The 288,358-nt window shown below is 37.9% G+C and overlaps 1 protein-coding gene and 1 pseudogene across 2 annotated transcripts; both read right to left on the bottom strand.

The window, feature by feature from the left end:
- Positions 1-83,263: 83,263 nt before the first annotated feature.
- Positions 83,264-283,782, bottom strand: PTGER3 (prostaglandin E receptor 3). Of its 2 annotated transcripts, XM_047726776.1 has the most exons (4): positions 282,742-283,782; positions 251,720-251,899; positions 205,887-205,978; positions 201,126-203,609 (listed from the first exon to the last, which is right to left on the bottom strand). In XM_047726776.1, the coding sequence occupies exons 1-4, from the start codon at positions 283,633-283,635 to the stop codon at positions 203,606-203,608; spliced, it is 1,170 nt and encodes a 389-aa protein (XP_047582732.1). In that variant the 5' UTR covers positions 283,636-283,782; the 3' UTR covers positions 201,126-203,605. The 2 variants fall into 2 exon arrangements, with proteins under 2 accessions (XP_047582733.1, XP_047582732.1); XM_047726777.1 differs by lacking the exons at positions 201,126-203,609; positions 205,887-205,978 and adding an exon at positions 83,264-84,999.
- Positions 176,026-177,032, bottom strand: LOC125098216 (glyceraldehyde-3-phosphate dehydrogenase-like; annotated as a pseudogene).
- Positions 283,783-288,358: the final 4,576 nt, after the last annotated feature.

The raw sequence follows: 288,358 nt of genomic DNA, 5'->3' as shown, positions 1-288,358 counted from the left end.
CCCAAAGTTCTTTTATCATTTCCTTTTTTTTTTACAATTCTTTTTAGGCATTATTTTAGGGTATATCTGCTAGTGACAAATTCTTTGTTTTCCTTCATCAGAGAATGTTTTAATTTGTCTTCCATTCCTGAAGGGTATTTTCTGTAGGTATAGGATTCTGGGTTGACAGTTCTTTTCATTCTTTACCCTGATTTCTTTTTTTTTTTTTAAAGATTTTATTTATTTATTTGACAGAGATCACAAGTAGGCAGAGAGGCAGGCAGAGCGAGAGATAGGAAGGGAAGCAGGCCCCCTGCTCAGCAGGGAGCCCGATGTGGGGCTTGATCCCAGGACCCTGAGATCATGACCTGAGCCGAAGGCAGAGGCTTAACCCACTGAGCCACCCAGGTGCACCTACCCTGATTTCTAATGAGTAATTTCTTGTCATTTCTATTACCTATGTTCTACAGGGAAGGTGTCTTTTTTTCTAGTTGCTTTCAAGACTTTTTTTGCTTATTGTTCAGAAATTTAATTATGGTGCTTCTTGGATTGAATTTCCTTGGATTCACAATATTTGGGGTACAATCAGCTTCTTGAAGTATAGGTTTATATTCCTTTCCAAATGTGGCATGTTTACAGTATTATCTCTTCAAGCACTATTCAGCCCTGTCCTTTGTGTCCCCTCTTTTTCCAGACTACAAAAATGTGAATGTTAGATGTTTTGTTTCCTTTAAGCTTTATCCAGACATCCTTTGGTCCTGGGAGTAACAGACATGCTGAACAACTAATAGATCCAGTGACCGGCTGACTCATAGATGCATGGACTCATAATGGACTCATAATTTACTCATAACCAGTCTTTACATTTATGAATATAAGAAATGTTATATGCATACTGTGAGCACTCAATGACTGATATAGAGATACATAAAGGCTATCTTTTCCTTATGATGTCTTGTTTTTACATTATCTAATAAAAAAGATATAAAATTCTAGGAATTCCTACTATAAATTTGCCTCTATATTTACATTCAAGTTCTAGTCACTATGGATTTAAGAAATTTAAGAAATGCAGTTTTGAGAAAATTGCCCTATTTACTTTCAGGCCTGCCTTTTCTTTTCTTTATAGTGGTTCTTCACTAATTTCACAGATAAATTATCTGGACATTTAGCTTGACTTTGTTGTTTAGATACATCTGAACAGTAGGACAGTAAAAAGGAGAGCCCAATGATTTGGACACCGATGTACACTCTATTGTGTAAACTTCAAGCTTATCGAGTTATAGGTTTGTTTGCTGAGTTCCTGAGGCTATCCACAGACTCAGGGAATCACTTCATGAAGGAACTGTGTCTCTATGGCATAGCCAACTACCATAGTTCTAGCTGGAAGTCATGTTCTGTACTCAATATTGCAGAAACAGTAATCTAGCAATTGTGCAGCTAAGTAACTGATCTATAATAACAATCAGTGTCTGTTAATGACTCAAAATGCGATTGGCAGAGACGACATTTGCTGGTTTGAATGAATGGAAGAAAGACATTTTCTTCCTCAGCAGGCCACAGAAAATCAGTGCCTGATTAGGAAGCTGGCGGGTGCAATCATTCTGCCAGCCATAATCGTTATTGAAATTGTTTATGGGGCTCTCAATGAGTTTTCAAAGGCATCCTGGGAATAGCAATAGATGACATGATTTAACTGAAGAAGCCAAGACCAAGGAATTACAATGCCTTACAAAACTTATTAGTATAAACAAAATGCTTCTAGTAACTCCAATAAATGGCAAGTCACTCTTGGCAGCAAGTAATCAATAATGTGTCTTTGCCAGAAACAGTTATCCATGGTTCATACAAGTTAGCAAATCATCCCCAGCATTTTGACAAGTGGGGTCATGACCATTGTTCACTAACAGTGACAGTGAATCATAAAATAGTATAGCAGAAATGGAATAATAATAATAATTTTCTGTTTTCCTACAAACCAGTAGCCATCATGTAATTTTGTTTGGAAAATATCCTTTACTTCTCTGACAAGTTTTTCTGGACAGATTATAGGAGCATAAGTGTTACATGGGAATGCACAAAATCTTACTCTAATCATTATTTTCCCATATTAGTGGTAGAACATGGCTCTCCTTGTCACCTTAGAGTCCAGGTTGAGAACAGATAGGTTCATTGTTTTTTCTCCATGACACATCACTTACATACTACATACTTGTTTACTGAGCCCTTTATCTTTCTATTCCTTTATGTATATATTTAGTAATTAATACATCTATTCATTGACCCACCCTTGTATCCATCCACCCATCTTTCACAGTACCTTTCTGGCTAGAAGAAAAAAAATAAAATAGGAAGGCAGGAGGAGGAAAGTAAAGGGAAGAAAAAAAATATTTTTATTAAAAGCCATCAGAAAGGATGAATGCCCAACTTTTGCATCAATACGGATGGGACTAGAGGAGGTTATGCTGAGTGAAATTAGTCAAGCAGAGACAGTCAATTATCATATGGTTTCACTTACTTGTGGAACAGAAGGAATAACATGGAGGACATTAGGAGAAGGAAAGGAAAAGTCAAAGGAGGTGGAATTGGAGGGGGAGACGAACCATGAGAGACTATGGACTCCGAGAAACAAACTGAGGGTTTTGGGAGGGTGGTGGGTGAGCCTGGTGGTGGGTATTATGGAGGGCACATATTGCATGGACCATTGGGTGTGGTGCATAAATGAATCTTGAAACACTACATCAAAAACTAATGATGTACTGTATGGTGACTAACATAACACAATAAAAATAAAATAAAAGTCATATAAAGCAGAAAGAAAAGGAAGAATAGGTGATGAACTGGGAGAAACACTGTACCTGGATTCACAATGCACTTTTTTCCAGCTCCATTAATTCCTGGCTATATGATGAGGGACAGATTTCTTGAATCTCACCTCCTGTATTTTTCGAGGGGTGATATCATGTCTCTACTTACCTCAAAAGATCAATGCAACAAACAAGAACATAACAACATTCTGTAATTGCAAACTGCAAAACAAATTTTAGATAGTTTTTATAAGAACTTGCATATAATATAAATAGCTTAATAGGACTCAGTTACTGGAGGTTTTCATTTTGTAAGTGTACATTCTCCTCTAAGAATTTCTTCTAGTATTTGTGTGGTTTCATTTAAAAAAAATTAAATCTCCATTTTAACTGTAATTTATCCTTTGGAAAGTATGAAAAATGGACCAAACCCTTTTCCTCACATAGCAGGTGTTCTAATACCATTTATTAATAAGTTTACCTTCCCCACTGATTTGAAATGCTGTCTTTAGAATATACTAAATTTTCATATGAAATTGAAACATATCAAAATCTATTTTGTATTTTTACATTGTTCTGGCCCTATCTACTCCTATGTGAATACCATGCTGTTTAATGATACATTCTTCATAATATGTTTTTTATGGTTTTGTATGATTTTTTTTATCCATTTGATCAAAAGTATTCCCTTGTCCATGCTTAAGTGAAATTTTTTTTTTAAATACTCTCAAAAGAGGAGTGTTGGCCAGTAGTTTTCCTAACTTCAGAGTTGTAAAACTCCCTCTTACTATTGCAAAGTGGTTAAATATATGATTTACACTTCTGTGACCCATCCTCTCCTCCTCCCCTACTTCTATCTGGATCTTTTCTTTCATTTGGTCCTAGAGTCTTTATCTTGCTTGGTTTACATTCTATTCCCAGAAGATTCTCCGGGAGATGGGTCTTTGTCCTACAAGGAAACTTTAGTTCTTTCACATCAATCTTTATAGGGTAGAAACTGACCCACACCATCTGACCTTTTGCTGTCCCTTTGCACTCACCCACAAATTGGAATCTATGAAACCAGTTCCCAATTTTGGTGTTTTTCTAAGAATGGCCTACTGAGTTTTCTGGAACAGACCCCTCAATGTGGGGTCCTTGGGTAATTCAGTTTCTGAGTCCTCCAGCTTTCCCAGCTGCCAGAAATCCCCCGCCTACTCTGCTTCCTTCCCCCCAGTTGCCAGTACAATGTAAGGCTTGTTAGGGTCAGCTTGGCCTCAGTTTCTCCATTTTGGGGCTCATGGAGATAACTTGTTTAGTTTTGCTGTAGATTTGGCAGCTTTATTTTTTAGTTTTTAGTTGCTTTGTCTGTTTTGTAAGGGAATTTGGGAAGTCCAGAATTATGCTGTACTCCTACAATCTTCCTTTTAACTTCACCCCTCTGTTTCCTTATAATACTTTTAACAGTTTGCCTTTCTGTATATATTGACTCCATGTTTTATTTTCATTCAGGATATGAAGTAAGCATTTAGTTTATTTTTTCCATTTCTATAATTTTCCCCCACATATATGCACCTTTTCTTCCTCTGAATTATGATAATATTTCTCTCAGGTTTTCATAAACCCTTGGCTCTGTTCTAAGACCTGTTTTCTATATTTCTATCCTTACACCAAAATTGCTGTGTTCTCATTACCATAGGAATTCTCTTTCTTGGTCTTTGCTGTTACATTTCATCCCTACACCTTTTCTCTGCTCTTGTTGTTGTTGTTGTTGTTGTTGTTCAAAATGTACTTCTCTGTTCTTTTCCTCTGATCATATGAATTTTATGATCAGCTTGGTAATCTTGCTAAAAATCTTGTTGGAATTTTAGAAAGATCTGACTTTTTGAAAACATATTAATTTTTCTCATCTATACATATAGTATATCACCATTTATTTACAGATTTTATGTACATTAAGCTGGAATCTAATAATTTTCTGAACTCTCTTGCTAGTTTTCCTAGATTCTTTGTAGAGTCTCTTGAATACTCTTTGTAGATAATGTCATCTGCAAAGAGTAATTGCCTTCTTTGCTTTCCAAAGCTTATATTCCTTTTCCTTAGCTCATTATTCTGGCTAGGGCTTCCAATTCAGTGTTTGTAGTGGTGGTGTAAATAGCATTCCTATCTTGCTACTGTTACTAAGGAGTGTAGTTCCAATCTTTTACCATAAAACATGAAGCTTGTTCTGTATTTTTTGGCAGATATTTTTATCAGGTTAAAAAAAAAAAAAGATACTTCTATTCCTAGCTTCCTAAGAGTTTTTATCATGAGTAAGTATTGAATTTCACTGAAGATCTTTCTTCATCATTTTAGCATTTTGTGTCACATGTTTTATTTTAATCTATTAATGTGGTGAGTATATTAAGAGTTTTTGCCCAATATTAATCATTCTTGCATTACTGGGTTAAATCCATCTTGTTGATGATATATGTTATTATTTATAGTCACGTAACATGAATTCAGAAATAATGTGTTTGGCAATTGGCTCTTCTCTTTCATAAAAGTTCTCAAACAAGTGTGGAACAAAGTACTTATCTTCTTGGAAAAATGAGTGGTAAAGAAGGGAAGGTGAGGAAAGTGGAACATTAGCAAGCAGCACTTTTTGGGAAACAGGGAGGTAGAAAGTAGATCTCTACATCCCAGGATTCTCCAAGCCTAATGTTACCAGGTCACTGATGCTGTCCTAGAAGTCACAACCGATCACCACATGGTACCAAACCATATCCAGGACCGGGACAGACCCGTACCAGGTAGCTGGACCCATACAACTTCCAGCTGGCTAGCTCTGTTGGTGCAAATCAGTCATTTCATTAGTTTTATAATAAAGAAATTCACTGACTTTTGAGACTCTTCTTTTTTTCACTTCATGTACTGTATATAGAATTTGGTAGGAGAAGTGCTCTCAGCCAGTGACCTGAAATTTAGATTGATTGAATCTCATAACTTGGAGCCTTGAAGAAATGGAAACATTAGTTTAATATTAATATATCCCCAAGCTGAAGCAAGAAAATTTAGGCAGCAGCCTTGAAGGAGAGAATAGTGAGGTGCTAGGTCTTTCTCAAAAATCGTATTTAATACAGGAGTGAGTCTCAGGGAAAAACTGGATTGGGATGGTGCCTTTCTTTGTGAGGCTATTGTTTCAAGGATATTCAAAGGAGCTGCCAGTAAGATAGAGGCAGGTGGATAAAAATGTTGTATTTGCCTGGGTTCTATCTCCAGAGAAACAGAACCTATATATAGATATAGATATATAGAGAGATATATAATGTAGACATAGATATATAGTTATATATAGATATATAGTTAGACATTGATACATAGATTAGTATAGATTTATAGATACAGATATATAGGTTCCTAAGAACCATGGAAGCTGATGGTGTAAATCCTAGTCCAAGGGTAGGAGAATGATGTCTGAGCTCCAGCAGGCTGGCAGGAAGAAAAAAGGATGAATTCCTCCTTCCTCCACACCTTATGTAGTATTCAGGCCCTTAAAGGGTTGGATGATGCCAACAGACTTTAGCAAGGGCAATCTACTTTACTTAGTCCAGCAATTCAAATGCTAATCTCATCCAGAAACACCTTACAGACACACCCAGAAATAATGTTTAATCTGGATACCCTGTGGTACAGTCAAACTGACACATAAAATTAACCATCACAGAGGTCCACAGGTAAGTGGCTAGAATTTTCAGTCTAAACAAGCTGTCCTTGTTACAGAATATTGTTCAAAACTTTAAATTAACATTTAATAATCATAACCTATTTTTCTAATTTAATCTCCTCATGCAACCTTTTTTCTGTGAAAAATCTTTTTTTTTTTGCTCAAAAAAACCCCCACTGAAGTCTGTTCTGTGAACAAATTCTTTTCCACCTTTCACATTGGTTTTATCTACATGAAGCATTCATGCCTTTTAAATTAGATTGCTCTCTCTAGATTCAAGAAACTGGTTTGTTTTGTTTGTTTTTACAGAGGGAGATGGGGGGTGGGCAAAGAGAGGGTCAGGGGAGAGAGAAAGAATCTTAAGCAGGCTCCACGCTGAGCAGGGAACCCAAGGTGGGGCTCGATCCCAAGACCCTGAAATCACCACCTGAGCTGAAATCAAGAGTTGGATGGTTAACCTACTGAGCCACCCAGGTGCCCCTGAAGACTTGCTTTGAAGCTTAACTAACTGAACCACTTCAGCACCACCAAGAAACTGTTTTTAAATCTTGCTCATTTTCCTTGCCAAGAGATGTTCAAAGACTGTTTCTTGGTGCCTGATTAGTATATTAGAATTATTTTAGCTTCTCCTATCATTTGCAAATACCAGACTCATTTTCTTTTTACTTTACTAGGTATTTCTCCCTCTAGAGAAGTAAAATATTTTAAATTGTAGAAATACATGTTTTTATATAAAATAATTTCATCTGCAGATTTTATGAAATAAAGATAATGACTTCCTTTTCAACGATAACCAGGAGGTATGGATAAGAGGAGTAAACCTCCTCAGTGAAAATGAAGACGAATCTTAAGTGACATCAATGGAATCAAATCTTCTAATAGTATTACCTTAAGCAGGAATAATTAATAATGTATTCCTAGTTCATTAAGAGGTATATTTGTACAAGCACATTTACCCTGTGAAGACTAAATATTGTTTTTTTTAATATATTTTTTTAAGGATTTTATGTATTTGTCAGAGAGAGAAAGTGCAAGCAGGGGGAGTGGCAGGCAGAGGGAGAGGCAGGCTCCCCACTGAGCAAGGAGACCCATGCAGAACTCAATCCTAGGACCCGGGATCATGACCTGAGCTGAAGGCAGATGTTTAATCGACTGAGCCACCCAGATGTCCCTAAATTTTGTTTTACATGAAACAAAGTTAACTGAATATGTATTCTTACTAATTGTTTCAACTGACCGTGAGATCTAATATTCCCATGGGATTGTATTTTTCCAGGGTTGGTTATATTATGTGTCTATTCCTAATCTGGTTAAGGATATTTGATTGCAGACAACAGAAAATCGCTACAGGAAAATTAAACAAAAATGGAGGGGCATCAAATGCAAGTCAGATTTTTATACTTTTCTCAGTCAGTCTGATTAGCTGTCATTAATCTTCATTTCTTTGTGTAGATCCAAACTTCTGTCTGCTGTCATAGTCCTTTTTCCTAAAGAATTTTCTTTAACATTTCTTGCAGTTCAGATACACTTTTAATGAATTCCTGGTTTCTATTTGTGGGCGAGTCTTTTTTTCTCCATCATTTTTTAACATTTTCATGAGATAGAAGGTTGAGTTTTCTTTCAGTCCTTCAAAAATGTCACTCTATTTTCTTTTGACATGCAAAGTTCCTGTTAAGATGTCTTGGTGTACTTTTGTGTCTTTGTTTTTTCTATATTATGTGGTCCTTTCACTGGATGATTTCAAGATTTTCTTTTTACCTTTTATGTTCAGCATTTTCAGTATCATGTGTCTGGACGTGTTAATTTAATTTAGCTATTAATTTTTAAATTAACAAAATTAATTTAAAAAAACTTCTCTGCTTTTCTGAGCTTCCAAGACCCGTGGTTTCATATTTTTAATCTTTTTGGAGAATTTTCAGCCATTGTCATGTCTTCAAATATTTCTTCAACTCTTTTTCTCTGTCTTCTTTTGGGATTACAATTACATGTGTGTTAGCCTCCTTGCTGGTGTCCCAAAACTCTTGGATGCTCTCTTCTGCTTTTCTTTTCTAGCTCTTCCTGTGTGTGTTTTAGTTTGGGTGAAATCTAGAGGCCATCCTTATTGTGTCAAATGTACTGACAAGCCTTTGAAGGCATTCTTTATCTCTGCACCTGCGATTTTTAGTTGCTAGCATTTCTTTTTGGTTATTTACTATCCTTTACCTTCCCCATCTGTTCATACTGAAAATCTCTACTAGTTCATGCATGCTGTCCACGTTTTCCATTAAATAACATATTAATCACAATTATTTTAAATTTCCTCTCTAATAAATACATTATCTATGTTGTCTCTGAATCTTATTCTGTTGGTTGATTTGTCTTTGACAATGGGTCTTTTTGTTTTTGTTTGTTTTTGCATTTGGGGTGTCTTATAACGTCTTACTGATTATTGGACATAGTGTGTAGAAGACTAGAGCCTAAGGTAACTAGTATTCATGACTAACAGCCTTCTTTCTGCTAGGCCATTGGTGTGGGATATTATATCCATGTGGTAAGGATTTTAATTGGGTTTGGGTTTTATTATTGCTATGGCAAATTTTAGTGCACCAACAGTTTTACATTTCTTTCTTATTGTCTTGTTCTCATCATGGTGTTGGTTGTTTAGACCTTTTTCTCAGTTCCCCTGTTTTACTTTACGTTTTAGGCTTTCTCTGATCTCTCTCCATGCTCTTATCCCATCTGTAGTGGTAGGCTGCAATTGATTGTTTTTGCTGCTTGTTAGCGTGGTGATGGAGTGTGGGGGAGTTCTTTGTTGTTCTTGTTAAACCTCTGAATAAGGCATTTCCATTTCATGCTTGGAAGGTAAAGGTGTTGTTTCCAACATTCTGCAACCCAGGAGGGGTAAGAGGCCAGGGAAATTAAGCATCTAGTTTATGATGTTCATTTGCTCATTTTCTCTGTTATGTTTTGGCATCCTGCTGTAATTTAGAGACCCTCTCTTTTTAAATTTTAAGAGAAACAAAATGAAACAAAAATCCCTCCAGGCTTCTGTGAGAGTGAAGATATGGTTATAAGCTGATGAGAATAGAGAAAGAAATTGAATATAGCTTTTTGAGAAAATCTTCAAAAAGTCTTTCATTTTAGCTGTTTCCTCTCTACTTTGGTGTGCCAACAGTTCCTAAGATTTGGGGGACATTTTGAATTATAAATCAGGTTATTTTATAGCACTTTTCACTGTTACCTTAGGATTCAACATTTTTAAAAAATTTATATTCAACTTAAACAATTTTGCTAGTCTAGGCATATCTTCCATTTTCCCTGATTTTATACCTTTGTACCTTTAAACTGAATCATATTACTATTATTTTAGTGGGATTTTTGGAAGGAGCCAAAGGAAGTAGATGTGTTTATACCAATGTCTTGTGGCTTGTAATCTTAAAGTGATTTATCCTTTTCACTTCTTATCCAGTTCCTCTATTATATATATAAACAAACTTTGGGGAGAGCCCAAATAACCCTATTGACATGGCCAGAAATAGATAAAATTGTCTAGGATATGTAGTTTACATTTCATCTCTGGGATACATGTGTTTGTCATGTCTTATTTCTTTATTAAGACTTTAATCACCTTGATAGGAAAGTTTATGTCTCACATGTTTTTACAATTCCTCTAATATCTAGTCTGTTTCCTTGAGTTATATTATTTTAAACTCTTTCACATATTTAACAAGACTAACATCCTAGTTTTAAAGTCCCATAACTTTTGTAGAGACACTGTACTACATAGAGATTATTCTTTATTTTGCATTTATTTGGAGCTTTTTTTCCGCCCAAAAAAGTCATCTGTTTATGCAAATCAGAAGGATCTATTTTAAATGGGCTTTTATACCTGAACACAATATAAAATCTAAATTCCTTCTTTTTAATAGTATTTTGGAGTAAGGTTAAGTGCTCTTGTTAATGCAAAAAAATGGTTCTTCTATTTTCTCATGAGGGATGTCACAGTATTTTAAGAAGTTGCTGAGTTTTCTAATTAGAAATTCTCAAAGTGAAGTTATGCCTGTGAAGTCCAGATCACTTTTATTATCCCATTTACATTTATTGGATAGCTACTTAATTTAGGGATCTGTGTTAGATACGGGAAAGAGGGGAACTTCAAGGAGCAAAAAATCCCATCAGGACCCAACTGGTTGCTTAATACTATATACCTCTTGTCCATGCATAAGAACACTGAAGGTAGAGGCTTATTCCCATATTAAACTCTAGCCACACCCTGAAAATTAGACTGGAAAGCTTTAAGGAGCTTCATTTTATTATTTTGGGACTCAACATTATAGTACTCTTGCTGCTAATTAAGTTTGTTCTGCTCTAGTTCTATTGCTGAGATTTTGACCTGAAGCTCCAGTGATGTGTCTAGGTCTTGGTCTTACCTGTTTTTCCCTGTTATTCCTTATTTCCCTAAGCTATGAAAAACAGAATTTACCACCTAAAACAAGCCATCCTGGTGGCTCTCCCTGCTACTAGATTTTCTTGATATCAACTGCTTTCCTGAGTTGTAAGGATTCTGAGTTTTTGTTTCACATTTTTTCTTTCACTTTACTTTGACCATGTACCAGGGACATTCCTTCTAAATTTCTGAACACCCCCAACCTCCAAACCCCTCCATGCTAATCACTGATCACTGTTATTTTCTGCTAGCTTACTCTTGAATTCTCTGTTCTTCTGAGGTTCTATCCCCCAGCTCAACGACTGTGCTCATTCCATATCATGGTTTCTGTAATCATGCTTAGTCACTTTCTGAGCCAAAGCAATTATTACTCTTTAGAGATTTATAATTAGGTTGAGTAAAAAATATATGCATAAACAAATATGAATAACAGGATGAGCTGGAATGTTATCAATGCCAGGTAGAGTGGTATACTTTACCATTTATGTGACAATGAGAACTGAAAACTCTGATCTAAAGATCCAGTTCACTTCATTGTTAATTCACATCTTTCTTAAAATTTGTGAAGTTTTCAGTCATTTTTTTTTCCTATTTTATGGGAGTGTTTATACACATCTTTACATTTATTACAGCAACCATTTTTTTTTCTTCCAGTATTTTGTGTGCCACTTTTTCTCTCTTTTTATTCTGGAACTCCTGTAAGGGGTATGTTGGTCTGCTTGATGATGTCCATTAGGTCCCTCAAGTTCTGTTCACCCTTCTCTATTCTTTTTTCTTTCTGCCTCTAAAACCTGATAGGTTCAGTTGTCTATCTTCACGTTCTCTGAGTCTTTCCTCTGCCTGTTCATACCTGCTTTTCAACCTCTCCTAAACTTTTCATTTCAGTTATTGTACTTTTTAGCTATAGAATTTCTGTTTGGTTACTTTTTATATTTCCCTTTATAAAATTTTCATCTTGATCATGCATCACTTTCCAGCACTTTGTCCATATCTTCTTCTAGATCTTTGAGCATTTTTAAGATAGTTATTTTAAAGTCTTTTCCTAGTAATTCTGATGTCTGGGTTTCCCAAGGGGTGATTTCTTTCAGTTTTGTGCCTTTGAGTAGGTCATACTTTCTTGTATCTTTTATGTCTTTGTGTTTTATTGTTCTTGTTGAAAACTGGACATTTGATTATTATGCTATAGTCACTCTGGATGTCAAATTCTTCCCATTCCCATGGCTTGCTCCTTTTTTTTAAGCTATTTTTTTTTTTTTTTTTTTTTACTTTTTTATTAATTCCGCCTTCGGTGGCGGCAAGATCTTCTTTCTCCACCTACCTCCCTCCCCCCCACCCCACCTCCTCCTTCTCCTCCCCCTCCTCCTCCGAACCACCGAAGTACCGAGGGTGAGACACAGAGACTCACAACAACATGGCTGCCGCCGCCGCCTCCCCTCCCCTCTCCCCCCGCCCCCCTCCCCTGCCCCCCCCGCCCCCCTCCCCTGCCCCCCCCCCCCCCCGCCCACCGGCCGCGCGCAAGTCACCTTTTTAAGCTATTTTTAAAAGATTTTATTTCTTATCTTGTTGGTAACTGAAGTCTCCATACCTTTAGTTAGTATTCTAACATTTTGACAGAGCTTTCCTTGAGTACTAGAAGCTAACAAAACAAAACAAACAAAAAAAATCTCTCCCAGTTTTTTCAGATTGGCTCTGTGTTGGGGCTTTTGAGAAGTTTTGGGGTCAGCCTGAAATGAAAGCTTTGCATCTCTTCTAAGGATATAACTTATACTGGGAAAATGGCTAGCTTTCTAAATCTTCCATTATAAATAGTTCTTTTGAATATTTTAATTTCCTGAAGAATTTTCTCCAGCCTTTTCTCCTGTACCATAGTCTACCTATTATATTTGTGTAATGTAACCTTTTGTAGTATGTGTCTGTACATTGATAGTTTGCCCTGAAGCATTTTCAAGCAATGCCTCCTGCTTTTGAGGCCTTAGTTCTGAGTTAGGCAAAACAAAATTGAGTGTTTTGTGATAGTCCTTCAGATAACCCTCAGAGAGTTTAGAAAAATCTACATGGTAATTTGCAATCTACACACAAAAATCTACATGGTAAGATCTGCTCTACTCCCTCCAGAGCCAGGGACCAGGGCTACACAGGATTAATAGCAGGATAAAGAGAGTAGAGGTAAGTTATACACAACTGCAATATTCCAGTCTATGTAAAGTTCTACACAGGAGTCATGGTGATGAGAAAAAATATCAAGACCAAAGGGATGTTCCCAGCAGAATTAACACATGCCCACAGCATGGACTGTGGAATTTAGGTATGAAATATTAAAGATGATAAAAGAAGGCAGATGACTTTCCTTTGAAGCAAAATGTTTATTTAACCCAAACATGCATGAAAACCTGATTCCAGAAACATTTGCTGTCATTGTTCTATTTATATTTAATGACTCGAAGAATAAAATAAGACATCTTACAGAAACGGCCTCTTTCTTCTAACAAATCCCTCTGAATCAGAGATAGTCAGATAGTGTCAAGGCATTACAGAAGGAAATGTGAGCTGTATTGCTAAGACTCTGACTCATTTATTGGCAGATTTTCAAAAGAAGAGATAGAAATAGAGGAGTATGAAGGTCTGCTCATGTTTCTTCCCTCTGTGCAACCTCGTTCCCTCACAGTCTGTTGTTGGTTACTCTCAGATTGATTCCAGAGAGGCAGCCTATGGTCAGATTTATCTTGTGTTTAGGAAAAAGGCCTTCTGTGGATTACTTAGCATTGAAAAAATGATATTTTGTATTGAGTTTTTGATCCACACAGGATGAGTTGGAAGAGTAAGAGACACATCCAAGAATAATTTTTGATGGGATTGCTAAACTTTCCATCATGGCTATAGAGAAGATAAATACGGTGCTTCTCTAATTTAATAAAAGTGTAAAAGAGGTGAAATATCTGCTGAAGAAAGGCACAAGCATTTCCATTTAAGTTGGCTCCTCTAGAATGTTTGGATGGAAACTGTTAAATGCCTCCATTCTGGACTCTGTCACAGTTGAGAGTGCTTATTTGTCTCTAAAATGAAGTGATTGTTCTGTTCCCATAGAAATATGATGCTCTGAAAAAAAAAAAAGATGATGCCCTTGTTTAATAAGAGCTTGGGGCACATGAGTGGCTCAGTTGGTTAAGTGTCCAACTCTTGATTTCAGTTCAGGTCTTGATCTCAGGGTTGTGAGTTCAAGCCCCACTTTGGCGTCTGGAGCCTACTTAAAAAAAAAAAAAAAAAAGAAAGGCTGATACAGAAGATGCCCATAGCATATTGACAGTGCCCTTGGTCCCTCCTTTAGTTACTTAGAGACAAAGTATATTTATTTGGTATGCACCAATATATATATATTTTGGTGCATACCAAATGCCAGGCATTTTGATAGGTGCATTCACACTTAACTTTTCCTATTTTAATCTCATAACCTATATGCAAGTATTATCATTACTATTTTTACCAGTGAAGAAATGTTTCCCATATCACATAGTAAGGATTGGGCCTGGGATTTGAATCCATACTTGTACTTTTGTAAAATCTTTTCTTTTTAACAAGAAATGATAAAGCATGATGTTTGAGAGCAGGGTTTCTACAAACTACTGCCTAAGAAAGAGTTACCTTTACTTGAGGTTAAAAAGAACCATGTCTTTCAGCAGGATATTGAGGCTCAGAATAAAGGCCAAAGTTATTTCTGTGAGCTTCCTACATCCTATGGGAAACGAAAGGAGTTGGGAAATTTTTCTGGCTGACCCCACATTTCCATCCATGTCAGGAAATGATACCTGATAAATGTGGGTTAGAGTTAAATACCAAAATACCAGTGGTTATAATACAGTTAGAATCCCATTAACAAACCAGATGGAGACGACCTTGATACTTCTGACTTTGTTAATGAAGACTTTGATTTTGTTTTGTTTTGGTTTTGGCTCCTTAGGGGGACCCCCAAAATTTTAACTCAGAAGGCACTTATGTGACAAGTTTATTATGTTTTATATTTTCTTCCTTTCCTTTCTCTCTCTCCTCCTTTCCTTTTTGTAAAAAGTTTTGCTGGTTTCAAAGCTAAAACCAAGTGGATAAGACCACTGCTGACAGGGATGGTCCTAAGACAGGGACTGCTGGGGCCTACTGAAGCGGGAAACTTATGGAAAGTAGTATAACGATGTACTATATGCTGGCTAATTGAATTTAAATTAAACAAAATTAAAAAAAGGAAGTAGTTAGCAATTTATTTAATCTTTTTTTTTGCAATTTATTTAATCTTGTTTAACACTATCTGCCAAAGTAAATTATAGTCCTTGAAACTTTAATTTGTATCTATATATACACAAAGTAGTTTACTCTTTTCAGTTAACTCTGCTAACTCTACAGTTTGGGCTGCAATAAAACTGATTTTGAAGTAAGTGAATGTTAAAAGTAAAACTTATATTATTAAGTATTAGGTACTAGGACTTATTTAAGATGGCATGGAGAATGTTGCTAGAGGAAGAATCAAAAATGTTCAAGGGAACAGCAAGGGTAGGGGTAGACAGTGTTGAGGATCAATTCTACAAAGTGAAATGTGGGTGAAAGTTGGAAGGTTGGAAGCTAGGGTATGAAGGATAAGACAATGTCAGAGGAATAGTTAGGACAAATTGAAGATCAGGAATGAGAGAATGCTGAAGTTCTAATTTTTCTAATTTGGCATTTGGTATGAAGTGGAGGTGATTTTTCAAAGGTATCCTACAGGATGAGACATTTATTTTTTTGTTGTGTCAAATGGCTTGGGTATCAAAAGGCTCCTCATGCATGAATTCTGTGACATATTGGACCTTTTGCTGTTGTTTTTTTGACCTTGAAGAATATTTGATCTACAAATATGTCAAATATCTTGATAATTATTTTTTCTGTGGAGGAAGTATGTGTGAATGAACTAGAAAGTGTGAAGCCATACTGTGGGAAATAATCTTAGAAAAACCATGATATCTAATTTCTCTTACCTCTTAAAAGTGAAATGAAGGGGCGCCTGGGTGGCTCAGTGGGTTAAGCCTCTGCCTTCGGCTCAGGTCATGATCCCAGGGTCCTGGGATCGAGCCCCATATCAGGCTCTCTGCTCAGCGGGAAGCCTGCTTCCTCCTCTCTCTCTCTTTGCTTGCCTCTCTGCCTACTTGTGATCTCTGTCTGTCAAATAAATAAATAAAAAAAAAATCTAAAAAAAAAAAGTGAAGTGAAGAAGAGAACAGGTAAAAGATGTTATAGAAAAGCAGAGCACGGGCCCATCATCCCCCAGCCCTTACTATGCTGTTCTCAGAATGCCAGCTGGAAAACTGATGTTGAAGCTTATTGGAACTGGCCTCCTTTAATCCATGAATAACATCAAAGTAATCCAAATAGAAGAAATACTCTGAAGAAGAAGCATATGATAACTCCAAATATCAATCTACATAATAATAAAAGGTGAACCTAAAACTACCAACTTTCACATGAAGAGATGCATTTTTTTATCCCTATCCCAGGGAAAAAGTGAAATCAAAATAGCAGTTTACTGAGCAAAAAAGTCTGTCTCAAGAGGTATGGCCATGATCCATTCCTGAGCTCTACCATCAAGGCTAGAGCATGAGGCTAGTCAGGTTTTCCACTAATTCATGCAGCAGTGCCATTTACAACTGAATACTGGGAAAAGGGAAGGTGCCTGTCAGATGATTTTAATTGTAAGCAATTTCTGTCATCCAGCTAAGAGAAAAACTGTAACCATAGAGATCTAATGTAAAAATTTATTTACAATTTTAGATGGCCAGTCTGGAAACCGAGAAGGCTCCTGGCCATAGATGCTCACCTAATATGAATAGATGTCTAGGTTATTAACTGTGTAATCACCAGTCTATTCCTCTGAATTTACAATAAACATTTTTTTTAAAAAAGCATCCGGGCTTTTTGTTTTTGTTTTTGTTTTAATTTGTCTGGTAAAAAAAAATGGAACAGTATTGTTCCAAATAGAATTGTTTCTTAAATAGCAAGATCTGGGAGACATTTCCAGCTACTCTGCATCTCCATTACAATATTAAGGCACAGAAAATTCCAGCTGTAGGCCATCGGTTCTCAGTGTGTGGACCCGGCAATGTAGGAAGTGAGCCTGCAATGTTTCGAGCCCTTTCATCTAGAATGTTTCAGGGAGAGCTTTTTATGAAAGAGTCATCGTTTCCCTTTCTTAAGATCATTTATTTATTTTTCCCTTTCTTAAGATCATTTATCATTTATCACTTAGAATGTAACACGATATTTACGTGTATCTGTCACAAATGCTCAACCCTATTCCAGAGCATATTAAAGGGAACTGGTGAAATAGGCATGTGCTGTGTGGATACAAGAAAGAAGTTGTCTATAAAACCTCTATGAAAGAGGAATTGTCAGTTCCCGTATCTGGGGAACTGTAAAATGCTTCTTCCCTATCCTGAGCCTCCTGCCATATTCCTGCCCTCTGTTACAAGAAGACTTAGCTTGTGCACATGTCACACAGAGCTAGATGTTGGGCAAGAGAAAGAGAAGCATGCACTTTTCTTTCTTTTTTAAAGATTTTATTTATTTGACAGAGAGAGAGAGAACAAGGAGGAGGAGCGGCAGAAGGAGAGGAAGAGGTAGGCTTCCCACTGAGCAGGGAGCCTGATGCAGGGACCCTGGGATCTTGACCTGAGCCAAAGGCAGACGCTTAACTGATTGGGCCACCCAGGCACCCCGGCATGCCCTTTTCTAACCTTTGCTGTTAAGAAAACACAATGATTCCCACCAACAGTGTAAGAGGGTTCCCCTTTCTCCACATCCCCTCCAACACATGTTGTTTCCTGTCTTGCTAATTTTGGCCATTCTAACTGGTGTAAGGTGATATCTCAATGTGTTTTTAATTTGAATCTCCCTGATGGCTAGTGATGATGAACATTTTTTCATATGTCTGATAGCCATTTGTATGTCTTCATTGGAGAAGTGTCTGTTCATATCTTCTGCCGATGTTTTGATATGACTATCTGTTTTTTGTGTGTTGAGTTTGAGGAGTTCTTTATAGATCCTGGATATCAACCTTTTGTCTGTACTGTTGGTGGGAATGCAAGTTGGTGCAGCCACTTTGGAGAACAGTGTGGAGATTCCTCAAGAAATTAAAAATAGAGCTTCCCTATGACCCTGCCATTGCACTACTGGGTATTTACCCCAAAGATACAGATGTAGTGAAAAGAAGGGCCATCTGTACCCCAGTGTTTATAGCAGCAATGGCCACGGTCGCCAAACTGTGGAAAGAACCAAGATGCCCTTCAATGGACGAATGGATAAGGAAGATGTGGCCCATATACACTATGGAGTATTATGCCTCCATCAGAAAGGATGAATACTCAACTTTTGTAGCAACATGGATGGGACTGGAAGAGATTATGCTGAGTGAAATAAGTCAAGCAGAGAGAGTCAATTATCATATGGTTTCACTTATTTGTGGAGCATAACAAATAGCATGGAGGACAAGGGGAGATGGAGAGGAGAAGGGAGTTGAGGGAAATTGGAAGGGGAGGTGAACCATGAGAGACTATGGACTCTGAAAAACAATCTGAGGGGTTTGAAGCGGTGAGGGGTGGGAGGTTGGGGGAACCAGGTGGTGGGTATTAGAGAGCGCACGGATTGCATGGAGCACTGGGTGTGGTGCAAAAACAATGAATACTGTTACGCTGAAAATAAATAAAAAGAAAAAAGAAAATACAATGATGTAGTCGTTTGTATTTAGAGAGGTCAAAAGCAAATTGCTGCTTTACCACTTCTAATAGCATGATCTTTGGAAAATTATTTGAGTTTTGTAAATGTCAGTTTCCCTGCCTGTAAAATGAAAATGTAATAGCATCTGTGTCTTAAGATCACTGTGAAGGTTAAATGAAATGATGTACTCGGAACTTGTTGCATATTGTCTCATTTAATTTGAAAATCATTCTGCGGAGTGAAGCTATTATTACTGTTTCTCATCCTACAGAAAAGGAAGCTGAGCCTTACAGAAATAATTAAAATTAAAATTCCCAAGGTCATGCTGTTAACAAGTGTGGGACATGGTTCTAAACCACTTCTGCTTCACACGAGGTCCTGTACCCTTCCCTGCACAATACACCTTCCTAAGTATTCACTCACTTTTAGTGAGAAAGGGTTTCAGCCACTCTCAGAACGCTGCTACATAGTTTTTGTATTTGTAATAAATGTAATATGGCCTAACTTGATTGTATAAAAAACCTGTCTCTAGTTTTTCTACAATACTAGAGGTTCAGCCATTTCTTATCAAAACTTTGGTTATTATTTTAAACTCACAGATCTAAACATCTTCTCAAGTGTTCCCATAGTTTGATAGCTGACAGATAAATCCCAAAGGATAGTCGCAATCAAGGGTTTGTAGCTCAGATGGGCAGAGCAAATTAGTAGCTGGTACAAAAAGATTCCTCTCTGGATGTTCTGCGGTTTATACCTCTATTCACAAATCCAGCTGCTCCCTAATTGAAATTGCTAATAAAGTTATAATGGGTTACGTTTCCTCAAGCCAGCACCAGAAAACCCAAACCATGGAAAATGAGCCCTGTAGGAACTGGCAGCTTAATAGTCAGTTGGGTCTGAAATTTTTGGCCTGAGGATGCCTTTATGAGGACCCAAAGTGTGTGTTATGCATGCTGTCATTTCTGTTACATATCTGTTGCTGGGCTCCATGTTAAAAACTGAAACTGAGAAATTTTTCATTTGAAAATAACGATAATAAACCCATTACATGTTGATGGAAATCAGTGTCAACATAAACAACATATTTTTATAAAAAATAACTATATTTTCCAAAACAAAAAAAAAATTAGGAGGAAAGGTAGCATCGTTTAACATTTGTAAATCTCTTGATGGCTTACTAGAAGACAGCTGATTCTTCTATCTGCTTCTGCACCCATTCTATTACATCGTTGTATGTCTACTAACTCTGCAAAACAGCACTGTTCACTCATGAAAGAATGAAAAAGAAAGGAAGATAACATTTTAGAATTATTATTGAAACAGTTTTGACATTACAGATCCCCTGAGTTGGTCTTGGGGACTCCTAGGGGTCCTTGGACTACATTTTGAGAACCACTTGCTGGTCTTACTAATGCTATTTTTCTCATTAATAGCACAATAATATTCATGGCTCAGATCATCCAAGCTTAAAAAACTAGATTATTTAGAAGTATAAGGTATTGGAATACACAAATGATGATTTGGATTTATAAGTTCTAAAACTTTCACACAAGCTTTAGGAAGGTCAGAGACCTTTGTCATTACTGATTTGCAAAGATGAGAAATAATAATATTCCTTTCTCATGATTTTTTTTCACTTGGAGCCTTATCTGTTTCCGTAAGCCATTTGACAGTGTCATTGCTGTGAGATTCAAATACATATTCCTTTCCGGTATCCAGCCTCAACAAACCCATTAGGCATCCAGTTCATAAACAAGTCTCTTGGAGCCCAGCTGGCTTTCTCTTCTAGAGGTTTCCAGAAAGTCCAAATCTCCCCGCCTTTCCTGCTTGCTATTTGAAGTATGTGGACTGTGACGATTACGAGACTGGTGTACTCCCAAGTTTCTCGAAGCCTTAGTTTATTGTAGACTGTGTATTTTGGCAGGCTGCTTGAGAGCACAAAGCCTGGCTTTCCACCAGTGTGAAAGTCCCACATTTTCTCTGGGCACTCTTCCTTTCCTGCTTCCCAACAGATTCATTAGGTTCCCATGGTAACATTGTTGAGGTTCAAAGTAGGCCAGACCCCTCCGCCCTCCCTCCCGCCGGAACACAGTCCCCTAATCACCTCTCCTCAGAGTATTACCTGCTTTCTTCCACCTCACTTGGTTTTCTCTCATCTTCTGCCCAAGGAGTTCCATAATTGCCTGGTGCAGCTCATTCACAATAGTCTCTGTTAGTAGTAGTAGGCTACCCCCAAAGCTAGTTTGGCACATAATAAACCTTGAAAATAAATGTAATACCAGTGTTACCAGTATTTACAGGATTTTATAAAATCTGTAAAACTCATTATTTTTGATGTTATGCTCCAATTTTAAAAATTTAAGGCACTCCCATTGATAGACCCATAGGTAAGGAAGAAGTGATATCCATGCTAGACTGATGGATAAGGAAGAAGTAGTATACATACATACAATGAAATACTGCACAGCAATAAAAAAGGATGAGAACTTGCCATTTGTGACAACAGGGATGGACCAAAGGGTATTACACTAAGTGAAATAAGTCATACTGAGAAAGACTAATACAGTATGATTTCATTTATATGTGGAATCTAAAAAACAAAATAATTGAGCAAACAAAAAGCAGACTAACCCATAAATATAGAGAGCAAATTGGTGGTTGCCAGAGAGAAGTGGTTGGGAGATGCACAAAATGACTGAAGGGAAGTGGGAGATAGAGGTTCTCAGTTATACAATGAATAAGTCCTACGGATAAAAGGCTATGGTAACAGATGGTAGCTACACTTGTGGTGAGCATAACATAAGAGTATGGATAAGTTGAGTCACTAAATTCTATGCCTGAAACTAATGTGACAGTGTCAGCTATACTGAAATTAACAAATAAAAAAATAATACACTCATATCATGCATCTTGCAATCCGTATGACTCTGTTAGAACACTGTGACATAAGGTGAAATGGCAATGGTCATGTATTCATAAAAATAACAAACTAACATTTATGTCACTATTTTTAGTTTACAAAATTCTTCTGCGAACATTGTTTCATTTAATTCACAAAAAAAGCTCTTTCAGGCAGTTGCTGTAATCCCTTTCCTACAGGTGAGCAGGGAAAATTGTGCCTCAGGAAGATTAAGCATTTTGCTTGAGTAACTGGCAAAGTGCAACCCAAATCCGAGTATTTGGATTCAAAACCCAGCACCCTTTCTACTGGTGTTTTGCACGTTTATTTGCATATAATTTTCATGCATTTATTATATCCATGTACTTGAGTGTGCTGTATCCATGAACTTAAATATGTTAACTCAATTTCTTACTTAAGTATATTGAAAGTACCTTTTTATTACTATAATTTAAATAATATAATAAAATAGAGTTTTATTTTGATTTTCTTTTAAAGATTTCACTTATTTGAGAGAGAGAGAAACAGAGAGCACAAGAGAGTGAGCATGAGCTGGGAAGAGGGAAAATGTAGAAGCAGGCTCCCCACTGAGCAGGGAGCCTGATGTGGGACTCGATCCCAGGACCCTGGGATCATGACCTGAGCTGAAGGCAGATGTGTAACTGACTGAGGCCCCCAGGTACCTCTTTATTTTGTTTTAAAATAGACCATAAAAATAAAGATAAATATAAAGCAAAGTTATTAAATTCTGGTTAAGAGACTGTTGCCTACTAAAACACTTGAGGTCTTATATTCTTGCTGTTAAAAAGGGAAAATTGCAGGAGATTGAGAAGATACGCAAGTCTCACAAACATCGAACAGGGACATTCTCTCAGAGCACTGAAAACAAACTGAACAAGGACCACCTTTAACAATACACTATGTAAAATCATTTTAGTGCCTGTGCTGGGAGGTACCAAGTTGCAGGATGGTATATCTGAAAAAGTAACGGAAGAAAAGAAATTTAGTTAGAGACAAGGGCCAAGTTTACAACAAAAGTAATTGGTGAGAATGTCACCCCAACTCATCTAAAGATGAATTACACTTGTCCAGGAAGAAGGAAGTGGAGGTAAATAAAATTTAGGCCCCATTTCAAAGGATTTCCTCTATAAGAGAGAACCACATACATCAAAGATCCCAGTTGGGAAAGAAGCTAAGATGGGCCCATTTCTTTTGACCTTTCTCATGTCAGAGCCCTATACTATGGGGATAAACAAAAGGAAGCTGCTGTAGTTTTCCAGGCCCTACATGGCTGTTGAGCAGGTGTAGGGGTCAAGATATGTGCACAATTGAAAATCCTTCGTAGCTCACCAGGGCACAGCAGCATCTGGGTGAGAAGTTCCACCATAGGAAACTGATGAGAGGTCATAGAATAAGGAAATATAAGACATGGTCCCTGACAGCAAAGAAGTCACAGTTTCTTCTGGAAACATCCATGGAGCACTGTCCATGAGCAAGGAACTGTAACAGATACTGTGGGCATGGGACAGATTCATATTGGGCAGAATATCAGTTTTACCACAGAGGAAACCCTGTTGAGAATCTGACTTGTGACAGATAGTGACAACTTTAAATTTAAAAAGTATCCAAGAAATAACTACTACATATTCCCCTGCCAAGTGAAATATAGTTATTTTTGTTCTATATACTTTACAGTTCTTCATTTCATTGTATGCATTTCAGTTCTTTCAATAGCCTCATTAAAAAATGAGTAAAAATGGTAATCTAAGCTCCTTTATCTATTCAGAATGACCAAGTTTACTGGGTACTAACAATATAACAGGCATCTTACTGGTGCCCAATATAAATTATTTTAACTTCATCAATCACCCAGAATCAGAATACTGACTTCACTTTACAAATGAGGAAATTTTGACCAAAGAAAACAAGTGAACAATGGGTAAAAACCCAGCCTTCAGATGGAAGCATTTCTGATTTCAAAGCTGGTCTCCATTAACTACAATATACTGAAATTTTGAAATCTTTCTTTATCAATCTTAATCTTGACTTAATGAAATAAAAACAGAAAATTATTCAATGGTAATGAATTATGTTCCTCCTTTACATACTTTACAGACTGGTAGCTAGACAGAAGGCAGAATTACGCACACACACACACACACACACACACAACACACACACACACACACCATATGCATGCATTAAGAATATAAACTGATAATACTGTGCTTTAAAAATATAAAATCATCTATTCATGTAAAAACTGATGTTTTGGGTAGTAGGAAAGACCTATAAAAACTGTTCAATTATTAATCAACAAATAATTACAGTATCCCAATAAAATGAAAAGACCCTGACAGATGCACTAAAAGGCACATATTCGATCTCTTTTGGGTGTCTCTATTTTTGAATAGTTTAAATAGATTTTTGATTGAGCACTTGGATGGAGCTCAGTAACAGAAGGGATTCAAAATGACCCAGGACAGTGTTTCTCAAACCTCAGTATGCCAGTTTTGATCCAACAGGTCTGAAAGCATTCCTGATACTCTGCATTTCTACCACTCTCATAGGGAAAATCACAACTGCCTGCGCTGAGGCCATGTTCTGGGGAGTGAGGGTCTAGGACATGTCAATCAAAGTGTGGTCCATAGACCAGTGAAATGTGGGTGACTGGTCTACAGTGGATAAAATATATAAATTCAAATCAAGCATTTAGAAATGTTTACATCACTTTGACAGTAATTTTAGGTTTGTTGAATATAATAAAATTGGGGTTTATAGTTTGTATGTCTTTCTAAAATTCATCCTTCTAGAACTTATTTTTACTAGATTTTACAAAAATATTGGTCTGTGACAGAGTGGATATTTATAAATGGTCCTTTATCATAAATGATTTGAGAAACACTGGTCTAGAACAATGTCCCTGGCTCATAAAATGCACACTAAAATTGAAGAAATATGGCAAGCAAACATAAAGACACAAGACAGAATATGATGGAGACCATGCAAGAAATGAAGAGTTTTGGGGTTTGGAGGAGTGAAAAGAACTAGAATGACCTGGCATTTATGGATTATTTTTTTTATATACAAGAAGACACTGTGCTAAGATCTTAACTGTTAGCCCACACAAAACCCCATTTTAAAAATGAGGAAATTGAAGGTCAGAGAGATTATAACTCTTGTCAAGAAAGGGCAGGGCCAGAAATAAACCCTCACTTTAACTATGGATCCTCCTATTTATTTGTGGAACGCTGTCCCTACATTCTAGTAGTATCACACAGTATGAGTCTCCCTTCCCGAGTTAAACTCCACTTAGCTTCTAACTTTCGTTATAGCCAGGGTGCAGGCCGGCATGTGATCTAGGTTTTGTATTATGAGGATGGGAGAGGTCAGAGATTGGGCACAGGGACGCCAGACTTAGGGTAGTATAGAAGACACTGTTGGTTTCTGTTATGGGTTGAATTTGGGTTGAATTGTGGACTCCATCCTGCCGTCAACCTCACGTATTGAAGTCTTAACCCCTCTTACCTCAGAGTGTTACATTATTTGGAAATAGGATCATTGCAGATATAATTAGTTGAATTCATACTAGGGTGGACCCCTAGTCCAGTATGACTGGTGTGCTTACAGGAAGGGGAAACTTGCAGATAGACACACACAAGGGGGATGCCGTGTGAAGATGAAGGTGATTCAGGAGAAACCAAGGAACATCAAAGATCATCAGGAAAACTACCAGAAGCTAAGAGAGAGGCATGAGAAGCATTTTCCCTCACTGCCCTCAGAAGCAACTGACCCCAAGACACCTTGGTCTCGGGCTTATAGGCTTCAGAGCCATGAGATAGTAAATTTCTATTGTTTGAGCAAATGTTGTTTAACATTTTCTGGAGGTAATATTTGAGCCGTCAAATTAAAAAAAAATCTTAGTGTGGAGCAGGATTATAAAAGAATTCACCAAGGAATATCATAGAGAGATAGCAGAACATCAAAGATACTAAGAAATATCTTAAAAATGATCAGAACAGAAAGAGAGCTTGTGAGTTTAATCCTGGGGTAATTCTAAAAGGCCTGAAGAAAGGGTTGGAAACAGGAGAAAAAAGGCTGCTTTCAGAATGAAGGGGACAATACCTCTATCTCCACTTCACTTTGCCTAGAGTCAGGCTTCACAGTGACTTGGGAACCTTTCATCTAACCATGGAAAGTAAATGTAGGACTAGAAAATCAAAACAAGGTTGCGTGCATGCGCATGGACACATAAGGTGGGAAAGGGGGAACCTTCCCCTTAAATTTGCTGTTTCTGCTTACCTGGGTATGTCAGAAAGAAGAGAGCTCAATATATCAATACATATTCAATTCAGTACAATGTATATTAAATACCTAAACCAGGTACTACTCTAGGTCTATAAATGCAAAAATGAATGGTCTAGTTTCTTTCCCCCACTCGTGGATAATTTCACACTATGAATATATGTATGTATGTATGAATGAATAAAACACAATTTTTGAGGGCAATCTGTTCAGCTTAAGTAGTTTCTCTAGGATTTAAGGATGTTTGTTGGAAGCTTTCTAGAATGTAGACATTTATTCTGGAAATTTGCTAAATGCCTTTTCATCCCATTTTGGTAAATTGGTTAAAAAAGGACAGAGATAAATGAATCCACATGATTCTTGTTTAGGAATCAATACTATTGCTTTAATTTTTTTGTACACACTTTAAAGAGGCAGATAAAGTAGGATCTGTAAACTGAGTAATCTTGGGCATCAGTGTAAAACTTCAATAGTGAGGCATTACCGAGTCTAATTTTAATGCCTGTAGTAAATGTGTTTCCAAATTAAACTGAAAAAACCATAGAGGAAGTCAAATATTTTCTCTTCAGTAAGTCATTGGTACCAAAAGGAGGAGGGGTGATGATAACCCTATAAGAGTTTTCTTTAAAATCTCTGCATATGTTACTGTATGTACGTTTTTCATCCTTACCATAATTAGTTTTTATGGATTACTTCATATACATATTTCAGTGGGAAGTTTGCTTCAAGTTTCAGAAATTGGTTAAATTATCACTGCCTCATACAGGAAAGAAAATTTTCCTAAGGAGGAAAACTTTTTTTTTTTCTCTTTTTGAATGACTTTTTTGTTGTTGTTGGTAATATATTTCAAAGTGCTCAGAGAGATATGTGTGAGTGTTTTATCCATCAATGCCAAATTTATCTCCTTGTTATGGCCTTAACAAATAATGCTAGAACATGGTAATAATAAAAAGTAAAAAAAACAAGACCTAGCTTATTTTGAGATCTGCAGTTACTAGTCAACCAGTTCTTTTTATTGTCAGTAGGACTAACAATGGAGTTTATAATTCATGATAAGGGTAATAACTAATACTGTTATCTTCATAAAAAATGGTGATGGAAGAATGTTAAGCATTTTATTCCCATAAAGAAGACAAGGGGCGCCTGGCTGGCTCAGTCTGTGGAGCATGTGACTCTTGATCTCAGGGTTGTAAGTTCGATCCCCTCATTGGGTCCAGAGATTACTTAAAAATAAAATCTTAAAAAGAAGAGAGAGAAAATAAGAAGTAAGCTGTGTTAGAGGTTAGTTAAAAATGGCTACTTCACTTTTATATTCCTTCAGCCTTAAAAAATCTAAACCATAAAGAGGAGAGAGAGGAAGAGGAAGAAGGAGAAATGGCTACTTCACTTTTATATTCCTTCAGCCTTAAAAAATCTAAACCATAAAGAGGAGAGAGAGGAAAAGGAAGAAGGAGGGAGTGGGGAGGGAGTAGGAGAGACCAGTCATGGAGGGACTATGAACATTAGAATAGAAAGAATAGGGGGTTTGGAATTCGAAAGCATGGCACTTAATTCTTGGGCACAAAGGTGTTTAACGAAGATGTTTACTATTTTTGAATGTCAATTTTCCTAGCTGTAAGATATAAAAATGTAAGGCAGTGTGAGAAAAGCTTTTGTAAACTGTCAAACACTATACAAATGACAGTTAACATTATTCAGACTCACAGAAAGAATGGTACATTCTCTGCCTTAAGAGAAGGACCCCTTCCACATCACTGAGCCATGTCACCCAAACGCAGATAAACAACCAGGGCACTCTGGAAGGAAGTCATTCATCTAAGAGGGAGGAATGTATCACACAGGAAATGCCCCAAAAAGAGCAAGTTATGTCTGATTGGGAGGCTTTCTTAGGTAATGAATGAGCGGCTACTGACAGCCCACTTTCTAGTGTTGTTCATACTGAGAAAGAGAATTTACATGAGGGATTTGGACAATGGGATCCGCAGGCAGGGGAATTAGGAGCAAGACTGCCTATTCCTTCTGTGAAGAGCCTCGAACAAGAATGCTGTTGTAAGAAATTGAGAAATACGGGGCACCTGGGTGGCTCAGAGGGCTAAGCCTCTGCCTTCAGCTCAGGTCATGATCTCAGGGTCCTGGGATCTAGCCCCACATCGGGCTCTCTGCTAAGCAAGGGGCCTGCTTCCTTCTCTCTCTCTGCCTGCCTGCTTGTGATCTCTCTCTCTGTGTCAAATAAATAAATAAAATCTTAAAAAAAAAAAAGAAATTGAGAAATACTACAAAATGCTTACGTGGTACATTTCACTCCTTTGTCTTCTCCTATCAGAGCCACGATGACCCACCTACAACTAGAAATCACCTGATATATTGTTAGTCGATTTTGATTCAGGAGTTTGGGGATGGGCTCCAGAGTCTGTATTTCTAATAAGCAACCAGGTGGTCCATGGGTCCACACTTCAGTCTCTACAGAGAAATCTTGTCAGTTTGTACCCCTGCCTTAAAACAGCATTATGTAAGAGAAAGAGCAAGATGATTTTGGAATCCGCTAGAACTGGATTTGAAATCTGGCTCCGCTAATTCTGTAAAAGACATTTGGCAAGGATTATCTGTAAGTATGACTTCTGTAAGCCTTGGTATCATCTGGAAAAAGAGGATGATGATACTTGTCTTACAGGATTGCTGTAAAAAGTAAATGAATTTTGGTAAGTTTTATTGGGAAGCACTTCAGCAAGGGGTCTAGATTGCTCTCTCTCCTTTCTTTGCCCATTTCAAATTCTTCAGGCAGATGAGGACTGTCATAATTCAGCCCCCAGTTCTATTTCAAACTTCGTCTGCTTCATGACAAGTGAAACCATTTATACCCATACAGCTTGTGCTCCACATTAACATAATTTCACTTTTCGACTTCTGCATTAACCTAACTTTGTATTCTAGGAAAAGTTTGCCCAGGAAGATGAAGTTGAAATTAACTATTGTCTATTTCAGAGCCTCTTGAATTTATTTATCTAAATGATCAATTTGTTCTTATTAGATAAATATCCTCTTTTTTTAAAATGATTTTATTTATTTATTTGAGAGAGAGAGAGAGAGAGAGAGAGAGAGAGAGCATGAGAGGAGAGAGAGATCAGCGGGAGAAGCAGACTCCCTGCCAAGCAGGGAGTCCGATGTGGGACTTGATCCCAGGACTCCAGGATCATGACCTGAGCTGAAGGCAGTTGCTTAACCAACTGAGCCACCCAGGCGCCCCAATAAATATCCTCTTATCAGAAGAATAGATCACACAACTGGGATTATCAAATGATTGTTTAATTTTCAAAGATTCTCTTTAAAGTTCCCACCTTACTTTACCCTTAATCTTATGCTATTCCATTATGAACATTAGTCAATACCAGTCAGACTCCCTCACTGAAAGATATGCCTTAAATTAGACCCCACAACCCTACAAATGCTGCTTTGCTCCCCCAACTTCCAAGTTGCTACAAAGATTCTGTCAGAGTTGTAAGTGGCTCCCTTTACTGCAATAAGCAATAAACGTCTTTGCTTGATTGAACTGGTTGTTTTACTGTTCTCTTCAGAGAGTTGGAAGTCAATAATCTCTTCTATGAAAATGATTATCCAGGCAAACATAATTAATTACTTGTTATTTCCTAAAGATATTATGCTTTCTCCTCGTCTGTGCTTCTGCACTATTCATTCCTTTTCCCTAGAATATCATCACCTTGTCTTTTATTTAACCTTCAAGACTCCAGCTAAATCTTGCTTCCTCTTTGCTGAAACACTAACCGGAAACATAGACCCTCGTGCTTCTGCACGTGCATAGCCTTTAGAAAGCTTTTTTTGAAGTATCCTATTGTTTCCTGATTGCTTCGTTACACACTTCTCTTTCCTAAGGACAATGTGAGCCCTGAATCATAGGGATTGTGCCCTAACCACCCATATCTGTGCCTTAAATGATGAAAGAATCTTACTAATTGATCAATAAATATTTGTTGAATGTTGAATGAAAAATATCTAGCTTAGCTATTTAGAGAAAGAAATAGGATAGAGAAATTTTTGTCAAAAGAGGCGTGGGCTTATTTGCATAAGGATGTGTTTTGCCTCTTAATTTGCATTTTCCCTTTTGTTCTAGGTAACCTTGAGAAATGTGAACCTCTGGAGTAGCAGCTCTCCGAGTCAACAGAACAAGGCTCTGTGCATGTTTCTTGACTCTATTGAGAAGGTAATTTCTCATTTCCCTTTCATCCGGCAATTCCAGATGACAATTAAGAGCATGAAGTTGGCCTAGCCCTTTTATCAGGGTAGCAGATGGTTTATGTCCCTCCTTGACGAATATTTTATCTCCTCTAGCATCAGTCTGGATATAAATGTTGTCAGTTTCATGATATGAAATAAAGGGTAAGCATTTTGTTTAGCATGATCAGAGCTGGAAGGACTAAGTTTTATAGTGTTGTGAAATTCATGACACTCTGATGGCTGATAACAATGTAGCCTGGACATAGTTATGTATCTGTTTAAGTGTTATTTACTCCCTCTGCAGAGCCATGATTAATCCAACACGTGGGCTATTAAAGGTTTATTTTAAAATTTAATCTAAATTTACCTAAATTTAAATCTAAAATTAAAATTAGAGTTTTTAAAATTTCCATTTACACTATCAACTAGAAGTTCCAAAAAAAAGTGTCAGAGTTCATGACTAACAGGTTTTGCCAAGAGCTAAATTAATGTTTGCAGCAATGAAGCATTTCCTAGGTAATAGTATGTTGAGACACCAGAGAAATTGTTGAGGAAAAAAAGCAAAGTCTAAAGAGTATTTGCAACAAACACTAAGCCTTGGTTGATATTCTACAGTAACAGAATAGGCAGTTTTGGAAAGAATGCAAAATTATGTATATCATATCTCAGTTTCTGATTGCCTTGGATCATTTGGAAATATAATTATTTAATAAATAAATTTAGTGTTCAGTCACAAGCCTCAGTTATCTTCATACCTTTGTCCTCTAAAAATGAAATAGAGCTTCTCCTAACATAAGCTAGTTAGCCCTCTGTGAGCTCTGTACCACACTGACCTCATATTGTAACGATAATAAGCGTTGTAACTTATTTGTGCTGAGTCCCAGTAATTCTGATTTCTGTGTGGCTGGTGTTAGTCATATTTTTTTGGGAATGTGGGTAGAAATCATAATGGTTTATTATAAGAGTATTACAGTTTTTTGCCTGTAACATGCATGACCTGTGTGATCCTGAAGCAACTTTGTAGGGTAGGAATGTATCCATTTTACAGTGGAGACAGTGAACCAGAGGAAATGACTTCCCGTAGGTCACACAGTAGTGAATGGTGGAGCCGGTGCCAGAACTCAGAACTCTCGTCTTGCAGAAACAGTGTCTTCTGTCCTGCAATACACAGATCCCCGTTAATATATTTTAAAATAATTATACAAGAGATGTTACAGACCCTTAACGTAGAATCTGATCAATGTTTATTTTGAGGAAAGTGCACTAATACAGCATTAGTTTTAATTGTATTCCCCACAGGAGAACAGTAATCATGAGAAGAAATTAAAAGATGATTGAGTTCAGGATTGATTTTCTTGTCTTTGCAGTAACCCTTGCAACTTCAAGAAGCCCATAGGAAGGCTTTTTTTCGAGATTGTTTTGACTTTTCTGTGTTAGGGTATTAAAGACAATCTCAGTGTTCAGTGCAATATTAGTTATATTGGGTTTGAACTCAGACCTTTCTCTATGGATGTGCCTACACTTTGCAAACAGTGTCAGGGCAAACAAATACATGCTCATGGAGAGCATAATAAAACAATTAGTGACACGGATTGACAGTTCCTAAGTATTAGATTGTGCCAGAGCCTATGTTGGATACTTGTTTGACATGTGATTTCTTCAATTAATATTACAATCCTACACCTATATTTATGGGTGTGGAAACAGGCTCAATGGAATTAAGGAACTGTCCAAATTCACACAGGTGTTAGGTGACTGAGTTAGGATTTGAACCCAGGTGTGTATGCTTTCAAAGTCCCTTTTGCTCAGACGCTTCTTTTCTTTTACCGCTTTGTGAAGCCTCAGAAATAGGGAGGGACAGGGTGCCTGGGTGGCTCAGTGGATTAAACGTCTGCCTTCCTCTCAGGTCATGGCCCAGGGCCCGGGGCATAGGCTCCCTGCTCAGCAGGGAGTCTGCCTCTCCATCTCCTTCTGCTCCTCCGTTGGTGTGTCCTCTCTCTCTCTCTCTTTCTCTGTCTCTCAAATAAATAAAATCTTAAAAAAAAAAAAAGAAATAGGAAAGAACAGATGGAGGATTTCTGATGGAAGGAAAGGAAATGAATGAGTGGGGAGAATAGAGCTTTGTAGGAAAAGAGAGAGGCTAGTTTGTGGAAACTACATGAGAACAGAAATCAAGAAGATATGGCTTCTAGTCCAGACTCTGGTATAAGCTATTATGACTTTGGAGATATCACGTAACCCTTCTGTCATTTAATTTCTTTGTCCATTAAATGTGGAAATTGGACATGATTAACAGGTTTATAACACAGGTTCTGTGAGTTCCAGAGATTCAAAGAGTGACATAGTTTCTAGGAGGACACTAAAATAAAAAAATGCAGCTCATTCACATATAAAAAAGTATATGTAACTATACAAAACACATTTTTTGCACTAATTTAACAAACTTTTACTGAGTATTTACTATGTGCCATGAATTTATTAGTAAATTGAGCATATAGTTATAGGGGAAAACAGTCCATATCCCTCATAGAGATTATTGTCTCAAGGCACCAAGGGACTTAAAAAAATTACCACATTAATAAATAAATCTATAACTGTATACAAATTGTAATATGTGCTAGTATTAAAAGTTCAGAACTGTGTGAGAAACTCTACCCCATGATCTAATTTCAATTAATGTGGACATGAATGATTTCTTTAAGGAAGTAACATTTAAAGCAAGACTTGAAGGATGACCAGGAAGCAGCCAAGAGAAGAGTGGGAGAATGTTCCAGGCAAGCGAATGTGGAGGTGGAGAAGAATTTGCCTTGTTATAGAAACATGTGCCAGACCTACTGGGTGTACTTGCCACATTCACTAAGTCCCAACTGCTCTCCTCCCCACCGGGTCTCTGTGACTGTCCTGTTGGAGATCTGGAGCACCTCCTAACCCCACTGGCTGGCTCATTCTCTGTCTGGGTGAGGCCAGGCCTTAGCAAGGCCTCCACCATCCTCAGCACTGCAGGTTGTGTGAGGCAGTGTTTAAAACATCCAGGAAAAGCTGACTTGCATTTCATAAAAACTTTCCCAGAGCACACAAAGGATGGTGCTTATTCATGAGGCCTATTCAAATGATCTTAGAGAATTAGCAGAACCCTGATATCTAAACCTAACAATAAAACAAAGCATAACAGAAAAAAAGATCTTTTGACTAATCTCACTTAGGAGCAGAGATACAAAGCAACAAAATAAGATACTAACAAACAGACTCTCGAAGTAAAAGAACAATTACCTGAAGAACAGGTAGAACTTATCCCATATATATATAATATAAACATCATAAATTCAATTAATATAACATATTTAACAACAAATTAAAGAGGAAAAGCCACAAAACTATTTCAGTAACAGCTGAGGTCCTTCTTCACCTGAGGTGAGAAAGAGACAAGAGGCTTGGCTGCCAAGTCTACTGATTGGGGGGGGGGGGTTTGCTCTGACAGACCTGCCTTCTCACCTGGTGAGCCAACCAACCATGAGTGAAGCTGTGTTTCTTGGGGAACAAGTGACAACTCCAAGAAACTTTTGAGAGGACTGGCTGAAGATTCAAAGAAGCTCCGTTAGCCCATTGACCACTGAAAGCCCAAGTGGCCATCAGAAGGGGAGACATTGTTTGAATGAGAGGGTCACAGAAGCAACCCCCAGCAGACAGATCTCCAGGGAACTTCTAGAGAATGCTGTGGGAGAGCTGGTCAGCTTTGGGTAACACACTGGTCACATCCAGGGGTCTCTAAGATGCTGGATTGCACTTGTTTTGGGCACTTGTGACTGTACTCTTTTTCAGTCTCTGGAAGGGGTGAGAAACAGCAGTCAGCAAGTGCGGAAGAGATGCAGAAGGAAGAGAGAGGGTAGAAAACAATGACAGCCTATCCCCTCACAGCCCCAAGCTTTTCCAGATGTAGGCGTCAAGGTTAAATGCAGGCCCCACCGGATTAGGTAGAGATTTTTATTCTGGGGAAAAAGAAAAGAAAGTTTACCATGTTAGAGTAGAATTATGTAATTCTCAGGCAGACCTGTAGTCTTCAAGGCTTTGAAGTTATGAGGAAATTTTATTAGCTTAAAATTACCCCAAGAGTGATGGGACCTGCCTGAGATTTCACTTCATACAGGGGTAGGGAAGAAGTCCACAAGGCAGTCTAACAGGGCATGGTGAGGAAGAACAAAATTGTTTTCTTGTAGCCCAATGGAGTTCAGCTTGTTTCTAAATCTTTATAGACAATTTTCTGGGTTGTTTTCACTGCAATTTTCATTTCACTCCCTAAATTTCAAAGCTAACCACACCTACCTATAAAATGTACTAAATCGACCCACTTTAAAAAAAAAAAAAGCATAGAAAAACTTGTACAAGCATATCAGTATTGTCTCCAAAATAGTCACCTTGAGAAAGTATATGCTCTCATAAAATTACTTTGCTAAAAGCATTTTTAAAATTTGTCTTCAGTATTTAAGTCTTAGAAATGCTTTTAGGCCAATACTACATTATTTTGTTTTATTTTATAAATAAATTATGAATATATAAAAATATATAAAAGATATGATTATGTATTTTACTATTTTATATATATTCATACATTTTATGCTTTTATAGATAATTTATATAATTATATATTTTATCTATAATAATAAATAATATATAACTTACAGAATAAATAATTATAATGTAATTATAGATTCTATGATATGCAATTATAATTCATAATATTATATAATATAATGTATATATATAATGTATATATTATATAATAGTACATCATTGACATTCGTGCCTTTTCCTAACTTAGCCAATGAATAAGCCAAATAAGCTCAAATAAGCCAATTCTGAGTCATCGAACAGAAGGTTTTACAGAACACATCATCTTTGCTTCTGCTCAAACACTATTACTTGGTGACTGTTCATATGATGGTACACCAGAAGTTTATCTCAGACTCAAGTGTCTATTTACATATTTCTCTTCTTTTTTCTTTCCCTTCATTCCTTCCTTTTCCTTTCCTTGGCTTCCTTCCTTGTTTGTTTATTTCTCTCTCTCTTCTTTTTTCCCCCTTTTTAAAAAAATTCTTTTTTTTTTTTTTTTTGAGAGAGAGAGAGAGATCACAAGTAGGCAGAGAGGCAGGCAGAGAGAGCGGGGGAAGCAGGCTCCCCACTGATCCCCACTGATCAGAGAGCCCAACATGGGGCTCAATCCCAGGATCTTGAGATCATTAACTGAGCCAAAGGCAGAGGCTTAACCCACGGAGCCAACCAGGGGCCCCATTTCTTTTTGCCTTTTAACTATATGTTTTATAATTACAAATAATGAAGTAATTTAATATATTGCTTTTTAGATAATATTTAAAAGATTTAAAAGATTTATTCACAGCACCACTCAACACCAATCTTTTTTAAAGATTTATTTATTTGTTTGTTTAGAGAGCAGATGTGGCCAATGTGAGTGGCAGGAGGGGCAGAGGGAGAGAATCCTCAAGCAGATTCCCCACAGAGCTCGGAGACTGAGCAGGTTTCAATCTCATGACCCAGGAGGTCATGACCTGAGCTGAAACCAAGAGGTGGATGCCCAACCAGCTGAGCCACTCAGGCACCCCTCGATTCCAATATTTTTAAGTTAATTGAAAATTTATATATTCTTAATGGAGATTGTATTTGCATGGTTTAAAAACCAAACGGCATAAATTTTGTATATTTGAAGTCTTGCTCCCACCATATCCCCCATTTCCACCCCAAACTGGCACTAATTTTTACTAGTCTTGGTAGGATTGGTCTATGATGCAAGTTTTTGGATTTTTCGTTTTGTGCAGTTCATAGCTGTTTTTAAGACAAAGAAAACAAAATTATAAGCTTAAACTTGGTACTACCTTCTTGCAATTAAAATATCTAATATATGCAAAATTTTCTAACACCTATGACCATTTGAATCTTTCCAAGGTCTTGGAAGGAGTCCATGTGAAGGAAGGGCCTGAATCTGATGCCTTATTAACTCTATAATTATTATCCCTATTTTTTCCTTTCCATAGAGTTTTGTAAATTTTTAAAAAAGCGAATAATATCGTGTATTTTTATTTTCCCTTATTTCTTAACCCTAAACCTTTTCTATGTGTTATTTTTTCCTTGCTGTTTGCTTTTATTATACACCTTATATTTAGAAAGGCTTGTAATTTGCTCTAGTAGTTATCTGTATTCTTAAACTTTTATGTAGTCCTTAGTCCCCAGTTTCCATAGACAATGGCTATGGGTTTTGTATGTGAACAAGAATAAAATTAGCTTGTATTTTCTTCTTCCTCACTTCTCCTGCCTTCACTATTCAAATTTAGTCACTAATATTATTGTTACCAGGGTTTATGTTATTAAGCATGCTTAATTTCTATTGTTTGATCACTAAACTTTATTTAAAAAGAATTTTTTTTAAATATTTTATTTATTTTTTTGACAGAGAGAGACACAGCAAGAGAGAGAACAGAAGCAGGGGGAGTGGGAGAGGGAGAAACAGGCTTCCCACTGAGCAGGGAGCTGATGCATCTGGCATCTGGCCTGTTTGATTCCAGGATCCTGGCATCATGACCTGAGCTGAAGGCAGACGCTTAATGACTGAGCCACCCAGTCATCAGGCATACCTGATCACTAAACTTTAAAAGATGACTTTGATTGCCAGTTGTTACAACAGATGAGGCAATGATCACAGTAATAGAACCTATATGTTCTCTGATAATGCGGTAATGATCCAACTAACAGATAAATGAAGCAGAAGGGGAGACAACAACAGAGAAGCTAGAGGTAATAGAAATGATCCAAAAACCAATCAAGAAAACCATAAAACATGTTCATCCTTATTGGTAATTGGAAAAATACAATGCAAACTCACAAGATAGAATTTTATATCCACCAGATTAGGAAATATGTAAAAATTAGATGATACTCAGTGTTGGCATGGATATAGAAAAACTAGACATCTGTGCCTTTTTGGTGGAAGTATAATTAGTTATAAGAACTTTGTACCAGTATAAAATAATAGCACCAAGAACTTATTTTCTAACTTGCAAATGCACTTGGTCTATGATGCCAAAATTCAGCTCCTAGAACTATTCCATAAAGGAATATGTCTATAAGAAGAGTGTCTATAAGACATGTCTTCCACATGTCTATAAGAAGAGTGTTCAAAATGTTCAAAGCAACATATTTTGTAAAATCAAAATACTAAAACAACTCAAGTGTTAATTAACAAAAAGAAAGATAAATTGTATAGTCATACATTGTACTTCAGCAGTGAAAATGAATGAAATAGGGGTGCCTGGGTGGCTCAGTTGTTAAGCATCTGCCTTTGACTCAGGTCACGATCCCAGGGTCCTGGGATTGAGCCCCGCATTGGGCTCTCTGATTGCATGCGAGAGGTTTCCTGTTTTTCTCCCTCTCCTACTCCCCTGCTTGTGTTTCTCTCTCACCGTCTCTGTCAAGTATGTAAATAATCCTTAAAAAAAAAAGAGAAAATGAATGAAATACAACTAAATGGAAAATCAATATTGAATCTCCTTATGTTGAATAAAAAACAGATTTTTGGCCCTAAATTTGTATACAATATGAATCCAATAGACATAAAAAAAACTTGCAAAAGTAAATGGCCTATTAATTGGAATATAAATATATGTGGTAAAATGCTAAGGAAAATGACAAACCCGAAGCTGAGAAGAGTGCTTACTTCACGGGGGAAGGCTGTGCTAAAGTACACAAGATTTTGTAAGGGAATGAGAATAGTCATATCCTTAAGCTGGGTCCATTTTACCTTTATTTTTATAAAGATTATAGGTATTCTTTTAATGTATGTAACATTGAATGTAAACAACATACTGACTCATTAAAAACATGAATAAAAATGTTCATCTTATAAGAAAAGAAATGCCAATTAAATATGATACACATTTTAACTTCTATTAGCAAAGATTTTTTAAAAACATTATGTTTGTAAGGGTGGTTGAAAATAATCTTTTTTTCAGTATTGTTAATGGAAAAGTAAATCAGTCAGGTTTGGAAGGGGCGAGGGAGAAGCCATTTAGGAATAGCCTTTTTTAATTCAGAAAGTCTATTTTAAGAAAATTATCCAAACGAATTAATCAGAGCTGCATTAAAAAATTTTAAATGAAGGTATTCAGTATAGTAGGAAGATAGTTTACTCAACCCAATGCCCAACAATAAAGAATTGCTTATAGTACATATGTTCATGCAATAGACTACGTATACATTAAGAATACCATTTCTGAAACATATTTAATTGCATGCGAGAGGTTCCTTATTTATCTTTAGCCCAACAATAAAGAATTGCTTATAGTACATATGTTCATGCAATAGACTATGTATACATTAAAAATACCATTTGTGAAACATATTTAATTGCATGCGAGAGGTTCCTTATTTATCTTTAAATAAAAATGTAGGTTACAAAGTTATGTAAGTCTTATTTTGTGTGTATTTAGAAAACTCTTCTCCCACATATCTATATGACTTCATTCCTTCCTTGGGTTTTTGCTCAAATAGCGTCATAATCACAGAACATATATTCCCCTCCCTCATGATATCATGGTTTATCTCTTTACTCAATTCTATTTTTTCCTTCTTGCACTTCTCACTAACTGACATATTGTCTTTCTCTCCTGCCCTTTGATTGTAGGTTTCCTAAGAGCTGGGACATTTTTTTGGTTATTACTGTGTTCCACTGCTTAAAACAGTATCTCACACATAACAGAAACTCAGTAAGTGGTTGCTGAAATGAATATATAAATATAGAAATATTAGCAATGATTATCTCTGGGTGATGGGCTTATGAATGATTTTTTCTAACATTTGTCTTTTTGTACTTTTCAAAAATGTTTATAGTGCATATATTACTGTAGGAGTCAGAAATAGAAGAAAAATGTTTTCTTTCTCTTTTTTAAATTATGTTCAGTTAGCCAACATGTAGTGCATTGATAGTTTTTGATGTAATGTTCAATGATTCATTAGTTGTGTATAACACCCAGTGCTTATCATAATAGTTTTAAGTCTTCACGTATTTGGAGCAAAATTTACCTGTATTTTCTATCTTCTGAAACTGTGCCAAATCAAACACTCACCCAATTACATGTAAAATTCATTATAATGTATTAAATAGCTACTAATTAAATAGCTACTCTCCTCCTCTCTGACATTCCCCTCCCCACCATATTGCTACCGCCATTCCATGGATGGCTCAATTCAAGTCTCTTCCCTAACCTGGCTGCTTTCATTAACCTCTTTTCTTTCTAGGGTGAGGCAGAAGTCACTAGTCAATGGTTATCTAATCTTACTAGCAAGCTGAAAACATGTAATACCTTCATTCTTTTCACTGCAAAGAGGAACACATCGCTTTGTGGTATTGTGCACTCACTTTTGTCTTACCTGCTCTGTACACAGGTACCTGTGTGTTTCTGACTGGTTCGGCCTCCCCTACTTCATAATTTGGAGTTAGCTTTTTATGAAAGATAAACAATGGAATCAAAAATTTAGGTGTCCTTAGGAAAGTATTTACTTAAGTTACGTAATTTTAAATGTTCCTAATTTTCTTTATTCTCAAACCCTGGCTTTGAAATCACCTTTAAAAATATCCAGAAATGAATCAAGGAACAGAGTTCATTAGGTTCAATTTGTTTTCAGTATCAGTGCAGGGGAATAAATAGATTCCTCTGGGGCTGAGACAGAACTATAGTGGAATTTTATGAAAGGTAAATGGTAGCACCATTTTGTTTCCCTCTATGCATGTGTAAATGAAAATATTTTATGTTTTCAAAATAATGTGGCTTATGTTTACAATTTTCTTCAATGTACTTAGCACCAGTTAACTAAGATCATCATAAGTTAAATCCTTCCTGAATTCAAAATATGTTTTCTAATAAGGGACATGTAGTTTGGCTGGGAGACTGTATTTACCTGTTCTTTCTATATATCAAGTTATATCTCTGTAGCTCTATCCTCTGAGTTCTGTAGCCACATGTCCATGTATCTTCTTAACATCTTTTCTTGGATGCTTCTGGTATCGCATGTCCGCATATCCAAAACAGACTCCGTGATTTCCATCTCAGACCATTTGTTGTCTTCCTTTGAGCTCAAGATAAATTGAGAAATAAGATAAGGAAGTGGAAGATAGAAACCAAATATCACTACAGCACAAACTCGGGAATCCAGGCTGACAGAATCTCTGGTATCCTGTAACTGTGCCACCTGTGTCCTCCTGAGTTGCCCAGCAGGAGAGGAAGACGGAGAATCTTATCTTTATTGCTTCTACCTACAAGTGAAACTTTTCACTTCTGTCCACATTTTATTGTTCAAAGTAGGTCACATGGCCATGCCTGAGTCCAGGGAGCCATATGCCTAGAAGCGAGAATGAATGGGAAATCATGGTGATAACTAGAAGATTTTTCACAAGCAGGAACATAACCAATTTCATTCTTTTTATTCAGTTTGACCCAATGGGCTCATACGGATCCCTTGTGATCTTGCTTTCCATTTTCACTCTGGGCTGAGACCTAGATGCACACTGTGTCTAGAGAAGGCCCCGGCAAAACCTAGATTCCCCCTTTATTCCTCCCACAGCCCTGGAAAGGCTTTTTTTTCCCCCCTTTCGTGGGAGCTGGGGACTTCCCCGAAGCCATAGACTATTTTCTTGTCTGCATACACTCTTCCCTATTCTATGAATAATGTCAATCAATCTTCAAACTTTAGTCTCTGAAATTTAAGGGAATTTTTTAGGAATCAGAAAACCTCTTCCTCTCTCAAGAAAACCAATCATTCAGAACTCCTACTCTAAATATACTTAGAAAGAAGTCTACTTTGGAACCCCAAACCGAGTAATGATCCTTTGGTTCTAGGCAAGAACTGCATTTTCCCTTCAGGAAATAAACGCTATTCTTTTGAAGTTTGATAAATTATAAGACAATAAGATTTAGAGAGAATTGAGAAGACATCAGATAGTATTAAAAAATAAAGTTATTTCTGCTGTACCACTCCTCAAAGGTACAAGATTCATGAAGGCAGGAACCAAATGGTTTGACTCAACATTGCTGACACAAAATATAATTTAAGAAAACAGAGGAATAAGTGATGAACAAAAGTACATTAGTATTTTGGAAAAAAATAGGAATATGTTTAAATTTACAATGTGATCTAAGGTTCTAAAGTTAGTGTCCAAAAATAAAAGGGTGGCAACGTGCCCTGGGTGAGCAGGAAGCTCACTCTGGTGAAGAAAAGGAATTGAGATGCACTAAAGTCTGACTGGGATGCTGGTGGTAGGGGCAGAGGAGAGAGTGAGGCAGGAGTCACTGAAATATCTTCTCACCCAGCACTGGGAACTTGTCCTAAGTTCCTTGAGAATCGAGGGTGTGAAAAAAAGAAAGAGCCACTTGCTGGGGGATCCATATGAGAAGATGTGCTTCCCCTGCGATAAAAGGATGCAGGGCAGCCTGGGGGGTCATTTCCCAGTTGAAGGGCGACAAGGCATAGGGAGAAGAGCACAGCACCCGGGGATGGAGAAGTGGTAATGGCTGAGACAGCAGCTCTGTTGACCCCCCAGTACTCTTGAGGTCTAGGTTTGGGTCTTACCCATTTTGGATCAAAATCCACCAGAGACTGAACAGGAAACGCAAAATGGTCTTGGAATCCTCCTGTGACGAGATCAGGGGCCAGAGGTCATCAAGATTACTACTGCCCACACTGAGGCTTGAGGGACCCCAGCAAACAAAGGTCACACACTGAGGCTGTCATTGCTACATTCTTGGGAAGCTTCTCTCACACACTGAACAATTCGGTGAATAGGGTCTCCTTATGAGAGGAAAATTCCACAAAACTATTTTGGGATGGTTGTGTCGAGAAACTGCACAATGACTATTCACTGGGATTTGGTATGACTTTCTCAGAGTTCATCTCCTGTCAGCCTCCAGAAGGGAGTCCAACAGCATTAAAATCTTAATGGTATGAATCTGACAATGTCCAAAATCAGCATGGGTGAAATTTGAACTTTCAACCTATGACTATGTGATAATGATTTCACATCAAGTCCAAAATATCCAGTTCTCAACTCTGACATCCTTAGTGAAAACTGTCCAGAATTTGGTAGTTTTGTGGGGGGGGGGGGTGTTTCTGTTGTGTTTTTTTTTTAATTAAATTAAACAATAACTTTATTGAGGTCTCCTATGTCATGTTCTAAAAACAAGTACACATTTTTTTCCTTTTTCATCTATGATAGATCCGTTTAATTTAATACAAAAATATTTTACACAATTTGACACTAACCATGCTTATCTTTTCGTTTCTGCTATGAAGAACAAGTAGTGTAGCTTGAGAAACTTAAGGAAGTGCTTTGTAAGCAGTAAGGTATCACATACAGTTTTCGTATTAATAGGTGTTGGAGGTTTTTTGACAAACATGTGGGACATCCATTAGCATATCTACTGACTTGGATGTCTCAGTTACAGATTTCTTATGCTGAAGTTTGGGTTTTAAATAATCAGATGTATGAAAAGATTTGAAAACTGTCCAGAATTTGAAATTGGATATTTCTTTGTGTCCAAATGGTCATGGGTCTTAATATAAAAAATTGTCCAGCTGTTTCCAATCAAAAGGGTAAAACTGTCTCCAGTTCCCAGAAGCCTACACTGGCCTATTTCATGATTATCTATGGAGAGTGAAATACTATTTTTATGCATGTTTATTTTCTTCTTATGAAGTTATCATTAATATAAATGGAAATTATGTAAAATTAAATTATAAAAAGTGATGACCTTCAATAAATTTCTAAATTATAATTTTTTATTATCCCTTTAAAATAAACAAATACTAGAAAATGTCTGAAGGGGTCTCAGAAAATGGTTTTTTGAATGGTGATCAAATAATTGAATGACAAGTAACTGTAGAGTTTGGTTTGATTCAGTTCATTTGCAAGAGGGTTGCCAGACTTAACAAATAAAAATATTGGACATAAAGTTAAGTGTTCATATACCAAATGTGCATCTGACATGTAGCCTGGTGATGACGGGGGCCACTGATGATTTTTTCTGAGTCTGCCTCCAAAAGCCAGGACTAACCTAGGACATGCTTCTGTTAAAAAAATTATTTGTTGTTCATCATAAATTCAAATTTAATGTGCATCCTGTATTTTATCCGGCAACCCTAATTTGGAGGAACTGGCTGCTTGCCATGACTAAATGTACTATTGTAATTTTTCATTCTGCATTATACTTATGTCATTAGTCTTATTTATAAGAGAGAAGAGCAAATTAAATTGGATAGCAGAATATCATTGAATGAGATTACTCTGGATTTTTACTCTATCAGCATTTTCCTTTGCATTTAATGCTGAAATCTGTATGAGTTGGAGAAAAGGATTTGTTGTGAGGTACTTTAGGGTGGTATAGGCCAGGATTTTGTAAATGGAGCCATTTCCGAAGAAATTCCCTGGATCCGGCAAAGCCTCACTTTTACCAGCCATGGCTGGTAACTCTCTAGTGCATGGATATGCCCAGTGGAAGGAGGAGGCATAGGTTAGATTTACTTCTCCTTATATCCTGGAAGTTCAGAGCTTTACATTTTTACAGGAATAAAAGTTCCCATTTCATCAGTCAGCCCAGGGAGTTCAGGTCAATTTAGTGATCTATTGTATAAGTATGGTGCAAGTTAGTGAACATTGCAAAGCCCCTTGAATTCTTAAAGAGCAAGGAGCACTATTCAGGGAATAAGTAGCCTTTGCTTGGTTTTAACATTTGTAACAATAAAAGCCGCAATTTATTCAGCACTTAATATGAGCACCAGAGAAATGATCTTGAGTCATTATTTCTCTTATCCTCACAACATTGCTCTCAGTTAGGTTTTTTTTTTTTTTTTTTTAAGATTTTTTATTTATTTGTCAGAGAGAGAGGAGAGCGAGCGAGCACAGGCAGACAGAATGGCAGGCAGAGGCAGAGGGAGAAGCAGGCTCCCCGCCAAGCAAGGAGCCCGATGTGGGACTCGATCCCAGGACGCTGGGATCATGACCCGAGCCGAAGGCAGCTGCTTAACCAACTGAGTCACCCAGGCGTCCCAGTCTCAGTTAGGTATTTTATGTCCATTCTACAAATAAGTTTTAATTTTAACCTGGGTTCATACAATTGCCAAGTGCAGAGCTTGGTTTTAAACTAAGTTCTTATGAGAAAACATACATTTTAATCATCAAAGCTCTTGTGTGAACACATAACATTTTAACCAACACACTTGCTGCTAGCAAGGCCCTCCCTATTAAGCCCCTTTACCTTCATCAAAGTTAAAATTCCTTTTCCCAAATGCCAGGCATATTGAAGATCTGCTCAGTTGGAACTCAGGCAAACAGGACAGATGCATTCCTCCAAGGTGCTAGGGAAAATGGAACTAAATGAATATTTTCTGCCAAAAATGAATCACATTTCATGTCAACTGCTGGGTTCAACAATGTAACTCTCAAGTTTCTGCCATTTGGCATTTTCTTTCTCTTCTCTCTCTCCCTCTCTCTCAAATAAAAAGAAAACAGAGAGAGAGAGAGAGAGGGGTAGAAGCAAGTTGGGTAGAAGCAGAGGGAGAGGGAGAAGCAGACTCCACTGCTGAGCCCAGAGCCTAATGAGGGGCTTGATCTCATGACCCTGATATCATGACCTGAAACAAAACCAAGATTTGGACATTTAACCAGCTGAGTCACCCAGGCACCCTTCATTAGGCATTTTCTATCTTAGGGTAAAATTCTGTAAGAAGAGCTAATGCAAGGGTGCCTGCGTGTCTCAATGGGTTAAGGTCTGACTTTGGTTCAGGTCATGATCCCAGGGTCCTGGGTGTAGGCTGCCTCTGGCTCCGCCCAGTGGGGAGTTTGTTTCTTCTCCCCCACTCCAGACACAAGCCACCACTTGTGGGCTGTCTCTTGCTCTCTCTCAATTAAATAAAATCTATTGGGGGGAAAAAAAGAAGAAGAAGAAGAAGAAGAGCTTATGCAGGCCCAGCTTGGCTCAGTACCTGCCAGAGCTGTCATAGATGATCTGATCATAATCACACTTCACGAAGAAGAGCAGCCTTCGAATCCAAAACCAGGAGTTGGGGGAAGTAATGAGAATATCACTGGAAGAAGATACTGGGAAGTGATTGAAATAGTTCTAGGTTTCAACAGCTACCAAGATTAGCCTACAGATTTATCCCTCTTCCTCCCTCTTCCTCTTCCTCTTCCTATCCTTTTCAGCACCATCAGAATTGTCTAGATTGGAAAACTGACACACAGCTTCATGATTGTCTGATACAAAGCATTTGTTTTCTTTGGGGGAAATACTATTGTCCTTTAATAATCAGGAAGAGAGAAAATGAAGGCACGATATGTGCTAATTTACTTCTGGGGTGCTGTTGATGTTTTATAATATATTATTATTATGCCAAGAAGGGAGCTTTTTCAGGATAGCTTCCATGCATAATTTTGCTTTGTGTTAAATGCTACCCCAGTGGCCAGAAAATTTAATGTCCCTCTGCTGCTTGTCCATAAATTTTGATCACATTTGCTAGCATTGTAATAATTCATGAAGTATGGGAAGTACTTTACTGACATCATTATTTTATAGTACTTTGGGCAAGCCTGTTAGGTAAGTCAGTGTTATTTTCCATCTTTTGCAAGGCTATTTCTCATACCAAACAAAATAGAGTCCAGTATTTGATAACTGATCAACCAAAATTTGATTTGATAATTGATCAATCAAAGATTGATTTGATAGTGGAACAGCATAGTGCTGGGAGTCAGAAGATTTATTTGGAGTCAAACTCTGCTATTGACTGCCCATATGATCTTGGGCCTTAACCTTAGCGAACTTCTACTACATCCTCCACAGAATGAGGCAGCTAGATTACAAACTTCAGCCATTCCATCAAGTCATCACATCCAATGATTCTTGTACAAGACACAACCATTTATTTAATTCTGTTCAACCAAGATTAAGCACTTGCTGAATGCTTAACCAACCCCTCCTGCCTGAGAAGAGAGCGGCAACAGACCATCCCAGAGTTTGGCTTCAGACATGACTAAGGCCGTTAGCCCACTGTTTGCTCTGCTGCTTTGGTGACCTTCCTCTGTCACTTAAAACATCTAGTTATTACTAATGGAACCTAATAAATCTGTATAAAAAGATTTTGGGAACTGACAGCTGCTTTTGGACTACATTGGCTGTGCTTTCAATATGCACATAGTAGGAGTTCAATCAATACTGCATGAATGAATGAAGGAATTAAAATATTAGTTATCACTGAGATAAGACTTTCACACTTGATTGAGTTTCCAAAGTTGGAAGCATCTTCTCCATATTTTCCAATATCATCCATACTCCGTAGAAATTTGAGAAATAGAACTATTTGTACATTTGTATGATGCTTTTGCTTATATTTAACTTTTGTTTATATCAATCCTCATTAAAAGCATATTGGCTAGTTGGGAAAATAACCATCCAGGTTGAAATTTGGCTCTAACAAGGCTGTGGTGGTTTAAAATGTATCCACAAATTCTTTGACATTCCCTTCAAGAAATGGAGTTTAATGTTCCTCCTTTGAGTGTAGGCTCGACTTACTGACTTATTTTTAATTAAAAAATATGGCCAAAGTGATGATATTTTTTTTTTTAAGATTTTATTTATTTGACAGACAGAGATTACAAGTAGGCAGAGAGGCAGGCAGAGAGAGAGGAGGAAGCAGGCTCCCTGCTGAGCAGAGAGCCCGATGTGGGGCTCGATCCCAGGACTCTGAGATCATGACCTGAGCCGAAGGCAGAGGCTTTAACCCACTGAGCCACCCAGGTGCCCCCAAAGTGATGATATTTCACTTCCAAGACTATTTCATAAAAGACAAGTGGATTCTGCCTCACTCCCTCTTGGACCATTTGTTTTGGGAGAAGTCAGCTGACATGTTGGGATACTCAGGAAACCATGTGGGGAGGCTCACATGACAAGAAACTGACACCTTCACCAATAAGAGGCAAGGAACAGAAACCTGCTGCCAATAGCCATATGAGTGAGCCATCTTGGAAGTGAATTCTCCATCCCAAGGAAGCCTTCAGATGGACAGCATCCCTGGCCAACAGCTTGACCACAGTCTCATGAGAGACCCTGAGCCAGAATCTCCTATCTGAGCTGTCTCTAGGTTCCAGATCCACAGAAACGATGAGATAATAAATATTTGTTACTTAAAGCTGCTAAGCTTGGTTAATTTGTTACATAACAATAGATAAATAATGTGCAACAGATGGGAGGGATTTTGTGAAAGTGTTTTAGGTGAGGGAAGAGCGTGTGCTCAGATCAGGAAGGAAGAACATGACATGTTTGAGGAAATGAAAGCACATAATACTACCAGAGACTCGATTTGGGGCAGAAGGGACTGGAGAGGGGTAGTGAGGCAAGCAGTTCCTGAAATGTCTTAGAAAACATGGAAAGGAGTTAGGAATTCTTCCTGTGGCCTAGAAACTTTATGAAAGAGGAAACTCAAAGATATGGTATAATTGGAAGAAGGTGTATGTTTTTTTTTTAATTTTATTCTACTACTTTCTCTAATAACATGATTTCTTTTTAGCTGAAAGTCTTAATGAAATGCATAACTATTGTATAAGAGCTCAGAAATGTAGAAGCCACCAATTACATGAGCCTTGAAAATGGGGAGGAGGTTAATAACCAGTATTGGTTATTATCTGATAAAATAACATTGTTATTTTATTAGAACTGGGAAGGGTAGTTTCTGGTGGTTTCATCTGGGAAACTCCTTATGAAACCCTACATGTTCCACATTTCAGTGAAGCACTTGGTCCAAGGAAGAAGAAGATGATGGTAGGCTTACTCTGCTCTAGTTATCTTGGAGTTGCTAATGAACTGTAATTAAAACGATACTTCCTTCTGGTAAGTTACTGCTTGTAACCCCAGGGAATAGGTGACCATCCAGTTGCTCTACATTTGGCTCATTTTACCATCACAGCTAAAGTGTAAAGTGCTGTCAGTCATGATGAAAATAGTGTTCAAAATGAGCATATGAATGTTATTAGCCCTGCCCTCATCTAAAGCTTGTCTTCATACTTGTCTGGTCCACACTTTTGTGCCATTAGGTTGGAGCATCTGATTAGAACTCAGTTGCTATTTTAGGTATGTGTTTTCTTCTCTTTTTATCAAGAATATTTAATAGGTAGTGTATACTGGAAGTTCCTAACTCTAGTGCCACGGGCCCAGGCATTTAGGGTGTGTTAGTGAAAGCAGGTCAGGCAGTCAAGTTGGAAGGTGCATCCTGCATACTAAAAGACAACTGCTATTCAACTTCTGCCAATTGTTGTCACCCAGAAAAGCAGGTCTTCAAACCCCAGAGCCTCCAGTTTCTCGCCCCTTCCCTTCCCTTCCCTTTCCGTTTCCCTTTCCCTTTTCCTAAGGAGGCTCCACACTGGGCTTGAACTCATGACCCTGAGATGAAGACCTGAACTGAGATCAAGTCAGATGCTTAATCAACTAAGCCACCCAGACACCTCCCAAGTTTTTCAATTCAAGACAGCAGTCCAAATTTTTATGTGAGATTTCCTGCTTTTTATTGCTTAAACTGAAAATTCAGCTCATCACATTGCAATTGGTAATAAACAAGCAAGGAACAAATTAAAAATACACACATATGCACATGGGTTAGATGCTGCTCACTTGCTCCCGATTTGTAGTCTCTGGTATAATTAATATAATAGCTCTGCCTCCTCAAAATTCATATTCAAAAAATAGCCCGAGTGTTCAGACTGAACCACAGTTCCGTCTGCAGTTCTTCACTCACTGGCTTCCCTTGTTTAATTGTAAGCTCCCTTACAAAGGATCTGGCCTTTGCTTCCTTCCCTAGCTTTTTATTCTACCATCACCTTGTTAGCTGATCACATATCCTCTCTGTGTAAAACCATTCAGATTTATGAATTATTGTCTGAGAGCCCCGCATGGTTTAGTATTTGCCCAGGATTTCTCATTTGATTAAATAAGGTGGTATTACTAATAGTTGCAATCAAATGAACTGGCATGGATTTATTATATTTTATACTTCCAGCTTTTGTCATGTCTTAACTAGCTATGGTGAGTTGCTTCTATATTAAAGACTGTTTTTTCTATAACACATAGCTATATGGGAAAGATGATCAATGATAACCATCCTCCGTTGCTCAGACCTTTCCAGACGATGTAACTATCACCTGCCTTTCAAAGACACAATGCAGAGTATTTGGTAATAAACAAAAAAAAGATGGCTAGTGATAGCTCAACTTTTTGGGTCTTGGGGATAAAGGAAGAAGTATTTAATGTTGTAGTGTCTCAGAAACTGGTTAAACTCAAATATCTGTATCAAGAATAATTATTCTGCTTATGTTGTATTTGTAATATTCAGATAATCAGTGGGTTTTTATTTGTTTTAATATGCATAGATATATTTTAATTTTTGAAAGAACTTTATTTTTGAAGATAGTTATGGAAGACTTATGTTGCAACCCTAACAACAATAACAACAACAACAACAACATAATAATTATTATTATAATAATGATAGTTTTAGGTCAATATATAAATGTTTTAAATTATATAATTTTAATCATTTTAACATTCCTTTTTGCTTCCAGAAGTGTCCCACTTTGGACAATAAACTATACAGTCACTTCATCTAATTTGTTCTGCATTCCAGCCATTCAAAACGGCTTGGTAATCTGCCCAGTACCCTGAACTGTTTCTCTGAGCTTTTTTCAAGCATGTTTCCTCTATTTGGCATGACACCATTCCCATTCCCACACCATTTTTACCACCTTCCTTCAAAATTTAATTTACAGTCAGCATTTAATAATTAACACGGATAATTGTGTATGTGTGAATGTGGTAAATAACAAATTGTACAAGTGTGAAGTGGTATTACTTAACTTGTTAAATTTATACTTAGTGTTTAACTAAACCAAAATTTAATTCAGGATCATGATCTCTAGAAAGCTTTGTATTATAAGAATCTGTATAGGTGACTATTTCCCAACTTGATTTTAGCTTATCGACGGCTAACAACTTATATCTGTGTTCTCAGAGGCTAGCACAGCGCTGGTATAGGGTTGCTTAACAACCATCAATGAAACGAAAGGAGAAGGAATAAATAAATGAATATGGGTAAAAAGAAGAATCTGATCCAGCTTCTTTGGTTCCTCATCCTCTTGGCTATTTCCCCCAAAATAGAAACAGAGGGCAGTGGGTCTTATCCTGATTGTACATGAGGGTTTCTCACCACCCACACATGCCTATTTCTAGTATAGTATGTACTCTCTGAGAGGAAGGGGCACCAGTGATACCTACACTCCTCAAGAGTGATACTCTGAATAATATAATGCCATGTTTGTTCTTCCTCTCCCCTCAGGATACAGTTCAGTTTCTTGGCTATTATTCACTAGAGCTTTGTGTTCCTTTCATTGGGTACTAGAAAGTAGAATGCAAGGCTTAGTTTGCATTTTTCATTATTGGCTCAACAATATGGAACAAAAAAAAAGAGAGATTTCTTTCTGACATTTCTCTTCAAGAAAAGAAAATCAAAAGCTTGGGCTTCAGATACAGAGTAGAAGGGAACAGAACAAAATTGTTTGTCTTTGTCTGCAACATATGGCAGGAATTGGCTCTGGTTTAATTCTGAAGAAAATAAGAACATTAGTCAGAGACAATGCAACTGCAGAAGCTTTTTATGCCTCAGTTAGAGATATCACCATAATATGAGTTGCCAGTACTCTGTGGTCACTCTGCGGTCACTCTGAGCTCAAGAAGATGTGAGCACCAGCTCTTTGTATGCAAAATTTATAGTGGTGGTGAGGGAAGTTTCCAATATATATCACTCTCCATGAGTTGTATGAAAGATGCCCATATATGCGGATTTGGTGGCATCTATCCAAAAAGCTTGATGGGGAGGAAGAAATCATGTTGAGTACATGTGTCACCTAAATGGAAACTAAAACCTTTTCAAATCAAAGGAAAAGAGGCAAGTGCCTGACGAGAGGATGTTAAAGTCACCAGGCAGACTGTACATCATTCTCTGTAAGACAATGATTTTAGCTCTGTCAGGATCCGCTGTATGCACAGATCTTGCCTTTGTTGGAAAGGGTGGGTGAGATCAATATGTATAATCATAGTGGGATCTCTATGGAGATGCAAAGTGTCTTCCCATCTCCCGATATTATGGAAGAGAAAGCAAAGTTAAGACATATCCAGATCTGATAGAGGAAATTTTAAATCATACTATTAGAATATTAGAAATAGGATCTGTACTTGAGGAACTACAGAACACTCATGAAAGAAACTGAAGGAGACACAAAAAGATGGAAGACCATTCCATGCTCTTGGATCGGAAGAATAAACATTGTTAAAATGTCTATACTGCCTAGAGCAATCTATACTTTTAATGCCATTCCGACCAAAATTCCACTGGTATTTTTCAAAGAGCTGGAGCAAATAATCCTAAAATTTGTATGGAATCAGAAGAGACCCCGAATTGCTAAGGAAATGTTGAAAAACAAAAATAAAACTGGCGGCATCACATTACCTGATTTCAAGCTTTACTACAAAGCTGTGATCACCACGACAGCATGGTACTGGCATAAAAACAGACACATAGACCAGTGGAACAGAGTAGAGAGCCCAGATATGGGCCCTCAACTCTATGGTCAAATAATCTTCAACAAAACAGGAAAAAATATACAGTGGAAAAAAGACAGTCTCTTCAATAAATAGTGCTGGACAGCTATATGTAGAAGAATGAAACTCAACCATTCTCTTACACCGTACACAAAGATAAACTCGAAATGGATAAAAGACTTCAACGTGAGACAGGAATCCATCAGAATCCTAGAGGAGAACATAGGCAGTAACCTCTTCGATATCAGCCACAGCAACTTCTTTCAAGATATGTCTCCAAAGGCAAAGGAAACAAAAGCGAAAATGAACTTTTGGTACTTCATCAAAATCAAAAGCTTCTGCACAGCAAAGGAAACAGTTAACAAAACAAAGAGGCAACCCACGAATGGGAGAAGATATTTGCAAATGACAGTACAGACAAAAGGTTGATATCCAGGATCTATAAAGAACTCCTCAAACTCAACACACTCAAAACAGATAATCATATCAAAAAAATGGGCAGAAGATATAAACAGACACTTCCCCAATGAAGACATACAAATGGCTATCAGACACATGAAAAAATGTTCATCATCACTAGCCATCAGGGAGATTCAAATTAAAACCACATTGAGATCCCATCTTACACCAGTTAGAATGGCCAAAATTAGCAAAACAGGAAACAACATGTGTTGGAGGGGCTGTGGAGAAAGGGGAACCCTCTCACACTGTTGGTGGGAATGCAGGTTGGTGCAGCCACTTTGGAAAACAGTGTGGAGATTCCTCAAGAAATTAAAAATAGAGCTTCCCTATGACCCTGCCATTGCACTACTGGGTATTTACCCCAAAGATACAGATGTAGTGAAAAGAAGGGCCATCTGTACCCCAATGTTTATAGCAGCAATGGCCACGGTCACCAAACTGTGGAAAGAACCAAGATGCCCTTCAATGGACAAATGGATAAGGAAGATGTGGTCCATATACACTATGGATTATTATGCCTCCATCAGAAAGGATGAATACCCAACTTTTTTTTTTTTTTTTTTTTTTTTTTGACGGAGAGAGAGATCACAAGTAGGCAGAGAGGCAGGCAGAGAGAGAGGAAGGGAAGCAGGCTCCCTGCTGAGCAGATAGCCCCATGCGGGGCTCGATCCCAGGACTCCGGGACCACGACCTGAGCTGAAGGCAGAGGCTTTAACCCACTGAGCCACCCAGGCGCCCCTGAATACCCAACTTTTGTAGCAACATGGATGGGACTGGAAGAGATTATGCTGAGTGAAATAAGTCAAGCAGAGAGAGTCAATTATCATATGGTTTCACTTATTTGTGGAGCATAACAAATAGCGTGGAGGACAAGGGGAGATGGAGAGGAGAAGGGAGTTGAGGGAAATTGGAAGGGGAGGTGAACCATGAGAGACTATGGACTCTGAAAAACAACCTGAGGGGTTTTGAAGGGGCGGGGGGTGGGAGGTTGGGGGAACCAGGTGGTGGGTATTAGGGAGGGCACGTATTGCATGGAGCACTGGGTGTGGTGCAAAAACAATGAATACTGTTACGCTGAAAAGAAAAAAAAAAGAAATAGATGAACAATATGAGTGTACTTAATATCATTGAACTGTACACTTTTAAAAAAGCTGTTAAAACTAGAATGGAAGGCTTGGTATGTAGTATCAGTCCTTTATTTTATACATGAGGGGAATGAGCTTTTGGAAGGTTAAATGTTCTTGGAAGAAGTTGTGGAGCTTGCCAGGGGTTCCATCCAGTGGTAGGGGAAGTACTTCCCCACTGAAAAGTGTTTTGATTATATTCCACAGGTCATGTTTGTTCAAATCCCCATTTCAGATATATTGAGATCATAATATGTGCTGAACACTGAACAGTGGTTGGATATAAATGAAATGCTGCCAGCTGTAATGGTTAGAAACAATCATTTCTTCTGAAACTGATGGGAGTTCCTTAGATCTCAAACACTAAAACATGTGCAGTGAAAACAGATAGTTAAGATGGCATCTTATATCTAACTACAACTTTACTTTTTAGTAAGAGATGAGATAATAGAAAACTTCACTCCTTTTTCAAATCGTTTAAGAAAACCTTGCAAAAGAGATAATGAGGTCCAAATGAGATGGGAAGTAATTATAAAATATTTTAAAAAATAATTTGTTTCTTTATTTGAGAGAGAAATAGAGAGCACAAGTGGGGTGGAAGGGCAGAGGGAGAGGGACAAGCAGACTCTCACTGTTAAGTAGGGAGCTCAATGCAGAGCTTGATCCCAGGACCCCAGGACCATGACCTAAGCCAAAGGCAGATGCTTAACAGACTGAGCCACTCAGATACCCTTAAATATTTTTGACATAAGTTAGATCTTTTAAATATTAGAACTATATGTATTTACTTATTCATTTTTTATTTGATGGCCATTTATTGAGGGTCTACTTTGTGTCAGACACTACTTGAGATCTCAGATATATAAATGCATATATGTGAAAAAGATGAAGGCCTTGCTATTAAAGAATTCATAGCCACGTTCAGTGCATACAGATGGAAGAACATAAAGAACTCTATATGTTTTGTTCAGCTTATAAAGAATTTTTTTGTTCAGTTTAAATGAACTTTGAAAAATTAAAATTTTGTAGCCTATAACTACTCACCTTTTTAAAATTAGAACCTTTGATTAGTATAGACATTGAATGTTAGTTTCTAAATTCATGTTGGGAAGAAATCCCAAAGTTACTAAGTAATGCAGCTCTCAAGTCATTTTTTAGTTGAAAGTGTCTAACTTGAGGTTTTCACACAGCTCACAGGTTAGAGTGAGGATCTTCTGCATGATCATTTTTTTCTTTTTTAGGTATATCATTGTTCTCAGATATTCTCATTCAGATTTAATTGGTCTGGGGTGAGATCTAGACTTTAGAATTTTTTTTTAAAAGTCTTTTCAAGTGATTCTGATATGCCAGTATTGCGAACCACTGGCATAAATCATTGTTTCTCAAAGAGATTATACTCATTAATAAGATCATTTTAGATGGTATTAAATCATTTTAAGTTGTAATCATTATTGTTTTGGGATGTATATCAGAAAAATATGTAAGTAGCCCATGGATATTGTTATTTAGGACAAAAAAAAAGATTATAAAAAGTGAGTTAGTTCAAAATAGATTTATCTGTATATCTATCAGTATCTCTATCTCTATCTATCTATCTATCTATCTATCACTTGTAAGAATACAGTTGGCAAAGGTTGTGAAGTTGCCAGAATTTTAATGATTGAATTTTAGATAACCCTAAGCTGGATTATGACATAAGATAGGAAATATGGAGGACAGAGGAATTTGGAAGATAAAATAGATTTTCCTTATAAGATTGATGATGAGATGGAAAGCAAATAGTTTAAGGACAAAGATTATATTTTCAAGTATTCTTTGCCAATTGTTTTGGATCAAGATATTTAAAAATGAAAGGAGTACGTGGTAGGTTTGATATTCTTTTGTGTAAAGAAAGAAGCCTTTCTGATACTCTTGCATGTGTAGAGGACCTACCCATGTCTCTGGATATAGACTGGATTGGGTTGACCATGAGATGATACTTCGGACATTATGGCCACCTGTGAGCATTGAAAGCAGCCATACTGTTACAGCAAAGGTAACAAAGAGTAATCCCCAAGAAGCAAATGCTGCTTAAAATCCGTTTGGGTAAGCAGCTGTTTTCATTGGCTCCACAAGGTGTCATGATAGCTGCTCTAAGAGCTTGTCATATGGTGAGTGTTCATGTGAATTCACTTCTGTGAATATTGACAGGGAAATCAGTAATGGCAAAGAGATGACTATTTGAGATCCCAAAAGGTAATTGTCATTGGTTCAACAGAAAAGTCAGAGTGACACGATAGTTTTATCTTCTCTGGCAAGTTTAATCGGTCAACAATGACTGCTGGAAGAATACATTGGGGAGCACTTTGAAGATGAGTCTGTCTCATGGAAAAGGATGCCGCGATCTGTTAGTGAGACCATCAAGGAATTGCATAGGGGAGTGACAGTACCATGGTCAAATCCTCCATTTCTGAAAATGGTTACTCTATTGTTTGATGATATAACACTCAGCATAATGATCTTAGTCAAGGTAAACTTGACAATTTAAAACTAATAAACTCTTCTGAAAGATGGTAAGTTTCTCACTGCACCAGATAAGACAGCGTACATAGATGAGTGCTTTGTATTTCTGCTTTCATAGTGCATGAACTTCTGACTTTCAGTCTTGCACTTTGTTCTGTAAGTCAGTATCTTCTTATTCCTTAATCTATCTGGTTACTACATGAGACAGGTTTGGAAATCAAGTTGTTTTAGATAGCAGTCTTTAGAGCTAGTTGCCCCTGATCATTAATCCATAAACTAATAAAGCAGTAAAGAGGTTAAGTGATCCACTTAAGTCTCTCAGCAGTGGGTAGACGAATCTCAGATTTCTTTCTTCTAAGAGAACTTGGGTACCTTGTTCTGGGAGGGAAGCCAGATATCATGGCTAAGTGATTCTGGATCCTGTTGTTTAATCGAGTTGTCTTGTTGCTGAGTATGTGTTTTATGGTTATTAACCTTAGCCATCATAAAGAACTGACACACGGGAGAATTACGCTGGCTTGAAAATATACACACATCTTTTTTTCCGTCAAGGTATTTCTTTTTTTTTTTTTTTAATTTTTTATTTTTTCAGCATAACAGTATTCATTATTTTTGCACCACACCCAGTGCTCCATGCAATCTGTGCCCTCTCCAATACCCACCATGTCAAGGTATTTCTTTTAAGGAGACATTTCCTGATTGGAATCAGTGCCCCAGTTATACTGGTATTCAAAAAGACATCATTTCTCCTCTTTCAACATCTCTTTCTCTCTCTTTTCTTTTTCATTCACTTACTCAGAAATACGAATGTATTATGAGTCAGGTTCTGCTTTAGACTACAGCAATATAGCATTGAACAAACAGACACTGTTTTACCTCAGGGCTCATATATTCTTATTTCAAACAAACAAATTTAATCACATTAGAGAGTGATATGTGAAATTACAGGAGACTAAAGGGAACAATGGGAGCACATAGATGATGTGGAAAGTGGGACATCAAAGAGGGCTTCCTGGAAGAAGTAACATTTTGGCTAAGTCCTGAAACCTAAAAAGAAGTAATCTGAGTGAAGTGAGAAGCTGAGGTATGAAAGAGACTGTTAGTCAAGGAAGTAAAAGTCTTCACTGTCATGGGAATATGGAGGTGGAGTAGGAAGAATGTGATTGGAGATTGCACCCAACACCACAAAATATAGTATTTTGAGACCATTTTAAGAAGTATGAACCTTCTCTTGAGAACAAAGAGGTGGTACTGAAGGTTTTGATTGGACTGGCATGATCAGATTTGCATTTTAGGGAGATTTTGCTTATATATATATATATATATATATATATATATATATATATATATAATATGTATACATGTTATATATGTGTATAACATGTATATAATATGTATTATAGAACATATCAAGATAGATTGAATTTTTCAGGTGCTTATACTATGGAAAAGATTAGAAACAGCTCCATAAACCCTAGTGGAAGATATATAAATTATAAGTTGGGTACATGACACCCAAAGCACACTGAATGTGACAGTGGTCTTGTGATAACTTTGTTCAGAAAATAGTGCTGATTTATTCCCCTTTATGGTGTTATCATGGACATCTACCCCTTGTTTGTAAGATCTGTTGTTGAACGGACAAAGAAAAGGAGTCACTGTGCTTCCCCTTGATGAATTGTGTCTCATAATTGTAAGTAACAGATATCAAACTCCGCCTAGCTTAGGCAGGAATGAGAACTTACCAGTTTATCTGTTGGAGGGGCTGGAGTGATTGGAAGCAGAGATTCAACCCATCTTCCTATTTGTTGACTTTATCCATGAGGAAGCACTTTATCCATGAGGAAGAAGACAGAATGCTGGCTTTTCTAATGTCTTAGATTAGATTCTCTAGAAGCAGACCCCCTGAGAGGATATATTAGACTGTCTCTGGAAAAATCTGATAAGGGCATGGAGACAAATAGACTCAAGAAAATTATAAGAAAAAAACTGCCCTGAAGTAAATTGGAGAATGTATATTTTGTGGCAAATTTTCCTGAAATTATGGTATTTTTTTCTTCCAAAGTTCCTGGCATCCCAGGTCTACAAATAAGAGGGTACATGTACAGGGATTGACCCAAAGCTGGTGTTTGCTGAGTAGGTGTGATAGAAGAAAAGAGGTATTTTGTAAATGAGGATGTTGATGGAAGTCATACAAATAGAGGGAAAGAAAGACAGCAGGACACTGTAGGGGGGAAATACAAGAACCAGGGGACCTCTCTGAGGAATTAAAGTTGTGGGTAGCTGAAAGGAAATGGTGTTTATATCAGGTTCCTATTGACTGCCTCAAACTTAATGGGTTAAAACAATAGAAATTTATTCTCTTACAGTTCTCAAGGCCAGAAATCAGAAATGAAATTTATGTGGCTAAAATCAAGGTTTCTCCAGGACTGATTCCTTCTGGAGGATCCATGGATGAATCCATTCCTTGCCTCTTCCAACTTCTGGTGGCTGCTGGCATTCCCCGGCCTGTGGCTGCATCATTCCAGTTTCTGTTTCTATCATCACGTTGTTGTCTCCACCTCTGTGGTAGCATCTCCCTCTGTCTCCAACTCTAAAGGACACTTAGTTATGACATCATTGGTTCCACCTGGATTACATTACATCTGCAACATCCTTTTTACCATATAAATTACATGTTTACAGGGCCCAAGGTTGGCATGGATTTGTTGGAGAGGGGCTTTTTTCAACCTACCACAACACTGAATTCAGACTGTAGATTGTTTATGTTCAAGTTTTCATCAGTGGAACAGTTCCCAGAGAAAAAAATACTAGAATCGAAGTATAGACATGAGTGAGTTTGAATAAGATCATTAAGTCAGTCCACAAAATAAAAAACTAGGACATCGGGTGATATAGACTGGGCGTGGGATGCCTTGAGACAATTCAGTAACTTGCTGTAAGTCACACAATTTGTGGGGGCTGGAAGTATGCTTCTTTATTACTTTTATGAAAAAGTCAACTTTTAGTTGTGGGTTACCTATGAAAGAAGAGAAGACAAGGAGAAAGAGAAGTCTGGGGCACCAACGTGGCTCAGTCAGTTAAGTGTCTGCCTTTGGCTTAGGTCATAATCCTGGGATCCCATAATCGGGCTCCTTGCTCAGTGGGGAATCTGCTTCTCCCTCTTCCTCTGCCCCTCAGCCCCCCGCATGGGCTCTCTCTATGCTCTCTTCTCTTTCAAATAAATAAATAAAATATTCTTTAAAAAAAGAAAGAGGAAGTCCATTTTCTCTCTGTTCCAGAGCAAGTTTGATTACATTCTCCATTTGCACCTGTTTTATTTATTCCAGGTCTCCCTCTGACCCCCACACCACAATGCTACCAGATCTCTTCTCAGCCCTTCTCTGCTTTCTCAGGGCTCTAGGAGATTTCCTTCTATGAACAGGATCTTCCAGGGTCTTCTGCTGTCTCATTTCCACTTAGGTTTACTACAGGGGAGCCTCCAGCAGGGGATGAGAAAAGTATCAGTGTAATTCTGTACCCACCCCCCACTCCAGCCCTGACAACTATCGCCCTGGCAGTGACTGAATATCTCTATGGACAAAGCTCTGTGTGGTAGACTCTTTCCCAGCTCCAGGTCTTTCCAATCTTTGGTGACTCTGTTCCCTCTCTTTGCCCCATCATCTGGGTGTTTCATTATCTTGTTCATTCTGCGACTCTGTGGAACCCTTTGCAACTAATCTCCCTTGAAAGACCTTTAGTTAAGCCAGCCCCTTTGATTATTTGATCTTTTTCTTCCTGAGACTCTGGTATAATAGGGCATAATTCCAGCTCTTTGAAGTATTTTCCTAAGTTACCGTTATAGTTTGGCATTTCTTCAGAAATCCCTTGGGCCTCCACTATTTTTTGTTGTGTGGTAAAATAAGCAAACAAGCAAACAAACCTGCCTCAAATTTTTTACCCACTCTTGGTAATGTTTTTTGTGACTTGTATCGTTTCAGCTTGTCTTTGGTTATGAGTAATAGAAAAAATATTACTGAGAGTGAGTAAACAAATTGGAGTTTGTTTTTATACAAAACAAACTTGTTATGTAACAAGGAGAATGAATATGATTAGGTGCTGCCATTGTTTCAGTGCTTCAATATTGTCAAAGCTTTGGCTATCACCTTCACAATTCTTTGGTATTTTCCTCTTGGGCACAAGATGGCTGCTAGAGCTTACTACCTGCATTCTAGATAGGAGCCAGAGGGAAAGATGGCCAGAAGCCACATTTATACCATTACATGTTCAGAAAAATAATCCTTCTGAGAAGGATTCCATCTCCAGAATATGTCCGCTTATGCCTTATTTATCAGAATTGGCTTGCAGAGCCACTGTTAGATGCACAGAAGACAGGAAAAGCACTAAAATTCAACTTGTCCTTCAAAGGAGATGGGCAAAGGAGAAGATTGGACATAGATGTTAATTAAGCGAGAATGTCTTCTGTACTCTCTACAAAACCCTAGCAAAGCATTTAAGAGCATGCATTATGAAGTCATAGTGCTGAGTTCCAACACTGGGTCTGCTACATTCTATAGTGTGAATTTGGGGAACAGGTTAATCTCCCATGGCTTCAGGTTCTGCACCTGCAAGTAGGATGATAAAAGTGTTTCTCTCATAGAGTTATTATGATTGCCAAATGAGTTAGTGCAGCATTTAGAACAGTACCTGACACATGGCAGGCACTATTTACGTTTTTATCTGATATTTTTGTGGTTTCTACTCAAACCCTCAAAAAGGTGGCTACAGGAAATAGAAAAAGTAAGGGTGAATAAAAAGTGGCAAGGGCAGAGCTTGGCCAAATTGTGAGATTAAAAAGATTATCTCCTCCCTCCTTTATCTTCCCTTTCATCCCTATCCATTTCCTTCCCAGGCTTATATTACCTCCCAGATATCCCTCACCCTTATGTCATGGAGAACTTGCTGCTATAACACTCTGCATGCATTCACAATGTACCAAACAGTCAATCAGTCATATATATATATATATATATATATATATATTTTTTTTAAAAGATTTTATTTATTTATTTGACAGAGAGAGATCACAAGTAGATGGAGAGGCAGGCAGAGAGAGAGAGAGAGGGAAGCAGGATCTCTGCCGAGCAGAGAACCCGATGCGGGACTCGATCCCAGGACCCTGAGATCATGACCTGAACCGAAGGCAGCGGCTTAACCCACTGAGCCACCCAGGCGCCCTCATATGTATTTTTTTATGCCCTAAGGATGTACTAGGGTTTGAAACAGAATGGTAAATAAGGCAGCCATGGCCCTGCTGTGATGATGCTTATAGTCCACTTGGGAAGCTCATATTAAAAAATAATTAGACAAAGTATTAATTGGTATTTGCTCTATTTGAAAATAGAAAATACCAGTATTCTATGGTAACATGCTAATTGTAGGAGCCAGAGAAAGCTTACCTAAAGAGGTAGCATTTAAGCTAAGACCCAAAGGTCGAATAGGAACTAGTCAGGTCAAGAGGTGGGGTTGGGCTTGGGACAGAAGAGTAGAAAGTTTCAAGGGAATAACAAGAGTAAGGACCTAGAAGAAGGATGAGAGCTGGCGTTTGAGGAGCTAGAGGCTTGTGTCTCTTTCTTTTCTATGCCACCAAAGTGTATTTGTCCCTTGTGTCCTACTACCTCTGCACTGCTCCCAGCAATCTATCTTGACAGGTAGTTATTTGATGAAATCTTAACTGCCCAGCCATACACAAGCCACAGAATCCTCCTTTTCTGGTTCTTCTGAAGCAAAAAGACCTCAATAAGCTAATCTACACTGAAGTGAGAAAGATTTCTAAGCCTTGATCCTCTGTTTTCAGGACTGTTTGTATTTGAGTTAGAAGCTTCTAGGTACACAAATGCTTACTTTCATAGTGACTTCTCTATTAGTGGAGATTTCAGTGCCTTTGCCTGGGAATTTCTTTTGCTATAGGGGGTTGGAGGGGTGAAGCAGATTATTTATGTGATCTGGTAAGAAGTCACCTCTGAAGGTAAAGTTATGATTATCTCAAGCATGTTGGCACCTCTAATGACCTGGACAATTTACTCTATGATTTACTATTAGCTGGAACATAATCATTCCTTATTTATTAACACAACTAAACATTTATACTCTTTCCCTTTTATGGAAATCAAAATTTTGAAATCCTACTTGGAAAGTGAGAACAGAAATGGGTTTTTAATCTTCTGGATTTGACAATATTGAATATTCTTTTCCTCATTGCTGAACTGTGCTTAACCTATAGTTAGATCCTCTGGCCAAAGCAATGCCTTTCTCAGCTGTGGGGTCCATCCATCCTTCCCACTCTGCTCCAGAGCCCCCCCTGTAGCCAGTGATTGCAGGAAGTACTGATGCTTGCTGTGACTTCTATTTGCTTCTGAGGGGGAAAGACAAGTTTAAATCTTGTAATATCATGTCTAACCATAAATACATGATTCAAAAGCCACAGTTCTGAGAAGCAAGAGGTTAAAGGGAGCCTTGAGTGCTATAAGTGGTCAAGGTGCATTCTTGAAGATGATCTCATTAAATAAACATGGAATGTAGAAGCATTTGTCAATATTACACATGCTGTTTTACACTGAGCTAATAAAAGATTCATTGGTACTCTACTTCACATTGGCTTTGCCAATTTGAACCTCCTTTATGTGACTGTCTTCTTCATTTGTGCAGTTCACAGCTAAGCTTTTATATTTATTCCAGCTCTCTCCAGGCTGTCAGCTCTGCTTCTCATTCATGCTCATATATCAAGTTATTTCTGTTCCATCAAAGTTATCTGCTTTTCTTATAGTGTATGTTTTCACATGTTTATTTTTAGCTTATTCCAAAATGATTTTGACACAGTTCAATAGACTGGATGCTAGCTTTTATGATCATTTTGGTTGCTCAGAAGCTATTAAAAAACTTTCTATATTTTCACTTGAAAACATAAATGTTCTCTTTAGATTTTTTTTGTTTTATTAAATTCCTGCAAAAGGTATGGCCTATTTAATAAACTGGTTACATCTGATGCTAAAATGAAAATCTGATTAAAAATACAAGTCTACAGCTGTTACCAAGGAAACCAATGACCTCTTTTGTTAACTAGCTGCTGGGGTACAAGTTACCTTCCTGAGAATTCTCTAATTGGAAACTCATTGTCCTTGAAAGTCTGTTGGGATGTGAATGTGTATCTAAAGATTATAATTTGTCTAGTAGCAGCTGAGGTCAGGTGTGTACAAGAAGAAGTCATTTTTCCAAGTGCAAATAACAAGTGTTGAGACTTTCAGGTCCTCTTGGGATTAGCAGATATTTGGAAATACTTAGTTTACTTGGCTTAATTTAAAAAGCAAATAGAGTTGACAACAGAGAAAAACTGCAACAGCCCTTTTAACTACTAATGACTGGGAACTTTATATAAACCATATATGGTTTATATAAACCATATATATCCATGATGGTAGTTGAACCTTTTATTGAAGCAGAATAAGAAAATTCAGTATCAAGATATTACTGAATCATACCTAGGTATTTGTATTTAAAATTATTATAGTATACATATTTGTAGTAAGTTCTAGATTAATGACAATAATGCCTGAGTTTTACACTAGATTTCCTTCTCCTCATTATCTGTTAATAAGGGGAACTTCAATTGATACCATTTATTCATTTATTCGAGGAAAATTTCTTCAGCTCCTAATATGGTGAAAAACTATTCAAGGCATCATAGATACAAAGCATAGTATCTTGTGCTCAAAGAGTTTATCATAGTCCAGCAGTATAGTCAAAAATCCATCCCTCATAATTCAGTGAGATATATGCCATAATAGAGCTATGCATGCAGCATTATGAGAATATATAGAAGCAGCATAGAGGAAAGGTACCTAACCCAACCTAAGAGGCAGAAAAGGATTTAGGAATGTCTTCTTAGAGGAGGCAATGCTTCCGTAAGAATGTAATAACTACAGGAACAAAACACAGAAAGGTAATACTCCAAAGACTACTTTTCAACTAGTGTTAGCTGTTTACATTACATCTTAATTCAGAATAACCAAATGTTAAGGGGCGCCTGGGTGGCTCAGTGGGTTAAGCCTCTGCTTTTGGCTCAGGTCATGATCCTAGGGTCTTGGGATTGAGCCCTGCATTGGGCTCTCTGCTCAGGGGGGAGCCTGCTTCCCCCTCTCTCTCTGCCTGCCTTTCTGCCTACTTGTGATCTCTCTCTGTCAAATAAATAAATAAAAATCTTTGAAAAAAAAAAAAAGGAATAACCAAATGTTAAAATACAGTATAAAGCAATAATATATTAAGATATTATAGAGTTGGCTCAAGAGTAAGAATATGATCAGAGTTCAGAAGAAAGAACCCCCAAACTGTTCTTATTTTATATAAGAATTATATTTTCTGATTTAACATACAACAAATAAATACCATAAACCAGTGAGGAATGAGATAGATTATTTGATAAATTCTGCTAAGAAAATTGATGTTTGTGGAAAAAAAATCAAATTGACTTTGCTGTTATATGTCAAAATTCCAGATGAATGAAAAATTTGATATAAAAAGTGAAATTATTTAAAAACCAGAAAATATGAGTGAATTTTAAACTTTTTCTAAGATGGTGAAAAATATAATGGTAGATATTAGTATACTGGACTTGGTTAAAAAAATCTCTGTGTGCAAAAATTATAATATTTAAAAACAAACAGTAAATTAGGAAGTTTTAGCAAAAAAAAATATGGCACGGTTTTCATATACTTAAAAAAAAAAACAGTCCAATAAGAAAATCCAATACTACAGTATAATGGGCAAAAAACGTAAGAAAATTCCCCAAAATGGAGATCTTATGACTGTTATACATACGGAAAAATAGAGAAGAATGATCAGAATGACAATGCCTTAGTTTGGTCTACTTTAACAAAATACCATAAATGGCTTGCACCAAATTCATGTATCTGCCTCAATTCTAGAGGTTGGGAAGTCTATGATCAAAAGTGCCAGCACCACCAGGTTCTGATGAGGGCCCTCTTCCTGGCTTGTAAATGGCTACATTCTAGCGGTATGGACATTTGGTAGAGAGAGGAAGAGGAAGTGATCTCTTGGATCTCTTGGATGTCTTTTCTTCTAGGAGCACTAATCCTGTAATGAGGGCTCCATGACCTCATCTAAACTTAATTACTTCCCAAGGGCCCTTCTTCCTAATACCATTACACTGAGGGCTAAGCCGTCAACAAATGAATTTTGGGGAGGACACAAATCTATATAACACAGAGTGAAGACCTCTGAAAATCCATTTTCTCAGAAAAGCAACAAGACCACTGGGGAAAAAATTGTCAAAATCAACTTCTTAAAAACTCTGTAAATTAACCAAAGGCATGCAAAAATCTGAGGAGAATTTCTTGAATAAAAACAGCTGACTTTTGATAAGAACGGTGAGCTTTGTGGTATTCTAATTTGCCATATACCCATTTCTCTCTCCTTGGCTTTTCAGCAGCCTTGAAAACCAGCAACCTCTGGAACATGGTGTCTATGAAAACCAGCAGCTTAGCAGCCGCTGAGGGGACTAGAAAGGGTTTGGAACTCCCCCCCCCCCCTGCCCAAAACTCTCTTATTTCCAGAGAATTGTCATTAGATAACCTGCATGTTAGCTCCCTGGGAAATTCACAAAATTTATCTTTGACCAGACTCACATCTTTCTCAATATGGCAATCCCTATCCTTAGGGCAGTTGTCTAATACAAAGAGCAATTGTTACACCTGGTACAGGCAGTTGAACAAAATATTTAAAAGTAAAACCCTACAGTATACAAAAAAGTAAGGTCCCATCATCAAGGTTGGGTATAAGTAGTTCTATATTAAGGAAGTCATCTGTTCAAAATAATTGTGATTATAGGAGAAAAATCCACTCTATTATATCAATATATAAAGAATAAATGATAAAATTCAACACTAATTCATAATTATTTTTTCTTATCCAACTGGAACGAGAAGGAAACTCCTAAAAAGAGAAAGGATTTCTATCAAAAAGCATGCATCATACCCTTATTTATGGACAACAAATATTTATTTTATGCTTGAATGTATCAAATACTCATTCTAGGCACTGGTCACATAGCAGTGAAGAGAATAGAGACTGTGTCCTTGTGGAGCTTAAAAACTCCTGGTTAAACGCATCTTTCATATTCGTTGATATTTAGAAGTATTTTTAGTAAAGTCAGAAATAAGAAAAGGATTCCTACTCCTTTTCTTTAACTAATTAGAACACATAAGGGAAAAAAAATTCTGCTGAAAATAGTGACAAAGTTTTAAATTTCACTGGAATTGATCCAATACTATAAAAGAAGAATTTATGGACACAATTTTCAAATATTAAAGGACATGTAAGGAAATCTGAATAAATGGAGCTCTACATCATGTATATGGAAAACTCAAAATCATAGAGGTGTCATTTATTTTCAAAGAACATGAGAACCTAATTCTAAAATTAATACAAAAGACAGAAGTAAAAGATATGCTTGAAGAAAGGTTGGGGTATCAGATACTAAGATTTATTATACAGTTATAGAAATTATAGTAGTTATGTATTAATGTATGAAGAGATTTATATAACAGGGTAGAGAATTCTAAAAAAAAATATGTGACTATATAAGAACTTGATATAAATGATAAATATGCTGTCTATAAATATAAATTTATAATATATAACTATAATATATAAGATATCTATAGATTTAAATAGAAATGCTATGTAAATATATAGTTTTTATTTTTATTTTTAAAATTTATTCATTTTTTATTATGTTCAGTTAACCACTGTATAATACATAAAATATATAGATATTTAAATGTCATATAAATGATAGAGACAGTGTTACAAAATAGTGAGAAAAAGAGTCTTTTAAAAAAATGACTTTGGGGGCACTCTTCTGTACTTTCTAGATAGGATGCTACCTGATTCATGTACCATTTAATAAAGCCTATTAGCTATTTTTTAAAAAATGGTGTTGGATTAGTAGATTTCCTTGGAAAAGGTAAAATTAGGTCCCAATTTTACCCCAAGCACAAAAATGAACTCCTGAGATATTAAAAACTTTAATATGAAAAAAATATTTATTAGAAGATAGTATGGGAAAATATATGTTGCCTCATGGTAGGTAGGGTATTCTTAAATGTGATGCAAAAATAGAAGCTATGTAAGAAAAGATCAATAAATGTGTTGAAATTAAAATTTTAAAACTTGCATGTTTTTTTTTAAGATTTCATTTATTTATTTGACAGAGAGAACGCGATAACAAGTTGGCAGAGCAGCAGTTAGAGAGAGAGGGAGAAGCAGCCTCCTCACTGAGCAGAGAGCACGATGCGGGGCTTGATCCCAGGAACCTGAGATCATGACCTGAGCTGAAGGCAGAGGCTTAACCCACTGAACCACCTAGGTGCCCCTAAAATTTAAAAATGTGGGGATGCCTGGGTGGCTCAGTTAGCTAAGGAGCTGACTTTGGCTCAGGTCATGATCCCAGCGTCCTGGGATCGAGTTCCATATCAGGCTCCTTGCTGGGCAGGGAGCCTGCTTCTCTCTCTGTCTCTGCCTGCCATTCTGTCTGCCTGTGCTTGCTCTCTCTCTCTCTCTCTCTCTGACAAATAAATAAATAAAATCTTTAAAAAATTTTAAAATGTGTATTCTAAGAATGGGATAAAGGTAAAAAGAAACACTGCCTAGTTGGAAGCAGATACAGTTGCAATTTATAGCAAATAGATGATTATTATCCAGAATATGTAATGAACTATAAATCATTTTTCAAAAGAATTATGTTTACTCTTAATACTCTTTTTTCCCCCATCTTGGTAAACTGTTAATGTTATCTTTAAATTTTTACATTGTTATTTATTTTTATTTTTTATTTCTAAACTTTTTTTACTTGAATTTAGTGGACACACGATGTTACATTAGTTTCAGATGTGCAACATAGAGATTCAACCTCTCTATACGATCCTTCAGGATTCTTAATTTTTTCTCACCCAGGGCTCTCTACACATCTGAATGACAAGAAATAATTCTTAAGCTCTTAAATCCAGTTATTTAAAAACCGGTTTTAAAATCCAGTTTTTCAAAAACACTGCCATTGGCAAGTTTATCCTACTGCTTAGAATTTGAAAACTGGGTATCTTTTTATCATGGGCAAATGCAAGAAAATACTTATTTTCATTAAGGTAGATTTAAATCCTTTTTGTCAGAAGATTTATAGGATGCATAAATATATCTTACATGTGTTGTGATTGATTTAATTGTCTGTATCTTGGCACTGTTATCCTTGTGCCACTGGATTTAATTACATTGCATTCTGACTGGTAATTAAACAGAAAAATATCATTATGTCATTAGTTGGTTTTAGAAGGTCCTGAAACCTTTTTCTAAGAGCTCTTATATGTATTAAAAGCTCTCAACACTATGATCAATGCTTCCAGAATTGTTTCTGGTCACTCAGTTATCAGGTATACATTTACCAGTTACTTGGGATTTGAGCTCAAAGACACTGATGTGCATTGATTTAGGTGAAGGCTTCCAATTCAATCAGGAAGATGACCATCATTTTGTGTCCGTGTTACTGTTAAATTTGTTCTCTTCCAACTGGGGTACTGAAAGATTTAAAGCAAACACATTTTGACTGATTTGTCTATGACTATGCAATTAACAGAAGAAAAAAAAACAGTTGTCATTCACAATCAGCTGAGTTGTATCTTCCAATGAATCCTGACACTGCCAGGATAGAGCATCTTGTAAATCTTTCTGTGATGCTACAAGCAGTGACAAGAAGGGTGGAAATATGTTGATCGAAAGACACGCTGGAACTATAGTTGTGACCATGATCCAGAATGTAAATAATTATGAAAAAGATAATGCCTTTCAACAAGGCCATATCCTGGTTGTATGCTTTTTTTCTCCCACCAACACTTGTTAGTCTAGCCTATGTGTCACATATTAGGATAAGCCACGCTGTGCTAACAGTTTCAAAGCTGCAGTTGCTTAACCCAATAAAAATTTATTTCCTGTTCACATTATATATGCATTGCTGGTTGACATGGGACGCAAGTTGAGGAACCCAGGTCGACAAGGGCTCTACCATGTGGTGGTTGCACCATTTAGAACACAAGCCCTCTCAATCACTCAGTATGGAAACAGAGAGCTTGGGTATTTAAATGAGATTTCTACAACCTCAGTTACACACAAATTTCACTTCCAATTTATTGATCAGAATTAATCATGGTTTTTTACTTCAACCTTAAGGAAGCCAATAATCACATCTTCTAGATGTGCAGAAGGCAGGGGAGAATAAAGTGTTGGAGAAAAATTATATATGTCTACCACATGAAAAAAATTACTTATGTGAAAAAAAGAAATGTTCCTCTGGGCATAGGTCAAGATAAATAACACTAGCAGCTATAACAAGCAACTCCAAATTCCAATGGCTTAATATAATAAAAATTTATATTTTGCTCATTTGACATCATAATGCAATTGGCAAGAGGTCCCTACTCCAGGAAGTCAGATAGGGACTTTAAGATCTAACGTTTGATGATATAGAGTAAACACTGAGAAATGACAACAATAAAGAGGGAGTTCTATTTTACTTCTGGGTTGACTGTAAGATGGATGACATGGTCAGTTCAAATTGGCTTGTATCACAAGGTTTGATCCCTTAACAAGTTAAGCGAGCAGTGCCCTAAAGGGTACTCAGCCACTAATTCCCTTAGTGCTCTCAAGTTCTACAAACTTCTTTTTTTTGAGGGTAGAAAATAGTATTCTGATACATAAAAGTGTTTTGAAAGAATTACTTAGTCATCCTGGCTTATCTAAATTGGACAAGAACTGCCATTTTAAAAAAAAAAAAAGGGTAATTCAGAGGAGTTTAAGAAAAATTTATCTTCTCAGCTTTCCTACTTCTTTGTTCTCTTTCTTGCCTTATATTACTTTTAAACTGTTCAACTACTCTGGCATATAAAATTTGCTACCGACTGAAGTCGTGTATATTTGCTATTTCCTGTGTCCTTGATTTATGTGACTCAGTTCTTCGGTATGAATAGCCAAGGTTTGAGGCTACTTGTCTTCCTTCTGTTTAAGTAAACAAACAGAAGAAAGTTATCCTAGAACTTTCAAGATTTGTGAATAACTTGCCATTTCAAAATGAACTAAAAGTCTTAAAACTTCAACTACGATTCATTTGAAATTATGTGGGGTTATCTAAATGTCATAGAACTCAGAAAAATATGTACAAATTTCTTTCAGAGCTACATTATCCTCATGGTTAAAGACTGATTGGCAAGAGCCCTGTACTTATGTGAGGAATTCTTGGTTCTTGTTCTGGGTCAGTCACTAATGACCTCTATGACCTTGGGCAAGACCTGACTAGATGACGCTCTGTTATAACTATCTGTGAGTTGTTAACTAAATTGGCTGCAGCAATCTCTACCATGGCCTTACGGCTTCTGGATTTCACTGTGTAACCAGAGCCGTGCCTATGAATAGTTGACCAGTAATCCAGATCCATATTTTTTATCATCTCTCCAGTTGACTGAATTTAATTGCTGTGCCAGTGTTCAATGTGTAAAATCACCTGATGAGTTTACATTTTACAAGAGACCCTTGACTGGGTCTCTTCTAGGTGCTGTATATTCACCTCCCTGTGGTTAATTGCAAGGTGGAAATTAAGGTGACTGAACAGGAACAGACCCTGGAGACTCCATTTTATAGCCTTTATAAACAAATAGCCTGTGTCTAGGCAGAAGAAAAAAGTGCTTAGAAACAATAATTCTCCAATTGAAGTAAAAAGGGTATCATCATTAATATAATACCAAACAAAGGTAATGGCAAAATAGGTTAAATATTCATCTATAAATTCGGGTTACCAAGTGAAATGCCTGGCCAGTTCAATTATGGTATCACGCCACCTGATGCCCAAATCATTAGATGAACTTAATAAGATAGATATAACTGAGTGGTAAAGATAATATGTTCTTTTCTAATATATTTTCTATATAAACTTGTTCAAACTTGTTCTCAAAAATTATATTTAGTACTAACCATTTAATGTATTTCTCATTCTGTGATACTTACGTCATCAGAGTCTTGAGAACAGAAAGTTTTTCATCTCTTCTGACTGATATAGAACCTCTACATACATCCATCTTTACTCATTCATGCTTTAACAATATTCTACTGGGCTTTTGGTCTTATATTTTGATTTCTCCTTCTTGATTTCTGGATGCTTTTATGTAATATTTTCAGCTGAATAATATTTAATGGTTAGATTCTAGGTCAGCTTTCTCATTCCTTTTTTGTGTTCCCAGTTGCAGTCTTCTGTAAAGAGGTTAGAATGACTCATGAATATGTTGGTGGTTTTATTTGCCACCTGGGAGTCCTAACTCTAAAGTGAGACATATGAGTTTTGAACACTTAAGACTGTTGCACATATTAAAACATATTTTTGATGGCATAAATGCTTGATTTCATTCTCTGTCACATTGTCTCAGAGAGTTATTACATATTTTCTTTACCCTATGTGTTCAAATAAGTTAGTCATGAGATAGAATATAAATGGTTTCAGTGCTTCTCTAAGGCATCTTTCTTCAGGGAAGCCTGTGAAATCCTCAGCTATGTTAATATCTGGAGAAAATACAAAGCACAATTAATTGATAAATGCATAGTTTTGAGGCAAGACAAGATGCTAGCATTACATAAAGGCTATGTGCATGATGCCTGCTTGTTCAGGTATATCTGACACTGTAAGCACAGTTGACTGAGCACAGAAGTTGTGTAAACCCAGATTAATATGTTCTAAACTATTCATTAGGAAGAGATCTCAGGGGACAGACTATCATTTTAACTGCTGAAAGTAGAGGGAGAAAAAGGTCAGGTGATAATTGCAACACTCTTGACAGAAACTTAGTATGATTTCTATAAACTTCCTTTGCTTGTATTTATAATATGCATTCTTCTTTATCATCTGTATTATGATTTTCATTACTCCAAATAACTCATCTATAAATTATTCTTCATTTTGGATTTGACTCTAGAGAAATCCTCTGCGCATGATGTCATCTCTTGAGTGTTAACGATGGTGATGTACTTTAAGATTGAATTAGATAATGGCTTCTTAACACACTATAGAGCAGAAAATACTAATAACAAAAGTAGATTCTCAGAAGGGACTTAATCGGTTGTCTCTCTTCACTTGAGTGAGGGGGATAAGATTATTCTGTTAGAATAGATGCCAGCATATTGCTCAGGCAAGCTCAAAATGACATGGGTAGCAATGTAGGACTATCTGCTGAAGAGGTGTCTCTGAATTTCATCATATTGCTCTTTTATTATAAAAATGATAAATATTATTTTAGTGTTGTTAAATATCAGCATGCAGATTTTAAATAACCCAGCATGAGCACAAATAATCATCATAAATACCCAAAGTTCCTGGGCTATTGTTAATATTCTCCACATTTTCTTGATCTTCTGGATGCATAATATCATTCAAACAAAAAAAAAAGAATCCTAAACCAGTGTTAGGCTCTCAAGCTCAGAAAGAAGAGAGTAATGATAATGGGTTTTGCCTGAACTTGGGTAATTCCTAGCCCTCTTGGGAACTTGCATTGTATATGAACGAGATATTTTCATCCATTCCATTATACATTTCACACTTTCCACACTTTAGACTCTGGGGATATGGAAGTGAGTAAGTTCTGGGGGCATCTGGATGGCTCAGTTGGTTAAGTGTCTGCCTTCAGCTCAGGTCACGATCCTAGGGTCCTGGGATTGACCCCGCAGTAGGGCTTCCCACTTAGTGGAGAGCCTGTTTCTCCCTGTGTCAAATAAGTAAATAAAATCTTGGAAAAAAAAAAAAGGAAATGAGTAAGTTCTGTACTCCGATTTAGTCTGAAATGCCTGTGTGCATTCATTAAAAAATTTATTGTGCCCTAACTATATACTAGGGAACAGGTACTTAAGATACATTGGTTAAATAAAGATTTTAGCCTTTATGGAGTGCACATTCTAGTAGGGAAAGGCAGAGTATGAACAGTAAACATAATGAAAAGTAAATTTTATAGAGTGCTAGGAGATGATAATTGCATTTTAAAAAAGGAAAGAAACAGGGTAAGGAGAATCAATAGTATGGTAACGAGGGAGCAGGAAGGAAGGACTTGTAGAGGTTGCAATTTAAAATGAAGTTGTTGAGATAAGCCACAATAAGAATGAAACTTTTGGGGCACCTGGGTGGTTCAGTGGGTTAAAGCCTCTGCCTTCGGCTTAGGTCATGATCCCAACATCCTGGGATCAAGCCCCTCGTCGGACTCTCTGCTCATTGGGGGAGCCTGCTCCCTCCTCTCTCTCTCTCTGCCTGCCTCTCTGCCTACTCCTGATCTCTGTCAAATTAATAAATAAAATCTTAAAAAAAAAGTAAAGAATGAAACTCTTTATGTTTATTTTTTAAATTTTATTTTTTATAAACATATATATTTTTATCCCCAGGGGTAAAGGTCTGTGAATCGCCAGGTTTACACACTTCACAGCACTCACCATAGCACATACCCTCCCCAATGTCCATAAACCTACCTCCCCTCTCCCAACCCCCCTCCCCCCATCAACCCTCAGTTTGTTTTGTGAGATTAACAGTCACTTATGGTTTGTCTCCCTCCCAATCCCATCTTGCTTCATTTACTCTTCTCCTACCCCCTTAACCCCCCATGTTGCATCTCCTCTCCCTCATATCAGGGAGATCATATGATAGTTGTCTTTCTCCAATTGACTTATTTCGCTAAGCATGATACCCTCTAGTTCCATCCACGTCGTCACAAATGGCAAGATTTCATTTCTTTTGATGGCTGCATAGTATTCCATTGTGTATATATACCACATCTTCTTTATCCATTCGTCTGTTGATGGACATCTAGGTTCTTTCCATAGTTTGGCTATTGTAGACATTGCTGCTATAAACATTCGGGTGCACGTGCCCCTTCAGATCGCTACGTTTGTATCTTTAGGGTAAATACCCAGCAGTGCAATTGCTGGGTCATAGGGTAGTTCTATTTTCAACATTTTGAGGAACCTCCATGCTGTTTTCCAGAGTGGTTGCACCAGCTTGCATTCCCACCAACAGTGTAGGAGGGTTCCCTTTTCTCCGCATCCTCGCCAGCATCTGTCATTTCCTGACTTGTTAATTTTAGCCATTCTGACTGGTGTGAGGTGATATCTCATTGTGGTTTTGATTTGTATTTCCCTGATGCCGAGTGATGTGGAGCACTTTTTCATGTGTCTGTTGGCCATCTTCTTTGTCTGTTCTTTGTCTGTTGGATGTCTTCTTTGCAGAAATGTCTGTTCATGTCCTCTGCCCATTTCTTGATTGGATTATTTGTTCTTTGGGTGTTGAGTTTGCTAAGTTCTTTATAGATTTTGGACACTAGCCCTTTATCTGATATGTCATTTGCAAATATCTTCTCCCATTCTGTCAGTTGTCTTTTGGTTTTGTTCACTGTTTCCTTTGCTGTGCAAAAGCTTTTGATCTTGATAAAATCCCAATAGTTCATTTTTGCCCTTGCTTCCCTTGCCTTTGGTGATGTTCCTAGGAAGATGTTGCTGCGGCTGAGGTCGAAGAGGTTGCTGCCTGTGTTCTCCTCAAGGGTTTGGATGGATTCCTTTCTCACATTGAGATCCTTCATCCATTTTGAGTCTATTTTCGTGTGTGGTGTAAGGAAATGACCCAATTTCATTTTTCTGCATGTGGCTGTCCAATTTTCCCAACACCATTTATTGAAGAGGCTGTCTTTTTTCCATTGGACATTCTTTCCTGCTTTGTCAAAGATGAGTTGACCATAGAGTTGAGGGTCCATTTCTGGGCTCTCTATTCTGTTCCATTGATCTATGTGTCTGTTTTTGTGCCAGTACCATGCTGTCTTGATGATGACAGCTTTGTAATAGAGCTTGAAGTCCGGAATTGTGATGCCACCAACTTTGGCTTTCTTTTTCAATATTCCTTTGGCTATTTGAGGTCTTTTCTGGTTCCATATAAATTTTAGGATTATTTGTTCCATTTCTTTGAAAAATATGTATGGTACTTTGATAGGAACTGCATTAAATGTGTAGATTGCTTTAGGTAGCATAGTCATTTTCACAATATTTATTCTTCCAATCCAGGAGCATGGAACATTTTTCCATTTCTTTGTGTCTTCCTCAAATTCTTTCATGAGTACTTTATAGTTTTCTGTGTATAGATTCTTAGTCTCTTTGGTTAGGTTTATTCCTAGGTATGTTATAGTTTTGGGTGCAATTGTAAATGGGATGGACTCCTTAATTTCTCTTTCTTCTGTCTTGTTGGTGTAGAGAAATGCAACTGATTTCTGTGCATTGATTTTATATCCTGACACTTTACTGAATTCCTGTACAAGTTCTAGCAGTTTTGGAGTGGAGTCTTTTGGGTTTTCCACATATAGTATCATGTCATCTGCAAAGAGTGATAGTTTGACTTCTTCTTTGCCGATTTGGATGCCTTTAATTTCCTTTTGTTGTCTGATTGCTGAGGCTAGGACTTCTAGTACTATGTTGAATAGCAGTGGTGATAACGGACATCCCTGCCGTGTTCCTGACCTTAGCGGAAAAGCTTTCAGCTTTTCTCCATTGAGAATGATATTTGCGGTGGGTTTTTCATAGATGGCTTTGATAATATTGAGGTATGTGCCGTCTATCCCTACACTTTGAAGAGTTTTGATCAGGAAGGGATGCTGTACTTTGTCAAATGCTTTTTCAGCATCTATGGAGAGTATCATCTGGTTCTTGTTCTTTCTTTTATTAATGTGTTGTATCACATTGATTGATTTGCGGATGTTGAACCAACCTTGCAGCCCTGGAATAAATCCCACTTGGTCGTGGTGAATATCCTTTTAATGTACTGTTGAATCCTATTGGCTAGTATTTTGGCGAGAATTTTTGTATCTGTGTTCATCAAGGATATTGGTCTATAGTTCTCTTTTTTGATGGGATCCTTGTCTGGTTTTGGAATCAAGGTGATGCCGGCCTCATAAAATGAGTTTGGAAGTTTTCCTTCTATTTCTATTTTTTGGAACAGTTTCAGGAGAATAGCAATTAGTTCTTCTTTAAATGTTTGGTAGAATTCCCCCGGGAAGACATCTGGCCCTGGGCTTTTGTTTGTTTGGAGATTTTTGATGACTGTTTCAATCTCCTTACTGGTTATGGGTCTGTTCAGGCTTTCTATTTCTTCCTGGTTCAGTTGTGGTAGTTTATATGTCTCTAGGAATGCATCTATTTCTTCCAGATTGTCAAATTTGTTGGCATAGAGTTGCTCATAGTATGTTCTTATAATTGTCTGTATTTCTTTGGTGTTCGTTGTGATCTCTCCTCTTTCATTCATGATTTTATTTATTTGGGTCCTTTCTCTTTTCTTTTGATAAGTCTGGCCAGGGGTTTATCAATCTTATTAATTCTTTCAAAGAACCAGCTCCTAGTTTCGTTGATTTGTTCTATTGTTTTTTTGGTTTCTATTTCATTGATTTCTGCTCTGATTTTTATGATTTCTCTTCTCCTGCTGAGTTTAGGGTTTCTTTCTTGTTCTTTCTCCAGCTCCTTTAGGTGTAGGGTTAGGTTGTGTACCTGAGACCTTTCTTGTTTCTTGAGAAAGGCTTGTACCGCTATAAATTTTCCTCTCAGGACTGCCTTTGTTGTGTCCCACAGATTCTGAACCGTTGTGTTTTCATTATCATTTGTTTCCATAAATTTTTTCAATTCTTCTTTAATTTCCTGGTTGACCCATTCATTCTTTAGAAGGATGCTGTTTAGTCTCCATGTATTTGGGTTCTTTCCAAATTTCCTCTTGTTATTGAGTTCTAGCTTCAGAGCATTGTGGTCTGAAAATATGCAGGGAATGATCCCAATCTTTTGATACGGTTGAGACTTGATTTAGGACCAAGAATGTGATCTATTCTGGAGAATGTTCCATGTGCACTAGAGAAGAATGTGTATTCTGTTGCTTTGGGGTGAAATGTTCTGAATATATCTGTGATGTCCATCTGGTCCAGTGTGTCATTTAAGGCCTTGATTTCCTTGTTGATCTTTTGCTTGGATGATCTGTCCATTTCCATGAGGGGAGTGTTAAAATCCCCTACTATTATTGTATTCTTGTCGATGTGTTTCTTTGATTTTGTTATTAATTGGTTTATATAGTTGGCTGCTCCCACGTTAGGGGCATAGATATTTAAAATTGTTAGATCTTCTTGTTGGACAGTTCCTTTGAGTATGATATAGTGTCCTTCCTCATCTCTTATTATAGTCTTTGGCTTAAAATCTAATTGATCTGATATAAGGATTGCCACTCCTGCTTTCTTCTGATGTCCATTAGCATGGTAAATTCTTTTCCACCCCCTCACTTTAAACCTGGAGGTGTCTTCGGGTTTAAGATGAGTTTCTTGTAGGCAACATATAGATGGGTTTTGTTTTTTGATCCATTCTGATACCCTGTGTCTTTTGATTGGGGCATTTAGCCCATTAACATTCAGGGCAAGTATTGAGAGATATGAATTTAGTGCCATTGTATTGCCTGTAAGGCGACTGTTATTGTATATTGTCTCTGTTTCTTTCTGATCTACTACTTTGAGGGTCTCTCTTTGCTTAGAGGACCCCTTTCAATATTTCCTGTAGAGCTGGTTTGGTATTTGCAAATTCTTTCAGTTTTTGTTTGTCCTGGAAGCTTTTAATCTCTCCTTCTATTTTCAATGATAACCTAGCTGGATATAGTATTCTTGGCTGCATGTTTTTCTCATTTAGTACTCTGAATATATCATGCCAGCTCTTTCTGGCCTGCCAGGTCTCTGTGGATAAGTCTGCTGCCAATCTAATATTTTTACCATTGCACGTTACAGACTTCTTTTCCCTGGCTGCTTTCAGGATCTTCTCTTTGTCACTAAGACTTGTCAATTTTACTATTAGGTAACGGGGTGTGGACCTATTCTTATTGATCTTGAGGGGGGTTCTCTGAACCTCCTGGATTTTGATGCTTGTTCCCTTTGCCATATTGGGGAAATTTTCTCCAATAATTCTCTCCAATATACCTTCTGCTCCCCTCTCTGTTTCCTCTTCTTCTGGAATCCCAATTATTCTAATGTTGTTTCGTCTTATGGTGTCACTTATCTCTCGAATTCTCCCCTCGTGGTCCAGTAGCTGTTTGTACCTCTTTTGCTCAGCTTCTTTATTCTCTGTCATTTGGTCTTCTATATCGCTAATTCTTTCTTCTGCCTCATTTATCCTAGCAGTGAGAGCCTCCATTTTTGATTGCACCTCATTAATAGCTTTTTTTATTTCAACTTGGTTCGATTTTAGTTCTTTTATTTCTCCAGAAAGGGCTTTTATATCTCCTGAGAGGGTTGCTTTAATATCTTCCATGCCTTTTTCAAGCCCGGCTAGAACCTTGAGAATCGTCATTCTGAACTCTATATCTGACATACTACCAATGTCTGTATTGATTAGGTCCCTAGCCTTTGGTACTGCTTCTTGTTCTTTTTTTTGTTGTGAATTTTTCCGCCTTGTCATTTTGTCCAGATAAGAGTATATGAAGGAGCAAGTAAAATACTAAAAAGGTGGCAACAACCCTAGGAAAATATGCTTTAGCCAAATCAGAAGAGATCCCAAATTGTGAGGGGGGAGAAAGGGGATAAAAAGGGGTTCAGAAAGAAAAAAAAAGAAACTATTAAAAAAAGAAAGCCGATAAAGAAAAAATATAAAAAGAGGAAAAATATATATATTAGATAAACTATTTAAAAAAAAACGTTAAAAAGAAAACGGTAAAAGTTAAAAAAATTTAGCAGAAGAAGAGAAAAAGAAAAAAAAATTAAATTAACTGCAAGGCTAAAATATCATGGGGAGAAAGCCATGAGTTCCGTGCTTTGCTTTCTTCTCCTCTGGAATTCCGCCGCTCTCCTTGGTGTTGAAACTGCACTCCTTGGTAGGTGAACTTGGTCCTGGCTGGGCTTCTCATTGATCTTCTGGGGGAGGGGCCTGTTGTAGTGATTCTTTGCTCCAGGCGGAGTTGCACTGCCCTTACCCGGGGCCGGGCTGAGTAATCCGCTCGGGTTTGCTGGGTTTGCTTTTGGGAGCTTTTGTTCCCTGAGCGCTTTCCGTAGAGTTCTGGAAGACGGGAATGAATATGGCGGCCTCCCGGTCTCCGGCCCGGAGGAGCCGAGAGCCCGGGGCCCCACTCCTCAGTGCGCCCTCAGAGAACAGCGCCCAATTACTCCCGTCACCCTGGCCTCCAGCCGCGCCAGAGCTGACCGAGCCTGTGACCGGTTCAAGGTAACCCCGAGTTTAGAGCTCACTCCTCGGCTCTGTCTCTATAGCCGGCTTCCCTGTTTTAATACCGGTAAGCTCTGCGACACTCAGACACCCCCGATCCTTCTGTGACCCTGTGGGACCTGAGGCCGCGCTGACCCCGCCTGGGCTTCACCCCAGGTAAGCCTCTGGAGCGATGTCCCTCAGAGGAACAGACTTTTAAAAGTCCCGATTTTGTGCTCCATTGCTTCGCCGCTCGCCGGGAGCTGGCCCTCCCCCCACAGTCTATCTTCCTGTCGCTTTGGATTCACTTCTCCGCCAGTCCTACCTTTCAGATAGTGGTTGATTTTCTGTTTCTAGAATTGCTGTTCTTCTTCTCTTCAATCTCCCGTTGGATTTGTAGGTGTTTGCAATCTTTAGATAAGCTATCTAGCTGATCTCCCGCTACCTGAAGTAGTCTCAGCCTGCTACTTCTTGGAGGTTCAATTTCTAAACAAAGCAGCCACAACTACCTAAGGATTACAGAACTCAACTCCAAGCCTAGCAAGTGGTGTCCTGCGGGTGAATAGGGCCAGATGTGACTCCCACTTCTTTTCTGTCATTCACCTATTTCCCAGCACTCCTTTCCCTGTTTACAGGAAGAGAAGTTATTGAGGGTGACCTAGGTAGAGCTCACAGACACCAAGAGATGCAGACAACTATTTAAAACAACCCACTAAAGAGAGAGCCATATGACCAGTCTGTGTTCCAGTTAGTGTCCCCTTTAGGTCACATTCCTGAGCAGTCATCTGGTAACACCTGCTTCCTCCTCTGCATGTAACTGCTGGAGTGTTCTGGAGCAGTCAGCTGGCACCCCCAATAACAAAACCCCTGCCAGTAGCCCCCTCCATTCCAAAGATTGGAATCTGCTTGTAATTATAATGTATTTTAAGTCCAAATGGAGTTCTTAGCATGAAATATGAATGTTTATGCCTTAAAATTTCATTTCTGACCAAGCCTGAGATTTGTAATCCTTCCTTCCTCGAGGACATAAGTTGTCTGTTCTCTGACTTTTTTATTACTTGCACTTGACCTTCTTTCTTATTACACTGAAAAATACTAAAAATTTTTAGGTTACAGTTTACCACACACATTTACTCAGTCATGCTCTATCCTACTTCAGTTAAAATATGCAAAATGTGTAAAATGTAATGCAACAAGATTAAATTTGAATCCATTGACTGCTATGTTGAGGTCTAGAGAGGAAAGGAGTAAATAGATAAATTGATAAATAGGTAATAGATCAATGGGAAAGGATAGAGAGAATTAAAAGCAGATTTTTTGGATGGCATGGTAATGGGTAGGATCCGGGCCCGCACACTTAATTTCCCCCATGAATTTGTGCTATTGTGGAAGGAAAGTGGAAAAGCCTATAACCTGGAGGCCTTCTTGAGGTCAGTTTTAGCATAGTGTAACAAACAAAAGAAACACAAATCTAAGTCTCATTGGGCTTCCCCATTTAAAAAAAAAAGAAAAGAAATATTGACTTGCACGTTTTCCTGTATGATGGACCAGAAATACTGAGTGGTGGTCCTCCTGTGGTACAATGAGCTTGCAGCTGAAGTATTGACAACAAACCTTCTGAATGTATTCTTAGGATGACAGTAAGAAAAATCTCCAACAGCAAAAAAAAAAAAAAAAAGTAAGAAAGAGAAAAAAGAAGGAAAAGAAAGGGTAAGAAGAAGAATGAGCTGAAACTCTGAATAATGAACCTTGAATGGTAAGCAAATGGGTTACCTGGGATTACCTGGCAGTTGAAACTGGGAAGTAGAGACCCAGCCCTGCAGAAGTAGAACCTGAGCCTCTCATATTAAGCCCAGGCCCTCAAAGTGGACTGAAGTGGTCACAAGTCATTACTAACCCTGCCCCCACATAGAAGATAATATTTATCTTGGGAGGAACGCATTCCCATTTTGGCACCTGGAGATTACTCCAACCCCCCACCCCACCCCTACCCCAAACTGGTTAACATATGGAAAGCACTATTTAAAAACCTCTGGCTCCTAATGAGTCATGATTAGGGTTAATGGGAGGATCCGTTCTGCAAGGGAAGAGCTGAAACCTATCTGGTGTTGATCCAGAGACATATCTGAGCTATTTGGACCTTGCACATAATTGTGATCAAGATCTGATGTCCAAAAGGATGAGGAAAGCTAAGTCAGCAGAATCTTTGCTAAAATTCTGTCACAACAGAATTAAATTATTAACCACAACAACAGTAATGCAGTAGTAGTAGCAAATATTTAAGAAATACTTACTTTGTTCCAGACACTATCCTAAGAAAAAATGTACTGAATTATTTTAGCAAACTCTGAAAAAACCACATGTTGTCTTTATTTTATAGATAAGAAAACTGCAGCACAGGGAGGTTACATTCTTGTCCCTGTTCCCGTGGGTGGTAAGCACCAAAGCCTGGCAACATCGATCCGTGCTAACACTAGCATATTGGGGAACTAAGTAAATAGTAATTTATTTCAATTTCTTTTCTGTTTGCTGACCTATTGAGCAGTCTTGGCTGGGCTGGAAAGAAACAGAGATCACCTTATTTTCTTCTTAAAATCTTCTAGCTCCCAGGCCCGTCCAGAATCTGGGCCTACCTCAGTCTGCAGCCTCCTCCCTGTTGGCAGGCACTAGCATTTGTTCTTGGCATTGCTGTATGTCCTAGTCTACTGAAGTGTCATGGGTCATTCTCATTCAGGGACTTTGGAGGAGGAACTACTCTTTTTCATTGAGCGTCCACAGGATTTTTACAGGATGAGTGATATGTGTGAAGCACCACAAATATAAAAACTGCCACCTTTCATAGTTCTAAGTAGTATGGTTAATGTGGGAGACAAAAAGTGACATTTGTTATGAATTGCAAACATCTCTTTGATCCAGGCTTGTTTAAGAGATAAATTATTGGAATTATTATTGAGGAATATTCTAGGATAAAAATAAAAGTCCTATTTTTTTTTTAATTTAAGGAAGAAAGAATTAAAAACTCAAGTCATGGGTAGATCATTGCATAGCATATACAAAAACATAATACAAAGATTTATGAACTAGTTTGATAAATAAATCACATTAAGCTCTTGGCTGCTAAATTAAAGCAAATAAGAATAGAATAAATTTACTTGGAAATAAGCCTTTGGAAGGAGTTATGAAATAAGCTTACCTGTCTTTTCTTATTTTGGACATTTTTGAGAATGGTTTCAATTATTTAGTAAATCTGAGTGAGACTTTGTAGAAGGTACAACATGAAGCTAATATGAATATTACATTTATCATTAAAACAAACAAAAAACACTGAGGCAGATGAGGTACAAAACCACCAAGATAATTTCTTTTGAGTGTGATATAGGCTTAAAGTGCAAAAGAATATAATGAATTTTTAAAATAAAATTATTAACCTTTTGTATTGTGCATTTTAGAAAACCTTAATCTAAGAGCACTGACTTTTTTGAGCTAAATTAAGAATCAGTTTCTTAAACAAACTTTCCCAAGGTGCAGGTGTAAACTAATGAACAGTGGAGAGTTTATGAGCCTTCCTCCAAGATAATTTGTTCTACTAAAATAACTTAGGGGCCTGGAACTCTGAAGAATATAATTTTTTAAATGAAAGCACTCCTATTTTTGAACAATTTCAACGTTACATGCTACTATTTTTTGTCTTCAAATCTGACTCATTAGTTAGAACCTAAATATTAATTTTGGGTTATAATTCTGTTTTAGATTTAAAAATTATATTGGATACAAACTTGGACTAGGTATATTATCCCAGGCCAGCTATTTCTTCCAGTTATAATTATATAATTAAAACCCTTAGTATTATTTGTCTAATGCATCTTCCCGTTAAAAATAATTATTCTAGATGATGAAATGCCTACTTACTCTTGGATGTTATCATCTTCTTTGGTTTATTATTACAAATGTTAAAATATTACTTCCATTTCAAGAACTTCAGTAAGAAGACAAAAAAACTGGGGGCTTTTCTCATGAAACCAAACAGATGCCTATGTTTAAAAATGAAAGAAAAATAATGGAAAATTTAAATTGGAATCCAAATAAATAACTCTAAACATTTACATGTGCCTTTATTTCTCTAGTCTCTGCTAAGAGAGAAGCCATAGGGAGAGAGAGAGGAGCAAAACATAATAAAGAAATCTTTAGTCCATATATTTCACATCAAGAAATTATATTAACTAGATACCAATATTCAAAATAACATTGTTTTAGACTCACAAACTTACATAATCTTCCAGAGGAATTTATTCATTAACACCAGTTTTGTGTGTGGTGACAATATAGTATATTCTAGAAACTTTCCTTTTTTTTTTTCTAAATTCATTTTGACATCTACCCATTTAGATATACTGACATTATATCTCAACTTTTATTTTGCCATAACATCAAATTATCATATCAATGTATGGCTAGGCTTACAAAACAATTTGGATTTATTTTTCTTTTTCCTATCATCTATATAGATGAAATGCCTACTAATCCATATCCACTGCACACCTAACTTTTGAATAATGACTTGCAAAATCCTGATAAAGACAGGGATAGGGAAGGTCGCAAATAAAGAAAAGGATAAGAGACATGTTAGAAAAGGGAAAAACACCAGTTGAACTTAAACTAATATACAGATTCTGATTATAACTGACAAATAGGTTGTCCATAAAGGCAGAACTCTTCTACTCTTAGTATCTGTTTACATGAATGGCAGTGCTTCAGAAAGAAAGGATATTCCAAGATGAAGTAAATGGTGGTCATAGGTTTGAGAAAGATGGGAAAATGAAAAGATTGGTATGTGGTCTGTTTCCCAAGATGTTTTTATGGACAAAAAGTCTGGGCTGTAGGAAGAGAAGTTTTTTGAGCTAGAGACAGGGGTAGAGGTAGAAATAGAAAGAACAAGAGAGAGGAGAGAAAGAAGATTTACAGAGGAGTTAAAAGAATCCATTGCATTTAATAAACACCAGAAAAGGATTTTTATCCAGAGGATATTTTTAAGACCCTTGCAAATCAGTAATAAATTGACATATAGCCCAGGGGAAATTGTCAATTTTAAAAACAGGCCAGACACAGAAGAAAACCAAATCATCAGTAACAAAAATTCTCAACCTCACATTTCAATCAGGAAAATGTAAAATAAGTTAATAATGAGATACCATTTCATGCTTATAAGGACATAAAAAGCTAAAGTATCACAAATGTTGGTATAGATACACATGGAGGAAACTCTTACACATGTGAATATAAGAAGATGCATATGCCCTCTGACCAGCACTTTCCCTCCTAGGCATCTGTCTGAGAGGAACTCATGCTGATGTGCACAAGCTAACATGTACACGGGTGATTTTTTTTTTTTTTCAGTGCAGCTTATTATAGTGAAATAAAATAATTTTCTCTTGTCAGGGAACTGACAAATTATGCTTTCTTCAAATTATGGGATACTCTACAGCAGTTAAAATTAATGATCTAGTTTCATGTTTCAGTATGGATAAATCCCAAGAAATACAATTTTGAGTGAAGAAAACCAAGTAGTGAGTCATACATATAATATGAAAACATGTATGTAAATACTCCAAACTCATAAAACAAGAGGATACAAATTTAATGGATGCATATATATGTAGTAAAAGTACAAAAACATGCATGGAAACAGGTCATACCAGCTTCTGGATGAATGGGCATAGGGGGGAAAGTGAAGGGGAATGGGTTAGGAGGTACAGTTTTTCTGTGATATTTTCTCTCCTTAATAAAAAGAAAGTTGAGGAACTTCCAGTGATGTGATCTTGGCAGCATGCTCGATTTTTAATCTCCATAAAATTCCTCCTGAAAAATAAACAAAGAAATTAGGATAGCAAATGAAAACTCCATTGACAACATCTAATTAAAACTAGAAAGAAATATTTCTGTAAACTTCAGATTATAAACACAATGTAATAAATCACCTACAGCAGCAGAACAAGAACATGATCAAAGTTGGATGGCAAGAGTAGTGAGAAATGAATGGGGACCACCTGTGTACTCCACAAACCAGGGTTTTAAAATTTGCCAACAAATATTCAGCTCTAAGAGAAGACCCTACACATTCCAGGTGCAAACATGGGAAGACATAGCTGAGAATGGCCAGTACACCTTGGAAAGGTCCCCAGTCTCCAGTTTGCAAGTGAATTAAGAAAACTGCACATAGGTATGAAAAAAAAATTGAAGGTCTGAACTAAATTCAGTTTATAGTTAAGTGACCATAAAATTAAGCCACCAGTTAACTTCCATTTACAAGCTAAATGACAGAACAAGGAAGTAAACAGAGAAATCCAGAATGTAAGACATTCTATAGAACAACTAATGCAGTTTCTACAAGTCAATATCTGAGGGGAAAAGAAGGGAAAGGACTTCTTTGAATCAAAAGAGACTTATAAGATGAAAGTGGGGACCTTGTTTGGATCCTGATTCAAACAAATCAATGGACACATTTTCCAGACCACTCATAATTTGATTTTGGACTTAGTATGAGATGATAGCAAAGAAATATTGCCAATTTTATTATGTGATATTAATACTTTTTAAAAGGAAAATGTCCACAATTTTTAGAGATTTATATTGAATCATATAGGGGTAAAATTATGTTGCCTGACATTTGCTGTAAAATGCATAAAGAAGAAAAAATGGAAACAATATTTTTTTAAAAAAATAGGTTAATTTATACAAAGCTACATTAATTGAAACACAATGTGGTACTGACATAAAAATAGATGTCTAGACCAATGGCATAGAACAGGGAGCCCAGAAATAAACCCTTTTACATATGGGCAAATGTTCTGCAATGAAAGTGCCAATGGAGGAAAGAACAGTCTCTTCAACAAATGGAATTGGGAAAACTGGATAATCACATGCAAAAGAATGAACTTAGATCCTTGCCTTAGACCATATACCAAAAATTAAGTAAAAATGGATTAAAGACCTAGGTATAAGACATAAAACCATAAAACTTCTAGAAGAAAATGGGAAAAGCTTCATGGCATTGAATTTGGCAATGGGTTTTTGGTATGACACCAAAAGTCAGAAACAAAAATAGATAAGTGTGACTCTATCAGATTTCAAAACTTTTGTATATCAAAGAAAATGGTCAACAGAGTGAAAGGCAATCTTCAGATGGGAGAAAATATTTGTAAATTATATATCTGGAATTATATTCAGAATACAGAAAGGACTCCTATATCTGAAGAGCAACAACAATACTTTCACTTTCTTGAAAGAGGAATAAAACAAACAGGGTGCCTGGTTAAGTGTCAGTCTTAGGCTCAGGTCATGATCCCAGGATCCTGGAATCAGCTCGGCATCATGCTCTCTGCTGGGCTGGGAGCCTGCTTCTCCCTCTCCCTCTACTGTCCCTCTGCTTGTCTCTCTTGCTCTCTCTGTCAAAATAAATAAACAAAATCTTAAAAAAAAAAAAATGCTTGCAGCCTTCTAAGGTATCTACTGCTACGCCCTGATAGCTAAAGCTGATAAATGATCTTTTCTTTAGGAAATGCTAAAAACTTGATAGCTATATTAATGGTCCAGGCATGATGACTCATGAGTTTTGCACAGTGTTATTACTGACTACATAAAAGGAAGAAATCAAATGATATATTAGCAATGTAAGGGGACAGATGGTAGCTACACTTGTGGTTAACATAATGTATAAACTTGTCAAGTCACTAAATTGTATACCCGAAACTAATGTAACATTGTGTGTCAACTGTACTCAAATTTAAAAAGGAAAAGCAAAAACTGATAATAACATCAACATCAAAACAAAATTGCATTCCCTGAATCAGTTAGGTTATAAATGACTATCAATCGCCCCCCCCCAAATTACTGGGGAAATCTGTCCTATGATTTTACACCAACTCTTTATTGCTTGCTCCTTATGTTTTTTCATGGTTAGGAGAAGTTTCTGAATATGACCTATAAAGATCTTTTTAAAAGCTTATTACTTTCTATGTATTTTGAAATAATTATAGATTTACAAAAAGTTGCTCTAATGTAAAGTCCTTAACAGCTACTTTGTCCTAATGGTTACATCATGCATTAACTATAGTACAATGTCAAAAACAAGAAATTTGTATTGCTACAATGTTGCATTAGTTCTGTATCATTTTACCATTTGTAACCATTGTATCTTTGTGCCATACCATAACCAGTACTGCGTTCAAGATATAGAGTTCTTCCATTGCCACAAAGATCATCTAGCGTCAGGATCAAATGAAGAACACTTTTTCTTTTTCTTTTTTTTTTTCCTTTTATTTACCAGTTTCAAAATGCCAAGTCATACTCTTCCATCTTCCAATATCAAATGTAGAAATCTTACCTCCGTTTAAGTTTCTTTACCTTTATTTTTTTACTTATAATCGTCTTAAATACTTCCTCTACATACATTGAGGTCCACATCAGAAAAATATTATACTTTCCACTGACACTGCAAGAAGGAAACTGTTTTCCTGCTGACTGGTAGCGACAGTTCCCCAATTGGCCTCCTCTGATATCACTTCTGTAGATATGAGGGGGTGGTTCCAGGTAGGGACAGGAGTCCAGGTTCCCAGGAGACTTCCACTGACACTACCAGAAGAGGCTTGCTACTGCTGGATGAGGATGAGAGGCCCCTCTCCCAATCTGTCTTCTCTCTCACCATACTTGGGGAGGGTAGAAATCTAGGATCCCCACTCAGCCTTTGCTGACAGCCATGGAAATAGAGCTGCATTTCGTTCCACAGTGCACCTCTGCAGTAGGGCACTTATTATCTAAAAACTTTTCATCTTGCTAAGCTGCCCCTTTCTTTGTCCTTTGCTAGAAAGAATTGGATTTTATGAGGGCTCTTATTTGTCAGTTGTTGGTCAGCCTTCCTCTCTTTACCTCACAGTCTCCTTATGTTTGTTTTATAGATCACATCCGGAACTTCTGCCTGCACTTAGGGGAAGAAAGAGGGAGAAGGGCATCTACTCCAATGTGGTCCAAAACAAGACTCCTAGAGAGATTTTAGAACTTCATGAAATTTAACTTTGTCCTGGCATTTTTTTTTAAATTTGACTAAGCATTATGTAGTTGTGAGTAAACATACCTTTGTCATCTAAATCAAGACATTAAGAGACATTAGTTGTAGTGGAGGAACCATCTTAAACCAACTCTAAAACCTAAGCTAATGAATTCAGCATGTAGTGACTGAGATCAGCCACCTGACAAGTCATCTTCAAAGAACAAAGTGATTTCCTTTGGAAACCAGTAGCAACAGGGCTTCCCTGTGGCTTAGATATGTGCTGAAATAAAGGAAGAAATGTGTGAACTGATTATTGATGTGAAAGCTCAAGAAGGGGAGTGCCTTTCCAAACCCAATTTTAATACTTACCATTTCAACATCATGAAGTGAGAAAATGCCATGAGCAGAGGAGTGGATTTCCCAATACTATATTCTTTGACTCTCTAAACCTACGCAGAAAAATGTATGCTCTAGGCAAACATAATTTGACTAATTCATTCCTTTTGTTCTGACTCCACAAAAAGAAGTGACTTTGCACTTATCTATTGGACTTCATGTCAAGTTCTTCGAGAAAATAAGCTGAGAAAAAGATTCAAACACTGATACTGTGGCAACTCTTTTTCTCAGTATAATTCTTTAAATTGGCATTGTCACCAGTATCTTATGAGTTTTGATTAGTGAGCCAGTCCCTAATTTCCAGACCTAGATCCAGATTTTAGAACTTACTTAGAAGTAGATGATGAGTCCTTGATAGACTCTGATGATCTTCCTAAGCACTATCTCTAAACTTTTAAATTATTTAAATTATGTATCTACTTCAAAAACAGGTAAAACAACATTGCTTTAACATGACCATAAATATTAATACCTAATAGACATTTACAGTGAGCCAGGAACTATAAAGAAAAAATACCCTTAAAGATTAATAATCAAGAGTATATGTTTCCCAAAGATAATCTGATAGCAGTCATTCTTCTATTTAAAAAATATTCATAGAGTGCCTGGTACTGTCCTAGGTCTTGGGATAGATCACGAAAGGCATCAGGCAAAACTCCTGTCTGTGAAATTTGCATTCTGGAGAGTGGAGACAAGATGGAAATAAGATGTAAGTGTCATATGGATGTTAGGATGGGCATGTGCCATGGAAAAAAGGAAAGCAGGATGAAGAAGATCAAGAGTGTGGAGGTTGGGTGGGGAATGGGCACGATGAAATGGTAAATAGGATGATCCAACTGAGAGGGTGAGAATTTGCACAGATTTAAAAGAGATGGGGCACCTGGGTGGCTCAGTGGTTAAAGCCTCTGCCTTCAGCTCAGGTCATGATCTCAGGGTCCTGGGATCGAGCCCCACATCGGGCTCTCTGCTCACAGCAGGGAGCCTGCCTCCTCCTCCTCTCTCTCTCTGCCTGCCTCTCTGCCTACTCATGATCTGTCTGTCAAATAAATAAAAAAAAAATCTTAAAAGAGATGAGGGAGGTAACAAGGACATCTTGAAACATAGTCATGTAGCAAGGACATCTGAGGATAAAACATTGAAAGAGAAAGCAATGAAAGAAATGATATCAGCGAGGTACTGAGGGTACACGAGATAATGTGGGCACTTTTTGGCCATTTTTGAAATGGAGTCTTATACTGGCTGACACAAAAGAAGCCATTGAAGGTATTCTTTAACCTTTTGGTTTGATATAATCTCAAACATACAGCAAAGTGAAAAATAAAAGGAATAATTTTATTTACATTAACTAATTGTTTACATTTCTCACAATTAGTTTTGTCATTTGCATTCTCTTGATAGATTTTTTAAACTATTTGACAGTGAACTGGAGACCTTTGTGACCCTTTACCACTAACTAGTTCCATGAATAATTTCTAAAAACAAAGGCATTCTCTCTTTCTTGCTCTCTGTCAAAATAAATAAATCATTAAAAAAAAATGGATGGTGGCACCTGGGTGGCTCAGTTGGTAGAACATCTGACTCTTCCTGGTTTCCACTCAGGTCACGATCTCCTGGGTTGTGGGATCAAGCCCTGCATCATGATTCACGCTCAGCACGGAGTCTGGCTTGAAAGATTCTCTCTCTGCCCCTCCCCACACTCGTGCATGTGCTCTCTCTTTCTCTTTCTCTCTCAAACTAAATAAATAAATCTTTAAAAAAAATAAAAACAAAAGAATTCTCTCACATAACTACAGTATTATTAACAAAACCAGAAAAAATGATATTGATAAACACTGCTCTCAAATTCAAAGTGTATTTATCAATTTTCACAATAATATTCTTTATAGTATATTTTCTATCTGATACAACCCTGGAATCAATTTATTCTTTAAGAAGTCTAGGTTCCAGGATGCCTGGGTGGCTCAGCAGGTTAAGCAGGTCATGATCCTGGTCATGATCCAGGCTCAGGTCATGATCCCAGGTTCCTAGGATCAAGTCCCACATCAGGATCCTTAATTGGCTGGGAGCCTGCTTCTCTCTCTGCCTCTGCCTGCCACTCTGCTTGCTTGTGTGCTCGCTTGCTCGCTTTCTCTCTCTCTCTCTCATTCTGATTGATAAATAAATAAATAAATAAAATCTTTTAAAAAAAAGAAAGAAGAAGTCTAGGCTCCTTAGGGCACCTGGGTGACTCTGTTGGTTAAGTGGCTGCCTTTGGCTCAGGTCATGATCTCAGGGTCCCCAGATCAAGCCTCACATCTGGCTCTCTGCTCAGTGGGAAGCCTGCTTCTCCCTCTCCTTCTGCCTGCCTCTATGCCTACTTGTGCTCTATCTCTATCTTTATGTTAAATACATAAATAAAATATTAAAAAAAAAGAAATCTAGGTTCCTTGATTAAAAGAAATCAAGATCTGTGTTCTAGGTGTGTTCAGTGCTATCATAACTTAGATAATCTCAGTGAACATGTCTAGTATATGTACATATATATGTACATACACATGTATGGCTGTATCTATAATCACTTCTAAATTTATTTAGCTAGATAGGTAAATATTAAAAATCATTAGTTTATATTGATATTTTCCATTTCAATACAATACCAATGTTTCTTCTTTCTATATTTTTAACTTCCCCTTAAAATACTACTCCCTTTGCTTTTAATATATTTACTTATTTGTTTAAGCAAGTTTTAATATTGCTAACCCAAATCATTGCAAAAAGCCAACCTATTAACTGAAGTTCAGTATTTGTTTAAAGTTTTTGGTAAAATTACATGCAGTGAAATGCATAACTCTCAAGTGTACAATTTCATAATTTTTGACAAATGCTTACCCCTGTGTAATCTGCACTCCCTCTACTTCTGCTAAGCATGGAATGAAACCAGTCAGGGAAAAGTCAAGAACATATGTAAGGACATGATTATAATGACTGACCAAAGAGTTTTATTTGTTTATTTTTTAAGATTTTAATTTTAAGTCATCTCTACACCCAACGTGGGGCTCAAATTCATAATGCCAAGACCAAGAGTTGCATGCTCCCTGACTGAGCCAGCCAGGTGCCACTCTACCCACCCGCCGCCACCAGAGAATTTTAGTGACTCAAGGAGAGGTGTAAGGACATGGGGGCTAGACAATGAAAAGGAGATAGGATTCATCGATTTGAGATTCATGCAGAGTTGAAGAATAACATGGGATATTTTCTTATGATGTGTCATATCTCTGTGACAACATAGTGACTGACACAATAGAAGTTTACTGTCAAAATATGAAAATACATTGAAAATTCATTTGCTTTTGAATAATCCTAAAGACTTCTTTTCCCTGGGAACAGCTTTCTTTCTTGAGGCCACTTACAGATCAGTGCATGCATTTATAAATTGCTCTCTACATTTGCTGATTTTAGTATGAACATGTGAAATAAAAGAGAATACAAAACTTCAGTTGTTATTATTATTTTGCACTTCCTAGAAAAATGCCACCTAGCTTTACAATTTTAATTAACAAATGCATCACCTTTGAATGAGAGACTTTTGGTCCTGAAACTTGACTGAGACATTATAGGGTCATTTTAGAATTTTGTATTCTAAAATAATTATAGTAAGTTATAAAGATCCCTCTAAGAATGTAGTGTGAAATATAACTATTTTTGGGGGGGTATTGCTTAATAGTGGACAGTATTAATTTTTCTAATTTAAAAAGAAAAAAGATATCAGAATCTCTTTATGAAGCCAACAGATTCCATTCCAAAATTTCCATATAGGTTATTTATTTTTAGACTTCAGCTAATAGAATATGTTTGTTTTGCTTCAACTTTAATATAACCTAAAGTATGTACATATTCATTGCCTTGCTTCATTTATTTAATTTATATCACTCATATGAAAAACCCTTCACAAATAATCTATGACTAGAGCTGCTGTAAGTAGATGTAAATGGTCACTATAACGCATAAATTCAATCTAGAGTTTCCTGACAATAATTTCTGCTGATGTATCATTTTATTTTTATTTTATTTTTTAGTGTTCTAAGATTCATTGTTTATGCTTTATTAAACAAAATTTTATATTTTACTACCATCTGCTTAGATCAAAGATAGCCATTAAAAAATGAATGTTAAAAAATGAATGGTGCAAAAACAGCTGGTACATTTTCTCAGTGGACTTTGAATTCTGTGACCTGAGAAAGTTCACTGAATCTCTTTATAGTTCACATCTCAATTGGTAAAATGGGGTTGATAGAGGCAGTGACCTGACCTATTGAGTTTAGAGATTTATATAAATTGAAGATTCTTTTTTTTTTTTTTTTCAGTGCAGCATGGTTTTTGGTCATTTCATTGCTTTATATGTATATAGAAAAGTATACAGAAAGGGAAAGTATATGGAAAAAGAGAACAAAGGGGAAATCTGTATATCACTTTTAAATTTCATGTCTCAAGTGTACCAGTAATTATAACTGAGATGTAAACTGGAGGGTTTAAAATAACCACTTTTTTCTCAAACAGACTTTCCAAAAGAAAGGGATGAGATAGGGAAAGGGATGGAGGTGGGAAGATATGTTTACCAGTGACTGTGGGCTAGTTTATTTAATCTTTTTGAATCTCAGATTTCTTACCTGTAAATTGAAAGCAACAAAATCTATCTAGCAAAGATTGTAATGAGAATCAGAACTAAAATGTAAAGAATTTAGTATTACTGGGGAAAGAGAAGGGACATAATAAAACATCCTTACTTGTTAGTATTTTAATAATGTACATTACGTCCTGGAGTCAGGGAGCCTGTGTCCTATCTCTGACTATGTGAGTGGACCTGGCCCACTTTTGCTTTTTCAACAGTACAAAAGAAATAATACCTGTTTTAGCTCATTCATAGAGTTATTAATAGATTAAAAAAGTAATGAAATTACCTGTATTTGTTGTAAAATGCTATAGGAATAAGTGAAATTAATGTTTACTGAAGTTCTATTGGAATTTTGAAATTACTGGTTTATTTGTTTTTTGTATTTGAATAGTTGCTTAGGTTGAAATTTTAAGAAATTACTAGATATCAAACATACCCAGTCAGACAAGCAATCTTTGTGTCATTCTCCACTGCTTTTTTTTTTTCTTTTCTTAAATTTTTAAATTAGTTTCAGAGGTGGAACGAAGTGATTCATCAGTTGCATATAACACCCAGTGTTCATCACAATAAGTGCTCTCCTTAATGCCCTTTCACCCAATTATCCCATCCCTTCAGCAACCCTGTTTGTTTCCTAGAGCTCCCGTTCTCTTATGGTTTGCCTCCTTCTCAATTTTCATCTTATTTTATTTTTCCTTCCTTTCCCTTATGTTCATCTGTTTTGTTTCTTAAATTCCATGTATAAGTGAAATCATATGACGTTTGTCTTTCTCTGACTTATTTCCTGTAGCATAATATACTCTAATTCTATCCACGTCATTGTAAATGGCAAGATTTCATTCTTTTGATGGGTGAGTAATATTCCATTGTGTGTATCTATACTGCATCTTCTTTGCTTTCTCACGTGGCTGATAAACAGCACTGCCAGAGTTGACCTGAGGCAGAGCTGAGACCAGGCATTCTTGGCTTCTTCTCCTTGACCTTGGCCTGCCCTATGGCACTTTCTGTGTGAGATTTCCTATTCTTATGCTGAATTTCATCCTCTTGCTCATTGCCTCCATAAGTTACTTCTTAGAAAAAGCAAAGAAGAAACTAAATAATTAACTTTGAGCATTAAAAAAAAATGAATCACGATATAAAATAACATTCTTTTAAAAACTTTTTGCAACATGATTATAAATATGGTCACTTTTTGTGACAAATGTTAGAGGGATTTACCTATTTATTCTCATATTCCATTCAGTATCTTTAAGAAGCCCAGTCTGCTAACTTTCTCTTCTTAAATTAATTTATCAATGGCTTTACATGTGTGTTTAGAAATCATGTGATTTTATTTTCATCGGTTTCATGAAACTTTGCTTCTGTTGCAAGATTTGCAGTTATGCTTGGCACTATAATTACTTGGCATTATATTAGCATTATATTATCAGATGTTCACAATATCTGGCAATCAGCAAGAAACAGATAAAACATAGTACATAATGGTAAAAAGTAGAAGCTAGTGTTTAAGTCATCAGTGAACATGTATGGGTTTTTAAGACTTTCACATCTCTATATAGACCACAACTGGAGAGTCAAGATATACAGAAGATTACCTATAATGTATGAAACAAGCACTACTATTATTATACTCATTTTACACAGGAGGAAACTGAGGCTTAGTCATGTTTGAATTGCCAATATTATGAAGTTAGGTTTGCAAGTGGCAGTCAAGAATTTAACCTACATCTGACTCTGACCTCTAAAGACATCATAGTAGACCATAAAGAACTTCAATTTGATTATGTGTTTTTAAGGAAAAACAAAGCAAAGAAGGTCAAGGTCAATAAAAACTATTAATTAAATACACAATCGTGTGATCAAGACCATTAATTTTTCATGAATTCAGAAAAAGTTACTGGTTTATAGAATGAGAGAAGATGGGGATTGTAGAGATAATTTAGTAAAGTCCAAGACAGGTAAAGTGTCCCAAACTGCATAATCTTTTAGTGGCAGAGATGGGTTTTAAAACTATGACTCCTTGCTTTTCCTAAGATAAATTTGTGAAAAAATAAAAAAAATTATACCTTACTTGTGAGATTCAAACTTTTTGATAAGGTACATCATGAATTAGCCCAAATTGGATAACATGAACTTGATACTACAGTGATGCAGAAGAGGTGGAGAAAAAAATAGAATGATTCAGCCATTAATCCTGTCTATATGGAAGCTTTAATATGTATCAGACACTATTGGTCCTGTGGTTGCAGAATTAATGAGTAGCTCACAGTCTTTTAGGGAATAGAGAAACATTCACCAATAAGGATAACATAATGCAATAAGTACAATTTGAAAGGCAAATCACAAAATGCTGTGGGCACTCAGAGTGGGGAAGAATTAATTCAGCCTAAGAGATTTCTATTGATCCTGTTGTGGTATTCCACAGAAGAGATGGGATTTGAGTTTAACAGGCATCTAAGGGGCTGAAGGCTATACCAGTCAGAAAGAACAGCAAAAGTATAAGGTCTCATACAGCAAAGTGTGTTAAGGGAATAGCAGGAAATTCAACAAAACTCTACATATTCATACAAGAGCCTCAGAAATGTATTTTGAAGAATTCTTAGGTTCTAAAAATTGCAGAACCATTCTGTTCAGAAAAGTCTTGCTAATTTCAAATTTTGCTTAAGTAAAAAATCCTTTAGAATACTTTTTCACTCTTCTGGTGTCAGCATTAGTAACCTCATTTATATATTAATAATTGTCACAAGTTTTAAGTGTTCACCACCTGTGACTAACCACAAACTCTTATTACATTGGATGTATTTTGCCTATATGTCTTTGAAGAAATGTCTAGAATTTTTGCCAGACTATTTGTATTTCAGTTGTGAATGAAATTCAATAAAAGGGTAACAAACTCAAATAGCACTGACTAAATGTGGATTGATGCAATGAGAATATTCCATGTCCATTAGCCAAAAAAAAAAAAAAAAAAAAAAAAAAAAAAAAATCTCCCCCTTACGGTATCTGCTGTTTGCAGTACGTTCTTCTCTCAGAATAGTTACCATGTGGGGTGCCTGGGTGGCTCAGTGGGTTAAGCCTCTGCCGTGGGCTCAGGTCATGATCTCAGGATCCTGGGATTGAGCCCCGCATGGGGCTCTCTGCTCAGCAAGGAACCTGCTTTCCCCACCCCCCTCTCTCTGCCTACTTGTGATCCCTTTCTCTCTATCAAATAAATAAATAAAATCTTAAAAAAAAAAAAAAAAGAGTAGTTACCACACATAAAGCTTATTTTTTTTTTCATACATAAAGCAAAACTTTCTCATTCCTTAACATTTGTTTATGCCTCAGTGGAATTCTTTGGCTAGGTTCAAGTTTGCATGAGCTTGGAGGGCATCTATATTATAATAGCTTACATTACTGTTTCCTTCCTTCCTCCCAACCCTGATTAGGTTGGGTCTTGAGGGAAGGGATGAAATCTCACCCATTTAGTATTTCTTGTATTTGGCACTTAGTAGGTATTTTACCAATGAGAAATAGATGAGTAAGAATAAGTGAACAAAACTGGAGAAAACCCCACTGATCTGAGGATAGTGAATCTAGAAGAAGTACAATTTAGTTGTCTAAGAAAAGAGATTACCTGAAATGTTGGGATTTTATGTAGTCATAAGTAACCCTCTTTTTTTTACCCACTCCTGAGTTTGTAAAGTTTGACACATAAAACAGATGGACATTTTTTTAAGAAAGTTATATTATTAATAAACTGTTTAAAGATAATGATTTAAATTTACAGTCAAAATAATTTTCCAGTACTTTATTTCAGGATTGCATAGACTTATCTCCAAGTTATCAGCATAGCTGGACACTACAGGGCCCTCCCATAGAAGAGTCTCCTTACTACTTGGCAAAGAGAAAATCAGATGTTATTTGTTCCTTCTGGAAATATTAATCATACACCTATTGTGTTCTAGGCAATAGAGCTATGATACTGAATAACTTCTGTGCTCACAACGTCGGACTGAAGTGAATAGGTGATTTCAATATAGCATAATGTAAGGCATGAAAGGGAGAACAGGAGGAGCCCAAAGCCTGGACTTAGAAAACCTCAGAAATATTTCCTATGGGATATCCAAGATGTGGCTTGAAGGAAAAGTAACAGCTCTCTTCTAAAAAAGAGTATTCCAGACCAATAATAAAAAAGTACCTTTTATAATAATAAAGAACCTTTTTTAAAGTGATTGGAGTGTAGAATATGAGTGGACAGAGAGATAGAGGGAAGGAAGAAAGAAGAAAAATGAGTATGAAAACAAGGCAGGAAAGGTTGGTAGAGGACAGTTGAGGAGGACTTTGTAAGCAATTTTAGGTACTTTCTGTTGGACTCTTTCCTGAATGGGATAATAGTTAACTGAATTGGTTTTCAGCTGGAGAATGACATGTTTTGTCTACTTTATGAGATATGTTAGGAAAGTTGGCAGGAGGATCATTTGGGGGACTTGACCATCAGTAGAAGCAGGAAGATTGGAGAGAAGTAGACAGACTTGAGAAGCATATAGGAAGCACCATCTAGAATTAGTGGCAGGTTAGCTGAAGAAGGAGGAGTCAAGCCCGATGCCATTGTTCTCTGACTTAAGTGGAGAGATGATGCGCCATTCTCTAATCAAAGTAAGATGGGGAGTGGGTAGAGGGTGATTTAGGGTGAGAATAAAGAACTCATTTTTAGATTGATAAGTTTGAGGAGTCTGGAGATCATTGTTAGCAGTAAAATATACAGAAAAATGAAACATGAATATAATCTGGGATAGAGGTAAAGATTTGAAGAACATTAACAAGATGATAAGTTGATCCAGGTGTTGGCAGTGCAAACCTAAAATGGAAGAAATACTGAAAAACTGAAATACTCCACTGAAAGTTAACCCAAGATAAAAGAATTATTTTGAAAAACAGATCCTTTGGAGAGTGTTTATTACAAAAGATTCAAGTATTCCCCATGGGCAGTTATAAAGCAATCTATCTGCAGAGGTAAAGTTAGTACATATATGGGATAATTGCCATGGATTTATTTGCTAATGGTGGCTTTGGTTTGTTTGTTTGTCTATTTTTCTCGGTTACAACTGGAAGAAATTCTCTTCCATGTTCATCTTTGCTGTATATGATTTGGAGCAACTCACTATAATTAACAACTTCACAATATTGGCCAGTATTGAAAAAGCAACGTGTGACATGTCCTACAGATTGAAATGCATTGCCAAGTATCTTCAAGGGGCCTTAGCTCTTCCTTATTTATCATGTGTTCATGCAAAATTTTACCATTCTGTCTTCAGAGAATACAGGTGCCCAATAATCAAGATGTAACTGGGATTCTGCTGCTAGAAGAAAAACTAGAATCTACTAAAGCCAAACCTCATTCAAGAATTATATATCTTGGAAAAATCTTTAAGGCTATTTGAGGCACCTTGCCACTGTGGGTCAAGATCCATTAGTCACTTTGGTAGATTACTACTTGCTTGTTTAGAAAACTGAAATAGAATAAAAATAGAGTAAAAGAGACTAGAAAATATCAAAGCATGTCACACACAGAGCAAGTAAACATTATTTTGTGGAAAAATAAGCCTAGAAAGGAATAGAGAAGAAAAGCATTTTAGTAACAATACCAACTTGAGTAAATGTGGGAGAGTAAGAAAAAATAAGGGAATATCAAATGGTTCCTGATGGTTATTGTTGAATATAAATGCAGATTACTTATGAGAGATAAAACTGGACCATTACCGGGGCCCATATTGCATTGGGTCGTGAAAAACAATTAAGGAATTAATACGTCATTCAGTAGGCAACAGAGAATCATGGAAGCTTAATCAACGTGATAAAATTTAATCCTTGAGCTTTAGGGAAGGTCATTCTGTACAGAGATCAGGTAGCATTTGTAGCAATAATCCAGACATAAGGAACTCAAAATCCGTATGTACCAAATTTCTTCCTGACTCAGGGCTTCCTACAGGGTGTTTCCTTTGCCTGGATAATCTCCACCATAGCTGCTACCACCTTATGCTTAAGTTACTTACTTCTAGTCTTTCATATATCAGTGAAATTTCCTCCCTGAGAGAAACTTCCTGGCCTTCAACACTAGGTTAGGATATGTATCACTTTACAATCAAATGACTAATGTGCAATTATTTAAATGTCTGTTTCATTTGGTAGAATGAATATAAGGTCCATAGCAGAGGGAATTTGTCTTGTTCAAAGCAATATTTTCAGGAATTAGAGTGGTGCCTTTCACACTCTTTATTAATAATTTTTTTGTTGAATAAATGAAGGAGTGTTGATAGTGATTATAGAAAGAAAATTAAATGCAGAGGGCATTGTAAAGGAAAACCCGGCAGGATTCAGGGATCTACTAGGTGTTATAGCAAGGAAAAGGAAAGAGCCAATGATTGTTATTCCTTCTTTCCACAAGCATTTGTCCTATATGCTGTCAATGTTAGGCACTGTGCTGGACCCTAGGAAAATGGCGATGAATAAGATATATCTTTATAGTCAAAAGTCAGAGCAAATTCTTACAAGCAATTTAGGTACTTTCCATTGGACTCTTTCCTAAATGGGATAATAGTTAACTGAATGGTTTCCAGCGAGAGGATGACATGTTATTCTGTCCATTTTGTGAAATATGTTAGGAAAGATGGCAAGAGGATCAGTATATATTTACAAAAACACACATGCACGCACACACACACACACATATGCCAGGTACTATTCAAAGCACGTGATATACAGTAACCTGATAACAACTTCACAAGGAAGGTACTTTTATCATCCCTGTTTTATAGATGAGGAAGCTAAGACAAAGAGCCTGCCTAAATTTCCTCTGATAACTAGCAGAGCTGGGATTTGGTTCCATTATCTTAATCACCCTGCTATACTGCTGCTCTGGCCTGAAGCAGGGAACACAGGTAAGCAGATTATCACAAAATAACATATTAAGATATGCACACTCATGGTCCAGAAGTAGCCCAGAGAATAAAGTGGTCATCTATTAGAAAGGGAAGGTCGAGGAAGGCTCAATAGGGGAAAGGGACATCAAACTGAGTTTGCCCTGTGGAAAACACGATGGGGCGAGTACTCTACATGACACCTCTTCAAGATCAGAAAGTATGAAATAACATGATGTTTAGGGGGACTGACAATAAGTTTGGAATTTCTGGAAAATTTCTGGAAGCAGAGGACAACAAATGAGGCCAGAGAGGTTAGCGGGAGAGGTTTATCTACTATCCTAAGGAGCTGAGACCTGATTCTGAAGGCTGTAGGAAATACAGAAGCATTATAAGCAGGAGGGGTGTGTAGCATAAATACAAGATCAGACTTGCTTATTAGAAATACTGTGAAGCAGATAGACTGAGGGGGTGAACTAGAACCTGAGAGATTAGGAAGCCACTGTAATCAGCCAGGCAAGAGATTATGGGACTAATTTAAGGCAGTAGTAGTGGACACAGAAAGAAAAGGATCTCTATGGATGCTGCAGAACTTGGAGAGGCACTGGATGCTGGCAAGAAAAAAGGAGAAATTAAGGTCTTTTCAAGTTTCTTAACTTATAACATCAGACAACTAAAGGGTGGATGGGACAACTAACTAAAGGAGAGGAGGATTTCAGAGATTAAAGATGGTGGATGCCATTTGCAGCATGTGTCATTAGGTATAGCCTGACTCTCTGTGTATATAGTCAGTAATGTGAGGTCTCGACTAGGTAAAATGTTTGAAGTACATAATGGAAGTCACGGGTGTGAAAAAAGTCACTGAGAAGGAGCAAAGCAAAGATCTGGGGGCTTAGCATAGAACCTTGGGGGAATTGATCATAGCAGGGGCGGGAAGAAGAGGGGGAACCAGGGAAGCAAAGTGAATGTGATCAGAGAGGCAAGAAGACATTCAGCCAATGCATCACACAACACAGAAACAACCTTGACATGTCTGCCATCTGGCAAATTCCTGCATGTTTGTTTTTCCATGCTCAAGTCAGGTGTTCCCTACTTTGGAAAGGTTTCCTTGATTGCCCTTTTCAATGTAAATGCTTCTTGTCCTTTGTTACTAACTGCTACTTGTGTATAACCTGCATTTTATAGAAACTATCCCCTCACATTTCTCTCTGAACATGTCTTAATGCTTGATTGTAAGCACCTTGAGGACTAGAATAATACTTAATCACATTTCCTATAGAAGATGTTTAATAAATGTGTGTTGAATGGAATACTTTGGGAAACACTGGGTACCATTTAGACTCTCTCAGAAAGGGCCAGTAAAAAATCAGTCTAATTCTATTCCCACTTGATATTCCTAGAGTACACTTACTTGAAGTTCTTGAAATAATTCATGTTGATCTCTTGTCCTAGAAAAGTCTTATTAATTGCCTAGTGAAGTCCTACTAATCTTCTTTCAGAGCCCAGTTACATCATCCAGGAAGCCTTTGTCACTGCCAGCCCAGACATCAAGCCACCACCAAAGCCCCGAGATGCAAAAGTTAAGCATCCCTCTTGTACACAAACTCTGTCTAATGCATATTTCTGATTGCAATTTTTTTTGCACAGACCACACACTATGGTTCTGATGCATTTATCTCTGTGTCTCACATCATAAACTGTGAGCTTCTTGAGTGAAAAAAACAAATGTCTTGAACATCTGTGGCTCCAGCAGCTATCACAGAAGCCAGAACATGCGGGGACTCGGGAAATGGGTGAGGAATTCGAGGGTTCACGTCTTGTGGCCATTACGTGGGCTACCACTAGAGGACACTAGCGGCTCAATCAGACTGAAAGTGCTTGAGGCTTTCCCATGGGCTGAGGCTGGGGGCAAGGCTGTTTGTGAAGGTACCAGAACTCAAACCTGGTCTTCTGTATTTCACCAGGACAGCAGGACAGAAGGTGGTTTGCTCTATTTCTGCCTCAGCTTCTCTGCACTGAATATCATATTGGATTTCTAACTACCTTCTCTGCCTCCATGCTCTTGGGCATATAATGTGTTCCTCTTACCTCATCAGGTGAGTCTGAGGAACAGCTCTATTCAAGTTTTCTTAGCATATTGTACAAGGCCCTGTGCATTTGCCCAGCCTCCTTTGCAATTGTATGTCTGCCCCTGGTCCTGATCCTCCCCAGTACTACAGTCTCAAGAAATGTTTGTTGAGCTGGGAAGTCATGATTTTTCCACCAGGGGCCATTAGATGACAGATCTGAGACTAGTGATTAGTTCCAGATGATCTGGGCAGGATAGGGGAGAGCAAAAATGAGGAGACTCTGAGGTCAAGCTAATATTTGTGATGTAAATGCACACTTGATTACCTAGTAGCTAGAACCTTATCTGACCTGAAACTGCTCCTACTGTTCAATCCCTGTGTGGAGTCATTCAGTTTTTAAGGTGCTGTTTCAGTTTATCAAAAATTAAATATGTTCTCCCTTCCCAAATTCCACTGGAGAAGTGTATTTGTCATATTAAGATACATTTATCAAGTTCAACAGCCTTCTTGTCAAAAGTCTGTTGCAGTTAGTCATTCAGAATTATATATATCTTTAGTCTCAGATGTGGTTGTGTTGCAGGAAGGGAGGGTGAAAAAGGGGGAGGGGGAAGGGTGGCAGTTGACTTTTTAAAAACTGTTGCCGAGTTAAGTGTTTTGAATTGCTTCTATTGTTCTTCCTCGAGGTCTAAGGTTTATTGGACATGCTGACCTGAATGGGTTTGGCCCTGTGTTGGTAAAGTTGTGGGGGCTGGTTGGTGTTTTTCTTGGCCCTGTGTTCATATTGTTTTTCCTGTAAGGGATCGTGATATTTCTCCTGAAGAACTATTAATAACTTATTTTCATCTTGTAAACGGTGTGCGTAACTGATGGTGTTTCCCTCTTTGCAGTGGTTGTGTTTGTGCAATGGCTGAAAGTTTTCTGTCTCACTTCTAGTATACTCATTTTTCAAACGGAATAAAATTAGCAACCATTATTGAATACTTAATATGTTCCAGACGCTGAACCTATGTACATGTAATCCTTACTACCTATAGTAATTTATGAGTTAAGTTCTACTTTCATCTCCATTTTACGGATGGAAAAAACTGAGACTGGAGAAATTAAGTAAAATACCCAAAGGTTACTCAGCCCTAGTTCTTTGTGATGCCGAAGTTTGGGTGGAAGGTATGACATTCAGACCACAAATACAGATACATATAAAATATCTTATTTATGTATGTATTCATATTTAATTTATTTATTTAAGATTTTATTCTTTTATTTGACACAGAGAGAGCACGCACAAGCTGGAGGAGCAGGAGAAGGAGAAGCAGGCTTCTTGCTGAGCAGAAAGCCTGATGTAGGGCTGGATTATAGGACTCTGGGACCAGGACCCGAGCGGAAGGCAGAAGCTTAATGACTGAGCCACCCAGGTGCCCCTATTTATTTATTTTAGAGAGAGAATGAGAAAGTGCATGAGTGGAGAGGGGGAGGGAGAATGAGGGGGAATGAACCTCAAGGTGGCTCTGCACTCAGTGCAGAGCCTGATCTGGGGCCAATCCCAGGACCTTTAGTCCTTAGCCAGAGCAGAAACCAAGAGTCTGACACTCAATAGACTGAACCACCCAGGCATCCTTCCTTTATTTATTTTTATAAAATTAACCCAAATCATTCTCTAAGTTTGTTTTGCCAGGGTGGTAGAAAATTCAAACTGAGTCACTACTGGAACTCATCATAGGATGGAACTGAGAGGCAGTCATTGGTCTCCTTACTGAGTAGCAGTGAGATTCTCACTATTCCAGATTAAAATCCAATCCTTCTGACCTGGCCACTCTCCTGCTCCATCTCACATTTGAAGCTTCAAAGGGGATTTTGGAGTTTAAAAGTTTGGAACTCTGGTGCCCAGGGTGCCACTCTCATGGCACATCAAAGAGACATTCCCACAGTCATGCGCCACCTCCCTGGAAGGCTGTTTTTGCTACTGAATGATGTGTGGTCCCTGAATTTGACCTTCCTGAGTTTCCCAAAATTCCTCTCTGCTCTTATTCTCAGGGTAAGTGTAGAATAGTTTCTTCAACAAGCTCTCACTTCACACCAGAGTCCTTCACTTTAAGTGTCTTTTGTTTTCTACCCTGCAAAAATCCCAGAGGCTAGGAATAACAAAGGTCTGTCTGTGAGATAGGAAAATACAGGAAAAACAAAGGTAAGCTACTATTCCCACAGACTGTGACTTTTTCTAGGTTTATCAGATGGGTTAGTCTGAATGGGTGTGGACTGGTTAATGAGGTATAATGAGTTTTAATGACTGTGTCTTTCCCTGAAAAGTCTGTTTTATAGAACCCATTGCCAGGAGTAGTATTTCTCTTAAACCTCTGGTTTATTTTTATGTTATGGATACCATGAGACATATGGCAGACATTTCCCTTTCTGTAGGTCTTTTGAAGACATTTTAATCAGCTCTGTGTTTGTGAATTCTGATATTCTTAAGAAATACTTTTTAGGTTGAAATTCATGAAATAAAGAGAATTGTTTTAAAAATACTGCACATTTTCATGTATGTCAGGTCATGGTGGGGAGGGTGGTCTCATGAAAGTGGGGTCTGATTCAGTCTTTTTTTTTTAAAGATTTTATTTATTTACTTGACAGAGATTTCAAGTAGGCAGAGAGGCAGGCAGAGAGAGAAGGGGAAGCAGGCTCCCCGCTGAGCAGAAGCCTGATGCAGGGATTGATCCCAGGGCCCTGGGATCAAGACCTGAGCTGAAGGCAGAGGCTTTAACCCACTGAGTCTCCCAAGCGCCCCGATTCAATCTTTTAAAAGAATTTTTAACATTTCTCTTTTTAAATAACTAGATTCGAGATTTTTATGTTTAAGAAATATGCCGTTACTAACACTTGTTTAGACTTGATATCACAAGTGTGTGTGTGTGTGTGTGTGTGTGTGTGTATATATATATATATATATATATATGGAGAGAGAGAGAGAGACAACCCAAGAACATATAATGTCTTCATCTTTGTTTCCTAAGTATTTTTTTTTCCCCCATCAGATTGAGGGAAGGGAAAGTTAGCCCAGAAGGCACAGAAATGTTGGGCCAACCTGCTGGAAGCAAAGCACAGTACGGATTTGCATGTACTTATACCTTCTCTGCCCAAAGGCAGCTCCACAGAGTTAAACCTCCCCACCCTTCAGAACAGGAGAGAATTGAATTTATTTCCACTTAAGTTCCTGGAGGTTGCCATGTTCCCTTGGGCACTCGGTAAATATTGACTAAATTGAATGTTACCCTGTGTTATCTTCCTTTCTCTCTTTTTCCTTCTCTGTCCTCTGGTTATTTCTTAGGTCCTTGAAAATTTTATATATATATATATATTTTTTTTTCAGTCTTTTTGTCTCATCTGTTCTCAGTATGAGGCCTCTCTATTTTAGTTATCACTTCTTTGTGTTTGTTTTCTCTATGTCTGGGTCTTCTCTCAGTTTTTCTTGAAATCTGTCCCTCTCTGTTTTCTTTCTCTGAGACTGTCTGTTCCTCCACTTCTCCTGTCCATCTCTCTGTATCTCTATCATACACACATAGCTATCTGTATTTGTGTTTGCTCCCCTCCTAGAGTGATCATCTGAAGGGGTTCAGAATAAGGCTCCCCAAAATGTGCTACTTTGGCATGTGGATTCTTTGAGCTGAAGTCAATCAAGGCCCAAAAGATGTAGGCAGAGCATTTTACCATCCTCTTAGCTATCCAAAAGAATTTAGGTAGAGGGCCTTGTCCAGGAAGAGAGCAATCACCAGACATAACTACAAGGACGATGGGGCAGGTGTGGTAAAGTGGGGCAAGGAAGTACAGGAGAGCCTGAAGATCAACTTTCTGTGTCCCATTATCTCTGCTTTGCATGACAAACATTTGTTTACCACACATTTGCTCTTTCCATTTTCCTATGAATTGTCTTTCTCCCCTTTGAGGTCTCAGACTCCTACCCCCTTCTCCTTAGTTCAGGATGACATAGAAGTCTTAGTTGCCTGACTGGCTGCGGGTCTCATATTGTTTTGAAGATCTCATATGTATGCAATTAAATTTGTTTTTCTCCTGTTAATTTTTCTTCTGTCAGTTTAACTAGTAGACCAGCCAAAAGAATCTAGAAGGGTAGAGGAAAATTTTTCCTTCCCTACACATCAAAAATCTTTGCCTTTTTTTTTTTCCAAGAAATTAGACATTTGAAGATTTTTTATAAGTGCTCAGAATAACTAATTTTACACTTTCCCCCTTAAAACACTATTTTCAGTCCCTAAATATAGGAATGTGGGAAAAGCTAATTGGTTTATATTAAGCACAATATGTTCTAAGTTATGGAGAGTGATTGTGTCAGCACTCCTCTGAATTTTCTCTTTGCACTCTGCCCAGACAGCACTGCATTCCTCTGCTCCTTCTGACACAAATACAGTGACATTTCACCAGGCAACTATTAGCCTAGAGGGAATACTAACTTCCCCCTTCCCCTAGAGTTTATATCCCATTCCAGTAATTTGGCCCCAGATACTGGCACAGAAACACTGGTTGCATAAAGTCCTTGGAGCCTGATACTTGCTTTTTGTCCTCTGTGCCTCCAATTTTAAAGACTGAAATGGGACACTGGTTTGCTACTACTTTCCTACAGCCACCTTCTGGAAGATTTAAAGGGTGTGATCAACCTCCACTGGGGTTTCACACAAGTTACTGCAGCCTTGGGAATTAAAATTAATCCTCCAAACATCATTGGTGCCTGGAAAGGTAACAAACTAATTACAATCTAAGAGGGTATATAGAGGATTGAACTTTAAAGTGTCCCTGGTATGGATAGACTATAAGCAAAACTTCTGCCCTTGTGTTTAGGAGAAAAATCACATTTTCTTTTCCCTTTAAATTCTTATTATTGAGAGTCTAACATGTGCCAAGCACTTTATGCAAAATATCTCATTTACTCTTTAGAGCAACCCTGCAGTTAATATGATGACTGCCCCCACCCCATTTGGCAGATGAGAAACTGAGACTAAGAGAAGTTAAGTGACGTGACAAAAATCATAGTAGAGTTGAAACTTGTTATGTATGAGTATCTTTATGTATTTGAAGTCAAGTTTTATGCCTAGAAAAGAGCTATTCAATATATTTTTGTGCACAATTGGTATTCAATTAATTTGAAATCCTTATTTTTCTTAAGCTTGTAGGTTAGTTTATAAATTTAATTAAGGTACTCATAAATCTAGCAAGTCTTATCATTACTTTGAAGGAATACTTTACAACTTAATTAAATTATTTGAATGTTTAGCCACATTTATTAATGTGATAAGTTGTTTTCCTTTCTAAGTACATTGTGTGACTTAACAATCTTCCCAATAACTCAAGTAATTCTTATAAATCTAATAAATCTGTAGATATGGTGAACTGCAGGTTCTCTTAAACATTCCAAGTGAAATTTCAATCTGAGATTATAAGTCTAAAGCAATGAATCAAATTACTCATTTTAACTTGGAATTATAAGGTTAGGCTGTTATTCTAATAGACCTAATTTTCTTGAACAAATAATTAAACTTCAAAATAAGCATAGATTCCTAAATGCAGAATTTTAGTGCTAATTTTTATATTTTGGTTTTCTTATACATAACACTAAATTTTGTTATCATTATGCTATCATTAAAAGATAAGGACATGAGATCTCCCCAATAATTTTGATGTTACTTTCCTAAAGTAATTTTAGGGGCTGCCTTCTCAATTTTCTGGGGTTTCTTAAAAACCAGAATTACCAGGGGCGCCTGGGTGGCTCAGTGGGTTAAGGCCTCTGCCTTCAGCTCAGGTCATGATCCCAGGGTCCTGGGATCGAGCCCCGCATCGGGCTCTCTGCTCAACGGGGAGCCTGCTTCCTCCTCTCTCCACCTGCCTCCCTGCCTACTTGTGATCTCTGTCTGTCAAATAAATAAATAAAATCTTAAAAAAAAAAAAAAACAGAATTACCAAATAGACATGACTGAACCCTTATCTGCCTTATCTGTAATGCTGTTGGGATACATTGAGCCCTATTTACATAAATCAATTTTTCCCATGGTAGATAGCATTATAAGATGACCCCCAAAGATTTCTGCCCCCTGGTGTACACAACCTGTATAACTATCTCCCCTTAGCATGGATAGAACTTGTGAATATGAATTATCACTTCAGCAAATGTTTTGTTACATGGCAAAAGGAGTTTCCCAGATGTAATGAATTTCCAGATGTAATGAATTTGAGTTCATCAAAGGGAAAAATTTCATGGGTGGGCCTGACTTAATCAGGTTTGGGTGAGCCTTAAAATAAATGAGAAATAGTGGCAGCTCTTTCCTACTGGCCTTGGAAGGGACTTTCAAGCCTCAACTGAGATCATAGCCCAGGATGACACCTTAGTTTCAGTCTGATGAAACCCTGAGCAGAAGATCCAGCTAACCCATACCCAAAGCCCCATAGGAATTGTGAGATAATAAATTTGTTCTGTTTTAACCTACAAAGTTTGTGGTGATTTGTTAGAAATCGATAAAAAATTAATACATTCTCTAACTGGGGTCCTCTCACCAAGGTCAAGTTATACATACATAAATAAATCTTCTGTTTACTAACAGAGATCTGAGCCTACTCCCACCTAGGCTATTGTCCTTTGATAGACTTTTGTATCATTTGCCACCTGACATATTTAAATATCTTCTTACCTACAAGAATTCTGTAAAGTTTCTAAGTCCTGTAGATAGTAACTTGAGGGAGCTCCTCTGTGTTTGTTGTATTCTTCCATTTGGACCATAACACTTCTAGATGGTACAATGACATCTCATTAAATTCTGGATATCATTCATCATTTTGTCTAGCTATTCCAATGTCAGTTTCTGGAAAACACTAGAGTCCAGATCTGTCTGACTCTAGAGTCAGACTCCTTCTACTCTTCCCTTTAGTAAACAAGGATAAGCTAAGTTTTGACGAACAGTCATGAGTGCTATAATGATATTGAGATTCCTACTGTCCCACACCATCCTGAGAGCATTCCAAAATTCCTCTGACTTGTGCTTCTTGAGTTCTCTCTGGTTTCTCTAACATGGTAGTAATTACATTCTAACATATCTCTTACTTAGTCCCTCAAAAATGTATAATGAGCCTTCATCAAGCAATCCTTAAGTCCACTTGTGCATTTATTCATTAAGCTTTCCTCTTAACACTACAATGATAGTTGATCATAATACACAATACTTTGAGACATACCAAGCATAAAAGACACAATTTCTATTCCATAAAACTTTATGACCTAGTTGGAAGCAAGGTATAGATACAAAATATTCATAGTTTTGCATACAAAATAATATAGGTTAAGTGTTACATGTTAAGTGATACCACTGGTAAAAATAATACGTGGAGGTATAGATGAAGGTAAGTTAAAATACTTCATGGAGGGCGCCTGGGTAGCTCAGTGGGTTAAGCCTCTGCCTTCAGCTCAGGTCATGATCCCAGGGTCTTGGGATTGAGGCCTGCATCGGGCTCTCTCCTGCTTCCTCCTCCCTCTCTGCCTGCCTCTCTGCCTAGTTGTGATCTCTCTCTCTCTCTCTGTCAAATAAATGAATAAAATCTTAAAAAAAAAATACTTCATGGAGCAAGTAGAATTAAGTTCATTTATTCATTCAACAAAGATATATTTAGAATTGCTGGTGTGTCAAGCACCATGTTAGGCTCAAAGGGCCCAAGAATAAGACATAGGCACCCTCTTCATCAAGCTCACATTGTAGCCAAGAAAACAAAAGCATAAGAAACATATGAGGACACGCACTATGATAAACACTATTACAGTAGTGTGTACAATATGTAATGCAAAGCAAGTGGAGAGAGGGACTGGGCTGGCCATGAGAATGGGTGGAGGTCAGTAGTGATGAACCATTTCAAGAGGTGATATTTTTGCTGAGCCTGGTAGCCTGATAGCTGGACTAACACTTCCCTTTTCTTGGCCATTTCCTGCATGCCAAGAACTGCCCCCAAGCTCTCTACACTAATAAACCACATATAATCCTTACAACAACGTCATTTGATCAAGGATATAATGGCAGTGGGGAGTAATTCCTGAAGAGGACACTGAAGTCATCTTGTCACGTCTTGTCTTCTCCACCCCTGCTCCAACCAAAGCTGTTATCATCTCTCTCAGACTTAGGCAGAAACTGCTCTCTCTGCTGCTGCCATTGCCTTACACCTGGTCTCATTGTGATCTTTTAAAAACACCAATCAGATAATGTCAGTGTTCTGAACAAACTCCAACAGCTTCCCATCTCAGTTGCTTTAAAACCTAAGGTTCTTAGCACAGCTTTCAAGATCCTACATGATTTTTGAGACCCTCCAAGACCCTCAACCACTGTGACATCATTTCCAACCACTCTCTCCTGAATCCATCACTCTACAGCCCCCTTTCCCCCTCTTTGCTGCTTCTCAAATGCACCAAGAATGCTCCTTGCTGATCCCCCTACCTTGGAACACTGTCTCCCTGATATCAACACACCTCACTCTGTTCCTTCAGGCCTCTGATCAAATGCCACCTTCTCAGAAAAGCCTTCCTCACCAGCCTGTGGAAAACTCCACCCACTCTCATTCCAGTCCCACATCACTCTGAACGCTTATCCTGCTTTATTGTTCATCATGACATTTATTGGATATTTTCTGTCATCCTCAATGAGAATAAAGGCCTCAAACTTTATACTCTTCTTTACTAGATCCCCCGTGTGCAGTACAAAGCCTAGCACTAGAACCTCAATAAATATTGTTGAATTTGTGCATTCATGAATGATTGAAATGATTTGTTATCTGTCACACTCTGGGTATATGGCAGAGCCAGCCTTTGGATCCAGTCTTGTCTAATTCCAGACTCCAAGTTCTTTCTTTCTCTTTTTTATTTTTAAAAGAAAATTCCTTTATTTTTTAAAAGATTTATTTTTATTTTTTAAAAGATTTTCTTTCTTTATTTATTTGTCAGAAAGAGAAAGAAAAAGAGCACACAAGCAGGCAGAGAGGCAGGCAGAGGCAGAGAGAGAAGCAAGCTCCCTGACGAGCAAGGAGACCAATGCAGGACTCAATCCCAGGACCCTGGGATCATGACCTGAGCCAAAGGCAGTGGCTTAACCAACTGAGCCACCCAGGCATCCCCAGACTCCAAGTTCTTAAATACTTCTTGCTCCTGAGGAAGAAGAGAAAGGATAAGTTGACACTGGGGAAAACAAGCATAGGGGATGTGAGAGTGAGAGTCCTAAGGGTGAAACTAGGAAGGTGGTTTGGGACGGATCATGAAGATCTGGAAGTCTTGGAAAAGAAGCTTACGGTTTCCTCTGTGGTCGTGGAGAGAAGGCTTACAGCATGGTGTTAAGAGCCCCTCTAAATGCTAATGGTGAGAGTTTGAGACCATCTGAACTGGGGAAAGGGCATTCATATACACTCTAAAGATACTTCATATCTTTTTTTCATCTCCATTATAATTCTACAGAACACTGCAATCTAAAAGGGACTTAGTGGAGAATTTATTAAATAGGTTTCTTCCTGGTATTTTTCACACCTTACTTGGTACTACTTCTTTTAATAAAGATTTTATTTATTTGATATATAGAGCACAAGTAGAGGGAACAGTAGGCAAAGGGAGAAGGAGAAGCAGGCTCCCCATGGAGCAGGGAGCCTAATGTGGATCTGGATCCCAGGACCCTGGGATCATGACCAGAGCCGAAGGTAGACGCTTAATGACTAACCCAACCAGGCGCCCCTGAATAGACTTTTAAAAGCTGAAACTTCACGTTGTGGTTGGCTTTGCTCTCCAATCTCTTTTGCTGATCATTCTGCATGCTGTTGATCATAATTATTATACTTCTTTTTTTATTTTTTTTTTAAAGATTTTATTTATTTATTTGACAGAGAGAAATCACAAGTAAGCAGAGAGGTAGGCAGAGAGAGAGGAGGAAGCAGGCTCCCTGCTGAGCAGAAAGCCTGATGCAGGGCTCGAACCCAGGACCTGGGATCATGACCTGAGCCAAAGGCAGCAGCTTAACCCACTACGCCACCCAGGCGCCCCTATACTTCTTTTTTTAAACCAAATGTGTTTATGTTGTCCCTGGTTCCTGTTGAGCAGCATCCTTTTATTTTTATTTTATTATTATTTTTGTTTGTGTGTATGGTGGGGTGAGCAAGGGGAGAGGTGAGTCTCAGATTTCTGAATCCATACCTCCTGTTATTTCTTATGACCAAGGAAATAATTGAAGTTAGCGTCTTTTCAGTTCGATTCTAGGTTCTTTATAAGATGGATTTTGTTTGTAGCCCTTGATACTTATTTTCCAATGAAGTCCCTAAATAATTTCTCTCTGTTTTTAAATATCCAAAGTTTTGTTATCCTCTCTGGTGCATTAGAAAATATTAAACAGATTTTACAAATCTGTTTTAATGTGAGCTGCCTGATTTATGTCAGCTATCATTTTCTAGCTGGGTGGCTCTGCTAGGTTTCATAATATGCCAAAGCTCATATTCAAATACAAACTATAGACCAGCATGTAAACAAGAGCAGAGAAATATTTTCTTTCTTCCACTGAGTAACTCAAAATAAGGATGGGAAAAGGCAGCTTCATATGGGTTTAATCCTGGCTGGAGAGCAATGAAGCAACAACGCCATCTCTTTCGTTTTGGTGGTAATCAAAGCATGCAAAGCTGTGGGTGTTGACTCTTTGAAGATCAGCAGAACTGTACCATGTATGCTGGCAAGCAGTACCCTGGCCTTTCTCCAGTTGAGTAGAAAACAGCCCCAACCAGCCCCTTGACTGAGCAGAAAAAGCAGCAGCACGGTTGTGTTGCAGGAGACGCCTAAGAGGCATGAAGGGCACTAGGGAGATAGCATTTTATGCTCTCAGGCAGATTCAACACTTCTGAAAAGCCACCAAAGAATCGGTAACAAAGGCCCAGAAAGAACCACAAAGATGGACAGGGAAACTCAGGAGTGGCAAAATGTATGTTGACCCTCATTTTCCAGTCAGCCTCCCAGGCTTTTAAAATCACTGGAGATGCTAGGAAAGGGGCATGTACTCTTCTGTAGTAAGAAAGTAGATCTTGATTTGTGTATTTGGGATTTTTTTCCTTCTGATGGAGAGATATGGATGTAGCAGAGCTGTTGTTTACCCATGCATTCGCGCAAGGGAGAAAAAGATTCTTCTTCCTTAGAGATACCTCCCCCACCTGCTTGGCACCCTTGTGTGGTGAATACCACGTGTGTCATTCGAAGCCATCTGAGATAGAGTGAGCCTTAGTACACTGCGAGAGTGTGGAAGGTCTGTTAGGGAAATAAAATGCTTGAGAACTCCTGAATTTATCTGGTGTTCAAGGAAGTTTTTCCCCTTTTTGATACCACCTTCACTTAGACTTACATGCTGCTGACCTACTGTATCTAAATCTATGCTAAATCACCCCTTTGCAACATGCAAATTAACCCCCAAATCTAAATCCTGTACATCAGGATTTCCACTTAAGGTTGTACTGCTCCATCTTGTTGGTTATATTTTATTTATGTTCTGTTAATAATAAATATAATTATTTTATTTCTCTGTTGGACAAGCTTAGTTCGAAGGTGCAAAGGTAATTATTTTAATTTTTTAAATTTATATATAAAGATTAACCATGTCTTGTATTCAGAAAAAATTAAATTACCAAAAAATAAAAATAAAATAAGAATCACAATACAAGCCAAATAATATTTCAAATTAGGTGTTCAGATCAGGTTCCTATTCTAGGCTAGTATAAATAATAAAATATATATGTTATATTATAAAATTACAAAAATAACTCATTTTTTGTAAAGTTTATGCCCTATAGTTTTTTTCCTTGCAGAAATAATGTAATTGATGATTCCTGATGTGATATCTTGATAAAATCTTAAGCCAAAATGAAAAAATGTCAGATTACTAACTTCCTCTTGAAAGCCCCAGGTATCTGTGTAAAGACTTCTTCTTAGACTCCTTCTCTTGGGTTACTTTGCTTTCTTTACTATTAGAAGTTACCTTCCTTTTTACTTAATACCTTAGCTCTTTTCCTGTCCTTCATCCCCAAATGTCACTCTTGAACCTTTACTGTATGACTACCTGAAGTTATACAGTAAGCATGCATGAATTCTTTTTCACCTTCAGAAACTTCATTTGGTGCTTCTGTGTTATACCATTTCAATTCAGCTCAATTCAGCAATTATTTCTTGATAAACTACTATGTACAGATCACTAGACAAGGACTTTGGGGGCACAGAGTTGAGGGGAAGGTAGACCTTGCACTCAGCATTCAACAGGCAATAGGAACAACGGTAATAATAACTGGCATTTAACTTTTATTCAGTGTAGAATTACAAGTCCTAGCCATAGCAATCAGACAAGAAAAAGAAATAAGAGACAAAGAAGAGGCAAAGAAATATCAATAAAGAAGAAGATAACGGTCACTATTTGTAGATGACATGACATTATACATAGAAAAACTTACAACTCCACCAAAAAAACTACTAGAAGTAATGAATAAATTCAGTAAAATGGCAGGATACAAAAATAATACCTAAGAATCAGTAACATTTCTATACACCAACAACAATGTCATAGAAAGGGAACTTTAAAAACAACAGTGTTTACAATTACACCAAAAAGAATAAACTACTCAGGAATAAACTTAACCAAAGAGGTGAAAAACCTGTACTCTGCAAACTATGAAATGCTAATTAAAGAAATGATTATTTAACATAAACAAATGGAGAGATATTCCATGCTGATGGATTAGAAGAATTAATATTATGAAAATGTCCATATTACCCAAAGAAATCTACAGATTCAATGCAATCTCTATGAAAATACCAACAGCATGGGGCATCTGGGTTGCTCAGTTGGTTAAGCAATTGCCTTCAGCTCAGGTCATGATCCCGGAGTCCCTGGATCGAGTTGCATCGGGTTCCCAGCTCTGCAGGGAGTCTACTTTTCTCTCTGACCTTCTCCCCTCTCATGCTCTCTCTCTGTCTCTCAAATAAGTAAATACAAAAAAAAATCTTTAAAAAAAATATCAACAGGGCGCCTGGGTGGCTCAGTGGGTTAAGCCGCTGCCTTCGGCTCAGGTCATGATCTCAGGGTCCTGGGATCGAGTCCTGCATTGGGCTCTTTGCTCAGCAGGGAGCCTGCTTCCCTCTCTCCCTCTCCACCTGCCTCTTTGTCTACTTGTGATCTCTCTCTGTCAAATAAATAAATAAAATCTTTAAAAAAAAATATCAACAGCATTTTCCACAAAACTAGAACAAAAAATACAAAAATTTGTATGGAACTACAGACGACCCCAAATAGCCAAAGCAATCCTGAGAAAGAACAAAGCTGAATGTATCATAATCCAGATTTCAAGATATACTACAAAGCGATAGTAATAATCAAAACAGTATGGTACTGGCACAAAATTAGACACACATCAATGGAACAGGATACAGACCCCCAAAATAAACCACATATGTATGGTCAATTCATCTTTGATAAAGGAGCCAAGAATATACAATGGGGGGAAGACCATCTTTTCAAAAAATGGTGTTGGAAAAACAACAGCTACATGTAAAAAGAATGAAAATGGACCATTTTTAACACCACACACAAAAATAAACTCAAAGTGGATTAAGACCTAAACATGAGACCTGAAACCATACAAATCCTAGAAGAGAACACAGGCAGTAATTTCTCTGACAGCCTGTGGCAACATTTTTCTAGATGCATCTCCTGAGGCAAGGGAAACAAAAGCAAAAATAAACTATTGGCACTACATCAAAATAAAAAGCTTTGGCACAGCAAAGAAAACCATCAACAAAATAAAAAGACAATCTACTGAATGGGAGAAGATATTTGCAAGTGATATATCTGGTAAGGGGTTAATATCCAAGATATATAAACAAGTCAACAACAAAAAACCAACCAACCAACCAAACAAACAAACAAAAAAAACAAAACAAAACAAAACAAAAACAAGCAATCTAATAAAAAATGGGAAGAGGACCTTTTTTTTTTTTTTTCCCCAAAGAAGACATTCAGATGGCCAACAGACACATGTAAAGATGCTCAAAATCACTCACCATCAGGGAAATGCAAATTAAAACCACAATGAGGTATTACCTCACACTTGTCAGAATGGCTAAAATAAAAAACACAAGAAACAACAATTGTTGGCAGGGATGTGGAGAAAAGGGAATTTTCCTGCACGGTTGGTGGGAATGCAAACTGGTGCAGCTTCTGCGGAAAACAGAATGGAGGTTCCTCAAAAAAATTAAAAATAGAGATACTATAGCATATTCTTATCATTAGTTTACCAATAAGAACCCTGAAGCTTCTAGAGGATAAGTGATATTCTTAAAATCAGAAAGCCAGTAAGTGGTAGATTGAACATAATAAGGAGCATGTGCCGAGAGCTGACCGGGACTGGACCCAGGCCTCATCTCAACTGCGTGCTCATGGACTGATGTGTGCATGTCTGTGTGTGTGTGTGTGTGTGTGTGTGCTTCCACTGGTAGCTTTATTCAGTCAGATAGCAACTCTCACACCATTGTAAAGGATTCCAAACTCAATTTCATTATGCACTTCACTTGACTTCATGCATGCCACACAAAGAAAGCACGAGACAAAGTCACACAACCTACAAGATACCACGAGGCGTTAACAAATCCAATTCAAAGTCAGTTACTGTGTTCAAGCAGTGGAGGATCTCGGTTATGTTCAGGGCTCCATCGGGCAGAACCTTCGGCCGCCCTTACCTTTTTGATGCCGTCAGACATGAAAGGGTCTGTGTCTGGAGAATCTGACAATTTGCTGCAAAAACCTTCTCTTTGTAAAGGAGTTTAATCAATCTGGGGCTTCTGCAGGCCTCCCCTGTCTCTGCAGGTTATAAGTCTGGGTGTCGTCAACCTGTGTTGGTTTCAGCGATATCCAGTAAAAGTGACGATATCGCTTCCATCCCTGCCTGACGCGAGTGACTCCATCTTGTCCCCTACATACATTCATGGGAGTTTTGTTTTATTTCTCTCCTACCTTAAACACAGTAAGCCCTCTTACTTTTTTCATATTTATTTGCATGCTATCCTCTCAGGAACCCGCATCTTTGCCACAGTGACTTCTCCTCACCTCATAAAACTCATCTTTAGCTTCCTCAGGCTGGGCTTCCCTGACACAGTCCCTAGCAGGCGAGACTAAGTGGCTCCTGTTTGGATTTCATGTCCAGCCAGCAAATCCACTCTCACAAACACTTACCCCACTCCTTCCTTGTCTCTTTCTGTTCCTAGGCCGTAAGCTGCTAGCAGGTGGGGACTATCGTTCATCACACAGGCGCCCAACTGGTGATTGTTTAACCAAGAATGAAGAAACAATAATCCAAAAATGATTTCTATTTGATTTTAGAATGCATCTCCTGTAATCCCGTCTGCTATAAACACAATCACCCATGGCTGGAGATGTCACCCTCAGACTTACCGTAAAGCACTGATAAAGCTGCCAGAAACACTTCAGTGAGGTTGAACCATTTAGCTCCTCTAGTACTGCTCCTTCTCTCGCTCCTTACTACCCTTTGTAGAGGTTATCTTCTCTCTGACAAAGGCAAATCTTAAGAAAGAAACAAGCATGCCAAAAAAGCCCCTCCTGCTTTCAAATATAGGATCATTGAGTGATGTCTGCAACTGTCTGAGGGTGTGGAAACGGTCAGTGTCTTCTACACCCACGGTGGCTGGCCCCCCGGGGCCGGAACTGTGTTTTTGAGCCATGCTGTTTGCTTTACAGCTCACGGACTTGCACAGAATTCTTTTTCTCTAACAACAACAATCGTAAAAATAGCATGGTCTTTTTTGCAACCTTACTCATAGCCTAAGGAAGGGAAGGTTACAAAATATGCCAGTGTAAGATCATCAACTCAGATCCCAAAAGGTCTTAACAATGTTTAGCAAATTCTTTATATAATTTGGAGAACCAAGTAAGAGAGACATGTGCCATGAGTCTTAGAAAAAGACATTTGAGGTAACCCTTACAAGTAGGGACTGTAACAAATCAACACAATCTTTGCTCTGAAATCTCCGTCATCTGGGAAGGACAGATCCAAAATAGGTCTGAGTCAGTTTCGAAAGGACCTCCTCTAGGCCAGAAATGAATAAGTATTACAGAACATCTACGAGATGACCTCTGGTGTGGGGTACCTAAAGGTGAAGTAGCAAAACGTGGAGTTTCAGGGGCAAAAAGACTGGAGACCGACAGACCTGCATTTCAGTTCCTTATTAGCTGTCATTCTGAAGAATGTTCGGGAACCTCTAAGACCTGTGCTTCTTTGTCTGTAACACGCTGATAAGAACCCTACCTCAGGTTTGGTGTGACGTTTGAACAAGATCGTGTATTCAAAGTACTCAGCCAAGTGCCAGGCACAGAGTGGGGCTTAGTAAACGGTGGCTCTCACCTGCTGACATGTATTTAAACGTGGCTGGTACCAAGCAAAGTCAATCTTAAGCGAGAAGCATACAGAGAAGAACTGTTAAAAGTGAAAGCACATCTCTAGTGTTGTGTACTCATAAATTATACTAGACCCTCCAAGGATAAACACAGCCCTGCCCTCTGTCTTCCTCCTCCTAATTGTAGCCTTCCTTAGAGCAAAAACATTTCTCAGTTTCCTTTTCTAGCTTTCTAGCAGATGACATAATACCATTCCCACAGCACATCTCGAAATATATATTGAACAATATTTCATCATGATGCATTCTGCACTTAGGTGATTGGCTCCTGGAAAGCAGAAAAGTCCACTGTTATTTGTTTGTTTGTTTTTATGCTCAGTTACTACTGAGTATGAACTAGAGGGAAACTAAGGACAAAGTAAAACAGCTTAGATTAGATCTAGTTTCCTACCTCCAAATCCAAAACTTACTAGACCATCGTCCTCCTTGTGTAGTCTGAGGGAAGGTACCCATCATGTAGCTGGTACCTTATGTCACTAAACCTAATTTTCATGATAATCGACAAGGTAGATCCTTGTTTCCCAGGGTATAGAGCAAGCTCAGAGCAGTGAAGACTTTTCTAACGCCAGACAGATAAGTGTGCAGCACCGCGATTTAAATCTAGAACAGCCTGATGCCTCCTCTCACAGTACACGGCCTCGTTTCAGTCATGTCATGCCATGACAGTGGCATGAAGAATGATATCGGGCCCAGGCCCACGTGCTAGGAATTGTAGAGTAGGATCTTGGTTATTCTGCCAGCACGCATCTTTTTTTGGGACACTGTAATTTCCTGATGAGGCGACCTCACCAGGACTTTCCCCAATATCTGCCTTAGCTGGGAGGTGTCAAGATCGTAGAGAGAAACCATTATTTTCATTGAAATCCAGCTCCCTGAGTTCGTTTGTCAATGTTCAGGCAAGAATGTGAAATGCCTTTTACATGACTAAAAGCTCTTCCCTGAACAGTCAGGACTTTTCCATGAATGGATAGAATTTTATTATACAAGATGTTCAAATAAGTTAGGAAAGATTCCTTTGAAACCTACTGCCAAGACGAAATTCTCCAAATGTTCTAGTCGAGAGAACACTTGCTGCTGGGAATACAAGCGACAGAGAAAGTTGATTTGTTGGTAGCTTCCCTGATATTTTAATTATATTCTCCAGATTCTGCTTAACATTTTCTTTGATCCAATAATTATCTTCTCAAAATTAAAATGTTTAATCTATATGCAATAGTAAAATCAATGTGTATCTTTTGCCTTACACTGAAATGAAATTGCAAATGCCAAGAAGCACATTTTACTTGTAGTCAGAATGGAAAGTGACCTTTTTGAAGGGTTTGATAAATTTGATTTCTTATGTAGTTTTCTGATAATCATCAGTTTAACTCTGTTAAATACCAAATGACATTTTAAGCCTGCAAGTCTGCCAGAAAACTACATTGAATTCCCAGTGTTTTAAGTGACCTTGAATAGCTTAACACATCTCAGTACCCTTCTGGTTGTCTGATACGAAGCATATTTAGTTATTTTCTGCTCTTGTTGAAGGCAAATTCATCATATCTTTAAAAAAAAATGGGTTACCTAATTTGCTTAACCCATGGAAAAGCATTAGCATTTTAAAAAATTCTGTGAATTTTTAAGTTCTTTTGGCATTTGGATCAAGGCTCACCTTTAGGCAAAAGAACATTAAAGTTACTCTTTGCTTCTTGAAATCTTTCCCTTGAAAGCCACTCCTGTCCTCTTCAGAGATATGCTAATCTTTATGACAGTCTTACTGAGTAGTTGTTGATAATTCTACCTTATAAATGATGAAAATGAGACTCAAGGAATGTAAATATCATCCCCGAGATTATGCAGCTATAACTTGGCCCAGGCAGGGGACAAACTGCTAGGTCTGACACCAAGTCCAATCTTTTTACCTACAGCATGATTTTTTTAGCATTCCCTTATTTTTCTCCCCCAAAAGTTTCTCTCTTGACACTTCAACTCTGAAGACTCCCACAACACCACAGGAGAGGTCAGAATTCTGACAAAGAAATGACAAACAGAAAAAATGACTAAATAATATATAAGCCATGATCTTTACCTATCCTTTTTTAATTTTCTCCAAACTACTTGATAGTTGATAGTTCAGCCTCCATGTATATATAGGACTTTCTGGGCAAGTTTGTTGCTGGGCATGAATAGCAACACTAACAATCCAAGTTTACTGTTGTGTGTGATTAGTGTTCTAAAGGTTCGAGCAAGTTTGTCTCTATCACTTGTCTCTATCCCTGAATAAGAGAAGTGCTTCCAGGATTCAAGTGGTTGCTTATGATCAATCATTGCCTTTGAATAGCAGTTACTCCTCATTCCATGCAACTACAAAATCCATGAAATTTCACGAAAAATCCACTGTAAGGGCTGACTCATTCAACGTTACTTTAAAACCAGGCTGGGAGAGACAAAGCTGAAATTTGGATTTCAGATCCTGCAAAGATGTTTTAAAATGCTCTCTTCAGTCCCTGCAGTGAGACAAAACAAAAACAAGTTTCCGTTTCAAAGAAAAAGCTCACAGCATACTTGAGGAAGAAAATACAGAGAATAGGAAAGGAGCCAGGTCTCACAGAATGTCAGGCATAGTACTATTACATCAAGTGCACATTGTATTCTCTTAACAGTCAGTTTTATTTGTATTTGCCATCATATAAGAGAATGAGAGTTTCAAAACTCAGGCTAAGTTTACAGAGATCTTTTTTTTTTTTTTAAGATTTTGTTTATTTTATTTAAGAGAGAGAGACAGTGAGAGAGACCATGAGAGACAAGAAGGTCAGAGGAAGAAGCAGACTCCCTGTGGAGATGGGAGCCCCATGTGGGACTGGATCCCGGGACTCCGGGATAGTGACCTGAGCTGAAGGCAGTTGCTTAACCAACTGAGCTACCCAGGTACCCTACAGAGGATCTTTTAACAGTGGTCAAACTTTGTACTAGTCCAAGGAAGGGTGCCAAAGAAACCCCTTCCACAGATCCCTGTGGTCCATGACAATATCCCCATAACCCCAGAGGAATATTAGGAAGTAAGAGCAATGCCGTCCTCACTCTCATGTTGTTTGGTAGAACACTGCACCTGCTTTTGTGAAAAGACTCCCTTTTGCAATGAGATGATGACATTCCTGAAAGTTTTGTGTTAAAATGTCTTCTATTTGAGAAGATGAAGATAATAGACTGCAGAATTTTTTTTAATTCCTTACTTAATTAAATTAAAAGTTTGTCATTGTTAGGTGTTGAATTTCATCTCCTTAAAGATGTCAAAGTTTTAATCCCCAGTACCTGTGAATGTGACCTTATTTAGAAACAGAATCTTTGCAGATGGTCGAGTTAAGAGGAGGGCAGTAGGGTGGGTCCTATTCCAATATGACTGTGTCCTTACATAAAGGGGGAATTTGGCAGAGACAGAAGCATACAAAGGAAAGATGAAGTAAAGATACTGGGAGAATGCCATCTACAAGCCACGGAATGGCAAAGAATGCTAGCAAACCTCTAGCAGCTAGGGAAGAAGCATGGAACAGATTTCCCTGCACAGCCCTCAGAAGGAACAAAATATGGACACAGCTTGATCTCTGTTTCTAGCCTCAGAACCTTGAGACAATACATTTCTGTTATCTAAGCCTCCTACTTTGTGATGATTTGTTATGGCAGCCCTAAGAAACTAATGTGGCCATCCTAGGTCAATTATCTGTTTTCATTTTTATCTTGCTTTGCTTTTTGAAATTTTCCTAGTTCTTGAAATCTCAAAGTCTGGGAACTCTTAAACTGAATTACCTTAAAATCCCATCCAACCTTAAGATTTTATGATATCTTACACTGTGGAATCTTTTTCCTAAATTTTCTGATGAGTCATTGGGAGCCTACAGGATTGCAGACTTCCACATTCTCCTTAAGATAGCAGAGTATAAATAGGAGCCACATTTAGGTGTTTCAGGGCCAAACCTGAGAGAATATCTCACTTCATAGCTTGAAACATTAAACATGGATGCTTGATGGAGTTCTCTCCCTGTAGGAGTAAAACTCTAAGTGCTCCTGGTATAAAATATAAGGATTAAACACTCCTCTGTTCACGGATCTGATGAAGGTGCATGTTTCTCAGAAGCGTAGAGATAGGTACCCCAAATCTGTGGCATGCCCTATTTGGTTCACCAAACAGTCCTCATCTCTCATAGGTCATGGAAACTCTTTCTCCTTTCCTTTCTCCTCCTCAGTGAGCTACACAAGAGGGGATTGACAATGGAGTATGTTTTACCAGATCATGCTTGAATGACTGATGACTGCCACATTTCCATTGCTCAGATGGGGTTTGGAAAAAATCTAACTGGAAATTCATTCACTCATTTATTGACTCACGCAGTTATTCAATGAATAGCTAAAAGAGAGAGAGAGAGACACCAGTCTCTGCTGTGTATCAGATTGTCACAACATTGAACTCTACATCTGAACCTCATGATCTACTATATGTAGGCTAATTGAATTTAAATTAAAAAAAGAGAGAGAGAGAGAGAGAGAGACATCCTTTCCTTCCAGGCATGGGAACCTCCTTTTATAACGTCTGCCCACAAAGAGTAAAGAACTGTTACAAAAAAAAAGGATGTCACAAAATGACTCTATAATTATAATAGCTACTATGTGTTAAAATTTTCTACCTTCATTTTTATTTTATTTTTATTTATTTATTTACTTGATAGACAGAGATCACAAGCAGGCAGAGTGGCAGGCAGAGAGAGAGGGAGAAGCAGGCTCCCCGCTGAGCAGAGAGCCCGATGCGGGGCTCGATCCCAGGACCCTGGGTTCATGACCTGAGCAGAAGGCAGAGGCTTAACCCACTGAGCCACCCAGGCGCCCCCTCTACCTTCATTTTAAAAAAGATTTTATTTAGGGGTGCCTGGGTGGCTCAGTCGTTAAGCATTTGCCTTCGGTTCAGGTCATGTTCTCACATTGGGCTCCTTACTCGGTAGGTAGGAAACATGCTTCTCGCTCTCCCACTGCCCCTGCTTGTGCTCTCTCTCCTGTTGTGTCACTCTCTGTCAAATAAATGAATAAAATCTTTAAAAAAATTTTTTGAAGCTTTTATTTATTTATTAGAGAGAGAGAGAGAGAGAGCGAGCATGCAGGCGCACAGGAGTGGGGGAGGGTAGAGGCAGAGGGAGAAGCAGAATCCCTGCTGAGCAGGCAGCTGAGAACAGGCTGGATCCCAGGACCTTGAGATCATGACCTGAGCTGAAGGCAGATGCTTAACCTCCTGAGCTACCCGCATGCCCCTACCTTCATTTTACAGATGAGCTCAAATAATTAAACTTGTCCTTGGTCCCACAGTTGATAAATACAACAGCTTGACCTTGGTTTTGTATGACTCCCATGTCCCCACTATATCAAGCTGCCTGCCCTTAGAACCCACATGTGTATATACAACACTGTAACCTAGAACAAGAGCTGGCTTCTCCCAGTCTCTCCTCACCTCCAGCCAAAGTACATCACCTCACAAAAACCTGGTTGAAAACTAACCTGCTCCGGGAAGACTTCTAGACTTATTGGTCACCATCTTTACTAGGCCAGTCTCTCAGCACTCAGATTTGTCATTGCTTAACTTCTGTTTGTTTCATTTGCTTTTATTGAAATGCTGTGCTGTTTTTGATGTGAATGTGTCTCTGTATTTGATATTATCTCCATGGAAGAGCATCCGGTCTTCAAAGGAAACTACCGTTGTCTCCTACTTTCTAGTCCTAACCCTGCTGCTGAGAAGATGGACAGTTTTGGTTATATCACTAAATCTACTTGAACCTCCATTTCCTTATCAATACAGAAAGAGAGTAGTGGGAAGATGTGGCCAACTGATATTTCTTACCCTGATAAGTGTATATGTAGTGTCTTCCAAGCATCCCTGTCCTTTGTTGGCTCTGGGAAGTGCTCCGTTGAGGCTCGTGGCCAGATTTGCTCATGTGAGGGCTACTCGGGTCTTATCAAAGCAGAGTACCCTCACATCCCTGCTGGGCAAACTTAGCCAGTACTACTGAGTATATACTCAGGCAGCCCACAGTGCTGTCTAACCTGATCTTCCTGTTTCTCTCCTTCTCCCTTTCACTTGCCATCGAGGCTTAAGTACTGCTCCAGACCAAGTGACAGGTTTTTCTTCACATCCTCCTCATCTTTACAGACACCATTCCGTCTTCCTAAAGTACATTTACATTTCCTGCCCCCTTGAACAATCCCTTCCCCTACAAGACATGTTTATTTCTCAGCTCTTCAGTGAAACCTTCCCTGACCACCAGTCTGCCATCAGAATCTTCACAACTGCTGCAGCTTTTAAAAATATTTGCCCTCTGCATTTTAACTGGATCATGTAGAAAGAATGTACTATCATGGTTATGAGCATAGTGTCTTGGTTTCAGACTGCCTCCATTTATAATCATCACTGTGTCACTTATTAGCTGTGTGCCTTGTACAAATTATTTTTCTGCACCTAAGTTTCCTCATCTGTCAAATGAGGATAATAATAGTACTTATCACCTGGAATGTTTTTAAGGATTGATGAGTTAAAGCATGAAACTACATAGAAGAGTGAACGTATTATTGAGTTAGCATATACACTAACACCATCTGATATTCCTTTTTCCCTCTAGGGTTCCAAACAAGGGAAGAACTAATTAATTATAACATCAGAGCTAGGGGCGCCTAGGGGCCCTAGGGGCTCAGTGGGGTAAAGCCTCTGCCTTCGGCTCAGGTCATGATCCCAGGGTCCTGGGATGGAGCCCCACATCGGGCTCTCTGCTCAGCGGGGAGCCTGCTTCCCTTCCTCTCTCTCTGCCTGCCTCTCTGCCTACTTGTGATCTCTGTCTGTCAAATAAATAAATAAAATCTTTAAAAAAAATAACATCAGAGCTATAAAGTCTTAAGATCTCCCTTTCTTTTTGTCTCTTAGTATCTCTCCTTCCATCATCCACTTCACATCTCAGCCTCCTCTCTCTCCTTGAATTGTCTAGATGTAATAACGTTCACTTGTACCTCTGCCTGATACTTAAAGAATGCAACCACAGTTGGAACATTCCTGCAAAAAAAGGACAGGGTAGGATTTGTTTTTGGAACGATTAAAAGACCTAATATATGTGAAAAATGCTCAGGGATGAATGTGGCCCAGTGAGAGCATGTGGAGTCACTCACGGAATGTTCGTTAAACATCTGTTCTGTACCTAACATGTGCCACCAGATCTTGGGGGTATGGTCCTTGCCTTCATGTTGTTTACTTTTTAGTGAGGGATACAGATAACTCTACCCACAATTGGGATGTGATGTGATTGGTTATGATGAAGGAAGGTAACCAGATGCTATTGGTAATTCTCTCCCAGAGAATTGCCCAGACTAGGTGAAGGCTTCCTGAAGAAACGACACCCAGACTGAGTCTCAAATGTTAAATGGGAATCAGTTAGCCTTAAAAAAGGAGAAATCTTCCACACTAAAGGATAATCGTATGGAAGAAGACTCAGAGGCTCAGAGCACTGTGGTGTTTTGGAACTACCACAAGAAATTCTGAGTGATTGAGGAGTGGGAAGAGATAAGCATGGGTCAAATTATAAAGCGCTTTTATGCGTCTGCCTGGATTTTACCTTGTAGGCAGTGGGAGCTCAAGAGTTAGGTAAGGGATTAATAGTGCAAACAGGAGTTTGCAGGGTTATTTCAATAACCTCTGTGAAAAAAAAGCATGAACTCAAGTTAGGGATGCAGAAGAAAAGACCAGAGAAGAAACACCTGGGTGGCTAAGCGTCTGCCCTCAGCCTCGGTTATGATCCCAAGGTCCTGAAATGGAGCCCCGACTTGGACTCCCTCCTCAGCTGGGAGCCTTCTTCTCCCTCTCTCAAATAAATAAACAAAATCTTAAAAAAAAAAAAAAAGAAGAAAGAAAGAAAGAAAGAAAGAAAGAAAGGGAGAAAAAAAGAAAGAAAAGGAAAGAACACAGGAAAAAAAGACAAAGTAAAAATAAATAACCTCAGCAAGAAAATACATGAAGTTCACACCCGTTGTTCTGAGGGCATAATTGTTCTACATCTTTCACTGATTTGATATCAGACTCTTCAACATTTCAACAGACTTTCTAGATGCAGTGACTGTAATGGTAGGAATTTTGAGTACATCCAAGATGATCTTTGAGGAGTAAGGACTGGAGGACGCCTCACCCACATCTCGGTGTCAAAAGTCTTTCCCATGGAGGTGCACCCTTGGGTTGCAAAAATAACTTAAAGCTACCAATTTTATTCCTAATTTTGTTTGGCCTATTTCTTCAGATACAGAGCCTGTTTCAGATTAACTTTAATTTTATCTCTTGTCTTACAGACTTCTGTCCCTATTTTGCTGCTGGATCACTACCAAACCCCAAGATCCTATCATGCATGGTAACTATTTCCTTCTCTGTGGGTAGGCAGACAGCTAGAATTAAGGGGAGAAAGAGATATTCTCTGCTATATATTTTTAAAGTGGCTGGACATTGACCCGTGGCTGCTTTGTATCCTCAACCTGAGTGTTAGCCTCTTACAGTGTGCAGGAACCAGTGACTGGGTGTCCATAGCTCTGAGCAATGCTAAATGTAGATTGAACCACAAGAGACTACTTCAGTTTGTTGTTATATCCTTTCTGATCACAATTTTATAATTGTAATTTGGTATAAGTGATAGACTGAGGGAAGAAAAAGACTGTGAACACATTGCATTAAGTACTTCTTTTAAGGTCCTATTTGTTTTCCTGTCTAAAGTGAGACACAAAATGTTATGCATGCAGTTAGGGGCATACAGTAACATGGAAATTGCCTTATAACCTATATCTTAATTTTAAGACAGGAGAGGAGGAGTAAGAGACACAAGCACAGCCTTCTGTAGGGGACCACTGCCATGTGGAACTTTGTGCACTTCGTGAAGAACAGGAAGTCTGTACTTGGAGGTAATTATAATGCATGATCCAATTTATCTTGGATAAACCTCTCCAAACACAAGTGACAAAATGGTGATGGTCTGGACTTGAGTGTTTTGATACTTGACTGTTTGTTGAAAGATATATGTTGGACCACTGGGAGGAAACAAAGTAGCTTAAACAGGAATTATAGTTTAATGAAGATCGAATCAACTTTTTTAGGAAAAACAGTGACATATATGCTGAGACTGATGCCCAAGATTCTAGGGAAGGATTTACAAATAAAACGGAGTGAAAAGGGCCTATTAGTTTCCTTGACAATCCCCAGAGATCTCACCTTGCGCTTAGAGGTTTAAGTGCAAGAGGTGAAACTTGAAACACTGGCAGATGTTGATTTTTCGAGATGATTACTTTGCAGTATGGTAGATTTCTGTCTTTTTATTTAAATCCCTAGAGACCTAAGTGGAGTTTAAATTCCCAAAGTAGGATTGGAGTACTGTAAGAAAACAAGTAATCGGGGCGCCTGGGTGGCTCAGTGGGTTGAGCCACTGCCTTCGGCTCAGGTCATGATCTCAGAGTCCTGGGATCGAGCCCCGCATCGGGCTCTCTGCTCTCTCGGGGAGCCTGCTTCCTCCTCTCTCTCTGCCTGCCTCTCTGCCTGCTTGTGATCTCTCTCTGTCAAATAAATAAATAAAATCTTTAAAAAAAAAAAAAAAGAAAACGAGTAATCGTCAGCATTGCTATCGTATGGAGGGATGTCATAAAGAACAGGAATTGTGGACGGCATTGGTTTTGACCAAGACTTTCATTCTAGATGTTCTGTTAGTAAAAGATTATTTTTCAAGTAGATTACCACAAAATTGAATGGGCATTATAGTAGGAAAGAGAAATCAGAGGTATCTATTGTCTACTGAGGTCTTGCCAGCTCCCAAGACAGATAGTTGCATTCACTGATGTATGAAACTTTTTTTGACTATGTATTATGTGCCAGACACTCTTTTGGCAATGTGACTAGTAATGGACAACAGAGAGTTTCCACCTCCAAAGGATTTACAGTCCAAGAAGTATGTGAGTATAACAATTCAATTTAGGAGAATGTGAGAGCTGTTCACTTCAAAAGGAAAATCTTTCAACAAATCATGAAGGCTAGTACATACACACCACGTGCAGCATTGGTGGTATTCAGGAAATGGGACAACATTAAATCTGTTTACTTTTTCCCAAACCTAAATTTGGATTTTGAATCTAAGACTGAAAAGGGATTTAGCCATAAAAAGGATGAGAAAAAATAAATAGAAAAACAAATAAACTGAACTTCAAAAAGATAAAACTTAAGTCAAAGCATAGAACTGAGATCTGAGCAGAATGGAGACTCACAGCTTCTGTCTGCTTTCCCCTCCCTCATGCAAAGTGTTTACTGAAGTAAGATGATGTAAGAAATATCATTTATCACTGAAAGGAAAGCTACAGACTCCACCAAAGAAAAATACTTTTATAGAAGAAACCGTAGTACCTATAAAAGTTAGGGGCACCTGGGTGGCTCAGTGGGTTAAAGCCTCTGCCTTCGGCTCGGGTCATGATCCCAGGGTCTTGGATTGAGCCCCGCATTGCATTAGGCTCTCTGCTCAGCAGGGAGCCTGCTTCCTCTCTCTCTCTCTGCCTGCCTCTCTGCCTACTTGTGATCTCTGTCTGTCAAATAAATAAATAGATAAATATCTAAGAAAAAAAAATTAATCACCACAGAATAAGCTACCAAGTGAAAAAAGGAAGAAAAGGGACATATAAATCTACTTTTCTAAAGAATGAAAATGATAAAAATAATAAGCCAAATAAAGAAAATAAAAATGTAGTAATATAATTTGAACAATTGAAAAGGAAATGAAATATTATGGCCTTATTTAAGGGCCCCAAAGAGTAGTAGACTGAGGACCACAAAAGAAGGGTTATCCATCATCCCCTGAAGTTCACCAGCTTTGGTGAGAAACTGCCATGTGCCTGGTCAAGGGCCTCATGCAGTAGCTAGTACAAAGAAGAATGAGTCACCATCTGTATCCTGAAATGTAATAAAAACAAGTTCAGTCTACTGGGAAAGCAAACAGGTGCTCGGTTTTAGAGGTAAAGTTCAACCTGTGGTAAATGCTAGAATCAAGGGTAGGAAGCCAAGAAATCTAGCAGATTTGGAAAGAAAAAAAGGATCAATCTTCTTTAATAATCAGTAAATTCTTCACAGAAGAAGACAATAGTGATGAGGTACAGAAAGAGGGGGAAGGTAAGTAACAGGAATGGCTTACATAAAGGCACAGGGGCAGGAAAGTGTGGGAAATATTCCGAAAATGGCAACAAGTTCCATGCACTTGTTTGGTGGATGGGCAGGGCTGACTTAGGGAATGAAGATCTTATTTACCATATAAAAGATTTGGAATTTAAATTTATTGGTAATCAGCAGTTAGTGAACCAGAGAGTGGGATATTTAGTTTAAGAGAGATACCTGCGGGGGCGCCTGGGTGGCTCAGTGGGTTAAGCTGCTGCCTTCGGCTCAGGTCATGATCTCAGGGTCCTGGGATCGACCCCCACATCGGGCTCTCTGCTCAGCAGGGAGCCTGCTTCCTCCTCTCTCTCTGCCTGCCTCTCTGCCTGCTTGTGATCTCTCTGTCAAGTAAATAAATAAAATCTTTAAAAAAAAAAAAAAAAAGAGAGAGATACCTGCGGTATCTATAGTGGGTTGAATGATGGCTCCCCAAATGATATGTTCTGGTCCTGATTCCTGAAACCTACCTTATTTGGAAAAAAGATCTCTGCAGGTGTCATAGAGTTAAGGAATTTGAGGTGAGAAGATCATGCTGAATTAGCTAGATAGGTCCTAAATCCAATGACAAATATTCTTATAAGAGAAAGTAGAGGGATATTTGAGACAGACACAGAGGAGAAGGTGATGGGAAAGCAGGGGCAGAGATTGGAGTGATACGGCTACAAACCAAAGAACACCAAGGAATGTCAAAAGCCACTAGAACCTGGAAGAAGTTTCTCTCCTAAAGCCTCTGAAGGAGGGGCTGGCCCTGCTGACACCTTAATTTCAGACTTACAGTCTCCTGACCTGGGAGAGAATAATTTTCTATAGCTTTAAGTTACAGGTTGTAATAATTTATTACCGCAGCCCTGGGAAACTAATACAACATTTCTAAACTAATCATTACAAATGAAATAGTAATAATGACTGGCATTTAGTATAACAACACCTTTCAGTATACAAATCTCTTTTCTACACATTATCTTATTTTCATGATAAAACAGTGAGGTACTACTATTCTTTTCCTCATTTTATTGTTGAACTTGAGCTTCAAAGAAATAAAATCACATCCTTCGGGATCCAACATGTACCCTCAACTCTGTTTTTACTACCAACCTCTGTTGCTTTAGTAATGAATCAGTCCTCACAGCACCTCTCCTCCTCATCCAAATGTAGTTAATAGCTTCAAATGGCATCTAAGTAGCTCTTAAAGTCCTGGGCTGGAGATGATATCAGAAGAGGAGGGAAGCGGATGGAGGGGTCCAAAAGGGACCAAGATTAGGAGAGTCTAAATAATTATTGAAAAGACTAGGGTCCCTCTTCAAATTTTCTTAGGTTTTAGCTACTGACTCTGTAGTATTGAGTAAGATTTTTAAACCCCTTGAGTCTCTGTTTCCCATTCCAGAAAAATGGGCATAATGATTTCTAACTGGGGTGGTTTAAGGAGTAAACAGTGTGTTTAAAAAACAACTTTGTAAGCTGTAAGGACAGAGCATTAATGTTAAGTAATTATGAGAGTGAAAGCAGAATGGTGTAGTGCTCTGGTTCAGACCTGATTGCTCCTTAGCATCACTGGGGGAACTTTTAAAGCTTGCTGATGCTTAGATTCTTCCCCAGAAGTACTAAACCAGAATCTCTTAGTGTGGGCCTTGGGCATCATTATTTTTTTTAAATCATCTTAAATTATTCTTACACATGCTGCCAGTTTGAAGAATCCCCTGCTGGGGTGGGAGAAAATGAGCTGTGGGGTCAAATTGATTCAGGCATAAATTCCATATAATAACTTTATAAATCACTGTTTATAATTGTGTTATAAGTAAGTTACTTAAACTTTCCAAATCTCTATTTTATCAACTTTCAAACAAGTGTAAGAATACTTAGCTCTTAATGCTGCTTTAAGAATTGAATTGAATGCATATACAAATGAGATAGTTGGTTCAGGTTACTTTGATTTCCCCCACCCCTTTCACATCAATAAAGTGAATGGAAATCTAAAAGGGAAGAGGAGAATGAGGGAGTTGCATTTAGCACATGATATGCATTTCCAAAAATTAACCCCAAGTTGCATTTTCCTAAAGTGAAGTTGTATGGAGATGTGGTTCTTGGTTATGAATGCTGACATCAGTATATGAAAACATTACCCAGAACTGTTTCTTATAAAATTAATAGGTTCCCAGGGGTTATAATAATTCACATTAAGTGTGAAACCAAGTGTTTCCTCATTAATCAATGCCCTAGGAAGGTGCCAGCTATTTCCTGTGCTTAGCAAGTCGATTAGATTAGAGTCACAAGACAGCACTTTTATTGTCAAGGGCATTTATGGTCATTGAATGTTAGGTCACCTGTAATAACCAAATGTCATTCCATTCACCAATAGTGGAGGTGTTCAAAAATTGGTAATAAGATGGGGTGATGTCACAACTTTTGTTGTTATTTTTATTTTAGTTATGGAAAATCTCTGTACTGCAAGGTATTCTAGAATCCAAACTGGCATTTTGTCTTCCTTCTTTAGTCTGAAAGATGTTTCTTTTCTCTTAGAAATGTATAGTTTCTGCACACACTTAAAAAGCCCTAAAAAACTCTACATCAGGTATATAATTGGACAATGCTGTAACAACCTTGAGGATACATGACTTTAATTTGTAATTATAACTAAGAAGAGAATACTTCAGCATATTGTGAATTACCTTAGAAAATTGTTTATTAAATAAACCATGTTGTATTGGTTTACTAAGTCTAACCCCAGTAGTAATAGGCATATTTAGAGCCCGTATTTGGATTCTAATTCTTTCTCCAATAAAATTCCTCCAGGGGAGGAATGGCTGATTCTAGCACTGTGGTAGGGAATACATGAGATAAGCTTAGAGCATCTTGGAGTGCCAAAGAGTAGGCAGTGCAAAGAACAGAACAACTTGCACAACTATGGAGATATGTCAAAGGGACACAAAACAAACTAAAAGAGCTCACAGTGGCCAAGGAAGAAACATTTTAAACAACAAAATAAAATCATATTGGATTATAATCCAAAGTATAAAATAAATAAATACCCATGAGTCCATACTGATATAAATAAATGATTGGATAATTTTTTGATTATTTATTTATTTATTTTGGATTATATTTATTTTATATATATATATTATATTTGGATATATTTATTTTGGATTATAATTATTTGGATTATTATTTTTGGATAATTATTTGAAACAGTCAGATCTCCTATATAGAAGAATTCCAAATAATTTATGTAAATCCTTCATCCTCAAGGAGGTGGAGCACAGCTCCTCATTCTTTTTTATTTATTTATTTTATTTTATTTTATTTTTTTAAAGATTTTATTTATTTATTTGAGAGAGAGGCAGTGAGAGAGAGCATGAGCGAGGAGAAGGTCAGAGGGAGAAGCAGACTCCCCATGGAGCTGGGAGCCTGATGCGGGACTTGATCCCGGACTCCGGGATCATGACCTGAGCCGAAGGCAGTCGTCCAACCAACTGAGCCACCCAGGCGTCCCTCCTCATTCTTTTTTAAATATGAGCTTCACATAAGTGATTTTCTCTCAAAGAGTGCAGTCTAAAAAGGGGAGGGAAGAGGGGAGGAGTTTATTTGTTAGAGTTCTCCAGAGAAACAGTGTAAACAGTAGGAGATAATATACATCTATATTCAGCTGTTGGCAAGATGGATAACCAGGAAAGTTTCTGGTATAAATCAAAGGCTGGAGGCCAAGGAACCAGGGAAGTCAATGATGTAACTTCCAGTCTGAGGCCACAGGCCTGAGAAGAGGGATTACAGAGGTGTCTGCGGGGGAGGGCTGCTGGTTCAAGAAGAGAGAGAATTTGCCCTTCCTCTGCCTTTTTGTTCTATTTGAGCTCTCAGTGCATTAGATAATGCCCACCCACACTGGTGAGGGCAGGTCTTCTTTACTTGGAGTATTCACTCAAATGTTGATATCTTCCAGAAACACCTTCACAGACACACCAGAAATACTGTGTCATTGACTACTTGGGCATCCCTTAGCCCACCTAAGTTGATACATAAAATTAACCGTCACAAAGATTGACTTTACAATAGAGAAGTCTGTAAAAGCTAATCAAGGTCAGTATCAACAGTGATAAATAATGTTGATAGTATGTGCTTTTGATATGATGTGATAACAATGGCATTTTACCTCTGTGATCTTTCTCCAAATCCTTATCCAATCATGAGAAAAACATCAGCAATTCCCAATACAAAAAGACTCTACAAAAATCCCTAACCTGGAACATCTGAGAAACTGTCATAGCAAAAAGGAGCTTTAAGGAGACATGATAACTAAATATAATATGATATCCTGGATGGGAGCCTAGAGCGGAAAAGGAGCATTTGATAAAAAAGAAATCTGAATAAAGTATGGACTTTAATTACAAGATGTCAACATTAGTCCATTAATTGTAACAAATGAACCATAGTCTGATATTGTGATGTATAAGAAATATGTATTTGGTCATTCAGATGACCAGAATATGTTTCTCAGACATAGTTGGTCTTTGTCCACAGTTCCTGGCTCACAGTTCCCAAAACCCTTGAAATTCCCTGAGCAGTGAGAGTAATAGGAGCATCTTGTTATCATATTTGGTCACTTGTCCTAAGTTCCTGAAAATGGGCAAAGCATATAAAAGGGATTGCCAGGGGATTTCTCATAGTGAAAGATATCAGTGGTTTTCCTGTGTGGGACAATAGGTGTAACTTTACGATAAAGAAATACACGCAATACAGCGATGAGGTATCATTTCTAAAAACCTATCAGATTAGCAAGCAAACATTTCATAATCTACTGAGATGGTAAAGATGCATAAAAGCACCTATCTTACATTTTGTTGATGAACATGTAAAATGAAATGCCTTCTTTGGAAGATACTTTGGTAACAGTGTAGCAGAAGCTGATGGAGCCTTGTCTGTATCTCTGCACCCCTACATTTCAGTGCATATGGCCTGATTTCCTCATGACATCAGCACTTACTACAATGTGTTGGGATGCAGGGCATCAATGCATTTATGCAATATCTCTAGAATATGACAGAATAGGTGATAATGAGAATTATAAGGATAGTAGCGTTGCTGTCAGTGTCATAGCTATACTAAGAAAAAAAATAAGCGCTCACCTATCAATCAGGATACAATAAGCAAGCCAAAAGTCTTCAAAGAACTCTTTACCATTCAAAAAGCAGCTTTTGGTTCTACTTGGACCTAGTAGAAACTTTGCCTAATTATTAGACATCACCTGATCACTTGACTAGAGCTCCTCTTCACTAGCTGGCTACTGTCAGATCCTCCAAGTCATTTGGTTGGGCCAGTGCAGCAGGAACCCATCATGCAGTGAATGGTACATTTGTGATGAGACATGAACAGCTAAGTTATATGACCTAAGTTATAGGCCCCCCTTATTACCTAACTTGTTAAACCAGTGTACCTCCCTTGGGTCACACCCATGGTTTCAGAGTGCTCCCATAACCAGTTGTCAGAGGATGATAAAACCCAGCTCTGATTCACAGATGGCTCAATATATCATGTGAGCTAAAAATAGACTGCTTAGGCAACATATTTCCACTCAGGGGTGGTCATAAAAGACTACAGAGAGGGGATATGCTCAATACTAAGGGCAGAAGTTGAAGTGATACAAATGTTCATGCACTTGTGTAGATGATTTAAGTGAAGGCAGGTTTAACTGTAGCAGATGCTGTTGGTACTCTGACCATATTCTCTCTCCCTTGCCCTTCAGTCCATGCTGGCAGGGCCTCCGACTAGCACACCTGTGTTTCTTCCCTTCTCTGGCCAACAAAACTCACTTTGCCTGCACTGTGAAGTAGGCCAGAAGTGTGGGGGAGTTAATCCCTTCCTGGCAGTAGGATAGTGGGAAGCAAAGTGGGGAACGCTTGTGAAGGGAGGAGTATTATAGAGAATTTCCAGCACATCATGATGTCACATTTAGAATGACTTTTGGTCTATTTCATTACTCTTTTAATTTTTATTTTTAAGGATTTTATTTATTTATCAGATAGAGATTACAAGTAGGCAGAGAGGCAGGCAGAGAGAGAGAGGGGGAAGCAGACTCCCTGCTGAGCAGAGGCTTTAACCCACTGAGCCACCCAGGTGCCCCATGTTACTCTTTTAAAATTATCTACAGACAATCCCATTACTACCCGAACCCAAGGCAGAGGTGCTCTGTCCTCAGATATCTCTGCTCCCAGGATCACACAATGGCCCTCAGACAACAACTGACCTGACAGGACAGGAGTCGGTGTACCCATAGTCCAGCTCCTTCACCCTCTGAATAGGCTAACTCTGAGACTTGTGTCAATAGTGTCTCCTGGAGTTTCTGAGGGTTTCAGAAGGACTGAGCTCCAAATACTCAAAGCAGTGAATGGCTTGTGATACACCTATTACTAGCCCCTTTCCTTCCCTCTCTCATTTTCCCACTCCCCTGTTGGGCTTTCCTTTACTGCCTACATGAACTATTTGTATTTGAGTCCTCGTCTCAGGGTTTTTTTCTAAAGGAAACCAATCAAGATGGTTTTTTATTAAACTTTATTAAACTTGCACATACCTTTTGCCCCAAGAATTCACTTGCAGAAATATGTCCTAAAGAGAGACTCACACATGTGCCCAAAGACATATGATCTTTATGATTATAGTAGTAAACACCATCCAGTGCTTACTATATACTAGACATTAAAGTTCCTTTCACAGAGTAATTCATTTGATCCTCAGAAGAACCCTCTGAAATTACTACTGAATCCCCATTTTACATAAGAGGAAACTGGGGCATACAGAGGTTAAACACTTAAAACTATAAGAGCAAAGCCAAGATTCAAACCCAGGGAATCAAACTTTAAGGCCCACTCTCTATATCCATACCAGGATAATTGTAGCAGGATCTTTGTAATAGCTAGAAACAAACGAAATGACCCTCATGGAAAACCAGTTAGGTAAATTATGGTAGGTCATATTAAAATATTCAGAGCTATTAAAAATAATAAGGTTTATATGTTAATACAGAAAAAAGCCCAAGATATTGCTATGTGAAGAAAGCAAGGTGAAGAACACTGTATTTGCTAGACAGGTTTCCAATCTTACAAAATCCAAAAAGCTAGGTGTACATATATGTTTCTCTGTGTGTTAGTATCATGGGAATAGCTATTGCCTTAGGAGAGGCCTGTGTGGCATGCACAGGAGACAAATTTACACTGTAAATTGTAAACCATTTTTTTTTTTACTGTTTTAATTCTTTAACCTAAATATATGTCACTCTTTCAAAAAGCTATACTAAAAATATGTGTAATTAAGATATATACAAATTGACATGGGATCACAGAGGAAGGAGCAATTCTTTCTCAGAAGATCCCATGAAAAGATCCTAACGTACAGATAAATGCAGAAGATAAATGCAGAAGCATATGTGACATTCTAGAAGTGTAAGAGCTCACAGGATTACAGTTTGATGTGTAGAGTTTGCAGAAAATGAAGCTAGGAAGGGAGGTCCATGCCAGATGGTCTCTAGATACATTACTTCACAAGAGAAATGAAATACTCGATCCTATCAATAGCTACTTGACAAAGATGTTTTTATTGTAGGCTTTAAAAAATGTCTTTGAATGGCCGTGTGTGCCATATATGGTATTACAAGAAAGGAAAAGAAAAATATATTAAGTTAAAGAAGTCTTCCTGTAAGGAGTATGAATTGTCTTCATTTTCTTTTATTGCAGAGGGTTTGGCAAGGAAATATATAGATTAAGAATCAGAGGACTGGGGCTCTGGGTGGCTCAGTGGGTTAAGCCTCTGCCTTTGGCTCAGGTCATGGTCCCAGGGTCCTGGGATTGAGCCCCACATTGGGTTCTCTGCTCAGCAGGGAGCCTGCTACCCCCCCTCCCCCTCTGCCCACCTCTCTGCCTACTTGTGATCTCTGTCTGTCAAATAAATAAATAAAATCTTTAAAAAGAAAAAAAAAACCCAGAGGACTGAATTGGAGTGCCAGCTTTACCACTTTCCAACCGTGAGTTCAATGTCTTCATCTGTAAACAAAGATTATCATAGTACAAGCTTCATAGAATTAATGTGAGGATCAATTGAGATAATTCATGTAAGTAACAACCAGTATATTGCCTGGAGTTTATCAGGCATCCAATAATTGTTGCCCATTACTATTGTCAGTAAGTGCTAATAAATAACAATTTCAACATTTTCACAACCTTATTACCTTACGGAAAACAGTGAAAGGAAAGCACCTACCTAGGAAAATGAAGGTCTGCAGTTTTGATTAGAAAGAATTTCCTGTGCTCAAAATTATCTCATTTGCCTTTTCTGTTGCCAAAGTCTAAATGACATTTGTGTTCTGCCCAAAAGCACATGGGCTGACTGACAGTGTCACAGCTGTGGGATCTGTCGGCAGATCCCTAAAACATGTGCCATGTCCTCTGGTCCCCCCAGTTATATCCAGGATACTAAACAATGGTTGGAAGCGTTTGACTCTGACTCTGAATGAATACGTTAAAAATCAGAACATTAGTGTTGCCCATGGAAATACAAATATCTAAAAGCCATTAGACCTAACTTTATGTTTAAAAAATAAAATATTTTTAAAAAATATTATAACCATCCATTCTGCTAAGAATGCTTGCAAAAAGGTGACGTTTAAAAAATAGAAGAAACAGATCAACAAGTACTGATTTAAAAAACAATGGCACTAAACAATGTACTGGTGATCCTAATTAGGTATCACAAAAGCCACCAAAAAAGGATGTCAAATGAAACTTGAATGTGCTTAACCTGAACAAAATATCAGAGTAGTAGAACAATAGAGATACAATCAAAAAGCTAAGTTAGAGACAGTTGTATCTAATATTTTGGTGACTTACTGTACCTATTTTCTGATTTTTCTGTTACACTCAGTCACTGCAAAGTTCCTCCTCCGTAATTATAATGACAACTCTTCTTTTTCAAACCAAAAATTTGAGCACACATTTTCATAACATCAAATATTCTTATGGGATCAAGGGAATAGATTATCTTAAGACTCTTTTCTCCCTAAATTCTAGAAATCTGGTAGTTTCCATGTGACACTGTATTTTCTTCTCTTCATCCTGATCCTCTCTCCCTTAAAATGGTCCATATTAAGTTTTGAATTTAAAGTACTTGGAAAATGTGAGTTCAGTGAAAAGAGAGGAAAAAATAAGCTGAAAGAAGTCAAAAAATGTAGGCTTGTAGAATTGACTGGACTGTAAAGGGGAGGTCAAGAAGGAGATAGGAACGTATATACTGGAGTTTTTAAAGCCAATTTTAGCAAAAGTTTAGATGAGGTTAGATTTATTGAAACTCTGTAAAACTCAGAGGGGCAATAGTATGAAATGAAATGGAAATGAAAAATGTGTTTGTTTTTTATTCTACAGTGAATAAAAGGAACCAGATGAACAATGTTTATAGCACTTTTCACTTTCAACAGATTACAATTGTTTTTTAGTAAGGAACCTTAAGGGAGAAAAGAGACTACTACTACTTCTTCTTCTTCTTTTTAAGTACTATACAATTTCTTGGTACTTTCATGAGCCTAAATATTCACAGTCATGATCAGAAAAGAAAACCTTCCTCAGAAAATAGATAATAGTAACATCAAAAATTGCTCTAATGTTTTACTAAGATCTAAACTGTTGTGCAGAGTTGAGGTAATATTGATGGACTTGGTTGGCCATGGATCAAAGAACTCAAAGTTTTAGTGATTTGGGCATTCTTGAGGAGATAACATAATTACAACATGCTACCAAATCCTAGGCAATTTTCACAACTCAACATCTGTGCAGCTTTGAACTCTGAATATAGGAGCCAGGAGACCATTCCTTTGTTCCTCATTGTAGCACCTAGCACTTTCCATCTTGTAACAGAAATAAAGAAATAGAGAATGTTTCTGGTCTATGACCTTTAAAAACTGTGACATAATCAGGAGCTTACTGGATTGGTTCAAGTGAAATTTCATATAATACATTTATATTTGGAGCGTAGAGACTTCTAAACTCTTACTCCTTGTTGTAATGGTATGAGTTTTAGCTGGGTACATAATGGCACAGTTAACAAACTATATCTTTTGGCCTCTTGGTATGATCAGTCTTTATTTTTAGCCACTATAGTGGGTGTGTAGTTAACTTTCAATTCCCTAATAACTAATTGTGTTGTGCGTATTTCAGATGCTTATTTATGATTCATAAAATTTCTTGGGTGAGGTATTTATTCAAATCTGTTGCTTATTGTTTATTACAATGTTAGTCTCATTGTTGAGTTGTAAGAGGTTTTTTTTTTTGTATATTATAGACACAAATCCTTTGTCTCTACTGATATGTGTTTACACATCTTTGCTCTTATGCTTTGGTTTGCCTTTTCACTTAACAGTACCTTCAGAAAAGCAGAAAGTTTTAATTTCAAAGATTCCAAATTGTAATTTTTAAAATTTAATAGCAAGTACTTTTTGTTTTTGACTTTAAAAAACCTTTGCTAAGGTGACCCAGATCTTATGCTATATTTTTTTCCTAGAGTTTTATGGTCTTAACTCTTACATATTTAATTCCACTTTGAGTTAATTTTTGTATAGGGTATGAAGTAAAAGTAAAGAGCTTTCATTTATTTATTTATTTTTGTTCTGTTTCACATATGGCTATTCAATTGTTCTAAAACTATTGTTGGAAAGATTATTCTTTCACCATTTAATTGTTTCGGCACCTTTGTCAAAAATAAATTGAACATAGCTGTGTAGAACTGTTTCTGAATTCCTATTCTTTTTCACTGATCTATATTTTTATCTTTATGTCAGTATCATGCTGTCTTGATTACTTTGGCTTTATAATCACTTTTGAAGTTAGGTTTATAAATCCTTTAATTTTACTCTTTTTCCAAAGTCACTTTGGCTATTCTAGGTTTTTTGTCATTTTCTTACAAATTTTACTATCAGTTTACCATTTTATAGAAAAACTCATTGGATTTTGATTGGAAGTGCCTTAAATCTGTATATAAATTCAGGGAGGACTATCATCTTAACAATATGGAGTCTTGGAGGAGTCAAGATGGCGGAGAAGTAGCAGGCTGAGACTACTTCGGGTAGCGGGAGATCAGCTAAATAGCTTATCTAAAGATTGCAAACACCTACAAATCCAACGGGAGATTGAAGAGAAGAAGAACAGCAATTCCAGAAACAGAAAATCAACCACTTTCTGCAAGGTAGGACTGGCGAAGAAGTGAATCCAAAGCGACGGGAAGATAGACCGCGGGGGGAGGGGCCGGCTCCCGGCGAGCGGCGGAGCAACGGAGCAAAATCAGGACTTTTAAAAGTCTGTTCCGCTGAGGGACATCGCTCCAGAGGCTTAACTGGGGTGAAGCCCAGGCGGGGTCAGCGCGGCCTCAGGTCCCGCAGGGTCGCAGAAGGATCGGGGGTGTCTGAGTGTCGCAGAGCTTACCGGTATTAGAACGGGGAAGCCAGCTACAGAGACAGAGCCGAGGAGTGACTCTCAGCTCGGGGTTGCCTTGAACCGGTCGCAGGCTCAGTCAGCTCGGAGCGCGGCCAGAGGCCAGGGTGACGGGAGTCATTGGGCGCTGTTCTTTGAGGGTGCACTGAGGAGTGGGGCCCCAGGCTCTTGGCTCCTCTGGGCCGGAGACCAGGAGGCCGCCATCTTTATTCCCGTCCTCCGGAACTTTACGGAAAGCGCTCAGGGAACAAAAGCTCCCGAAAACAAACCCGAGCGGATTACTCAGCGCGGCCCCGGGTAAGGGCGGTGCAACTCCGCCTGGGGCAAAGACGCTTGAGAATCACTACAACAGGCCCCTCCCCCAGAAGATCAACGGGAAACCCAGCCAGGACCAAGTTCACCTACCAAGGAGAGCAGCTGAATTCCAGAGGAGAAGAAAGCAAAGCACGGAACTCATGGCTTTCTCCCCATGATTTTTTAGCCTTGCAGTTAATTTAATTTTTTTTTCTTTTTCAATTTTTTTTTCTTTTTCTCTTCTTCTGCTAAATTTTTTTTTAACTCTTACCATTTTCTTTTTTTAACGTTTTTTAAATAGTTTATCTAATATATATATTTTTTCCTCTTTTTATATTTTTTCTTTATCGGCTTTCTTTTTTTTAATAGTTTCTTTTTTTTTTCTTTCTTTCTTTCTGAACCCCTTTTTATCCCCTTTCTCCCCTCTCACAATTCGGGATCTCTTCTGATTTGGCTAAAGCATATTTTCCTGGGGTTGTTGCCACCCTTTTAGTATTTTACTTGCTCCTTCATAAACTCTTATCTGGACAAAATGACAAGGCGGAAAAATTCACAACAACAAAAAAGAACAAGAGGCAGTACCAAAGGCTAGGGACCTAATCAATACAGACATTGGTAATATGTCAGATATAGAGTTCAGAATGATGATTCTCAAGGTTCTAGCCGGGCTTGAAAAAGGCATGGAAGATATTAAAGCAACCCTCTCGGGAGATATAAAAGCCCTTTCTGGAGAAATAAAAGAACTAAAATCGAACCAAGTTGAAATCAAAAAAGCTATTAATGAGGTGCAATCAAAAATGGAGGCTCTCACTGCTAGGATAAATGAGGCAGAAGAAAGAATTAGCGATATAGAAGACCAAATGACAGAGAATAAAGAAGCTGAGCAAAAGAGGGACAAACAGCTACTGGACCACGAGGGGAGAATTCGAGAGATAAGTGACACCATAAGACGAAACAACATTAGAATAATTGGGATTCCAGAAGAAGAGGAAACAGAGAGGGGAGCAGAAGGTATATTGGAGAGAATTATTGGAGAAAATTTCCCCAATATGGCAAAGGGAACAAGCATCAAAATTCAGGAGGTTCAGAGAACCCCCCTCAAAATCAATAAGAATAGGTCCACACCCCGTCACCTAATAGTAAAATTTACAAGTCTTAGTGACAAAGAAAAGATCCTGAAAGCAGCCCGGGAAAAGAAGTCTGTAACGTACAATGGTAAAAATATTAGATTGGCAGCAGACTTATCCACAGAGACGTGGCAGGCCAGAAAGAGCTGGCATGATATATTCAGAGTACTAAATGAGAAAAACATGCAGCCAAGAATACTATATCCAGCTAGGCTATCATTGAAAATAGAAGGAGAGATTAAAAGCTTCCAGGACAAACAAAAACTGAAAGAATTTGCAAATACCAAACCAGCTCTACAGGAAATATTGAAAGGGGTCCTCTAAGCAAAGAGACACCCTAAAAGTAGAAGATCAGAAAGAAACAGAGACAATATACAATAACAGTCACCTTACAGGCAATACAATGGCACTAAATTAATATCTCTCAATACTTACCCTGAATGTTAATGGGCTAAATGCCCCAATCAAAAGACAAAGGGTATCAGAATGGATCAAAAAACAAAACCCATCTATATGTTGCCTACAAGAAACTCATCTTAAACCCGAAGACACCTCCAGGTTTAAAGTGAGGGGGTGGAAAAGAATTTACCATGCTAATGGACATCAGAAGAAAGCAGGAGTGGCAATCCTTATATCAGATCAATTAGATTTTAAGCCAAAGACTATAATAAGAGATGAGGAAGGACACTATATCATACTCAAAGGAACTGTCCAACAAGAAGATCTAACAATTTTAAATATCTATGCCCCTAACGTGGGAGCAGCCAACTATATAAACCAATTAATAACAAAATCAAAGAAACACATCGACAAGAATACAATAATAGTAGGGGATTTTAACACTCCCCTCATGGAAATGGACAGATCATCCAAGCAAAAGATCAACAAGGAAATCAAGGCCTTAAATGACACACTGGACAAGATTGACATCACAGATATATTCAGAACATTTCACCCCAAAGCAACAGAATACACATTCTTCTCTAGTGCACATGGAACATTCTCCAGAATAGATCACATTCTTGGTCCTAAATCAAGTCTCAACCGTATCAAAAGATTGGGATCATTCCCTGCATATTTTCAGACCACAATGCTCTAAAGCTAGAACTCAATCACAAGAGGAAATTTGGAAAGAACCCAAATACATGGAGACTAAACAGCATCCTTCTAAAGAATGAATGGGTCAACCAGGAAATTAAAGAAGAATTGAAAAAATTTATGGAACCAAATGATAATGAAAACACAACGGTTCAGAATCTGTGGGACACAACAAAGGCAGTCCCGAGAGGAAAATATATAGCGGTACAAGCCTTTCTCAAGAAACAAGAAAGGTCTCAGGTACACAACCTAACCCTACACCTAAAGGAGCTGGAGAAAGAACAAGAAAGAAACCCTAAACCCAGCAGGAGAAGAGAAATCATAAAGATTAGAGCAGAAATCAATGAAATAGAAACCAAAAAAACAATAGAACAAATCAACGAAACTAGGAGCTGGTTCTTTGAAAGAATTAATAAGATTGATAAACCCCTGGCCAGACTTATCAAAAAGAAAAGAGAAAGGACCCAAATAAATAAAATCATGAATGAAAGAGGAGAGATCACAACGAACACCAAAGAAATACAGACAATTATAAGAACATACTATGAGCAACTCTACGCCAACAAATTTGACAATCTGGAAGAAATGGATGCATTCCTAGAGACATATAAACTACCACAACTGAACCAGGAAGAAATGGAAAGCCTGAACAGACCCATAACCAGTAAGGAGATTGAAACAGTCATCAAAAATCTCCAAACAAACAAAAGCCCAGGGCCAGACGGCTTTCCGGGGGAATTCTACCAAACATTTAAAGAAGAACTAATTCCTATTCTCCTGAAACTGTTCCAAAAAATAGAAATAGAAGGAAAACTTCCAAACTCATTTTATGAGGCCAGCATCACCTTGATCCCAAAACCAGACAAGGATCCCAACAAAAAAGAGAACTACAGACCAATATCCTTGATGAACACAGATGCAAAAATTCTCACCAAAATACGAGCCAATAGGATTCAACAGTACATTAAAAGGATTATTCACCACGACCAAGTGGGATTTATTCCAGGGCTGCAAGGTTGGTTCAACATCCGCAAATCAATCAATGTGATACAACACATTAATAAAAGAAAGAACAAGAACCATATGATACTCTCCATAGATGCTGAAAAAGCATTTGACAAAGTACAGCATCCCTTCCTGATCAAAACTCTTCAAAGTGTAGGGATACACGGCACATACCTCAATATTATCAAAGCCATCTATGAAAAACCCACCGCAAATATCATTCTCAATGGAGAAAAACTGAAAGCTTTTCCGCTAAGGTCAGGAACACGGCAGGGATGTCCGTTATCACCACTGCTATTCAACATAGTACTAGCAGTCCTAGCCTCAGCAATCAGACAACAAAAGGAAATTAAAGGCATCCAAGTCGGCAAAGAAGAAGTCAAACTATCACTCTTTGCAGATGATATGATACTATATGTGGAAAACCCAAAAGACTCCACTCCCAAACTGCTAGAACTTGTACAGGAATTCAGTAAAGTGTGAGGATATAAAATCAATGCACAGAAATCAGTTGCATTTCTCTACACCAACAACAAGACAGAAGAAAGAGAAATTAAGGAGTCCATCCCTTTTACAATTGCACCCAAAACTATAAGATACCTAGGAATAAACCTAACCAAAGAGACTAAGAATCTATACTCAGAAAACTATAAAGTACTCATGAAAGAAATTGAGGAAGACACAAAGAAATGGAAAAATGTTCCATGCTCCTGGATTGGAAGAATAAATATTGTGAAGATGTCTATGCTACCTAAAGCAATCTACACATTTAATGCAATTCCTATCAAAGTACCATCCATTTTTTTCAAAGAAATGGAACAAATAATCCTAAAATTTATATGGAAACAGAAAAGACCTCGAATAGCCAAAGGAATATTGAAAAAGAAAGCCAAAGTTGGTGGCATCACTATTCCGGACTTCAAGCTCTATTACAAAGCTGTCATCATCAAGACAGCATGGTACTGGCACAAAAACAGACACATAGATCAATGGAACAGAATAGAGAGCCCAGAAATGGGCCCTCAACTCTATGGTCAACTCATCTTCGACAAAGCAGGAAAGAATGTCCAATGGAAAAAAGACAGCCTCTTCAATAAATGGTGTTGGGAAAATTGGACAGCCACATGCAGAAAAATGAAATTGAATCATTTCCCTACACCACACACGAAAATAGACTCAAAATGGATGAAGGATCTCAATGTGAGAAAGGAATCCATCAAAATCCTCAAGGAGAACACAGGCAGCAACCTCTTCGACCTCAGCCGCAGCAACATCTTCCTATGAACATCACCAAAGGCAAGGGAAGAAAGGGCAAAAATGAACTTTTGGGATTTTATCAAGATCAAAAGCTTTTGCACAGCAAAGGAAACAGTTAACAAAACCAAAAGACAACTGACAGAATGGGAGAAGATATTTGCAAATGACATATCAGATAAAGGTCTAGTGTCCAAAATCTATAAAGAACTTAGCAAACTCAACACCCAAAGAACAAATAATCCAATCAAGAAATGGGCAGAGGACATGAACAGACATTTCTGCAAAGAAGACATCCAGATGGCCAACAGACACATGAAAAAGTGCTCCATATCACTCGGCATCAGGGAAATACAAATCAAAACCACCATGAGATATCACCTCACACCAGTCAGAATGGCTAAAATTAACAAGTCAGGAAATGACAGATGCTGGCGAGGATGCGGAGAAAGGGGAACCCTCCTACACTGTTGGTGGGAATGCAAGCTGGTGCAACCACTCTGGAAAACAGCATGGAGGTTCCTCAAAATGTTGAAAATAGAACTACCCTATGACCCAGCAATTGCACTGCTGGGTATTTACCCTAAAGATACAAACGTAGTGATCCAAAGGGGCACGTGCACCCGAATGTTTATAGCAGCAATGTCTACAATAGCCAAACTATGGAAAGAACCTAGATGTCCATCAACAGACGAATGGATAAAGAAGATGTGGTATATATACACAATGGAATACTATGCAGCCATCAAAAGAAATGAAATCTTGCCATTTGCGAGGACATGGATGGAACTAAAGGGTATCATGCTTAGCGAAATAAGTCAATTGGAGGAAGACAACTATCATATGATCTCCCTGATATGAGGGAGAGGAGATGCAACATGGGGGGTTGAGGGGGTAGGAGAAGAGTAAATGAAACAAGATGGGATTGGGAGGGAGACAAACCATAAGTGACTCTTAATCTCACAAAACAAACTGAGGGTTGATGGGGGGAGGGGGTTGGGAGAGGGGGTGGGGTTATGGATATCGGGGAGGGTATGTGCTATGGTGAGTGTTGTGAAGTGTGTAAACCTGGCGATTCGCAGACCTGTACCCCTGGGGATATAAATATATGTTTATAAAGCTGTAAAAAAAAAAAAAGAAAAGAAAAAAGAAAGGATGAATACCCAAGTTTTGTAGCAAAATGGACGGGACTGGACGAGATTATGCTGAGTGAAATAAGTCAAGCAGAGAGAGTCAATTATCATATGGTTTCACTTATTTGTGGAGCATAACAAATAGCATGGAGGACAAGGGGAGATGGAGAGAAGGGAGTTGAGGGAAATTGGAAGGGGAGGTGAACCATGAGAGACTATGGACTCTGAAAAACGATCTGAGAATTTTGAAGGGGTGGGGGGTGGGAGGTTGGGGGCACCAGGTGGTAGGTATTGTAGAGGGCACGGATTGCATGGAGCACTGGGTGTGGTGCAAAAATAATGAATACTGTTATGCTGAAAAAATAAAAAAATAAAAAAAAAAAACAATATGGAGTCTTCATTCTCTGAACATAATATATCTCTCCATTTAGGTCTTCTTTAGTTTCTTTCAGCAATGTTTTGTGCATATTTTATCAAATTTATCCCTGTTTTATATTTTTGGTGCTATTATAAGTGGTATTGTCTTTTAATTTTTCTTATAATTATTTGTTGCTAGTATAAAGAACAATTTATTTTTAAAATGTAACTTTGACAAAGGTGGTTCAATATTGATACATCACATCAACAAAAGAAAGGATAAAAACCATTTGTTCATTTCAATAGATGTAGAAAAAGCATTTGGCAATGTTCAACATCTTATTCACGATAAAATGAAGTAGGTTTAGAGGGAACATGGCAACATAATAAAGGCCATATATGAAAAACCCACAGCCAACATCACACTCAATGGTGAAAAACTGTGATCTTTTCCCCTTAAGATCAGGAATAAGACAAGAATGTCTACTCTCACCACTTTTATCCAACATAGTACTAGATGTTCTAGCCACAACAATCAGACAAGAAAAAGAAATAAAAGACATCCAAATGGGAGAGGAAGAAGTAAAACTTCTACTATTAACAGATGACAGGCCACTCCATATAGAGAACCCTAAAGACTCCACCAAAAAATTGCTAGAACTCATAAATGAATTTGGTAAGGTTGCAGGATACAAAATCAATATACAGAAATCTGATACATTTCTATACACTAATAATGAATTAGCAGAAAGTGAAATTAAGAAAAGAATCCCATTTACAATGGCATAAAAAATAATAAAACACCTAGGAATAAACTTAGCAAGAGGTGAAAGGCCTATACTCTGAAAAACATAAAATACTGATGAAAGAAATTGAAAATGGCACAAACAAATGGGAAGATATTCCTTGCTGATGGATTGGAAGAACAAATTTTATTAAAATTTCCACAACCCCAAGACAATCTATGAATTTAATGCAATCCCTATCAAAGTACCAACAACATTTTTCATAAAACTAGAACAAATACTCCCCAGATTTGTATGGAACCACAGAAGACCCCAAATAACCAAAGCAATAAAATAATTGCTTAATAATAATAATAATAATTTAAAAACTGGAGGTAATAATAAAATTGGAGCTATCACAATCGAAAATTTCAAGTTATACTACAAACTGTATTAGTCAAAACTGTATGGTACTGTCACAAAACAGCACACAGATAAATGGAACAGGATAAAAACTCCAGAAATAAACTCACACATATGTGACCATTAATCTTTGACAAAGGAGGCAAGAATATGCAATAGGAAAAAGTATTTTCAACAAATGGTGTTGGGAAAACTGTACAGCTACAACCAAAAGAATGAAACTGAAGGGCTAGTATCCAAAATATATAAAGAACTTATACAATTCAACATCAAAACCCACCAAGTAATCCAATTAAAAAATGGGCAGAATTTCATTTCTTTTGATGGCTGCATAGTATTCCATTGTGTATATATACCACATCTTCTTTATCCATTCGTCTGTAGATGGACATCTAGGTTCTTTCCATAGTTTGGCTATTGTAGACATTGCTGCTATAAACATTCGGGTGCATGTGCCCCTTCGGATCACTATGTTTGTATCTTTAGGGTAAATACCCAGCAGTGCAATTGCAGGGTCATAGGGTAGTTCTATTTTCAACATTTTGAGGAACCTCCATGCTGTTTTCCAGAGTGGTTGCACCAGCTTGCATTCCCACCAACAGTGTAGGAGGGTTCCCCTTTCTCCGCATCCTCGCCAGCATCTGTCATTTCCTGACTTGTTAATTTTAGCCATTCTGACTGGTGTGAGGTGATATCTCATGGTGGTTTTGATTTGTATTTCCCTGATGCCGAGTGATATGGAGCACTTTTTGCCATTTGCGACGACGTGGATGGAACTAGAGGGTATCATGCTTAGCGAAATAAGTCAATCGGAGAAAGACAACTATCATATGATCTCCCTGATATGAGGGAGAGGAGATGCAACATGGGGGGTCGAGGGGGTAGGAGAAGAGTAAATGAAACAAGATGGGATTGGGAGGGAGACAAACCATAAGTGACTCTTAATTCACAAAACAAACTGAGGGTTGATGGGGGGAGGGGGTTGGGAGAGGGGGTGGGGTTATGGATATCGGGGAGGGTATGTGCTATGGTGAGTGTTGTGAAGTGTGTAAACCTGACGATTCGCAGACCTGTACCCCTGGGGATAAAAATATATGTTTATAAAGCTGTAAAAAAAAAAAAGAAAAGAAGAAAGGATGAATCCCCAAGTTTTGTAGCAACATGGATGGGACTGGAAGAGATTATGCTGAGTGAAATAAGTCAAGCAGAGAGAGTCAATTATCATATGGTTTCACTTATTTGTGGAGCATAACAAATAGCATGGAGGACAAGGGGAGATGGAGAGGAGAAGGGAGTTGAGGGAAATTGGAAGGGGAGGTGAACCATGAGAGACTATGGACTCTGAAAAACGATCTGAGAATTTTGAAGGGGTGGGGGGTGGGAGGTTGGGGGCACCAGGTGGTGGGTATTGTAGAGGGCACGGATTGCATGGAGCACTGGGTGTGGTGCAAAAATAATGAATACTGTTATGCTGAAAAAAATAAAAAATTAAAAACAAACAAACAAAAAAAAGAAAAAAAAAAAAAAAAAATGGGCAGAAGACACAAACAGACATTTCTCAAAAGAAGACATCTATTTTTTTAAAATTTTTATTTATTTATTTGACAGAGAGAGAGATCACAAGTAGGCAGAGAGGCAGGCAGGGACAGAGGAGGAAGCAGGCTCCCTGCCGAGCAGAGAGCCCAATTCGGGTCTTGATCCCAGGACCCCGAGATCATGACCTGAGCCGAAGGCAGAGGCTTTAACCCACTGAGCCACCCAAGCACCCCTCAAAAGAAGACATCTAAATGGCTAACAAACATGAGAAAAATGCTCAAAATCACTTATCATTAGGGAAATGCAAGTCAAAAACCACAATGAGTTATCACCTCACATGTATCAGAATGGCTAAGATCAAAAACACAAGAATCAACAAGTGTTGGTGAAGATGTGGAGAAATATGAACTCTCATGCACCATTGTGCACCATTGATGGGAATGCAAACTGGTGCAGCCACTGTGGAAAATATGAAGATTCCTCAAAAATTAAAAATAGAATTACCATATGATCCAGTATTTCCTCTACTGAGTATTTTAAAGAATATGAAAATACTAACTTGAAAAGATATATGCACCCTTTTGTTTATTGCAACATTATTTATAATAGCCCGGATATGGAAGCAGCTAAGCATCCCTCGACAGATGAATGGATAAGGAAGATGTGGCATATATATACACAATAGAAGATTACTCAGCCATAAAAAGAATGAAATCTTGCAATTTGCAACGACATGGATGGATCTAAAGGGTATAATACTAAGTGAAATAAGTCAGTCAGAGAAAGGCAAACACTATATGATTTCATTTGTATGTTGAATTTATGAGATGAGACAAACAAGCAAAGAAAAGAAGAGACAACCAGACTCTTAACTATAGCAAACAAACTGGTGGTTGTCAGAGGAGAGGTGGGAGGGGGATGGGTGTAATAAATGAAGGAGATTAATAGTATACTTACTGTGATGAGAACTGAGTAATGTGTAGAATTGTTGAATCACTGTATTGGACACCTAAAACTAAAATAATACTGTATGTTAATGATACTGGAATTATAATAAAAATAAAATAAAATAATAAAATTTAACCTTTGTCTCATTCTTTATCTCGGGAGGAAAGCACTCAGTTTTTGACCACTAAGGATGATACTAAGCTACAGAATTTCATTAATGTCATTTATCAGATTAAGGAAGTTCCCTTTAACCTCTAGTTTGCTGAGAGATTTTATCAGGAAAGAATCTTATATTTTTTCAAATGCTTTTTCTGTATTGAGATGATCATATGGTTGTTCTTTAGTCTTTTGACAGGATTAATTACATTAATCAATTTTTGAATGTTAGACCGCTTTGTTTTTCCAGGACTACTCAACTCGGTCATGATGTGTTATGCTTTTTGTATACCATTGGATTTGACTGACTAAAACTTCTAAAATAATTTTTGTGTTTGTGTTCATGAGAAATATTGGTCTATAGTTTGTATTCTTTTAATGGCTCTTTCTGGTTTTGGTATCATAGTAATGCCAACTTCTCAGAATTAGTTGGGAATTATTCCATGGTTTTCAATATTTTGCTAAATTGACTGTTCATTTGGCTTTTGTTACAGCTGACACACCTGTATTCTATCTAATATCATGTGTGTACAGCTTAGGAATAGATGGATGTGGCTGTAAGTAAAAGAGAGGGAAAACAGCATAATCTTTTAAAAATAAATTGTATTTACTGAATATTTGGAGTTAATGGAAGCCATTGTGCCTCCATCATCTGTAAACTGGAATTGATAATATTATCAATGTCATGGAATTGTTAGGATTTGTTTGAAATAACATGCAAATGACTTGTCACATCACTGGAATATAGTTAAATCTCAATAAGTGATAGCCTTTTTAAAAATTATAATCAGGGCACCTGGGTGGTTCAGTGGGTTAAAGCCTCTGCCTTCATCTCAGGTCATGGTCCCAGGGTCCTGGAATCGAGCCCCACATAGGGCTCTCTGCTCAGTGGGGATCCTGCTTCCCTCTCTCTCTCTGTCTACCTCTCTGCCTACTTGTGATCTCTGTCTGTCAAATAAATAAATAAATAAAATCTTTTAAAAAAATAAATAAATAAAAATTATTATCAGCCTCACTATGGTCATCCTTGATATCATCATAACTATTATTTTTATAATGTCCATCATTTAATGATGAAAAACATGGGCATTTCAGGAACAAATTTATAGCTGTTTACCATTAGAAAATGTCACATATCTGGTTCATCACTGTTCCAATAAACTTGCCACAGGATTCATGAGGCTTGCATTCTACCAGGGAGCAGTGTGATCATCTCTCTGACATGATCTGTTGGACTCCCTGATAAAAATTACCTACTCAACAGAGGTGCAACACCTAGAGAACCAATCATCTTCTATCTCAACAGAGACTGTTCTTAAGTTTGTTAATATATTAATTAATAGCTTCATAAGCATTAATTAATTGGAATGTTTTATCCCAAGTAGATGGGACTCAAGATAGATGAGAGCCCTTGCTCTGAAGAGCAAAGAGAGGTAATGCTCACAGCTGATATTGAAAATCAATGCAACAGAATAAATCCTGACTCAAGATTAGGACATCTCAGTTTAAGGAACATTTTTGACATTTGCTAGCTACGTTCAGCCTTTCAGTCAGATATTCACTGAGCTCCCAGTGTATGTGCAAGTCACAGTGATGAACAAAACAGATATGATCCCTGAAATTTACTGACATCATTTTAATCTCTTTTAGACCTTTGCTTATTCTTCTACCTCAGGAGTTTAGTGTGAGGAGCATTTACATATGAGCATATTGTAATTTGCCTTATTAGAGAAAATCACAGAACTGTGCAGATGATTCTCAAGAGTGCATGAATTTCAGTCTCAGATATTTGAATTGTAATTCTGTCACAATTTATGTTCTCCTTACAAGGCTCTGAACTCTTAGGAGAAAAGCTGCCATTTACATCTTTGCATCTGGTACGTGATAACCTTTTTTTTTTTTTTTAGATTTTATTTATTTATTTGACAGACAGAGATCACAAGTAGGCAGAGAGACAGGTGGAGAGAGAGGAGGAAGCAGTCTCCCTGCTGAGCAGAGAGCCCGAAGCAGGGCTCGATCCCAGGGCCCAATGCAGGGCTCGATCCCAGGGCCCTGGGATCATGACCTGAGCGACCTAAGCCGAAGGCAGAGGCTTTAACCCACTGAGCCACCCAGGCGCCCCGGTACATGGTAACTTCTATATGCCTGTTGAATAAGTGAGTTGAACAAATGCATAAATGGGGAGCTTGGAAAGAAAGTACACTGATTAAGAATTCCAAAGATCTTAAAAGAATTATTGTTCTAAAAATAACTGAGAAGGAAAAGATGTGGATACAAATATAGTATACTGGTTAAGATCATAAAATTTGGAGTTAGTTGTATCAGTTTAGTTTGGAGAGCCTGATTATCTTCTGCCAACTTGCTAACAGTCTCTAAAAGAATAAACTTTAGTTTTTGAATGTTAGCAGTTATTAAGAGCCTTGAATATAATTGTTCATTTGGTCAATTTCTGCCAAAACTCAAAGCCAATCTAGTTTGGAAGCTGTTCACTTTGTTCCCAAACAGGAATTTACCTTTTCTGTCTAGCATCTTAAGTATTTTGATTATGCATTGGTCATTCTGTACTTGAATTATAGGAACTAAGGATCAGAATCTCATTGTGCTGTACTTAAACATTTTGTGTAGTTCTGGGCAAGTCCCTTCAAAGTTCTGGGCCCTCTCTCTTCTCATCAAAAATAAGAATACATTAGAATAGACTGTCCTATGGCTTCTGACAGAACTAGCATGCTGATTCTGTGGTTGGGTTTTGAGCATAGTCTTCCAATTGGTAGTACACTTCTTATTGTAGTTCCTGAAACAAATGATGATAGCTGATACGTAGTTGACCTCCTTAGACACCAGTTGCACTAGACCAACTGCCCAAGCAAAATGAAGCAGAGAGAAAGGGAGAATTTTGCTATTACATTTAGGTTTAAAATATCTCTATCAATGAAACAGACATAGTTTCTTGAAAATTTATCCAGAAACAAGAACAGAGGCCCTGATTTTCAGTAAGAAGTTGAATCATTAATGACACAGCCTGGAACTGCTCCCTGGGCTCATTTGGAATGATGGTATATTCTGTTCAAGGAGGCCATCTGCAAAGCATGGGTTCCACATCCCCATTCCTCCACCTGCCAGGCCCATTGCAATTTATTTCTCTAATCATTTGAACCACAGCCTCAATTCTGTCCTGCAATTTGAGCTGCAAGGATCTAACTCAACCCAAACAATGTTGAATTCTGAAATGATGACAAAGGAATAATTTTGCCTGTTTTTCCCTTTCTAAAAAAGGAAATTTCTCCAGTCTGTATATTCCAGTGATGGTCTATTGGGTCATGCTATAAAGAATCTGGTCCTTCATTTTTCCTAATTCTCAGAAACTATCACGAAATACCTCTTCCAGTAACCCAAGAGGAGCTGAGAAATTCAGGAACACAGCTGGTCAGTAAACACAGAGAGTGGAAAACATATCTTACAGAACATATTTGCCTAGTTAGGACATCATTTAGATTTTCAGCACCTGTCTGATATGTTGACTTGTATGTATTTAAATGACTAGATATCATTTCAATTCAGGCAGGAAATCATTGGGCTATTTTATCCTTTACAGTAACTAAAATTCAGGCAGTCGAATAGGCATTTTTAATCTCTGCTTTTGTTGAAGAAAAATACTTACTTTTCACTTTGAGTTTTGCTGTTGCTAATATGTTAAAGAAAATAAATATAGGATAAGACTATTGCTTTCTGAATCTGTGTTTAATGGAAGCACTATTTTATACTCTATGCAGTAGAGAGAAAAATAAAAGCCAGAAAAGTTGCAAAGGAAGTTTCATTTAAAATGTCCAAACTATTTTTTTTAAGTATTTTAACAGATTAGGTTGGATATCTAGTTATCATAGCCACAAAGTGACCTTAAATATCTTATCAGAAGTTTTAATTTCCAGCAGCCTAGGGTGAAAAGATGTATCTTTACAAATGACAAAGGAGCCCTACACCTTACTGGGGCAGGGCTGGTTCATAAGGTCACCTTTTTGTCCTTTGCAGAGTCTCTGTTGATTGGGGCAATTCTTGGAGCTAAGAATTGGGGGCCTGATTAATCTTAACATTTGTTTCAATTTCTCTTTTGTGTGTAGAAACTGCTGGAGTTTTTTAAAAAGAATATAAGTGACAATGCAAAGTGAATGTTCAGGAAACAGACTGTCTCTGGAGGATCTTTCGAAGTTGAGGATCCATTTTCTACTCTACACTAAACTTGTCAACCTCACTTTTCCAACCTTTTGGTCAATTTTCTGTTTTTAATGACAACCCTCTCAATGTGCTAGAGAATGGAGGACTGGCAGATTTCTATCCCTCCTGTAATACAGTTCTTTAGAACTCCAAAGGCTCACTGTGACTGGGCAGGGCTTCAAGATACTATGGACCAAGATTTCACTTTCTCAGGGTTCTGCTTGCTAAAGGAAATCTCAGAAAACAAACTGAACCAAGGTGTTAATGATTAATTATGGTTTACTTTGTTTTTCCCCCAGATTATGTTTGCATGTTGACATATAGTATCAATGTCCATAGCCCAAAGTATAAATAATATGGGAGTTTTAGAGATAGACACAAAGCCAAAGATTGAGGGGGTTTTGTTGTTGTTAAAAAAGCCCTTTTCTTTCTTTCTTTCTTTTTGTTTTTAAAGATTTTTAAGGCAGAGGCTTTAACCCACTGAGCCACCCAGGCACCCCAAGAAAGCCTTTTTCAACAAACCTACTCAAGAGATGAAAACACATATGTGAACAATTATATAAAACAAGGTAAAAGCTGCCTCTGTTTGCCAATAGATGTATGAATTTAGTTTCCTTATAGATGTTAAATAGGGATGATACCACCTCTTCAGATAATTATTTTAAGAATTAAATGAAATAACTTGTAAAAGAACATATCCTAGAAGCAAAGTACATGTTAGCTTCTGTTCTATGTTCTGAAACAAGAACCCTAAATTCGGCATCTGTCATTCATATTTTATTACTGAGCATTAGTTGTAGTTAGAGAAGGACAAGAAGCGCTAAAGGAGAAATCAAGAATCCTGACAACTACTGTAAGTTGCTGACCTGACACACGTTCTATACACAGCAAACCCCTACCAGTATACTGGTGACACGTAAGACAGTTAAGGAAGCTGGTAAAGTTTCGTTTTAGGCACTGCAATTATTGTGAGCTCTTCATCTGCTTTTGTGTTCACTCACTCACTCATTCACTTATTTATTTGAATTGCAAATAAATGATAGGTGCTCAGAATTTTTTTCATAGACGAGTGAAAGAGATTTATGAAGAGTCTATTATGTTGTAAGTACTATTCTAAGTACAAGGCAATTTGTAAAAATAGAAAAGTTTTGCCCTCAATGGGCATAAAACTTAGTGGCAGAGATAGGGATAGATCCAGAAAAACGTGTGCACATTTCTGAATGTACAAAAGAGGAAGTGTCACAACCATGTGCCTAACGGGCTCTCAGTCTATGCCCACTCCCAGGGCATTGTTTCTTTGCTACCAAATCTGGATCATCATTTGTTTCATGTGGTTTCTTGCTAACAACAAGTATCTGTGCAGGCCTAAACAACAGGATCTGTGTGGTTGTCAAGTCCAAGCTATTGTCCAAGTAAATATACGGACAGAGAAGCATATCCCTGGAGGAAGCTTCTGGGTCTCTGACAAATACCCCTCTGCCCATCAAAAAGGACATTCATTGGGTAGAAGAGCCAGCACAGCTTGTTTCCTGGTGTAGAGAAAGAAGGGGAGCTGTGAGGCTAGGAATTCCAACATGACAAACTCACACTCAACCTCCCTGTACTGCATATGGAGGACATAGATTCTCAATGACAGAGTATTTTCTACCTGGAACAAGGGCTGCTTTTGCCCATAAGATTTAGTTTGCTTTGGAGTGGCAGTAAAAAGTCTGGAGTTAAAAGTGCCTGCTACGGGGCACCTGGGTGGCTCAGTGGGTTACAGCCTCTGCCTTCGGCTCCGGTCATGATTCCAGGGTCCTGGAATCGAGCCCCGCATCGGGCTCTCTGCTCGGCAGGGAGCCTGCTTCCTCCTCTCTCTCTGCCTGCCTCTCTGCCTACTTGTAATCACTGTCTGTCAAATAAATAAATAAAATCTTTAAAAAAAAAAGTGCCCGCTACTTCCCGTGTATATGAGAACTGCATGACTCAATGCATCATGTGCCTGCTGTTGTGCAAAACTGTGGTCAGAGAATGGATACAAACATAGTAATTTGAAGGGGCACCTACACCCCAATTTTATAATTGTAATGTCCACAATAGCCAAACTATAGAAAGAGCCCAAATGTCCATTAACAGATGAATGGATAAAGAAGATGTGGTATATATGCAATAGAATATTACTCAACCATCAAAAAGAATGAAATCTTGCCATTTGCAATTACATGGATGGAACTAGAGGGTATTATGCTAAGTGAAATAAATCAGAGAAAGACAAATACCATATAATTTCATTCATATGTGGAATTTAGGAAAGAAAACAGAGGACCGTTGGGAAGGGAAGAAAATTAAGATGAAAATAGGGAGGGAGACAAACTATAAAAGACTCTTAACTGTAGAGAACAAACTGAGGGCTGCTGGAGGGGATGTGGGTGAGGGGGTGTTATAATTGGGTAATGAGCATTAAGGAGGGCACTTGATGTAATGAGCACTGGGTGTTATATGCAACTGATGAATCTGAATTCTACCCCTGAAACTGATGATACAGTATATGTTAACTAAATTGAATTCAAATAAAAAACTAAAAACCAATGGACAGCTGTGGTCAGTGGTGATTTGAAGACATGAGGGCATAGGCATAAATAATTTGTCCACACTTCAAAGTCTGTTGTATGTTTGGGCCAGCCATGTTGCTATGACACTTCAGTGCCTTTGGAGTCCTCCATTAGCTCTGTTGAGTGCCGCAGGTACTCGCAGTTGGTAGCAGTGCCCTGTAAATCTACCCTCTTGTTTTACAGTTCTTCACAGCAATGGCAACCTGAGAAAGCCTTTGAAGACTTTAACCTCCCAATCTCTACCAGAGTTCTTGTAAGCCGTCTCACATAAATTAAGAAGAAATAATGTGTTTGCTACATAAATGCATATCCAGAAAACAAAACAGAACAGTTGATTTCCTAGCCCTTCACCCCTACCAGTAAGATTATCTGTGAAGATTAAGTAAATCAGATATGTATTAATGTAGTTATTGGCACAAATTAAGTGTTCTATGAATATTGTCCATTGTTATTCTTATAGGAATTTAAGAATAATTATTATTAAGAATAATTATTTGTATTATTAGAATAAGAATACTATAAGAATAATAATTATTATTACTATATATATCTCACTGTCAACATCATATTGCCTTGCCTAGTTAGAATATTTCTATGCTAACCATTAACCCAATAAAAGAACCCCAAACTCCCAAGTCCTTTATAATCTGTCTCCAACTTACACTTCTTTCTGGTTTTATCTCCTGCTACATGCTGCCCCACATCCTGTACTTTGTTTTAATGGCTGGCTTACCACTTCCTATATATCATGTATTTTACCTTCTCTGTCTTTGCTCCTGCTGTTTCCACTGCTTTGAACAGTCTCTACCTGGAAAACTCTTAGCCATCTTTTCACATATTAGAGTTCATATGGCATTTCTTTTTTAAAGTTTTCCCTGACTCCGAGCCTAGGGAAAAAGGAGTCACTATTGTGTTAGTCTTTCACAGATGTTATGTCTCCTCTCAAGACTTCAGAATCTTCCAGATGCTGACTTTATAATTCATGGGGTTTTTTTTTTTCCTTTTAGGATCTACTACAGAATAAAGCATGTGCTAAGTGTTAACTAAATATTTATTGAACAAGTAAAGTTTTTTAAAGTATAGGATGTTCGTACATAGATTACCTCATTTGATCCTTTCAAAGTTCCTGGGAAGAAGCCAGGGCAAAGTAGAATAGTATAATGATTAAAAATGATAAAAATAGTATAGTGATTTTAAAAAAACCAATTTCTCCAGAAGGATGTTAAATGACTTGTGACTTGAGTCCATAAGACCTTGAGCAAGTTGTATAATCTCTCTGATCCTAATTTACTTCTTCTGTAAAGTGAAGGTAACATTTATACATATTATTGAATGAGATAATCCACATAAAGTGCATGTCATTGTGCTTGACACATGCTAATAAACAATAGCTCTCTAAAATTATTGTACAGAGTATCAGAGAAATTAAATGACTTGTGAAAACTCACATGGCTAGCCAAAGACTGAACTGAGTGAAATCTTTTTCTGATTCCTAGTCCAGTTATCTTTCTGTTCTAACATAACATCCATCTCCTAGAAATATGAATAAAGAGAACTAAGTTAGAGACAGAAGAGAATTTTCTGTTGCTTTTCTATCATGCTAGTGCATCTAAGGTTGGTTTTCCTGATTAATTCCAAACTAAAACATGTATTTTGATATCAGGCTTTAAAACACCATTGATTAAATACCATCATAAAAACTAATACTTTGAATTTGTATAATACTTTTCCTCCAGAGTATGCAGGATTTTCTTGTGATGCTTCATTTATCTTCTCACCTATATAAAATGTGATTCTTATCATTTTACATTTGTTCACTCACCATATATATATCACCATATATATCTAAATAGATAAATATGTATATATATGTATGTATGTATGTATGTATCTATATCTATCTATCTATCCATCTATCTATCTCTATCTAGTATCTAGTCCAGTGGCATATGTATATATATATATGTGTATATAATTATGTATATTGCTACATGCTGCCACTGGACTAGATACTAGAGATACAAAAATGAAAGAGACTGCAACTCTGCTCTTGACTGTTAATCTAGATAAAGGAGTCTGACTTGGAATAAACCACGAGTACTCAAACTAGTGAGTACTATCATGGTGACAAGAGCAGTGGATGCTTATGGCAGCGGGAGCATATGAATTTGCTTAGGAATAATGGAAATGAAAGGGAATTTGGAGTTAAATCTAGGAGTGCTACTTTATTCTATAAACCAGTGGTCTCTAAACATTTTTGATTACACACTGCTACTTAGAAAAAAAAAATAATGCTTTGAGTACTCATCCTTTGCATATCTTTAATGCATTTAAAATAAAGTATGGTTTGTATAACTGCTAATATGTTATGTTTGGGGTATTTGTCTGTTCTATGATACAACCATTCCACTGCCAGGTGTATTCTTGAATGTTTTACATGTGCCCCAAGAGCATATATTAATACTACCATAGGGGCACCTGGGTGTCTCAGTCAGTTCAATGCCCCACTCTTGTGTTCAGCTCTGGTCATGATCTCAGGGTTGTGGGATTGAGCTCCAAATCGGGCACTGTGATCAACACAGAGTCTGCTTGTCCCTCTCCCTCTGCTCCTCCCCTTGCTCACTCTCTCTCGCTCTCAAATAAATAAATAATATCTTTTTAAAAATACTCCTCATAGTAGAATTGCCCATATTAGATAAACTTGGGGGAAAAGTCTATATATCCATCAGCAAGAGAGCTGATAAATAACTCTTGAGTCATTTGTATAGTGGCATATTCTTCCTCAGTAAAAATTAATGAACTACAGCTTCATGCAACACTATGAACAAATCTTTAAAACATAATACTGAATTTAGAAACAAGTTACAAAGAGCAAACATAGTATGGTACCATTTAAAAAAGTTTAGAAACAAGCAAACTATACAATATAGTATTTCTAAATAAATACATATGTCATAAACCAATGAAAAAGTTAGGAAATCATAAAAAAGTTAAATTTGACTTGGGTGGGGATGGGTGGGTGATAGCAAGAGGTGGGGAGATGTGAAAGCAGAGGTAGATGGGACAGTTCTGGTGATGTTCTAGGATATAAGTGAGTGATGAGTTCACAGGTACGCATTTTTTACTATACTCTATAACTTGTATATATGTCACAGTCTTTAGTAAATATCAAATATCACATAATAAAGAAGATTGAATATAAATAGAAGTTCCTGATATTTTTTTTTTCTGAACCTCAACTAAACTCCTCCTGGAGCTACACAGAGACTATTAAATCAGACAATGGGAGCCATTGATATATTTTCAGTAGGGGAATGAAATGCTATATTCCTGATTTTAAAAGAAGATATTATACATTATATGTTAATTAAAAAAATGAAATTGAAGTAAGATGGTTTATCAGCATATATATAGAGGAGAGGCAATTCATGTGAGATCTTGGGGTTATAACTCAATAGAGTGGTTTTGGGAACAAATTATAGAAAGTTGGCTTGAGAGCCATTGAAGAGATAGGACCAGCAGGAATTAGTGAATGTAAAGGAGATGACAATCATTTAAGATGGCTATTAGTTTCCAAACCAATGCCCTTAATCAAAACAGAGAATACAGTCAAAAAGCAAAATTATGGAGTATAATGATAGAGAATGTAGTGTTATATACCCAAGAGTTTGAAGCTATAAATAAAAATGAGATTTTCTGGGAGCAGTTAGAAATACCTCTGGAGTCACAAGAATGGTGGGCTCTGGAAATAAGGTCCAGACATCACCAAAGCTCCAGTAACTAAGACCACAAAAGTAGATGAGATCATTCAAAAAACAGCATGTCAAATAAAAAGTGAAGAGAGCAGTACTGGATTCCTGGATGCTGTCCACCATGAAGAAGGCTAAGGAGAAGAGAATCAGGAAAGTGTGGAAAAGCTAGTGGCCCTGTTGTCAAGTACCTCTAGATAAGTAAAGTGAAATAGAAATTGTAACTGAAATACAGAGGCTATGCCAAACTCAAACCTATAAGCCAGATGTCTTAATTTAGCTCCCTTGTGAGTGTCCTCTTCACTCGTCTAATGGTTTTCAACTAGTACACTAGAGAATGCTACAGGTACTTGAAATGTCTAAAGGGACATTATTCTTCTTTCTACAAATACTAAGCAATTTTATCTACCAGGCACTATGTAAGGTTCTGTTCTTGTAGTGCTTAAGAATATTTTCTGTTATTAGTGAAGGAAACCATTTATCATAATCAATATGTACATATATAGTATATGTAATCCATATACTATATATATTTAATGTGTGTGTATATATATATATATATTTGTGTATATATTACTGTGTATACACACACACACACACACACACACAAAACCATAATAGGGACCGTGTATAATCCCTTTTATGTCACAGGCACTGGGCTAGAGACTATTGGTAATAGAAAGATAATAACTATGCCTCAAGAAACTTCTAGCATTAAACAAACAGACAAAAATCCCTCAAGAACTAATTATAAATCACTGGGTTCTTACTTGACTATCATAGTATATTGCATTTTAACACCAACACTGTAATATTTACTAATTATTTTTTTAATTTCAGTTTTACTGCATTTTCACAGTATATCAGACTTCACCAAATATGTCTTACTATTGTATTATATTACTGCTTTACATGAAGCAGTAATAATAATAATAAATAATGATAAATAAAAATAATAAAAAATAAATAAGCAGTAATAATAAGTAATAAATATAATAAAAATTATATTACTTTTTACATAAAGCATGCAGTTATGTTACAAAATAAAGAATTAATTATAAATCTAGTTTATGGGATAAAAATGACTTCCCAGAAAAAGTGACATTTAAGCTGGGAGACCAGCTGTTAAGCATGAAGTACCATAATTTCCATGAGATATTTAATTTGGAAAAAAAGTAGTCTTCTCCCATGAAAATGACTGAAAACTACTGCATTTTATAGAAATTCCAGATTATAAATCATGTTGATTGTGTTAAAAATATCTAACTTCAAATGTGCCACACACACACACAGACACACAGGAATATTACTCAGCCATAAAAAATGAAATCTTGCCATTTGCAATGGCATGGATGGAGCTAGAGAGTATTATGCTAGGCAAAATAAGGCAGAGGAAAAACAAATATCATATGATTTCACTCACATGTAGAATATAGGAACAAAAACAAATGAACAAAGGGGAAAAAAAGAGACAAACCAGAAAAGACTCTTCACTATAGAGAACAGATGGTTACCAGAGGGGAGATGGGGGCGTGAAATAGTTGAAGGGGATTAAGAGTATTCTTACCATAATGAGCACTGAGTAATGTATAGAATTGTTGAATCCCTCTACTATACACCTGAAACTAATTCAACACTGTATGTTAATTATACTGGAATTAAAATGTAAAAAAATATGTCTAAATGCAACTGCTAATGTAGTAGGATGTGTTTAAAAGATGTGGAGGAACTTTGGCAAGAGAAACAAAAGCAAGATTAAACTATGGGGACTACACCAAAACAAAAAGCTTTTGTACAGAAAGGAAACCATTAACAAAGCAAAAAGCCAACCCATTGAATGGGAGAAGATATTTGCAAATGATATATCCAGTAAAGGGTTACCATCCAAAATATGTGAAGAACTTATAGAACTCCACACCAAAAAATCAAATAATTCTTTTAGAAATGGGCAGAAGATATGAACAAACATCTTTCCAAAGAAGACATACAGGTGGCCAACAGACACATGAAAAGATGTTCAACAACACTCATCATCAGAGAAATGCAAATCAAAAGTACAATGAGATACTACCTCATACCTGTCAGAAAGGCTAAAATCAAAAACATAAAAAACAATTGTTGTCAGCGATGTCAAGGAAAAGGAACCCTCATGCACTGCTGGGGAGAATGCAAACTGGTGCAGCCACTATGGAAAACAGCATGAAGCTTTTTCAAAAACTTGAAAATAGAATTACCATATGATCCAATAATTCCACTACTAGGTATTACCCCAAAAATTGAAAACACTAATTCAAAAAGATATTTGCACCCCTATATTTATTGCACCATTACTTACAATAGCCAACATATGGAAGTAACCCAAGTGTCCATCAATAGATGAATGGGTAAAGAAAATGTGGTATACATCTACAATGGAATATTACTCAGCCATGAAAAAGAATGAAATCTTGCCATTTCCAACATCAGGGATGGAGCTAGAGGGTATAATGCTAAGTGAAATAAGTCAGTCAGAGAAAGGCAAAGACCATATGATTTCACTCATATGTGGAACTGAGGAAACAAAACAGGTGAACAAAGGAGAAAAAAGAGAGAGAAAAATAAGAAATAAGAATAAGAAACAAAACAGGTGAACAAAGGAGAAGAAAGAGAGAGAAAAATAAGAAAAATGAAATAAGAAAATCTCTTCTATAGAGAAGAGATGGTTCCCAGAGGAGAGGTGGGTGAGGGGATGGGTGAAATAGATGAAAGGGATCAGGAGCACAGTTATCCTGATGAGCACTGACTAATGTATAGAGTTGTTGACTTCCTCTACTGTACACCTAACACTGTTTTGTTTTGTTTTGTTTTGTTTTGTTTTCAAAAACACACATAGTAACAATGGAACTAGAAAAGTCCAATTCTAAGGTTTGATTAAGCAAAACCCCTGATTGTAGCTTTGAACTGAGAGAGTCCCCAGACCACAGGTCGGGATAAAAATTTCTCAAGATAGCTGTAAACTAGAGCTTTGTAAACTGGCCTTGTATAGAATGCTCTGTTCTGTTCTAGAAAACATATAACTGATTTGGTATTTTTAATGACTAATCCAAAGTTATGAAATAAAGGAGTAATGGAGACTAATAGAGCTGTGCTTCAATTTGGCACTTTTCGGGTGAAGTCCATTTTGAAAGGCCCCTTTTGGGGTGCCTGGGTGGTTCAGTGGGTTAAGCCTCTGCCTTCGGCTCAGGTCATGATCTCAGGGTCCTGGGATCGAGCCCCGCATTGGGCTCTCTGCTCAGCACGGAGCCTGCTTCCCCCTCTCTCTCTGCCTGCCTCTCTGCCTACTTGTGATCTCTGTCTGTCAAATAAAGAAATAAAAATAAAATCTTTTTAAAAAGGCCCCTTTTACCTTCAAAATGTAAAAGCTGTGTAGTTCTTATCTATCATCCTGTTGTCACGTTTGGATGTGGTTATATAAAAAGCAATTTGAAAGAAACTTAGTGAGTTTAAAAAAAAGGGGGAAGTGTTTTTTCCTAAAGCCATTTTTTTTTTCTTTTATTGCAAACATACCTTACAAGAATGAGGCCAGGTACAGGTTTCTGACAAAATATGATTTAATCTTTGGCTTATCTTTTGCAGTTGACCTTGTAATTTAAGCACATTCATGTAAAACATCAGCTGTGTAGGTGGAGAGAATTGAAAATAGTAATTAAAAATAAAACGGGTAGTAACTGAAAAACCTAGTAAAATATTGACCAAATAATTAACTGTTTTTGGCCACCCTGGTTAATCAAATACTTTGTGACACACATCACTCTGTATGAAATGACATTGCTTTCACCCTAAACCAGTTTTTCTAAATGGTGTTTATGTCAGAGTGGGAAACTGGGAAACAGGTGGAAAGGTAATTCTTTACCGAGTTTCCAGAAGTTTACAAGGAAGAGCACTTATCTCTGCTACTTCTTATGTTACTAGTAACTGGATGGAGAAATAAGCAATACTTTTAACTTGTAATTTTATCTTCCAGGATTTATTGGATCTTTGAAAACTCCAGTAGAAAGGGAAAAATAAACAGTATTTGCAGTAATACTTCTACCAGTGGCGGGAGATTAGTGAATGAGTAAATGAAATATGGACAAATACAGTAATGTCTGAGAACAAAGGAAGTTAGCTATTTTGAGCAACTCAAAGGAGAGGAAACCATTTCTGGACTATTCCTCAAAAAATAGAAATCTCGGGGCGCCTGGGTGGCTCAGTGGGTTAAGCCGCTGCCTTCGGCTCAGGTCATGATCTCAGGGTCCTGGGATCGAGTCTCACATCGGGCTCTTTGCTCGGCAGGGAGCCTGCTTCCCTTCCTCTCTCTCTGCCTGCCTTTCTGCCTACTTGTGATCTCTCTCTGTCAAATAAATAAATAAAATCTTAAAAAAAAAAAAAAAGAAATCTCTTATTGGTTTAAAATCTGCTTCCAGGTATATAGTCCTATTTTATATCTCTGATTTTTGGACCTCAATTACATTTATATCCAAAGACAAAGCTGTTGCAAACTAAATAACTGTTCCAAACTAAATAAATTGTTATTTTATGTTCCCAAAGTATATCAAGAAATGCCAATAGACTTTGGCTTCAGGGCTTCTGAAATTGAGAGTATATATTCTCAACATAGCTGGCTGGGAGTGGGATAAGGGGTATCTGAAGTTCTAAACCACAGCTGAACATTGAACCAGACTGTAACATGTTGACCAAGACACCCACAGCAACTTCCAGCCACTGAGCTAACTGTAGCCACCTCAGGACTCCCTGGCGGTTAGTACCTTGAGCAAACACTGGGAGTAAGAAAAGTCACAACCAACCCAGTTTTAATAGCTAGACTCATTGTATACTTTTTCTTTCAATGCTTAGGTATTGGAAATCATGACTTCAGAAGGGATAATGGCAGAGCTGGGTTTTTTTGTTTGTTTGTTTGTTTGTTGTTTTTTAACTCAGAATTTAGGGAAGTGTTAACTTTTTTTATTTGCTGGCTTATCCTCCAAAGTGGTAACAATGTTGCAAGCAGTTGGTGGTGGGTGGGGCAGTCTCTTTCATGGTAGCTGATTGAGGAGTTAAAGGATGCTCTAAGCACATAAATCAGGCACATAGCAGAAGAGGATGGTTCTAGTTGTGTAGAATAAACTCTTCAAAGATTTCATCGTTCTCACATTGATAGTAATAGCTCCATTTATTGAAAGCTTTCATACACCATCCTGTATTAACCTCTTCACATATATTCTCATTTTATTCTCCTGACAATCATGTAGACCAAGTATCCTCATCCGCTTCCTACAGAAGAGTAAAGTGAGGCTTAGAAATGTTCATTGGTTTACCCAATATTGTTTTTAAAGATTTTATTTATCTGACAGACAGAGATCACAAGTAGGCAGAGAGGCAGGCAAAGAGAGAGGGGAGGAAGCAGTCTCCCTGCTGAGCAGAGAGCCCGATGCAGGGCTCGATCCCAGGACCCTAGAATTATGACCTGAGCCAAAGGCCGAGGATTTAACCCACTGAGCCACCCAGGCGCCCTTGGTTTACCCAATATTATATAGCTATCCTGCCTTACCAGGAGTGTGACAGGAGTCACTTCAATTCTGTTAGAAAATCAAGGTAGAAAAAGAATCTTTTTGTTTTGTTTTGTTTTGTTTTTAAAAGAGGTTTTTTATTTTAAGATTTTATTTATTTGAGAGAGAGAGAGAAAGAGAAAGAGAAAGCACGAGAAGTGGAGGGTCAGAGGGAGAAGCAGACTCCCTGCTGAGCAGGGAGACTGACATGGGACTTGTTCCCAGGACTCCAGGATCATGACCGACAAAGGCAGCCACCCAACCAACTGAGCCACCCAGGCGCCCGAAAAAGAATCCTTATTGACTTTTTTTCAGGGCTTTATTGTGCCTCCTAGGTGATCCATACATGTCTCTGTGACTTTGGAACAGAATTTTATTACCCCAGTTCATCAGAAGCACAGATAAAAGTTAGAATAATTAACTCTTCATTATCTGGGAAGGGGGACTTCAGACCTAACAGTAGACAACCCACAAGGTAAAACAATCACAACCAAGACTTTTACCAAAGCTAACCAACAAGACTGGCCTATTGAATTCTGCTTCTTTTTTTCTCTCACAGTCCTGCGTCTCTGAGTGTACATATGAGTCACATACATCATTGTGAAAACGTTGCACCATAAATAAGACACATATCTCAAAGTGACTGGCTTCACTTCAGGAATTCAGCTACTTCTATTGAGGAAACTTAGTTTGGCAAAGCTGAGTTTCCTTTCATCTCCTAGTCTCCTGACTCTGCAGCTTCACCTTAACTGTTTGCACTTGAGAAACTTGGTCTCTCGATGCTTCTCTCCCACATCAGCAAAACTGGCCCATCCATCACCAGCACAGGATTTTAAAACACTGAATGATAAAAATGTCCATGGACTGACTGTAGGGACAATTAGATGTCTCCAGAGATATGGGAATACAGGCCATGCATGTAATATTACCCAGAGAATTTGCCTACATCAGTGTGAAGATATAAATAAAGCTAATAGTTATGTAAGATGATTTAGCACTTGAATTATGAAGAGCATGGTTTCTAAAACACTCTCCAGACCTCCTCTCCTGACAGAAGCAGCCATAACAACAGAAACAAAACTTCCATAAGAAACAGCTGTCCAAACCCATTATAAGCCGTAATGTCAGTTGTCACAATGATTGCTTCCTCAAATTGACCTCCTCTGACCCAGCAGTTTTCAACTTTCTCTTCTTGGCCCTTTAAGATACTTGTTGATCACTAGATGTGCTTTGTATAAACATGTGGTTTATATTTTAAACCAGAGATAGAGAAGACTGTATCTGTTATGAGCCCACTAAGATGCCCGAATCCTAAAGTCAAGTGTAAGAAAGCATCTAGGAGATTTGAGAAAAAGAAAAAAATGTTGGAAGGAAGCACTTTAAAGACAGAAATGGGTTAATAAGAGGGCTTGGGAGCTAATTTCAGAAATTTCTCACTGTAGGTGACATCAGAGATACACTTTTGTTTGCACATATTTATAACACACAGGAAAATCTAAATATTTCTTTACTTCCTCCTCTAATTTTCACCTAGGTAGCCTAATTTAGACTAAGGGGGGGGAATTTCTCATTTCCTTTTGCCTATTCTTTCTGCTCAGTTATTATTATAAGCAGAAACAACAAAAAATTTATTTTTGTGTCATTTGGCATGATTTTAGCCAAAATTATTATTATTTTTTTTAACCTCAGACGGCTTAATACAGGGATTACATTCACTGTATACAGGATTCTCTAATGAAAATCGGGGTGACCCGACTGACACCAAAAACAAAGATAGTGCAGGGGCCAAAAAAAAAAAAAAAGGAATGTACGAAGGATAAAACTTTTATACTGAATTGTCCTGCAGAATATTGAAAAATCAGTTGGATCAATTCAGACAACAGTAATACCTATTCAGGCTAAATTCTAGGTTCTATTAATACGATTACTCAGTGTCAAGTATTATCTTTGGCACATTCCTTTTTAGTTGTTTTGGCTTGGTCTCATTGTTTGTGTTTGCTTTTACAATATTTTATAAAGAATTGGGTACTCTTTCAAAAACATTTTTAGAGAGATATTGGCTTGCATTAGGGATGCCAATGTAAATGTGACCTGCTTCTAGTTTTAGGAGTTCAGAATATTCATCCACAGATTTTTTTTTTTTTAAAGATTTTATTTATTTATTTGACAGAGAGAGATCACAAGTAGACGGAGAGGCAGGCAGAGAGAGAGAGAGAGGGAAGCAGGCTTCTTGCTGAGCAGAGAGCCCGATGCGGGACTCGATCCCAGGACCCTGAGATCATGACCTGAGCCGAAGGCAGCGGCTTAACCCACTGAACCACCCAGGTGCCCCTCATCCACAGATTTTCAATGGTGTTGTTAAGTTCAGTGATCTATGGGGAAAAAGTGATGGTGTGGAAAGTGGTAACTACCAAAAATTGAGAAAAGATTACAGAAGAGGAGATAATACAACTCGAAATTAGAGTTTGCCAGTTTGAAAAGTGTCGAAGAGAAGCTAAGAAAGAAGAGAAGCTAAGAAAAGGGATTGACATGAAGTTACAGAGATACATGATCTTCTCAAGAAGTGAGAAGCTCAGCATGGTAGGAGTTAGGATGTGAAAGCATCAGGTTTTTTGAGAACAGACCAAAGTGTAATAAATTTGCAGAGGTGATGGGTATTAAGGAGGGCACAGGATGTGATGAGCACTGGGTATTATACACAACAAATGAATCATTGAACGCTACATCAAAAACTAATGATGTACTATATGTTGACTAACTGAACATAATAAAAAAACAAAAAGACTTAAAAATAATAGAGATCAAAATTGATTCAATCATGTAAGAGGTAGTTGTTATTTATTTTTAAAGGATTTTATTTATTTATTTGATAGATATCACAGGTAGGAAGAGAGACAGGAAGAGAGAGAGGAGGAAACCTGCTCCCTGATGTGGGGCTTGATTCCAGGACCCTGGGATCATGACCTGAGCCAAAGGCAGAGGCTTTAACCCACTGAGCCATCCAGGCACCCCTAGGTAGGTGTCATTTAAAACATGGAAAGCAGGATTAGAGACAGAGGTTGGTCTCAGCATAATATAGAGAGGAAGATTATGCTTATAAATACATGAGTTTTGCGTGAGGAAGGATAGTAGGTGAAAATCACTTGCGGCAGTTGGAAATTCAGGGCTGGAATTGTTATTAGCTGATGTATTGTGTATTTAGTGTCAGCAAAGATACCTATAACTCAGTGTTTTCAACAGACCATGTAACATTTCTCAATAAACTATGCAATAAATATCACTTATTTGGTATGAAATATATTCTAATGTCAAAACTCTAACAACTGAAGTTAGCACTTACAATGCAACACCCATCTTCTCTCAGCATATACTAGATTTATTGCACAATATAGCACAACTAGTAAAGGTGCTGTGTGTAATGGCCAGTCCCTGAGTCCTTTATGGGACTTACATGGGTTTGGTCCCTTGGATCGCAGGCAACCTCAGACTAGGTCATCAGAGCATAGAAAGCACAGGTCATGCTTTATTCCTAGACACTTCCAAATGCACAATGAAAGCCTGAAGAAAAACAACTCCTTCTGACGTTAGAGTCCGCTGCTATGCATCATCGCACATTTTTCTATTCTTGATACTTAGGAGGACACTACTGCCGTTTTTTCAGATGCTGCCCAGAAAAGAACCAGAAGAAGTCTTTCTTGTTTTTCCCTCTATTTTCTCAAATTCCATGGTCAGATTCTCCACTTGCTTGCTCCTCCCAGCAATTTTCTAAAGTCACACTATTGATACAAGGTCAAACAAACAAACAAACAAACAAAAGCTACATTTATTCCAGTTATTGTTTCAGGCAATTTCCTTACATGATTTATTCCTGGCAGTAATGAACAAGTGTTATTATCTCTGTTTTTCCATCCAAAAAAAAAAAGAAAGAAAGAAATTGAGTAGCCTGCCAAAGGTCACTTCCAGTGAGTAGAAGAGGGATTTGGGGAAAATGTGTGGAGCACAGATATTTCATAGAGCTGATTTTGAACCAAGGAAAAACAAAGCAACCATAATTGTCCATTGACCCTGAGACTAACCATCTCCCTTTCATCTTCAAAGCCTTCCTTATTCAGCATCAATAAGTCGAGGCTGCATATTGGGAACTAGAGCTAACCTAGGCCCTGGATTTGAAGGTAGTTTGCTCTCGATGCTCACTGCAATTCTGTTTAGAAACTCTTACCCTAAGCCCTTAGTTTCTTTGCTTCCTGTTGCTCCTAGATTCCCCTGAGCCCACTTTGGTTTCAGTTACAAACTAGTAAAGGAATCCTTACTAGGATAGAATCATGTTTACAGCCAATGATCGAATGTATGCACCTGTCACTTCTAAGGAACATCTAATCAGTTTCCATTTATTCAATCAGTGAATATTAATAAATGGCTACTGTGTTTTGAGGCCAGTGCTAGACACTGAGAGACACTGGTTAAAAAAACAAAACAAAACAAAACACAGTTCCTGCCCCCAATGAGAACTTTTAAGGAGCTTGAAGTATGAAGAGAGATAAAATAAACTAATTATTAAAATATGATGTGATGAGTAGAACATTGGGGTAAGAAAAGAGAGCTCATGGAATACATGGGAAGAATATAAAATCCAACCTTGATTGGTTAGGAAAAGATTCACCAGGGAAGTAAAATCAAGGCTAAGTTCTGAAAGAGAGTAGAAGATAAGGCAAGTGGGCAGAGGGTTTGAGGTGGGGACAACATTCAACAAAGTCCAAAATGCTTTAGAGGGGCCTGATACATTTAGGAACTCAATAAATAATAGAATAGAGCTATAAAGGGCCCCAATTATTAGGAATCATATATGTGGTGCTAGTAAGTGTAGACTTCATTCTGGAAGAAATGAGAAATACTTAAAACTTCTAATCAGAGGGGTGCCTGGGTGGCTCAGTTTGTAAAGTGTCTGCCTTGGGCTCAGGTCATGATCTCATGGTCCTGGAATTGAGCCCCACATTGGGCTCCTTGCTCAGCAGGGGGTCTGCTTCTCCTCTCCCCTCTCCCCCTGCCCCCCCTCCTTGCACTCTCTCTCTCATTCTGTCTCTCTCTCTCAAATAAATAAATTAAAAAAAAAAAACTTCTAATCAGAAAAGTGCCAAGATTATTTCTATTCTTCGGAAATATCTCTCTGGCTGCAGCATGGGGAGCTGATATGGAGAAGAGTTCACTTTAGCTACACAGTGGATAGATTTGGTGAACGAAGCTGAGGGTTGGTGGGAGGAATGAGGCCAGAGGCAACAAGAAAGCATTAGAGTAAGCCATAAGGTAAGGGTGCTTGAACCAATTTACCTGCAGTGAGTAAAGAGACAAATGAAGACGAGGCAGAAATAATAGAGGCAGAATTGGCACATGTGACTACAAAGACAGGAGGGGCAGGTCATCCAGGATGATTCCCAGGTTGGTGGCCAGGGCATGGGAAGGCCCAGGGAAGAAGCAGGCTTTGACAAGCTGGTTATGAGTGAAGTTAAGCTAACTGTGATGTTCAGCCAGGCATTGGCTATGGAGGTAGGAAGCCCAAATAGCAGAGAGACTTGCAAGTTCTTAGCATGTGGATATTAACTTAAGCCACATAATCCACAACCAATATGTTGTGCAAAAGGGATCAGTTAAATTTCTGGAGAACATCAAAAGGAATAATTAGTTGAAGATCTTGCAAATGTGGATGTACTCGAAATGGCCTTTCTGGTATCTTCAGCTTAATTTGAAACTGGTCAACCCCCAACCCCAAAAAGCCTATTTAAATAGCTTAGTGATTCTCTATGTCCACTAAAAAAATTCATAATGCTTCTTTATTATTTTACATGGTTAATTAAACATAAAATATGCAAATGAAAGACACTTTTAAAGACAAACTTTAATCATTTTTATTATATTTATGCTTCATATAAAGCAATTGGATAGTTTTAATTTCAAGTACATTTCATTTTTATATTATGCCAAAGAATAGCAAGTTAGTTCTATAATTTCATTCCTATCAAAATCGGGTAAGAGTTAATCCTTACTTAAGGTATCAGCTTTTAACTTTGAGGTAAAAAAATGACATTTTCGAGCCAAACTCAAATTCTATAATGAATTCTATGAATCTGCAATCTGGATTACAGATATCTATTTTGAGATACAACAGATAGTCCTCCTCTTTTAAAAAGAATGGGGGGAGGTTTTAGCAAAAGGCTTCTTTAAAACACTTCATGATAGAGAAATAAAATAGAAATCAGACCTCAAAAGGGGATGAAAAGAGTCAGTGTCCAAACATCACACTTGAGCCTGAGCGCCAGATTAGACAGAGCAAAAGTCAAATCGGCTGTAGAGTTTCTCAGTGTAATTAAGCTCAAGTATAATTTGTAAGTGACGCTTACTAAAATTATAGTGATGTTTACAAAATTCACCCTAATGATTCTAACTGAAAGGAAAAATTAGTATTTTAGGAAGTATTCAATGATGGTGCCATACTTTAAAAACATTTTACATTTTCGTTCCCTGAATTTAGTAGTATCATCTAAAGAAATTTCAAGCATTTTTGTTGTTGTTGTTGTTAAAGGTTTTATTTACTTGACAGAGAGAGATCACAAGTAGGCAGAGAGGCAGGCAGGGAGAGAGGGAAGCAGGCTCCCTGCTGAGCAGAGAGCCCAATGCAGGACTTGATCCCAGGACCCTGAGATCATGACCTGAGCTGAAGGCAGTGGCTTAACCCACTAAGCCACCCAGGTGCCCCAAGCATTTTCTAACATCTGGTTACTATTTAGTTGTTTACTTGGCATTTTTAAACAGTCACCTGATGGGAGTTTTCATTGGGGTCTTTGATTCATATTTCTCACTCAGGGGTCACATGATCATCTTTAATCCACTAGTAAGTACACTGAGACAATCTTTAAGTGAACAGGTTAATGAAAATATAAATATAAATGCTTCAGGGTTTCCAGGAAGGAGCTGGTTATTTGCCAGGAAGGATAAAATTGGCCACCTTTAGTTTTGTCAACATACTTGAATACTCATGAGAACAGGGTTATTAATTAAATGTGTACTTCATTGACTATACATATAATAGTGGCAGTACTCATGCATGAAGACTTCTGCAAGTTCAGAAACCACCCCCCCCTTCCTTGTAATGATTTTCTGTTTTGTGATGGTTATCTTCTAATAGTATTTGAATCTGATATTTGGAGGAACTTTTTGTTCTCTTTTTGCCATTAAATACTTAATGAAATAGATAACATACTGCTTCTGTAACTTGCATTATTTAAAATTTTTCTTTTCTTTTCTTTTTTTTTAACCTAAAACCTTTTCTTTTTTTTTTTTGGTTTAAAGTGGAAGTTGGAAATCAACATTCTTCTGTCATTACATAAATCTACGATTACTACGGATGACCCTATTTATATGTAATTTCAACTACCACATCATTACTATGACAACTGTAAAATATATTTTAAGCCTCACATTATCTCCTGAAAAATGTCATTTATATACACAACAACTTACTGGATACTGCCGTTTGGAGATCCTGCAGAAGTCTCAAACTCAGTATGTTTCAAACTGAGCCTTTTCCACACCCAATCCTCCATATTTAAAGTTACCAAAATCTCCTCATTCACCCTAGGCAGAAATCACGACATCTGTAGAATTTTCCTCTTCTTCTCTCCTAAGAAATCAGTCAGGAGTCATGATAAATCTATTTCTGAAATATCACTGGAATTTGCTTCATCTTCTCCACTCCTCTCAGCACTGCTTAATTCAGAACCACTTGCCCGAATTGCCAAAATAGCCTCTTTCATATTTGATCTGCTTCTAATATTGCCCCACAAGTCCTTTATGGCACTACCAGCATTACATTTTAAAATAGGAATTTATTTATTTATTTATTTTTAATTTTTTTTTTTTTTAGATTTTATTTATTTATTTGACAGAGAGAGATCACAAGTAGACAGAGAGGCAGGCAGAGAGACGGAGGGAAGCAGGCTCCCCGCCGAGCAGAGAGCCCGATGCAGGACTCGATCCCAGGACCCTGAGATCATGACCTGAGCCGAAGGCAGCGGCCTAACCCACTGAGCCACCCAGGCGCCCTAAAATAGGAATTTAAACACTTGAAAAAAAATTTAAAAAATAAAAAATAAAATGAAAATTTAGTCATGTCACTCCTGTTAAAACTCCCAAAGCCATTCCCTCTCTCTCAGTATAAAACCCTAGATGATGATTATTATTATTATTAGCCTCCTTCTCCTTTTTCTCCTCTTCCTCCTTCTTCTCGGCTGGATAAAGTATACTTTATTGATACACTATATTGATGGTACATGATATGGTAGGGCTCCCCTCTTCTTCTTCAGATGGCCTGAGATGGAAACTGTGGAGGTCGGGAGATTCTCAGTGTATTAGGGGAGGAGTTGGGGCAAGAAATCCCCGGCTGCTGAGGGCATCTCTCTTCCTCTTGCTCTTACTGGTGCTGGTGGTCTAGGGGGCTCTTATTCCTTGGAGGCCATGTGGAAACCATAACATCTACTGCCTGGTTGCTGTAGCCCCATTCGTTGTCATGCCAGGAAATGAGCTTGACAAAGTGGTCATTGAAAGCAATGCCAGCCCCAGCATCAAAGGTGGAAGAGCAGGTATCACTGTTAAAGTCACTGTTAGAGACAACCTGGTCCTTAGTATAATCCAGGATGCCCTTGAGGGGGCCCTCTAATGCCTGTTTCACCACCTTTTCGATGTCATTATATTTGACATCTTTCTCCAGGTGGCAGGTCAGATCCACGACTGACACATTGGAAGTGGAGTCACAGAAGGCCATGCTAGGGAGCTTCCCATTCAGCTCAGAGATTACCTTGCCTACAGTCTTGGCAGTGCCAGTAGAAACAGAGATGATGTTCTGGGCAGCCCCTGGGCCATCACACCAGAGCTTCCCAAAGGAGCTATCCAAAGTCTTCTGGGTAGCAATGATGGTATGATCTGTGGCCATGAGTCCCTCCACAATGCTGACGTTGTCACAGACGACCATGACTTGAGGGGCCAAGCAGCTGATGGTGCAGAAGGCATTGCTGGCAATCTTGAAGGAGTTATCATACTTCTCGTGATTCACACCCATTACAAATATGGGGGCATCCGCAGGAAGGGCAGAGATGAGGACCCTCCTGGCCCCATTCTTCAAGTGAGCTCCAGCCTTCTCCAAGGTGGTGAAGGCCCCAGTGGACTCTATAACATATTTAGCACGAGAACCACCCCATTTGAAGTTGGTAGGATCTCACTCCTGGAAGATGGAGATGGGCTTTCCACTGATGATAAGTTTCCCATTCTCAGTCTTGACTGTGCCATGGAATTTGCTGTGAGTGGCATCATACTGGAACATGTACACCATGTAGTTGAAGCCAATGAAGGAGTCACTGATGGTGATAATATTCACTTTGTCAGAGTTAAAAGCAGTCCTGGTGACTAGGTGCCCAATAAGGCCAAATCCATTTTCTCCTAATTTTACCATTGGTTCTCCAGGATGTGGTTGGCACTATACCAGAAGATGCAGTGTCTGTTGAATGCGGAGGAGCAGAGAGCTCAAAACTCAGATTTTTTAGTATGACTTACAAGACTGACAGAGAGAGCTCCTAGTATAAAATGTTTTCCATAATGGAATTATGTCCATGAAAGTCTTTTATTTGCAAACTCCCTTATGATATCATAACCTCCACAATCCCACAACCAGAAGAGGTCATATGACTAGTTCTCAGCAAAAGCTCAAGTGAACTGTGCTGTTTGCTGGTTCAGACCTTAAAGAGAAGGTGCTGGACATTAGCACCCCAGCCTTGACACACGACTGAGACCCTTAACATGAAAGGAATCTGGCCCCTGAACCATTGTGTGAAAAAGAGCTCCTAGTTGGATCTGTAACACCCACCCTGGACTGTTATTAGAGGGAACAATAAACTTTTGTTGTTTTTTGTTTTGTTTGAATACAAAAGTGTATATTACATTTTGAGGCATATTTGTTACCATAGTTTAACTCCACTCCCATGCAATATACCCTAATATAAAATACCTTTTATAATTTAATCCCTAATTACATGTACAACTTCATATTTTTCAGATTTCCAACCTCTCCTGTGTAACCTAAGTTTTACCCATACCAAACTACTTAAAATTCCATAGATAGTCATGCTCACTCTTGCTTTTTTTTTTTTTTTAAGATTTTATTTATTTATTTGACAGAAATCACAAGCAGGCAGAGAGGCAGGCAGAGAGAGAGGAGGAAGCAGGTTCTCTGCTGAGCAGAGAGCCTGATGCGGGGCTCAATCCCAGGACCCTGAGATCATGACCTGAGCCGAAGGCAGTGGCTTAACCCGCTGAGCCACCCAGGCACCCCTCACTCTTGTTTTTATACATTTGTTCATGCAGAGTTATGCCCTTTCCTACCTTATCCTTTAAGACTGCAGCAGATGGGGGCACCTGGGTGGCTCAGTGGGTTAAAGCCTCTGCCTTCTGCTCAGGTCATGATCTCAGGGTCCTGGGATCAAGCCCCGCATCGGGCTCTCTGCTCAGTGGAGAGCCTGCTTCCTCCTCTCTCTCTCTGCTTGCTTGTGCTCTCTCTCTCTCAAATAAATGAATAAATAAAATCTTAAAAAAAAAAAAAAGACTGCAGCAGATATTGGTCCCCTGGAAAGTGGGCCCTTCTCTCTGTTATGGACTGAACTGTGCTCCCCTCCCCTAAATTCATAACCCTCAGTACCTCAGAATGTGACTGTGTTTGGAGATAGGGAATTTGTGGAAATAATTAAGGTTAAAAGAGGTCTTTAGGGTAAAACCAGTCTGACTGGTGTACTTATGAGAAGAGGAGATTTGGGCACACAGGTACACTCACACCGTGAAAAGACCATGTGAGGACACAGCAAGAAGATGGCTGCTGGCAAGTCAAGAAGAGAGGCCACGGGAAAAAGTAAACTTGCCAACACGTTGACCTTGGAAGTCTAGCTAGAACTGTGAAAAAGTAAATTTCTGTTGTTTAAATCATCCAGTCTGTGGTATTTTGGTATGGCAACCGTAGCCAACCAGTAAACACTCCTTGAAGCAGGATGTTTGCTCTTCTGAAATTTGGGAACATTCTGAGATACCCCATTTGAGCACTTAACATAGCTGTTTTTCAATCATTGGTTTACTTCTCTGTCTTCCTAACTCTTCTGTAAATCTTTGAAGGAAGCAATCTGCCTCATTTATCTGCTTCATTAACCCCTGGTGTTATTTTAGAAAATTTGTGAGAGGTGAACAATCCCTCTTTAGAATGGGTCAACTTTTTCTCCACAACTTGCAGCTTACCAGTAATTAAGTAAGTAAGTAAGTAAGTAAGTAAGCAGTTATTAGGGTTTTCTCTTGCTGCATGTCCTTCTGAAATATCTGTCCAGGCTGCCAAACAAGGAGCATTGATTTTGATACTGGATTTCATTATTGGAGGCTCTGCCTGACCATTTTTTTATATTGTTGTGTGATTATCACTTTGCATATTTACTAAGGTCCAGAAGATGAAGATGAGTTTTAGAGCAAGAACAAGATCTTCTTTCAGTAAAATTGATGGCGTTGTTGTAGTGGACTGCTTTTGGTATTTTATCCACATTGCAATAGCTCCTTTTTCCCAAGAGCTATCCCTTTATGCAGAGGTGGGCTTAATCCAGGCTGTGTGCCACACAAGGGTTGGACCAGAGTGGTCATCAGATCCAAGTCTGACAAATAAGTTTGTATTTCATAAATTTTGAATTCCAAGTGAGATAGGGTATTGGTTTTTTTGATTTGTTGAAACCAAAGAGATATAAACTGCAGAAGAGTTTATTGTGAGATAGTCATGTGTACTGAGAAACAGACATTTGACTGAAAAATGATACATATCTCAAAAACAGAAGTAGTGCAGAGAAAAATAAAGACTAAATCATGGTTACAAAGATATATAGAACGATAGATTGGTAGAGAGAAATAGAAATATGGGGGAAGCAGCTATAATGCCAATTAATTTTATTTCCTCATTTCAGTTCCTTGTGAGGTCCCATTATATTCCTTGCTCTTGGAATTCCAAGAGGTTTTACAACAAATTTCATTTTAGTTTAAGCTAGTTTGAGATTGATTTCTGTTATTTGCCATAAAAGGGGATCTTGCTTGAATCAATTGGATATTATGATTGACATTTGCAATTTTTGATCACCCAATTCATGCTTCTTAATTCTGGTAAAAACACTTCAGTCATCCTGTTTGGAGTAACTTCATTTTCTTCAGGTCCATAAGGTTCATTAGGGCCAACCCCAGACCATAGTAATTAGTTCAAGGAGGGAAATATGATCCAAACATCTGGCAAATATCTCCATAGTCAATATTTGCTAGAACCATGAAGAAGCTGTGAGAAGTTGAAGCATTTTTTTTTTTTTTTCCTACTGGGGTTGCCTAGCTCGTAAGGGTGACAGTCTGAAGCTTTTGCTGGTTGTCTTGCCCCCATGAAAAGAGAACACTCCTGTAAATAAAAGCAATGCAGGGCGCCTGGGTGGCTCAGTGGGTTAAAGCCTCTGCCTTCAGCTCAGGTCATGATCTCAGGGTCCTGGGATCAAGGCCTGCGTTGGGCTCTCTGCTCAGCAGTGAGCCTGCTTCCTCTTCTCTCTCTGCCTGCCTCTCTGCCTACTTGTGATCTCTATGTTAAATAAACAAATAAAATCTTTAAAAAAAATGCAGAAAAAGGCAGAGCAAAAAAATCCAGAAAAACCCAGATTGTCAATATGTCATCTGAGCACCAAGATCCTAGAATCTTCATTTATTTCAGCAATAAATATCCTTTTTTAAAAACCAGTCCGTGGTGCTTTTTGTTGTTGTTATTTACAACCAAAACACCCAGATAAGTCTGGCTGTAATTTCTCTGTGTATTTTTGAGTCAGTCAAGTTTTCTTGTGTATACCTAGTCTTATCATATGGCAACAAATGCTTAGCACTGTATCTGAAATACAGATGCTCAAAAAAATATCTGCTCCTTCTGAATGAAGAAGACAAATGCTACCCAGCATGTCATTTTTGGATATGTCTTTTTCCAGCCTTACTTCTTCATTTGAATATTCTGCCAAGTCAATGCTCTATAGCCAGTGGATTTTAGTCAGAGAGATTAAATAAAAATGCATATTATTTAAATCCTTGCTATTCCTTGCCATCACAGCTAACATTTATTCTCCAAACACCAAATCCTAAGTGGTTTTTCCTTCGCCTCACTACCACTATCTTCATGAGAACTCCCCATATGAACTAGTCTAATAGCCTCTTGATTCATCCCTGTGTCTCTAGACTCTTTTTTCTTTTTTTTTTTTTATTTTTATTTATTTATTTGAGAGAAAGAGAGAGAGAGAGAGCAAAAGAGAGCACAAATGAGGGAGAGGGTCAGAGGGAGAGGGATAAGCAGGCTCCCGCTAAGCTGGGAGCCCAGGGTTCAATCCCAGGACCCTGGGATCATGACCTGAGCTGAAGGCAGAAGCTTAACAGGCGCCCCCAGACTCTTTTTTCTCCAATCCATTTAACAGAGTGTAATAAGAAATATCTTTTTAGTCTTGGTTTCTGGCTGTGGTTGTTATACAAATTACAGATAATATATATAAGGGAATTAACACTGTGCGTGGCATATTGATTAATATTAAAATTTCTACAACTCTAAAGCTAGTACTAGAATGATTTTTTAGTACTAACTATATACTTGGTGCTTTATCTAATTTATCCTTTACATTAACTCTCTGAGGTACTTTTGCAGGTGAAAAACTCCCAAAATCAGAGAGCGTAAATGACACATAGTTAGCTAGTGGCTGAGAATATATTCAAACCGGGGTGCCTGACTTCAAAGTCTTTGCTTAATTTCCCTGTTATCTATTGTATCTCTCTATGATACTATTTTTATATTTTCTGAGCTGAAAAACGAACCAAACATGGCCCCTTTTAACTTGGAGAAACTGATAACAATGAGGCCAAGAGCTGATCTTCGAAAATGCATCCCCTGACCCTGCTGCAGAGCCTTCATTCAATGCTGTCCTTACAGCTTTACACGTTTGTGAAAAGCAGCACAGGGCAAATTTTGCTCTTGGCGTGGGATGTGGCCTTTACTACAAAATGCCTGATCTCAAATTCAGACTGCGTCTCTGCCCACCAGGTGTGTGCCCATGCATATGAAAACCAGAGAGAGTGACTCAAATCAACAAAATTGGGATGCTTTCCAAGGACTCAGAGTCATGGGACAACGGATCTTATACAACCTAGTTTGACTTGATTCGGCATAAAATTGTTGTTTTTTTTTACAAAGCATTGACACTCTCATCTACTGGCAAGACTGAGCAGATGCAGGTCTGTATTTTTATCTTTGCTTCATGTTAATTAAAAGGAGACATCACAAGGTAGCTGTTCCTTCTTCCCAGAAAGCTATCTTTATCTTTTAAAGTACTCGACTTATGGAAGTGCACGAAGAAAACCTCTAATGGCCCTTTGAAGATCATATGTCCCGTGGTATGGGCTCAGGGCGTTTGTGGAGATCCAACCAGCAGTCCACCCTACAGGCACAGCCTGGGCCCCTGGACTTCTAGTTTCCCTGTGTGACATTCTTATGTCCCGTAGGACTAAGGCCCAGACCTGAGTCCCAGTGCCCTTGGCTGGGGTCCTGACTATTTTTGCTCCAAGAATCAGGTGTGCATGGTGACGGGTCTTGTGTTTCAGTTCCTGCTACATTTTACTTCCATTTGTTGATTTGTCCCTGTATGTCCTTGAGAGGTTTTCATTCCAATATAACAACATAAGAAGGGTTTCAGTGACCAGAAGTAGCATGATTAATCAGAAAGGGAATAAACTCCATGATCCGGGACTGGGTTGGCTTCTTTGCCAACTATGTTCTTGGGCAAGTTGGTTATCTGCCATATGACTTAGTTTCCTCACTATTAAAAACAGGGATAAGAATTGTGATTCTCCTATGGTGAGTGCTGTGAAGTGTGTAAACCTGGCGATTCACAGACCTGTACCCCTGGGGCTAATAATACATTATAAGTTAATAAAAAAATAAAAAATTAAAAAAAAAAAGAATTGTGACTCTCAGGACCATTGTTAGGTTGAAACATGATGGCACCGTGTTTAAGCTAAAGTAGATTCTTGACAAATTTATTTTCTCTCGCCTTCTGAAAGTAAAGGGGAACGTCATAGCTTTAGAAAAATAAGTTGTGCATTACAAAATAAACAAACACAGTCTCTCACGCGGCTGGAGACTAGGATTACTGAGCTTCAGGTTTCATTGCTGGGACTCATGAAAGCTGATGGGGTCGTGAATTGCTTACATCAATGTTGAGTACGGGCACCTAAAAGAAGCAGCATGGTATCATTTAGAAACAGTTACACACCATACACTTGTGTTTATTTATCTGTGTATACATGTTCTAAAAATTTATATTTCTACATGCTATGGCTTGTTTTGTTTTGTTAGGATGGGTGATTCTTTGTGCTTGAGAATCCTAAGAAACAAAATATTTTTAAAAATATTTCATAGTAATCAAAACATACTGTAAGTGCCAAAGAGCACAATCATGGATTTCTTTGGGGCTCTGGACATAGTGAGTGCAATGGAATAGTAGGGTTTTCCTGTAATGCCTGAGACAGAGCCTGAACCATGCTTTCCTGCCTAGGGGAGCCAGTGATGGCTGTTACACAAAACCAACCCTCCCTGCAAAATTGAACATCAAGCTTTATAGGTTACCATTAATTTGAAAATAGCTGCATACTAATTTACACTCTTTTTTTTTTAATATTTAAAGAAAGTGGAGAGACATGATCTAATCACTGAGAATGGAAACTGGCACAACTTCATAGACAATAGTTCAGCTAGTGTATCTGATTGTTTTTTTACATACTTCATCCTTGTAAAGGATTTTTTTTTAATTATACAGAAACAGATAAGCATGTTTTACTGAAGCAAAACTTGCATGAACTGAGAAAGAAAATTGGCATTTAATCTGAACTGTGAGTGATTTCTCAAGTCATAATGTGTTCTTGGTTTAAGTGTCCGAAAATTAAGATGAATATTCTGATCTTGGTCAAATTGGGATTTATTGAGTGGAATTAGTAAAACCTTGTTACAGTTACTGCGTTTTCAGGATGATATTGCAACTATAAGTATATTATGAATCTATTTTGTTTCCATTTTCTTATCAATCTGAAACATGTACCTCAGAATAAATTCTCCAGTCTTGAGGAAACGTGTTAGAAAAGAATACTTCTTCTGTCATAAACTAAACATGTTTCCTGCAGAGACCATTGTCCTCAGTCTCTATACCCCAAATACGGAGACAGGGAGACAATGAAGAGATAGTGTAGGGTAGGTGCAAGGCCACATTTGAAATCCATTCAAATGTTAGTACTAACAGATTTTAATATGAGGAGACATCTTCAGTGCGGGTACTTCAACTCTCTGGCATTCCTGGCTATAATTTGGTTTCATCATTAAATGCTCTTAACCAGGTAGGAGTCTGGTGTCTGTGCTGCTCCTGACAACCCTATTCTTGCTGTGGATGGTTCTGCTTCCTAAATGTTTCCTCTAGGAAGAGATCACAAAAGATAAGCGAAGATGTTCAGGGCATGCTTCTCAAAGGCTCTGCTAGTATTGAAATACTGTCCTAGAGTTAAATATTGGAATGGATTCAAGTGTAGTTTGCACCTTATCTGCAGAGCTCCTCCATTGTCTCTTCAAGTGTGGGGTATGGGGGTCAAGAGGAAAGTCTTTAGTGATGGGAGCAAGTTACACACACACACACACACACACACACACACACACACACACACACACATGCCTACTAAAAAGATACAAAATGTCAGTCTCTTACAAAACACTTGGAACAGTTTAAGTCGCTAGGGTTGAGACCTCTTCACTTAAAAAGTTTGGCATTTCATAATTTTCCATGTACAAAATACAGTTCCACATTCTCCTTATGCCCTAAATTGCTTTCTGATGTTGAATGATATGAATTGTCAAGCAACATTAAAAATTAGCCACATATCTCTAAGTTGTCCAAAGGGATTGAGCACCTCCTTTTAAAGTGTTCCACAACACCAGAAAATGCTTGAGACATTGATGAGAAGGGAGGGCAATTCCAGACAAGGAATGGCAAGTTTAAAATTGGAGTTGAGAAATGTAAATAGTTCAGAAGAGTACAGTTCAAGGGAAGGGAAAGATGAAGTTAGACAAATGGTAAAGGTCATGATGGATTTTGTAAGCCTTATGAAAGAGCTTGGAAAACAACGATATACACCATTAACTGAAAAGAGAAAAATGTCAAAGACATTTGAACTAAGACTAAGCTTGAGTTGTGTGATCATTGATGCATTCCAATCTGGGCTGCTCATATTTTGATCAGGTGGTCATCTGTTGAAAGAAGCTGGTGCGAAGCCTAGTGAAGATATGCATTGTTCAGTAGAACCTTCTGTACTATCAGGTAACCCCTAGTCACATATGGTTGCTGAGAACTTGAAATAAGGCTCATGCAATAAGGATAGTAATTGCCTTTAGGGCAGTAGGTAATGGAAAAAAAAATAGGGATAAGCTCATGGGGGATTAAATGCTAAGAAATATGGGCAGAACTCCAAAATTTATTCTGCAAATCCAGAGCAATATTAAGAACTTGGCCAAGTTCAGTGACCTCAGAACACACCAGATCTGAAGAGTGAAAAGTGTCAAAGTGCAGAGGCATATTCCAGAAGAATTTGGCAGAGTTAAGGAGCAGGTCAGGCTTGTAGGAGAGTCAGAAAAATTCTTCTGGACCTGATTCATTAAAGCAGCATTGTTTTAGAAACACAAGGTGTGGTTCCACTCCACTGGTTGATCTTTATTCTTCTCTAAAACAAAACAAAACAGACTGAAGTAAACACCCTGTAGCCAATGGAGGGATTAATTAACTAAGAACAAATCAAAGCAATAGACACCTTAAGGGTCTTTCTTCTTATGCATCTGGAACTGTTGGCTATCCTCTGGTAAATATTTCCCATCCCAAAACAGACACCATTTTTTAAATGAATATTAGTCCAAAACTAGGAAGGGTTACTTTTAAATAAATACTGGTCTCTTCCTCTGAAGATCTAGCCTCTAAAGTTATTCAGGCAATTGATGAGGAAGAATTGAGGCAAGTTTGTGGGACTAGTTACTTCACTTCACTAAGTTCTTCATAAGTAAACTCAGGGAGTAGATTTGTCCATCTTCCCAGGTGGCAGGTGAGGTGTGGGAAGGAGCATGCTCTGTGAGCAATCCACTACTTTCAGACAAAATCAGAATAAAATCACATAAGAAAGTCAAACATGCAAGAGATAGATTTTAGAGTGGAATTCTCTTCCACAGAGAGCAACTGATATAAATTTCTAAATTATGTCTAACCTTTTTTTTTTTTTTAAAGATTTTATTTATTTATTTGACAGAGAGAGATCACAAGTAGATGGAGAGGCAGGCAGAGAGAGAGAGAGAGGGAAGCAAGCTCCCTGCTGAGCAGAGAGCCCGATGTGGGACTCGATCCCAGGACCCTGAGATCATGACCTGAGCCGAAGGCAGCGGCTTAACCCACTGAGCCACCCAGGCGCCCCTATGTCTAACCTTTTAAGCATAATACTTGATAATAAATTCTAGCACTTCATGCTGTTATTTAAATTTATTCTTTTCTTTTGTAAAGACACTATTAATCAATTTAATTTCAACGTGTCCAAAACAACTAAATGTTAACCATCCATTATATGCTTAATTGTTTTCACCTTTGCCTTAATGTATTCTCACCCTGACCTTTTCTTCACTAGTTTATTTCATTTTCCACTCATCTCTTTAAACAATAGGAGAAAATTGTAATAAAATAGTCAAATAATTTTGTGACACCTCTGTTCAAGACAAAATTCAGAGATACTGCGTAACCTATAGGAAGAGATAGTAAGAAATAAAAGTTTGTTAGCTGATTACAAATCTCCAAATTTGTCACCAGAAAGGTCCTGCGAGGGTGTCAGTACATAATCCACAAAAGCACAGATGTTTAAAAGACAAATGTATCAAAGCCAAGAGTAACTTCTTCTGTTCCCTCTATTTCAGTATTTTTTACCTTTTAGTTTAGATTCCTAAGACATTTTTATGTGATAGGGAATCACACCTCAAACAGAGAGATGTAAAGAAGAGGTGTAGACTGATTGGGCAGCCTTGGTAAAGAAAAGGGACAAAATACTGATATTTACTGAGAGCCACCTAGGTGCTTAAAGATGCACTGAATTATCTCACTTCCTTTTCACAACAGCCCCTTCACTCATCATACCTTCTCTCATTCCTTTGGCACCTGCAATGTACCAGGCTCTGTTCTTGGTAAAGACAAGGATGGACAAGACCAAGCCAGTCTCTATTCTTATGAAACTCATATTCAAGTGAATAAAATAAAGAAAGAAGTAAATGAAGAAGGAAAAACAATTATAAATTAGGATAGGCACTATGAAGGAAACAAGTGAGCTAAGGTAACAAATAATAGGGGAAAGAACTAGAGATAGGAAGCTTAAGAAAGATTTGAGAAAGTATTTAATCCATTAACCAAAGGAAGAAACAGAGTTATGTATGCAGGAAATAGAAAAACAAAAGTGGGCTAGCATGTGCAAAAGTTCTGGGGTGAGAACGAATGATACATATGTCTACCAAGTGATGAATGGGCTAGAGAAAGAAGAGAAAAAATTATTAGGAGGCTATCAGTGGTGGTCTAGCTGACAGAGGAGTTTTGCATGAATTAGAATAGAAGTATTTGAGATGAAGAGTAGTGAAGAGTATCAAGATATATTTTGCACATAGAGAAGTATTTTATGGCCATACTTGCCACATGTACTTATTAATATCCCCCCCATTAACAGATGAGAAATAGCCTTAAAAATTAGGAAAGTAACTGAGGCTTTTACAGGAATTAACTTCAGGACAGGAATATGAACCCTGTCTTCCTTAAAGCCCTTTACATTTATCACACTTGCTAGCTTTATTAATTCAAAGTCAATGTAGGTTTTACAGAATCCTGATAGTAGAAGCTTTTGCCAGTCTAATGATTCTGAATTAGAATGTGTTTTAACAGGGAAGCCTAGGTGGCTCAGTCGGTCAAGCATGGGACTCTTGGTTTCTGTTTGGGTCATGATCTCAGGGTCCTGAGATCAAGCCCCACAATGGGCTGGAGTCTGCTCAAGAATCACCCTTTCCCTCCCTCTCTGATTTCCCCCACACCCCAGCTCATGCTCTCTCTTTCTCTAAAACAGATAAATGAATAAAAATTTTTTAAAAATCGACCTCAGCCGCAGCAACATCTTCCTAGGAACATCGCCAAAGGCAAGGGAAGCAAGGGCAAAAATGAACTATTGAGATTCATCAAGATCAAAAGCTTTTGCACAGCAAAGGAAACAGTGAACAAAACCAAAAGACAACTGACAGAATGGGAGAAGATATTTGCAAATGACATATCAGATAAAGGGCTAGTGTCCAAAATCTATAAAGAACTTATCAAACTCAACACCCAAAGAACAAATAATCCAATCAAGAAATGGGTAGAAGACATGAAAAGACATATATGCAAAGAAGACATCCAGATGGCCAACAGACACATGAAAAAGTGCTCCACATAACTCAGCATCAAGAAAATACAAATCAAAACCACAATGAGATATCACCTCACAACAGTCAGAATGGCTAAAATTAACAAGTCAGAAAATGACAGATGCTGGCGAGGATGCGGAGAAAGGGGAACCCTCCTATACTGTTGGTGGGAATGCAAGCTGGTGCAACCACTCTGGAAAACAGCATGGAGGTTCCTCAAAATGTTGAAAATAGAACTACCCTATGACCCAGCAATTGCACTACTGGGTATTTACCCTAAAGATACAAACGTAGTGATCCGAAGGGGCACGTGCACCCGAATGTTTATAGCAGCAATGTCTACAATAGCCAAACTATGGAAAGAACCTAGATGTCCATCAACAGACGAATGGATAAAGAAGATGTGGTATATATACACAATGGAATACTATGCAGCCATCAAAAGAAATGAAATCTTGCCATTTGCAACAATGTGGATGGAACTAGAAAGTATCATGCTTAGCGAAATAAGTCAATCGGAGAAAGACAACTATCATATGATCTCCCTGATATGAGGAAGTGGAGATGCAACATGGGGTGTTAAGGGGGTAGGAGAAGAATAAATGAAACAAGATGGGATTGGGAGGGAGACAAACCATAAGTGACTCTTAATCTCACAAAACAAACTGAAGGTTGATGGGGGGAGGGAGGTCGGGAGAGGGTGGTGGGGTTATGGACATTGGGGAGGGTATGTGCTATGGTGAGTACTGTGAAGTGTGTAAACTTGGCGATTCACAGACCTGTACCCCTGGGGATAAAAATATATGTTTATAAAAAATAAAAAAAAATTTAAATTAAAATTTAAAAATTTTTTAAAAAGAATATTCTGGATATAACTATAACCTAGACAGTGTACAGATTTTCAGTTCACAAATCCATAACTTCATTTCATCTGAAAAGGGCACCAAATTCTACAAGCACTCCAGATACATCTGTTCCATGCAAAATACCAAAACACTCTTGCATTTCTTCCAGAGACATGCCGTGTTAACACCTTGCATATGAAAAATTTTCCACTAATAAAACAATTTCTAACAATTGTGAACCATACACTCTTAAGTCGAAACTGGGTAATTTCCATGACCAACCTGTTTTTTCAGCTTTGCTAAAAATATGCCCATATCTCCCCATATATAAAATGGCACTGGTTGCTGAAAATCTCCCAGCACGTAAGTCAACACATGAAAAAGGCTTAAAATAAGCAGGGCTTAGAGTAAAAAAATAAGCTGAGAAGGACCTTGCTTTCTAAATTCAGTACTTCCTCAGTTAATTTCTTCATTTTTATTCTACCCTTACTGCTGAGATTCTGGGGTATATATTATTGCCTCTCACTAGTACTTTCACTTCTCCTTTTTCTCAGCACCTGATAGGATTGTCTTCCTCACCCTCTTCATTTGGCACAGCCTGCTACTTGATCTAGAAGTATGTGGGTGCCGTTCTATGCTCTACAGCTCTCCCCTCAGTGCTATATAGCTCTCCCCTCCACTACTGCGGGGGTCCAACGATGTTGGAAGCCTCAGTTAGCCTGAGTCTCTGACGAGGATGACTGGTAGCCAGGTCTCCACACCCAACCCTCAACAGGCAAGCTAAGTGAAGGCAAAAGAAATTTGTTGTTTTAAGAAACTAAGATTTGGGGTTTCCTTGTTGTCACTGATGCTAATGTATAACCTTGTTTTCTTGGCTTGTTAAGCTTCCTTCACATTCTTTAGGTGAAGGGAAATACAAATTTCCAAATTAGGGAAGTATGGCAAGCTGTATAGTTGGCAGGTCAGGAGGTCTGCATTCAAATGGACCTGTTTTTCATCGTTCTTTGCACTTTGCCTGCTCTCTATCCCTCTTTTTTCTCAGCTGTGAAAAAGAGACAGTAGCATAAGTGTGTTAGAACAATTTGCCAAGTGCCTAGCAGGATGCCAAACCACAGATGATGTTCAACGACAATAGGCATTGTTGAGAAGGGTAACAGCAAATAGACTAGAAATCTAGAAGGATCTATCCATGTAGGAAGGACTGAATCTGAAGAATCTGTGGAAATGATGTGGGGCAGGGGGGACCTGCCATTTATCCCCACTCACTTCCCCTCTCTCCCTGCAAGCTTCTCTCTAGCCACGAGTGCACCTCTCTGTCCCTTTCTGTGTACCTGATGCTTCCTGTCTTCCTCCCACTCCACTGTCACGAACTTCTCTCATTAAATCATTCATTAAAATAGCCGTGTTTTCATAAAAATTAACCTCCGTTAGAAGACTAGAGCTCCAACATAGTATCTTGAGCCTTAGGCAGAGAAGGGCAAAGGCATACCTTTCACCTGAACCCAGGACAACAGAGAGGATGCCTCTAGCCTGTTAGGTCTGCTAAGTGGGACAGATCTCCTGGTTAGTCTTTAGAGAGGGCTTTTATGAAACTGTCAAGAGTGTGCAAGAAAAAGTACCATGAGAGTCCAGCAGGGTGTTCCCAGAGCTCAAGACTGGTGGCACTCATGCTGGGTGTCTGCATTACTCTTAAAAATGTACAGGCACCCCAGACCTGTACCCCTGGGGCAAATAATGCATTATATGTTAATAAAAATAATTTTTTAAAAAAACGTACAGGCACCTTCTGAACTGTCTTCATATCAACCCTTAAAGCAATCCTGCAAAAGAGTGTAAAGATCTTTGTTGCAGATGATGAACTGTAGCTTTAGGCTTTTAAATCATTTACCAAGTTCCCATAGATGAGAAGTGGAAGAGCATGTATCCCAAACCAGCACTTCTAATTTCCAGGCTACCACCCTCTTTCCCTTCACCAACACAGCACCTTCTACCTCTGGGAAGTGAATTCAATACTGTCTCTTGACGTTAACAGCATATGCTATCACAGAATGTGATGAAATGATGTTTTCTCTCTTTACAAAATAACTAAAAGAGGAGGAAAAAAGAACAAGGCTTTAAAAAAAAAACCTACAAATATGCTCTTGAAAAATGAAATTGAGGTCAGGTATCCTATAAGCCATGTGTTTGGCTAAAAAAAAAATCCCACAGCTTCAGAGCATTTTCACCTTCTCCTCCATGAAGAGAGAATAAGATGGGGAAGGGTGCTATATTTGTAAATCCCATCATTTCTCTAAGGAACCATCATTGCTTTCTTGTAGCTAACATAATTTCCATATTTTATCTACTTGCAGACTGACTTAAACATTGGAGACACCTAAAGGTTACAGCAAAAACACAAGATCTGTAGCCAAGCAAACCTGGGTTTGAATAGGAGTTCCAGCATCTAAAGTTAAAGACCTTGGGAAAGTGAGTTATTCAAGCCCTGCTCTAGAATTGAACCCCAAGTTTCTCACCTCTCAAATAAGAAGTTTACAGCCATGATCTTGTGGGATGGTAGTGAGTATTACATGGTATAGTGAATAAAACAGATTTTTAAAAATGTTACTTCTCCTTTCCCTTTTCATTATACAGATTCACATCATTCTCTAACTCCTATTCCCAAGTAACACATAATCAAGTAGGTTTCAATAATTTAATAAATACTTGAAAAAAGAAGGAAGGAAAGAGGGGAGGAAGTAGGGAAGGAAGGCAAAGAAGGAAGACAGGAAGGGAAGAAGGGAGAAAGGAAGAGGAAGAAAATTCTATTACAAATATTTCTAAAATGTGGTGGAGACAGTTTCCTTTCTGAATGATCTGGTATTGTTCTCTTAGCAGAAATTGGAAGCCCTTGTAGTTGTACTGACCTTGTCCTCTTTCCCCAGTAGTGACATAGAGATATAGAAACTTCTTGTAATATCATGGGAAATTGGGACACCTGGGTGGCTCAGATGGTTAAGCATCTGCCTTTGGCTCAGATCATGATCTCAGGGTCCTGGGATCAGAAGCCTGCTTCTCCCTTTTCCTCTGCCCCCCCCCAGTTATGCTCTCTCTCTCTCTCTCAAATAAATAAAATCTTTTTAAAGATCATAAGAAATTGGTCATTTGTTCACGAAGCAGAACCTCCTGTTTGAAAGACTTTTAGTTGTTTTATTTTATCATGCATTCATTACTGGAATTGTTATAGAAATGTATTTTAGGGCCACCAATCTCCTTTCTACACACAATTATACATTTATTTTTCAGACAAATAACCAGATATCTCATGTAAACCTAAGGAAGAATTTCCCAATGCCCAGTTATGCCACCTCTAGTTTCTGTTTCCATCCCTGCCTAAGAAGAGAACATCTACAGGTTTGGACCGTGATCTCCACTCTAAAGAAGGACTAGTTTCTTTTATAGTTTCAGAGTCTGAAATGTGAAATATGAGATTATTAAGTACATGGTGGGTGTTGTTAAATGGATCATATCAATGCAATTCCTCCATTTCCTACAACCATTAGTGTATAGACAGATTTCCTGGGTAATTACAAGCACTTATAATTAGGTTTTGATGGGGAACCATTTCAAGCAAATGATTTATTCAGCTGTGAACCAGATTAGTAACAGCTGGTTGTTGGCAAAATCTCCCACTCTAACTAAAAACACAGCAAGAAGTGTTGATACAAAGAGAACTTTAGAACTATGCTGAAAGTTTCATTATTTTGCCAAAAACAATTGCATCACTTCCTTGGAACATAAGTACATGCCTTGTGAATCACTATTTTGGTTTTTAAAAAGTATGGGGGGGGGTGTATGTAAATACAGTGATGAAATAAAGAAGAATAGCCAATAGAATTTAATTGGCACAACCTTTAAGTCAGGATTGGATTAACAACATGTGCATGAGAAACAAAGGCCAAACGATGTTCAGTGTGATTGTGGATAGCCTTTAGAGGCCTCCAAAGTTCCATCATGAATGGATGTCAACGGTTGGACCTTGACATTAAAAAGATTAGGAGAGGCAGTTGACCTTCAATCCAAGATGAGACTTTAATTAGCAGATAAAGGAGGGTACAATTTCCTGTTATGCTCTTTTGAAGGCTAATCTATGTACAGGCATAAAATTGTAATTAAAAATCTCCAAATAAGCAAATCTAGCTCAAGAATGCATTAGCTAGACTACTATTATCCTCAGTGCTCACTAATAGCTTTATATACCTTTTTAAATGCCTCCTTCAAATGACTTTGTACATCCTTAATTATTCTCTTTTTCATTTTTATTTTTTCTTTAGAGATTTTACTTATTTATTTTGAGAGAGTGAGCGTGTGTGCAAACAGGGAGAAGGGTAGAGGCAGAGAGAGAATCTCAAGAGGACTCCACTCTAAGTGTGGAAACCAGCACTGGGCCGATTTCATGACCCTGAGATCACAACCTGAACTGAAATCAAGAGTTGGACGCTCAATGGACTGATGAACCCAGGCGCCCCTTAATTAAACTCTTTTAAATGGGTAGCATCTAGCTTCCCTTGAAATTTCAACCTCTAGGAGAGTTTATTGCTTTTATTTGGAAACTACCAGGGAAGAAATCTGACTTTTCAAAGCAGTGAAACCAGCCTCAGTTGATAACTTAAGTACAGGAACTCCCACCACCTCCCACTCTTTCCAACATAAATAGAGCAATTTGACTGTAGTCTAATTTGATCATTTATAATCTGACACAAACAACACAAATATCTTTCCTAAAACTTGTTTATGAGCTTTGTATTGTTTATTTACTGCAAAAACCTCCAGATATTTCTGTGTTAGAAATATGATCACTTCTGGGGCGCCTGGGTGGCTCAGTGGGTTAAGCCTCTGCCTTCGGCTCAGGTCATGATCTCAGGGTCCTGGGATCGAGTCCCGCGTCCGGCTCTCTGCTCAGCGGAGAACCTGCTTCCTCCTCTATCTCTCTCTCTGCCTGCCTCTCTGCCTACTTGTGATCTCTCTCTGTGAAATGGATGGATAAAATCTTTAAAAAAAAAAAAAAGAAAAGAAAAGAAACATGATCACTTCTGAATTATCTCTGAATTATCTTTCCTAATTGGAGCCAGGGCTGGCATGCATGATTGAGATTTTTATTCAATCCCTAAATGCATTAAATCCAGAAGCAGCACCATTTTAGGTCTTATTATTTTGAAGTGGCTTCCTCCCTAAACCAACCAATGTATCTCTTATATGTCTCCTTTACCTCTAATCAAATTCATATGTTGAAGTCCTAACCCCCATTATCTCAATATGTGACCTTATTTGAAAATAGGGCCACTGCAGACCCAATTAGTTAATATGAGGTCATACTGAAATGGACTGGTCCACTATGACTGGTGTTCTTATAAAAAGAAGAAAATAGGACATAAAACACACACATAAGGGGAATACTATGTGGGATGGTATGTCCACAAGCCAGGGAATGCCAAAGATCACTTGTAAACTACTAGAAGCTAGGAGAGTAGCATGGAACAGATTCTCCCTGACAGCTTATGGAAGGAAGCAATCCTACCAACTCCTTGATGTTGAATTTCCAGTCTCCAAACTACAAGAAATAAATGTCTGTTGTTTAAGCCCCCTAGTCAGTGGTTCTTTTAATATGGAAACCTAGCAAACTAATACACTTTCTTCACTACTGCGCCAGCAAATAGTTTTATTGGGTTATTAGTGATTCTTTTTTTTTAAATCCCTGCTCCTGTGTATTAAATGGGAATACTTCCATGTTAGCAGTGATCAAGGAATTATCCTTCAAATGATGGCTATTTTTAAAATGTGTACTATCTCTAAGCATTGCATTGGCCTTCCAAAGGGTGGAAAATAGTGAGACTTAGAAGGAGAGCAAGATAGTTTGTCTTCTTCTTATACTTTCCTTTAAAAAATATTGTAGTAGCTCGGTGGGTACATACTAATAGTGAAAAACATTTTGATGGAACTATGAGCATCAATCATAAATAGAGTCAGTTGGGCATTCAACCAATGTCTTTAAGGTGGGAGCTAAGCCACAGAAGGGTTTCAAGTAGGAAGATAAATAGTACATTTACTATCAGGAAGGAGAGGGGAATATGGCTTTCATCACTTGGGAAACCAAATGATAGCCACAAAAACAAACTACTGCTTGGAAAATAGAAAAACGGTAGTAATATCAAGGGAAGATCAACAGTCAGTACCTGGATTAAAACCATGGCTTTCCAAGTCCTAGAAAAATTTGGACTAAACATATTTCCTACTACCACTACACTCCTAGCTTGTGGATCTTTGGGTCACATTTGATAGATATAGTTCTTAAACTTTCATGTGCATAAGAATCATCTGGTGGGCTTCTAAAACACATTTCTGGGTTCCAGCCTCAGAGTTTCAAATTCAGTTGATCTGAATGGGACCAAAGAATTTCCATTTCTAATAAATTCCCAGCTGATACTCCTGCTGCTGGTCTGGGGATAATACTTTGAGAACCATTGGACTATATCAATGTTGTCAAGCCTGTCTGACGAAGAAACTCATCTGGAAGAGCTTATTTTGAAAAATATAAAACCATAGGTCCCATGTCAGACTTTCTGACCCATAATCTCCAGAGGAGGGACCTGAATTTTCTATTTTAACAAACTTTGGATGATAAGTAAAATTGGTTAAGTTTGTGAAATGCTACACCAAATCTCTAAGTTCACTTATATCATCTATCATTTTCCTATATGGTATAAATGGGTGGGTTTTACAATATGGCAGTAATTGTATGATGAGTTAAGAATAGCACAAATAGGTTCTGTAACCTTAATCTGTTTACCCTATAGGCCAACCATAAAACCTCACTCCTTATTTTCATGAACAGGTGCCCCAGGAGACAGTCTTTCTTAATAGCAACTGGCTCTGGTACCATGATGCAGTCCAGAGAACTTGGACTGCATGATGTAGCCTTTACTGGCAACTGTACTACTACTTTTCTGCTCTTTGGGTTATCCCATAACCCACATCTTGCTCCGAATATTAATGGAGGGTCTAGCCTCAGGCTTTTCCTCTTTAATATCACAAGTACTTATGTATGAGTTTTATTTCAAAACCACCTTCTCATTTTTTGCAGGAATATTCTTGCTGGCATGCACAGAAGAAATCCCACTAGTTCAGCAGCTGGCTGATGGCAATTCAAGTTAACTCCTGAAAGGACAATTGGAGATTTGCAAAGAGCTTATACCAAAATTGCCTGGGATCCTATTATGCCTATATGTTGCTTTGGTGCACACATGACTCCTCTCTCACACATCCAAATTCCAGCTGCTTACTCAAAATTGAGGTATCCTGTAAATAGCTTTCTTTGGGCCATATTTTACCTCTGGGGACATATAGTGGTCTTAAGAATAATGGCCTCACACATGTTATCTCTAATCTTTGCAGCAACCAATAAGATGGGTGTTACTCTGTTTTATAAATAACGAAACTGAGGCTAAGGGAGATTAAATATGGAATCCTCAAGGTCACATAATTACTTACTGTCAGTCAGGATTCAAACCCAGGACTATCCAACCTTAAATCCTGAGCTGCCTCTACAAGACTACACTATTCTGCCTTTGAAGAAATGCTGGATCAAGTTGGAGAGCAATATTTCAGTTTGTTTTTTTCTCCTTGAGTTTCCAAGATTGCATTTAAACCTTTGCCAAGTGAGATAAGATTGTGGCACTCTTTTTCAGCTTTGTCTATTACCTCCACAGAATCTCTGCCAACACCAAATGTAAATATAAAAATAGTTCTGTGACTGGAAAGCCAGGCATTGAATGGTTATTCAGAAAATGTGGCTAACTGCCTGTTTTAAGTAACATATGGATAGTTTGGGCCTTGAATTACCCTGAATTACTACTTTTGCTCAAATTCATAGCTCATTGTTGCACATCTTTCTGTTCTTTCTTTCACCAGCAAGGACTTGTTGAATGCCAAGCCTATGTCACACAACAGACACAGAGATGAAAAAATATTCCCCATCTTGGCCATGCAAAGAAGATGGGTAAATAAGCCAACAATTTACAACACAGACAGATGTTTTTTCATGATTTCCTGAAAGAAGTGATACTTGAGCTGAAACTCATGAGAGATGAATTAGATTTAATCACATAGACAAGAGAAGGGAGTATCCAGCATAGAAGTAACAGCACATGTGAAACATGGAGGCATGGGGTTGGCAGTGTTGCTGGAAAACAAGGCAGACCTGGAAGATGACACCAGAGGCTCAGTGGAGACTAGATTATAGAAAGCCTTATGGACTAAGTTAAGTTGTTTTAACTTTATTCTGAAGTCCACAGGAAAATGTTCAGGATGTTAAGAAGGAACATAACATGAACAGATTTTCATTTTTTAAGAAAATATCACAGTGTCAGCAAATGTGGAGGATAACTGAAGGGCCCAAGACCAGATGTAGGACACAAGTTACCAACGTAATTCAGATGGGAAATGATGGAGACATAGATTTAGATCATGGCAGTGAAGATGGAGAGGCAGAATTAAGAAATACTTGTAGATTTAAGAGAATTTAAATGATGGTTAGATATACTGAAAAGAGATTGAATCGTTCAATTGTTTTCATTTGTTCCAAAGACTTACTAAGAATATATTATTCTTTTCCTTATTCCCTGCTTATTCTCTTACTATGACATTCACTTAACTTTGAATATCTCTTACTTCACCATCACCAGCAGCAGCATCACCCAGTACCACCACCACAGCAATCAGCAAGAATTTATGGGGCACATATTACTGAATCATACTTTTTCCAATCTTGTAACACATTTACATCCCTCTATTTTATGCCCGTATTTCTATTAGTAGCCTCTGTTTGATTTAGTCTTGTATTTTGAATGGTATTGTGTTTTCTTGGTATATAATTTCTTTCTTCTTCTTCTTCTTTTTTATTTTTTTGAAAGATTTTACTTATTTATTTGACACAGAGAGAGAGCACATACATGCACAAGCAGGGGGAGTGGCAAGCAGAAGGAGAGGAGGAAGCAGACTCCCTGCTGAGCAGAGACCTCTCCCCCTCACCCCACCACCCCTCACAACAGGGTGCTTGATCCCAGGACCCTGGTATCATGAACTCAGCCAAAGGCAGCCACTTAACTAACTGAGCCACCCAGGTACCCTTGTTGGTGTGTAATTTCTTCTGGCCTTCCTGTGCCATAGTATTCCAATGCCTAAATTCTCATGTTTTCTGTTTTCATCTGCTATTTAAAAAATTATTTTCTCAAGGTAATGATGCACAAATATTTCTTGTCCATTTTCAGAACATTTGAAAGGATTCAACATTTAAGTTGTAAGTTAAATCAATAAACTGACAAAAACTATAACCAGCAATTACTATCATTAAGAAATCAAGTAAAGACTACTGTTCATTTACTAAGGCTCTGGTGTATGTGTTTCCAAGAAAAGTACATTATACTTTGCTCAAAGAATTCATAAGATGAAAAATTTTCTACTGTCCTCATAGGTGCAAATTATGTTTATTTTATTTCACAGGCTATACATTTTCAGCAATACCTTCATTTACCTCTAGATATATAGTTAAAATTCAGCTCCTATACCAAGGAAAGAAGAAATGACATCACTAACTAAAAGACAAGTTATTTTATGTGCAGGCTTATATTTATCTCATATATTCTTTTTCTAAATATAATCACACATACCCCAAAAATATTTATAGTTGTTTTCTTCAAGAAGTATAAAAAAAGACTCCCTTGTGCCACTCAAGTTTAAAGACTAGACAAAATGGCATAACACAGACTCTTAACTATAGAGAATGAACTGGTGGCTGCCTGAGTGGAGGTGGGAGGGTGAGTGAAACAGCTGACACTTATCATGATGAGCACTGAGTGATGTATAGAATTATTGAATCACTATACTGTACACCCCACAATAATATAAGACTGTGTGTTAACTATACTGGAATTAATTTTTTAATCGCTTATTATCAAAGAGGAAGAGTAAATAGAGAAACAATTGTCCACTCTTACACAGTGTACATACCTAGTTGTCATAAGCAAAACTCCCATAGATCACAGTCTGGCCACTTAGCCTCTCCATCAAGGTTTTATTGAGTAATTTTTATGAGTTTAGTACTGTTCTAAGCTCTGTAGGTAAAGAGATACATAAAACATGGGTCCTGCCCACAAGGAGCTTACAATATGGCTGAGAATTTTGTTAAAACAATGTATAAAATCTCTTAAAAATACATTTTGTACAAATTATTTTTATATAAAAAAGCACTTCAGATAATAAAAAAATAAAGTCCTAGAACCTGAATGAAATGGAGAAACACTTTTATCCATAGGATGAGCCTAGAGATATTTTGAATTAACAATTAATAAAATATTCAGTAAAAGCCTGGATTAATGAAAAAATATGAGCACAAATATTTTGAAGACAACAATTAAACATTGAAGTATTCTTAATCATTAAAAGTATGTCAAGCAAGATATGTCTTATACAGATCCTTAAGATACCTGAATAATTATCTTAACAATAGGTTTCTTTTGAGTGTGCTTCCAACTAGTGAAGATACTGAAAAAAAAATTGTTCTCTTAACTAGTTTATATGTTCCTTTATAGCCTGGGTTGTATTATTTGTTTAAGTTTTTTTTTTTTTCAAAGATTTTATTTGTTTATTTGACAGAGAGAGATCACAAGTAGACAGAGAGGCAGGCAGAGAGAAAGAGAGAGAGAGGGAAGCAGGCTCCCTGCTGAGCAGAGAGCCCGATGCGGGACTCGATCCCAGGACCCTGAGATCATGACCTGAGCTGAAGGCAGCGGCTTAACCCACTGAGCCACCCAGGCGCCCCTATTTGTTTAAGTTTTTAAAGTCATTCATATAGACAGTAAAAACAGAATATTCGACTTTGTCTGAATTTTCATAGATTTCATAGACCAAAGTCCACATAGAGATGTAAGACACACATACACATATACATATCAAACATAAAGACTCTTATTTTCTCCCCCCTCCTTGGGAGAATTTGGATAATATAGCTTCTGATGGAAGCCTAATCTTCTAAACCTTATATTCTCTGTTATGCCATTCCCTAATATGCCATTCCTTTTCATGGTACCCTGGCCCAACCTCTCCTGAGAGCAGCATAGTTGGGTGTTTATTTTTGTTTGTTTGTCTGTTTCACACTGGCTTGCGCTGGTGCTGTATGAAATCTGCAATAGGATGGAGGTAGGAATAGGCAGGAATTCGTTCTTCCAACACAGAAGTCGCAGGTCTAAAATTACACAGAATATATTATATGCAGTCAGGAACCAGGTCTATACAACTCAGCTGCAAAGCATATTAATACCACAGATCTGTTTTGCATATGTATTCCACAGAGCTCTACAGTAGGCACTATAATTACAATAAAACTGTAGATAAGCCCCGTTTCTCCACATGTAACTCTTTATGGCAGAAATTTGTTTTATTTTGAGGGCTAGTTCTATTCTCAGTGTAAGCTCATTACATAATTATGAAAATCCATGTATATGGATGGTAATTTTAAAAATGAAGAGGAAAGCCTTGTTAAGAATCAGTGTATTGCTGAATCATGATCTAGAATACTTGAGAACATATGTTACAGAACTTATTATTTTGGGTGAATTTAGTATGAAATGGATACATTTCTGTGGGTTAAAAATGAAAATATCAGAAGTATTTTATATTGACATATACCATCTTTCCATCAGATTTCAAACTAATTGGACAAAGATCATTCTTAATTGTGTAAGAAATATCTTTACCAAAGAGTCATTATTTTTCAAATCTTTCTAATCATTTTATTACCTTATGACTTTCACCTAAATAGCTTTAATAAACTTTATTATATTAAACTGCAAGTGACTATTTTACCTGGATTAGCATTTTTATTTATTTATTTATTTATTTATTTATTTATTAAAGATTGTATTTATTTATTTGACAGACAGAAATCACAAGTAGGCAGAGAGGCAGGCAGAGAGAGAGGGGGAAGCAGGCTCCCCACTGAGCAGAGAGCCCGATGCGTGGCTTGATCCCAGGACCCCGGGATCATGACCTGAGCCGAAGGCAGAGGCCCAACCCACTGAGCCACCCAGGCACCCCTGGATTAGCATTTTTAAATCAGGGAAGTTTAACATAAAATTTTCCAAGTTGAATAGCAACATAGAAATGAAAGACTTTCTATCACATTCATTTAAATTGGCAACTGCTAATATTGTACATAAATTTTACCTTCAGTGAGAATTTACCAAATAAGGAGCATCTTTCTTGGGGTCAAATACTGCACCAGTGCTAAGAGACTTATGAGGAAAATATTAGAAAAGGGTTCTGCCCACCAAGAAATAGAATTTTTGTTAAGGGGAAAAAATACGTAATGAAAATATTTGAAGAATAATACAATAATCATCAAAATGAGCACTATGTAACTTCAGAGTTGGATAAAGGTAAGGAGAGAAAAAAAGATCCTTTAATTGTTCAAGACCCAAAGACAAGATGAAATTTGCACATGTGGGAGATGGGTAGGTTTTGCCTGGGAAAAAGTAATCATGAAATATTATAAACAAGAATAGCATCAAGAGATTTGAAGGTGATTCTGTCCATGACATGTAAACCTATACAATCAGGAAGCCAGATTATAGTTGAAATTGAGAACTCATATTATATAGCTGGAGATAAGTCTAGATAAAGAATTAATTGCAGTTAGTACTTATTGAGCATCTACTGTGTTAGACTCACTTTACATGCATTATTGCAATAACCCCACAAGTAAGTATTATTATCTTTAATTTATTGATTAATTCATTGAGATTTGATGAAATTAATCAGATTTCTCAAGGTCAAGGAGCTAGTAAGTGGACAGCCAGATTTAAATCCAGGTTTCATTCCAAAACCCATGCTTTTATTACCATATCACATCGTCTTATAAATGGAATATCATTGAGGCAGATCTCACATCCCCACTGTAGTGTAGGAAGAACAATAAACCTGGAATCAAAGAACTGACAATGGATCTGAATTCTTATATTAGCCATGTGACACTGGGCAAGCCCTCTGTAGACTTGGGCTTCTTTTGTAAAAATAAAATAATAAATATATGACAACTAGACAACCACATAGATGGATGATAGATAGTGGTAACAGAAGTATGGACATTCTTATGATTATTGGCAAATTCTGGTTGCTCAAAAAGTTCATTGAATTTAAAACTGAATAAAGGGATTATATACATCATCTTTGTGTGAGTTACATAAAGCCATTTAAAATACAAGTTCGAATGAATATAATTTTCCAGCTAATCCACAACTGATTCAACTACTTAAAGGAATGACTCACTGTTTTGGTTTAATCTAGTTGACAGAGATGACAGTGGAATCATAGTATGGGCTTCTATGGCAAAACTACTGGTACCATATTATCATGTCTTCCTAAGATGTCCTTGTAGGTCACAGCATGGCCCTTAGCACAGTGCCTAAAGAAGGACACTCAATAAATACGTGTTGCATTAAGTGAATGATAAGAGGAAAAGGAAGGAGGAAGGTGCGGAGGTGGGAAGAAAGGCAAGAGAAAGAAAGATTGGTTGAATTTACAAACAGCTAAGGACATTAGCTGAAAGACATCCAATGACTCAAAAGTATTTGTTAAAAGTTCATAGAATTTCTCATTTCAATTCAGATGACATAGTTTCCTTTATATAAAATGTAACAAAATTTGCTATTGAATTACTATGTCACTTATTAGTTTTGCCTTTTTGTGTGACACCTGGGAAGAAATTTTAAGAAATCCTGAACAGATAGTGATAAATCAGAAGGCTGTGCCTGGATTTTTTTACTGCTCTAACACAACAGTTAATCATGTAGCCTCAGTATTGTTTCCTGTGACATTTCAGGAAAGCTCTTAGCTGCATCCACTCTTTTCAGTCTTCAAAGACACATAACCCTTATGTTGATTGCCAGTAGACTGCGACACATAACCAGAACACAGACCTAGAGATGCTTAGTTCCAAGCTTAGCCCAGAGGGACACAGTATCTCCAATACATTCATCACACATTTGGCATAAATATCATTTATCATGGCACCCTCCTGCCTCCATCTGGGAACCCTTTTCTATCTCATTTAAGTTTATGTCCTATTCATTGAATTCTTGATTTCAAAATGTTGACTTTTCATTGTTGAAAGCTTATATTGATTTTTTTTTCAAACTCGTTATAAGATCAAGACTACCATAAAATGTAAAGATGTCCGCACTGGTTGAGATTCAGGCAAAGGTTTGAAGTCGGAGGAAAACTCTCGGAAAATGGGTTTTTCTTTTTCACACTTTTCACCAATCATTATCTGTGAAATCATGCCTAACTTCTTAATATGTACTCAAAACCCAGTCCCAGAAAACAATTTGACACTCAGAGACACAAAGCATGATAATAAACCTGGTTTCAGTGGGTATTACTGACAAGAAGAAATACTAAATTTTTTTTAAAGATGAAAATGAAGAAATAATCCAAATCAAACATAAATTCTCCTTCTCAGGTGGGAGGAAATACATAAACTCAGGCAAGCAGGAATTTCAATAAAAATTCAGCTCCGTTCTTTCATCTGTTAGAATAGAGAGAGAAAGATGTAATAAGCATGAGAAAGTGTACTTTCTCTGTGTGGTGTGAGAAGGTCTTGAGAAATACATATGTCTTAGACATTGAAACATTCTTGTTTGAAGTAATTACACATATGTTTTGTAAATAAAAGCAATTTAAATAACTGGAATTTTGGATCACTTAAGCTTTAGGTTATTCAATTACGCTTTTTTTTTTATGAGTAATTTTTCTGGTTTCCAAGTTTGTAATCCAGTAGAATAATCAAATCATGGCGCTGAATCAATTGTAGACACATTGAATGGTCAGATAAACTTGCCATAAAAACAAGCCCCAATCAGTGTATAACTATACCCCAGAAAGAGAAAAGAAAGAAAGCAAATTTTAATAACTATGAAATACAATTTTTCTCCCATCAAACCAATGAAGTGTGTGTGTGTGTGTGTGTGTGTGTGTGTGTGTGTGTGTGTGTTTTTAAATAATATACAGTGTTGGTTAGGATGAAGCAAAGCAGAAATTCTCCAACATTGTTGATGAAATTTTAGATCTCTATAGTTTCCTAGAAAGCAGTCATACTATAAGCATCTTTCAAAATTAAAAATTTATATATTATTTATTTCTTAAAGAAAATGTATGATAAAAAAAATCAGAAATATTTTTAATTGCATTTCAGTCTTTAGGTAATAATATATTTCCAATTATTGTGGTGCTAAATTTGAACACAGATTATGATTAGCAAACTACAAAGTATCCTTTTAAAAGACTTATATAAATACCAAAATTACTTTTTAAATAATTTGTAGGTAGTCTGGGGAATGTTTATTTTACATTAAATTAGATAAAACCAAGATATAATAATGCACATATAACGTTATCCTAAGTATGTAAAGAAAAATCAAGTGAAGTGCAGGGGAAAAAGATGAGAAAGAAATTTACTAAAAGAATGGTGAGTTTTTCTTGAATAGTGGAAGTAAAGTTTAGGAAACTGCTTTTCTTTCTAATTTTCTTTATTTGGCAAAGTTTCTATAGAGAGCTGGCTTATTTTCACAATGAAGGGAAAGGACAATAGAATTTACTTAAAAAATTAAAAATGGGATTAGAGTGAGATTACCAATAAAGAAATGTGAATTGCATATCTCCCTTCTTTTCCCTTCATTTGTTTTCCAAGAAAATCTGTGTTTATAGCCAAAAAAAAAAAAAAAAAAAAAAAAGTGCCCAGAATGTGTGTATTACATGCAGGTATTTAAGGGAAAGATGTGGGACTATAAAGGTGAGTTGAGTAAACATTTTATTGTCCCCATGACTTTTAAGCTACGTTCCAGAATCAGCCAGCTTATTGGTATCCTGTAGGCATTGTTTCCCAGTGTATCTCTATTGAAAAACACATTTTGATCTTCCCCTGAGGAACAGAAGTGATTATCTTTCAGGTACTTTAGTCATGGGAGAACAAATGGCCAAGGACATTGAGCTGCTTACATGTCCACATCCATCTTCACAACTTACACAGATTAGTGGAGTCATTGTGCCCAGCCTCACCCAGGGAATGAAGTAAAATGAACATGCTGACTGTCCATTACAATGGAGAGTTCAACTTATTTGAGAAGCCAAGTGTGTCATGTTTGAAAAAATAAAATTAAAACTTTTCACCTTCTTTCATTAAAACAAAAAAGGTCATACAATGGAGTAATAGCCACATGACCATTTAACCCTACAATCAATAACAGAAATATTGAAATGAAGTGTTTGAGGGGGGAAACTAAGGTTTGGAATTTAATACGACCAATATTAATTGGAATTGGAATTTAATACGACCAATATCGTATTTGGCATCACGATCTGCTTTCTAGAGTGTTCTTTCATTAAAGTACACGTTTTATTCCAAGCATATCTAGGCAAAGGGCAAACAAGGGTGTGCTGACCATGTGAGGAGTACACTGAGTTCTGACGTCAAATTAAAACTGGGTAGCTTTGCCTTAAAATGCTCCCGGACACGGTTCTTCGTGTGAAAATTCAGTGACATGCAGGCTCTTTTACTACAGGAGATTTGACTGGTCACAAAATCAGCCAGGAGCCAGTCTGCGAATCTTAGTTGGAGGAAATCCAAGTGAAGTTGTAAAGACAAGAACAACTCCTTAAAGGAATCTGGTCCTGCTTAATTGGGTGTGTGTGCTGCCTAATCTGCACTTTAGTTCTTAGAGATATTCTGTCCTTGTCTCATGAAGGCAGATCAGAACAGAGATGGGGGAAGTCTATGCTGTAAATCTAGACAGCTTCTAAATCTCACCTTTCCAACTGGTCACTCCACATCAAGGTTGAGGAGCACTGGTGGGGTAAGGAGGTGGAACTGGATGCATAGTTGTTTGTGTGGTGTCTGATCTGTGAACAGACAGAGGGTTTCAGTGGACAGAATTATTGATGATGACTCCTTTTGTCAGAAGACTCTTCCTTCACAATTCTTTAAAAAAAAAGCAGAACCAAAACTCTATATACCAACTTGCATTGGCCATAACCAACTGAAGATATTTTAGATCTTATCTTCCCAAGACTATCTCATTTCTGCCTTGAAGTTTTGACACACCCTCAATTTCCTCTTATAATTTCACACCAGATTATTACTTAAGGTAGAGACCTTGCCTAATATGACTTCTAAGTACATAGAGCAGTTATCACAGCACTTGTTAAATACTGAATAAAAACTCACTGGTCAAATGATTAGTGTAGGTAAATCCAATTCTACCACTCTCTAGCTTTCAGTGACTTTCTGTTGCTCTTAGGATGAAGACCAGAATTCTTTTTTTTTTTTTTAAAGATTTTATTTATTTATTTGACAGAGAGAAATCACAAGTAGGCAGAGAGGCAGGCAGAGAGAGAGAGGAGGAAGCAGGCTCCCTGCTGAGCAGAAAGCCCAATGTGGGGCTCGAACCCAGGACCTGGGATCATGACCTGAGCCGAAGGCAGCAGCTTAACCCACTGAGCCACCCAGGCGCCCCGAAGACCAGAATTCTTAACATGACCTCCTAGGTCCTATTTGAAATAGCTTCTGCTGCAACTCTAGCTTTGTTTGCTCGGGCCACATTAGCCCTCTATGAATAGCATGAACAGTGTCATCCTTTTTCCTACCACAGGGCCTTTGCACTTGAAACTTCCTCTGCTAAGAGTGCCCTTCCAGTTCCCCCATCACCTGGCTGACTCCTGCTTGTCCTTCCAATCTCAACTTGGAATATCATTTCTTCAGAGACTATCCTGTTGAGTAGGACAGGTCCCCCACTATGTGATACCCATTATTTTCTTTTCAGAAGCTCATTGTAGTTTGGAAACAAAGGGATTTTTTTGTTTGTTTTGTTTGTTTTTTTAGTATTTTTTGTTATACTAATATACTAAATTTATTCTTACACTAAATAATAAACATTATTTGTTTAGTATTTGTTGTTATCACTAGACTACAAGTTTCTTGAGTGCAGGGACCATGCCTAGTTTTGCCCACCACTGTGTCTCCAACAACTACCACAGTGTCTGGTGGATACAGTCAGTATTTGTGGTATGAATAAACACGTCTGTGTAATTGGCTGAGGCCCATGCTTGAACAATATTCTCCAAATAGTAGCTTAAGTTCATTGGATTCTATAAAAAATATTAAGAAAAAATATTTCCTCTGTATACATTTCTCACTAATTCTCTTACAAGAAGTAGCAGAATGAAATTAAATTCTCACAAAGAATTGTTACAAGAAAAAGCAGAAAGAAATGAAATTCAATGTTTCTTTGGTCTTTTTTATTGGATTCCTAGAGTGTTTTCTTTGTCAAAACTTTAGTTAAGATCATTTTAAACAGTATGTCCATCCCCATTTCAAGTGGCATTAATGATATAAGCTATCCAGACAGACATGTAGTTCTCCAAGTCCTGACTGTGTTAAGCAAATAGATAATTTCTGTTTTAGGAAAGCAGTGTTATTTGAAGGACAATGAAATGACATGTCTTCTTGACAACACAGATTACATTTTGACCAATATCTATTTCAGCACAAACAGAAGAAGTTCAGTGGCACTTTAAATAGAAATATTGAGCACTACATCTAAAACTAATAACATATATGTTGGCTAATTGAATTTAAATTTAAAAAAAAAAGAAATATTGTGGTTCTGGGTGAGTGCTCAGAGTTGAGGTCAGAGTAGGAAAATAACCCCCACAGGATTTTCTGTTTATTCTCAGAGACTTTCAGAATCCCCTGTGTGTCCCTGTTAAAGAACAATCTGGTTAGATTGGTCCTAGAGGACCACTAGGCTTTTCTCTTCCCGATATTAACAGGCCTGCTTTAATGAAGTACTTGGGGTTGCATTATTTGTTGGCTTGACTTTAGGAGCAGACACAACTGTAGGAATCTGGGTATCATATGTCTCCCCAGTGTCAGGGAGCAGAAAAAGAAAAAAACTGAAGGGGGTGCCTGGCCGGTTCAGTTGGTGGAGCATGTGACTCTGGATCTCAGGGTTGTCAATTTGAGCCTAACCCTAGGTGTAGAAATTACTTAAAAAGAAAATCTTTAAAAAGAAGGAACCGAAGACACGAGGCATTGCAAGGTAACATGGGATAGAGCTGGGAGTGGGAAGCATGGTACGGTTCCCTACCACACTCTCTAAACCACTCCTCCAGTGGGCCCTATTTCCCTGGCAAATATTCCATGATTCACTCCATCATTCTCAGAAAACTCTACTTTACTGTCTCACCCAATATTCTACAGCTAACTCTGGCCCCGCAGCCAGTGGATTGTTCATTTCATGCTAATTTTCTCTCCTCTGGGTCTCTTTTATTTTAGCCCTCCCCTCTATTCTTTGTGCCATTGTTCAGATTCTCCTGTTCTTCCTGGCTTGCTGATCAGTTTGAACTTCACATTTTTGTCAGGTCAAAAATGGTTGAATATTGGAAATTCTTTATGATTAACCTAGGAACAATCTTTTAACTAATTAATGTTCTGACCCAAGTCTTTCTCAAACTCTTGAACACATCCTTCATATTCCTTTTTTTTTTTTTTTTTTTTTTTGAGAAAGAGAGAAAGAGCACGCAAGCAGTGGAAAAGGCAGAGGCAGAGGGAGAGGGAGAGGGAGAATTTTAAGCAGACCGCACACTGAGTCCGACACAGGACTTGTCTCACAACCCTGAGATCATGACCTGAGCCAAAAGCAAGAGTACCACACTTAACCAACTGAGCCACCTAGGCGTCCCTTGTACTATTTCTAAGGCAAACCTCATATCTTTGAATGTTCCCCAATGCTACAGGATAAAGTTCTGGAGTACTAAAGACCCACTGCTGAGTGGGTATCCTGTATCTTGAGGTTAATCTCTAATCTCCTGCCTCTCTCCTTTATGGGAGCCTTGCTTTAGTTCCTAAACTATACAATCAGAGCCCGCCAATGCTTTTTCACACCTGATCACTGCGGAGTTTGCTCTTGTCTTTCTAAAATGCCTCTCTCTACTTCTGTCCAGAATTCATCCTGTTTATCCTCCAAGACCCAGCCTTTCATTTTCTTGGAAAAGTATTATTTCTTTTATTGTATTCCTGTAGCTTTGTACACATTATTCAAATTATATGTAGTCTATCAGTTGACAAACTCTAATTTGCAGTAGGAGCCCAATAAATGTTGGCAAATAAATTGATTTCTAAGTAAATGACTGGCTCTTCTCAATGGTCAATATTACGAGACAAGGACTGATCAAATTTTTCAGCACCCACAAGAACCTACTATATGTATGTCACTTTTTCAGGTGTAATAATACATTCATATATTAAAAGTTTCCCTTGGCTTAGAAATAGGTAGTTTCTATATCCTCCACATTTCCCTTGAGAGCATCTATTGGTACATCTTATCTAACTATGTATTGCTCTTCTTTCCAGGACTGGGAAGAAAGCACTCAGGCACTCAGTGCACATTTTTGAATGAGTGAATGAATGAAGGAATGAATGAATAAGTGAGGGCTGTCTTAGACTGAGTACTCCCAGAAGCAGAACCTAAGGTAAGTGTTTGTATGCAAGTGACTTATTAAGAATGTGCTCCAAAAAAAAAAAAAAAAAAAAAGAGTCAGGAAGTGGGAAAGTAGGACACTGGAGGAGAAGCCAAGCAGGAGTGAAATTTTAAGTGATTCTAGCTTCAGTCTGAACCTTGGGGAAACTCTGGAGTATAAATTACATGTCAAAATTTGTTTCGCTTACAAACAAGGGGTGTGGGTTTCTCTACTCCCACATTCATCAGTCACTGCTGCTTTGGAACAAAACTCCTAGGCCCTTCTGGCTCTGTCCTTGTGTGAGCCTCTGAAGGTCACAGTGAGAGCAGTTAGCAGCAAAGTAAGCAGAAGCCGGGAATGGGTACACAGAACTGCTATATTGTATCTGAGAGGTTCTGGGTAGGACTCCCGTTTTGTGGGATACATTACCTGCCATATATTTATTAAGCCAAGTTTAGCTGGTGGTAGTGGAGGAGGCTGCTGTGTGCCTGGATTGGAGAACTCCGGGAAGGGAGTCCTGTTGAAAATAATCTTCTCCACTCCTACTCCTGATGCCTAGGATCCCTTTAGCTAGGGCCAAAACTTTTTAATCTATATTGAGAAGTGGTATTTTAAAAAAGAATCACCTTGGGTGGTAGAGAGAAAGGGACAAAATCCTATGTAGAGCCGACTATACGTCAGGCAGTGCCAAACTTTTTAAAATGCTTTACCGTTTTAATACTCTGGTTTTCATCCACACTCAAGTATGCATCTTCCTGAGAGTGTAAGATGTACAGGCCTTGATGAGCCTCTCTCAAGCCTTTTACCCCTTGTCACCACGAAGATGGTGTCCTTTATGCTGCCCAAGAGTTTCCTGCTGGCTAACTGAACATCATTCATTCATTCATTCATATTCAAGAAAATGTCAAAAAAATTAAAAATAATTTAAAAAATTTTTTTCTGCCCAAAATAAGTCCTATTCCTCTTGTTTCAGCTAAGCTTGTAGTTCTGTGTGTTCTTCTCAAATTACCAAATATGCCTGATACCCAATCTGCCAACGATGCTGGTCCTTTCTCTGGATAGGAGAGCCCAAAGATTTCAGTTAAAGAGACTCTATTTTTTAAGCCATATTATAGGACATTCTTAAAAAAGATTCCAGTGAAGATAGAAAAGACTGTGTGTGTGTGCGTGGTGTGTGTGTGTGTGTGTGTGTGTGTGTGTGTGTGAGAACTTCAATTCGAATTTGCCTCTTGGGCCACATTATGTTCCTGTGGAAATTGTGACAAAAACATTGATGTGTAAGTGGCCACTCCACAGACAGCTGAACACAGCTTAGTTGTTTTGTCTCCTGCCATGGCCTGTTGGTGGTCTCTGGGCTGCCTGTGGTTTGGCTGCAGATGCCCGACACCTGTGTTCCCGGAGCTATCCTGCCTCTGTCTTTTGAACACTGTGTTGGTCTGTCTGTGAGGCTCCTTCCAGGATAACCCAGCTGAACTCCAGGGCTATAGTTCCTCTTTAGCATATCATTAGAGTGTCCTTTGATGAGACACTCACCCCACACTAGCTCACTAAGTTCTCCCATCCACTGTCTGATCCTGAACAGCTGAGGGGTATGGCAGTCTGCATTGTTTTCTTCAGAATTTCAATTCCAGATTCGTAACATATCGTAAAGGCTGTCTGGCTGGCTTTCTGAGGAACACAGAAACTATTCGATAAGTACTTACCCTCTATCTTCTCTAATTACTTGTGTCCTTATTACAGATTATCCCACCCCCACAGCATCCTTCCCTTCTTCCATCTTTCTTTTTTTTTTTTTAAGATTTTATTTTATTTATTTGACAGAGAGATCACAAGCAGGCAGAGAGGCTGGCAGAGAGAGAGGAGGAAGCAGGCTCCCTGCTGAGCAGAGAGCCCGATGCGGGGCTCGATCCCAGGACCCTGAGATCATGACCTGAGCCGAAGGCAGCGGCTTAACCCACTGAGCCACCCAGGCGCCCCCCTTCTTCCATCTTTCTGTTCACTGGCTTTGTTCCATTCACCTTCAAATATTCATAGACTTCTAACCTGAGAAATAAAAGACACAGAAACACCTGTGTTTGACTGCCTGAACTTCTCCCCTCCCTGTGCTTGCAATCCAGTTTCTCACCTCCCTTTTTATACCCAGCTTCTCTATGTGCTCCATCTGTTACTCCTACTTCCTCTCCAACTCTCTTCTAAATAATAGCCCCAAATTATAAAGTACTTTCCATTTTTCAGACACTGTTCTAAACATTTTACAAATATTAATGAGTTTTATTCTTTGAAGTTGCACTATCATCTTCTCTTGACAAATGAGAAAACTGAGACACAGAGAGGTTAAGCAACTTGTTCAGGGTCACCCAGCAGCATGTGGCAGAGTTTGGATTCAAATGCAGGGAGTCAGGTTCCAGAATACATGCTAACTAGAATCCATACTGCCTCACGGTCTCCCATCCCCATGACAGTAAAACTAGTGTCTTGGAAACTTTGGGAATTCATTGTCATCTCTGGTACTGTAATATTTGGGCTAGATACACCTGTACTGCATATCAGGGTCTACTATTTATAAGATTGTCCCTCTCTCGTTATACAAGTATAATAAGACTTCATTAATCTAGAATGAATAAATTATTCTAATGGAGGATGAACTAAATTTAATTTTTTCCAAACTTTGTATTTTTATGATATATAAAAAAGAAGTCCTTGGTCAAAGTAATAAGTAAAACACATAAGTCAATAGGGACAGAATTTGGCCTACTTGAGGGGGGAAAATAGAAATCACTTTAGAATGCTGAAATGCAAATCTAAGCTTCTGGTGTCAAATGAGTTTTACCAGATCCAGACAATAAATATATATTATGCACTTTTTGATTCCTACTTTGGTGTAATATAGTAGGGAAACAAGTGAAATAACAAGAAAATGACAGAAAATGGCATATGATCACACTCCAGAGTATAACATGGTGCCTTTTGCCATCATCTTATTTGTTGGAATTTTGCAACCCATTTCCTGAGAACTGAGAGAGTTCTTAGTCACCATTGTGATCCCTGTAGGAGTAAACAAAACCGCACATTTTAAAGCTAAAGTAATCACTCAGTCTAACTCTCATCTACAGGTAAGGATATGAGTTAACATTATGTCTTATAGTCATAGAGCTTGTTTGCAGCAAAGTTCCATCTAAATGTCAGCTTGCTTCCTTATTTCTGTTCCATCACAAAGTCCAATAACTAATTTACAGATTTGATCCACTTGTAAATAACCCTACAGTATATCATAGCTATTCAGCAAATAATGAAAGAAAGAAGAAAGAAAGACAGAAAGAAAGAAAGAAAGAAAAGAAAGAGAGAGAGAGAGAGAAAGAAGGGAAGGAAAGAAGGAAGGAAGGAAGGAAAAGAAGGAAGAGAGGAAGAAAGAAAGAGAAGAAGGAAGGAAAGGAGGAAGGGAGAAAGCCTGGCCCATAATACTAATCAATGAGCCCCACAGGACTGAGATTTTTATCTGCTACTATTCAATTGATGCACCCTCAGTGACTAGACCAGAGGCTTCTACAATACAGCTTTATTACTATTTGATGTTTAAATGAATGATGTACATAGAGTGTCTCTAAGTAGGTTGATACTATTTCCATTTCATAAGTGAAAAAAATTAAAGCTCAGTAAAATGACTTGCTCAAGTGTAGACCTACAACCAGGACTAGAAACTAAAACTTTGGCTCTTAATTCATTACCTGACTATAAAAATATTGCTTTCTGATTTAAAAAAAATCAATTAATGAATTGTGTTGTATAGGAAATAAAGATAGATATGTAAGCTTCAGCAAAATTCTAGGGAAAGACATACAGCTGTTGATCATCTATAGTCCCTCTACGCATGCTGGTCTTCACATGTCTAAAGCTGTGTCCTGCTATTTCACGCTACCAACAAGCAGAAACAGTGCTCCCTCCTTACTCTTCAAAACTGTCCTTCCTTTTCTGCTCTTTTCTCAGAGGAACAAAAGAGGTAGACCTAATGATTGTTCTCATGGTTCTCCATGAGATTCTGAGCAGCTAGAACAGCACAAAAGGCTCCAATGTCTTACCACTTCCTCCTCAGTAGAACTTCATCTTTGGGGTTTTTACCGCCTTCTGACCAACAGGAATTACACTGTAACTAGGCTAGGTGGCCTCTAATACTTTGACTTAAACCAGGTCTTTGAAGGCATTCTATCTCTTCTCCTTTTTAAAACATTAAAATACAGCCTAAAGAGAATGTACCTTAAATACAGTGAACAATGTTTTCCTCGCAATAAGACAGGTGGTAAACACCTCAAGAATTCAAGAGAAGGGAAATAAAAGTGATTTAGGTGGGGTTTGAGTTTTCATCAAGACGTATAGGATGTGAAAAAGAAGAACTAAGATTGGGTAGAGCTGCAGAGCGACCGGGGAGGCAAGACTGCTACCACTCAAAGAAGTCTAACACTTGGACACAGTTTTTGGAACTATAAACTGAGGATGGGTAGCCAGCAACCTAATGCAGGAAGAAGGAGTATAGGTTAAATATCAGCTTCTGAGAGGAATGTCTCAGACGCCACAGACAGCAGTAGGTGCTGAAGCCTCTGGCTTTCAGAGAATATCGTTCACACCTCTGCCACATTTATTACAGTGCCTGGCATATTTGCCCTCACATCTGCCTCCCCAGGAGACTCTGGGAAGCTTGAATATCAACATGGGAGGTATAGCTCACCCAGAAATTTTCTTTATTCCATGCTACAAAGGAAGGGGGGAAAGTTTTTCCTTCAAAATTCTGACCTAAATTAGAAAAACCAGAGTTTCTCAATAACCTAGTCTAACCAGCCTTTTGTGGGGATATCTAGAGGCAGGGACATTTTCATGGTATGATACTTCTCTGTAGGAAAGAATATCAGTTTTTTCCACAGCACTGGATAAAGTCTTTAGATACTGTACTTTCCAACAGCTAACTAATCATTTTTCCATGCTAAGGAATTTTAAATATATTCTCCAATTTGTTTTTTCATTAGGAGGGCATGTATAATGTGTTTCATTTGAATATTTATTTCAAAACCCCTGTTCCAACTTATCATCAAATCCAAGTGGCTCTTGTTTTCTTGTACATGTCTGAGAAATCCTCTTTCCCATCCATTCTGTGTTTTTTTAGTCCCTCCTTTATTGTTCACCCACTGCATCACTGCAACCTACTTTAGTCCCGTAAGTGATTTCTCTGCCTCTGATCTCTGCTACAAACCAGTCTTCCTAAAATCTCAGATAAAACCTCGCATATGATGGAGAAGACAATGGACTTTAAAAACTACTACCTGGCTAGAACCCAGGTTCCACTAGTTATTAGCTGCATGATCCTGAGCAAGTAACTTGAATCTTCAGGGCATCAATTTCCTCCTCAGCTAAATGGGGACAAAGGTAGTTACTACCCCACAAGATTGTTAATATATAGGAAGTGCTTAGAATAGAACCTGACACAGGGATGGAGAGGAAGCTTTCAGGAAGTATGAGCTAGTATGATTTCAGCTATACTGAACATGCCATTCATTACGCCAGTTGCACCTACAGATGCTCACAAGGGAAATTCCTCTGCACAACCCCTGCTGACGGGGCAGTCACAGGCTGCCATATTTGTATAAGGATTCTGCATTCCAGGCATACCCAACTGGAAAAGGTATACAAACCCAAGCCATAGGCTAGCCATTGATCTATGACCTTGCTAGTCAAGGAACAGTGAACTGATATGGCAGAAATTTCCTCTCAGAGAACCTGAATTTTGAAATGTTAAGAGAATGAAGACCAGAGCAGGACCAGAGCCACAAGGAAGCAAATATTGTAAGCAAACAAAATATTAAATTAAGAATTTATATTGACAACAGAGAGAGATTTGGCAGTTGGTAATGGAAACACTATCAAGCAGGTAGAAAATAGTTAGGTCCAATGATGGTGGAAGACTAGTGTGAAATTCTGTTTCTTCTGCAGGTTGAATCTCTGAATCCTGACCTCTCCTCCAACCCCAGTCTACATATTCCTGCCCATAATATTCCATTACAATAGACCTCCCCTTGCTTGAGCTAACCTGAGAAGTACTCCATTTATTATATCCCAAAGAACCTAAAAAACTAAACTATGTCTCTACGGACACCATAGATGATGAGTTGGAAAAGCAGATTCCACTGATTAATCAACTCACTGTCTCCCAATCACCCCATGCACTACTACTGTCCCTCCTGTCCTCCTCAGCACAAAAGAGCTCTCATTCCTCTTGGCATATACAAAACTTAATTTTTCTTCAAAGGCTAGTTCAGATCCCACTTTCTCCACGAATGCCTGGGTATTATATTAGACAGTAGGTCCAGATTTTGGGGAGCCTGAAGAGTATAAAACTTTCTTTAATAAAATGAATATGAGCCCAGGGTCCAAAAGGCCTTGTGAAGGATGGGCTTTGAAGCTGGAGTTTCATTAGTTTTACCCTATGTCTGCCTTTGATGTCAACTCAGGAGGAACTCTTTCTCCATAAGATTATCCTACCAGGTATTTTTTCAGCAATGTGTATAGTCACATAGACCTATTAGATAAATTATCACAGTATTATATTTTGCCTCACACTTTAGGAACATCATTTGTGGCTACAGTATTCCTTCTTCCTGGAGCTTTGGGAAGAAATTTTTGATGTCTAATAAATCTACATTTGTGTGGGAAAATATCAGTACACTGTTCCTGCTCATTTAGCATCTAGCATATGCCACCTGAGATCATTAGCTAAGCCATTCTCCACACAGATGCTGATAAAGAAAACCTTGTCATTATACACATACATTCACAAGTATGCCCACACATGGGCTTCATAAAATTGCTCGTTATTTGCTTGCTATTTTCTTATGATCTTTAGTATAAAGGTCAAAATCAATTTTATGGCATACAAGACTCTTGTCCACCTCTCAGACTTAATTCATCTCTCTTGCCTTCTCCATGCCTCACCAGTGCCTGCCTTGCTATTGTTTGAATATTGTGCCTCCTGGAACTTTGGGGATTCTACACATGCTCTTCGCTATGTCTGAAATGCTATTCCGCATATACCTGCCTCCCACTATCCAGCTATTTCTTCCTCCAGGAGACTTCATTCATCCTTCTGCTGTTGGCCTCCAAGAGAGGAGGGGGTGCCACATAATACACCCTTACATCATTCCTGGCCGCCCCTTACTTGTGGGCAGAATACAACAAAGTAAAGGCATTTCTGTGATACAAAGATAGCAGTGGAATTCACCTTTGTGGGAATTCCATTCTTTTTGTTTGGGAAAATACTTAAATAAGCCTTTTGGGTTTTGGAAAGGTGAAGTCCATGGCCGAGAAGGGAAGAGTTAAGACAGGCACAGAGTTGCTCTGTAGACTGTTGTAAAGGGCAGCCTTCCTGGTGGACAGACCTGTGTTTCTGGGAGGTAAAACGATGTTTGGCTTCTTTTTTTCATGAGGAGGGATTGTTTGGGAGCTGGAGCAGGTTTGGAGGCTTACAGTCCTGGGACCCTGAAAGAAAGTCTGAGTGTGACCCAAACAAACTTCTGCAGAGCTGAGATAGATGGTGTCCATCTGTGAACACCAATGCACGTTAAGAAGTAATTATCACTGGGTTTAAATTCTAGTTTGTTTGTTTTTTTCACTTCCTCCCTCTCCGCTCACCTCTTCCTCAGATGAAGCCCTCAGTAAAGATTCCTACAAAGTAGAGCTTGTGAGACCTCAGAGAAAGAAGGGAGAGGCTCACGGAGAGTGTGGAGGTAAACACTGCAGGGAGAGGACATCTGCCTAGAGAAGCCAAACACAGAAAAAGCTGAAGGAACCAGCAGGAATGCAGAGAGCCAATCCAGAATGAGACCTGCCAAGTGACAATGGAATCATCAGCGGGTTCAGGAGGGACTGCACCTGCGGAAGTTACCCAGAATGTGCTTGAATTATTTTATTTGCTGGGAAAGGAAAGGAACACCATATGGCAGAACTGGGGATATTTGGTTACAGCCGGAGTCACTTACTGAATACAGTATTTTCTGATTATAAGCTCCATGGAAGCAGGAATCATATCTATTTTGTTTCTGCCTTGTACCCACAAATCACAGTGCCTGGCACAAAGGAGGAACTCAATCAATACCTATTTGCTGAATGAATGAATGATCTTTCAACAGACTCTAGCTTTAACATCAGGGACTATATTGTAAATATTCTCTAACTCCAAAGAGCTCAGCATGATGTCTGATGCAGAATGGCACAAGTTAGTATTTGCTGGCTGATTTACAATGCACTATATATAGAGAAGGGAGATTTAATTTTTTTTTTAATCTTAGTGATAACCATGCACACCTGGTCAAATTCACAGCTTGCCTTATCTTTTATGCACTCCTTCTCTGTTTAAGGTAAACTATTCAAAAGGAAGAACAATTGATTGGTCTCAACAAGATGGTACACTGGAGACTAACCCTTTCCTGCACCATCCTTGTGGCTCTCTCACACTGAATTTGGTTTGTTTGTTCCACATTGCAGTTTCCTGGCTCTCAGAAGCAGGAGGATACAGCCCTATTCCCAGTAGACTGTAACCTGAGCCTAGTTTCTAAAAGATTGCGCACTGCAGGGATTATCATCATGGAGAACTTGAGCTGGCCAGATGCCTCTTGGTGCCCATAATTGTTGGGTTGAGTAATGATCACTTGTTACTGCACATGCAGCATGTATGGCTTGGCCATTGTGGCTAGCTCTGATGCTGCTAATTGATTTAAATTATGATATTCTTTAGATGGATCAAAACGATGAAATTATTTTAACTATTCAAAATTACTAAAAAAAGAAGAGTAGTCTAGGAACTAACATTACTACTTATCAATTGAGAGGAAAAAATATTTTTAAATGTATTTTTTCACAGATGGGAAGGAATGAAGTTGTGCAATTCAGAAGAGATAAGGTATTTTAGTAAACAATGGCAATATCCTTTAAATACTTAAATACTGCTTAATTATTTTTTGGGTTGCTAACTGTATTCTTTTGGTCTCCTCCCCACACCTGTGGCAACCCATCTATCATTATAGCCCCAGGGAAATGGGTGACTGATTGTCAATAAGAAGGAGGAAAACATGGAGGGATCTCTGTAGACAAAAGCCCATCTAGTGCTGGGATGAGGGAATAATATCCTACTGCTCCATAACTGTCTCAACATCAAACCCCAGAAGTGGAAGGATGACATAAAGAACAGAAACCCCAAATGGAAAGAAGGAATGGTTTTGAGCTCTTGAGGACACAGCCTCACAGTTTGCTCTGGCACATATGTGTGCATACTTCTAGAGAAGGGGAATGGCAGAGAGGAGGCCACAATCATTCTGAGTATCCCCAGCCTTCACATGGTAGAGGAGGCCCCCTGGGGTCATAGAAGAGAAAGAAAAGCTGAATGCCTGAGGGACTATTATGGAGCTGCTAAGTTTATGGCTATGGTCATTCCTAGGGTTTAGATAGCTGAAACCATTGTCCAGAGGAAGGAATGGCAGAGTCTCTGCCAGTAAGAAAAAATGGGGTCAAGTAAAGTAGGACCCCAATGCTCAAAATGTGCTGAAGAAACAGTTTACCAGATTCACTAGCCCTGAGTTAGCCGGGATGCCAGCAGCTTCCCCACAACCAGCAAGACCAAAGTCAACTCTAGGGAAAATGGAAGGAGCCAAGAGACAGGATTAAGGCTATATGTAGACAAGTGGCCTCTCCTTATCTGCCTCCATTATCATGAGAGGACATAAGCTTTCTCCATCATATAGATGCTATCATGGGTAAGGGAAGGGGAAGTGGGAGAAACCATGAAACAAGAACATTTCCCTCAAAGACACTGAGTTAACACAAAGTGAGAAAAACAGATGGACAATACACCTTCAATTGTAAGTTAAAAAATCCATCCTCTACTGTCCCACCTCCCAGACCCTGCCTCAGCCATCAGAGAACATGGATTTGTGATGAATTTTTGTTCTTTATACAAAATTTGTAAAAAGAAATTTTAAAATATCTAAGTTGCACACTGTACCATTTTCACCCTAGCCATTAACAAAAGTAGAGATGCTTAATAGCCAAACAAATGTCCATAGCTCTTAAATAAATGTAGTGACTACCTTCAGAAATCTGATTATGAGCTTTTTCTTTTCAATTCAATGCATTATAAAGGTGACCAGGAAGGAAAATGCAACAGTGTCCAAGATGACTAATAAAAGAAGTCCATCCTATAAAGAACATCTCAAACTCAACACCCCAAAAAACAATCAAGTCAAAAAATAGGCCGAAGACATGAACAGACCCTTCTCCAAAGAAGACATACAAATAGTTAATAGACACATGAAAAAAATGTTCAACATCATTAGCCATCAGGGAAATTAAAATAAAAACCACATTGAGATACCACCTGATACCAGTTAAAATGACAAAAATTGACAAGGCAAGAAACAACAAATGTTGGAAATGTTGTGGAGAAAGGGAAAACCCTCTTACACTTTTGGTGGGAATGCGAGTTGGTGTAGCCACTCCAACAGTGTGGAGGTTCCTCAAAAAGTTAAAAATAGAGCGACCCTATGACCCAGCAATTGCACTACTGGGTATTTACCTGAAAGATACAGATGTAGTGAAAAGAAGGGCCACATACACCCGAATGTTCATAGCAGCAATATACATGATAGTCAAACTGTGGAAGGAGCCAAGATGCCCTTTGACAGACAAATGGCTAAACAAGATGTGGTCCATATATACAGTGGGATATTATTCAGCCATCAGAAAGGATGAATACCCAACATTTGCATCAATATGGATGGAACTTGGAGGAGATTATGCTGAGTGAAATAAGTCAAGCAGAGAAAGTCAATTATCATAGGTTTCACTTATTTGTGGAACATAAGGAATAGCATGGAAGGCATTACGAGAAGGAAGGGAAAAATGAAGGGAGGAAATCAGATGGGGAGAAGAACCATGAGAGACTATGGACTTCAAGAAACAATCTGGGGGGGGGGCACCTGGGTGGTCCAGTGGGTTAAAGCCTCTGCCTTCAGCTCAGGTCATGATCCCAGAATCCTGGGATCGAGCCCTGCATCGGGCTCTCTCCTCAGCAGGGAGGCTGCTTCCTCCTCTCTCTCTTCCTGCTTATCTGCCTACTTGTGATCTCTGTCTGTCAAATAAATAAATAAAATCTTAAAAAAAAAAAAAGAAACAATCTGAGGGTTTTAGAGGGGAGGGGAGTAGGGGGGATGGATTAGCCAAGCGATGAGTATTAAGGTGGGCACATATTGCATGGAACACTGAGTGTTATACACAAACAATGAATCATGGAACAATACATCAAGAACTAATGATGTACTGTGTGGTGATTAACATAATAAAAAAAAAAAGAAGAAGGCCATCCTAATTCCGAACAATCAGGTGTGTGTGTCTAAAAACAAATTAAACCTTATAATGCGTGTAAGTTTTGTTCTGTTGTATAACTTATAATCGGAGACAGTTAGTGGAGGGTCTTACTGTAATTTTATGTCCATGCTTTAAAAGGTTAACCACAGGACATACAACTCAGATAAAAAGAAAATAATCAAATATACTCCTATAATATATTACCAAATCAATAGTTGAGAAGGATTGAGTAAGATTAAAGACAATGGTAAATATGGTAATTGCACTGAGTAATGAATTTCATGATAAATTAATCCTTATGCTCCAGGGCAGAGCTGATTTGACTGACCTCTATGCACTTCAGTATTCTGGAGGATTTCCTAATCTCTGACGCTGCAGGTATGATCACTGTCTAAGCAAAATGCTTACATAGCCAGGAATGGATTTGATTCCCTGTGGTTCTGCCTGTCCTCAGCAATAACCCACAACCATCTAGTACAATCGGATTAAATCAGAGCCAGCGTAACGCTAGTCATCAGACTAGTGATTGAATACCAGCAGAAGCTATCAAGGGTCTTTTATCTGTCAGGCAAATAGATTCAACTGAGTAGCAGAGGTCAATTCAATTTAGCATTCATTGATTGCCTATCTTTTATGTGTAAGACACTGTGTGAGGCATTAAAAGAAAATCTTGACTCATCACCAGTAAAAATGTTATAAACTTTATATAATTAAATACTATTCATCATGTTGTGTACATATCTAATTGTTATGATAAGTCTAAATCCTCAATGCATTCTCATTTCTCTAAGTGGCAAAAACAAAGAAAAATGGTGAAAGTCCCATTAGTCACAATTTGGCCAACTGGAATCTATATCTTCTGTAACAATAGTTTGGAAGTCAGTTATTTAAATACAAAATAATTTAACCAATCATTTATTATCCAGCTTCTCTTGTTCTTAGTAATATGGTAGTAATATAGTATGTAATAACATAATAACTATGATCCTTAGGCAGAAACTTAATAGATTTTCTGACATAAAATACAGAAAATATGTTTAAAATGTCATGGGATACAGCTATGAGAAAGGACATCCTGCCATTTGCGACAACATGGATGGACCATGAAGACATAACAATAAGTGAGATAAGTCAGAGAAAGACAAATATGATATGATATCACTTTTATGTAGAATCTGAAAAAGCCAAACTCATAGAAATAGAGAGTAGAATGGTGGTTAACTGGGGGAAGGGGGTTGCAGGTACAGGACAGATATTGTTTAAAGCTACAAACTGGCAACAAGTAGTAAATAAGTCTTAGAGATCCAATACACAATATAGTGATTATAGACAACAATATTGTATTATAATCATCAAGTTTAGTGAAAGACTAGGATTTATTCCAACCACTAAAAAGAAATGATAATGACATAATGGGATAGAGTGCTAAATTCCATCTCAATGACAATCGTATGAAAACATTTAAATGTATCAAATTAATGTGTTGTACACTGTTACATGTGAAATATATTTCAATAATAGAAATGGTACATAAAATAAGGAACTACTTTTTTACTATGGCAGAGATTGCCAGTTCATTTCTAATATCCATTCTCTCCCTCTTTATACTAGAACCCTGATTATTAGCTAAGCTCCAATTAAAATACTGCATTTCAACTCTCTCCCTGTTAAGTGTGGCTGTGTGACTAGATTCTGGGCAATTATATACAAGAGAAAGGTGATGACACTTCTGGGAAATCTCCTCAAAGGGAAGGGAATGCTCTCTTTTTTTAACTTCTTCCTCCTTTCTCTGAACAGAGAAAGGTAAGTGGTTGGACCTTAAACAGCTGTATTGGACCATGAGGCAGTGCATTAAGAATGGCTAAAAACAGCATCCATCTCTAATGATCAGGAATGGCCAGATCAGTCCAGGACTGCTTATATGCAGAATTTATATAAGTTGGAAAGAAATGTCCTTCTATCTTCTTTATAGCCATTGTCATTTTTGTTCTCTGGTTTTTTGTTTTGTTTTGGTTTGGTTTGTTTTTTTTTGCAGTTCACCAAAATCTAACACATTGATAAAGCATCCCATCAGCTAGAATAAATTCTAGGCAGTTTTCAAGAAAACGTCTAAAGTAATACAGAAAAACCATACTGATGTAAGGAAACTAATAGTGTTTTCATCATGTCTAGCTTAAAATGAATCAATTATCGGACATGTACAATCTCTGAGGCTTTAGGATTTGACCTGACATAAGGAGACTGGTTTGGGAGCCCTAACATAAGTCATGTTCCAAAGCTGAAGATGACTTCAAATTGTTTGCATATTATTTTCCCCCAAATTTGTATAGTATTTCTGTATGGTCAAAGAGAAGTGGCATAGCATCATACCTCTGTATGAAACAAGTCTGCTCTCTCCTCATACTGGACTTACAACACAGCTCAGGAATAGATCGTAAAACCTGGACTTCAATCTTAACTCACTTTAAACATGGACAAGCTTGCTTAAATTTTTTAAATCTCATTTACTTTATCTATGATGTGGGAATAATGATAACATTGCCTCCATTTCCTTTCACAGGGAAGTTGGGATTATCGAATGAAATAAACATATGTCAAATTGTTATTAACATCATTTGGTCTATTCACTTATGTTTCTATGGGAAACATAGAAACATAGTGCCTGAGAGAGGCACTTTATTTTCAACGTTCTGAGATAATTACCTTTAAAAAGTGACTCCTTTGCACATGGAACTCTTCTCCCTAATATCTCATTTCATGATTCTGTAGAAGAGTTTTGCTTGTCTAATATTTGAGTTTTTATGAGCTACATGTGTTCGAGTATTTAGGCTAAAAGGATAACATTAGGAATGAGTATTCAGCTAATTTGCAGTTGTTTCTTTTGTAACCAGCATATGAGAAACACGTGGCCATTTGACAGGTAGTTGAGGTGAGATGGAACTTCTTGCTCAAGCAAAAGCAGGTTATTTGATTAATTTCATTATGGTCTTTTGGGGCACCTGGCTGGCTCAGTCAGTAAAGCATGTTACTCTTCATCTTGGGGTCATGAGTTCGAATTCCATGTTGGGGTGGAGTAGAGTTCACTTAAAAGGTAGATAGATGGATAGATAGATAGAATTGCCTTCTGGACTGGGATTCATTTCACAGGCTCCCTTCTGATTCATATCTAAGTGACCCAGAGCTGCCATGTGTTTGGTGATGAACGTCACCTCAACACTGCTCTTTTCTCTTTCTGTCTCTGTCATTCTCATTCTGTTTGTATGTGTATCTCTCTCTCTCTCTCTCTCTCTCTCTCTTTCTCTCTCTCACTTACTCTCACTTGCCTTCTCTAAACTGATGTTGAAAAGTGAGCGACTCTACAAGGACATGACTGTGGGCTTGATCCTGGCCTCACACTTCAGAGCTGATGATACAAGGAATGTATGGGAGAAGAGCAACCCACCTGATGGATGCTGGACGGTTTGCTCCCTGCTCCCTTCTTGAAAAGCCCACCCGCTCCCCCAACAACTCCTGTCAGCAAGGCTGACTGGTATGACATCTTCTCCAAATTCTCTGTCTTTCCTTATAAACTTGCATGATTTCTCTCTCTTTTCACTGCCATATTCAATATATTGCCTGAGACAGAAGATAAGTGAACAGAGAATGTATATGGAGTGAGAAGGGAGGAGAGAAATGCACTGGGAAGGAGCTCGAGGTGACCCTGGCACCAGTCCTTTCTAGGGACTCTATGGAGACTCGTTCTGTGCCTCAGTCTCTGATGTGGACACAGAAGAGAATTTTGAAAGGGGCTGCTTTTGTTTCACATATGTTTTATCTTACCAGTACCTTCCCTCCAGATTTGTCCCCCTTTCAGCTTTCGTCCTTTCCTTGGTTTCTATAAAGAAATCTCATTCCAGACCCATCACTGAATTTTAACTATTCTATGTCTCATTCTTGTAAGGTCCTACTAAGTAGCTAGAGCTGATGGAAATATTGTTTCTGGGACATTAGAGAGTGGCAGTGCTTTACTGTGTTATTTTTTACCCATAAAATGCATTTACTTTCTAAGAGGATCTTCCATGCCCTTGCTAAAAGGAGCACTAGTTTTGGATTTTAGATCTTATGGTGGGTACTATAGGATCAGGAAAGATTCTCAAAATCTTTTAAAAAGAATAATAGCTCAACATATTTTTTTTTTTTACTTAATACCAAGCACCTTTCTAAATTTTTTACATATTTTAGCTCATTTGATGCTCATAACAATCCGAGAGGAAGGGTCTACTAATACCTTGACTACAGATTAAGATATTGAGGTACAGAGATGGTAGGTACTTTACCTACAGTCATACAGCTAGTAAGTAGTAGAACTATGATCTGAACCCAAGTCATGTGGCTCCAGAATCCCTACTTTTAACCAGCCATCTAATGGCTGTCAGAAAAGCTACCAAAGTTGAAATTAGCTTGGGAAGAAGGCATGAGTACTAGTCTCGGCTCTGTCTCTAAGAAATTGTGTGACCTTGGTCAAGTCACTACAACCCTGAGTCTCAGTTGAACTAAATTTGTGGTTTATGTTCTTATAATTTTTGAAAACTGTGATATTGTAATATAATAAAAAATATATATATTGGTCTTTATCCCCAGCTCCTGAAATAGTTCTGAGTGATAAAGGTGTTGCTATAATATTTGGTTTTTGTCCCCAGTTATGAAAGGGCCCCAGTAAGATAGAGGTGAAAGGGGCTTCTTAAGTTTATTCTTAAGAAGCCCCTTTCAACCTCATCTGAGTTTATGTTAATGAGGTGACTTTTGGAAAGCCACTTAAGATGGGGGGCTGGTTGCCAAGGGAACTTGCCATATGGTGAGAGGATTGGAACTTTCAATCCTGCCCTCTGACCTCCGGGGAGAAGAGCGGGGCTGGAGATGAGTCAGTCACTAATGGCCAGTGACCTACTCAGTCATGCCTATGTATTGAAGCCTCCATGAAAAACCCTAACGTTGGGTGTTTCAGAGGGCTTCCAGATTGCTGAACACATGGAGGTGCTGGGAAGAAGGTGTACCCAGAGAGACACAGATGCTTTGTACCTCTTCTGCATACCTTTCCCTATGCATCTCTTCCAGCTGGCTGTTCCTGAGTTGTATCCTTTTGTAATAAACTGGTATCTAGTAAGTAAGCTGATTTCCTGAGTTCTGTGAGCCATTCATGCAAATTACTGAACCCAATATGAGGGTCCTGGGAAGCTCTGATATATGGCTTGTTGGTCAGACGTCCGGGAAGCCTGGACTTGTGACTGGCATCTGAAGCAGGGGGTTATCTTTCAGACTGAGCCCTTAATGAGGGGGTCTGCTCTCACTCTGAATATTTAACATCATAATTGAATGGTAGGACCCCTAGCTGTTGTTGAAGAACTAGTTGATGTGGGAAAACTCCACATGTTTGGTGTCAGGAGTGTGGAGAATTGGGTGTAGAAGAAACAGTGTTTTTCTTTTAAAAGCAGAATCATCTTTAAATGAAATTCCAATTAGAAGCCTGATATACATGACAGATAAAAGGGAGATCTTGAGCTCAGGCTATATTAATACTCACCTTGTACTCTTTGAAATCTAACCCATCACTGTTGTCCCTAACTCCACTTTACACACACACACACACACACACACACACAGGGCAGCTTCTGCAGATAGGGCTCTGTTGAATCCAATTAAAATCCTCTTGACTCAATGGTCTCTACTGCCTCTTCCAGCAGTAGGAGTCTATGTATCAGTTATTTAGACAAGCCCAGGAGTAAAATACCAAAATATGACCTCCTCTCTACTATGCTCTCGTGTGGAAATAGCCTAGCTTAGAGTCAGAAAAGAGAACAAGGAAACAAGTCATTCTTCCACTTGATTTCCTTTAGGACTCAAGAAAGTAAGGAAATATCGTTTTAAATCCTCACCCTCTGCTATGAATGTCCCTGTGAGAAGCAAGAAGTACAGCTTCTAAGCACTTAGCTCAGTGACCGGCATCTTGGAAGCATCTGATGAATGATCACTGAGACTGAACCAAATATCATAGAAAACATATGTTGAGACTCACAACATAAGGAACTACATTGCTTGGGCAGAAGTCTTTGAGACTAATTCCATTAGGTAGTTGAAAATAAATCCCATTGACCTTATTTTTCCTCTGGCTTCAGTAAAAGTACATTGAGGCTCCTCAATGTTAAATTCCTCCCTCTTCAAACACTGAATGTGGATAGTAGAGCTGGTTGTGCTTACTTTCTTCCCACCTCCAGATAATCTCTTAAAAGCCTCATCCTCCCTTTCCTGAACATTCATCATTAATTCACTTACTTTTCAGGATCCTGGTCCCATTTTGATATGTATTCCCATGAAGCACAAGACATAACAGATGAGGTCCTTCTTAAAGGGTCTAGAGAGACCAAGAAAGGTCCCCCAGTTTTTGGTTTGCTCTGTAACAAACCTGCTTGCACAAGGTGCACCGGTGAGCACTCCTCTGGGATGGGGGCTCTTGGTATCTGAGCTGGAGGATCCTAGTGCTCTGCTCACTTTCTTAGAAATTCACTACATACTGAACAGTGAACTGGTGTAAGCAGACATCTAGGTTTTGTAACTTAGGCTAAGATATCAGACACGTTAGCAGTGCATTAAACCTGGGGTGATGCTCAGAAACGTTAGCGGAAGTGTGGGCGGCAGGCTCTGATGGGCTCAGAAGGGAGTCTTCCAGGATGACCTGGGGAGGCTGCTCAGGGGCACTTTTGAGTTTTTCAGGATTTGAAATGGGTTACAGTGCATGCTTTCCTCCTGGAGGGCATTTTGTCTGCCTGTGTGGCCCAGCATAGTAACGGCAGATAGAGCAGCCAAATACAAATGGGCTGAGTGAGTGAATGGAAGATTGAGTGAGTGATAACTGAACAAATGGGGAAGCTGTGGTCCAGTGACAGGAGCACCTGACAGGAAGCAGAGAAGTGTTTTCAAGTGTTAACCTATCAAAGCCTGGGGGCTGTGCCAATACTTCTCTGTTCAGCTTCCCTACATGTCCAAAGGAGGTGGTCAGAATTTGTTTCTCTTGAATGCTCTCAGTTCTTGGAAGGGAAGTGTTTTTTTCTACTCTGTCAACCTCTGACTCCACAGCGGCATTGCTGAGAGAGCCAGGGAAACACTTGTGGGATTCCAAGCCCAAGTTATTCAGAAATTGTGGCCAAAGGCAGTTCTGCTCCTCAGACCATCCTGTTAACCACAACTCTCCTCTCTGCCGGCCTGGAAGATCGCCCCATGACCGCCCATCCCCTACCTCAGGCCCTCCCACAGACATAGGAATCAACACAGACAAGACTTTCCCTTCACATTACCTTACAACTTTAACATGAGTGGCAAAAGTGTTGCATTCAATGAGACTAATTTAATACTTGCAAATTAATAATTTGATTCTCCATCCAATTTAATACTTTGTCAAATGATGGCACCAAGCGACCTTCATTGGAAAGGGATAGGAGGCATTCTAAGTGACATGTATGCCAGAAGTTTGCAGGCCATCATCTCTAATTTCAGTCTAATTATAGTTAACAATTCTTTGTTAAAGTATGTACCGTATACATCTAGCATTGGGATAAGTTCTGTAAGCCTTAATTTTTTTCAACTAAAAGCCCTTCTTGAACATCTCATATTTTTATTCATACTATTTGTACTGCAGTCACTAAAAGAAATGTAAACGATATTTCTCTGTCTACTATGTCTATATTTCAGTCTTCACTGGCTTGGAGGCTGTGGGGAGGAGAGGAAATGGGAGGGTCTGGGGCACTAAGATTAAAAGATGTGGTCTCTCATTCTAGGACATAAGAGCCTAGTGAGGGAGCTGGAAACATGTGCAACTGACTCTCATACAGTGTCAAACAGTGAGAAGTAATCACAGAGGCATAAATAAGTTAACATGGATGCACTAGCGAGCAGTTGTTAACTCCAAATCAGACATTGTCAAAGAATTCTTAAGTAGGTCTTATTACAGTGGGCCTTAACGAATGAGTAGGATTTTCTCAAATTCTTAACTTCTCAATTAAGAAGAACATTGAAAGAAAACAGTAGGAAAGGAATTATGAAGTGCATAATGTGTTTGAGGAAAGGATTCTCAAAAGGCTGGGATCTTGTTGATAGACTGGAAAGGTGGGTTGGGACCAGTTTACTGACAGCTTTGAACACGTGACTCATTCAGGCTTTGTACAGTGGGCACTGGGAAAACACCAAAATTTTCTGAGGACACCAACTACTATATCTATTCTCCAAAGGAGAACACTGAGGCTCAGAAGGGGAAGAAACTCACTCATAGCTCAAGTACAGAGATGAAGTTTAACCCCGAGGTCCAAACACTATACTTAGTCCTTTCTTTCCTTTTCTTTTCTTTTTTTTTTTTTTTTTAAGATTTTATTGATTTAGTTGACAGAGAGAGATACAGCAAGACAGGGAACACAGGCAGGGGGAGTGGGAGAGGAAGAAGCAGGTTCCCCGCTGATCAGGGAGCCCGATGTGGGGCTCCATCCCAGGATCCTGGGATCATGACCTAAGCCGAACGCAGACGCCTAAAAACTGGGCCACCCAGGTTTTGATCTACGGTCTAGCAACTTTGAAATACACAATACAGTATTATTAACTGTAGTCACTGTGCCGTCTGTTACATCCCTATGACTTATTTATTTTACACCTGGAAGTTGTACCCACCTAGTCTTAGTCTTAGTCCTTTATGGATAAAATTTGAATGATCACAATATTCCCTACCCTACTTGAAAAATTTTCTCAAATAAGACTACAGATAATAAAATGCCTTAGAGATTATCAAAGAATTCTACAAATGTTGATTATCAGATAATAAGTTATCACATTTACAACTAATGTTACTCCTGAAGATGGTATTCATGTCTTTTTGCAAAGATAAGGAAGGCTATTTAATGTTAATACTGGCTATAAATGATTGAATTTCTACTGTGCTTTGTACATATATTATTTCCTTTCACTACCTCATGATATAGGTAATGTTATCTCCAATTTACAAAGAGTAAACTGAATCAGAAAAAGATTTTAAAACTGTCCATTTGCCCAGCTAGTAAATCAGGAACCAGGTTGTGAATCTATGTCTTCAAATCCCCAGACTCTTCCCTAAGGCTACCGAATGCTGCCTTCCCACGGATGATGTTAAAATCTCTCAGACTGCAGTGGCTCATAGTTGTTCTTCAGAGAGCAATGAATGATACCAACAATTTCAACACTTTCAGCAAGGATGTAAGAGTCTGATTCTGTGCTTCAAAAGAGAACTAACTATTTCTAATCCGTTTAAGGACCATGTTGTATAAATAAGTAGCAAGTTTATGTGCCTCACCCAGTGAAATGAAAAAAAAAATGTCTTTCTTGAAGAATAATTCTATTGTTGATTAAAAAAATAAAATATGCAGCCCCTCCCTACTTATTTAATGGTATTGGTTCCTTAAAGTTATTTCAAATTTTAAAAGCCTCCTTAAACATTAACTGAATCATTTGTTTCTCTATATTTTAAAGTACATTTCTCTTTTCTTTTGGTCATGAAACTTCAATGAAATAGAGCTGGTAATGTACAAAAACTTGATAAATATTATTTGTGCTGGGTTTATTCTCCTAAAATATATGCTTTATACATAGTAAAACATGATCAGAGTAGATAATAAGCTGAGTTTGACTAAATTCATATTTTTGGTGACCTTTTACAGTCTGTGAGGACAATCAGATACCCCAACTAATAAAGTCATTGATATTAAAGGCCACTAGGCTTTTAATTGGAAAATAATTGCAGTAGCTCTTTTTGATAACATTTTTGTTGTTTTTCTGAGCAGTGTTTTCCAAAAAAAGTCATAAATTGATAGGATGAATATAGAGAACTTGAAGGGTAGCTTTGAGATTAGATCCAACAACAATTCAGTTAACGTCACATGAAACAGAATATAAATCACATATAAAGGGGTTAAAACAGGGCACTAAGTTCAACAGCTAAATTCAGCCATCTTTTTACACCATTTCGAATGCTGTAGCCAATTTACAACTGTTTTGATGCATGAAATCATAGAATCTTGAGTTGGAAGAAGACTTTCAAAAGGTATCTATAGGGCGCCTGGGTGGCTCAGTTGGTTAAGCGACTGCCTTCAGCTCAGGTCATGATCCTGGAGTCCCGGGATCGAGTCCCACATCAGGCTCCCAGCTCCACGGGGAGTCTGCTTCTCCCTCTGACCTTCTCCTCACTCATGCTCTCTCTCACTGTCTCTCTCTTCTCTCAAATAAATAAATAAAATGTTTAAAAAAAAAAAAGGTATCTGTAGTTCCTGCTTCTACAACAAACTCCCTAGTGGTTCCCTAGTATTTGTCTGAACATTTGCAACCATAGGAAACTCATTACTATCTAAAATAGCCCTTTCCACCTTAGGCACCACTGATTTTCTTCTTTTTACATTGGGTCAAAATCCTCCTCTCTGTAGCTACTTCCCATAAACCTTAGTCCAACCCATAAATCTTTCATATTTCATGTGGTACCCCTTCAAATATTTGAGATTATCTCACCATAATTCCTAGATGAAGCTACGGTTGAGGAGAAACTTGTAAAGACAAATATTTGAAGGAATTTTAATTAAAACATTTACAGTGATTCATTTTGAGTGCTAGAGTATTGGGAATTTTCCTTTGGTCTTTGTGTTCTTCTGCACTGCTTGAGAAAAAATATTAAAGTTCTAAATGTAATGAATGAAAATTGATACTTCACTTTGAAGAATCAGAGAATCTTAAATCTGGAATCTTATAAACATCAGGGTCCCCAGGACCTAGACCAACATGGTAAGGGTTAATTAAAGAGTATCAATGACAAAATAAACCCAACAAATTATTCAATTAATCAGTGATCAAAATTTATCAAAATCCAATACAAATAGTCTGATCCTCATTTCTTTCTTAGAGATAATAGTCATCACCAGAGAAGTAATGGTACTAATGGCCAAGTTACTATTTTCGATTCAAGTACTAAAAGGAAAAAGAACACATCCATCCTAATTTAAACTGATTTAATATCTTTTTTTTTACTGTGTGTTTTCCCCAATGCCTCAGAGTCCAAAAATTCCCTGGCAGTTCTGTTTTCTACTGACTTTATAGCTAGAAAAAAACAAATGACCTGAAGTTACCCAGAAATAAATTATTGTTCTGTCTGGATCTTGATAAATTTATGAGGATTTTGCACTTTAAATGATGATGAGGAGGAGGAGGAGAAGGAGGATGGAACATTGTGTGTATACTGTGAAAATTGATACTATAATGGAGTATCCACTCTGTTATAATCCACACTATAATGGAGTCAGAAGGCCAGAAATGGAAACTCTCATGCCATACCATTCAAGGTCAAGAATTGTCAATTACAGATGCCAACAGAAGAGAAGGCAACAGGAAAGAATCATCAGTCACAAGCCCCAACAAGAAAAGATGTGCATTGCATCTCGTGTAAGAACGGGCTCCCACCTCCCCCCCAAAAAAGAATTGACTTCCCCAGCAACTCAATGAGAAACTGTCATCACCTTGAACTCTTGCCTTTCTCCAATGGGATTTTGTTCAAAGAAACGCCTCCCAACTTCTTCCTTCTCCATAAAATAACAGTCACCTCCTTTGTTGGACCAGCCTATTATGGTTTTTGCCATAGTTTGTTTGCCCTGAATTTCAATTCTCTGCTATTCTCAAATAAATCCATTTTTTGCCAGCAAAATGACTGTTTTTATTTTTAAGGACAAAAATACCAAGTGGTTTGTCTGCATTGTTTCTTCTTATATTTATAGTTACCCTATAAACTAGAAATTATTACCCCCATGGTCCTTACTAGATCAGAAAATTGAGGTGGCAGACATATGTTATACTAATTTGCATTAGATAGTGGTAAGAAAGCATTCACTGATTTGTCCAGATCCTATTTGTTGTTTCTCAGACAAGAACTACTGTACTAAGATCCACCTTTCTGCTTGTATGCCTTATTATTTATTTTTCCTAGATTTTACTTGATGATATTATCATAGGGACTTTTCAAAATACTTCTTCTGGGTTCCTCAAAAAATTAAAAATGGGCGCCTGGGTGGCTCAGCGGGTTAAGCCGCTGCCTTCGGCTCGGGTCATGATCTCGGGGTCCTGGGATCGAGCCCCGCATCGGGCTCTCTGCTCAGCAGAGAACCTGCTTCCTCCTCTCTCTCTGCCTGCCTCTCTGCCTGCTTGTGATCTCTCTCTGTCAAATAAATAAATAAAATCTTTAAAAAAAAATGGAACTACCATATTATCCAGCAATTCCACTTCTGGGTATATATCTGAAAGAAACAAAATCACTGTCTCAAAGAGATATCTGCACCCCCATGTTCATGGCACCGTTATTTACAATAGCCTAGACATGGAAACCACCTAAGTGTTGTGTATGTGTGTATGTATACACACACACACACATACACACACACATACACACATATATATAATGGGATGGAGTTTATTCATCCATGAAAAAGAATAAATTTTGCCACTTGCAACAACATGGATGTACCTTGCAAACATTATGGTAATTAAAATAAAGACAAAGACTGTATGATATCATGTATAGTAGAATCTGCAAATACCAAATTCATAAAACAGATAGTAGACCAGTGGTTGTAAGAGGTGGGGAGCAGGGCTGTGTGGGGAGGAAATAGGTAAAGATGGGTCAAAAGCTACAAACTTCTAGTTATGAGATAACTAAGTTCTGAGATGTAATGTGCAGCATGGTAACTATAGTCAATAATATTGTATATTTGAAAGTTGCTAAGAGAGTAAATCTTAAAAGTTGTTATAAGAAAAAATTGTTAAGTATGTGAGCTGATGGATGTAAACTAGACTTGTAGAGATCATTTTGCAATATACTGTATATATATCATTATGTTGTACAGCTTAAATGAATACAATGTTCTATGACAATTATATCTCAGTAACACTGGAGAATAAATAAATAAATAAACCACAAAACCTCTTCTGCGCTACTGGAACCATTTCCTTATCTCACAAAGACATACACTAAACCATAAAGAAAACTTGAATTTCTTTATTTTGCTGTTTCTTGTAAGTTCTTCCTCTTCCTATAAGTTGACCCACATCCTTATTTTCTCACCCTAAGTCTTGAGAAGGTTGGATAAAATTTGTGTCCTTGTGAGGGCATTCAGCCGCCATTAGAAACTGGACTTAAGTCTTCTGATCTTCCTTTTAACATTAATGACAATAATTTATAATAACATAATAACCCTTTATTGAGTCTTATTAATGTGTCAGGCACTAGGTAAGCATTTGCATGAATCATTTCGTTAAATATTTGCAAAAAAATGTGTTAACTTCAGATAAAATTATTATCTTCATTTATACCTAAAGAACTAAGGTTTAGAAAGGTTAATTTTTTTTCAGATGTATTTATTTATTTTAGAGTGAAAGAGACAAAGAGAGAGCAAAGGGAAGGGCAGAAGAAGAGGGAGAGAGAAACCTCAAGCAGACTCCCTGCCAAGTGCAGAGCCCGACTCAGGGCTCTATCCCAGGACCTTGAGATGGGGACCTGAGCCGAAAACAAGAGTCAGATGTTTAACCAATTGAGCCACGTGGACACCTCAAAAGGTTAAGTTAATTTGATTAAAGTCAGTGTACTAATAAGTTAACAGAATGAGGCCGGGCGACCAAACATAGTCTTTTTTTTGATCCTCTCAAACACAATGTTATGTGCTTGGGTCTCCCAAAATAATATTAAGGAATGAGTGCAGAGATCAGGATGTGTTTTGCCACCTTAGCAATATGGTTTATGGATTCCTCAAGCAATTGATAGTGCTACTGTGGCTACTATTATCACTATCGATACAATCCAATAACAATACCTCCTACATAGTTATTGTATCCATCACTCTTCTGGAATATTTACATATTTAATCCTCCTAGCTACCCTATATAGTGCAAAAATCTCAATTCTTCATATACAAAAATCATAGAGAGCTTAAGGAATTACTTTCAGGCTCCACAGGTATTAAACCAAAGTTTGATCCCAGGTCTGACTCCAAAACACATTCTTTTTTTTTTCCTCCAAGATTTTGTTTATTTATTTGTCAGAGAGAGAGCATGAAGCCAGATGCCGGGCTCAGTCTCATGACTCATAAGATTGTGACCGGAGCCAGAAGCAAGAGTCGAACACATAGCCCACTGAGTCACCCAGGCGCTCCATAGGATACTCATCTCCTGAAAGAAGATCCTACTTATCTAGCTGACATCTTAGTTGTCTCTTGCCTTTCTCTAAGAATATCCTTCTCTCCCTTCCAAATGGTTATCTTGGGCGATTGAGAAAGATCCCCTAAGTCTGAGAGGATCGTTTTTCATCCAATGAAATGGAGAATGGCATTCCCCTTTAAGGAACTTCAAGTAATGTGTGTAATCATTCATTGCTATTTTAATTTTTTCCTAAATGTATTCTCATGTTAAAACTTACTCTCATGAAATAAGGTCAATAAATTACATTATTTTTAAAATTATATTATTAATAACAAACCATACAAAAATCTCCAGTCTCCATTTCTCATGCAAATTACACAGAAGATGACAGACAAATGGGAATTTACCCATCAAATATTTGCCCGAAGCATTGATTCATTTGATTTGGTTTAATTAACCACCAATAAGTAAAAAAAAAATTAAGTAAAGATTTTCATGTAATTGGATTGAGCCCATTCTGAATAAAAGTTAATTGATCCCTAGATGGCTGAGAACGTTAACTACTATAATTATGTTGCAACAGTAGAGATAACATGCAAAATTAGACCAAAGATAAACTCCAAGCTGTATCGATTTTTCAAGTTACACAGCTGTTGGTGGGTTACCACTTGAATCCATTCCTGATAACAGAATTCAAGTTTTGGAGATGCCAAGATTTTATTCCCTGGAGCAAAGTATTCCGGACACTTTCTAATCAGTCTGACCAGTTCTGCGGAAATCAGAGCAGCTAGTTGAAGAGAATATTGGTGAATGAATAAAATGTCAGATGTACCAAATAGATTTTGCCTGCTAGGAACAAAGGAAGAAAGACTCAAAAACAGAGAGCAATTTTTCTCTTAAAGAAAACATTATCCACTCTGGAACTACAGTATATTTTGGAGGAAGAAGTTTGAGCAAACCTCAAAATTAAGCCTGGGGAATGATAAACAGAATGGTTTTACTCCTGACAAAGGCCTGTTCTCCTTCTCTTCTATCTTGAAATGTACATATTCTTCCAGGAGGCCTCCTGTAATTAGGAAGCAAAAGTACTTAATGCTTTCCAGCTTCTCAGTAAGGCTGCTCCTGAGTTACCTTATAAGCAGGAGAGGTAGTGTGAAAGGAAAACCACAACAAAAATGAAACAAAAGACAAAGGGGTTGCAAGAGATGTATACTTAGTAACCTAAATCGTGATAAACTCACATCTGAAAAACCCACAGGCCTGGACGGAAGTGGAAAGGCAGCATTTCCGTGCCACCATCTGCTGCTAGGCGGCTGATACTCCTCCACTTCAGGCACAAGTCCATCTCCAGCAATAAGGAAGGGTCAGAATGTTTGCAGGATTGTGCACATGACCAGGTTGGGCATATGGATGTTCAGATTTTTGCTAAGAATCTTGTTAGCAGACTCTAGTCAGTACTGTTGGAAAACCTGCTTACCCTCTGCTGCTCAAGATTGTCTGCGGCTATTTGAAAATGCCCAAGCATCATGATAGTTAAAACTTTCTGTCATGGGGCTTTCATGGAGACCTCAAAGATAAACTTGAAGCTTCAGAAAATAATCACAGCAGTAATTCTTTGCTCAGGGATCACGGGCCAAATATATTCTAACCTGAAAGCAGGTGAGAACCCCAGCTTCACTTTTCACTAGCTCAGTGGACTTGGTGGAGTGATGTATCCTCCCTGAGTCCCAGACTTTTCATCTGGAGAATGGTGATAGTAATACCTGCCTGTGGTATTAGCATGAAAATTTGCTGACATATGTAAAGTATAGTTGCTCACAAAATTATCTTTACCACTATTGTTATTATCCCCATTATTATTAGTGTTTATGTTTACTTAAAACATTTTCTTTCCTTTTCTAGGAGTTTGGTTCCCTTTCTTTACATTAAAAAGCCCATTTAGAGCAGGTGTGTTCAAAATGAGTGAATAATTCAAGAAACAATTTCAGACACAGGATCTAGAAAACATGGTGTCTAATAAAAAATAAATAAATAAATAAATAAATAAGAGGCACAAAGGTCAATGTCAAGAAACCCAGGATTCCAAAGCGGGTAAAGATGATCAGATAGGCTTGGTCACTTGGAAAACTTTAAGGTTTAGGTTTTGGCACAAAGAAAGCTAATAAGCAAGTTTAACTCAATAGGTTCTTAACTCTAAAAAAAAGAAAAATATGTCCCAGAAAGGAAATGTGATCACGGTACTATGATTGAGCACTGAGGGATATCTGCATTGTCAGAAAAATGCAGACACTGAATACTGATTTAATAAACACTGTGTTATAACCATAATGGGAAAATGGGTGAGGAGAAAGCTAAATCCAGCAAAATAAATCAATGTACAATGTCTAAAGTTGATGAAGCAAGAGATAGCAACACAAATACATTATTTAGAAATACAGTCATATATGCTAGAAGAAATGTTGAAAAAGAAGCTGAAAGTGTAGTAGTGTGCTGGGGGTAGGGCTAGACTGAGAACAGAGCCTTTTTACACTATCTGACCTTTTTAAAGGGATGCATGTAACATTATGATTAGAAAATAAAATGTATTAGAAAAGAAGCACATATTTCAACACCCAAAAACCAAATAATCCAGTTGAAAAAGTGGACAGAAGACATGAACATACATTTCTCCAAAGAAAACCTACAGATGGCCAATAGACATGTGAAATGATGCTCAATGCCACTCACCATCAGAGAAAGACAAATCAAAACTACAATGAGGATACCACTTCACTCCTGTCAGAATGGCTAAAATCAACAACATAAGAAACAAGTGTTTGGGGAGGATGTGGCAAAAAATGAACCCCCATGCACTGTTGGTGGGAATGCAAACTGGTACAGTCACCATGGAAAACAGGATGGAGGTTCCTCAAAAAATTAAAAATAGAATTATCATATGATCCAGTAATTCCACTACTAGATATTTACCTGAAGAATACAAACACAAATTCAGAAGGATATATGCACTGCTATGTTTATTGCAACATTACTTATAATAACCTAATTATGGAAGCAATCCAACTGTCCATTGACAGAGGAATGGATAAAGAAGATACGGTCTAGATATACAATGGGGTATTACTCAGCCATAAAAAAAAATGAAATCTTGCCATTTGCAACAATATGGGTGGAGCTAGATAGTATAATGCTAAGTAAAATAAGTCAGAGAAAAACAAACACCGTATGTGGAAACAAACAAACAAAAAAAAAACCAAAGGAAAAAAAGAAGAGAGACAAATCAAGAAACAGACTTTTAACTATAGAGAATAAATTGATGGTTACCAGAGGGGAGCTTGTGGGGGGATGGGTGAAACAGGTGATGGGATTAAAGAGTATACTTAGGTGAGCACTGAGTAATGTATAGAAGTGCTGAATCACTACATTATACACCAGAAACTAACACTTTACATTAATTACAGTGGAATTAAAATAAAAAACAATAAAATTTTTAAAAAATTTTTTGAGATATAACAGACATCACATACACAGACATACACACATACACACAGTGATAAACCCAAGTGTATGAAAATCTACATGTCCTAATCTTTGCGATATTTACTGAGCCAAAAATAAAGAAGTAAATAAGATCCATCACATTTAACAACAAGAACTAGGATCTGGTAGTTTGGATGAGGAGCAAGGGGAAAGCAGGCAAATACCTTACCAAGAAGAAGACATGGCCTCTGTATTCATGGATCTTGCGATTCGGTTGAGAAAAGAGAACAATCTCAGAGGAGAGGGAAAACAAGAACCTTAAAAATTCTTTTTAGAGAAAAAAGAAACAGAAACATTTTATGGGACTGCTATCTATGTCTCCCAGAGGTTTTCTATGGTTGTTTTTCAAGGTTCAAAAGAAAAGAACTTCTCTGTGTTTAGTTGACAAGATTAGCTGCATGACATTCCAGAGAGACAGAAGAATCACGTTTTTCAGTTAGAAGATACCACACAGATAGACCAACCCTGATCGTACAGATGAGGCAACTAAATTTAAAAGAAGCTACTGTATCTTTCTTAAACACACACACCCTATGTGGGACCAGAACCAGTTTTCTAATATCACTTGGGTGTTCTGCTGAATGCCCCATATTAAATTAGCAAGACTGTGCAATAGTTGCTTAAGATGAGATATTATAATTAATTTTTAATGTTGTTCCATCAATGAACATAATAAAATAAATTAACCATCAACTACTTGTATAGTGCTTTCAAAAATGTCCTTATCTTCATTGTCTTATTTAATCCTAACAATTTTGTGCTGATGAGAAAATTATTGGTTTCCTGAGTGGTTTACTGAATTGTCAAAGACAGATAACCAGTGAATAGCAAATCAGATAATTGGACATAAGTGTTCTGACTCCTTTCCCCAATGTTGGAAATGTTTCTCTTTCATTATGACCCAAAAAATTTTACAGAGCATTTTAATGAAATGATTTCATTTTAAAAATACTTTAAAATATTTTAAATTAAACATATATTATCTTAGTAGCAGTCAATATTAATTAATCAAATTAACAAATAAATTATTTAAGCTATCAATGAAAATTATGCTAAAGGGATAGTAACAGAAATAATTCAAAATTGTCATGGTAAGGAGAAAATCTGAGATAAGGATAAGGGCCAAGAATATCTAATTAGGGCTGTGCAACATTTAAGGCAGTGGTTCCTCATCAGAGCTTGGTAATAAATCAATCATCAGCCTCACTCAAAAAAAAAATAGAAAAATCCTGAATTCACCAACTAACTTTATATCTTAAACAACTGGGAAAAAAAAATAAGCCTCATACATGCCTAAGCCATGTATGAGAAGAGAAATAATCAAGATTAAAGCAGGGATCAATGAACTAGAAACCAGAAACACAGTAGAACAGATCAACCAACCTAGAAAATGTTTTTTTGAAAGAATTAATAAGGTTGATAAACCACTGGCCAGACTTATCAAAAAAGAAAAGAGAAAGGACCCAAATTAATAAAATTATGAATGAAAGGGAGAGATCACAACTAACACCAAGGAAATAGAAATAATTATCAGAAATTATTATCAACAACTATATGCCAATAAATTAAGCAACTTGGAAGAAATGGATGCCTTCCTGGAAACCTATAAACTACCAAGACTGAAACAGGAAGAAACTGACAACCTGAATAGACCAATAACCAGTAACTAGATTAAGTAGTGATCAAAAACCTCCCAAAAAACAAGAGTCCAGGACCTGATGGATCTCCTGCGGAATTCTACCAAACATTCAAAGAAGAAATAACACCTGTTCTTCTGAAGCTGCTTCAAAAAATAGAAGCAGAAGGAAAACTTCCAGACTCATTCTATGAGGCCAGCATTACCTTGACCCCAAAACCAGGCAAAAACCCCATCAAAAAGGAGAATTTCAGACCAATATCCCTGAAGAATATGGATGCCAAAATTCTCAACGAGATCCTAGCTAATAGAATCCAACGGTACATTGAAGGATTATGCATCAGGACCAGGTGGGATTTATCCCTGGGATGCAAGGGTGGTTTAACATTCACAAATCAATCAATGTGCTAGAACATATTAAGGAGGAGAAAGAAGAAGAAGCACATGGTCCTTTCAATTGGTGCAAAAAAAAAGCATTTGACAATATACAGCATCCATCCTAACTAAAAATTTTCAGAGTGTAGGAATATTGTTCAACATCATTAACCTTTGGAGAAATTCAAATCAAAACCACATTGAGATACCACCTGATACCAGTTAAAATGACAAAAATTGACAAGGCAAGAAGTAACAAATGTTGGAAATGTTGTGGAGACAGGGGAACTCTCTTAGACTGTTGGTGGGAATGCAAGTTGGTGCAACCACTCCAACAGTGTGGAGGTTCCTCAAAAAGTTAAAAATAGAGCGACCCTATGACCCAGCAATTGCACTACTGGGTATTTACCTGAAAGATACAGATATAGTGAAAAGAAGGGCCACATGCACCCCAATGTTCATAGCAGGAATGTTCATGATAGTCAAACTGTGGAAGGAGCCAAGATCCCCTTCAACAGACAAATGGATAAAGATGATTTGGTCCATATACACAATAGAACATTACTCAGCCATCAGAAAGAATGAAAACCCAACATTTCCATCAACACGGACAGAATTGGAGATGATGCTGAGTGAAATAAGTCAAGCAGAAAAAGTCAATTATCATATGGTTTCACTTATTTGTGGAACATAAAGAATAGCATGGAGGGCATTAGGGGAAGGAAGGGAAAAATGAAGCAGGGAAAATCAGAGGGAGAGATGAACCATGAGAGACTACGTACTTCAGGAGACAATCCAAGGGTTTTAGAAGGAAGCCAGGTGATAGGTATTAAGGAGGGCACATATTGCATGGAGCACTGGGAGTTACATGCAAACAATGAATCATGGAACACTGCATCAAAAACTAATGATGTACTTACTGTACAGTGACTAACATATCATAGTTGAAAAAATCATTTTAAATGTCATATCTCCACATGAAATATCAATATCGTTTCTCCAAAAGTTACTCCGAAAGAACTACAAATTAATTTTTTCACCACAATTCTTGAAAACGCTCAGGAAAAAAAAAGTTGAAAATAAATACAAATAGCTTTTTCTCTAAAAATGGCTTTTCATGGATCTGCTAAAGGAGAAGACTCCAAACCACTGATTCATGAAAATTGACTTGCAATTTTATGCACACCTCATATAGCTGTCCAATTCATGTACACACATCCAGAATGTAGGATGGTTTGGTATCAAAGAGTTGTTTCCAATAGACAAATACTTCAGTGTTTTAAGATCTCATTTCCATCTTCCTCAATAAGGCTAGAAAAATGCAAAGATAAATGTCATTAATTGCTCCAGACTTTTCCCTGTAGAGAAACACAAACTGTAAACATCAATACAGCATTTTACTAATAGCTTTAAGTGTTGGCCTAAAGCATCATTAATTTTACATTTGTAAGAAGATCTGTAAGTGTATGCCTTGCATTCTCACTGAAAGGATCAATCAGTAAAGTCATCCTTGCCGTCTTCCTTCTAAATTGCAATGCAGACATTGAACATACAGAAGTGTGAATTTGTATGTATCTGTATACATGTAACATAACAAAGTTACTTAACAGAAAGTTACATTCTAACCATTTGTTTTGTGTGTGTGTGTAGGGCATTGCATTTTTCAAGTGGGGTGATTTTTTTTTAATTGACTTTTAAATAGCTTCTTTTTAAATCTCTCTTACTGGGTTAGCACAAGTGAAAATTGAAACAAGCTCTTTCTTGTAAGGCAAATGCATCACTGAATTACTTGTAATTTAAAAATAATAGTACTTTTACTTTCGACCTGTTTTTAATGAGTAGCCTATGCTTCCCCTCTTCTGGTTGGATTGTCTTATTTTCTTTTCCCCATGTGATGGCATTTTTTTTTAAACGATTGCAGTTCTTCTTTTAATAATAATCTATCCCCGATTATGTTGTGGGCATATAATGAGATATCAGGGAATTTTGGCATTCACAGGGAAGCAATTATGTTGACTTTACTCCAGTTTTAGATTTTGGCTTTCTAACCAAACATGGAAAGCTGTGAGGTTCCTTGAATCATAAAGACTCTCTCACAGGAAGAATTCCTAACCTGTGTCCAAATATTTCTAAGGCATCCATAGACAGAATTCAGGAGGGCTGTACAGTCTGACACTCTGTAAAAATTGTCTGTGCTTTTTGTGAGGAGGGGATCCATATCTTTCATCTGATTAACGGGGGGGGGGGGTGCTCTGATCCCAAAGTGATCAAAAGTCAGTGTTCTATCAGGTATGTTCTAGTTAAATCTAATTTGAAAAGACCACAATTTGTGCAACTTGTTTCAGAATTATGTTCTTCCCATGTTCTTGTCAAAGTTAAATTCAAGCAACCTTGTTTTTATATTCAAAGCCTTCTTTTAAAAACTGCTTAACAATGTTAGGCATAAACACTGATTATCCATAGATCTTCTTACTTGGCCTCAGAAATCTACAGTGGATTAATAAGTATTCTTCTTCTGATTTTGGGGGGTCAGATTTGGGATTTAATTTTTCAGCTTTACTTTCCGTACAAACAAGAAGCTTAAGGGTTCATTATAGAGATCTGAGTTGAAATTTGGCTTCAAAATGTGTGGTAATAGCTCCGTACTTGAGGTACTGAACCACTTGCATGAGCTCAGAGAAACACAGGCCAATAAAGAGACATTTGCCCAGAGTTGGACTGCTTTTTGATAAAAATCATCTTTCAGATTAAATAAAGCTGCTGCAGTTCTGTAATATGGACCAAATAGGCCAAAATCCCATAAAAGGCAGAGTTTGGTAAATTAGTTCTCTCCTCCTAAGGCACCTGTCTGGAAACGTGAACTTAAGAGGAATTATAACAGATTTTTAAAGATCCTGGGAGAAATGGACTCATTACCTTTAGATATCCCCTTGAGAGACATATAACCCCATGGCCTCTTATCAAGAACAAAGTAGGGATTGGAGACATCAATAGAAAGGTGATACTTTCTAAGAAACTGTACCTCCTCTTTTGTGAATAGGTTTATGTGATTACGGAAGTGGATCAGGGCCTGTGATGATCCGGGCATTGTTGTAGTGGTAACACCACATTTTTGTGCAGTCATACACAAACTGACATTCTAGCGCCTACTGCTTCAGGAAATGCCAGAATGGTGTCTTTCAAGTCCAAGATCTCACAGATGGCCTTGGCCTGCAAACCCTCAGACACTTAGCACTCTTGCAATGGCCATGGCCCTTGCCCTTGCCTTTGCTTTAAGGCAGGTGTTCTCACCTGGGAGCAGTTAGGTCCCCCATAATATATTTTGCAATGGCTAGGGACATTTTTCTGATCATCATGCTAGCAAAGTATTGCTCTCATCTAGTGGATAGAGGCTGGAGATAATATTAAACAGCCTACAATGCAAAGGACAGCCCCATAACAAAGAATTATTTGACCCAGTATGCCCAGAGGGCTGAGGTGGAGAAATCCTGCCCCGAGGCCATACCACTTTGGCCATTCTGAGAGGTTGTAGATATATGCTTATTTAGACCTATACTTCTCACAGGGCCACTAGAAGTTAGTTACCTTGAATCCCCTGGAAATGATAATTTGGGACAGTAAAGTGAAAAAGTATCCTAAAATGCCCTCCCCTTCCCAACTAACACCCATTCCTTTCTCCAAAATGCAGGTTAACTGTCATCTTCTACAGGAAATGATTTCCTATTTTAGTTTCACCTCTCCTATATGCTTTCTCTAATAGAAGCTCTGATCAAATTCTTTCCTATTCCCTACAATATTATACATTCGTTGACAGCTGAGTTTTTAGGAAAAAAATCTCTGTGTCTTAACACCTACCGGAATGCTTGGCACATCATAGGTACAACAACAAATACATGTTGAAGGAAAGAACAAGCCTGGAGGACTGGGTTGGATTCTGAGTACCCAACCTCCAAACTGGATTTGCTCAAAACTGGTGTGGGTGAGCAAAGTGGTATCGGTGAGCACAACAACACCCCAAGAATATCTAAGGATGTCTGAACCCATGTCCTTCAAGGACCTGAAACTGGGCAGTGTCTCATTTTATGGTATGTAAGTTCAACAACATCGTGGTGGTATTTCTGGTCTACCAGAAGTTATCATCATGACGTTTATCTGATGCTAGAGGGCAAAGACTATAGAGATCATAAAATCTGGTTGGGAGCCTAGAGCCCCATGGGAGAAGGAACAGTCAGAGCTCTCCCTAATTACTTTTTCTTAGGAGGAAGAAGACTGGTGTGCTATTTTTGTTGAGCTTGGTTTAGCAGCCTATATTCTATAGAACATCTCCTTTCACTAAATAAGGGAGAGGTAGATTGAACTGAATGAACACATAGAAGAGAGTATTGGGTAAGTCCAAAGGGTGTCTCTGACAGTAATCAGCTCACACCAATACCCCGGTACAAATCTATCAAAGGGTCTGACTACAAGCAAGGACAATTCCTTGGTTGGCTGCCTATAGATTATACTGGAATCCACAAAGGAGAGGATGAACTAAACTGAGAATAATTTATAAATGTGCTTTTGTATTAATAATAAAAAATCTGGGATTATAACATGAATAGATATCACGTTGAAAATGGGAAAAGGGCACCTCAGATCTACAGAAAATCAGTGATAATTTGTACTGTACACAGTTATGGAATGTAAAACAAAATGGTATTATCATTGAGTTAGCATAATGCTGCTGCATTTTGTGCTGTTATTTGACAAAGTGTGTCAAATAGGATTTCAGAAAAATATTTAACACAATTTTTAAAAATATTCCTGACATGAGTTGGCATCAGGAAAAAAAGACAGGAACATTTCAGAACATTCAACTTTATTTTCCATTGACAAACACAGTATGAAAAACACACATTTATTAAGTACACAGACTAGCTATGACTTGAATGCCGTCAAAATTTTGATGTAGTTTTCAAAGTCTCTTTTATTCTTTGTCTCCACAATCCTGAAGGCTAGCATTTAAAATATACTGGAAGAGGTGTTTACCTATGCTGGGGATAACTCAAAAAAACTTTACATGGAGATGACAAAAGTGTATCTTCCCACTTAGTCAAGTGTGTAGGGATAGGAGGCTGAATAGGAAAGTTGGAGAAACATACGTTTTCTATGCTGAGTTTTACATTATTGATTAAAGTGTCAATGATTTTAGTTCTTGCTAAATATGCCAGGTAAATAGTACTTACACTCATTTATTGTAAACAGATGAAGATAATCAGTGCCTATTTTAAACTTTTTTTGTGTAAAGAAATGTTCAACTTTATGCTATTTGTCCATACACATTAGATAAGAGAAGAGGGAGAAAGTAAAATATTTCATACAAATTCCATACATACATGGAAGGAAGAGAATTTAGTAGTCAGTGATGACTGGAGTGAACTTCACACCTGATCTTACAGAAAAGAATACTGGCCACTCCTTGCTTTTTCCTACTGACCCTCACATGATAAAGATAACTGTGGTGCCTTCCTCTCTTTGATTCTGTGTAAGGGCCTAAAAGGATGAAGAAATTTAACAAATTCGAAATGTGCAAGGTTCCCTCCATGTCTGTCTTTGATTCTGTGTAAGGGCCTAAAAGGATGAAGAAATTTAACAAATTCGAAATGTGCAAGGTTCCCTCCATGTCTGTCTTTATGTTCTCTACACCCCCTCCCTTTGCGTACTTGACATAAGTACATTTTCAAAAGTTGAAAGAACACTGGAGTGTATCCGTAAGTCATATGCATTTTTTTGTGTTTAACAATATCGCTTTGACTCCTACACAAACAGAAAATTTAAAAAAACATTTTCAAATAACTGTTGAAGTTTGGTGATTGGCTACTTCTTGTCTAGATATCTGATCCACTTTAATTAAGAAGCCAAAATATTCTGTTTCTAAAGCAATTGACAAAAAGAATGTAAGAGCTGCACTTTTTAAAATAACTTCAGGGGTGGAATCATCTCCAAATGCTCAAAAACTTGGAAAAATCTGATTTTGTTCCTCTCTTTCCTTCCTATCTTTACTCCCATAATAAAGTTGTTCCGTCAAAGCAGACTTACCAAAAAACAGAATTAGATCTGTTTCATATATTAAGGCATAAGCATGCTAGAAATATGAAGCTGTTCTCTATCCTCTTAAAAACAATCCCAATTTCACCAACAGTAAATATTTCTATTACTTTCTCTTTGTTGAGAAAATGAATAAACAGGTTGGAGGCAAGGGTTTTGGGGTCACAGTCTCATTCCTAATGAAGAAATATGTAATCCAGTAAATATTTAGGTTGTTGATAATATTAAATTGATTGACTTAAAATTCTGAAAATGAAAGAATTTTGATTCTCAATAAAGAAAGTGATACATAAATGAATATGGATGGTATATATCTGATTCTGTTTTTCCATAATCAAAATGTACTCAGTTTATGATATCATTATGTCATGGTTTAAAATTCAACTTGTATAAATTATAAACCTTTAAAATAGAGTCCTTATTTTAGGAATTATAAAATAGAGAATATATAAAATAAAAATTCTGTCCTCTATTGTTCCTTAAAAGAGTAGAGAACAGGGACAAGTGAGAAAGAAAATGTTAAGGAGCATGTTTTGAGGATATCTTTCCATCTGACTTTAGCATGAATTGTTGATTTTCTTATAAAAAAAATAATAATTCCTTAACTCTAGACTTGGGGAAGTCTTTCTGAGAAGGGCATAGTCTCAGTTTTTCCTTTGTCACTTTGAGAACAAGTTCACTCTGCACTATTCTTTTTACTTTCTTCTGTTTTATGCAAGGTGGCTCAATCCAAAAAAGGTATTCAAAGAAGACAGGTAAAAGATTTTACTGGATAACTAGAGATATGAATTCCTAATAAAATTGAAATCTTTTGGGTAACTCAGCTTAATATGAAATTTCTTATGAAATCAGTATCTATATAAAGGATTCCAATCTAACGGAATTATAATTTTAACACTTTCCCTAATTCTCTGTTTCATGCTTCATATATAATCACTAGTTAGTTGTCTTAGAATACCGAACTGCTATAGCTCTTTAACAAATGTGCACGTGAGTTTTAGGTTGATTTTCAAATTTTGTAAATTGGCTCTATCAAAATCTATGTTAGGAAACATGTATGCCATCTCTTTTCAGAATTTTATTGCAATTCAGTTAACAGCCCTCTGAATGTAGCTACAGTATTAAATAGTCCTCCTTTTTAAAATGATATAATCTTATTCATTGCACAATTCTGCACATTTACTAAAACCTCAGTTTTGCGATTTTGGGATGTATGCGAGCATAAAACCATCAATAAACATCTCTGAAGATTTGGCATGGGTGATGATCTAAGCTTTCACATGGGTAAATCATAGAAATTTTAATTTTCCACATTAAGCTTTTAATATGTTCTTAGGAATAAATACTCTGCAGTCTTTCTATGTCACTAATCTTCTGGCATCCTGTTTATTTCGAGAACAGCTTTGGGGGTTAAATATTAAAAAAATAAATAGGAATATATGTGCTTAAACTGTCAACAATAAAAATTTTTCTACTTTCTGTCTCTGATTTAATCCCAGTACAAAAGAACCATTAAGTGATTGCTGACATGGAAAGATTGAAACTGATCACAAAGTAAGACTCAAAGCCAACAGATAAAAAGTATCAATGAATAAAATATCTAATTCACTGGAAAATCTATTATTAGAATTTTGTCACAGATTGACCAACTTTGAAAAATAGTTTTGTCTTGAGAGTTTCTAGTTTGGTCCATCACTCTATGCCAGCATGGTCCCAGGGTCCCTTACAGTTAACTTTTACACGAGCTTCCACAATTTTATTCTACAATGCAGTCGAGAGTTTTTTTTATATAATAAAGAAATGTACACTTTCTGTGCACTTTTTGATTCATAGTCATTTAAATCTGTCAAGATTAAACAGATCTACTTAAAAATATCCTGGCATACAGCCTTAGGCAAATTTTGATAAATCTTAAGATAAAACATTTAAAGTAGTTTTGAGATATCCACTGCACCAATTTTATTTGAAACGTAAAATATTCTTATTGGATATAGTACATCATCCTTCTCTTCTATGACAGCTTAGCTGCATAAATTCATCATTTGGAAAATCAGCCCCGCTATGTACAATCTACAGTAGCTGATTGTACCTTAATTTCTACATTATCCTCACTTCTTCCCAGGTGGTTTCCTAGGCCTTTAATTTTTCTTTTAATCAATACTGTCAAGTTAAGAATCATCATAATTTATGCCCACATCTTCTTTTCCTGCTCAGACAGATACATAGATAAACAAAGTATATGAGGAAGAATTTAAAGGCCAATAAACTTAAACTTGGAAACAGATTTTTAATGAAGTGCCTTCAGAAGTCTGTTCACTTTCTGACCACATCTAGGGCCTCTGCACAACATTTCTGAAATCTAACTTCAACTATCATCCAAAGGTTGAAATCATTTGGGGCTTATATTTCTTATCAGCTTTTCCCTGGACAAACCAATGGCGGGCCTGATAACAAAACCCATGCCATTTACATAATTTTTCCTTCTCCACTTTCTTTTCAACCTTGTTGAAAAACTGCCATGTGTCCACTCCTGCCACGTATCACTGGGCAGAAATTTATTGTGAACTTAAGGATAAGTTTCAGGTTGTTTTGTCTTTATGTATTTCTGTGCTTTGAGGAAAAGTGGTATTTCTTTGACAGTAATCTCCATTTCCATTTGGAAGTATCAGTCTCTTAAATTATTAATACAGATAAAGCACTTTGTTGTACAGTAATATGTTACTACACATTTGGAGGTAAATTCATTTTTCTGTAATTAAAGAGGCAGAGAGCATTTACCTTATCAGTCTGATGGACTATAATGGCATGTGGCCCTTCAGTCATATGGCAGGCACCTTGCCAAGACACACTTGGCAAGGTGCCTGCATATGAATGGCCGCCATTCATTCATTCATTCATTCATTGAATAAATGCTAGACTCTTCCTCCATTTCAAGTGTTGTACTAGGTGCTGGAAGGGATAACCCAATCCCACTCACATCACTTAAATCCATACCGTGTGTGTGTGTCTATCAGATTATGACCTAGGACCAGAGGACAATTCAAGAGGTAAGGACTCTTTTCTGTAAGGTCATTTAAGTGCACTTTTTTTCTGGGACAAAGGAGGTAGCTTTGTCTAATTCTTCATGAGGTGTCTGGTGGGATAATCCAATTCTATAGCATAGAGAGATTTTATAACAGGGCTTTAGTATTAGGTTCTATATCATCATTTTTTTCTACAACATAGATTAGTGGAACCATCATGAATTACATAAACACTCTCAGCAGACCTTGTTTATCCACTCAGTTTGACATGTATTCATAATAATAATAATAATAATAATAATAAATTGATTATTCCCAACTGACCTGGATGGTTTATATATTAATCTAATAGATATGTTGTACCTATTAAAATCAACTATTCCTCAAATGCCTACTAAACATAGGGGGAAAAGTAGTTACTATTAAGAAATATAAAATAAATCTTAAACTTTTAAAATTAGGAATGCAATAAGGCAAGCTGTAGATTACTTTCTTCATGAGAAACTGTTAATGAGTTTGCAAAATGAATGCTCCAAAGGATACAAAGAGCATTTTGTGTAGGTCTCATTTAAAAGATTGTTATGTTTGTTGGGGAAGTTTTTCTGTTTGTTTGTTTTTTAAGTGCAACTCTCAAAACTTAGTGTAATAATCTACTTGTGTCAAAAAGATACCTAGCTTAGTTATCAAGGTTTGTACACATATAGAGTGCAAGAAAACATATTAATAATAAATATTTAGATATAGAGCTACTTTGAAGAGAGAATAGAGAAAGTGCTGTGAGGGGTCAATACTCTTAATTTTCTAATTCTATAAATAGGCCAAACTATAGAAACTCTTTATGGAAACTTCAAAATATTTAATGGAGTTAGTATTAACTCTATAGAAATTAGAGTTAGTATTTAAATATCCAGGAGACTAGAGGATACTTTTGGTGGAACAATCAGGGAAGAGAATTAACCACAGTACCTGTATTTAGTTCTCAAATTAGTTCTTAAATAGCATTTTGAAAAATCACTTTCCTGACTCTCAAGATCAGATTCATAAATCTTACCCAGGCTTTTAAGAATGAAAAATACATTCAAAAAGAAGAACATAGAGTAATCTGGATAGTCATAAATCCTGTCATATTTCAAATAAATGCAATTGGCTCTTATATAGGAGTAAACATAATTACCAACACATCCAAAACTTGAACTTCATAAGTTCAGCAGATAATTTATGCATTGAGCAATATTTACATCAACACCACTAAATATTATGGATACATTTATGTTTTTTATCCTAATGCAATTTTTTAAAAAATGTAAGGGGAAAAGAGTGACATGGAGAGATAGAAAGAAAGAGAATACAGAAGACCAAGGTCTTTGGACAAAGGCAAATTACTGCCTATCTCTGATGATCTATCGATTCCGTCCCCCATATACTCAGTACACTGGAATATTAACTTTCCCCACTTCACCCCCACCACAGACCAAGATCATTTATATAACAAAAAATGTTTTCATCTCCTAAATAATCACATATTCAGCTACAAATGGCAGAGACCCAAAAACACTAGACCATTAATAATATATTTTCCTTTGTTTGTGTTTCAACACTTTTGGCACATAGGGGATTATCTATGCTTCTGAGACCATTTAGCCTTATATCAAAATTCTCCTTCAATGCATAAACAGTGGCATGCCAGAGATGCCTAAATTCACAGTAAGGTTTATGGCTACTTGTTGCCAAAAGCTGTGAACATGCAAGTTGATTAGGTGTTCTCTTTCATGCTCCTGTCTGTATTATTTCATTAGATAACGAGATAGGCTGCCCTTTCTGTCCATCATTAGAGCAGCTGGAGACAGCATTTGCTACCTGACAAAACTTTCGAAGAAGGATCTTTCTTAGCAGCAGATAAACCCAGGGATCCAAGATCTGGTTCAGTGAGGCCAGGCGCACAGCTATTAAGAAGAAGTTGCATTCTTTCAGCTTTTCAGTGTGAGTCTTGCAGTGCTCAACCGATGTCTGATTGAAGATCATTTTCAACATCATTATCTAAGAAAGAGGGACACATAATTGTTCCAAAGATTAACAAGGTCACATGCATCTCTTCTATACAGCACTTTGCACATGGTTTATAGTAAATTGGTTGTTAGATTAAAATGATTAATTCAGGCAAAATCTATATTCATAGGACACAAGCCCTGAATGAATACAAGGCATTCCCACAGATTTTCCCACATTTTTGGCATTTGACATGATGTAGCTTTTTAAAAAGTACCCATTCTCAGGCTCTTGGTTTTTGGGACTTAAGAAGCTTGAAATTCCAAAAACACATCTCAAAATTAGCTAAGGTCATCTGTCTTGTCGCAGAAAGTACCAATAGGTTGACACCCTGATGAAAGACAACACTTCAACAAACCAAAACATATTTAATCTTAAACTTCAGAAGTTCTGAAAAGAAATTACAGGGAAAAAGGAAAAGCAAAAAGGGGGAAAATAATACTTATTAGCATTTTCTGAGTCTTACAATTTGCGAGGGCTGTGTCAAGTTCTTCATATGCATTGAATGAACAATGAAGATGGTATTATTACCATCTCCTTTTTACAACTGCAGAAGCTAAGTTAAGTCCTGACATAAAATGGCTGAACCAGACTTAACTGAGGTTTACTAACAACACTTGACATACGCCGCTTCACCTTTTTTTTATTGTTATTGTTTTTTTCTCTTCCTCTTCACGATATACACAACACTAGAACTAAACTCCTAGAAGGCAAGATATGAGACTATTTTCCCCCTACTAGTAGAGTCTCTATACCTAGACCAATACGTAATAGATAGTGCTCAAAAATAAAATATTTGTGAATAAATATATAATAAGACATATATGAATATATGGCATATACCATATATAAGTATATTTATATTTGAATGAATAAACATTTGTAATTTCTATAGACGAGGACAAATGAAGGTTCACATACTTCTCAAAAGGTATTCAATCTCATTAATAATTAGAAAAATGCAAATTGTGAAGAAATAAGAAACCATTTTACACCCACTAGTTTGACAAAAATGAAGAAAGGAGACTTTTCCAAATGTTGGTACGGGAGTGGAGCAATAAGGACTCTTTTCCACACTACTAGCTGGCATGTGAACTGGAGTAACCACTTTGGAGAATAAAGCGAGCACGATTTCACCTGTTGCCTGCCAGCCATCCTACACCTAGAAGTATACCATCCTTAATTCCTGCACCAGGAGTTCTATATATGGTTGTTCATTACAGTGTTAGTCACAACAGTAAAAATCCCCAGAAAGAAGCCAAACATAAGTTCATATTTGCAAGCAAAGAAAGGTACTGACTTTTTAAAAACTGGCTCCTAAATTCATTTTTCTAATTGTGCATGACAATGGAGCCCTTGAAATGTGGCCAGAACAAAGTGAGATGTTGGAATACATAATGACTATCTAATGAAATGATAAGATTTTTGATATATTGTATCAAATACAATACACTATTAAAATCAACATCGCTTCCTTATTATTTATTTATTTTTTTTTTACTTTTTAAAAATGCCACTGCTGGAAAATTTAAAATTGTATATGGGGCTTGCATTTGTTCCTCACAGTACATACCACTGAACCCAAGGTATCTCTTGAAGCCCACACATATTTGGATGCTTGTCCTTAGGTCATCAAATTAAAGTCAACATCCCTGGGGCGCCCGGGTGGCTCAGTGGGTTAAGCCTCTGCCTTCAGCTCAGGTCATGATCTCAGGGTGCTAAGATTGAGCCCCACATCAGGCTCTCTGCTCCACAGGGAGCCTGCTTCCCCCCACCTCTGCCTGCCTCTCCGCCTACTTGTGATGTCTCTCTCTCTGTCAAATAAATAAATAAAATCTTAAAAAAAAATAAAGTCAATATCTCTGAACATCCAAAACATCCTGGACCACAAACCCACCATCCCAACAATGGCACTTGCTTTTTATATAGCCATCCTGGCCCAACATGTCAGTTATCTTTGAATGTTCCTTTTGTCTCACCCTCTTCAATGACTTTTGCTCTTGTTCCAACCTCATTCTAGTTCAGCTCCTCCACTCATCTGAACTAGAGTTATAACAGACATCCTAACTAAATTCAGCATCCTAACTAAATTCCAGCTCTGACCAAACCCTCACTAGCTAAAAAAAATTTCAACTTGATCTTTTTGGACAATTTTGACCCACAAATTCTGAAACCAATCACTGGCAAAGGACATAGAAAATTCCAGGTTTTACTTATAGGACAAATTCATCCCCTGGGGCTTAAATCACCCTACCAACTAATAACTGAACAAAATTATGGTTCTACAAACAAATAAAAAGAGGAGACTGTGTGGACAACCTGCAGATAGTCATATATTTTTACTCTGTGAATTTCTTTCAAAGCAATTTTTTCCAAGGGATTTACTCAATAAAAGCAAAACCCGTGTATAAATAAGTCAATGTTCAGTTGACTTCATTATCTACATTAATAAGAAACTATAAACACATAAATCTCTAACATCAAGATTAAAGCTTAATAAAATATGGCCTATTTGTATAGTTGTATATATAAGAATTGGGTGAAAACAGAATATAAGATAGTTCATATGTGTAAAGCTATATTGTTATTATAATTAAATTATGTGAAATACGCAGACTTGTGGAAGGCAATGGAATTATTACTATTAATAACTTACCATTAAATAATCATTAAATTATTTTTAAAACTGTATGTACATAAAAACATTTCAAATAATTAATGAAAGTCTTATTTAAAGGTGGTAATTGCCTTCATTAACAAGTATAAATTTTTATACACCAATTTTTAAAAAATCAATCTACATCAGTATCTTCTGATGCTGACTCACGGTCCTGTGAACTGAGTGCTACCTCCTCAGTGTGTACACAGATGGCCGTCGAAGAGATTGACATCTCAGTTCCTAGAACCTGTGAATATGTTATCACATGTGACAAAAAGGATTTTGTAGATATGGTTCCCGGTAAGGGTCTTGTGATGGGGAGATTCTCCTGGATTACCTGGGTGGGCTCCATGTAATCATATAAGTCCTTAAAACCTGAGAACTTTATCCAGCTCTGATAAGAAAGAGGGAGTCAGAGAGATACAACGTTGCAGGTTTTTAACATAGAGGAAGGGAGCCATGAATTGAGTTAAGGAATGGAGATGGCTTCTAGAAACTGAAAAAGGTAAGGAAGGAAGTCTCCGATTCTCCTTCAGAGCCTCAGAGAAAGGAATGAAGCCCCATGAACAACTTGAGATTAACCCAGTGAGATTCATATCAGGCTTCTAACAGAATTGCAAGAGAAATTGATCTTGTTTTAAGCCACTAAATTGATACTAATTTGTTAGAGAACTGCTGTAGAAAACTAACACACCTACAGATTCAACTCTCAAAAGATGTGGAGAGGGGATGGGGAGGAATTTGCCTGAAAACGATTTAACTTCTCTCATAGATACAACATCTCAGTAAGCTTGTTTACTTTGCTCACTTTCTTAGGAAACTTTTTTTAAAACATAAAGTAAAAGTAAACTTAATCCTAACTCCTATTTAAATAATCTCAATTTCTAAATTTGCAACATGTAAAAATGAACTCCTATTGTTCTAGTAGCATCAATTAAATTTCAGTGTGTTTGATTAAAAGGTACAAAATCGGGCGCCTGGGTGGCTCAGTGGGTTAAGCCGCTGCCTTCGGCTCAGGTCATGATCTCAGGGTCCTGGGATCGAGTCCCGCATCGGGCTCTCGGCTCAGCGGGGAGCCTGCTTCCCTCTCTCTCTCTCTCTCTGCCTGCCTCTCTGTCTACTTGTGATCTCTGTCAAATAAATAAATAAAATCTTTAAAAAAAATAAAAAAATAAAATGTACAAAATCATATTTTCAAAAGTTTCCCTTTAAGAAAAGCATGTGTCTACTAATTCCTTTTTCTCCGTTTTATAAGCTATTGGAAAGATTGTATTTTGTTCTTTTAACCTCTCACCTCACCCAACAATTAAATATATTTAGCTGCCTACCATCCTCCATGAAGTGCTCTGGGCTTGGTCTAGAATAATCTAAAAACACTCATTTAGGGCTGTCTGGGTGGCTCAGTCGGTCAAGAGTCTGAACCTTGATTTCTGCTCAGGTCATGATCTCAGAGTCATGAGATTGAGCCCTGCATCAGGTTCCATGCTCAGCATGGAATCAGCTTGAGATTCTCTGTCTCCCTCTGCTTCTCTTCCCACTTGCATGCCCTCTCTCTCTCTCGAATAAATAAAATCTTTTTTTTGTTTGTTTTTTTACTCTTCTTAAGCTTTATTGTGTTTTATTAACTATCCCCATGTCCTATTCCCACAGTACTCTCTACCTTCAGTTACAAGAGAAACTAGCGCAGATTTAAATGGATTAGATCAGTCATGATTCTTCACCTAGGCTGTCTCCTGAGCAGAGCCCATGAATGCCTTAGAAGAGAAGTAGGTATGCATGTCTACTAATTAAATTGAAATATTGTTTGGGCTATGGGTTCCACATGTGATATTTTAATTATGCTACTAAACTGTATAATATCATGATAATAAATTAGATTAACATAACAAGAACAGACTATAAAATTCACATTTGATCATTTTGATTTTCAAAATAGCCTATGTAAGTTACATGCAAAATTATTCCTGCTTCATATTTCTGAGCTGAAAGTTCTGGTACTCACATGGCCTACTTCGCACAAATATTTTAAAGGAAAAATAAACCTGAGAAAAGCACTCAATTATACAGTCTATGAAATAAAGACAGTCATACCAAATAAAATACTTTGTGTACAATGATCATATTTTTTTCTAAAGGTCCTCACTGAGTGATCACTATGAAAATTTCAAATAAACAATGAGTTATCATACTGACATTTCTCTTGGTACAGATCTCCAGAGATTTATGCTTTCTTGACAATTTGTTAATTACCCTTGCAAATAAACAGTACAAAACAAAAATGCCAAAACTGAACCTCTGAATTCCCCCTGTGATATGCTATATTTCTCACCCAATGAAAAAAAAAAAATCTTAAAAAAAAAAAAACCAACAAACTCACTTAAATAACATTTTCATTTTTTTAACAAAATGAAGTATTGAAATTCTCCCACTTTTTATAATCCGGAAAATTAACAAAATTGCTAATTAAAATGGGGTTTCAGTCATTTCACACACAGTCCTTCTTGATTATTTTAAAATTAGCTTTTATGGGGCTACTACTTTTAAGTTATTATTAGGCTAATATAGGTTTCATATGCCTTATATTGATTAGTTCTCCATAATTTCCCATATTTAGTATGGACAGTGCAATGATTATGGAATTATGAAGCCAAGCTCTGTAAGCAATAACTGTCACCTGGGGAGAGGCACTCTAGCTTTTCCCAGAAATCATGAGATGCGAAATATGACAATAACTAGAATTAGTGGCAGTAAGCATGATATTGTCATTTCCAAATGGCAGTAGGGATGGAAGTAGGACTCCCAAATCCATCTAATCTGGAACATAAATGCAAATTAGCATCCACCTGTTGATATCCCAATATTTAAGGAGCTAAAAAGTGATTACAATTTTTGCAAATATTTTTCAGACATTCAGACTTTTAGAGAAAACCTTTGACTTGAATGTGTAGATTTCTAGTAGAAATAATTTTTCCTATTAGCCCAATTCAATTTCTTACACAAGGAGAAAAGGACAAACAAAACAACGGGTGCTTGGAGAGCATAGAGCCTACTTTTTTAGCAAATGTCTGAATACTCTGCCTGATCGCTCCTTCTGACCAGCCCCTTATACTGATCTGGTCAAGGGATTGGTAGAGTAATTCTGGTTGTCCTGAGATGCCCCTCTTCTGCCAGCATCTTCCCCAGGGCTCCACGTGACTGACTCTATGAGGCCTCTTGCCTCTCCCTGTTTATCAGCAGGAATAGAAAGTTCTTTTTGTACCCATGATAACCAGGAACACAACTATATTTGTTCCCCCTAAATTCTTCAACCCTGCCCAGGGTCAGGGACAACTACTTTGTCCCACTTAAAGGAAAAAAAAGTGCTGTCTCTCTTTTCCAGTGATAATGATCTTATAAATGTGCAAAGCACTAACCAAGGAGACAGTTCTCAATATTCTGCATTTGGACTTTGTTTTATTACAGCAGGATTTATAACTACACATTTAAGGATCTTTGGTGTTCACTTCTTAATTCAAAAATGCCTTGAGTTATAGGTCATAAATATCTTTTGAAGATGATAAATGAATAAACCCAGAAAGTTTAAGTTGTGGGGGAGGGAATAAAATTGCTTACTTGCTGTTAGGCTACATTTTGTAGCTTTTAGGCATTTCCAGTTTATCCCTAATGTAAATGTGTAAGAGAACTTTCCTCACAGCCAATTTTTATCTATGATGTTTTGTTTCTCATAATCCTCTGTTGTCAGGCTAAGGGAGAAGAACCTGCTCTACTGGAAATTCCCTCTATTATTTGATAAATGTACTACATTATAATACACTGAAACCAGTCGGGGCCCTTTAAACCACTTAATTACATAATTTGAAGGACTATCATGGGAAGAAGCTTCACTGTAGGTTTAAGAAATAATTGCTGTCTTTCTAGTCCTGCCTACAATGCTGTTCTCCAGTTGCCAAATCATCTTAGTGTTCCATGCTCTACTGTTTCAGAAGCTTCTTCTGCCTTATCTAATCTGAAAGATGAAAATAAACAGCTCATAAACATTAAAATTGTTACTAGACATCGTGTTATTTCATCTTTGCTATTACGTAATTTTATAAAATTTTTCAAAACAGTGACTGCTTTCACCATGTGTGATTTTCGGCAAGCCACTTACCCTCTATACTTTAGTAAACTCACAAGGAAACAAAAGGGCTGGCCCAGAAGGCCTCTTACATACATAGGTATGTACCTCTATGGTTCAGTTTTTTCTTATCTAGTTCGTGGCAAAGTTGGAAAATGAATAAGGATTTAATTACAGAAAGAAAAGGTAAGAGGTATAAACAAAAGACAATATTCCTCTTCAGTAAAACCCCAAATGTAGTTTTGGAAAACAGGAGAAAGAAAAATTAGAAACTTAGAAAATGGGCAAATGAATAGTACAAGGGACTAGATTCATAAAGCTTTGGGGAAGATTTTTTTAGAAGTAGCTGACTTCAGCAAACACACTGACCAAAAGACCCACCATAAATCTGACTCAGCTCTGCATGGAGGCTGGGGATTGGTTACCTAATTTTGGATATTAATTTCTCCCTTCTCTAGAACATGATTAATACACACTTACCGAATATCTTCTCCATCTAGTAATGCAGTGGCAAAAAGGAAAAGGAGATGACAATGATTAAGGCCTTCCATATACAAAGTATATCTCTTCCCAAGCCCCAGGCTCTATTGCGTATGTTTCTAGAAAAGAATTCCCTGACATTCAGGGATAGACCAGTGGATACTTGAGGAATACGAGGAAATGAATGTTTTCTCTATATGTCTGCTTTCCTTAAATTTCTACCTAATTGAGTGTATTTTCTCAAAAGAAAAATCTAAACTTTCAAGATGTTTGGTAATGCAGAAACATTAATCGATCACTGCAGAGGGAACCTCCAAATGGCAAAGAAGCCTGTAGCCAGCCACCACTTTATTTAGTACATAAGAATCACCATCTCCTATCAAGTGGTATGAACTGTAAATTCTGTGTGATATGGCTCAGTAGAGCTCATTACATATGTTATGCCTACATAGATACCTTCCTATTAGAACAGTCAAAAAATATCAGTAATTAAGTATTCAAATTCTGGCTGAAAGGGGCAGGGCAAAACAAACTATATAAAAGTATTTATTCCTTGAATTATAGAAAATAAATGAGCTTTGTGACATACATGTCAAAAGGGTGACTTTTATATCTCTGGAGTCACGTGAAAGTCCAGAAAATATGCCTTTGTCAAGATTTAAAGAACATTCATCCTTGCAAATATTTAGATTTGAGATAGTTTTCTTTTTTCTGCCAAAACACAGTTTCATTTAAACCCAGCATGCTGAATCCTATCACCCACTCAGAGATCCACAGTGTTAGTGACAATTACGGTGTTGTATGCTGACAGATGGTAGCTACACTTGTAGTGAGTACAGTATCTCATATAAACTTGTCCAATCACTATGCTGTACACCTTAAACTAATGTAACATTGTGTGTCAACTATACTCAAAAAAGTTTTTTTAAAGAGTAGCTGAATGATTAAAGAAACAATCGGAGATGTGGGCTGTTTTGTGTTCAGAGATATTCACCTCAAAAGGAAATTAGGAAAACTGAAAAGGCCAACAGTAAGGCACAGAGCACAGTTTAAATTATGGGACATCCACTGATTTGCATAATATATATGTATTTCAATGGTGCCATTTAAAATGACATTTTTGAAAAATATTTAATAACATGAAGAAATATTCAGGATGTTGAGAGTAAAAAATAAAAAAGTTTATTACGTAGAATAATCCAATTTTAAAAACATCTCCAGATGGGAATTAGGGCAATTTTTATTTTCTTCTCTATTTTTCTTTGTTTTCCAAATTCTCCACAACAAATGTGTTATTTACACACTTGCAAGAGAAGCATTACATGCAGGGTAGCTGGAAGTTTCAATGTAAACAATAAACATATGAAATAGTTGATTGGCAAAATATTAGTGTCACAATCCATCCTGGAAGCATTACATGGTCATGTCTGGTTGGATTCTTAGGTAGTCGATGTTTGCATAATTTAACAATCAATAGGCAAACAGTCTGACACTCTATAACTGATCAAAACATTTAACTTAATCATCAGTTCGTTATGGCTTATTAAAGGCAATGTGATGTTTGCCAGCCAGTTACTGGCTTCTGTGATTCGTGGAGAGCACAGTCACCACATGCCAAGGAATCCCTCCGTGCCTCACAGCCTGTGGACAGTGCAGGCTGACTGCGGTTCTAACCCGATGCGATAAATTCTTATTTAACTTGATCTCATGTCAAAATGACACTCTCTTCTGGAGCTATGCTATGGGAGAACTGGATCTCATAGGAGGATCTACATAGACGCATCTTGTACTTGGGATGAATACCAGGGATTATGAGCAGATTGGGGTCTCTCTCTATTCATGGTCCCCAACCTTCGGACCTTGTCTCATTCCCTAGTCACCTCTCTCTCTCTCTCTTCCATTCACCACAGTACCTATCTCACACATTCTCCACTGTCCTTCACCTCACAAACTATTTAGGGGCCTCTCACCTTCTCACCACCAAGTTTAGCATCTGTTCCTCCTTGCCTCTTGTTCAAACAGAAGAGGTGTCCCATCTACCTAACGCTCTATCTGTGCCCTGGATCTTATCCATCATGAATGTCAAAGGCCTTATTTGTTTTCAGTTATCTCCTTCTTTTAACTTTAAATTTGGCTTTTTCCAAGTATCATAATAGTATATCTAAATTTCTCCTACCTTGAAAAAATAAAACCTTCTGCAGAATTCTCACCTCCCTACCTATAAAGCTCCACAAGTTACAGCTAAAATCTCAAAAGAGTTGTCTATCTTCCTTATCTTCACATTTATTCTTAAACCTACTACCGTGTGGCCTGAGTGCCCACAGATCCTTAAGAAGCACTGTTCCCAAGGCCACCAACAAGGTTTCAAAATCCACTAGACACTTACAAGCCTTTCTAGAAACATTCTCTTCCCTAAGAACCAGGTTGCCAAAGGTACAGCTTGCCATTTCCCAAATATTCCCAAATATTCAATGTGCCATTTGATTTGAGTTTCTTACTAATTTCTCTGCTACCTTTCTGGATGATCCTTTGCAGTCTTTTTATGGATCCTGTTTCTCTACCCATCCTGAAAATGTTGGCATTTTGGGGTCCTATCTTAAATAACGGAAGGTTGCCTCCCCTTCTTGCTCTGCATAAACTCAGTGGGTGACCTCTTCTACCCCAATGACTTCAAAATCCATCTATGCACTATAGGCTATACCTCTTCTCTGAGCTCCAGACTGATTAAATTGGCTGCCTATAGCAGAGCTCTGCCTAGATGTCTCACATCTAATTCAACAGTCTCAAAACTGACATTATCGTCCTCAAAGTTGCTTCTCCACCTATCTTCCCAATTTCAGTGAACCCAGCTCTCTTAAAACAGAAGCCTAAGATTTATCCTTGATTCATATCGATTCATTTCTCTTGCGCACGCACGCTTCTCTCCCCATTCTGCCTCATTATCCATATTCCTCTTGTCTAATCAATCACAAAGTCTCCCATTAACTTCCTAATACATTTTTAAATCTATCATTTCTCTCAACTCCATTCCCATTGACCCTAAACCCAGACCACCACTATCTCTTGTCTGAACTACCACAATAGTCCACTACATGATTTTCTGACCCTCCATTCTGATCCCCTCCATGCTGCCTACAAAGGATGCTCCTAAAACGGAAATTTTACTGTGTTATTCCATTTTGAAAAGATCTTCAACAGCTTCTCATTGCCCTGAGTGAAACCTTTAAATGAGCATTCAAGAATCATCACCCTGCTAAGCTCACTAGCCTAAATTCTCAGCACTCTTTACCCTCACATCTATATTCCAATCACCTTGAACTTCTCCGAGTTCTTTACAAGTTCATCTTGCTTCTAAACTTCTACAAATGTGGACCCCTAAGTCTTATTATAACTGTTATTCCCTTCTCTACTTGACTAATTCCAACTTATTTTTTGTGTTGACTTGAATTGACTTGAAATGTCAATTTATCTGATGTTTCCCTTGCCAAAAACCTAGTGGGTAAGTTTTAATATAGACTCCCCAAATTCTTTACTTCCTTTATCATCCCTTACCCTTTTACATTGTTGCTGCTTTTAATGTCAGTTTCTCTTCATATATCAACAATGTTAGAAAACTAGGGATTATTTTGGTCCTTTCAGGTGTATCTGAGGAAGCACCCTGCACAGAATATATTACATTGTAAATTTATAAATATTTTTGAATTAACAAATGAATGAATGGTACAAAGAGTACCCCCTCCCATTTGGGGGTACCAGATTCTAGAATTTTTATCTAATGTACAAATGAAATATTTATCTGTATTCAGGTCTTTTTGTTGTTGTTGTTGTTGTTGTTTCTGTTATAATTAGCCAGGATAACGGCTTCAATTAAGGGACTAATGGACTTCAAGTATATCTTCTTATCACTCTAAGAAGGGAAGAATTCTTGTTGTGTATTTAATAACAATTTTTCTTGAAATATACCTCAAAACCAAAATAAGACATGCATATTACCACAGTCTTTAATAAAGCTATTTGTTATCAGTTTATAATAAGTCAAATTTCTGTTATTATAAAAAGTGTTACATAGGATTCCAGTGCTCCTTCCTTAGAGAATTCTTGCCCATGAATATGAGACTGTACCTTATATGTATATTATAATACATATTTAAAATACCCTTCAAAGTCTAACAGATAACCCATCAATAGTAGTTTAATTTTTTTTAATAGTAGTTTAATTTACTTGTAAAATTCTCTGCCAATGTTAGGCTTCTAGTCAGCATCAGCATAGGAACTTTCTAACATTACATTTAATTCATTTTCTTTTTCCCCAATACCAAACACATCCTCATAAACTTTACCAGCTTTCTTTATAGTTAACCCTTGCGGTGTTGACCATAAACAGGGCCTACGTAAATATGCAGTGCCAAATCCACAGTGGGAGGGGATTAAGGTGTCATGTATTGGCATCACTTTTTCTTTGACATTAAAAAGAACATTCTGTGATTTCCCAGTCACAACAGGATGGTCAGTCTCCAATGCCTAAACCTTTCTAAAGAGAACTGTGTTAATGGAGTTTAACCTGCATTTTTCCTGCTTGTGTCAAAACGCTGCAACCAAACATTCCTGCTGACCTTTTTTCCTTCTGGGTCTGCCAAGTATCAGCCTTGAAAACATCAATTTCCTTATCCCACTGAGCTCACTGCTCTGCTGCATTAACAGGTATGAAGGTATATAGCAAATGGTAAAAGTTTCAGACTTACTGACTTATAATAAGTGCTATATAAATATTGTTATTTTTTGTTATTCTTCTTCAGACTTAAGTATTAAAAGGAAGCATAAAAGACCCCCCTCACTGTTGCCTCCCAAGTACATGGATTCTAATTAGGAAGAATGTGGCCATGATGCTACAGAATGGCAACTTTTTATGTCCATAGAGAGACACAGTTCCCTCTTTAACCCCATTACTCCTCGAGATATCTGTCGCTGTCTCGTAATACACCTTCACAATCACACCTTCCTTTCAGGAACCATGTATATGGCAGGTGAAAACTATCAAGTGCCTGTGTTATTTACTTATAAATGATAAATTTTATTTTTCAAATTGTTCTTCTGAAAAGATTGTACTTTTTGTTTTCAGAAAGTCAGACTTTATAAAATCACTTAAAGTACAGTTAGCATTTACAATTTTATACTAGGTTTGAGGAAAATTTAAAGAAGACTGAACTCACATTACATGGGATGTAGGAAAATGGAAACTTATAACCTGTCCCTCTTCTAGGTTTTGTCTCCTTAGGCTGCTTTTATCTCATCTGTTGGCTTGGTTGGATTTATACCATTTGGTCCAACAGCACAGTAACTAATAGGAACCAGAAGAAAGCAAACATGAGAAAGAAACCAATTTTTCGCATGACTCTGAAGCCAAACTCCTCTGAAGACTATAGGTTCCTAAGAGAAGATAACCAAATCCCAACAACGGAACCCATTGGCTCCCTCTCTCCTTAACATGTGATTTCCATGATGGCATTTTACTGCACTATTTAGCTTCCTAGGGAAGATCTTAAACAAATAATTATAAAATTATTCCTCTTACTATCTTAGGGACTTCCATGGATTTCATTTTAAAACCTGTATTTGATGTAAGTATTTTCATAAATGCTTTTGCAGGAATTGGTGAATAGATCTTATTGGCATTTCCATCTCCCTACCCCACTGGACCAGAGCAGTTCTGTTTTTGTCTGTTTCTCTACAGAGACTTTTTGAAATAGTTTCTCCAGTTGAAAGAATTGGAAAGTCAATGGCCTAATGCAGCTCTATCCAAAAGAAATACAATTCTAGCCACAAATGAGAAGATTTATAGTAACTTCATTTAAAAGAAGCAAAGAAACATGTAGAATCAATGTTAGTAATATATTTTAATTTACCAAATAGATCTGAAATGCTATTTCAATATGTAATCAATATAAAAATTATTGAGATATTATGCTTTTTTGTACATACTGTTCAAAATCTGATGTGTATTTTACACTCTCAATTTGGAGTTACCACATTTCAGTGTCCAGTAACCACATGTGGCTAGTGGTTACCACAATGGACAATGCAGGTCTAGGGCTTTAGTGCACGTGCATGTGTGAGCTGGGAGGGAGGGGCGGAGGGAGAAGGAGAGAGAATATCTTAAGCAGTCTCCATACTCAGCATGGAGCAAATGTAGGGCTTAGTCTCACAACCCTGAGATCATGACCTGAGTCAAAATCAAGAATTGGACACTTAACTGGATGAGCCACCCAGGTCCCCTCAGGGTTTTTTGAGGACCTTTCACATATATTCTTTCAATTAAACTGCACTGGTCTCATCACTGTAGTGTCTACTATTGGCTGCCTATCCAACATCCATTCTTCCATCTCCCCTTATCATCAGTACATGTATGTTTATCAGAGTCTAGGTACTCCAGAGCTGACCTCATCGCTATATACTAGAATGTGTCTGGATCTGGGATGATGATGGGACCCACCTACTAGGCAATGAGATACCAGAGGAAGTGCCCTGAGGATATCTGGGGGAAAGTTTCTACATTTTTAGGAGTGAGCCATAGAAAAACACAGCTTCTTACTCCTGTTAGAAGTGAATTAGAAACGATGTACACTAGTCCCCAAAAGTAAACAGGGGATACATTCCAAGATACTCAGTGAATACCTGAACCCACAGATAATACCAGACCCATATGTACTATGTTTTCCCCTATTTATACATACCTATGATAGTTTAATTTATAAATTAGGCACAGTAAGAAATTAACAACAATAATAATGAAATACAATAAGTTTAATAACATACTATAATAAAATTTATGTCACTGTGGTCTCTCTGTCTCACAATACTTTACTGTACTGTACTCTCCCTTCTTCTTGTGATGATGTGAGGTGATGAAATGCCTATATGATGACATGAAGTGAGATCAATGATGTAAACATTGTGACATAGTGTTAGGCTACTTCTGACCTCCTGACAATACATCAGAAGGAGGATCACCCATTTCTAGACCATGGCTGACTGAAACCATGAAAAGTGAATCTGGATCGAAGGGGGTAGTAAGCGGAGGAAAGATGCTGTACTACCGATCTTTCTAAAACCTGAGGGGAACAAGCCATCACCAGGATGAGGCCAATACTGCAGACTGCAAAAAAACAGGACAAGTCTTGGTCCTTGAAGACAATGTTAAATTCTGGATTAACCAACTCTGAAGGCTGCCCTCACTCTGGATTTGCAGTCAGGTTTCATTATTCTGAAGGCAATATATTATATCATTTCTCATAACAACTGAGGGCAAAATAATCATACTAAAACCTTTGAGCAACTTTTGAAGTATTGTTTTTTCCTTTGTTATTTTTACAGTTTCCCCATTGTTGCTAAAATTCCTTGTTGTTTCGTTGTTATCCCCAAGGCACCTTCCTAAACATCCTTTTTTGTTTTTCTCTGCTTTGGACACCAGACATTAGAGTAGCGGTTTCTAATGCTTCCACCCACTGCTTCTAATTAACTTCTCTTTTCCATTACAAAAACAATGTTGTGTCTCCCATTCTTGTCTATCCTGAAGGTAGTTTTTAATCTTTCTAAGGATTGTTATTACTAACAACAGGGAAACAATAAAAGTAACACATAATGGAAAAGGTATGTTTTCTTAAATGCTCACAAATTGTACTGCATAAATAGTACACAATACTCTAATTAGACACAGCTGTCTTGGTAGCTCTGGCATCAAAAATACTTGGGTTTGATTTGCTCAACACCATTTGCAAACTCTGGACCTTAAAGCAAGTTGCTTCCCCCCATCAAGTGAATAAGTAAAGTAAAATAAAATAAAGAGATAGATACCATACACCTTGAAGGATTTATGAGAGGATTAGATCCACGTAATATATGTAAAACTTCAAGGGCCAGGATTTATACATCGATTTTCTGATTCCAAATCTAGTGTCTTTCACTTCATTACAACTTCATTTTTTCCATTTGTCCCATAATCACCTATTGAGTGGTTGCCATGGGCCAGGAAAATTTATAAATTAGTAAGGCAAAGTCTCTGTTCTTAAGCACTTTACAGTGTATAGTGAATAAGACAAATAAATGAATATTAACAAGAGGGAGGCCATACAATTTGGTAATTTATCACATAGGCTATAAAACCAGACAAAACGGGATTTGAAAGTCAGCTCTGCTTTTTGTTGGCCATGTATCTGGGACAGTTACTTAACATCTCAAAACTGCTTTCCTCCTCTGAAAAAGGAGATAGCCGTATCCTTTCAGAGTGTTGTTGACAGAATGTAATGAGATGATGTCTGTGAAATGCTTAGTACTGTGCCTCCTATAAAGTAAGCATTTGTCTACTGTGGACAATCATCTTCATTGCCATAATAAATATTATGACAATTGTAAATACAACTGTGCATAATTAAGTGATCAAGGTATACACAGACACTATGGAGCAGAGGGTAAGGCATTGAAATCTGTATCCAAGATCAGGGAAGTTTTGCCCACTAAAATAGCATATACTTCTGGAGAGTTCTGAGAGACAGAGTTCCTACTACTGAGTGGGAAATTGTGTAAATCATCCTAGGAACTGCAGATTGACCTTGATGACTGAAGTTAAGGATGCTGGGGGTGGGGGGTAGAAAATGAATAGTAGGTGAGACCAAACTCAGGAGATCCTAAGGATTAAACTAAAGAATCTGAAGCCTTTTCATCTGGGAGAGAGGATGCTGGATAGTACTATGCCTGAATTCCTTGTGAGAGCATCCCTGTGAGCACACTGAAGTTCGTTTGCTAGGACTCTTTCTCTTCTCCACAATTATAAGGAAAAAAAAGATGAAAGCAGGTTTGCAAGACTCCCAATTGCACTATATCATGCTGCAAGTTTTAAAACTGTCAAAACAAATGTTCTGAGTTTGACTGTAGTCAAACACTTTCCCACTAAGCAAAGAGAACTCAATAAACAGTTTTATTTGTTTTATAAATATTTCGGTGAAAAGAATAATATTTGTGAATCATACTAGCTGGAAAATGTTTGCCTAGTAAAACTATCACTGCATATGAGTGTTCTAAGCCTGAAAAGACAGACCACTGGATGAAACTGATGTCACACCTTTACAGAAACTCCTCCCATGTTGTAGGTATCATGGTGAATGGAACCTTTGGAGAGTCTATTGTAGAACAAGTGAAAATTCTCACCTTCTACAGGGATTTGCACAGTATTTTCCAAAAACCCAAGTTGCTAAGAAGGCCAGTCAATTAATGGATCAATGAGATTCTGCAGGAAATCGCTAATACCTGTGATTATCTGACCCAGCCAACTTGTGTGATTTTTTTTTTTACTGTTCTCATTCAATCTGTTCTTTTTTGTGCAATTTCAATGAAGTATAGGACAGTATTTTAGTAAACCAATAAAAGTAGAGACAACCAATATGAAACAAAACATTATAGCACAAAAGCCTCATTTCTACCAATTTCTAGGGGTATAATTGGGGAAAATTGTATAATCCTTGGAATCTTAGAATGTGCAACCGAAAAACAGGGAAGAAGAACACCACACTGATACTGTTGTGAAGATTAAATTAAATAATATCTTAACAGTAATTCTCAAGTACTGGCACATAGCAGGCGTTCAGGAACTATGTCTTTTTGTTTTGTGCATCTCTTTGGCTTCTTGTCCTTCGGTCTCCTTTCCACTCCAGCTCATTAAGTGACAGGCACACACACATATGGAGGCACACACAGGGCTTAAAAGATACATTGTTACTGTCACAGTGTTTCTAAAAATGAATTTGATGGTAACAATGAATCCGTACCTGTTCTTCTTCTTAATACCTCAAGTCTGAAGAAGTTTTTCTGCATATTCTGAAAGAGAAATCACAGCACTTAACTGCACACTATTACCTCCTACCTTGAAAACAAGATGTCGCAGGGGCCTGATTTTTCTTCTGGTGACTTCTTGAGATAGCCAGGGTGTAAAAGCCCTAAGCTAAAGCAGTTAGGTTTGTACCCAGGACTCTGAGTTTGAGAGAGTGACACAAACAAGGGAGCTCTGGGATGGCTATCAGAGAATCTCCCAGCCCCATGCAGCGAACTGTCTTGCAGCATGACCTTGGCAGTGTGGTCTGATGCTCAGAATTCAGAACAGCCTGGGGACCCTGCCTATCTTCCAGACGTGGCCTGACAGCTTCTTATGGACCCCATGAGCCCTGGATATCCTTTTCATATGTGCCCCATGTGCTCGGAGTCAGAATCTGTTGTTTGTGATCAAGAATCAGGTTTAGGGAAGAGACTAGAACTCTGAAGTCAGAAGATATTTCCAGGCTTCCTGAACCTGGTCTATAACATAATTTAATTAGAAATAGATACAACAGGGGAAAAATTTCAAAATGTACCCTAATGTCTTTTATAGAACAAAAGCTAACATTTAGAAATTTACTTCTGGATCCAGGCAAATCCTCAGTCTATTCTTGGAGGAAATTACTACCATTAATAAATTCAAAATCTGCCACCCAGCATGTTCACTGTTAGCACGTCTACTGATTTATAAAGAGAAAGTTGCAAGATTAACATCAAATCCAGACTACAACTCACCCTTTATGGCAACATCAAAAAAGAACTGTTTTCTTCACTGGTCATCTCATTACAGTGTTAACAGAGCGTGAGCTTTCAGAGCCTCATATGGCCACCTCTGTTCCATTGTAAACCTCATATTACCCTCTTACCTCACTTCTGGACAATTCTCTGAGCCTAAATCTTGAATTGTGGCCTAACAAAATTTACATTAGTCTTCGAAGATGAAGCAGCGTCCTGAGATTTTATGTCATGTATAACTGTTTCTTGTATTTGCAAAACAAAAACATTATAATAAAGACGAAAGATGTTGAAACAGTGTTTTGTGATGACATAATCACTGAAATATTGTATTGCTAGGAAAGCAAAATGAAAACCCCACATGCAGACTGTAAATATAAACCTATTAACCAAAAGCTTTAAAAAAAAAAAAAAAAACAAAACAAAACACCATAGGACTTGGCCAATGAGCTGCAAAGCTATGCCTTAAATTGATTCCTTAGAAGAGCCTGAATTGGGGATTCTGACACATGGCAAGAAACCAAAGATACGGAAGGAGACAGTCCTGGCTTTAGTCTTCCAGAGGGCCACCGCCAACCTTGACACTCCTGCAATTTATGTGAATCAAGCAACGTTCTCCCTGTCTCTGTCTCTCTGTCTCTCTCTCTCCTTTTAAGCTTAGCTTGGTCTTCTTCTGGGGATCATGATTCTTATGACATCCTATTATTTCATAAGCAAACTTACTTACTTCTCTTTCTCTGGGTGAGTACCCTGATGTACGCCTCAGGGGGAAAAAGAAAAGCAACCATTAGATAGAACTTAATCCTGACTCTGCCCATTATTAGCTGTGTAAGCTTGCAGCAGTCACTTCCTTGTTAAGGAACCAAAGAGAAAGAAAGCCTTTTGTGGACAGAGCCACCTTACTACCAGAGGCCCAGAGAGGAAGAGAGGACCCTATTTCTTGTTAGAGTCAATGAGCAGGGATTAAAGACATTTCAGAATGTCTTATAAAATCTATCCTCAAATCCCTTCATGTGAATACATCCAGTTCTCCAGCTGTCATCCTCTCTCACCTGGATAATTTCAGTATCTTCTCTCTGGTATCCCTGCCCCTGCTCTTGCCTTTCTGCAATCCAAGGTCTTCTAAAAACATAAATCCAATAATGTCACACCCATTATTCAATCCTTCTAGTGTTCTCTTGAAATAACATCAAAACTCCTTAGTATGGCCTGATCTAGTCTGGCCTCAGCATGGTCTCTTGACCTCAATTTATAGCACTCCACTCCCTCCTTCTCACTTCTCTTTAGCCACATGAGTCTACTCTGTCTCCCTCGAACACACCATGTGAGGTCTTTGCTGTTTCCACTGCCTAGAATGTCCTTCCTGTAGACCATCCATACCTGGTTCTTTCCTTCATTCAGGTCTCAGCTAGAATGCTATCTCTCAGAGGCATTGTTCTCTGACAATCTACAGAAATTCCCTAGGCTTCCTCTATCACATCAAGCTGCTTTGTTTTCTTAGCAGTGTTTATCACAATCTGACTTCTAATATACCTATGGATTGACTTTCTTCTTCTACTATAATGCCTGTTCCTTGAGAGCAGGACACTAGTCTATGTCATTACTATAGTTTCAGCATCTAGTACTGTGCCTGGTGGATAGAAAATACTCACCAATCACTGAAAGTGTGAATGGATAAATGAATTCTAAATGGTCCTCAGCCTTGATCCTATGTTCAAAATTGACAATGGAAAATAATTCTTTTTTTTTTTTTTTTAGTCACAACCTCAAGTCTTTCTAGGCAGTCACTCAGCAGACAACACATTCCTTTCATTTCTCAAGGAAAAGGACACACCGTCATTCTGATGGGTTTTAACATGGAGCCTGGCATACAACTAATATTCAATAGAATATAACTTAAATGATACAGCATGGCTTCTGTCCCTGACATTGTCAAGGTAACTTCATGTTATTTTGCCATTCATAAATTTAGTGGAACTCCTTGGTACATAATACAGAAGCATCATATAACTTAAAAAAAAAATGTCTCTAAGTAGTTCTTATAAACCAAGGGCCAGCTTTATCAACACTTCAATTCAAGCAACATAAGGGAATTGAAATTTTTATAATAAAAAGAATAACTCAAGATGAATTGAGCTATCTGAGTCACCATGGCTTGGAGAAAAGAGCTTGTCCTTTGATTCCCAGGTTGGCCACTAACTAGCTCTGTTATCTTAAATGAATATCTCCCAATCTCTTTCAGTTTTCATTTCTTCATTGTCTGTAAGTGGAGCCAGTAATGTCTACCTCTTGGGGTAACTCTAAGAAATTAAAACAAACAACTGTTCATAAGAAAGAGCCCAGCATAGTACTTGGCTCTAAGAGAATTTTTTGCACTCCATGAAAACCAACAAATTTCCTAGAGGTAAAAGTGTTCAAAGCTTAAACAATCTCACCAAGAATATTTTAGAAAGATATCAAACATTAGATGAGTTGTTTTCCTAAATGACCTTCATAAGCCAAGAAATTTTATAATGTGAACCATCTTATTTTATAAATACGGAACAGGAGTGTAGAAAAACAAATTGCCCAAGATGAAATACAAATTCCTATTTCTAATCTTCAAGGCAATCTACCAATACTCTCCTCTCTCCCTCATCCTTCAATCCCTGTTTGACTCATAACATTTCTCAACATGCTCAAACGTATGTCAACAAAAACAGATTTTCTTACCATTCCTAGCACACCTGGTTCAATTTTTTCCTTTGTGCATCTGCACAGACTCCTCCACCCCACCAATTCTGTGCCAAACTATGCCCCTCCCTTCTTTTCAAGCAATACTTAGGGGAAAGAAATTTTCTTTACTAATGACTCTACATCTCCATCTGACCTTGGTACTTGTGGGCTATGACATCCTGCCTCTCTAATTCAGGAAGCAACAACAGAGTGATACTTCCTGGATACATAAAACAGATCAATGATCAATCCCTCACTCAAACCTTTTAGTTGCCTTCCATCATACTTAAGATGAAAATATAAACATCCAAATAAAACCCACAGGGTTCTGCTTGGTTGGCCCTGCCCACCTCCTTGGCCTCACCTTGAAGGGTCTGTCCCTCTTACTTGCTCCAATATATCCACTGGCCTTCTGTCCATTCCTCTAATGTTTTTGCTCCTTTCCACCCTGGTGGCTCCTCACACTGCTCTTTTGTCCTCAAAGTATCATCCTTCACGATTCATCATAAGTAACATTTTTTTCAGCAGACTTCCTTAACCACCCCACACCCCAGCAAGGGATGGAGTCCTCTTTGACACTCTCTTAAAGTACCTTTTTCTTGCTTTCATAAGATGCTTATTGTTTTAGTGATATATGTAAGGAATGTAGAAGCTACATTATTTCTCTATTCAGGTGGACAGAGCAAGTCACATTGGAGCAGACCTCATAGAATAAAAAGTAATTGCTTTGGTAAATGTAGAATGAGCAGATCACATACTGGAAATTGGTGTTACAAGAAAATCCACATAACACTCCTGATACACACTGATCACTTAGGAAGAGGTAAACGTCGTCATGCTTTCTGGAAAGAAAAAGGTGGGGGGAGGGTTGACAAACTAACCTTTTCTCCCAAGATGTGAAGCTAAGAAACTTCAAGTAAAGTGACTTTGGCTACATTCAGTGGAGGGAAAAGACATGGAGAGTTTTACAAGGAAATTCATCAGAAGGGAAAAGCAAACTTGTCAGGAGATGGTCTGAGTACAACCCAGAGACTAAGGACCCAAAAAGGCTGGTTCCACATTGTATGTATCCTGAGGCCACCTGCCCTCTGGGCCCATAAACTGTAGCACAGTGGTTATCCTCTGGGAAATTACTGCTGAGCTTTATGCCTGTATTTATGGGTGTGAATTAATTTGTTCTCTGACAATGGCACCCAAGCACAGACCTACTACAGCCTGGGTAGGGACGTGCTCCAGCAGGGCCTCAGAGCAGCAGCAGACCAGCAGCACTGCCCTTCTGCCCGGAAAAGGCCCATCTGCAGCAACACCACCATGTGGCAGTGACAGCAACCATGGTAATGACCCATCAGACTGTAACATTTATTTACTGGAATGCCTTTTCTTCATTGTCTGCTACCTCAGGAGATTGAAAGCTGCATGAAAGAAAACTGTAGAGCACAGATTGCACACCGCTTAACCAAAGTGTCATTCACCTGGAATACAATGTGGACAGTGCCCCCTAGAGTTATGTAACTGCTCAACACGGACAGTCCTATGAGTCAGCCCTGGTCACTACGGTACAACCAGGACGAGCAGAATAGCAGGCACACAGCAAGCCCTCAAAAAATATTTATAGAATGTATAAAACAATGTGTGATATACTTGGTCCTCTTGTACACACATCTCCTTCTCTCCTGAGGAAGTCTTTGGGTGTTTCCCCTCACGCGTCTAATACAGTATGTCCACAAGGGACAGTTTCATCTATTTCAAGCCACAGGAAGTCAGAGCTGAAAGGAAGGTTAGAGTTGATAATGGTTTTTATTTTACTGATGAGGAAGGGAAAACCAGGAAGATAAACAGACTTCTATCATGTGGTGGTAAAGCCTAGACCAGACTCCCGGTCTTCTGCTTTCCGGTGCCTTATTCCCTCACTTACTTCTCTAGTCACCTTCTTCTGTTCTGATGAAGCAGAGAGGAGAGCTCACGAGTCAGGGGGGCATTTCCTCACTAACTGCCACTCGTGCCTTAGGACTGTTGAGGCACGGGCATACAGGTGTGCGTGCTCCACCAGACTCACGCAAGGTGGCTGGTAGCAGGACATTATCTGGGAAATTTCCTACATGGAGACCACAGTGAAACCTCCTCCCTACTGTCAGGTGAATTCCCCCACATGCTTCTTGTGTTTTATAATCTCTCTCTCAGCATTTTCCCACACTAACAACATATTTCTTTTTCCAAATTTCCCTGAGTCACACCAACAGAAGCATATTCTCTACCATAGAAAATAACACTCACAAAGTTTGGAAAGTAGGGGGAAAAGATCAAATCTACTTTCAGGAATCAAATATTTTTCAGAAATATCAAAAGATTAGTGAAAAGTAGGTCTTTTTAAATTACACTTGATTTTTTGGAGGGTCAATAATTGCTTAAAAGAAGTAGTCTTGGGATGCCTGTGGCTCAGTCAGTTAAGCGTCTGCCTTCAGCTCAGGCCTTGATCCCAGGGTACTGGCTTGGAGCCTTGCAGGGAGCCTGCTTCTCCTTACCCTGTGCCACTTCCTCTGCTTGTACTCTCACTCACTCTCTCTCTCTGTTAAATAAATAAATAAAATCTTTAAAAAATTTTTTAAAAAGTAAGTAGGCTTCCAGCTCTAACTTGACCTTCTGTTTTTGTATTTTCAAGATTTTAAAAAATAGTACTGCTATTTGTACTTCTATTACATAACTTTTACCTAAATTAGCTAATTTCCTTCTTTCTAATAGAGTTAAGGGTGAAAAATCAAGCCTCCTCTTCTATCTCTGCCACTATCATTCTTTAGATTTATGGTTCTTCAAATGCCTATCTTAAAAATTGGTACTGGTAAACTAATATTATAAATTTTTAATAAGTGCCAAAATCACTCAGTGAAATGTCTTTCTTATGAATGTTGCCAAAGAGGCCGTCTAGGAGGGCCACTGGATGGGAAAAATCATACTCTGTGCTATTTATAGACTATAAATAACATTAATGCCTTGTCAGGACCTGGTCAAATTGTGACACAATTTACAACTCCGTGATTCTCACGCTTGGCCTCATTTAAGGATTGTGTAAACAATCTTGGGCTTTGAGTCATTGGTGGAAATTCTGTTTAGCTTCAATATTAGTGATCATCTCTGAAGAGATGAGAACAACTGAGTCACCAAACATACTCTTAAGTCTGCAGGATAATGACTAACAACAATAATGAGATGCACAATTTATTTGACTTAAACATTTGTGTGAGAACAAGTAGGGGTATACAAAAATGTCTCTGACTGGAAAAACAGGGGCACATTCTAGACCTGTGGCAGAGGTCTTCAGAGGGTGAGGCAGTGGTTATACCTCCAGGTTTAGGGAAAAGGGAGATGAGACACAGCATGTTTTTAGATTTAGAGAGTTAATTAACAGGCAGCCATGAAGGGGAAAGGATTCCAGAGCTGACAAAATGCAGAAGAGAGATGGTGGCAGGGGGAGAGGGGGAAGGATGGGTTATATTACCTTGTAAAAATTTATGCACCTGAGATGACCATTTTTCTTATTTTATTTTTTTTTCTGAAAAGTTCCATTTCTGCACCACACATTTTCTCCCCCAGTGAACTACAACTAATCAAGCTATGAAACATCACTTGTCTCTTTTCTTCAGTTTCTTGGGGGAAAGGTTTATCTGGACACAAGAAATCAACCTTATTATCCAGTAAAACATCATAGTAGTATTCATAATATTAAAGGGATATTCCCAATTATTTTCACAAAGATTTATGTTGGTTTTCATTACAATCCTGTGAAATTGGTGGGTGGGTGTTTTTATTCCTACTTTGCCAAAGAAAAGCAAATAGTTCACAAAGATAACAAGTAAATTGTCTAAAGTCACACAATTAATTGCTTATGTAACTGGGACCAGATAGTGTCTTCTGATTTAGGTGCTTAGATATTCAAACAATAACTATATACTGGGCATACCTTGTATGGCATGCAATTACGACCATTCCAGGGAAAAGAACAAGACACAAGACAGATACTGTACCTGGCCTCAGGAGGCCAATTAACCAATACGTCCAGGGAAGTGTGACTCAGACTATGAGAAATGCAAGGTAGGTGCTATGGAACCAAATAGCCAGAGCACCCGTTTGGTCAGGTGAGGGTGAAGAAAGTCTTTTCCAATAAATTGACTTCTAACTTGAGACCTTAGGCAATCCGGGAAGGCTGACTACTCGGCAGCTACCAGTTGACCACAGAGTGAAGTGGCCAGTGAAAAAATGGAGAGATGAGAGTTCTGAGTAAAGAGCACAGAGAATTTCTTGCACTCCATAATTCTACTTCTGTATGTGTGTGTGGTGCTTGGGATGCCTGGGTGGCTCAGTCAGTTAAGCTAAAGAAGTCACTCATCCAACTGTCATTTCTGCATACAAATGACTATAAAACATTGACATACACTTAGGGATTGAGATAGAAGGGGAACCCCAAGAAAAATCAGGCTCCTTTGGTTATCTTCCTTAATCTATGGAAGTTGGAATTTTCTAGGGAAAAAGGGGTGCTTTAGAGGCCATCTAATAATCCTCAAGAAGTATGGAGGGAGTTGAAATACAAACTTCCTACCTATCTCTATGATAAGGAATTGAGGAAAATGGGAGAGTCAAAATCTGACATGTTACAATTGTAGACCTTTGAGACTTTAGGCATGAGTGAAATAAATGTGGAACACTGTTGTATTAGAAAAAATATTACACAAATATGAGGCACCTAGGTGGCTCATTCAGTTCAGCAACTGACTTGGTTTCCTCCCTTCATGATCTCAGGTTCTTGAGAAGGAGTCCCAAGTTGGCGTCCATGCTCAGCATGGAGTTTGCTTGAGATTCTTTCCCTCTGACCCTTCCCTGCTCTCTCTCTCTCTCTCTGTCACTCAAATAAATAATAAAATCTTCAGAAAAAATTACACAAATGTAAGGAGTTTAAGGGAGGACTTCCTACCCAAGCTCCCTACAATGCAAGACCAGAACTAGAAGCTGAAACATGATGCAGAATCCCTCACTACCACCCATCAGCACCCCCGGAGGAATCATCATCTGTTACAAATGTGTTCAGCACATATTCCTGAAGGTTATTCCCAGAAAACTGAACCCACGGAAACTTTCATAATTGATTTCTTGACCTTTACACCTTTTTCAAAAGAGAAAAGCCAATGAGTCACAATTATGTTAGAGCTCTAGACCATCTGAATTTCTTCAAATAGAATGGCTTAAGAACTGTTTAATTCTTGGCTCTCTCTGTTATACTATAAATAAAAAAAAATCTGTGTTCTTTAAGCCATGATTTATATAATTAATCTTCAAGTTATATTGGTTTCTAGATATATCATTTAGATAATCCACCTTCACCATATGTACTCTGTCCAAAACCTTAGTGACTCAGGAGCCTGTTCTTACAAAAAAAACAAGTGGCCATCCAGTCTCCTTTCTAGGTTTCCCATTCCTGTGTATTGAACTATCATTCTTCCCAGTAAGAGAATGTGAGAATAACATAAATGGGAAAAATACCTTAAATGTCTAATAGTCTGACCTCCAAACTTTACAGATAAAAAGACATATAAGTTGCCCAGGGCCCACTATTACAGCTAGAATTCCTGTCAAAAATTAAAAAATCAACAACAAAAAAAGCTGAAAGTTAATGATAGCTAGTTCTAATATTCTTTATACTTGTGTTCTTTGAATGAGAAAATAGTAGAAAATAGTGGCAATCTTACAGGATGCAGTTAAATGGTATAATGGATGTGAAAATATTAACCGCAGTGAAGAGGACAGATGCAGAAGAAACGTCTGTCAATCACAGAAATTGACCATTTCTGATAACTTTAGTTCTCTATTCCCTTTCCTTCTCTGACTCACCTCTTCCCACCATCTCTACCCTAAAGCTCTAACTGACTTGTAAAAGCAACTCATAACTAATCTCTCTTTTCCATTTTCCAGTCCAAATCTATCCACACACCACAGCCATATCAATCTTTGCAAACCCTCTCCCCTGTTCAGAAACTCAAAATAGAAGTTCTATGGTTTACTGGCAAAAGAATGCCGTCCTCATCCCATGTTCATCTTAACAACCTCAGTCTGATCCCATCAACCTTTTCAAAGCATTTTCCCACGGTTCTAGTGGACACGTTCTGTTCTGGTTTGTGGGGAACTCTCACGTGGGGAACTCTCAGCTGCAAGGTCAAGCTCTGCCATCCCTCTTCTTCCCTGAAGTCAACACAGCTAAAGTCAGACGGACATTCCTCCCAGAACCAAAGGCACTAATTACATCAAATCTTGCATTGTCCTCTGTTTCACTCATAAATGTGGGGATTCTGCTTCTCTGAACAGATTATAGCTCTTCCACCAGTTTTCAGTAATTCTACCTAATATCCTCCCCACGGTGCTTAAAATGTACTGTAATAAACAAAAAAAAATAAATAATTCTGAATAAACTCAATTCTTATAAAAACAAATTAGAGATGGGGCACCTGGGTGGCTCAGTAGGTTAAAGCCTCCGCCTTCGGCTCAGGGTTCAGGGATCGAGCCCCACATCAGGCTCTCTGCTCAGCAGGGAGCCTGCTTCTTCCTCTCTCTGCCTGACTCTCTGCCTACTTGTGATCTCTGTCAAATAAATAAAAATTTTAAAAAACAATAGAGATTCTTCCCCCATAATGCCAGTTCACATGTGTTATCATTTTCCCTGAAGCAACATCCTAAATAAGGCAGAAATTTACAGGTAGAGAAAATTAGCAAGTCCATAATACTTTTCTGTACTATAAACAGTGTTACCTCTGTAAATAATCTACCCTGTATAATTATAACACGTGGTATATTTAAGGCAAGTTTCATTTGTCAAAATATATCAGTGATTCCTTAAATTTAAAAGAAGTCACATCCACATTGTGAAATATCTTCTTGAATTGAAGCATCCCTATTTATATTTATGGATACTGAGCAGAATTTGGAAGCTCAAAATTAAAGGCAGAAATTTCTATGGCTGCTTTTATCCAGTTCCAAAGTTGTAGATGAGAAACTTTGGTCCTCTGCCCTCCTTTTTCACAATGTTAGTTTTATATTTACTATTTTTTAAAGATTTATGTATTTATTTGAGGGAGAGAGTGAGAGAGAGAGAGAGAGAGAGAGAGAGAGAGAGAGAAAGAAGGATCAGGGGGAGGAGCAGAGGGACAGGGAGAAGCAGGCTCCCCGCTGAGCAGAGAACCCCACATGGGCCTGATTCCTGGACCCCAGTATCATGACCTGACCTGAAGGCAGACCCTTAGCAGTCTGAGCCACGCAGGTGCCCCATATATTTACTATTTTTAAGAGAGTGACCGTGTTAGCCACATTCCACCTGTTTGGGGAGGGTCAGGTTTACACAAACACAAGATGTACTCATAACTTTTGGCGAACAACACCCTGAGGTGATTCCTGTTTCTGGAAACTTGGCTATCATGTCTAATACCTGGACTATTTGGTGAATTTGGTTCATAAAAAATAAAATAATAATAAAAAGTCAAATAGACTGCATTGCTGAATCAACTAGTTGATTCCAGTAGGATTTGATGCCACATAGAAACATAAAGTGACCACAAATTGTAGATCATCTATCACAATGATGACATTTCCCACTGTATTCTCAATTTCACAGCTCACATTTTGTGAAGTTTCTGGAAGAAAGAAAAGTAAAAAAGTTTTGTTTCCACCATAGGTAAATCTCTGTTTAAGTATTTATGTGGCAGAAACTTATTGCAGGTTGGATGTTTTCTTATAACGGTATCTATTCTCTGCTAAGTTTTCCAGCAGTAACATTGAATTTTACTATAGTCGTGATAGTCTTCAAAATAAGATACACTCAGGACCCATTTAAGTTAAGTGTGAATAATTAGATTAGTATCCTGCACACAACTCAACAAAAACTAATAAGAAATCTATATTTTTCTACAGTTATAAAACAGATGTTTAAAAAAATCTTTCACTTCAACATTAACACACATTAAAAATGTAATTCACTAAGTTCGTGTTTTTATTTATTTATTTATATTATTGTTTTTATTACAATTCCCTAACCTACTAAGAAAGCAGTTTTGCCAGTTTCTTTTCTTTGCAATAACGTTTTTACTGCAGATATTTCTGAAGATATTGGAAGGTTTAACTTCAATGGTGCACAAAACAGAAGATAGAACCATCTCCTTTGGTTTAAAAAATACCTACTTTGGAAACCATGAATTTCTCCTCTTTGATATGATTACATGTTAAATTTATTTCATTTTTTAAGTTCAATGTTTTTATAAGAAATGAATCAACAGAGTCTCTGATACAAAGTTGCAAGCCAGTTAATATCTTTTGAATGCAGAAATTAAATAGGACTAGTTCCAAATATGTCTTTCTGAAGAGAGTGAGTTTTACTATCTAGCTTACAACTTTCAAAATTGATCTAAATTCTTAGAGTTATCATGCCCGGGCATTAGAATCAAAATTATTAAATAAAAACACACTACATAGTTTCTCTTCATCTGGTTAGCTGTATAGATAAGCATTTTATTTGTATGATTTAATTGCATTTCTTTTAAGATATAAAGTGTGTGATAAGAGCAAACTCAAAAGCGAACTCAAACATATAAAGTGTGTGATAAGAGCAAACTCAGTTTCAAATGACAGCTGTGAAAAACTCAGATACTCTGTTTGTCTTTAAAGTTATGTTAATTACCACATTAATAAAGTGTTTTTTAGAACTCTTTCTCCCTTCTGTTTGGGCGCCGACGTACCCCCAACCGTAGAAGTAAATATGCCTAAAATTGGTGCTGGTCTTTATAAGCCATGGCGATGACATCAGCCTGAGTTCCAGCTCCTGGAACGCAGAACTGTGACCACACAGTGACTTGTGAGCATCTAGGTCCCTACATAGCTCTCCTTGTCACCATGTGTCACTGATTTGGAGCCAAAACTTGTACTCTAAATATACTGCACCAGTTAAACACAGGTATTCTGGAATATCTGCTTGGTCAAATGCAAGGGAGAGAGGGAGGGAAAGAGGAACTAAGGTTTTGTTTTTAAATATGAGGAATTTAAAACTAAATGCGGTCCACAGCAATGTCAATATACTTAATACCACTCAATCACCCACTTAAAAATGGTAAATTTCATGTTATGTATATTTCATCACCAGAAAGAAAAACTATTTGAGAGTGGTTCTGAAAACTGTGTCCATGGATTTCAGAAGTTTTTCACAACTGTCTAGTAACTTTACAGGTCCAATATATAATCCACTATAATTCTGCCACATTGATCAGGTAACTCATTCTGCCATACCTCCTTAGTAAGCCAGGCTGCTTGGAACCTAAACAAATATCCATTCATCAGGTATTTCTAAACTACACTCACCCACAGAAATCTCTAGCTGAAAGTACCACAGAGGAAAATCTGGAAAGTACCAGGTAAAACTGGGTGTTACACAAGGAGCAAGTGTAAACATCACTTGCTCCCAGGCTGTGACCCTCTATGAGGAGCTAGGAAGTGCAGAAACCCCCAGGATCCTATCTCAGGACTGTCCCTGCCGCAGCCCTGCCTGTTTGGCACAAGGGCAAGCAAAGGCTGGTCAGAGTTCCCAGGCTTTAGGGTCCCACCAACTGAATGTGGGTTCAAACACTTCCTAGAGGATACAAGCACCATTCCAAAGGGCTGAGGCAGGCTTCAGCAGCAGCAAGACATATCTTCACTCTCCTGTTTCCAGTCAAGAGTGAGCCTGCAAGAAAGGTTAGCCCGGTTCTGCTGGGCAAGCGCACACTGCTGCCTCAGAAGCTGCAGGACGTCTGTGCCTGCCTGCTCTCCCAGGTAGGGTAGGTCCAGAGACTGAAAATCGCCTCTGCTTGCAAAAGACATTTGAAATAAGAAGAAAACGCACAACACCAGGCTACAGTTGTCACAGCCATTCTGCTCCCACTGCACCTGTTAGAAACTCGTATCTGTGCACATGCACTGAAATGACAACTGGGCATCCTCCTACTTTCTCTGGTTAGAGTGTAAGCAGCCCTGTGGTCTCCAGTTGTGTGTAAACAAAACCTAGAAGGATACCTGGCACTTGAAAGGTGCTCAGCAAATAAATGAGGAGCTCAACTCTGAAGCCACAACCAAGATAGGGGGACAGAGGCCTCTCCAGTCCTCTGTGGTTGCAAACACACCCATGCAGGTGCTGCCACATCCAGAGATTTCCTTTGCCCGCCGCCACGCGCGCCCATCCTGACCTCCGCACTCGCTGGAACTACGTACCAGCAACGGCGACCAGCAGACCAACAGCACGCACATGATCCCCATGAGCTGGATGGCTGTCTCGGTGGTGATCCGGCCCCACTGGGCGCCGGACTGCGACGCGGTGGCCTTGGCCCGGCAGCGGGACACCAGGGCCTTAATGGTGGCCAGGTTACAAGCGAAGGTGACGGCCAGCGCCGAGAGCCCCAGGAAGGCAAAGGTGGAGGCGAAGAAGAGGTTGCCCCAGTTGTGCGACGTGCTAGTCCCGTTGCCTCCTTCCCTGGTGCTAATGAAGCACCATGTCCCGGGCCACTGGATGGTGTACTGGCCTACGCCCAGCACCGGCAACAGGGCGAAGGCGAGCACCGCCAGCCACACGCCGAGCAGCACCGCGCGGGTGGCGCGCGTCTTCATGTGGCTCGCGTACCAGTGCGGCGCCCGGATGGCCAGCGCCCGCTCGACGGCCATGGCGCTGGCGATGAAGAGCGAGGAGAGCCCAAAGACGGTCATGGTCAGACCGAAGAAGGTGCAGAGCCTCCCCGACGGGTCGAGATGCTCCCAGCGCTGCTTGGACAGGTACACGACGATGACCACCGGGCTGGTGAGCAGTTGTCCGACCAGGTCTGTGAGCGCCAGCCAGCCGATGCACAGCAGGAACGACTTCTTGCGCTTGCTCTCCCGCCGCCGGTAGCTCCGCGACACGAGCAGCATGGCCAGCGCGTTGCCCACGAAGCCGGTGATCAACATGGTGATCGGGAAGGCTACCGACACGGAGCCGCAGTCCTCGCGGGGGTCCCGGGAACCCGTGAGGTTGCCCTGCGCCGCGGCGGAGAGCTCGGGCGACCACATGCCCGGGTAAGAGTAGTTGAGGCGGGTACAGAAAGGGGCGCTCCCGTCGCCCCGGGTCTCCTTCATGTTGGCTTCGAGGTGAGGAGGGGACGGCGCCCGGAGAGCAGCAGCGGGAGCTGGCGGGCGGGGCGCGGGCGGCGGCGAAGGTCGGTGTCCACCCGGACTGGGGATAGGGCTGGGCTGCCCTCCATGATGCGGGGCGTAGCCGCCGCCTCACTTCTTTCCTCTGGCGGCGGCGCCGCGCCGTCGGCTCCGGGAAGCCAGTAGCTCCGAGGCGCGCGAGGTGCGGGCCCCTTCTATAAGGCCGGGAGGGCGGGGCGCCCGGGGGTGTGGGCATAAGTGCGCTGGGAGGAGGATGGAGAAGCGACTGTGCGCATTTCTCGGCTGCTGCGTGACCGCTGTCCTGGCCGCCTGGGCTGGAAACTCCCAGGAGGACTCCTTGCTCCCACTCCTGGCCGGACGGGACGCCTAGCCAGTCCTCTCTTTCCTGCGCGGCGCCTCCTCCTCTTCTTTGCCAGAGGAGCGCCCGTGGGCGGCCCGGGCTAAAATGTCTCCCTGCGCTTCCAGACCCGCGGCAACTTGCCAAGGCCGACCTGAGCGCCCGCCCCCCTCCTCACCCATCCACCGACTCTAACGTAGGGACTCGATCCTCGTCCTGAAGCTCTTTTGTAACTCTGGCAAGTGTAACTCACCTGTCCCTAAGCGATCCATGCAAACCACACTCTGCGTAGCTGAATGTGAACTTTTCTCCCTTTATGTACTCTGGGGTTCCAGAATGATCGCGAGCCGACCAAGCTGCTCTGTTGCCAGAGGGCGCTCTGAAAATACAAAACTAATAGCGCCTTGAGAGAAGGGATTCGTAAAGGGAAACAAAATCGGACGCTGGCATCCAAAGATGAAACCTCAACCACCGCTCTCCACTTAAAATCTCCCCTTCCCCCCGTTAAAAAGAATTAGACAGGGCTAAAGTGCCTAGAGGCAGGTAGCACCCACTTGGTTGTCTGAGATCGTGAAATCAACTGCCGCCTGCCTATGGGAGCTGGAGCGACTGGGTGCGGAGAGAAGCAAGCTCTTCCAGAGCCTCCAATCATTCTCCAATCCTTGCCCATTCTCATACCGTTAGGACTAGAAACTGTAGTTAGATGTTAGGAAGGTCTTCACATTGAGTGAAAATGGGCATAATTGTCTAGTAACATCTTTTGTAAAACCAATATTTAGTGTGTTTTCACAGTCTCCTGTGAAATCTTTATCAGAGATCTTCCAAGGTCCTGTTGGTATTATTACTCCCCTTTGACGATGAGGTACTCAGGCTCCATGAAGTTAAGGGATATGCCCAAGGTCTTCCAGCAATTCTCCAGCCTCTGTCTTTACAGTGTCGTTTGTGTGGATACCGTAACCACTCTTAGCAGAGGAAAATCAATAGTAACCTTGTTCCCACATTTTGGAAGGGTCTAGTTTTTCTGACTCTGCGCAATGACCAGGAAATGAAAAGATTTAAAAATATTTATAAATTTTATTTTTCTTATATTTAAGAAATTAAACCTGATCATATAGCTGTGTGAATACCATTAACTCAGACTTCAGACTGACTTCTGTAGCAAGCCCGGTTAGCTCCTTTGCTTTTCCTAGCTTAGTTGGTATCTTTTTTGGCTGTAAATGAATGGTAGGTGATGGGAATGGAGTATGTTCTCACATTCTTTCTTTCTGTGCTGTTGTATTGATTCTGTTTTGAGAGCTTGAAAAATATCATTATGGGACTTATATAGTTTTTGATTTTTTTAAAGATTTCATTTATTTTTGAGAGAGCACATACAAGGTGCGGGAGAGCGGAGGGAGAAGCAGAAGCAGACTCCTTGCTGAACAAGAAGCCTGATGCTGGACTCAATTCCAGGACTCTGGGATCATGACCAGAGCTGAAGGCAGCTGCTTAACTAGATAAGCCACCCAGGCATCCGGATTTATATAGTTTTTAAAGGAGAAAAACAAAAATGTAATTTAAACTTCATTTTAACAGCACACATTAATGAAATGACAGTATTATTTTGTATTTTGATATTAAAATTTTTTTTCTTTTAATTTTTTAAAGATTATTTATTTAGTTGTCAGAGAGAGAGAGAGAGAGAGCACACAAGTAGGGGGAGAGGCAGTTTGAGGGAGAAGCAGGCTCCCTGCTGGGCAAGGAGTAAGGGACTTACTGTCTCTTACTTACTCCCTGCTGAGTAAGGCTCGGGACTTGATCCCAGGACTTCTGGGATTATGACTCGAGCTGAAGGCAGATGTTTAACCAATTGAGCCATCCAGGCATCCCATGAGTTTTCTCTTTTAAAATGTCATGTTTCTAATGAGAACAACAGCTACGAAGGAATACTAAAGTGGTTTACTTTTTAAATCTTTCCCAAACTTTTATTAATTCAAAATAACCTGAAACCCATAATTGTGAAAGTTTTTTCCCTAAAATGTCATTTTAAAAATAAGACCATAGTTGATGTTATTATTAGATATATACTTTATCTAAAGCATATGGATGAAAGTACATATCAGATTAAATTTTTTCAGCAGTCTCTAGTATAATTATATATTTAAAGACTTAAGACTTTTTCATGATTCAAATAGCAAAAAAAGCAAAGCTGATGTTTTTCAGTTACAGCAAAAATTATTCTCTGGGGTGCCTGGGTGGCTCAGGGGGTTAAAGCCTCTACCTTGGGCTCAGGTCATGGTCCCAGGGTCCTGGGATCGAGCCCCGTATCGGGCTCTCTGCTCAACGGGGAGCCTGCTTCCCCCTCTCTCTCTGCCTGCTTCTCTGCCTACTTGGGATCTCTGTCTGTCAAATAAATAAATAAAATCTTAAATAAGAAATTATTCTCATCTTTATGAACATTTGACTTACTTGAATTTTACTTTCCTCCTTGCAGTGCATGTTGTAGCTAACTGGACTTTATAAGAGTAACAAGCATTTCGTAGTAAAGCTAACTGGACTTTATAAGAGTAACAAGCATCGCATAGTATGGAAGAGTTAATGTTAGACTCTTCACTCACCTCTATACAAAAGCTCTAAATGTGTTGCATTTCAGATCTTTTGCATAACACTTTCCTTTCAACAATTTGCTTCATCTTACTCTAAGTTGTCTGCTTTGTAGTTATTTACCTTATAGTGATTTAGGGAATCTGAGGAGTCACAGAATAAGATACTGCCAGTTAGACTCTGGTTGGCACCTTTTGGTGTCTAAGCAGCCTGAATTGTGTTGGTCTGAAACACCAGCACCCTCTAGTGACCAACCTAATAACATCCTGTGCACCATAAAAAGAATTTCTAAATGAGAGTTATGTGCTTTACTTAAGGAACCTCTGATATCTTTCTTAGAGATCTACTCACTAATACACAACTATGGTCATTTTATTTTCCTTTGAGTGCACAAACTGTCATGTCTGCTTGATCAATATACCAGTGGATTTGTTTCCCCATATCTTATTTTTAATTCACAACATATATCAATATTTAGCTAGTATTGATGACTTTATTTTGCTACTTCTCCTGAACTTGTATTAAGAAATCCTAAAATAGACATGGTTACAAAAACAAGATTAATGAACAGGACCTTGATTACCTCATTATGGATGGAAAATATCTGCAATTCTTTTTTTTTTTTTTAAAGATTTTATTTATTTATTTGACAGAGAGAAATCACAAGTAGGCAGAGAGGCAGGCAGAGAGAGAGGAGGAAGCAGGCTCCCTGCTGAGCAGAAAGCCTGATGCGGGGCTCGAACCCAGGACCTGGGATCATGACCTGAGCCGAAGGCAGCGGCTTAACCCACTGAGCCACCCAGGCGCCCCGAAAATATCTGCAATTCTTACTCCATAGATACAACTGCTAATTTCAGCATGCTTTTTATTTTTTATTTTATTTTTTTAAGATTTTATTTATTTATTTGACACAGAGAGACAGCGAGAGAAGGGGCACAAGCAGGGGGAGTGGGAGAGGGAAAAACAGGCTTCCTGCTGAGCATGGAGCCAGATGTGGGGCTCAATCCCAGGACACTGGGATCATGACCCTAGCCGAAGGTAGACACTGAACGACTGAGCCACGCAGGCACCCCTTCAGCATGTTTCTTTAGTCACTCATTTATTCATTCATTCAAAAAATATTTACTGAACACCTATTCCATGTCAAGCACTGTACTTGTTGTTAAGGATATAAAGGAAATACACAGAACTCTACATTCATGGAGTTTATGTTTAGGACAAAATATTTTTAAAATCGGAAATAACAGAAGAAAGGAGTGCTAATTTCAGTGACTTTTGTGATTTGCCATGGAGGTAAAATCTTATTTAAAATCCAATTTAAGGGACACCTGTGTGGCTCAGTTGGTTAAGCAACTGCCTTCAGCTCAGGTCATGATCCCGGTGTCCTGGGATCGAGTCCCACATCGGGCTCCTTGCTCTGCAGGGAGCCTGCTTCTCCCTCTGCCTGCCACTCTGTCTGCCTGTGCTCGCTCTCTCTCCCTCTCTCTGATAAATAAATAAAAATCTTAAAAAAAAAATAAAAAAAAATAAAATCCAATTTAAAACCATATGTACAATTTTCATGAAAAACTGACAAATATGTACAATTTTTTTTAAAGATTTTATTTATTTATTTGACAGAGAGAAATCACAAGCAGGCAGAGAGGTAGGCAGAGAGAGAGGAGGAAGCAGGCTCCCTGCTGAGCAGAAAGCCCGACGTGGGGCTCGAACCCAGGACCCGGGATCATGACCTGAGCCGAAGGCAGCGGCTTAACCCACTGAGCCACC

Source organism: Lutra lutra, chromosome 4, assembly GCF_902655055.1.
Source record: "Lutra lutra chromosome 4, mLutLut1.2, whole genome shotgun sequence".
Taxonomy (NCBI): Eukaryota; Metazoa; Chordata; class Mammalia; order Carnivora; family Mustelidae; genus Lutra; species Lutra lutra.
This window is presented reverse-complemented; position numbering and strand designations above follow the sequence as displayed.

What these genes read in the sequence shown, in the direction of transcription:
- PTGER3 (XM_047726776.1), bottom strand. Translation starts at nt 283,635, where the DNA reads ATGAAGGAGACCCGGGGCGACGGGAGCGCCCCTTTCTGTACCCGCCTC. An exon ending in TCTGCTGGTCGCCGTTGCTG is followed by an intron (nt 251,900 to 282,741) that starts GTACGTAGTTCC and finishes CCTCTTTCTTAG; the next exon opens with ATAATGATGTTGAAAATGAT. An exon ending in TTCTTCGAAAGTTTTGTCAG is followed by an intron (nt 205,979 to 251,719) that starts GTAGCAAATGCT and finishes GTCTGTTCACAG; the next exon opens with ATCAGACACCACACAAACAA.